Source organism: Hyla sarda, chromosome 2, assembly GCF_029499605.1.
Source record: "Hyla sarda isolate aHylSar1 chromosome 2, aHylSar1.hap1, whole genome shotgun sequence".
NCBI lineage: Eukaryota > Metazoa > Chordata > Amphibia > Anura > Hylidae > Hyla > Hyla sarda.
This window is the reverse complement of record NC_079190.1, coordinates 342376662-342660004: the sequence shown is the minus strand read 5'-3', so window position 1 is coordinate 342660004 and position 283343 is coordinate 342376662. Positions and strand designations below refer to the sequence as shown.

Here is a 283343-nt window from a genome sequence, read left to right as displayed (position 1 = left end):
GAGTATTTAAGCTAAAAACCCTTATCCCTCAGGGACTTAATAAATATATTGAAAATCCAACATAAATTATCAGGATATATTCACTCACCTTGCCGATGTCATTGTGTCCATCCGCTCTTCTCTGGATGCCGGAGTGAGTGGCTGGGCGAGCATCTACAACCTACCTACCAGGGACTCTTGATCATGCCCTGTATCCCCCAAGTGGAAATACACGATGAAGTAGGCGATTCTCGGATTGGCTAAAGCGTCTATCAGGAATTCTGAATACACCTGCCCTCTACTGCTAATCTAAGACGGATTAGGCGACGCCCTCATTGGTCCAAACGTCCACCTATCAGAAACCTCCCATCCCGCAGCATTTTTCTTCATAGACCTTACATTATCAGATAGGCAGTGATCTGATTGGTCCAACCACCCACCCTCGTCACTTAAGAAACCTATGATTGACTTGAATCATATGGTCTCTTACATTCATAATACCTATGTTTACCGCCATACAACTACCCTTCAGCTCATTGATTGGCTGAACAGCTGGCTAACTTTATCTCCCATTGGTTGGAAATGCACACCACGTGACTATATAAACAAAGAGAAGCGCTCTCAACATCAACACAATACGTCACCCCAATCTCACAATCTGATTAGTTGCCGACTCTACATTGAAATAAGCGGCACGTACAAATCCCGACTTATCCGTAAGGACGGTATAGTACGTCATCGCGTATCTATACTCTAATTGGCCGCCCTTTGCACATAGACAAACAGCGGCAAGCCTTAACCACGGCCATTGTGACCATGCCTCACTATCAACACTAGCTAGCCCAAGCCTCGTTCTGAGTCCGTGGCTACCATGACTAGTACGTAACTGTTAGACTATGTAAAGTGGATTTGCAATGTTTTAAGTAAATTCCAATAATTTACAAGTACCAAACACAATATTCTCTATATTGTTCTCTAAATATAACCATTTTTATTCGAAATGAATATGCAGGATCACTTTTTTCTTATGTTCAACCTTTGACCTGTGCCGGAATGTTTTTGGCGCCAGATTGTAAATGTATTTATATGTACCACATCCCCTGTCACATCAGACTGCATATGTCCACAATTGAGAAAGGGAGGGCTCACTCCCGAAACGCGTCTTGTCCTGTCTGTACCCCCTATTGTATGTGTTTCAATAAAATATTGTTACATAATACTCTGGGTACCATCCACATTTTTGCACCATCCGAGCAGCGCCGACGAAAAGGGTTTTTTCCTGTTTCTTCATACCGTACTTTGTTCTGAAACCATTTAGTCTTTTTCTAGACCTACCACCTCTCCATTCCTCATATTTGCAGTTTTTTTGGACTAATCCCTCCCATTCAGTTACACTTGGGCCCCTGCTTCCAAAAAGCCCCCTCAAAACTACTACTTTAGCAAGCATAAACACACGATTTAGTAATTCTCGACTTTTCTTAATTTCACTCAGGTCTCCAAGAATAACCTCCATCCCCGACCAATCTTTATCTAAATTAAGTTTGTATCCAATCATCCGAAATACCATAGCCCAGAATACCTTGACCTTCGGACATACCCATAATAGAGGAATTAAATCTGCGTCCTGTATGGCACACTTAGGACAAGCTGCATTCTTCCAGCAACCTATCTTTTTTAACTGGATCGGGGAATAATACAAATGATAAATTATTCTTAATTGCATAACTTGATATCTTTTATTTATAAAACATGTGTAAACATTCTCCAATATACCTTCCCATACTTCCCAAGAAATCGGACCAAGTATCTCTTCCCACCTCCTTTTTTTACTTTCCTGAAACTTTACTGGAATGGTTCTATATATGTGTTTTAATTTCCCTCCTCCTCCCATATCCATTTATTTTACCACCATGTGTGTAGATAATTAAAATTTATCCTTCATTTCAGTGCATCTATAAGCTTCATATAATTGAAGATACCAAAATTTATGTTCCCTTCTCAATCCATATTCACCCTTTTAATCTTCCCATTCTGGAAAAGCTGTGCCACATATTTAATCCCTTTACTTTCCCAAAAATCACTCCCTAACCCTTTAACCCCTTAACCCCTTCCCGACCTATGACATACCTGTACGTCATGAGTGGGAAGGTGTTCCCGACCCATCACGTACCAGGTACGTCATGAACATTTTTGCCGCTACTCGCGGCATCCCGCAGCGCCCGGTAAGATGGTGGCTATCACTGATAGCCAGCCATCTTACCATGCGACCACGGGGGGTTTCATCCCCCCCCCCCCCCAGCGATCGCTGCTATCAGCTGGTCAAATCTGACTAGCTGATAGCAGCGTTTCGCTATCAGAATACTTAGCAGTGCGGTGTGTGAGTCCCGATCACGGGGATCGGGACACACACCGCTCTGCTAAGTGTCCCTTACCCGTCCCCCGGCGTCACTTACCCGGCCATGCGGCGTCCCGAGCGGTCCCGGCGCGAGCGGTGTCCTCCAGGTGGTCCCGGCGGCGAGTTTGCAGCAGCAGGGTGGCATCTTCATTGGCAGCAGTGAGATTGCCGTAAAGCGATCTCACTGCTGCCTCTGGGACTTTCAAAACTGCAACTCCCAGCATGCCCAGACAGCCTTTGGCTTTCTGTGCATGCTGGGAGTTGTAGTTTTGCAACATCTGGAGGTCCACAGTTTGGAGACCACTGTATAATGGTCTCCAATCTGTGCTCTTCCAGATGTTGCAAAACTACAAATCTCAGCATGTTCAGTCTGTCCAGGCATGCTGGGAGTTGTAGTTCTGTAACATCTGGAAGAGCACAGATTGGAGACCATTATACAGTGGTCTCCAAACTGTGGACCTCCAGATGTTGCAAAACTACAACTCCCAGCATACCAGACTGCCCAAGCATGCTGGAAGTTGTAGTTCGGCAACATCAGATCCTTCAGATATTGCTGAACTACAACTTCCAGCATGCCTGGGCAGTCTGGGCATGCTGGGAGTTGTAGTTTTGCAACAACTGGAGGCACACTAGTTGGGAAACATTGTCCGTTTCCTACCTCAGTGCCTCCGGCTGTTGCAATTGTTGCAAAACTATAACTCCCAGCATGCACTGACAGACCATGCATGCTGGGAGTTGTAGTTTTGCAACAGCTGGAGGCACACTGGTTTGGAAACACTAAGTTTGGTTGCAAAACACTTGAAAGTTTATTATTTAACTTAGTGTTTCCAAACCAGTGTGCTTCCAGCTGTTGCAAAACTACAACTCCCAGCATGCACGGACAGCCAAAGGGCATGCTCGGAGTTTGCAATCGCTGGATGTTTGCCCCCTCCCCCCAATGTGAATGTACAGGGTACACTCACATGGGCGGAGGTTTACAGTGAGTGCTGCAAGTTTGAGATGGCGCAAATTTTGCGCTGCAGCTCGAACTCCCAGCTGCAAACTTGCTGTGAACCTCTGCCCGTGTGACTGTACCCTAAAAACACTACACTACACTTACACTAACCTAAAATAAAAAGTTAAAACACTACATTTACATATACCCCTACACAGACCCCCTCCTGAAAAAAAATGAAAAACGTCTGGTACGCTACTGTTTCCAAAACGGAGCCTCCAGCTGTTGCAAAAGAACAACTCCCAGTATTGCCGGACAGCCATTGACTGTCCAGGCATGCTGGGAGTTTTGCAACAGCTGGAGGCACCCTGTTTGGGAATCATTGGCATAGAATACCCCTATGTCCACCCCTATGCAAATCCCTAATTCAGGCCTCAAATGCGCATGGCGCTCTCTCACTTTGGAGCCCTGTCGTATTTCAGGGCAACAGTTTTGGGACACATATGGGGTATCTCCGTACTCGGGAGAAATTGCCTTACAAATTTTGGGGGGCTTTTTCTTCTTTAACCCCTTATGAAAAGGTGAAGTTGGGGTCTACACCAGCATGTTAGCGTATAAAAATTTAATTTTTTACACTGACATGCTGGTGTTGCCCTATACTTTTCATTTTCACAAGAGGTAAGAGGGAAAAAATACCCTCAAAATTTGAAATGCAATTTCTCCCAACTACGGAGATACCCCATATGTGGGCGCAAAGTGCTCTGGGGGCGCACAACAAGGCCCAGAAGGGAGAGTGCACCATGTACATTTGAGGTGATTTGCACAGGAGTGGCTGATTGTTACAGTGGTTCTGACATAAACGCAAAACAATAAATATCCACATGTGACCCCATTTTGGAAACTACACCCCTCATGGAATTTATTAAGGGGTGCAGTGAGAATTTACACCCCACTGGTGTATGATAGACTTTTGGAACAGTGGGCTGTGAAAATGAAAAATACATTTTTTCATTTGCACAGTCCACTGTTTCAAATATCTGTCAAACGCCAGTGGGGTGTAAATGCTCACTGCACTATTAAATTCCATGAGGAGTGTAGTTTCCAAAATGGGGTCACATGTGGGGGGTCCACTATTCTGGCACCATAGGGGCTTCCTAAATGGGACATGCCCCCCAAAAACCCTTTCAGAAAAACTCACTCTCCAAAATCCCATTGTCGCTCCTTCCCTTCTGAGCCCTCTACTGCGCCCACCGAACACTTGAAATACACATATGAGGTATTTCCTTACTCGAGAGAAATTGGGTTACAAATTTTAGGGTGATTTCTCTCCTTTTACCCCTTGTAAAAATTCAAAAATTGGGTCTACAAGAACATGCGAGTGTAAAAAATGAAGATTTAGAATTTTCTCCTTCACTTTGCTGCTATTCCTGTGAAACACCTAAAGGGTTAAAACACTTACTGAATGTCATTTTGAATACTTTGGGGGGTGCAGTTTTTATAATGGGGTAATTTATAATGTATTTCTAACATGAAGACCCTTAAAATCCACTTCCAACCTGAACTGATCCCTGAAAAAGTATGATTTTGAAAATCTTGAGAAAAATTGGAAAATTGCTGCAGAACTTTGAAGCCCTCTGGTGTCTTCCAAAAGTAAAAACACAACAACTTTATGATGCAAACATAAAGTAAACATATTGTATATGTGAATCAATATGTAATTTATTTGGAATATCCCTTTTCCTTACAAGCAGAGACTTTCAATGTTAGAAAAATGCAACATTTTCAAAATTTTCATGAAATTTTTAGATTTTTTTACCAAGAAAGCATGCAAATATCAGTGAAATTTTACCAATAACATAAAGTAGAATATGTCACGAAAAAACTATCTCGGAATCAGAATGATAAGTCAAAGCATCCCATAGTTATTAATGTTTAAAATAACAGTGGTCATATTTTCAAAAAATGCCTAGGTCCTGAAGGTGAAAATGGGCTGGGTCATGAAGGGGTTAAGGACCGGGGGTTTTCCGTTTTGACATTTTCGTTTTTTGCTCCTTGCCTTTAAAAAATCATAACTCTTTCAATTTTGCACCTAAAAATCCACATGATGGCTTATTTTTTGCGCCACCAATTCTACTTTGTAATGACGTCAGTCATTGTGCCCAAAAATCTACGGTGAAACGGAAAAAAAAATCATTGTGAGACAAAATTGAAAAAAAAAAAAAAAACATTTTGTAACTTTTGGGGGCTTCCGTTTCTACGTACCGTATATACTCGAGTATAAGCCGACCCGAGTATAAGCCGAGGCCCCTAATTTCAACCCAAAATCCCAGGAAAAGTTATTGACTCGAGTATAAGCCTAGGGTGGGAAATACATCATCCCCCCCTGTCATCATCCAGACCCTCATCATCATCACCTGTCATCATCCCCTTGTCATCATCCCACACACCCCTTCATCATCCCCTTGTCATCATCCCCACCCCCCTTCATCATCCCCTTGTCATCATCCCACACCCCCCTTCATCATCCCCTTGTCATCATCCCCACCCCCCTTCATCATCCCCTTGTAATCATCCCACACCCCCCCTTCATCATCCCTTTGTCATCATCCCCACCCCCCTTCATCATCCCACACCCCCCCTTCATTATCCTCTTGTCATCATCCGCCCTCAGTGGTCTTCAACCTGCGGACCTCCAGAGGTTTCAAAACTACAACTCCCAGCAAGCCCGGGCAGCCATCGGCTGTCCGGGCTTGCTGGGAGTTGTAGTTTTGAAACCTCTGGAGGTCCGCAGGTTGAAGACCATTTCGGCCTTCGACATCATCCAGCCCCCTCTCACCCCCTTTAGTTCTGTACAGTACTCGCCTCCGCTCGGCGCTGGTCCGGTGCTGCAGGACTGTCGTCCGGTGGGATAGTGGTTCGGGGCTGCTATCTTCACCGGGGGCGCCTCTTCTCCGCACTTCGGGCCCAGAATAGAGGCGTTGCCTTGACGATGACGCAGAAGTACGTTGGTAATGAACGTACCTCTGCGTCGTCGTCAAGGCAACGCCTCTATTCTGGGGCCGGGCCCGAAGCGCTTAGAAGAGGCCTCCCCGGTGAAGATAGCAGCCCGGAACCACTATCCCACTGGACGACCTCCTCACCGGACAGTCCTGCAGCACCGGACCAGCGCCGAGCGGAGGCGAGAACTGTACAGAACTAAAGGGGATGAGAGGGGGCTGGATGATGTCGAAGGCCGCAGTGGTCTTCAACCTGCGGACCTCCGGAGGTTTCAAAACTACAACTCCCAGCAAGCCCGGACAGCCGATGGCTGCCCGGGCTTGCTGGGAGTTGTAGTTTTGAAACCTCTGGAGGTCCGCAGGTTGAAGACCACTGCGGGTGGAGAGTTCACTCGAGTATAAGCCGAGGGGGGTGTTTTCAGCACGAAAAATCGTGCTGAAAAACTCGGCTTATACTCGAGTATATACGGTAGTACATTTTTCGGTAAACATGACACCTGATATTTATTCTGTAGGTCCATATGGTTAAAATGATACTCTACTTATATAGGTTTGATTTTGTCGTACTTCTGGAAAAAATCATAACTTCATGCAGGAAAATGAATACGTTTAAAATTATAATTTCTGAATTTTTTTGCGCGCACCATTGACCGTGCGGTTTAATTAACAATATATGTTTATAATTCGGACATTTCCGCACGTGGCAATATCATATATGTTTATTTTTATTTTTATTTACACACTTTTAATAGGGAAGGGGTTAAATGATATTTATTCACTTTTTTTTTCATTTTTTTTTTTTGCAGTGTTATAGGTCCCATAGGGATCTTTCACAGTGATCACAGGTTTCTCATAAGAAACCAGTGATCAATGATTCTGCCGCTTGACTGCTCATGCCTGGATCTCAGGCACTGAGCAGTCATTCGGCCATCGGGCAGCGAGGAGGCAGGTAGGGACCCTCCTGCTGTCCTGTAAGCTGTTCGGGATGCTGCGATTTCACCACGGCTAACCCGAACAGCCCACTGAGCTAACTGGCATGGTTTCAGTTTCACTTTAGACGCGGCGTTCAACTTTGAACGCCGCGTCTAAAGGGTTAATAGCGCGCGGCACAGCGATCAATTAGCCACGGGTCCCGGCCGTGCCGTGGCCACGCGTTATAGATCGGGAGCGGACACATGGCGTTCCAGTACGTCATGTGTCCTTAAGGGGTTAAAATGTTCAAATTGGTTATTATTCCATAATATTGTGTTGCTTATGCTACCCTTAATATTACATATTTTCCTAACTTCATGCCAAGTTTTCCTAAAAAACCCTAACAGTTCAATGTGCCATCAATCCTTCCCTACTGGGAGGCCTGCTTCAACAAATTCAAAAAAGCTCTCATAGTGCCCCCTATACTCCTCGAATAATTCCCCCCAAAGTACTTCACTCCACCCTTGTCTAATGTTTTGGAGATTTTTTGCCAAATAATACAACCTAAACTCTGGCAACCCCCCTCCTCCTTCCCCTTCCAAATGGACCCAACTATTATATTTCATACGTACTCTACCCCTCCCCCAAATGAGTCTGCCCATAAGGGCTTCCTAACCCGCAAACCATTTCCCGGAAATCCAACAAGGGGCTGCACCCAATATATATAATACTTTGGGGAGAACTATCATTTTAATTAAGCTAATCCTATCGGCAATAGAAAGAGGGAGTTTGACCCAAGCATCTACTTTTTTCCTAAGCTGACTCACTAATGTATTAAGATTAAACTGATAGAAGAATTCTTTTGATGCAGACAATTTAATTTCCAAATAATCCATACATTCATCCTCTTTTAAGACTTTCACTTCCATCTCTCCTTTAATATTACCAGGGACCAATGGCAATAGGGACGATTTGGCCCAGTTGATTTTAAGGCCGGATACCTTCCCAAATTCTTCAATTACCCTGATTGCTTCGGGGACTTCTATATACGCATTTTCTAAAAATAAAAGAATATCATCAGCGTACATTAAAAATGTCTCTCCAACTCCTTTAATCCCCTAAGAGCCTCCCCCTTTTTAAGCTTCATTGCCAGTGGTTCCAAAAAAAGAACAAACAACATAGGCGAAAGCGGACAACCCTGCCTAGTGCCTCGCCCTATGGTAACATAAGGTGAAAGAGTTCCATTTATAGTAACCCTAGCCCTAGGGTTTATATATAATAACCTAAGCCATTTAACCATCTCCCCCTTAATACCAAATTTTCCAAGAACTTTCCACAAAAAATTCCACTCCACCCTGTCAAATGCCTTCATAGCATCTAATGACAGGGCGGAGTGGAAAGGGGCAGAGCTCAACTGCATGTTGACCATTGAACGAACCAAATTATTATGGATTGAGCGTCCCGGAACAAATCCGGTTTGCTCAACCCCTACTAAGTCGGAAAGGCGAGGAGATAATCTTCTGGCCAAAAGTTTTGCCAGAATTTTCGCATCCGAATTTATCAAAGATATAGGACGATAACATTATATTTTTGTACTATCTTTCCCTTTCTTCAATTTTAAGACTATTTTAGTTTCCAACATTGAGAGCGGAAGTTCCCCCCCTTCAAGGCCTCCCCCAGAACCATACATAGGACAGGCAACAGTACTTCCTTATATTCTCTATAAACAGAATAGGGTAGTCCATCTAAACCTGGGGCTGATGAGGTCGAACACCCCTCTAATGCCTTTTCCAGCTCTTCTACCGTAATCTGTTTATTTAAATTATCAAGGGTGACCTCTTCTACGACTGGTAGATCTATCTCCTCTAAGTATGTCTCTATCTCATTATCCACTGCGAGCTCCTCTGAGCTATAAAGTTCCTGATAATACTGTAGGGCTATCTTTTGTATCTCCTCCTGAGATGTTTGGATGTTACCATTCTCATCATTTAATGCCCAAATGTCGCTCCTTTCTCTTTGAGCTCCAATAATATTGGCCAGCAGTTTCCCGGGGCGAGCTCCTTCTACAAATTCCCTCTGTCCCGAGAAAAAGACCTTATGTTGTGCTTTCTCCAAATAGTGGTTTGTTAAATTTCCTTGCTCTAATTCTAACTTTTTGAAGTACATTTCGGATCGATCTACCTCATATCTCTCCTCAGCCTCCCGGACTTTCTCCCTCAAATCGCGTTCCACCTCATTAAATTTCTTCTTTGCCCTTTGTATCTCCCTATAAAGAATGCCCCTTAATACTGCTTTGAGGGTGTCCCACACTACCGGGTAAGGGGCTGAGTTCTTATTAAATTCCCAACATTCCCATAGTTCTTTAACAATTTCTTCTTTCCCTCCTATCAAATTCAACCAATGCGAATTGAGACTAAAAACTCTCTCCCTCTGATCGCTCTGAGAGCTAATTCCCAATACCATCACCACTGGAGAGTGATCAGAGATGGTTCTACTTTCATATCTAATATCTTCAATGGATCGGAGCCCCTTATCATTGGAAAGAACTACGTCAATTCGTGAAGCAACTTTATGGGAGGCCGAGAAACAAGAAAACACCCTCCTATCAGGATTCATTAAATGCCATGGGTCTCTCCAATCCATTTCAGTACACAGTTTAAGGAGGGGTGTTTCTGCCTCTCTTCCAACCCTAGTTACAGGTGGGACTCAGCACACAATTGTAGTCCCCTACCATATATAAAGGAAGATGTTCTTTCCCCCTATAGAAGCTAATCACATCCAGCAGAGGCTGAGTTGAGAATGGCGGCGGGACATAGAAAAAGGCAAGGACCATCTCACAATCAAACAATTTAGCGTGAATAAGCACAAATTGCCCCCCTTTGATCTACTTTTTTAAGAAAAATATTAGCAGGTATAGCCCTAAGTATGTAAACCGAGACCCCTGCTGAATAACTAGAGCCCGAGGAGTGCAACTCCACTTGGGCACATCGTCTGGAGATCTTCCCCTCAGATTCTTTGGTAACATGGGATTCAACTAAGCAGACAATAGCGGGCAGATAATTCTGAACCCTATCAAAGATAGCCACTCTCTTTCGTCGCTCCGCCATTCCGCTCATGTTCCAAAAGAATATTTTTAATTTATCCCTACTGAGCATATGCATCTACTGGAGAGAAATAGAAAGAAAAAAATACAAAAATTAAAAAAAAAAAACTCTCCCCTTCTTGCTGGCCCCTCTCCCTTCCCCGCTCATGACCTGCTAACATTAGCTGGTCTTTATCCTACGTCAGACAGCCTACCCCCTCCCCCCCATCCTCCCATCAGTACTTTAATTATACCCTTCCTCTGCTCATTTCGTTTTGACGGACCCAAATCATCAGGATCCATCCCCTCCGGAACGAGCCAACAACTCTTAAAAACAATTATTTAATCCCTTCCTGATCCAACCAATTCCCCACCTCTATAGAATCTGTAAAAAAACAATACTTTATCCTGATACAGCACTCGTAATTTGGCAGGGAATAACAATGAGAACTGAACTTTAGCTACCGCCATCCGTCTCTTTATATCTCTGAATGAGGCCCTTTTAATTTGAGTGGCCCTGGCATAGTCAGGATATATAAATACTTTGGACCCATTACAAAGGAGCTGACCCCTCTCTCGTGCCTTCCGCATTATGATATCCTTAGAGCTGATAGGCTTAACTATAATAGTCCTCGGGGGAGACCCAGGCGGGGGCCTCCTAGCAGGGACCCGATGGACCCTTTCTAGTCCAAACGTAACACCGCCCGGGTGGGATTGAGGGGTTGTTGAAAGCTTTGGGGGGGGAGGGGGAGTCAGTGACCCGGCTTGGCCCTCACTTTCTCTCCTCTGGGGAGGGGGGGCTCTCCCTCCCCCCCTCCTTGGGAGTGGGAGAGGGATATTCTATGACGGGTCCAAGCTATAGCCTGATCGGGGACCCCAGCCTTTGGATAAATCCTCACATGTTGTTCCCCACTTCTATTAACAGTGATCCAGAGACGGAGAGCCTAGGAAGCTGCTGCTGATGGGCGGTCTACAGTTATCCGGGCCTGGACCATTGGTGCGGTCATAGAGGTTGGAGGATTTCGGCAATAGCCAGCTAGCAGGGGAGAAGAGCTGTCTCCCCTAAAGGTGCTACCGGGGCGGGAAAAATAGATAAGTACGTGAAGGCATCTCCAGTATGGTCTAAAAGAGATGCACATAGATCCTTAATATAATGATATAGCTACTCACTCCTCCGCATATACAGCAAGACAATGAAAGTCAAATGCTGCGCTACACCTCTCACTAGAGATGAGCGAGCTTTTAAAAATTTGCCAAATTCGCTGATTCGCCTAATTTTTCAAAACATTTTGGTTTGATCCGAATTTATTTGCGGTGAATCTATATTAAAAATGGCTATTTTTGGACTACAGAGAGTCTCAATAGGGGATTAGAACACTTTGCTTTGTTCTAACATGCATTTGGAGTGTGCTGGGGCAGTGAAATAATACTGTTATTCAGCATGACATGCAAATTACAGGCATCGCTTTTAGAATCACTGCCGCAGAGCAGCACAATTGACAGAGCCTGGAGGTGGCATCAGTATGAGGAGACCATATAGTGTCTGAATGACAGAGTCTGGAGGTCTTGGCAGCATGAGGAGACCATATAGTGGCTGAATGACACAGCGTGTGTTAGGCTGAGCGCTCCGGGCACCCTGCTTACCTCGGTGCGCTCACAGCGTATGTCCCCAGGCAGCGCTCCGGTCACCCGGTCTTGGCGTGCGCGTCCCCGCTCTATAGGGTGCACGCGTGCCGGGACTCTTAAATTTAAAGGGCCAGTGCACCAGTGATTGATGCCTGGTCCAAAGTGGTTAACCTAGGGTTAAAGGTTCTGCTTTGACTTAGTTAGGCCTGCACCTGTGCACTGCCTATGAGTACCATCTCCTCCCACAGCTTCCTGCCGGATCTTTGTTGCCTTAGTGCCCTAGAGAAAGCGTTTGTGTGTATTCCTTGCCTGTTGCTGAACCTGTTGCTATTGACTACCGCCTGAGAACCGTTGCTGCCTGCCCTGACCTTTTGCTACGTCTGACCTCGCCTCTGCCTGATCCTCTTGTACCTTGCCTCATCTCCGCAGCCAGAGAGGTTGAGTCGCTACTGGGTGGAACAACCTGGGGGTTACCTGCCGCAGCAAGACCATCCTGCTTTGCGGCGGGCTCTGGTGAAAACCAGTAACTCCTTAGACTCCGTTCCCCTGGTACGGCCCACGTCACATCCTCTCTGGCACAGCGGATCCACCTCCAGCTCCTGCTAGCTCCTGCCAGTCCGGATCCTGACAGTAAGATCCGGCCATGGATCCCGCTGAGGTGCCTCTATCTAGCCTCTCAGATCTCACATCCATTGTGGCCCAGCAGTCGCAGTAGATTACCCAGCAAGGTCAACAGCTGGCTCAGTTGACTGCCATGTTTCAGCAACTCCTGCCAGCTAAGCAGCAACCGTCACCTCCGCCTGCACCTGCTTCACCACTACTGCCAGCTGCCATCTCCAGCTCCAGAGTCCGCTTGTCCATGCCAGCCAAGTATGATGGTGATCCCAAGCTGTGCCGCGGATTTTTGTTGCAATGCTCCCTCCATCTTGAGATGTTGGACGACCAGTTTTCCTCTTGGCGTGCCAAGGTGGCATTTGTAGTCAGCCTGCTTTCTGGGAAGGCCCTGGCCTGGGCTACACCACTTTGGGACCGCAACGATCCTGCCACTGGAAGTGTCCAGAGTTTCTTCCGGGAATTCCGTAGTGTCTTTGAGGAGCCAGCCCGGGTTTCCTCTGCAGAGACTGCATTACTGAACTTGACCCAGGGGAGTTCTTCAGTGGGCGATTACGCCATCCGTTTCCATACCCTTGCTTCTGAACTCTCCTGGAATAATGAGGCGCTCTGTGCGATATAAATTCTTAGCCGCACAAGAAATGCCTACCTTCCTGGGTGACCTCATCCACTTGGCCACCAGGGTTGATTTGCGTTTCGCTGAGAGACGTGAGGAACTTCTTCAGGAAGAGGGAAGTGTTCACCCCAGACGCTATCCTCGTTTGGCTCCTGTCCTCCTGCATCCACCGCAACCCTCTACTGGGCCTCCCGCTGAGGAAGCCATGCAGGTGGATCGGTCTCGCCTGAACCATATATGGACTTTGCGGACGTTTTCTGTAATAAACAAGTAGAGATGTTGCCTCCACACAGGCCATATGACTGCCCCATTGACTTGCAGCCCGGTACCACTCCGCCTACGGGAAGGATCTACCCTCTTTCTCATCCAGAGACTCTCGCCATGTCTGAGTACATTCAGGAGAATTTACAGAGAGGGTTTATCAGGAAATCCTCCTCTCCAGCCGGAGCTGGATTCTTTTTTGTTACCAAAAAAGACGGCACTCTTCGTCCATGCATTGATTATCGGGGACATAACAGCATTACCCTCTTCCCCTGATTGCTGAACTCTTTGACCGTCTACAAGGCGCCAAGTTCTTCACTAAGTTGGATCTTAGAGGGGCCTACAATCTTATTTGGATTTGAGAGGGTGACGAATGGAAGACCGCTTTTAATACCTGAGATGGTCATTTTGAGTATCTGGTTATGCCCTTCGGACTCTGCAATGCACCTACCGTCTTCAAAGACTTCGTTAATGACATTTTCAGAGACCTGCTCTACACCTGTGTGGTAGTTTACTTGGACAACATCCTCATATTTTCCTCTAATCTAGATCAACACCGTGCGCATGTCTGTCTTGTACTTTCCCGTCTGAGGAAGAATCGTCTGTATGCTAAATTTGAAAAGTGCCAGTTTGATCGTACCAGCCTTCCCTTCCTGTAGTACATCATTTCTTCCAAGGGTCTTCAAATGGATCCTGACAAGCTTTCTGCAGTCCTGGACTGGCCTCGTCCCTCTGGCCTACGGCCCATACAGTGATTTCTAGGTATCGCTAACTACTACAGACAATTCATCCCTCATTACTCTACCCTTGTGGCACCTATCGTAGCCTTGACCAAAAATGGGGCTAATCCCAAGTCGTGGCCTCCACAGGCCGAGCAGGCCTTCTGCGCTCTCAATTCTGCCTTTGCCTCTGCTCCAGTCCTATCCAGACCCGATCCCTCAAAACCTTTCTACTTGGAGTTAGACGCCTCCTCCGTGCTCACACAGAAAATCTCTAAAGGTAAAACAGTTTCCTGTGTTTTTTTCTCCAAGACCTTCTCCCCGCAGAGAGGAATTACTCCATTGGAGACAGGGAACTTTTGGCCATCAAGCTGGCTCTGGAGGAGTTGAGGCACCTACTGGAAGGTGCTCCTGACCCCATTAATATCTACACAGATCACAAGAATCTCTCCTATCTTCAATCCGCTCAGAGACTCAACCCCCGCCAAGCTCGCTGTTCTTAGTTTTTTGCCTGGTTTAACTACCAGATTCACTTCAGGCCTGCAAGTAATAACGTCCTTTCCCGTTCCTCTGATGTTGCGGGGGTCGAGGTCACACCACAACACATCATCTTGCCTGAGCGTTTGGTCACCGTGGCTCCTGTGGATCTACGCTGCCTTCCTCCTGGGAAAACTTACGTATCTCCCCTTCGTCGCTTGAAAGTACTAAAGTGGGGACATTCTTCCTTGCTGGCCAGACATCCCGGTATCCGGAAGACCCTTCTTCTCATCTCCAGACAGTATTGGTGGCCATCCATGGAGAGGGACGTAACTGAGTTTGTCCAAGCTTGTGCGGTCTATGCCCGGGACAAGACTCCTCGCCTGAAACCAGCCGGTTTGCTCCACCCTCTCCCAGTTCCTGAGACTCCATGGTCTTATATCGCCATGGACTTTGTCACCGATCTGCCACCCTTCCATGGCAAGACTGTTGTTTGGGTGGTGGTGGACCGTTTCTCCAAAATGGCACACTTCATTCCCTTGTCTTCTCTCCCTTCTGCGCCTCAGCTGGCGAGACAGTTCCTTAGCCACATCTTTCGCCTCCACGGACTACCAACCCATATTGTATCTGACAGAGGGGTTCAGTTCGTCTCAAAATTCTGGAGAGCCCTCTGTGGACAACTAAAGATAAAGCTGGACTTCTCATCTTCTTACCATCCTCAGTCCAACAGACAAGTGGAACGCATCAATCAGATTTTGGGAGACTATTTACGGCACTTTGTCTCTTCCCGCCAAAGAATCTTCTGCCACTTCTAAGTCTCCTTTCTTTGTGGTGTATGGCCGCCACCCTTTGCCGCCTTTGTCTACTTCCTCCGGAGTTCCAGCTGTGGGCGAATTAGTACGGGACTTTTCTGCCATTTGGCGAGAGACGCGTCTCTCTCTTCTCCAGGCCTCCGCCCGCATGAAAATCCACGCCGACAACAAACGTCGGGCCCCTCCAGTTTTCGTCCCAGGAAACAAGGTGTAGTTGTCCGCCAAATTTGTACGTTATAAGATCCCAAGTTATAAATTGGGCCCCCGCTACTTGGGTCCTTACAAGGTCAAGAAAAGGATCAACCCTGTGTCCTATCAACTCCATCTCCCTCCATCTCTCCGGATTTCCAACAGCTTCCATGTGTCTCTTCTGAAACCTGCCATATTTAATCGCTACTCCCCCAAGGTTCTTCCTCCTACCCCAGTCTCTGGTACCTCAGATGTCTTTTCCGTTAAACAAATCTTGGCCGTTAGATCAGTCAGGAGAAATACACTTTTTCTGGTTGACTGGGAGGGCTGTGGTCCTGAGGAGAGATCTTGGGAGCCAGAGGAGAACATCCTGGACCGCAGTCTCATCCTCAAGCTCTTGGGTACCAAAAAGAGGGGGAGACCTAAGGGGGGGGGGTACTGTTACACTGAGTGCTCCGGGCACCCTGCTTACCTCACAGCGTGTATCCCCAGGCAGCGCTCCGGTCACCCAGTCTTGGCGTGCGCGTCCCCACTCTATAGGGCACGCGTGTGCCGGGACTATTAAATTTAAAGGGCCAGTGCACCAGGGATTGGTACCTGGTCCAAAGTGGTTAATCTAGGGTTAAAGGTTCTGCTTTGACTTAATTAGGCCTGCACCTGTGCACTGCCTATAAGTATTACCTCCTCCCACAGCTTCCTGCTGGATCTTTGTTGCCTTAGTGCCCTAGAGAAAGCGTTTGTGTGTATTCTTTGCCTGTTGCTGAACCTGTTGCTATTGACTACTTCAATAACTATTTGAGTAAAACACCAGCCAGTGATTACTTTTGGTTGTCCTTTCACAGTATGTAGGCCCTTTACAGATTAACAGGCACAAAATAGTACACCACTTAGATGTAGGTATGCACTTACGAAAGCAGAAAAATGTGGTACAGTACACTTCAAAAAATGTATTTTAGTAAAACAGCAGACGGTGATTATGCCTGGACTTTCACAGAATGTAGGCCCTTGACAGATTAACAGGTACAAAATACTACACTACTTAGATGTATGTATGCGGTATGCACTGATGAGGGCAGAAAATATGGTACAGTATGCTTAAAAAAGATGTATTTTTGCACAACACCAGCAGTACACAACAGTGCTGCAGCACAAAAAAGCTGTGTGCTAAACACAAAATTGCACTCTGTCAAAAACTATTAGGAATGGACTGCTGGTTATTATACCATCTACAGACTAGTATAACCAGCGGATGATTTGTTGAGGAACAAAGACACAGAATTGCGCTGAAAAATTATTCCTGCCTCCACTGCTAAGGTTGATGAAGTGGAGGCAGCTTGTTGAAATGTATGAGGCAACACACAGCTATCTGCCCCTCTCTGTAATACACTGCTGTAGAAAGTGACTTGGAGCTTAATGGCTTCAGTAAAATTCATCTCTAGCAGTTCAGTGAGGCGCCGCTTACCACTGGTCCTCGAGTTATCTGTGCAACTCACATTGGATTGTGCTGTGATGAGCCAACAGCTCGCCACTTTGGCAAGAGATACGTGCAGAAATCATTCGGCCGGCGGCTGTCCTGATGAAAGCTTCTTGGAAAGCAGACAGAGGTGATGTAGCGGGGATAAGTAGTTGCGATGTCCTTGTGTATCCACATAGAAAGTGGTTTGATTGACAGGGCACTGACAATCAATATGGCCAATATCAAAGCAGCAGTATATGGTTATACATATATTCAGGTATAGGCTGGACACGTTTCAAGACCTCCGTAGGTCTTTTCTTCAGCAGCTCATTCAGTAAGCACACATTACTGAATAAGGTACTGCATGAGCTGCTGAAGAAAAGAGGCTCTTGCGGCTGGAGCTCAGTGTGTAACAGTAGTCCCCTTTGGTCTCCCCCTCTTTTTATGGCTCAAGAACCTTTTGAGAAGATCCTGATCTAGGATGTTATCCTGTGGTTCCCAAAACCTCTACCTCTGGTCCGAACCCCCGCCATTCTACAAGAAAGAAACGTTTTCCTCTGATGAGTTTGGAGTCCAGAATTTCTTTGACCGAATATACATCGGAGGTACCCGAGATGGAAGTAGGAGAAACGTCCTTTTTAGAGAAGCGGTTATTTCATATGGGTCATGGCACGAAGAAGGGAGAGAAGAGTCTTCTTCCAGATGGAGGAGAAGTTCTGTACAAGTTCATCAGCCATAGGGACACCGGAAGAAGAGGACAAGGGCAAAGGTGGAAGAGGATGAAGTCCATAGACTACAAAGAAGGGTGAAGTTCCAGTGGATTCGGTATCCTTATGGTTGTACAAAAACTCTGTCCAGTGTAGTAGATCGGCCCAGTCGTCTTGGCGGGCAGAAACAAAGTGGCGAAGGTAGTCTTGCAAGACCTGATTCACCCTCTTACCTTGACCGTTAGATTGGGGATGATAGGCAGAGGAGAAATCCAGCTTAAAGGGGTATTCCAGGAAAAAAAAAATGTTTTTATATATCAACTGTCTCCAGAAAGTTAAACAGATTTGTAAATTACTTCTATTAAAAAATCTTAATCCTTTCAGTACTTTTGAGCTTCTGAAGTTAAGGTTGTTATCTTCTGTCTAAGTGCTCTATGATGACACGTGTCTCGGGAACCACCCAGTTTAGCAGAGGTTTGCAATGGGGATGTGCTTCTAAACTGGGTGGCTCCCGAGACATGTGTCACCAGAGAGCACTTAGACAGAAAAGAACAACCTTAACTTCAGAAGCTCATAAGTACTGAAAGGATTAAGATTTTTTAATAGAAGTAATATACAAATCTGTTTAACTTTCTGGAGCCAGTTGATATATATATAAAAAAAAAAGTTTTTTCCTGGATAACCCCTTTAACTTGAAGATGTGAGCAGAGTGCCCTCCAGAATTTAGAAACCAACTGGACTCCCCGGTCAGAAACAATATGTGTTGGTAATCCATGGAGACGGAAGATATGGGAAAGGAACTGTTTCGCGAGTTGTAGTGCAGATGGTAAACCAGGAAAGGGCACAAAGTGAGCCATCTTAGAAAATCGGTCCACAACTACCCAGATGACCATATTGCCACTAGAAGGAGGAAGATCTGTAATAAAGTTCATTGCAATGTTAATCCAGGGCAGGTCAGGAACAGGTAAAGGATGTAGAAGACTGGCTGGCTTTGCACGTGGTGTTTTGTCCCGGGCACAGATTGAGCAGGAATGAACAAAGTCTATGACATCCCATTTCAGAGTGGGCCACCAATATTGTCAGGATATTAGTTGCAAGGATTTACGGATACCAGCATGACCAGCCAACAGAGAGGAATGACCCCATTTCAATATTCGGAGTCTCAGACGAGAAGATACATAAGTCTTCCCAGGGAGCAGATGCTGAATACTTGCTGGTGCTGCGGAAATAAGACGATCAGGAGGAACAATATGTTGAAGGTGTGATTCCAAGTCTTGTACTTCAGAAGATCTTGATAGAGCGTTAGGCCGAAGATTCTTTTCTGCTGGATGGAAATGAAAAAAATAGTTAAACCTGGAGAAGAATAGGGACCAGCGAGCCTGTCGAGGGTTGAGACAATGAGCAGACTGAAGATTGTGATCCGTGTAGATGGTTATTGGAAGCACTGAGCCCTCTAAGAGATGTCGCCATTCTTCCAAGGCCAACTTAATAGCAAGAAGCTCACGATCTCCTATAGTATAAGTTTTCTCCGCTGGAGAGAAAGTCTTAGAGAAAAATCCACAAGTCACAGTCCTGCCCTTGGAAGAGCTTTGTGTCAAGACTTCTGCACCAACTGAAGATGCATCCACCTCCAAAGTAAACGACTTGTCCGGATCCGGTCTTTACAACACTGGAGCAGAAGTGAAGGCAAACTTTAAGTGCTTGAAGGCTTCCTCAGCCACTGGAGTCCAGACCTTCAGATTGGCAGTTTTCTTGGTAAGAGACACGATGGGGGCAACCGAGGTGGAATAGTGGGGAATAAACTGCCGGTAATAATTGGCAAAGCCAAGGAAGCGCTGAATCGTTTTCAGATCAGAAGGTTGAGGCCACTCCAGTACAGCAGATAATTTTTTAGGATCCATTTGAAGTCCTTGACTGGTAACAATATTCCCCAGAAACGGTAGACTGGTCTTTTCAAAAGTACACTTTTCAAGTTTTGCATAGAGTTGGTTGTCTTGGAGACGCTGTAAAACTTGATGGAGATGGAGACGATGAGTGTGGAGATTGGGAGAATAGATGAGAATGTCATCTAAATAGAAATGACACAGGAGTAGAGAAGGTCCCGAAAAATGTCATTAACAAACTCCTGGAAGACTGCTGGAGCATTACATAGTCCAAATGGCATTTTAGGGTACTCAAAATGTCAGTCTCAGGTATTAAACGCAGTCTTGCACTCGTCCCCTTCTCTTATACGAATCAAATTATAGGCACCGTGAACTCCGAGATTAAAGGAAAGGGATAACGATTTTTTACTGTAATTTTATTCAGTCCTCAATAGTTGATGCAAGGACGCAACGACCCATATTTTTTTTCAACGAAGAAGAACCTGGCTCCGGTAGGAGAAGAGGATTTCCTGATGAACCCCTTCTGAAGATTCTCCTGGATGTAAGTTGACATGGCCTGGGTTTCAGGAACTGACAAGAGGTAGATTCAGCCCCTGGGAGGTGTGATGCCAGGCAGTAAATCAATGGGACAATCGTAAGGACGATGGGGATGCAAGACTTCAACTTGCTTTTCACTGAAGACATCAGCAAAGTCCTGGAGGAACGAAGGTAAACCTGGCAGATGACTAGATGAAGATTTCAACTTGGTCACATGTGTATGTATACAGTGGTGGTTGCAGTACGTGCCCCAGCGAAGAAGGCCAAGCAATAGAGGAGAAGTACAATGTGGGAGAACGTAGAAAGACAAGTTCTCCCTATGGGAGACTCCCACTTGCATAGGTAATGGTTCTATGCGATATAGCACATTACAGTCCAGTATTTCTCCATTGACCGTAGAGATATACAGTGGTTTGGGGAGGCATCAATAAAGTTTCCCGCTGACAAAGTGTCAAGGAAAGCCAGAACGTAGATGATCTCTTTAGAAGGCAGAAGAAGCTGGACCATCAGATTTAAGAGTGGAGAGGTGGAACTCATGCCTAGGGAGACCTCTCCCACGAACCCTAGGTGCGAGCGTCTCCCTGTGGCTGTGGACACAGAGGACAATCCTTAAGGAATTGGTCTGCACTGGCGCAGTATAGGCATAGATTTTTGGTTCGTAGTCCTTCCTGCAGGGTCAAGCGAGACCGATCCACCTGCATAGCCTCTGGAGGAAACGTAGAAGGTTGCGGTTGTTGCTGGAAAACTGGTGCCAGATGAGGAAAGCGCCGAGGATGTGCAGATTCCCTTTCTTGTCGCAGTTCCTCTCGTCGCTCAGAGAAACGGATATCAATCCGGAATGCCAAGTGAATAAGTTCATTCAGGTTAGATGGCAATTCCCTGCAGCGAGGACATCCTTAATTTCAATTGATAATCCTCTTTTGAAAGTAGCGCAGATAGCTTCATTATTCCAAGACAACTCCGACGCCAGGGTCCAGAACAGGATGGCATACTCGCCCACAGTGGAGTTGCCCTGGGAAAGACTCAGCAAAGCCGTCTCAGCAGAGGAAGCTCAGGCAGGTTCTTCAAAGACAGTGCAAAATTCCATCAGGAATGCCTGGAGATTGGTAGTGATAGCATCACTGCTATCCCAAGGCGGAATTGCCTAGGCCAAGGTTCTACCAGGTAGAAGACTGATGACGAAGGCAACCTTTGCTTGTTCCGTGGAGAACTGGTCCCCCATGAGTTCAATGTGCGTGCAACACTGCGTCACGAAACCACGACAGGACTTGGGATCCCCCTCAAACTTCTCTGGTTAGTGACAAATGGAGTTTGGTTCCGGAAGAGACTGCAGCAGTGGGAGGCTGTACTGGAGCTGGAGGAGGCTGTGGCGGTTGCTGCTGAGCAGATAGCAACTGCTGCATCACGGTGGATAGCTGGTTAAGCTGTTGTGCTTGCTGAGCCAACTGCTGTGACTGATGCGCCACAATAGAAGCAAGATCTGTGTTGTCAGGCAGAGGAACCCCAGTGGGATCCATGGTTGAATCTTACTGTAATGGAACTGGATGTGGATCCTCTACCTGTCTGGCTGATGACTTGGACTTTATTGGGCAGCGGAGTCTAAGGTGCCACTGGTCTTCACCAGAGCCCGCCGCAAGGCATGATGGGCTTGCCGGAGCAGGTGACACCCAGGTCGCTACCCCCGACATGGCTCTACCACACAGGTAACTGGGCAAGGCGAGGTACGGAAGGAGGTCTTAAGGACCCAGGGCGTACAGGTACGCCCGTGGGAATTCAGGTCCCCGCCTGGCGCGCGGACCGGGGTTGTCATATACCATAGCAAAATATGTTTTCATGTTGCATTGTGATTGCTTGTCATTCATTACTGGAGGTACATGGTCTGCCAAATTTTATCGGTATGCACACTGTTAATTCCATTACACACCTCTCTGCATCGCTGAACATTTCAAAGAATCCCTTCTGTTTGGTCTAACTGTCCGGAGACGACAATCTGAGCAATAGCATTCAGTGGCCAGTGGGGGGCAATTAATTCTCTTTTGATCAGGGCACCATGGAGCCTACATGTCTATCCAGCCTGGGTATAGGTGTGACGAATCCTAGCAGGGGGTTCATTAACACAACTGCTCTATGACAGGAAAGGTAACACCTTCACAGCCAAGCAGACTCCAAGGCCTGATGTCAATAGATCAATTAAATGAAGATGCCATATCTTCCAAATATGAAATATGGGGGGTCAGGGAAGTATGTTCGCAGCCCCTATCTTGTATGGTTAGATTCTCCATCATACTACCTTTAAAATGAGTCCTCACTTGACCCTTGTGTATTGATTCCTGCCCGAACTGTATGCACTGGGTAAGTTATACACAATAAGGGGGTCATGTCAGGTACCCCTAGAAAGAGGATTTGATGGAGAACCCAAATATAGCAAAATGATGTGGGTGCCGCACCCATGATAAAAGTTAGGGGTAATTTCCTATTCTTTCGGCATAAAGTTATCATGAGGAAGTGGGCAGCATCTATCTCTCCTCCTTGTCCTGCCCAGGGGCTGAACATAGAGGTGTCACCTGTCCATAGCAGGGTATAAAACTGCAGACCTGGGGGGACTAGGGGCGCTTGCATGGGGGACAAGATCTAATTTTGGATGCCAGACGCCATTTCCTAGCAGACCCCATGGAATAGAACGTTCTAACTTTTGTAAGTAAGGACTCTATGTTTTTTTCCCTTTTATTTTCTTTTCTGTGTGGTGAAACTTTGTCTTGTTAACATCTGTTTTTATATGTACTGTGAATATTTTTCTTTCATAATAAATCATTCATTTATTAAGTACCGCCTTATGTCTGGTAAAACGGACTTACATTGTCCTTGGAAAGATTGAAGTTATAGTCTTAGTTTTACGTACTTGTTCGGCTACATTATAGATTTGGATTAATCTTTTTCCTGTTTTTTATATTCTACTGGGGATAGTAGATTATATTTGGGAATTGTAGCATATCCAGCTTGGATTGATAGCTTCCTGTCGGCTTGAAATATGCAGGTGGTGGCAGCGAGTTAATGGGGTGGTGTAAGAGGGATTTTTTATCATTATTTTCGGTCTAGAGTAGACAAATAGTGATTTTATAGATAATCCTACCACCCGCATGTCGCGGTTCGTGACAGGGGTGACTGCTGATATCGATCAGCAGGCACCCCACGCAAATGCCCAGGGGGGTCATCAGACCCCCCCTATGTCAGCAATCGGAGCAAATTGCAAGTGAATTCACACTTGCGATTTTGCGCCTATTCTGGGTCATACGGGTTTATGGTGATCCGGTGACAGGGAATATAAGGGGGATCGCGGTTGTCCATGCCACCCCTCCTATCCCTGCTATTGGCCGTCAAAAGCGAAGACCAATAGCAGATTGGGGGTGGGGGGGGGGGGGGCTTTAACTTTTGTTTTCCCCGTTCAGCCCACCCACAATAGGCCGGGCAGAACGGGGAAGCCGAAGGGGACCGGGTGCCGAAGTCCACTTACCGATCGGTGGAGGCTGTGGGACTGGCTGCGGTGATCGGCGGGCGGCATGTCGTGCGGCTGGCTCCCTGGATCCTGCGGAAGTGGGTGAGTTGCCTAGCAACATCTGGAGGGCTACAGTTTTAGACCACTATACAGTGATCTCTACACTGTAGCCCTCCAGATCTTGCAAAACTACAACTCCTAGCATGCCCACACAGCTGTTTGATGTCTGAGCATGCTGGGATTTGTAGTTTTGCAACATCTGGAGGTCCTCAGTTTGGAGATCACTGTGCAGTGGTCTCTAACTGTAGCCCTCCAGATGTTGCAAAACTGCAAATCCCAGCATGCCCAAACAGCAAACAGTTTTTTCTGCATGCTGGGAGTTGTAGTTGCGTAACTCCAGTTGTTGCATAACTACATTTCCCAGCATCAGTACATGCTGTAAGTTGTAGTTTTGCAACAGCTGGAGGCACACTGGTTGGAAAATACTGAGTTAGGTAACAGAACCTAACTGAAGGTTTTCCAACCAGTGTGCCTCCAGCTGTAGCAAAACTACAACTCCCAGCATGCACAGTCTGTCAGTAAATGCTGGGAGTTGTAGTTTTGAAACAGCTTGAGGTTTCCCCCCCCCCCCCCCCCCCGCAAGTGAACGTACAGGGTACATTCACACGGGCAGGTTTACAGTAAGTTTTTCTGCTTCAAGTATGAGCTGCGCAAATTCCTAGCGGGAAGCTCACTGTAAACCTTTAAAAACACTACACTACACTACACTAACACATAATAAAGGGTAAAACACTACATAAACACCCCCTTACACTGTTGCGCCCAATAAAAAGGAAAAACTTATTGTACGGCAGAGTTTCCAAAACGGAGCCTCCAGCTGTTGCAAAACAACAACTCTCAGCATTTCCGGACAGCCACTGACTGTCCAGGCATGCTGGAAGTTTAGCAACAGCTGGAGGCACCCTGTTTGGGAATCACTGGCTTAGAATACCCCTATGTCCACTCCTATGCAATCCCTAATTTAGTCCTCAAATGTGCATGGCGCTGTCTCACTTCAGAGCCCTGTCGTATTTCAAGAAAACGGTTTAGGGCCCCATATGGGGTATTTCTGTACTCCGGATAAATTGCACTACAAATTTTGGGGGGCTTTTTCTACTTTTATCCCTTATGAAAAGGAAAAGTTGGGGGCTACACCAGCCTGTTTGTGTAAAAAAAAAAAAAAAAAATTACACTAACATGCTGGTGTTGCCCCATACTTTTTAAAAGCAAAAAAAGACCCCCAAAATTTGTAACGCAATTTCTCCTGAATTCAGAAATACTCTGCTCTGCGGGTGCACAACTAGGCTCAGGAGTGAGAGCGCACTATGTACATTTGAGGCCTAAATTGGTGATTTGCACAGGGGTGGCTGAATTTACAACGGTTCTGACATAAACGTAAAAAAAAAAGAAATACCCACATGTGACCCCATTTTGGAAACTAAACACCTCACAGAACGTAACAAGGGGTATAGTGAGCCTTAACACCCCACAGGTGTTTAATGCAAGTTGGATGGAAAAAAAATATAATTTTCACTAAAATGCTGGTGTTACCCTAAAATTTTCATTTTCACATGGGAAAATAAGAAAAAAAGCTCCCCAAAATTTGTAACCCCATTTCTTCTGAGTAAGAACATACCCCATATGTGGATGTAAAGTGCTCTGCTGGCGCACTACAATGCTCAGAAGAGAAGGAGCACCATTGGGATTTTGAAGAGAAAATGTATCTGGAATTGAAGGCCATGTGTGTTTACAAAGCCCCCAAAGTGCCAGAACAATGGATCCCCCCCCACATGTGGCCCCATTTTGGAAACTACACCCCTCACGTAATGTAATAAGGGGTACAGTGAGCATTTATGCCTCACAGGTGTCTGACAGATTTTTTGAACAGTGGTCCATGAAAATGAAAAATGCTATTTTTCATTTGCACAGCCCACTGTTCCAAAGATCTGTCAAACACCAGTGGGGTGTAAATACTCACTGCACCCCTTATTAAATTCTGTGAGGGGTTTAGTTTCCAAACTGGGGTCACATGTGGGGGGTCCACTGTTCTGGCACCACGGGGATCTTTGTAAACGCACATGGCCCCCCGACTTCTATTCCAACCAAATTCTGTCTCCAAAAGCTCAATGGCGCTCCTCCTCTTCTGAGCATTGTAGTGTGCCAGCAGAGCACTTGATGTCCACACATTGTGTATTTCCATACTCAGAAGAGATGGGGTTACAAATTTTGGGGGTTACTTTCTCCTATTACCCCTTGTAAAATAAAACATTTGGGGAAAAACCAGCCTTTTAGTGAATTTTTTTTTTCCATTTACACATCCTACTTTAACAAAAAGTCGTCAAACACCTGTGAGGTGTTAAGGCTCACTGTACCCCTTGTTGCGTTCCTTGAGGGGTGTAGTTTCCAAAATAGTATGCCATGTGGTTATTTATTTATTTTTTTTTGCTGTTCTGGCAGCATAGGGGCTTCCTTAATGCGACATGCCCTCTAAAAACCATTTCAGAAAAACTCACTATCCAAAATCCCACTGTTGCTCCTTCCCTTCTGAGCCCTCCACTGCGCCCGCCGAACACATGACATACACATATGAGGCATTTCCTTACTCGAGAGAAATTGGGTTACACATTTTAGGAAGATTTTTCTCCTTTTACCCCTTGTAAAAATTCAATAACTGGGTCTACAAGAAAATGCCAGTGTAAAAAATTAAGATTTTGAATTTTCTCCTTCAATTTGCTGCTATTCCTGTTAAATACCTAAAGGGTTAACAAACCTTTTGAATGTCATTTTGAATACTTTGAGGGGTGCAGTTTTTATAATGGGGTCATTTACGGGGTGTTTCTAACATGAAAGCCCTTCAAATCCACTTCAAAACTGAACTGGTCCCTGAAAAATTTCAATTTTGTAAATTTTGTGAAAAATTGGAAAATTGCTGCTATAATTTGAAGCCCTCTGATGTCTTCCAAAAGTAAAAACATGTCCACTTTATTATGCAAACATAAAGTAGACATATTGTATATGTGAATCAATATATAATTTATTTGGAATATTAATTTTCCTTATTAGCAGAGAGCTTCAAATAAAAAAAAATAAAAAATGCTACATTTTCAATTTTTTTCATCAAATTTTTGCATTTTTCACCCAGAAATGATGCAAGTATCGTGAAAATTTTACCACTAACATAAAGTAGAATATGTCATGAAAAAATTATCTCGGAATCAGAATGAAAGGTAAAAGCATCCCAGAATATTTAATGCTTAAAGTGACAGTGGTCAGATGTGCAAAAAATGGCCGGGTCCTACAGTGAAAATTGGCTGGGTCCTTAAGGGGTTAAATTTCAAAGCTCCGGCACGCGCCCTAAGAGACGGGGATGTGCTTGCCAGAGCTGAGAGAGAGTTGCAGGAGCGGGACGAGATGAAACGAGGAGGATTCGCATGCGGGCGCGTCCCCCGATGCGAATCCCGGCCCTGCTGGCGGTCGGGGACATGGGGACACTGTGCTCATGGCCTGTGCTTGCGGCCAGAGTGCAGTGTGTAACTATTTTATACTGTATCCCTGTCCTTATTTACTTGTATGGTTCATACCAATATTATTTTACAGCATGTACAGTAAAATGCTATGGAACATGATGGATAAGGCTGTAAATGTGGCTCTGTGGGTGGTGTTAGTAGTAGCAGCAACATGGGAAGCAGTAGCTGCGGTGACAACAGCAGAAGCCATGCAATATGGAAGATGATGGATAAAGCCTTAGTTGGGTGGCTATAAGGGTGGTTAGTAGTAATACCAGGCTGTTAGCATCAAGAATAAAATTTGCATACCATTTTTTAAATGATAAATGTCAAAAAAAATGTTTACATTTTGAAAAAAAAACATTCTGAAAAGATAATTGAGAAAAAATTGATGACAACATCTGTACAATGCTGTGGAATATGATGGCATTGTATAATAGCTCAAATCGTGATTATTATTATTATCATTACATTTTATGATTTGGAAAAAATCACTTGGTCTTAAAGACACAATGACAATGGCGTCACATAAATGCTTGACACTAAATACAGAACTTTATAAAAAAAAAAAAATTATTGCCAGCACTATTAGCAATTAGATATATGCAAAACAATAAGTGGCATATGTGGTGAGCAGCATAATTTACATGTTAAACCCTTAAAGACACAGACCATTTTGGCCTTCAGGACATAGTCAATATTAATTTAAGCATTTTCCTTTTTCCTCCTTGACTTTTAAGAACTGTAACTCTTTTTTTTCCATCTACAGACTCATATGAGGGCTTGTTTTTTGCAAGAGCAATTGTACATTGTAATGCCCTTTTATTTTACCATAATATGTAAGGTGAAACAAAAAAAATGATTAGTTGTGGGTGGGGGGATTGTAAAGAAAACCTTAATTTTTTTTCACCATTTGAGGGTTTTGATTTTACACAGTGCCCTTTAAGGTAAAAATGATGTTCTCTTTATTCTGTAGGCCAATGTGATTAAAACAATACCCAATTTATTTAGTTTTTCAATTACCGGTACTATACTACTTGAAAAAAATGTAACAGTATCAGTATGCTTAAAATTGTCCTCTTCTGACCCCTAAACCTGTTTTATTTTTCTGTATACTGGGTTGTAATCTGTAGTTTACCTAATCTGTAGGTACCATTTTGGTTTTAATGGGACTTTTTGATTGCTTTTTATACAAATTTTTCTGATTTATGAAGTCACCAAAAGTCACTATTTTTGGCATTTGTTTGAGCTCCAAAATAGTTCAAAAATATGTATATTATTTATTTAATTTATTATGTATTTATTTATTTATTTGGTAAAATGGATAAAAAATTTAGATTTTTTTTATTAGGTGATAGGTTTTCCTATAATTAAAAAAAAATCTTATTTTTTATTTTACAGTTTTTAAGTCCATATAGGATCCCTATTACATGCAATCATTTTATTGCATTCACTGCGTAGCATTGAACAGTGAGATCGGCACTTCACTGATTCAGCCTGGCTCTCCCAGAGTGCATCACTGCAGCATTCATTCGGCAGCCGGAGGCAGGTAAGAGGACCCTCCACCAACATTTTAGCTAATCAGACCCCCCACAATCATGCCATCATAACTATGCCCCCTCCATATGCCCCTACACTGTATATCTATATCATGACTAGGCCCCCCATATGACCCCACACTGTCCACCCACATTGTGGCTAGGCCTCTTTATGTACCCTATTCAGTAGCTATACCCCATCTTGAATTCCTAGCAGTAGCTTGACCTATCCACTGTGCCCGTGGTTATAATCAGCAGCAGATTATTATGAGGTAATATGGTCTAGTGTTCAGGGCTCAGGGCTCTTGGGGTGCCAAGGGCCAAGAAATAATTACCTACATGGCATCTGAAACGCTGCCAGCTAGCTACTTGTGAACCTGTTAACACTGCAGCCAAATACTGATAATGAAATAAGGCACAATAAATATCTATTATTTTTTTATTTGTGGTCTTTCCCTGTGTTATACGTATAATGCAAATGTAAATATTTTGTCAGAATTTAACATGGTATATTACAATACTCAATTTCAGCAATTATGTTTGCATGGGACAGAGTAAAATAAAGCAGACAACTTATTGAAATAAAATCTGACAGATATTAGACTGAGCACAGAAAGACAGTAAAATAATAAAGATCAAGATATAGACTATTGTAGTATAGATAGGAGAAAAACTCCTTGAAACATTGATAATGCAATTACAGTGTAATACATTAAAAAACAAGGTTACCATCCCTGTCTTCTATCCACTGTAATAGTATACATTGACAAGCATATGGATGGCTCATGCAGGTGCACGTCTCCAGCAGCCTCAAGGCAGGTGAAGAGTTACATGTTATATGTACAGTCACATCTATTTTCTCTGATAACAACAGACACTGCTTTATATCTTTGCTAAAGAAAACACTCCTCTTGAGGCACACAAGACTGATAAAATGGACAAATATCCACTAAAACATATTCAGCCCAAAGACTAAACTCTTTTATTGATTTTTTTTTGTCCAAATCAATATGTAGAGTCATTACGATATGTTCTTCTAAGATAGAACCAATGCTATATCCAAAAAATGTATGTGCAAAAAAAGCCCCAGAAGTCTAAAATGTGAGAAAGAAGCCATGTATCTTTATTGAAGAGGAATTCCAGGATTTTTTTATTTGACTATGCTACAGGGGCTGTATAGTTTGTATAGTTCATAATATAGTGTCTGTACCTGTGTGTGCTGGTGGTCTCGCTATTCTTCTGTGATTTTCACCCCAATATTTATTTTTAACAGCATACAAAATCACTCAGGTCTCTAGTTTCCCCAGGTTGCAGTATGGCCGAGATGTAACATCACTAGACAGGTGTGCAAAGGGAACCTGTCTGCTTCAATGGGTGGAGTGTTCTCTGGGTGGGAGAAAAATCTTTTTGCAACAGCTGGCGGCACCCTGGTTAGAAAACACTGATCTCCCCCCTGAGACCCATAGTAGCAAGTATCTCGTCATTGAACGAACGATTTTGTGAGTGGGTCGATTCCTTGCTGCAGCCACTCATATTCAAAATGCCTGGTCACATTAAAGACACCAAGCATTTGCTTGGCATGCTTGCACATGTGAAGTGGCGGCCGGAGTACAGGTGGGTCACAGCCGATGTGACCTCCCTGTACTCGGTCATCCCACATGGACTGGCAATACGTGCCCTGGCATGGTTTTTAGAAACCTATTCACACTATCCAGTCTATTTGTGTGAATACATTCTGCTGGTTGTTGAGTTCGTTCTTAGTCATAATTTTTTCATGTTCAACGCACAATTTTTCTTGCAAGTCACTGGAGCTTCTATGGGGGCGAAGTTCTCCCCCTTTCTCGCTAACATTTATATGTGCTGGTGGGAGAGGAGGATTCTCTTCGCCCCCACTAATCCATTCAGCTCCCGATTACTTTGGTATGGCCGTTACATCGATGACCTCCTATTTATTTGGGGGTCCGATGTAGCGGCCATACAGGACTTCAATAACTTCATGAACTCCAATGAACATAATCTCCATTTTACTGTTTGCTTTGAACATGAAACTGTCAACTTTTTGGACCTTACACTACGGGGTGACAGGGATACCGGCAATATCATTACTTCTACTTTCAGAAGAAAAAAACGCAGTTGATTCTATCCTGCATGCTGGTTCCTGCCACCCCTCACATGTAATGGAAAACTTGCCTCTTGGCGAAATGATCAGGGCACGCCACAACTGCTCGCTTGATAATGATTTTTCAAGCAAAATGGTTGCCATTGGCAGCAGACTCAAGCAACGTGGCTACCCTGATTGGACTATCCAAAAAGACAAGACTACTGCCAGCAAAAAAAGTCACTCTGACTTAATTGAATTGCAAACCTCTAAGAATAACAAAGACAAGCATAAAAATAAAACTTCGAGAAACAAATGCAATGAAAATTCACCTGTAGTATTCTCAACCCAAAATAGCACCGAATTTAGGGCAGTCAGTAATATCATGAAAAGCAATATGCCAATTATATACACTGACCCTGAGTTTCGGGCAGCTTTAAGTGGGGGAATCAGGTGTGTTTCTAGAAGAGCTCCGACATTGGGTCAGAAACTATCCCCTAGTCTATTCTCAAATTCCCTGAGAAGTGCACCTACTTGGCTGAACTGTCCGGGTTCATATAAATGTGGATCCAGAAAGTATATTTGTTGCAATCACATGAGTAATTCGCTATCATTTACATCTACAAGTAATAACAAAACTTTTACCATCAAACAATATGTGAATTGCAACACGGCCGGGGTTGTGTACCTTTTCACGTGCCGTGCCTGCAATGTGCAATATGTGGGATGTACGATTAACCCATTAAAAATCAGGGTTCGTAAGCATTTATCCGATGCTGCACACTTTCGGGCACGGCACGTGTCTATGGTTACAAGGCACTGTGCTGAGGCACATGATGGCAACACCTCCAGTCTGATTGTGCAAGGCATTGAAAGGGTTTACAAACCACTGAGAGGTGGTAACATGAGACAAAAGGTTCTGGATCGAGAAATTTTCTGGATCCTCACCTTAGACACACGGGTGCCGCGAGATCTGAACAGGAGGTTAGATACTATTCTACACTATTGATACAGAAATATTTACACATTACAACTATTATATCCTGTTAATATCAGAATAAGCTATCATCATTATTCCAGACCTACCAACTCATGACTTATATGTTGTAAGCGTATGGGGTTTCCGTTGTCAATGTGTACATGCATGTATATATATGTATATTTTTCCAGTTGTGGATATGTGCATGTACATATATATGTATATACTAATCCATCTTCCCTGGTTTCTTGTATCATGTATACCACCTTCCTCCAGAATCACCATAATTTCTTCATGTGCACGGAGTATGCACCTTGTCCTTTGTTTATGATAGGTTACATATATATATATATATATATATATATATATATATAAAGAATCTTTTTCTTTTGAACATTTTCTAACAAACATAATATAGAATTTTAGACAGATGCATACTCTGAATGCACGGTTTTTACAGAATGTTTTCTTTTATATATGTGTTTTTGCTATATTTTAACCTAATAAAGAATACACATTTTAACTTATGTCTGTAATTATATGTGCAGGTCTGGAGTGATGTAGTGCGGATTAGCACCGCCCAGTACACCCCCACCTGGCATATATAAACGATCTTATCGCATGTAATCTTTGTATGACTAAGGCCCTGCGGGCCGAAACGCGTCACGTTACCTGAGTTCCTGATGTATCCTGTGGCAATAAAGAAGTTCCTTTTACACGTGTGTGCGCTGGACGTCCTTCTTCCTTTGTATACAGTTGGACCGGTCCTGGTCCTGTCCGTGCGCACTACTCTCTGGGGTGAGCTGGATCTACTTGACTTTGTTTCATTGATCTTTTGAATGGAATGCAACTCATTTGTGTTTTAATGGATGGGGTGGTTAAAGTGTGGGAGGGAGGAAATTGACCTCAAACTTACAAACAAGGAACTATGGGATGTGTAGTTTGATAGAAGAACTCCAACAGGAAATACTCAGTTCACAAAAAGATAGCCACCGCATTATGGTAATCTCACAACATAGCCATTTAGCCCAAAGACAAGCACAGATCCTTCCTAAGCATATCCATTACTGTCTGGCAGGTATGTACTAAAAATCACCTCATGGTGGATAACCCTTTTAAAGGGGTATTCCAAGTTTTTTTTTATTTGGCTATGCTACAGGGGCAGTTAAAGGGGTTATCCAGGAATCGAAAAACAGACATAATTTCTTTCAAAGACAGCTCCCTATCTGTCTCCAGGTTGGGTGGGGTTCTGCAGCTCAGTTCCATTGAAATGAATGGAGCCAAGTTGTGATACCACACCCAAAGTGGAGACAAACAGGGCACTGTCTTTGAAAGAAAAAAGGTCTATTTTTTTTAATCCTGGATAACCCCTTTAAGGAAGTGTAGTTCATAATATAGTGTCTGTACATATGTTTGATGGCTGGTCTCTCAAATCTTACGTGATCTTTGCCTCAATGTCTATTTTTAACAGCATATCAAATGAGTGTCCTCTTATGTTTTCCCAGGTTGCAGTGTGGCCCGAGACATTACATCACTAGTTAGGTGTTTAATGGGACCCTGTCTACTTTAATTGGTGGAGCGAATTCTTGGTGTGGGGGAAATAATTCTCCACAGGGCTAAAGGGAAGTGTCCCAGGTGTGTTTCAATGGGTGGGGTGGCTGATGTGTGGGAGAGAGAAAAGTAACCTCACACATACAAACAAGATTTCTGGAACTTGGAAATAGCCTATTCACAAAAAGAAATCTGCAACAATATGGTGGACTTACACAGCCATTTAGCACCAAGACAAGCCCAGATCCTTCCTAAAAACGCCGATTACTGTCTGTCAGGCAAGTATTAAAGGGGTATTCCAGGAATTTTTTTTATTTGGCTATGCTACAGGGGCTGTAAACCTAGTGTAGTTCATAATATACAGTGGGGATGAAAAGTTTGGGCACCCCAGGTAAAAATTTGTATTGATGTGCATAAAGAAGCCAAGGAAAGATGGAAAAATCTCCAAAAGGCATCAAATTACAGATAAGACATTCTTATAATATGTCAACAGAAGTTAGATTTTATTTCCATCATTTACACTTTCAAAATAACAGAAAACAAAAAAATGGCGTCTGCAAAAGTTTGGGCACCCCGCAGAATTTATAGCATGCACTGCCCCCTTTGCAAAGTTGAGATCTGCCAGTGTCATGGATTGTTCTCAATCATCATCTGGGAAGACCAGGTGATGCAATCCCAAAGTTTTTAAATGCCCAGACTCATCTGACCTTGCCCCAACAATCAGCACCATGGGTTCTTCTAAGCAGTTGTCTATAAATCTGAAACTGAAAATAGTTGACGCTCACAAAGCTGGAGAAGGATAGAAGAAGATAGCAAAACATTTTCAGATGTCAATATCCTCTGTTCGGAATGTAATTAAGAAATGGCAGTCATCAGGAACAGTGGAAGTTAAAGCAAGATCTGGAAGACCAAGAAAAATATCAGAACAGACAGAACAGCTCACAGGATTGTGAGAAAGACAATTCAAAACCCACGTTTGACTGCGCAATCCCTCCAGAAAGATCTGGCAGACACTGGAGTTGTGGTACACTATTCCACTATAAAGAGATACTTGTACAAATATGGTCTTCATAGAAGAGTCATCAGAAGAAAACCTCTTCTATGCCCTCACCACAAAAAAAACAGCATTTGAACTTTGCAAATGAACATATAGACAAGCCTGATGCATTTTGGAAACAAGCTCTGTGGACCGATGAGGTTAAAATTGAACTTTTTGGCCGGTATGAGCAAAGGTACGTTTGGAGAAGAAGGGGAGCAGAATTTAATGAAAAGAACCTCTGTCCAATTGTTAAGCATGGGGGTGGATCAATCATGCTTTGGGGTTGTATTGCAGCCAGAAGCACAGGGAACATCTCATGAGTAGAAGGAATAATTGATTCAATAAAATTTCAGCAAATTTTGGATGCTAACTTGATGCCATCTGTGAAAAAGCTGAAGTTAAAGAGAGGATGTCTTCTACAAATGGATAATGATCCTAAACACACCTCTAAATCCACGGGGGATTACATCAAGAGGCGTAAACTGAAGGTTTTGCCATAGCCTTCACAATCTCCTGACCTCAACATAATTAAAAATCTATGTATAGACCTTAAAAGAGCAGTGCGTGACAGACAGCCCAGAAATCTCAAATAACTGGAAGACTTTTGTAAGGAACAATGGGCAAAATTACCTCAAACAAGAATTGAAAGACTCTTGGCTGGCCACAAAAAGCGTTTACAAGCTGTGATACTTGCCAAAGGGGGCAGTACAAGATATTAACTCTGCAGGGTGCCCAAACTTTTGCAGACACCATTCTTTTGTTTTCTGTTATTTTGAAAGTGTAAATGTTGGAAATAAAATCTAACTTTTGTTGACATATTTAAAATCTAACTTTTGTTGACATATTATAAGAATGTCTCACCTGTAATTTGTTGCCTTTTGGAGATATTTCCATCTTTCCTTGGCTTCTTTATGCACATTAATACAAATTTTTACCTGGGGTGCCCAAACTTTTTATCCCCACTGTAGTGTCTATACCTGTATGTGATGGTTTTCTCACAATTCTTCTGTGATTTTCACCCCAATATTTATTCTTACCAGCCTACAAAATGACTGTTGTCTAAGATTTTTCCCAGCTTGCAATGCGGCCGAGACCTGACTCACTAGTCAGCTGATGACAGGGAGCCTCTCTGCTTCAATGGGTGAAGCGATTGCTTGGTGGGAGAGAGATCAATCTGCAACTAATGCGACAGCTGTAGGCACCCTGATTGAAAACCACAGGTCTTTTGAATGGATGCAGCTCATTTATGTTTCAATGGGTGGGTGGCTGATGTGTGGGAGGGAGGAAAATGGAATTGTGGGATTTATAGTAAAAAAAAAGAAAAATCGAACAGGAAATACCAGTTCATAAAAAGCTAACCACAGTATTATGGTAATCTCACAACATAGCCATTTAGCCCCAAGACAAGCGCAGATCCTTCCTAAGCATGTCCATTACTGTCTGGCAGGTACGTACTAAAATCACCTTATGGTGGATAACCCCTTTAACATGAATTATAAGTAAGGCTGTAAAAGTATTAATTATTATTAATATTTCATATATGATTGAAATCACTTAAAGGGGTTAGCCGGCCATGAAAAATAAATAAATAAATAAAAATAAGAAGAAATTTCAGATTCATGATTGAGCAAGCAGGTAAGACATGTCATGTCTTACCTGCTTGCCCAATCATGGATCCAAAATTTCTTCTTTATGGAGCCCAGAAGACATGCTCCCCACCATTTAGAATCAATATACTTCCAGGCCGTGCCGTGTACGCTACCCGGGGGCTGCATGTCCCAGGATCCCTCACACGTTCTCTTCCCGTTCTAAGGCCCGCCCAGCCTTTCAAATGTGCTTCCATTATGTCCTCCCACTGCGATGTTCAACTTGTTCACCGCTGAGAGCTGAGTAAGCTACCTCACATACTATAGTTCTCTTCGGAGACAGGTCTGACTGAGGAGACAAGAGCTGGCGAACAGAGTTATGTGGTACTTTTTATTACTGCATTGCTAAAACACTTTACAAATGATGCTGATTACTTTGATATATATATATATATATATATATATATATATATATATACCATTTTATGTCTTCAGCTCCTCTGGTGACCTATCTGCCTTCACAAAGACTACAAAGAAACAACACAGAGCAGTCTGGTTCTAGCATCATGTTTTATTTCCTGTCCCCTGTTCTCTTTTGTCATTGCCCAAAGGACAGAAGTAAAGTAACACATTACAGGACTGCACACAGGTTTGTTTTGTAGCCTATAACCATGCAAATAAACTGATCAGTCATATTAATAAAAGTACCCAGCTAATATTTGTAGGTACCCATCATGCTTCCCAAGCAGGTCTGACCCATTAACACATAAGGGGAGATTCATCAAAACTTGTGCAGAGGAAAAGTCGACTAGTTGCCCATAGTAACCCATCAGATTGCTTCTTTCATTTTTGAAACGACCTCTGAAAAATAAAAGAAGCAATGCGATTGGTTGCTGTGGGCATCTAGTGAACTTTTCCTCAGCAAAGGTCTTGATGAATCTCCCCTATAGACCCCACAAGACCTCTGCAGGTGTTCTGTGGTCCCTGACATAAAGATGTTAAAAATTTATCCTATAAAGAGGTCATCCCTTAAAAAATTAAAATGGTACTGTCACTTATGAAAACTTTAATATGTCTAACATTTTTAACCCCACCGATCAGGAGAACAAGTGAGAACAAGGGCACGTGCTCATTGTATCATCATTGTCACTTTAGGGTGCCAGCTTTATTATATAACTGACATACTACTTTAACAGTCAAGATCAATGGAATGCTATGGCAACCAAAGGCACATTAAATTCCAAACAAGGCAGTTTCCTTAACTCGTTCCTGCATTATCAGGTACATCTATGTGGTGATTAGGGATAACTTTCTGCATCACCACATACATCACCACGTACCTGATAATTTTAAACTGTCACAGCGCCGCTGGATGCTCTCTCTATTCCTAATCAGCCCTCTGCAAGGTGAAAGCAGAGCGCAGATGGCTGCAATGGCAACCGAAGACCTGACAATGGACTCCGTTGTCATGGAAACAGAAGCTGATCATATGCCACTGAATTATGTGTATGATAATAAAAAAAAAAGTAAAGTAAAATGAAAAATGTGGAAACATTTTTTTTTTAAACCAAAAACACAACCAAAAATAGTCCCCCCAAAAATGTCAACATGTCCCTCAAAAAGAGTAATCGTATCAACCTACAGAGTAAAGTTTATAACGACTTAAAAAAATAAAAACAACCGCAGAATAGATTTTTTTTATTTAAACCGCCTCATAAAAAATAAAATAAAAAATGATCAGAGTGCCACATGTTCCCTCATAATGGTATCAATAAAAGCGTCAACTTGTCTCCCAAAAATATTTTTGCACCCCAAGGCCTCTGCTACTTTATATGATATCAACAACCTATCCTAAACCAAAAGGAGGCCCCAAAAATCCACACAGCATGCATTCATGTTTGAGGCCTGTGTATGATACACGTAGCGCACAAAGGCCACATATGGGATATTTCTAAATACGTCAGAATTTGGGGAATAGATCTTGAGTTGCAGTTCTCTGTTACCACCTACTGTGTTACAGAAAAAAATTGATTAAAATGGAAATTCTGCAAAAATATGTGAAACACCTAAAAGAATAATAACCTTCTTTAGTGTCATTCTGACTACTCTAAGGGGTGCAGTTTTTTTTAAATGGGGTGATATATGTGGGTATCTAACATACAGGCCCCTCAATTCCACTTCAGAACTGAACTGGTCCCTGAAAAATCTGATTTAGAAATTTTCTTGAAAATCTGGAAAATTGCTGCTAAACTTATAAACCTTCTAACATTTAAAAAATGTTTATCAAATAATGGGAACATAAAGTAGACACCTTAGCCCAGATTTATCAAACTATGAGAGAGAAAAAGTGGAGTGATTTTCCCACAACATCCAATCACAGCTCAGCTAAAGAGCTCTGGTAAAGTGAAAGCTGTGATTGGTTGCTGTGGGAAAATCACTCCACTTTTTCTCTCACACAGTTTGATAAATCTGGACCATTGTAGATATAAATTAGTTATTAATTTTGGGCGGCATGACTATTTGTCGTACAAGCAGAAAATGTAAAATCTAGAGAAATGAAATATTTTTTCACAAAAACTGCCAAATAGATCAATCAAAATTTACCAATAATGTATCGCTTTCATAAGTAAAAGCATTTTAAAGTTATTACCAAATAAGGCTTGGTTTACATATGTCCTGTGTGCCGGAGGGAAACTGATGCTGGAACTGGTCCCATTCAATTGAATGGGACAGTTCATAATCATCCAGCGTCTCAATTTTGACGCCGGATGGTTGGACATGCCGAAGCGCAAGGACAGGGGAATGCAGTTTGCTGTGTTCCCCTGTCCGTTGCTTAGAAACAGTGGAGGCTGGATGCCATACAACTGATGTCATGTTGTCATCAGTTGTATTTCATCAGTTGCGTTGAGATTTAGGCTGATATCATCTATGCCGGGCATATGTGACCCCAGCCTAAGTGAACACATGTCAGATTTTGAAGGTTCGCTTTGGTCATTAAAGGGGTATTCCAGGATTTTTTTTGTTTATTTGACTATGCTACAGGGGCTGTAAAGTTAGGGTAGTTTATAATATAATGTCTGTACCTGTGTGTGACGGTTTTCTCTGTACATGTATTTTTCTCTTCTGTGATTTTCACCCCAATATTTATTTTTAGCAGCATACAAAATTACTGTTGTTTCAGATTTTTCCCGGCTTCCAATGCGGCCGAGACCTGACTCATTAGTCAGCTGATTACAGGGAGCCTGTCTGCTTCAAAGGGTGGAGGGATCGCTTGGTGGGAAAGAGATCAATCTGCAACTAATGAGACAGTTGTAGACACCCTGATTGAAAACCACAGGTCTTTTAAATGGATGCAGCTCATTTATGTTTCAATGGATGGGGTGGCTGATGTGTGGGAGGGGGGAAAATGGAATTATGGTATTTGTAGGCAAAAAAGAAAACTCAAAAAGGGAATACCAGTTCACAAAAAGCTAGCCACAGTGTTATGGTAATCTCACAACATAGCCATTTAGCCCTAAGACAAGTACAGATCCTTCCTAAGCATGTCTATTACTGTCTGGCAGGTATGTACTAAAATCCCCTTAAGGTGGATAACCCCTTTAAGGTCAAAACAGGCTACGGGTTAAAGGGGTTTTTCCACAAAGCAAAGTTGTGTGGAAATCAGATGTGTACCACATACAGTATTACAGTGCATTTAGAAAGTCTTCAGACATTTTCACTGACTATATTTTAGTGCCAGCTAGGAAATCAAAACTTTATACACATTTACATAATTTTTGCTTATAGTGTTACTGTCATTTGTAAAAACTTTTGACATGTTGTGCAGGCTTGTCAGAAGTTTAGATCACACCATCATCAAGTCTTACTCTTGAGACCCACTGGGATTGCGAGTTGGAACTCGGTGAAGTGCATGACAGCATGCTTCACTTCCCGTCTATCAGTAAAAACCAACTCATTCACCATTAACCCCTTAACTACAATTGACATAAATGTATGTCATGGGGCAGTGGTACTTAACACACCATGACGTACATTAACGCTCCGCCATGACATGACCGCAAGCACTGGTCCGTCTGCGCGAGGTCCCGGCTGCTATCAGCAGCCAGGGACCCGCCGATAATAGCGGACATCCGCAATTGCGCGGATGTCCACCATTAACACCTCAGATGCTGGGATCAATACAGATCATGGCATCTTCGGCAGTTCGGTACTTTAAATGGATGATCGGATCGCCCGAAGCGCTGCCGCGGGGATCCGATCATCCATAATGGCGGACAGAGGTCCCCCTCACCTGCCTCCATCCATCTCCAGGGGACTTCTGCTCTGGTCTGAGATCTAGCAGACCAGAGCAGAAGATCACCAATAACACTGATCAGTGCTATGCCCTATGCATAGCACTGAACAGTATTAGCAATCAAATGATCGCTATAAATAAAAATAAATTTTTTAGAGTAAAAAAATTAGAAAAATCCCCTCCCAAAATAACAATTTTAATCATCCGTTTTTCCCATTTTACCCCAAAAAAGCGTAAAAAAAAATTAATAAACATATTTGGTATTGCCACGTGCATAAAAGTCTGAGCTATCAAAATATATTGTTATATTATGAATGGCGTAAATGTAAAAAATTAGAAAATCTGAAATTGATGTTTTTTTTCACATTTTATTCCAAAAAATGTATAAAAAAAATTTACAAGACGCAAAACCTAAACAAACTGGTACTGATAAAAACTACAGATAATGGCGCAAAAAATGAGCCCTCATACAGCCCCATATATGTAAAAATGAGTAAGTTATAGGTGGTCAAATTAGGGCAATTTCAAACAAACTGTTATGGCCGTGGTGAAGTGGATACACTGAACCTGTGAGGATGATGATGTGGGTCATAACAGGGAGTGGAGTCTATGGTGCCGCTGGTATTCAACAGAGCCCAATGCAAAGTGGGATGGACTTGCTGCAGCAGGCGGCACCCAGGTAGCTACCCCTGATATGACTCGTCCCCACAGGCAGCCGAGGTAAAAAGTGGCACAATAGGATGGGGCAAACATGAAGTCAAGATTGGCAGGAGGTCAGGGCTGGCGGCACTGTAGCAAGGTCAGGTCACGTAGCAAGAGGTCAGAAGGCAGGCGGCACAGGAACAAGGTCAGGATACGTAGCAATGGGGTTAGAATACACTGTAAGGCAAGACACAAGTGAACGCTTTCTCTAAGGCAGTAAAGGCACAAAGATCCGGCAAAGATTTAAGGAAGTGCAGGGCCAAAACAGGTTAGCACCAATTAATGGTGCGCTGGTCCTTTAAATCTTAAAGAGCCGGCGTGTGCGCCCTAGGAGGTGGGGACGCACGTGCTGGCAGAAACAAAGAGCGGAGGTGACAGAGCAGTGAGGAGGTGAGGGATGCGAACTGCTGCAGCACTGGCAACAGAAAAAGGGGTGCACTTGTGGCCAGCAAGTCTGACAGTTCCCCCCCCCTTAGGTCTCCCCCTCTTTTTGGGACGCAGAAACCGACGAACCAGACCTTGGTCCAATATGTTCTCTTCAGGTTCCCAAGATTTTTCATCAGGCCCGAACCCCTTACAATGCACCAAGAAGAAGAGAGACGTGAAATTAATTCTGGATGCGTAGAGATGGAGGCAGGCGAAGTTTGTAAGACACAGGATTTATGCATTGCATGACCTTAAAAGGGACCCAATTTGTAACTGGGGATCTTAAAACAAATATACTTGGCAGATAACCAGACTTTGTCACCAGGTGAAAAGATCAGAGGAGGTCTTCACTTCTTGTCAGCCTGCGATTGCATGCGGGTGGAAGCAAGAATTAAAAAGTGCAGAGTTTCTTGCCAAATAGATATAAAGTCCCATAACAAAATATCCACCACAGGTACTTCTGAAGGAACAGGTAGAGGAAGAGGATGACTGCCTTAGACGATGAAGAATGGGGAAGTTTCAGTAGCTTCAGAGTCCTGATGATTATATGAAAACTCTGCCCAAGGAAGCATGTTGGCCCAATCGTCTTGCCGAGCAGAAACGAAATGATGAAGGTTAATCTCCGAGGAGTTGATTCACCCTCTCTATCTGACCATTGGACTGGGGCTGGTATGCAGAAGAGAAGTCAAGCTTGATCTTGAGGTGGGAGCAGAGAGCCTGCCAGAATTTGGAAACAAACTGAACCCCACGATCATAGACAATGTGAGAGGGTAGCCCATGTAGACGAACAATATGTTGAAGAAATTGATCCGCCAGCTGTGGAGCTGAAGGAAGTTCAGGGAGGGGTACAAAATGAGCCATCTTGGAAAAACGATCAACAACCACCCAAATGACCAGGTTATTACAGGAGGATGGCAGATCGGTGCGACTGTTGCTGCTGTTTGGTTCTGCTGGGCCGAGAGGACGAGATGAGCTGCTGCATCATTGCGGAATATTGATTCAACTGCTGCGCTTGTTGCGCAATTTGCTGGGACTGCTGGGCCCCAATGGAAGTGAGGTCAGAAACATCTGGCAGACGCCCCCCCCCCCCCCCGGTGGGATCCATGGCTGGATCTTACTGTTACGGCTGTGGTGAAGTGGATCCACTGAACCTGTGAGGATGATGGCATGGGCCGTACCAGGGGGCAGAGTCTAAGGTGGCACCCAGGACGCTACCCCTGATACGACTCATCCCCACAAGCAGCCGAGTTAAAACGTGGCACAATAGGATGAGGCAAACACGAAGTCAAGACTGGCAGGAGGTCAGGGCTGCCGGCACAACAAAGTCAGGTCACATAGCAATGTGGTCAGAATACACGGTAAGGCAAGACACAAGTGAACGCTTTCTCTAAGGCATTTAAGGAGGCGGGGACACACGCACCGGCAGACATGGAGAGCGGATGGGACAAAGCAGTGAGGAGGTGAGGGATGACCCGGTGGTTGCATGCGTTCGCATCGCGGGACCACAGCGGCGCCGACAACAGAAACTGGGGTGCGCTTGCGGCCAGCATGTCTGCCCACAGTGCTACCTATGACACATACTAATTTCATTAAAATAATTTGAGATTTTTTTAAAGCAGGACAATAATAGAAAAACATATAATGTGGGTATCATTTTAATCGTATTGACCCACAGAATAAAGAAAACATGTCATTTTTACCGTAAGGTGTAGAGCGTGAAAACGGGTTTCCTTTTCAATTTTCCCACGTAAATAATATTTGTTTGGTTGTGTCGTGCATTTTATGGTAAAATAAGTGATGTCATTACAAAGTAAAATTGGTGACACAAAATAACAAGCCCATCATATGGGTCTGTGGATGGAAATATAAAAGATAGGAATAGTTATGTGTAGCTCAACCACAAAAAATGAGCGAGGTTAACTAAAGCTCTCCCCCACAGAGAGATGGAATAAAAAAGTGAATAAAGGTTATGAGTCCTCAGCTCAATATCTAAAAAGATTAAGTGGTAGATGTCTGGTGTCAGAAAGAGCAAAAGACAACAATAACGCTAATAACTTGTTTAATATAAAAGTTAAAATAGAATGGATGCGTGTCCCGCAGGGCTCTACGGTAGCGCAATAATAAGAATCACAGTGTAAAATACATAAAATGGTTCAGCAATACATTTCAGAATACACTACAGAATAGAGAAGGATAGATAATATCAGTCCTCTAAAATGGTTACTCGTAACTGGTATGAATTGACACACTTCCAAAATGATAGTATGTCTGTATTGTGGAAGAGATTTTGCTATAAAAATTGATTCCACCTGTAAAAAATCAAGAAAAATGTCCTGTAAATGTGAACAGTCCTGTAAATGAAATGATGGAATAAATAATGAATTGTAGCAGGTGATATCCTGAAAAAATAAATATGGTCCTGAAAAAATTGTGAATGATCGTGTGCATTTCAGTTGGAAACAAATAGCAATACTAGATCGTTAATGCCAGTTTGCCCACTCCACATTGAATAACTCTGCAATAGGAATAATACCTTGCACGATTGTGCCACTCACCGCACCGCCATCAGGCAGAGTTGGATGAATTCAGATGCGCTCCAGCCGGGGCGGCGTGGTGTTCGCACGATGTGCGGCCGTTCTCACCGGCGAGCTACTCCTTTGCATCTGACGTCAGAGGTCAGCTGACCTGATACGGGAAGCTGGTGAGCGCTGGATAACGTTGGATGCAGGTAAGTGATGATATGCAGATATTGCGGAATAGCTTCAACAGATTTTAACAACAATGTTCTTGAGATGGAGGGTTTCAAACCGGCTTTGGCTGATCAGTAGCAAAGTGGATCCGTAATAATAATGAATGTTTGAATATGAAAGTCTCTCCAATTGCAATAGTCCAATAATCGCTGTAAAACCGCAGCTGTAGTGTGAACTGGAGCTGAGTGTAAGAGGCTGAATCTCCGTCAATAAACGTGTTTCGGGGTTAAAGAAGCATTAGTAGTACCCCATATTCAGTGGTATATGGCATAATGCAGTGGCTACTCACTTTTATATGCCTCTCAACAATAGACACTAAATTAGGATTACACCTAAGACCAGGTGAGTGCAAACATCCGGAATGGAGGTTCATCTGAGCTATAAATGGAGAATTCAATACAATATATATATATATATATATATATATATAATTCAAACAGATGTGCTGATTCATACAGATCCATTTAGGATCTGAATAATGATAATAAAACAACATGATAATAATAATAATAATAATAATAATAATAATAATAAAAAATGAAAGTGCAATGTAGTATAGGCAGTAAATCATGAATGATGTAGTGACACATAAATGAAAATTAATGAAAATATGAATAAAAATAAGAATAATATAGATATGAGAATATAAATAAATGGGAATGGATGTAAATGAATGTGGAAATATGCGAATAAAAATGAAAATGAAAAAAATTGTGGATAAAAATTAGAAAAATTGAAAATGAATAGAAATAAAAAGCTTTAAAATAAATAATAAAATAAAATAATAATAAAAAAATAAAATAAATATAAATAAATATAACAGTAAAAATAAAATTAAAATAAAAAGTAAAAATAAAATAAAAATAAAATAAAATAAAAATTATTTTAATTTTTACTTTTATATTTATTTATATTTATTTTATTTTTATTTTATTTATTATTTTATCTCTTTTTATTTCTATTCATTTGCAATTTTTAAAATTTTTGTCCACAATTTTTTTCATTTTCATTTTTATTCGCATATTTCCACATTCATTTACTTCCATTCCCATTTATTTATATTCTCATTTCTATAATATTCTTATTTTTATTCATATTTTCATTCATTTTCATTTATGTATCACAACACCATTCATGATTTACTGCCTATACTACATTGCACTTTCATTTTTTATTATTATTATTATTATTATCATGTTGTTTTATTATCATTATTCAGATACTAAATGGATCTTTATGAATCAGCACTATCTGTTTGAATCATATGTATATATTGTATTGAATTCTTCATTTATAGCTCAGATGAACCTCCATTCCGGATATTTGCACTCACTTAGGGTGCTGAGTCCATGTCATTATTTCATACCTGGTCTTAGGTGTAATCCTAATTTAGTGTCTATTGTCGAGAGGCATATAAAAGGGAGTAGCCACTGCTTTAGGGCATATACCACCGAAGAAGGGGTACTACTAATGCTTCTTTAACCCCGAAATGCGTTTGGTGACGGAGATTCAGCCTCTTACACTCAGCTCCAGTTCACACTACAGCTGCGGTTTTACAGCGATTATTGGACTATTGAAATTGAAGAGACTTTCATATTCAAACATTAATTATTATTACGGATCCACTTTGCTACTGATCAGCCAAAGCCAGTTTGAAACCCTCCATCTCAAGAACATTGTTGTTAAAATCTGTTGAAGCTATTCCGCAATATCTGCATATCATCACTTACCTGCATCCAATGCTCACCAGCTTCCCGTATCAGGTCAGCTAACCTGCCATCAGCTGAACTCTGACGTCAGACGCCAAGGAGTAGCTCGCCGGTGAGAACGGCCGCACATCGTGCGAACACCATGCCGCCCCGGCTGGAGCGCATCTGAATTCATCCAACTCGGCCTGACGGCGGTGCGGTGAGGTGCCAGGTATTATTCCTATTGCAGAGTTATTCAATGTGGAGTGGGCCAACTGGCATTAACGATCTAGTATTGCTATTTGTTTCCAACTGAACTGCACACGATCATTCACAATTGTTTCAGGACCATATTTATTTTTTCAGGATATCACCTGCTACAATTCATTATTTATTCCATCATTTTATTTACAGGACTGTTCACATTTACAGGACATTTTTCTTGATTTTTTGCAGGTGGAATCAATCTTTATAGCAAAATCTCTTCCACAATACAGACACACTATCATTTTGGAAGTGTGTCAATTCATACCAGTAACAAGTAACCATTTTAGAGGACTGATATTATCTATCCTTCTCTATTCTGTAGTGTATTCTGAAGGGTATTGCTGAACCATTATATGTATTTTATACTGTGATTCTTATTATTGCGCTACCGTAGGGCCCTGCGGGACACGCATCCATTCTATTTTTATATTAAGCTAGTTATTAGCGTTATTGTTGTCTTTTGCTCTTTCTGACACCAGACATCTACCACTTAATCTTTTTTGATATTGAGCTGAGGATTAATAACCTTTATTCACGGAAATATAAAAGAGTTATGATTTTTAGAAGGCGAGGAGGAAAAAACAAAAATGCAGAAATAAAAGTGTCCTGGTCCTTAAGGTTAATGTTGTTTTGCATTGGGATAGAACGTCCTTTTTATTTTAGTATGTTTGTTGCCTTTCCTATAGTTCTTACATAAACATCTCTATTTACGCTGTATTGTTGTTATTTGTATTATATATTATTTAGTATTGTTGTGATTAAGGAACAAGAGGAAACTTGCAGAAGAAAATAAACTTATTATAGTTGCTGCAGTGTTCAGCATCCTCCTTCTTATTCTTTCTAAAAAGCTTTCGACTATATTTTTCGCAATACATGATGGTTTCAGCATGTCCCTGTCCTCTATTCCAAAGGCTCTGGCCTAATCTATTGATCTGGTCGTCATAATGTGCAGGGCTGCGCATCGCTCTCAGTTGCCATAGTAGTTTATGGTTGTCGGGTAACATGCACACTCTGATATTTATCACCTTGTATTATTGCTGTCATTTTGTGATGTTTTTTTGTTTCACCACTTGAGGGAGTTTGTGACTAAAGATTCGATTAGCTGAATAGGTTGTACATTGAGCAAGATGATGTCTATTGTGCACAAGAGGTTTGAGCTTCCAGGTTTTTATACTAAGAGGATCATTTCAGAGTCCCCATCATTGAGGGAGAAGGAGGAGTCCAGAGGAGGAACACTGGGAAGAATAAAACCACCTCCTGGAAGACAGAGCTGCTGACAGCTGATAAGGGGAGATCCTTGCCAGCTTCACTCATCTCCAACATCAGTTTAGCTGCAGAGGCATAGAAGAACCAAATCCAGCACAGTTTGCACCATGAGCAACAAATACGACGTGGTTGTCATAGGAGCTGGCATTTCAGGTGCGTAATAAACACATTTGAGGCTGCATCGTTATATTGTAAATAATACCATATATTGTATCACTTGTTACACCAACTTTACCACAGTTGTTGTTGTTGTTGTTTTTTATTTATAATAAATAAATCCAAGCTACATTGTAAAATATTCCACTGTTGTCAATTCAAATCCGGATCTTTTCTTCTCTTTACACATTGCTTAATCCACTGTGATCCTGTAGAAACTATCTTTGTAATCCGTCTAGGCTGCAGGGCTCAACCTGACAAAGAACATCAGTGTAGTGAGATTATTGTTCATTTGCACTACATGGGATTTTAAAGCAGGTGTCACAATTCATTATGCTGGATTTTGGGACTAAAACGATCGTCACATATGGCTAGAAATGTAATAGCACAGTTTCACTAGACCATTTTGTAATATGCGTAGTTGCGATTGGTGAAGACAGATCACAATGTACTTGTTTGGCAGTACTGGGCCTTATGATTAAAACAAATGAGATCACATAAAAATTTGATATATTGTTAGTTAAGGTCAAGGACAAGCTGATCAAGAACTGACGAGCAATGTAAAAGGTACAAACCATGCTGTATGTAGCAACAAGTTGTAGATAACAATATGTATAAATGACTGTGACAGGGTGGAGACACACCTTGGAGGTCTTTGCCAGAAGATGTGCTGCTGCCATGTAGTCTCTTTTTAAACCCTTGTAAAGCGTTTTCTTATATTTTAAATATAAGCTGTTTATGCAGTGGAGCACAATGAAATTCATTTTTTATGTATTTAATACACTAAAGGAAGAGGAAGTCTATCGAATAGTAAAAAGGATTTTATGATTTAATATATTTCATAGATTTTAGAGGTAATTATGTAGGTTTTTGGTAAATAATTTTTTTTTTATTTATTCTATATTGATATTTTGCCATCCATACATGTAATATCTCCCTAAAACCTCTACTATAATAACTCCCATTCCCAAACCCTGCATTCCAGGAAAATCTGATTCTTCTTTTTGCTTAGAAATGTAAAGGGCTGTGGATTTTGGAGAGGAATATATTACATAATGAAAAACAGTCTGTCAGGTTTTGACTAAAACAACCAATCACAGCTCAGATTAAATTTTACCAGAGCTAAATAAGATATTAAAGCTGAGCTGTGATTGGTTTTTATGGACAACATTAATTTTTGCCAACAAATTTGCAGTTACAGACTTACGCTGGGTCATGAATTTGCAATAGTGGATTTATGCCATTAACTATAAATGATCATGATCATTTTACATTTTAATAGTTTTGACAATTCGGCAAATGGCAAAAGCAAATATGTTTATTTCTTGTTATTATAATTTTTATATAGGAAGGGGGTGATTTTAATTTTTATAAGGGGAAGATTTTATTTATATTTATATTTTTGTTTTTATGCCTTTTATTAGCTCTCTTAGGGGACTTGTATGTGAAATAATTTGATTGCTCATACAGATCAATGTAATACTATAGTATTATATTGATCTATTCTATTAGTTGCCTAGTACAGGCCCCGGGCTGCCATGACAACAGATTGGCTCACCATGTTTACATCAATCCGGCTAATGTACCACCAATGACATGCATTAAACCCTAGAGGCCTAAGCCCATTTTGGCCATGAGGACCAGGCCAATTTTCTTTTTTTGCTTTCAATTTTGCACCTGCAGTCCCATATAAGGGTTTCACAGTGATGATTCCGATCAGCATTGCTGAGCTGCTTTTATTTTTATACTAGACGCCGCGATCAACTTTAATTGCTGCGTCTAAAGGGTTAATGGTGGGCATCGGCCCAATTGGTGGTGCCTGGGGTTTGAAGCGTGCTCAGCTCATGAGCACGCTTCATACCCCGCTAACGGGACCAGGGCATACAGGTACGCCCTCGGTCCTCAAGTATAGGGACGCAAAGGCTTACCTGTATGTCCTTGGTCCCCAACAGGTTAAACACTGTTTAAATACTGTTATCAGTTTTGACAATGGCAGTTAAACAGTTAATAGGGGGCAATGGAGGTAGATCCCTGACAGCTAATAGGGGCGGCTGTCACCTGCTAAAAGCAGCCACTGGGCATGGAGCAGGCTCCCTGGAGAATACACCGTTAATGGTGCTATGATCGATATATATGTTGTGCTGTAAAAGAGTTAAAGCGCATCTGTCACTTGAAATTGAGATAGTAAACAGGCCATACAGTGCAATCAGAATGAGGTTATATTGCAGTCATACCATTATAACTCTCTTTCGTGAGTTTATTAAAAAAAAAAAAAAAAGCCCCTCCCATGAGTGTCATTGACACACAGGGTCCTGTGCATGTGGCAAGTGCACAATAAGGCTATGTTCACATGATGGAATTTCCATGCAGTATTTTGCATTAGACTTCCACACGGATATTCTGCAGCAGCCCCATTTATTTCAATGGCGTTCTGCTGCACTGTGCACATGGTGGAATTTCCATGGCATATGTTTCTGCTGCAGAAGTCCTGATTCTGGGGTTATTAGAAATAATAGACATGTCTATTCTTTCTACAGAGTCCACACGGAAATGCATTGCCATCTAAGAGACAATTCTAGAGTGATCCAAGTGCCAGTATGTTCTACCGGCATTCCACTGTCAGTAGAATGTCTGCACAAAAATGTACCCTTCTGAACATAGCCTAAGTCAACGAGCGATCCTGAAGTTCTGTGATGACACAAGCGCAGTGAGTCACAGACTTCTAGAATGTTCGGAGACTCGCCGCTGAAATATACTATAATTTTAATACTGGTATTAAATGGATAAAGATAGAGGAGTGAATTTGGACTATACATTCATCTTTCACTTAAAGAAATCAAATGACTTCCCTCATACCTTAATGGGGGGGGGGGGGGGGCCTTATGATGGAATTAAAAAGATTTGGGTATTTCCCATTATATACCTCTATGTAAAGTTATGACATATGTTACTATAGATATATACAGTGGCATACATTGCTATAGTGTAGCAGACTGTAAAGGAATCTGTCAGGCTGTAATGCTGCCCCTTTTAGGGGTAACATAGACAAACACACTGTGGGAGATAACTAAAAACTGTCTGATTTGCCCATAGCAACCAGTCAAAGTTCAACACTTAAGGGGATCCTGATCTGCATGCTATTTTATGATGTTTATTTTTTTCCTGTCTTCTGCCCCTGAAGTCATTCCCCAGCCCCAGAGATTCCTTCCCACCATTTATGAAGCAGTTTGGGAGCTTCCATCCTAATCTGGATTTGGATGAAGAGTGGACTATTAATCCAGTGGCTTGACTAGAGTTAAGTTCTCATTTTGTCAAGGACTGATCAGGCAAGATGCCTCCTCCTTAAGTAGTGGATGACATTAGTAGAGGCCCCCCCACATTGGCCGAGCAGCGCTAGTTGACTCTTTGGGGGCTGTATACAGTCTTGGCTGTAGCTCCACCTCTAATTATATCATTGTTAGAGGCAGGACTACAAAAGAAGAAGTCTGGGCCAGAAAGGAGGTTGGTAAGTAATCTACAACACAAGTGCTAGCAGTGTTAGTTAACTCTTTTCTTGCTTGACCGATGCATAGCGCTCAGCCCAGCAAGATTTAAAAAAAAAAATTAGCAATATAGAAAGCTCGCTGGTTTACTTTGACAAGCGTTAAGTTGTGCTTTACAGCAGCACAACATAACTCTTTATTACTAGTTCGAGACAAACCAAACACTTTCCGAAAGTTCATTCATCTTCACTCATGACATATCTCTATAGAGTTGAATGCAACTGCAGTGGGCATTTCTGACCGCCACTCCATTTACCCAGAAGGACATATACCACCATTCTCCTAATCAGCAGGGTTCCCAACAGCCAGATCCCCACCAAATAGACAGTTGTCACCTATCCTGAGGATTAATGATGAGTGTCCTTTGTACCAATTTGAAAACCCCTATGGGTGCATTTCTATGTTGCAGCTACTGTATTTGGAACAAACCACTCCTGCGTGTGGTGGCCAATTTTGTAGGTAATGATAATTTGAATTGCTAGCTTCAACATGAGACTATACCTTTGATTTTAATGTGGGTATTTTTTTTTTGTGACATAGAATGGGGCTACCATAATTAAATAAAGACACTTGTTTTTAGAAAGATCCCACAAATCCAAGGGGGTTCTCTACATTTTTCTGAAAGCTGATGGAAAAAATAAAATGGCTCATAATGCAAATATGAACATATTTTAAGATATCAAAAACCTGTGTAAGAACAAAAGTATAAGGCTTTGTTCAAACGTTGCATTGTCCACACGGAAAATCTCCATGCGGACATTCCGGAGACTGAGGGCGGGGGCATAACATGCTGGCGCTAGAGCTGCACGGGAATGCGCCATCTCATAGACATCTATGCTTTCCGTGCCAAGTCCTCTGGAAGAATGAACAAGTTCATTCTTTCTGCGGACTTGGAAATCGGAATTTCCATGCCAGAATTCAACAGAAATTTCAATGCATGAACATAGCCTCAGATTTGTTGTGGATTATGCTTATATTGCCACTAGACCAAAAACCAGCATAAATGATTTTCCAGGTCAGTTACTTGTAGTGTAAAAATAATGAGACAAGCTCTTAGGAAACTCCTATAAGAAGATCAGTATGCTGCAAATCCTTTCTTTAACACCAAAGCCATGTTTAAGAATATTTCTGACTTTGCACGTGTGAAGGCTTAATGTGTAATGAACCCAAATGTGGTCACGCAGCCAAAATTTTACAACATACACCATGCTTGATGCATTATTATTACTTCAATTTAAAGAGTTTTTCTGCTATTTTAAACAGTTCTCTACAGGTTGGGACTGGGGTTGAATACATTTTCTGCACATAGGGGTATTGGTTAGTAAAATAATTAATTATATTATTATCTTAATAGACTATGCAAGTTGTAATGTAAAGATACTATTAGTAAAGTGAAAAGTTTTCAATAAAAACTGACGGAATTCACTAAGAATTGAGGGTGAATTGCATTTCTACCATATGTTTGAAAAGTTTGCATCAGTGAAATATTCTTTTCCCCCCAAAAAATCAACTTGTTTACAGAAAAAGACAACATTTTTCTAGGGTATAAACAAATTTCACAGATTTTTGGCCCATATTTTGGTGCATGTTTTACTGATTCTAACATTTGAAAACCATGTGTTGCCTATTGGACAGCTTAGAATTTTTGGCACATACAATATGCAAAGTGGCACACCCATGGCACTTTTTAAAACATGCAAATTTACATTGAAAATGAGTTTCACCATTTAATTGTGTTGATTGAGTTTCTTCATTTGATTGTGTTTCCTAGGCCAGTGACATGTTTTTTTTTTATTTAAAGGAAAACTCTCATCAGTGTCACTGAAATAACCTGTTACTACAGGCAGGTAGTGCGGATGAGACTGATAATAACCATACTTACCTGTCTGCAATCCGTGATCCCGTTCGACCCGTTCCTCCAATCCTTCCATTTGGTTGGCAGCCTTGGGGCATGGGTGGAGACATCACTGTCGTTGCTTCTTTACTGGGTCCCACTTCAAGCAGGCCTACGGAAACAACTGTGGAGACATCAGGGAACTCCATGCCCCAAGCCTGCCAGCCAACCAAAGGAACAAAGGAAAATACCACAAGAACGGGACCACGGATCGTGGATAGGTTAATATGATTATCATCAGTGTGAGGTTAACACTGATGACAGTTTTTCTTTAATATTTTACCCTATAGGCTACACCAAAGGACACCTATTTCCTCTGCATACTAGGGTTCCCCCCCCCCCCACACACTACACTATTAGGCTAATTTGGAATTTACATTGTGAGCCCATATTGGTTTCAGCAATATGTCACTTATGAGTAAATATGTTGACTTTTGACTAAACTTCCATCTAAATAGTTGCAGCATTCTGTGAGTGCTAAGTTTTTGGAGTCTAGCATATTTTTTGTCTATTGTCTCTCTCTCTCTCTCTCTCTCCTCACATATCATTGACCAATAGAAAGCTTTCTATGCAATGAACTAAGAAGAAAGTATTGATTAAAAGAGTAGTGTGAGGGAGAGTTCATAGCTCTTATATAAATGCTTATCTATAGGTACACAGCACTCGCAGTATACTGAAACTAACAGATGTACCGTATATACTCGAGTATAAGCCTAGTTTTTCAGCACGATTTTTCGTGCTGAAAACTCCCCCCTCGGCTTATACTCGAGTGAACTCTCCGCCTGTCAATCCCTTCTCAGTGGTCTTCAACCTGCGGACCTCCAGATGTTGCAAAACTACAGCTCCCAGCATGCCCGGACAGCCATCGGCATGCTGGGAGTTGTAGTTTTGAAACATCTGGAGGTCCGCAAGTTGTAGACCACTGCGGCCTTCGTCATCATCCAGACCCCCCCCTTTAGTTTTCTACTCACCTCCCCTCGGAGGGAAGGAAGGGTGAGCTGGTCTGTGACGTCCCTGCGCATTAACGTCCCGGGGCCGGCCCGGAGCGGAGAAGAGGGCATCCCGGTGAAGATGGACAGCCCGGAACGACTAACCCTCTCCACCGGATGGTCCCTGCAGCATAGATGGCCCGGACCAGCTCACCCTTCCTTCCCACCGAGGGGAGGTGAGTAGAAAACTAAAGGGGGGTCTGGATGATAATGAAGGCCGCAGTGGTCTTCAACCTGCGACCTCCAGAGGTTTCAAAACTACAACTCCCAGCATGCCCGGACAGCCATCGGCTGTCCGGGCATGCTGGGAGTTGTAGTTTTCCAACATCTGGAGGTCCGCAGATGTTGAAGACCACTGATGAAGGGATTGACAGGCGGTGATGATGAAGGGGGGATGATGACAGATGATGAGGATGTTCATGACAGGGGGGGATGATGTATTTCCCACCCTAGGCTTATAGTCGAGTCAATAACTTTTCCTGGGTTTTTGGGTTGAAATTAGGGGTCTCGGCTTATATTCGGGTCGGCTTATACTCGAGTATATACGGTAAGTTGAACCACAATACAGAATATTTATGTTACGCCGAGCGCTCCGGGTCCCCGCTCCTCCCCGGAGCGCTCGCTTCACTCCCCCCGCTGCAGCGCTCCGGTCACGTCCTCTGACCCGGGGCGCTGCGATTCCGCTGCCAGCCGGGATGCGATTCGCGATGCGGGTAGCGCCCGCTCGCGATGCGCACCCCGGCTCCCCTACCTGACTCGCTCTCCGTCTGTTCTGTCCCGGCGCGCGCGGCCCCGCTCCCTAGGGCGCGCGCGCGCCGGGTCTCTGCGATTTAAAGGGCCACTGCGCCGCTGATTGGCGCAGTGGTTCCAATTAGTGTGTTCACCTGTGCACTTCCCTATATCACCTCACTTCCCCTGCACTCCCTTGCCGGATCTTGTTGCCATTGTGCCAGTGAAAGCGTTCCTTGTGTGTTCCTAGCCTGTGTTCCAGACCTTCTGCCGTTGCCCCGGACTACGATCCTTGCTGCCTGCCCCGACCTTCTGCTACGTCCGACCTTGCTTCTGCCTACTCCCTTGTACCGCGCCTATCTTCAGCAGCCAGAGAGGTGAGCCGTTGCTAGTGGATACGACCTGGTCACTACCGCCGCAGCAAGACCATCCCGCTTTGCGGCGGGCTCTGGTGAAAACCAGTAGTGGCTTAGAACCGATCCACTAGCACGGTCCACGCCAATCCCTCTCTGGCACAGAGGATCCACTACCTGCCAGCCGGCATCGTGACAGTAGATCCGGCCATGGATCCCGCTGAAGTTCCTCTGCCAGTTGTCGCTGACCTCACCACGGTGGTCGCCCAGCAGTCACAACAGATAGCGCAACAAGGCCAACAGCTGTCTCAACTGACCGTTATGCTACAACAGTTACTACCACAGCTTCAGCAGTCATCTCCTCCGCCAGCTCCTGCACCTCCTCCGCAGCGAGTGGCCGCTCCTGGGATACGCTTATCCTTGCCGGATAAATTTGATGGGGACTCTAAGTTTTGCCGTGGCTTTCTTTCCCAATGTTCCCTGCATCTGGAGATGATGTCGGACCTGTTTCCCACTGAAAGGTCTAAGGTGGCTTTCGTAGTCAGCCTTCTGTCCGGAAAAGCCCTGTCATGGGCCACACCGCTCTGGGACCGCAATGACCCCGTCACTGCCTCTGTACACTCCTTCTTCTCGGAAATCCGAAGTGTCTTTGAGGAACCTGTCCGAGCCTCTTCTGCTGAGACTGCCCTGTTGAACCTGGTCCAGGGTAATTCTTCCGTTGGCGAGTATGCCGTACAATTCCGTACTCTTGCTTCAGAATTGTCCTGGAATAATGAGGCCCTCTGCGCGACCTTCAAAAAAGGCCTATCCAGCAACATTAAAGATGTTCTGGCCGCACGAGAAATTCCTGCTAATCTACATGAACTTATTCACCTAGCCACTCGCATTGACATGCGTTTTTCCGAAAGGCGTCAGGAACTCCGCCAAGATATGGACTCTGTTCGCACGAGGCGTTTCTTCTCCTCGGCTCCTCTCTCCTCTGGTCCCCTGCAATCTGTTCCTGTGCCTCCCGCCGTGGAGGCTATGCAGGTCGACCGGTCTCGCCTGACACCTCAAGAGAGGACACGACGCCGTATGGAGAACCTCTGCCTGTACTGTGCTAGTACCGAACACTTCCTGAGGGATTGTCCTATCCGTCCTCCCCGCCTGGAAAGACGTACGCTGACTCCGCACAAAGGCGAGACAGTCCTTGATGTCTACTCTGCTTCTCCACGTCTTACTGTGCCTGTGCGGATGTCTGCCTCTGCCTTCTCCTTCTCTACAGTGGCCTTCTTGGACTCTGGATCTGCAGGAAATTTTATTTTGGCCTCTCTCGTCAACAGGTTCAACATCCCCGTGACCAGTCTCGCCAGACCCCTCTACATCAATTGTGTAAATAATGAAAGATTGGACTGTACCATACGTTTCCGCACGGAGCCCCTTCTTATGAGCATCGGATCTCATCATGAGAGGATTGAACTTTTGGTCCTCCCCAATTGCACCTCGGAAATTCTCCTTGGACTTCCCTGGCTTCAACTTCATTCCCCAACCCTGGATTGGTCCACTGGGGAGATCAAGAGTTGGGGGTCCTCTTGTTCCAAGAACTGTCTAAAACCGGTTCCCAGTAACCCTTGCCGTAACTCTGTGGTTCCTCCAGTAACCGGTCTCCCTAAGGCCTATATGGACTTCGCGGATGTTTTCTGCAAAAAACAAGCTGAGACTCTACCTCCTCACAGGCCTTATGATTGCCCTATCGACCTCCTCCCGGGTACTACTCCACCCCGGGGCAGAATTTATCCTCTCTCAGCCCCAGAGACTCTTGCCATGTCCGAATACGTCCAGGAGAATCTTAAAAAGGGCTTTATCCGTAAATCCTCCTCTCCTGCCGGAGCCGGATTTTTCTTTGTGTCCAAAAAAGATGGCTCCCTACGTCCTTGCATTGACTACCGCGGTCTTAATAAAATCACGGTTAAGAACCGCTACCCCTTACCCCTCATCTCTGAACTCTTTGATCGCCTCCAAGGTGCCCACATCTTTACTAAATTGGACTTAAGAGGCGCCTATAACCTCATCCGCATCAGAGAGGGGGACGAGTGGAAAACGGCATTTAACACCAGAGATGGACACTTTGAGTATCTGGTCATGCCCTTTGGCCTGTGCAACGCCCCTGCCGTCTTCCAAGACTTTGTCAATGAAATTTTTCGTGATCTGTTATACTCTTGTGTTGTTGTATATCTGGACGATATCCTAATTTTTTCTGCCAATCTAGAAGAACACCGCCAGCATGTCCGTATGGTTCTTCAGAGACTTCGTGACAACCAACTCTATGCCAAAATTGAGAAATGTCTGTTTGAATGCCAATCTCTTCCTTTTCTAGGATATTTGGTCTCTGGCCAGGGACTACAGATGGATCCAGACAAACTTTCTGCCGTCTTAGATTGGCCACGCCCCTCCGGACTCCGTGCTATCCAACGCTTTTTGGGGTTCGCCAATTATTACAGGCAATTTATTCCACATTTTTCTACCATTGTGGCTCCTATCGTGGCTTTAACCAAAAAAAATGCTGATCCCAAGTCCTGGCCTCCTCAAGCAGAAGACGCCTTTAAACGACTCAAGTCTGCCTTTTCTTCGGCTCCCGTCCTCTCCAGACCTGACCCTTCCAAACCCTTCCTATTGGAGGTTGATGCCTCCTCAGTGGGAGCTGGAGCTGTTCTTCTACAGAAAAATTCTTCCGGGCATGCTGTCACTTGTGGTTTTTTCTCTAGGACCTTCTCTCCAGCGGAGAGGAACTACTCCATCGGGGATCGAGAGCTTCTAGCCATTAAATTAGCACTTGAGGAATGGAGGCATCTGTTGGAGGGATCAAGTTCTCCTGTTATTATCTACACCGACCACAAGAACCTCTCCTACCTCCAGTCTGCCCAACGGCTGAATCCTCGCCAGGCCCGGTGGTCTCTGTTCTTTGCCCGATTTAATTTTGAGATTCACTTTCGTCCTGCCGATAAGAACATTAGGGCCGATGCTCTCTCTCGTTCCTCGGATGCCTCAGAAGTTGAACTCTCTCCGCAACACATCATTCCACCTGACTGCCTGATCTCCACTTCTCCTGCCTCCATCAGGCAGACTCCTCCAGGAAAGACCTTTGTTTCTCCTCGCCAACGCCTCGGAATCCTCAAATGGGGTCACTCCTCCCATCTCGCAGGTCATGCGGGTATCAAGAAATCTGTGCAACTCATCTCCCGCTTCTATTGGTGGCCGACTCTGGAGACGGATGTTGTGGACTTTGTGCGAGCCTGCACTATCTGTGCCCGGGATAAGACTCCTCGCCAGAAGCCCGCTGGTTTTCTTCATCCTCTGCCTGTCCCCGAACAGCCTTGGTCTCTGATTGGTATGGATTTTATTACTGATTTACCCCCTTCCCGTGGCAACACTGTTATTTGGGTGGTCGTTGATCGATTCTCCAAAATGGCACATTTCATCCCTCTTCCTGGTCTTCCTTCTGCGCCTCAGTTGGCTAAACAATTTTTTGTACACATTTTTCGTCTTCACGGGTTGCCTACGCAGATTGTCTCGGATAGAGGCGTCCAATTCGTGTCCAAATTCTGGAGGGCTCTCTGTAAACAACTCAAGATTAAATTAAATTTTTCTTCTGCATATCATCCCCAGTCCAATGGACAAGTAGAAAGAATTAACCAGATCTTGGGTGATTATTTGCGACATTTTGTTTCCTCCCGCCAGGATGACTGGGCAGATCTCCTCCCATGGGCCGAATTCTCGTATAACTTCAGGGTCTCTGAGTCTTCCTCCAAATCCCCATTTTTCGTGGTGTACGGCCGTCACCCTCTTCCCCCCCTCCCTACTCCCTTGCCCTCTGGTCTGCCCGCTGTGGATGAAATTTCTCGTGACCTTTCCATCATATGGAGAGAGACCCAAAATTCTCTCTTACAGGCTTCATCACGCATGAAGAAGTTCGCGGATAAGAAAAGAAGAGCCCCTCCCGTTTTTTCCCCTGGAGACAAGGTATGGCTCTCCGCTAAATATGTCCGCTTCCGTGTCCCTAGCTACAAGTTGGGACCACGCTATCTTGGTCCTTTCAAAATTTTGTGTCAAATTAATCCTGTCTCTTATAAACTTCTTCTTCCTCCTTCTCTTCGTATCCCTAATGCCTTTCACGTCTCTCTTCTCAAACCACTCATCCTCAACCGTTTTTCTCCCAAATCTGTTCCTCCCACTCCTGTTTCCGGCTCCTCGGACATCTTCTCGGTCAAAGAAATCTTAGCTGCCAAAAAGGTCAGAGGGAAAAATTTTTTTTTAGTGGACTGGGAGGGTTGTGGTCCTGAAGAGAGATCCTGGGAACCTGAGGACAACATCCTAGACAAAAGTCTGCTCCTCAGGTTCTCAGGCTCTAAGAAGAGGGGGAGACCCAAGGGGGGGGGTACTGTTACGCCGAGCGCTCCGGGTCCCCGCTCCTCCCCGGAGCGCTCGCTTCACTCCCCCCGCTGCAGCGCTCCGGTCACGTCCTCTGACCCGGGGCGCTGCGATTCCGCTGCCAGCCGGGATGCGATTCGCGATGCGGGTAGCGCCCGCTCGCGATGCGCACCCCGGCTCCCCTACCTGACTCGCTCTCCGTCTGTTCTGTCCCGGCGCGCGCGGCCCCGCTCCCTAGGGCGCGCGCGCGCCGGGTCTCTGCGATTTAAAGGGCCACTGCGCCGCTGATTGGCGCAGTGGTTCCAATTAGTGTGTTCACCTGTGCACTTCCCTATATCACCTCACTTCCCCTGCACTCCCTTGCCGGATCTTGTTGCCATTGTGCCAGTGAAAGCGTTCCTTGTGTGTTCCTAGCCTGTGTTCCAGACCTTCTGCCGTTGCCCCGGACTACGATCCTTGCTGCCTGCCCCGACCTTCTGCTACGTCCGACCTTGCTTCTGCCTACTCCCTTGTACCGCGCCTATCTTCAGCAGCCAGAGAGGTGAGCCGTTGCTAGTGGATACGACCTGGTCACTACCGCCGCAGCAAGACCATCCCGCTTTGCGGCGGGCTCTGGTGTAAACCAGTAGTGGCTTAGAACCGATCCACTAGCACGGTCCACGCCAATCCCTCTCTGGCACAGAGGATCCACTACCTGCCAGCCGGCATCGTGACAATTTACACATAAGTAACACATAGCTGAAATCAGATTTAGCCCAGATTTACCTCCACCCCACACACAGTCATACTCTGCCATAAAAGTAGAGGACCTGCAGTAAAGCAAATGTCTAAAACTGCTGTTAACTGTTTAAAGCAGCATCTAAGGCAAAATAGATCATGTAGAGGAAAAACATTGTAAAAACAACATATAACAGTTACCTGTAAATGGAGAAGCTAAAAGAAGATAATCCATTATAGAATACTAATAAAAATATCACATTGGACAGAAAAGCTGCGGCAGTAGACAAGTGGATAAGACATTGCAAATCTTTTCTACATTCTACAGATTTTTCTTGAACAGAAAATTATTTAGCAGATTTATTGTGGATTTTTACTTCAGATTTTATCCCTTTCAGTGTAGCAGGGATAAATTCTGTAATGGATCTGCAACAAAATCTTCATTGAAGTATTTTAGTCAGACATTTGCATCAGAATATATGATTTGCAGCTCTTCATTGTTTTAGACCCTTCTCTAGTTTTGGCCTACAAATACTCATGTAAAATACTGACCTAAATACAATTGTGTGAAAGTAGCTTAGTACTGTTTTTAATCAGAATGTCTGTGTACTGAGAAGTTACATTTCTTTCATGTCTTCTATTATTTGTTTAATGAGCGTAGCAATATGACTTGTGAATGCTGAGTATACATTTATGGACAGATGTTGGGTCATTGAGTCTCTGTAAGTTTTGTATGAACTGACCTAAATACTAAGAAATGGATTAAATATAGAGAGGAGCGAATCGAATTTGATGAATCTGAATTTGTTACGAATTTAATAAAAAATTAGATTCCTAACGAATCTGAATGTTGCTGTGATTCGTTTTAATGAATCGCTCCATGGACTCCATTTTCAGCAGGCTGGAGGGCTAAAATGTCGGATCCATATGTGAGGACATGGGGCAAGGAATTCTGGGAAGGTGTGACGGAAGGATGACCCTGAATCACATAGTGGCATGCAGCCTATCAGCAGCCAGCCCCTGTGATGTCACAGCCCTATATAATCGGAAGCCATTGCTGCAGACAGGCATTCTTTTTGCAGAGAGAGATCAGACAGTGTGTGCGTTTCAGATTTAAAAAAAAGATTTACAGCAGCGATTCACCACAAGCCACAATCACTGCAGACAAACAGTGACAGGGGAGAGAGAGTGAGAGAGAAAGTACACTTTTTGGTGTATTACACAGCGACTCTGTACTGCTGCACTGGGGTGTACTACAACTCTAAAGCTAATAGGGGCCAGTTATAGTGAGCACTAAAAGCCATAATCATCTGCTATTAGTGCCTAATACAGGTTTTAAGCCTAATGGAGCGTATTGTCCTCCTCTCATAAGTATAACCTGTACGTACACCTAAGTGGTGTACGATTTTGTACCTGTTAAAGTCATAAGTGCCTAATTACTCTGAAAGACCAGCCAAACCAACACACCTGGTTTTGTAGCCTAATAGAGTTGTAAGCGTAGTGGAGCGTATTGTCCTCCTCTCATAAATGTAACCTATACATACACCTAGGTGGTGTACGATTTTGTTCCTGTTAAAGTCCTAAAGGCCTAGTTACTCTGAAAGGCCAGCCAAAACTACACACCTGCTTTTATAGTCTAACAAAGTTGTAAGCGTAGTGGAGCATATTGTTCTCTCATAAGTGTAACATATAAGCACTCAGCTGGTGTATAAGTATGTCAGACAGAGAAGTGCCAGGAGTGGCAGAGGCTTAAATTCATCAGGCAGAGGCAAAGGTATCAGCTAGAGGTCATGTCTCGACCAGCAACCCATCTGCCCTCATTGATTGGTTAACTTGATCATCCACTTCATGCCAAGGGACATCTGACACCCCCAGTCAACAGTCGGTGGGTTCTTCAGACACAGCCATCAGTTGGTATGGCCTTGGAGCAGTCCCTGTCCTCCAACTGCCTCTGTCCCATGCTGTTCCCTCCCCCACATAAGTATCATATTCTGTAGATTCAGCTCCACTATATAGTGGGGACGGTCTATTTGAGTACAGTCAGCAGCTACTGCCCCCAGCCAAGAATAGGAGGAGACATCCACCACTTCCTCCGCTAGGCGGGTAAGTAGTGAAGAGGACAGTGGCGTGGGAGGTGGTGTTCCGAGTGTTCAGGCTCCTGAAACAGACACTGTTGGGGAACCTGAGATTTACATCAGTGGCGTGCAGACAGAACTCGGTGATCATGAAGCCAATTACAGTTGGGAGCCGGGTGCAGATGGGACTTCATCATCATCAGGAGAAGAGGGTTGCAGGTTGCCCGTGAGGCAGCAGCTGAGCCAGCAAGGTTGTAGCATGGTTGGGAGTCAGTATGGGGGCAGCAGTGGGAAGTCTGGAGCCAAACGTGCCCGGGGTAGACCACCTGCTTTGTGGCAGCCTACCTACCCGGGAGGTAGTGGAACAGGGGTTCCTGGAGTTGGCAGCTGTATCAGTCAGTCATTGCCGACTGTTGGGGGGAAAATCAGCTACTCAGCGGTGTCCGGAGGATGTTAACATGGCCACATGCAAGATGTGTCGGCAGAAGGTGAAACATGGCCAGGGTCTTAATGTGGGCACCACAGCCCTGCATCAACATATGCAGCATCACCATAAAGCAGCCTGGGAGAACCGTGGCTCCGATGCGATGGTCCAGCCTGCTGCATCACCCAGTGGCACCTTGTTTCAGCCAGCCAAGGCTCCACCACCTGAGCCAAAGGACGCTGTCTGTCATACCCATCTTCTCTTTGTCGGTGCTGCTCGGATGGTGCAATAATGTGGATGATACACAAAGTATTAGGTAACAATATTTTATTGAAACACATACATATGGGGGTAAAACATGGACAAGACGCGTTTTGGGAGTCAGCCCTCCCTTTTTCAATTGCGGACATATGCAGGAGTTTTTCTTTTTTCTTCAAATCCGTATCCTGTTCCAAGAATCCTGCCGACCCCCGCGAGGACATCGGCCGTAACCCGCAGGCTGCAACTCCAGAATATCTACCACTACCCCAACACGGAGGGGTTACATGCATGAACCCAAGGTTCACCTAAGGTGAGTGCACTACCTGACCATTTGCTTTAACAAGTGTTATCGGAATTACACGAGGCGCTGTCCTCCATCTTTTTGCTTCTCTATGTTATACCCATCTTCTGTCAGTCCAGATGCTCCTGCTCCTCCTACTCCTCATCAGTCATTCCTGGAGCAATCTATCAGCAAAGCGATGTCCAAGAGACAGCAGTATGTGCCCACTTATCCAATGGTGCAGATGCTGAATGTGCTCCTGTCCAAGTTGCTGGTGCTGCAGTCTATCCCTTTTCAAGTGGTGGACTCTGCACCTTTCAGAGAACGTGCCAAGCTGTCATTTATTTGCAAAAAAGGCAGTACCAGCACTGCACAAATATGTGGAGAAGAAGGTGGGCCAGTCCTGGAGCCTGTCGGTGTGTGCCAAAGTGCACGGCAGCGTCGACGCGTGGAGCTGTAACTACGGTCAGGGACAATACATGTCTTTTACGGCCACACCAGCATCTTGGCCAGGTCACACTGCTTCCGCCTCCACGCTCTCAGGCTGTTGGTCCTGTGACAATGTCTGTGCAGGGCACAGCGGTGTCACGCTGTTCTTCACATGGTTTTCCTTGGCGAACGGAGTCACACAGGGGAGGAACTACTAAAAGTCATTCATAAAGAAATCGAATCATAGCTTACTCCATGAAAACTGGAAATGGGAACTCTGGTGATTGACAATGGGAAGAACATCTTGTCTGTGCTGCGTCAAGGAAGCCTGAGGCATGTGCCCTGCATGGGACACATGTTCAATCTGGTTGTCAAGCAGTTCCTGAAGTGCCCCCCCCCCTCATCTGCAAGACATCCTAACAATGGGAAGGAAACTTTGCATGCACTTCAGCCACTCATAAACTGCAAAGCACACCCTCCTTAAGCTGCAGCGTCAGAACGGCATCCCCCAACATAGTCTCATATGCAACATTTCCACTTGTTGTAATTCAACCCTCCATATGTTGGACCGACGATTCGAACAGAAAAAGGCCATCAACGATTTCTTGATGATCCAAGCGGATAGGGGTACTCCCCTGTGTAACTTTGATGTCAACCAGCGGCAGCTCATACGTGACACCTGACGTTTACTGAGGCCCTTTGAGGAACCCACATTATTAGTGATTTGCCAGGATTACGGGATGAACAACGTCATTCCACTGCTTCATTTCCTACAACAGATGGTGGAAACGATGGCTGGTTAGGGTACTGGAGACATGGCGCATACATCTCATGGCCACATGAGCCCTGTGGGGGCTGAACTGGAATAGGAGGATGTGGGGGACAGTGGAGCACAGGCAATGTGTAGCGAGATGGATGATTTTTATAGTCATCTGACAGGAGAGGAGGAGCAGGAGCAGCCAGAGGAGCTACAGGGTGATGAGGAAGACGAGACAGAGGACCCAGAGACACAGTGTGGCAGTATGCAGTGGAGATCAAGGCAGGGAGTCCCTCCAAATCACTTGCACAAATGTCACGATGCATGCTCACTTGCTTGCATAGTGACCGCCAAATTGTCATTCGGCAGCAGGATGACTTCTGGCTCTCCACCTTGTTGGACCTTTGCTACCGGCACAAAATGGGGGCCTTTTTTACACCAGCTGAGAGGGAGGACAAACTGACCTACTACAGAGACATCTTATGTAGCCAGTTGGCCGATACCTATCTGCGTCATCGTCCATCCTCCCGCAGGTCTGACTCATGGGGCCCTCTGTGATCACGTTCCACTGCCATGGCTGGTGGGGAGGGGTGGGGTGGCAGGAGCAGTACCAGCTCCATCAACAACAGCCTGAGTCTACAGTTGCTTATGAATAGCTTTCTTCACTCACATAGTGAAACAACTCATCAGCAGCAGGTAGACCTGGAGCAGGGCCTGAACTAGCAGATGGTGGCATACCTTGACATGACCCTGCCAACACACATTGAAGATCAATACAGATCACAGCATCTGTGGGAGTGTGGTCGGAAAAATGCATGATCGGATCGCCCTCACCTGCCTCCATCCATCTCCCAGCATCTTCTGCTCTGGTCTGAGCTCTAGCAGACCAGAGCAGAAGATAGCCGATAATACTGATCAGTGCTATGCCCTATGCATAGCACTGAACCATATTAGCAATCAAATGATTGCTAGAAAAATTCCCCTATTGTTACTATTAAATTGTAAAAATAAAAGTAAAAAAAATGTGAAAAACTGGTCGCGCAAAAAACAAGCCCTCATACTAGTTTGTGGATTAATATAAGAGTTCTGATTTTTAGAAGACGAGGAGGAAAATACAAAAACGTAAAAATAAAATCCTTAAAAATAAAGTCCTTAAGGGGTTAAATCAAACAAAAGGAAAGGTGTGCAAAAAACACCATATTCCACCTACACCACCAAGTATTGATGTGATACAAAGACCTCTAAAAGGTGGAAGCGAACAATGTATGGTCCATTGAAACAGGTGGGGGTAAAAACTTCCCCTGTAAGGCCCTACTCTTTCCCTATTAATTCCCTTCGTGGCAAGTGTTCTAAAAAGGGCAGCCCAACACAGGAACCTCTCCCTATGTCCACTTAAAAACCCTGGGAAATGGCAGTGTTCTTAGGTGGAAATAGGGAGAGTTTCCTGTTTAAGAGGAAGTAACACTTGCCAAGAAGGGAATTAATAGGGTGAGAGTAGGGCCTTACAGGGGAAGTTTTTACCCCCACCTCTTACAATAGACCATATGTTGTTCCCTTCCACCTTTAAGAGGTTTTTGCATCACATCAATACTTGGTGGTCTAGGTGGCACATGGTGTTTTTTGTACACATTTTCTTTTGTTTGATTAAAAAAAAAAATTGGGTCCATATACTGTATTATATTCTAAGAATATTATTAAAATTAATATATTAAAATATTAATAATATATTAAAATAATGAATATTATTAAAACAATTCTGATCCTGCCACCCGCCTGATGCCACACATCTGATGCCAAGTGCTCCTTCTTTTACCCACCTTTGCCACCCACCGCTCCACTCTATCACTGGGTCACTATCAGGACTCCTGATGCATCTGCTGCTGCCAACTCCAGGCTGTGTCATTCTGCCGGCATATGGTCTCCTCGTGCTTCCGCCACCTCCAGGCTGTGTCATTCTGCCTCTATATGGTCTCCTCATGCTGCCCCCAATTCCAACCTGTATCATTCTGCCACCATTTGGTCTCCTCATGCTTCTGCCACCTTCAGGCTGTATCATTCAGCCACTATATGGTCTCCATATGCTGCCGCCACCTCCAGGCTGTGGCATTCAGCCACTATATAATCTTTTGATGCTGACGCCACCTCCTGGATGTATCATTCAGCCACTATATTGTCTCCTCATGCTGCTGCCACCTCCAGGCTGTGTCATTCAGCCACTATATGGTCTTCTTATGCTGCCGCCACCTCCAGTCTGTGTCATTCTGACGCCATTTGGTCTCCTCATGCTCCCGCCACAGGTGTTACTTCCCTAATGGGTGCACTGGCCCTTTAAATCCTAAAGCTCCGGTGCACAAGCCGGAGTAGAGAGGCAGAGGTAGGGGCAGGAGAAGCACCAGGTGAGTGATGGGCTGGGATTCGCATTTGGGCGCATCCCGCGATGTGAATCCCAGCCCCGCCGGCAGCAGCAGCTAACGGGACCATGCGGTCACGGCCAGCGTGTGCAGCAGGAATGTAACGTAACAGTTCCCCTCCCCTTTGGTCTCCCCCCCTCCCCCTCAGAAAACACCTGAGAAAGTCACGGCCCAGGATATTCTCCTCAGGACCGTAACCCAACCAGTCGACCTGAATTTTTTTTACCTCTCACGGTTTTAGTGGCAAGAATCTCTTTAACTTTGTAGATGTCAGAAAAGCCAGTGACAGGTGTGGGGACAAGATTCTTTTGAGAAAACCGGTTTATGACATAAGGCTTGAGGAGAGAGACGTGGAAAGAATTGGGAATACATAACGTAGAAGGTAGACAGAGTTTATAGGAGACAGAATACATATTTTGTAGAATCTGGAAGTGACCAAGGTAGTGAGGACCAAGCTTGTGACAGGGTATCTTGAAGCGGATGTACTTGGATGAAAGCCTCACCATGTCACCAGGAGAGAAGGATGGAGGAGGTCTTCTACTCTTATCAACTTGCGCCTTCATGCGTGAAGAAGCCTGGGATAACGACTGTCAGATCTGTTGCCAGATGGTGGAGAAGTCATGGACCAGCTCATCAACAGCAGGCACACCGGAGGAAACTGGGAGAGGAAGAGGAGAAAGGAGATGGAGTCCGTAGACAACAAAAAAGAGAGACAACCTCATGAACTTAGAATCCTTATGATTATATGAGAATTCAGCCCAACGGAGAAGGTCGACCCAATCGTCTTGGTGAGCTGAAACAAAATGCTGAAGATAAGTCTCAAGAATTTGATTAACCCTCTCCACCTGACCGTTGGACTGAGGGTGGTAGGCCGAGGAGAAGTCCAGATTGATGTCCAGACGGTTATAAAGGGCTTGCCAGAACTTAGAGGCAAACTGAACACCACGATCCGAAATGATATGCTGAGGAAGACCATGTAAATGAAAGACATGCAACAGAAAGTACTTTGCCAGCTGTGGGGCAGAAGAAAGACCTGGTAGAGGAATGAAATGAGCCATCTTGGAAAACCGCTATTTACAATTGATCACAAAGTGATCACTAGAACCCTAAATTTACCACCCACTAAATTAAATGCGAAGCCTAAAATATAACTTTTATTTCCAACTAATTTAAAATTTTCAGTGTATATGTCTCCAGTTGATTGCTGCAATAACATATCTACTGCATGTAACCACATGCTAGTGTTTAATTTATGATTTCATTGCCTCGGCTGCAGTCCGATTGGCAACTCAAACTAGGAGCACACTGTAGTTAAAAACGGTCACACATAAACCTTCCCCGACGTTTCACCACAAGCAGTGGCTTTATCAAGGACTAAAGGGTCAATGGCATCTTGGAAAACCGATCTACAATGACCCAAATGACAGTGTTATTATGAGATAGTGGCAAATCGGTGATGAAATCCATGGCGATATGGGACCAGAGAGTCTCCAGAATGAGTAAAGGCTGTAAGAGTCCTGCAGGTCTCTGTCGAGGAGTTTTGCAAACAAATTCAGAAACATCACATTCAAGATGGGGCCACCAGTAGTGGCGGGAGATTAGAAGAAGAGTCCTGCATATACCAGGATGACCTGCTGTCAAGGAACATTTACCCCATTTCAGTACCTTGCGTCTCAAGGTTTTCCCAGAGGAACTTGCTGAATTTCAGCAGGAGCGGCAGAAATCAAACAGTCTGGAGGGAAAATATGCCTAGGCATGGAGTCCAAACCAATGATGTCAGAGGACCTGGAGAGAGTATCTGCCCTGATGTTCTTGTCTGCCAGACAGAAGTGCAAGAATGAAGAAGTTGAACCTTGAAAAGAACAGTGACCACCTTACCTGGTGGGGGTTCAAATGCTGAGCAGACTGAAGGTATAGAAGATTCTTATGGTCGGAGTAGATGCTGACCAGATAAGAAGAACCTTCCAATAAATGTTGCCATTCCTCCAAAGCTGGCAACAGTCACAATTTCCAATGGAGTAAATCCTCTCAGCAGGAGAGAAGGTCTTGGAGAAGAACCCACAAGATACAGTCTTGGCATTTTTTTGAGTAAGCACAGGAGCAAAGGCAAACGCAGACTTTAAATGGGTGAAGGCCTCTTGAGGCCAAGACTTAGGATTCGAAGTCTTCTTAGTGAGAGCAACGATTGGAGCACCAAAGGACTAAAAAAGTAGGATAAATTGACGATAATAGTGAATCCCAGAAAGCGTTGAATAGCACGCAGGCCAGAAGGACGAGGCCAATCCAATACGGCAGACAATTTATCTGGATCCATCTGCAGGCCTCGATGAGAGACAATGTAGCCAAGAAACGGAAGACTAGACTTCTTGAACAGACATATCTCCAGTTTGGCATAGAGATGGTTCTTCCATAGTTGCTGAAGAACCAGACGAACATGAGTACGATGTTAGAAGAGAAGATCAGGATGTCATCTAGGTATACGACAACACGTGTAGAGAGGATCATGGAAGATATCATTGACAAACTCTTGAAAAATGGCTGGAGCACTGCAGAGACCAAAAGTCATTAAGAAATATTCAAAATGTCCGCCATGAGTATTGAAGGCTGTTTTCCGTTCATCTCCCTTGCGGATACGAATGAGGTTATTCGCTCCATGTAAGTCCAACTTGGAGAAGACCTTGGCACCATGTAGATGGTCAAAAAGTTCTGAGATAAGAGGTAGTGGGTAATGGTTCTTGACCGTGATTTTGTTAAAGGGGTAGTCCAGTGGTGAAAAACTTATCCCCTATCCTAAGGATAGGGGATAAGTTTGAGATCGCGGGGGGTCCGACCGCTGGGGCCCCCTGCGATCTCTCTGTACGGGGCCCCGGCTCTCCGCCCAGATAGCGGGTGTCGACCCCCGCACGAAGCGGTGGCCGACACGCCCCCTCAATACATCTCAATGGCAGAGCCGGAGATTGCCGAAGGCAGCGCTTCGGCTCTGCCATAGAGTTGTATTGATGGGGCGTGTCAGGCCGCCGCCTCGTGCGGAGGTCGACACGCCCCCTTCCCGCGGGCTGTCGGGGCTCCGTACAGGAGATCGCAGGGGGCCCCAGCGGTCGGACCCCCCGCGATCTGCAACTTATCCCCTATCCTTAGGATAGGGGATAAGTTGCTCACCACTGAGTCACCACTGGACTACTCCTTTAAGTCCCCTTTAGTCAATGCATTGAAGGAGTGAGCCATCTTTCTTCCCTACAAAGAAGAAATCAGCTCCAGCAGGAGAAGAGGACTTATGGATAAATCCCTTTTGTATATTCTCCTGGATATACTGATATTTTTATCAACAGATAGAGGGTATATCCTTCCTCGAGGAGGAGTGGTACCAGGCAGAAGATCTATAGGGCAATCGTAAGGACGTTGTGGAGGCAGAGACTCAGCCTGTTTTTTGCAGAATACATCATAGAAATCTTGGTACCGTGGCGGCAGGCCAGGTAAAGGAGGAAGACAAGAAACAACTTTAGGCTGAACTGGTTGGAGGCAAAGGTTTTGACAGAATTGTCCCCAGCGAATTATGTCTCCAATTTTCCAATCCAGTTGCGGAGAATGGCATTGCAGCCAAGGAAGGCCAAGAAGAATCTCTGAAGTACAGTGTGACAGAACATAGAATTCAATATTTTCTTTATGCGATACTCCCACCAGTATGACGAGAGATTCAGTACGGAAGTGAACTATACAGTCCAGATTTTGTCCATTAACAGAGGAGATGAACAAGGGCTTGGCAAGCTGAGTAAGTGGAAGATGATACTTGTGGACTAAAGCCATATCAATAAAGTCATCTGCTGATCCAGAATCCAAAAATGCTGTAGCACTGAAGAAAGACTTGGCTGAAGCGAAGAATTGTACAGAAATAGTTCATCGTGGAGAGGTAGTATTCACACCCAGGGATGCCTCTCCCATGTACCCTAGGTGCAGGCGTTTCCCGAATGCTGTTGGCTAACAGTACAGTCCTTAAGGAAGTTCTCCGGGCTAGCACAATACAAGCACAAATTCTCACTGCCTCATCCTGACCTCTCCTGTTGCGTAAGACGAGAACGATCCACTTGCATAGCATCTTCAGCAAGAGGCGCAAGAAACTGAAAGGGTGGACATTGAAACACAGGTGCCAGGCGAGGATATCTCTGTGTAGAGTCCGGAACAGCGTAGTCACCAACGGAAGAATTTCCTTGACAGAGGTTCAGCAAAGTCGCCTCAGCAGAAGAGGCACGTGCGGGTTTCTCAAAGAAATTCCTCAAAGAAAATTCTGCCAAGAAAGTCAACATTTGGAGAATACCGGATCACCACGGTCCCAAAGGGGTGTAGCCCAGGCAATTTTTTTTCCGGACAGTACGTAGCTGGGAGCCAGAAGACACTGCAGGAACTGGTGGTGGGAGTGGGCCAGGTTGCGGTACCTGCTGCTGCTGCTGTTGTTGTTGCAAGGCCAATAGCTATCGCATCATAGCAGACAATTGGGTAAGTTGCTGCGCCAATTGCTGAGACTGATGTACCACAACGGAGGGAAGATCCACGACTTCAAGCAGGGGTATCAAGCGGGATCCACGCCAGATCTTACTGTAACACTCACATTTCAGTAGACTGGAACACAGATGATAGTGGATCCGCTGAACCTGTGTGGTAGATGACTCAGACCGTACCATTGAGTGGAGTCTAAGGTGCCGCTGGTTTTCACCAGAGCCCGCCTCAAAGCAGAATGGACTTGCTGCGCCAGGCGGCACCAAGGTCGCTACCTCTGGCATGGCTCGACCACACAGGTGGCTGAGGAGATTCGAGGCACAGGTGGGATTAGGCAACTCGTGGTCTGGATAGCAGGAGGTCAGGGCAGGCGGCACAGTAGCATAGTCAGGAACATAGCAAATGATCAGTAGGCAGGCAGCAAAGGAGCAAGGTCAGGTCACGGAGCAAAGTTATGATACACAGCAAGGCAATACACAGGAATGCTTTCTCTAAGATGCCAGGGCAACAACGATCCGGCAGGGAAGTGTGGGAGGTGGAGGAATTTATCATTGAGCCACAGGTGTAATTTCACTAGTGGGCACACTGGCCCTTTAAATCTTAAAGCTCCGACACGAATGCACCCTAGGGGACGGGGTTACACGCACCAGAGCAGAGAGACGGAGACAAGGGCAGGGGAAGCACCAGGTGAGTGACGGGCTGGGATTCGCATGCGGACGCAATCCGCGATGCGAATCCCAGCCCCGCCGGCAGCAGCAGGTAATGGGACCATGCTCTCACGGCCAGCTTGTGCGGGTTGCTTATGCAGATGATGATGCTTTCCTCTTTAAAGGGAATTTGTCATAAAAAAATTACTTATTTTTTAACCCCTTAAGGACTCAGGGTTGTTTCGTTTTTTCCTCCTTACCTTTTAAAAATCATAACCCTTTCAATTTTCCACCTAAAAATCCATATTATGGCTTATTTTTTGCGTCGCCAATTCTACTTTGCAGTGACATTAGTCATTTTACCCAAAACTGCACGACGAAACGGAAAAAAAAAACATTGTGCGACCGTTTCTACGCAGTGCATATTTCGGTAAAAATTACACCTTATCATTATTCTGTAGGTCCATACGGTTAAAATGATACCCTATTTATATAGGTTTGATTTTGTCGCACTTCTGGAAAAAATCATAACTACATGCAGGAAAATTTATACGTTTAAAAATGTCATTTTCTGACCCCTATAACTTTTTTATTTTTCCACGTACAGGGCGGTATGAGGACTCATTTTTTGCGCCGTGATCTGAAGTTTTTATTGGTGTGATTTTTGTTTTGATCGGACTTTTTGATCACTTTTTATTCATTTTTTTAATGGTACAAAAAGTGACCAAAATACGCTTTTTTGGACTTTGGAATGTTTTTGTGCGTACGCCATTGACCGTGCGGTTTAATTAATGATATATTTTTATAGTTCGGACATTTACGCACGCGGCGATACCACATAGGTTTATTTATTTATTTTTTTACACTGTTTTCTTTTTTTTATGGGAAAAGGGGGGTGATTCAAACTTTTATTAGGGAAGGGGTTAAATGACCTTTATTAACACTTTTTTTACATTTTTTTGCAGTGTTATAGGTCCCATAGGGACCTATAACACTGCACACACTGATCTCCTATGCTGATCACTGGCGTGTATTAACACGCCTGTGATCAGCATTATCAGCGCTTGACTGCTCCTGCCTGGATCTCAGGCAAGGAGCAGTCATTCGTCGATCGGACACCGAGGAGGCAGGTAAGGGCCCTCCCGGTGTCCGATCAGCTGTTCGGGTCGCCGCGATTTCACCGCGGCGGTCCCGAACAGCCCGACTGAGCAGCCGGATCACTTTCAGTTTCACTTTAGAAGCGGCGGTCAGCTTTGACCGCCGCTTCTAAAGGGTTAATACCGCACATCGCCGCGATCAGCGATGTGTGGTATTAGCCGCGGGTCCCGGCCATTGATGAGCGCCGGGACCGAAGCGATATGATGCAGAATCGAGGCGCGATCCCGCTTCATATCGCAGGAGCCGGAGCAGGATGTAAATATACGTCCTGCGTCGTTAAGGGGTTAAATCAAGTGTTTAACTTTTTTTTTTAAGAATTGGTGATTCTTTTAAAATAATTTTACTACTTTTTTTGACAATTGACAGTTATTGAAACTTTCAAACAGTTCATTCACACATACCACATCTGATGCATATTTGTTGCTGCTGATTTGCTGCTGTTCAACTATTTTCAACTATTTATTTGTATTGGTTTAACAGCATGAAACTAGCAGCAGCAAATCTGCAGTGGACACAGTGGGGGAGATTTATCAAAACCTGTGCAGAGGAAAAGTTGACCAGTTGCCCAAAGCAACCAATCAAATCGCTTCTTTTCTACGCTGTACGTTTTTCGATAAAACATGACACATTATCTTTATTTTGTAGATCCATACGATTAAGATGACGCCCAACTGATGGAGGTTTGATTTAGTTTTATTTCTGTTAAAAATCTATAACTTTTTGCACAAAAATGTGCACGTTTAAAATTGTCCTCTCCCGACCCCTATAACCTTTTTATTTTTCCATATACCTGGTATACTGGGATGTGTGGGCTAATTTTTTTTCGTGATCTGCAGTTTTTATCGGCACCATTTTTGTTTTAATGGGACATTTTGATCACTTTTTAAACCTGTTTAGGGTATGTAAAGTGACCAAAAATACACAATTTTTGACTTTTTTTTTTAATTGGGAAAAGGGTGGTGATTCAAACTTTTATTAGGGAAGGGGTTATATCACACTTATTAACTTTTTTTTTACATTATTTTTTAGTCCCCATAGGAGACTATTACATGCAATCCTTGCCATAGCATAGCATTGATCAGTGTTATCGGTGCTCGATTGCTCCATCCTGCCATGGCTAACTGGAGAATCTGAGCACCGATTGGATGACGAGGAGGCAGGTAGGAACTCTCCTGCCGCCCTCTCAGCTGATTGGGACACCACGGTTTTACTGCGGTGGTGCCAGGACAGTTTTTTCTTTAGATGCCGCAAACAACTTTGATTGCTGCATCTAAGGGGTTCATGCCGGGCATCACCGCTGATAGCCACCAGGTCCACCCTGCTATGACGCGCGCTCAGCTCACGTCATAGAAGGGGAGCGAGTGCAGGGCGAACATGTACGCTCTGCATTCTTAAGGGGTTAAGGATACGTTCACACATACGTATTTTCTGCTGAAGAATTGCTGTAGCAGATTTTGCTGCCCACTAAATTCAATGGGTAGCAAAATCTGCAGCAGTAAATCTGCAGCAGATCTGCAGCAAAAATATGCTTGTGTGAACGTACCCGTAAGAAGCAATCTGATTGGTTGCTTTGGGCAACTTGTTAACTTTTCCATTACAGAGGTTTTGCTAAATCTCCCCCAGTATGTGTAAATATACTTAAAATAATTTCCCTCTTTGCCCACATGCACAATTTTAACTTGAGTTTAAAACTGTTATAAAACAAAATTAAAGCTACTCTTTTTTGGTTGCTATGGGCAACAATACAAGATAGTCTTGAAAAATGAGGGCCACTTTTATAGTAAAACATTAGCCAGCAAATATTAAATAATGTCTTCTTGTTCGTTCATCTTGTAGCTGGTGAAGCATTTGTTTCTGCCCTTTTTCACACTTTGCAATGTAATATTCCAGAATGAAAGATGTTGAAATGTATTCCCAAGCCTATTTCTGTGAGCTATACTTCAATAAGCATAGTCTTTAGACTACTTCCTGACCTTTGACAATTTATAGTAACCTTAGCAACTTGGAATTATATATGTTTACCTTTTCCATAGACTGAGATGTTTGCTCTGTATCTATACAATTGTGTCAGCCTGTGCAGGTAAAGTGAGTAAAAAAAGTAAAATGTAAAAAACACTAAAAGATAATATGTCAGGTTGCAAATTCAATTTTGTTAAATTTTTTGCCATTACTTAGCAATAAAAAATATTTTCTTTCACATTTTTTATGTTTTTATGTGATCATTCCTAGTAATTAGCTTTAGTAATTGTCTACATGCTCAACCACATAATTATATCAAACGATTGGTACAAGCTCATTCATTGTGAAACAGCTCATTATCTTATATACATTGCCTAATATTTTAGTCAGGGGTTGGTCCTCATTTTGGTTATTTTTTTTTTTTATTTTTTTTTTTTTGGGGGGGCCAAAACACAGAAACATGTATAAATAATTTTATTACAGTTTTTTTCTGTGCCAGTTTCACTTCTCAATTTGGCAACAACACTTGCTTTTGCATATAGCAAGACCTGAATGGCACCCACCAACCTATTTAGCATGAATATTTTTACCATAAAGAGTTTACTATAGTTACAGGTGCCCTTTAATGTCAGTCTTAAAATTTACTATAAAAGAAAATGTGAGCCTTTCATGTTCACCCATTGTCAACATCAAGTGCAAATTTACAGCATGGTCGCTTGGTACTTAACGCATCATGCCTTACATGTATATATATCAATTTAGTCTATGAAAACAGGGCATGAGCAGCACTTGCAACATAAACAATTAGTGGTGACTGCAACATAGCATGGCATTGATCAATAAAAGCAATCTGATGATTGCTTATAAAAGTCTCCTAGAGAAAGGTAATATATTATATATATATATATATATATATATATATATATATATATATATATATATATCTGATATGGAATTGTTTTCCTTATCAAAATATAACATTATTGATCCCATACAGTAAATGTTTAGATACTCAAAAAAGAAGACAAACACCAAAATTGCTCATTTTTGTTCACATCATTAAATCAACTTGTATTTTATTTATTAAAGTCCCTACTTAATCTCTTCAATGGGTGACCCTTATCAGTGATTAACAGCTATCTCTATTAGAGTTGAGCGAATTTGTGAAAAATTTGATTCAGCTGATTGGCTTAATTTTCCGAAAAATATTCAATTCAATCCGAATAAATTCATGGCGAATCAAAATAATAAAGTGTGTATGTTTTTAACTTTTTTCACAATTTTTTCTTTATTTTTTACATTTTAGGTAGTACTACTACTCCCAACATGGAAAATACTGTTCCATGATGGGAGTAATAGTAACTGTACTAATAGACAGATCACCCTGGGTGTCACTTCTGACCCCTTTTGCGATCCGCCTGTATAATGTATAGAAGCGGGCGGCTGGCCGCTCTTCTGCGTGATCCTGCACTATGTTCTGCAATGTGAAGTTCTTCACATCACAGATTCATATTCCCGCAGAGAGCTGTGATTGGCCAGATGGTTCCAGCCAATCACAACTCTCTGCGGGAAATATGAATAATAGGTATATATGCAGCAGTGCAGGGGACCAGAGAAGAGCGGCCATGCTCCATATCCATACATTATATAGGACAATCGCAGGGGGTGTCAGGAGTGACACCCGCTGTGATTTTTCCTTAACTGCAGGTACTACTGCTCCCAACAGGGAGCACACAGCTGTAGTACCTGCATTAATAGACAGATCGCAACAGGTGTCACTTCTTACACATGTTCTGATCTGTCTATTGATGCAGGTACTACAGGGACTAATTATCAGGAGCGATATTATACATGTTTTCACTTTACTCACATTTTTTTCGGCCATTTAGATATGCTGGCATGAATAATTGCGGGGGTCAGAGACGAGACGAGGACAGGGATATCAGTAATATGTATAATACAGTAGGCAAAAAAAGGCTGACAGTTTCCTTAATTTTCCAAAAATCCATAAATTTACAGAGATCTTCTATCAGAAATGAAAGATACTTCAAATTGTTATTTGTAGAGGCAGATGGCCAGGACAATAATGTATGTATGTATTTAATGTAATTGGGAAAGACGATGTCATTGTAATTATACAGAATGAGCTGGTTTTAATTGGCAAAACTCTTCTTGCAATTCCAATGTCTCTGCTCTGTATGTGAAAAATTGTTTATATTTTATGTAGGGCATGATGGGACTTGTAATTCTTGAATTCCAGTACAGTGGTTGCAGCGGACCCGGGAGGGAGTCTATGGATGTCCTGGGGCAGTATGAATGGAAGAAATAAAGTTTTGAAATATATAGTAGCTTCTCTAATTAGAGCAAATTAAGGTTAATTGAACAATGAGACCTCATCCAAATAAGGTCAAATAGGTAATAGAACATCAAAGGAATGTAGGTGAAGTGGTTTAACCTTAATTGGCTGTTGTTTTATTATTCAATTAATTATTTCCCTCCTATTTCCTGTTCTTCATTCATCTGTCTGCTGTGTGAGCAAAAATAAATAAATATTATATAACCATATATATATATATATATATATATATATATATATATATATGTACATATTTCTATCCATATATCTATATGTCTATATATATATATATATATATATATATATATATATAAAACTCAATGTGTGTGTGTGTTTGTGTGTGTGTGTATGTGTGTGTGTGTGTGTGTGTATATGTTCCAGCATCACGTACAAACGGCTAAAGATATTAACATGAAACTTGGCACACATGTTACTTATATGTCAACAAAAAACATAGGATAGGTAATTTAACCCTTACTCACCCCCATTTGCCAGGGGCACGGTTTTTGTTTAAAGTCCCATACAAGTCTATGGGAAATATATGTTACTGCATTAACTTCCAAACGGCTGGAGATATTTTGATAATACTTGGTCACATGTTACTTTTATGTCCACTTAAAATATAGAATAGTTATTTAATCCTTAACTACCCCCATTTGTGAGGGTCGGGGTTTTTGATTAAAGTATCATGCAAATCAATGGGAAACGTATGTTCCCACATAACTTCCGTACGGCTGGAAATATTTCAATACCTGGTACACATATTACGGGTCGGGATATGAGGTCAGGATAGGAGGTCGAGATGGGAGGTTGGGATATGAGGACGGTATAGGAGAACGGGATATGAGGAAAAGATATGAGGACGGGATAGGAGGTTGGGATAGGAGGTCGGGATAAGAGGTTGGGATAGGAGGACGGGAAAGGAGGACGGGATAGGAGGTTGAAATAGGAGGTCAGGATAGGAGATCGAGATAGGAGGTCGAGATATGAGGACGGGAAAGTAGGACGGGATAGGAGGTCGAGATAGGAGGTTGAGATAGGAGGTCGAGATAGGAGGACGGGATAGGAGGTCGGGATAGGAAGTCAAGATAGGAGGTCGAGATATGAGGATGGGAAAGGAGGATGGGATAGGAGGTCGAGATAGGAGGTCGAGATAGGAGGATGGGATAGGAGGTCGAGATAGGAGCTCAAGATATGAGGACGGGAAAGGAGGTCAGGATAGGAGGTCGGGATATGAGGTCGGGATATGATGACGGGATAGGGGATATGAATATGACAACAATATATGAGGATGGGATAGGAAGTTAAAAGCTTCCTCTGTTGATTTTCCTCCACACCAATATATATATACAAAAAACAAAAATGTTCCAGGAACCTTCAATAAAACTTCACTCTTAATAAGGCCTTTTTAAAATATTGAAATAGATTATCAAAACTTAGATACACTCTGACTGCCATCAGTGATCTTGAGTCCCCTTATTTTGCACTATAATTCCACATACTGTAAACATGACTGTTATTGCTCAAATTGCACAGCAGTACACTGCATTACTACATGTTATTGCACACTTGTCCATACCTTTTATTCTGCTTGTGTGGGAGTTCAAGATACAAAATTACAAAAAAATATATATATAAAAGTCCAGATACTCTATTGCAGCTTCCTCCAATATATATGCAACAATATCAGAATTGTCCTTGTTATTAACGGCTCCAGTATACTATTCTTGTAGAGCCTATTATATGTCCAATGTAGCATACGGCACCCAACAACATTAGTGTAAAATAGTCTTTTGTGCAAATATATCCAAACAATTTTTATATATTCACTTCCACTGCTTTATAGACATCTAAGTAACACAAATTCAGAATATATTGTATTTCATGAACCATTTAAGTTAGTATACATACTGGTCTTCCAATGCAAAATCCCACAGAGTTAAGTATGATTATTTAGTACATGCCTGTTGGGAGTCTAAATATGGTCATATGGTAAATGGAGATTATTGCTGCGGTTTGTCCTGGACCTATAACAGCATACATGTGTTAGAGGCTATAAATTGTATGTCCTGATGACATCATTTTAATAGCCGGAACGTACTATATGAAAATATGAATACAAAAAAATGCATTATGAAACTCATAAAATGCATACTAACTTAAATGGTTCAAGAAGTAGAATATAATTTTAATTTGTGCTACTTGTTTGGATAATCAAGTTTATGACTATATACCGCATTAAATGTGTACTGTGTACTGGATGTCCATAAAGCAGTGGAAGTGATAATACTGTTTGGAGTGCGCTACTTGCTTGGACAATTGCAGTGGGTGATTACATACCGCATTGAATGTGAACTATGCACTAGATGTCTATAAAGCAGTGGAAGTGAATATATAAAAATTGTTTGGATATATTTGCACAAAAGACTATTTTGCACTAATGTTGTTGGGTGCCGTATGCTACAACGGACGTATAATAGGCTGAAGGATAATATACTGGAGCCGTTAATAACAAGGACAATTCTGGATGTTGTTGCATATAATTATGAGGAAGCTGCAATAGAGTATCTGGACTTTTATACTGTATATATTTTTTTGTAATTTTGTATTTTGAACTCCCACACAAGCAGAAATAATCCCACACAAGCAGGTATGGACAAAAGTGCAATAACATGTAGTAATGACGTATACTGCTGTGCAATTTGTGCAATAGCAGTCAAGTTTACAGTATGTGGAATTATAGTGCAAAATAAGGGCACTCTGCAGCGCTCAAGAGCACTGGTGGTGGTCAGAGTATATCTAAATTTTGATAATCTGCTTCAGTATTTTTAAAAAGGACTTATTAAAGTGAAGTTTTATTGAAGGTTCCCAGTACATTTTTGTTTTTGTTGTGTGTGTGTGTATATATATATATATATATATATATATATATATATATATATATATATATAGCTTACGTCTACATACATCTACAGTATACTATATATTATTACATATTATCCATATGCTGGGTCCTGCCACAGTATTGAGATATACTGTGGGACCCACCGACAGTCAGTTTGCAAACAGTACAAAATATATGTTTGCAAACTGTCCATGGGTACTCAAATAGGATGCGGGTCTCGTTCCTTCAACACAGGTCAGATATGCTGCAGGATTGGCAGTACCCACGGACAGTTTGCAAACATACATTTTGCACTATATATTCTCTCAAAGAAAAAAAGTAGTCGGCACTACCGTGTGGTGAATCCATATATCCTAAGATTAGCATCAAATCACAGATCCAGGTGTGTAAGTAATGGCAATGGCAGGTGGCGCTACATGCCCAAGGAAATACAGTATACAATCTATAACCACACAAGAAAATAAAGTGCGGAGCGCTCACCGTTCCACTTGTGGGCAGACAGAACATAGTGATCCAAAGACCGAATCGGCAGGGAGGTGGCAGATCTATCCAGGCGGAGTTCAGACATCAGGCCATGGACCGTATCACGCCCCTAGGCGCTTCAACAGGCTGCTGAAGGACGTCATCACGTATACTCCACGTTTTTATACTTCTTCACAGGTTATGTCATGACAATGAAAAAAAGGTAACACAAGTGAGTATTAACTATATGTGTGCCAGTGCTGATAATAGAGAAAGGAAAAACAACTTGTTATGGAATAAATTCTTACTAGTGAAACCGAAATGTTATTTCATGCAGAGTAAAAGAGAGCACCTAATTCATTTTTTTCATTTAGACCTAACAGTCCTGTTGCGTTCACCTATATATATATATATATATATATATATATATATATATATATATATATATATTATTTTTTTGTGTGTGTGTTGGAACAAAACTACATCTTTACTTCCCAGAATCCATTCCTCCAGTATATCAAATTATTATTGAGATGTGTGGACGATATTCTTGAGGTCTGGTCCTTAACGCCCAACCAGTTCGGGAATTCCTCTCATATCTCAATGATGTCAATGACAGGAACATGTTGTTCACAGCAGTATTCGGAGGCAATTCTTTAGAGTTCTTAGATGTAAAGATAAGCGTGGTAAATGGTCAGATCCAGACTGAGGGTTTTTAGAAAAAGTACCACCAGAAATAAGTATCTTCATTACAACTCGTCACAAACAGTACAAATGAAGAATGGGATCCCCAACAGCAAAATGGTGCACTTGATGTACATCAATAGTAATGTTGATGCATTCAACCAACAAATAGATGAGCTGTCTTTCATCTGATCGCAAGGGGATACCCTAGTAAAGTAGTCAACCAAGCCCATACTAGAATCAATAGGATCTCAAGGGAGGAGTTGAGGTTTAAAAAGGAGCTGGAGGAAGGGATCAACTAGACACCTAGAGCTGTGTTCACTTTAAAAAATACTCTGTTAAATGACAGGATTAAACAAATCATTCATGCCAACTGGTTTATGTTGACATCCAAGAAATTACATGCCAGAAACCAATTATCACCTACTGACGCAATAAAACCATCAGGGATTACTTGAAACAGAAGCATAAAAAGAAGAAAACACATTCCAACTGGCTTACTGATACCTGAAGTGTAGGAAATTGCGGCTGCGGTTTTTGTTCGTTCTGTGATTTGAATCTGAAAGCAAAAACCATACAGTTAGGAATCTAAATGGTATTTGACAAACAGCCAGTGACATGTAGGTCTTCCTATGTGGTGTACTGCATGGTTTGTCCATGCGGGTTATACTACATAGGAAAAACTAAGCGCCCAGTTTTTCATAGAATTAGGGAACACGTTAGATCGATTAAAACAGGAAAATGGTCACAGCGATACATCAATCATATGACCTCCTGTCATGATGGCAATACAACAGGTCTAAAATTTGGGGCCATTGAAAGGGTGGAATTTCCGAGCAAGGGTAAAGATAGGCACCAGATGCTGCTGCAGAAGGAATCCAGATGGATCCTAAGGGTGAACGTAACAGGACCGTTAGGTCTAAATGACAAAAATGAATTAGGTGCTCTATTATAATCCATATGAAATAAAATCCCGGTTTCACTATTAAGAAGTTATTCCATAACAAGTTGTTTTTCCTTTTTCTATTATCAGCACTGGCACACATATAGTTAATACTCACTTCTGTTTCCTTTTTTTTCGCTGGCATGATGTAACCTGGGAAGAAGTATAAAAACGTGCAGTATACGTGATGACGTCCTTCAGCGGCCTGACGAAGCGCCTAGGGGCGTGACACAGTCCGTGGTCTGACGTTTGAACTCCCCCTGGATCTGCCACCTCTCTGAATAGACCGATGCGGTCTTTGGATCACTAAGTCCTGTCTGCCTACATGTGGAACGGTGAGCGCTCTGCACTTTATTTTCTTGTGTGGTTATATATATTTTGCACTGTTTACAAACTGACGCATATCTCAATACTGTTGCAGGACCCAGCATATTGAGTATATGTACCATATGATTAATATGTAATAATATATACTGTAGAAGTATGTAGATGTAAATGTGGTGTCCCAGTACCGCATTTCATACAGAACTTATTTATCTATGGGTCCCTGTAGCCAGAGTCCCTAAGACCTGGTAATATCTGTTAGTCAGTCCGCCCCGAGTCGCCTCTATTATAGTGTATAGATTCCTAATTTATCCATAGAATAATGTATATAGTATTATTTCTGCATATAAATGGTTAATTACTTGTTTCCATGGTGTCGCAGGGCCTTCGGGTCATGTGATGCGTTCCAGGCCTCACTTTGGTATATTTATCCTCATTTTGTGTTTTTGCAACGTATATAGATCCTGTGATGTAAGCAATCCCATGATACCATGTAAAGTGAGTGGCAGACGTTCGGACCAATCAAAATCGCCACGCCCCCTGCCCATATAAGGGAGCAGCGGCCATCTTATCTCTCTCTTGTTCCTGGGATAGCAAGCAAGCAAGACCTGTATAGCAGTAATCACAGTGAGTTAGGCCTGAGCCTTGCGGCAACGGCTGAATGATCTAAATTATAGAGTGTGTCATCCCCTAAGCACTCTGCAGTATCACCGGACCCAATATTTCCCCTAAATCCGGACGGATCTGCACATCACTCCCTAAATTCAGAGACTATAAGTTTAATGCAAGGTCCGCAACTTCTGCCACTCGCTAAGCAACCTAAGAACGGTTATATGAGAGTGTTACTACACATTGGATATTGCAAGCACTGCAGTAAAGTTATTCAAGTTCAAGTTAAATCTGCTTGTGGACCTTCAGTCATTTCATTGCACCTATCGCTTTTGAGAAGGGCGGCGATAGGCCGGAACATAGATTCAGCATACCAGCCCTCACCCTGGTGTCACGAGTGACTGGGTTAATATTAACCACTCATATACCAACATCATACCATCCCTACCATACACCCCCCAAGGGCTACCACATAAACTTTCACATTGGATCATAAATATATATTTAGCCAATTAAGGTTAAACCACTTGACCTACATTCCTTTGATATTCTATAACCTATTTGACCTTAATTCGATGTGGTCTCATTATTCAATTACCCATAACTTGCTCTAATTAGAGCAGCTACTGTATATTTCAAAACTTTATTTCTTCCATTCATATGGCTCCAGGACGGCCATAGACTCCCTGCCGGGCCTGTTGCAACCAATGTACTCGAATGCAGGAATTACAACTCCCATCATCCCCTGCATAAAAAATGAAAGATTTTTCACATATAGAGCAGAGACATTGGAATTGCAAGAAGAGTTTTTCAGTACTTTGTAAATTTAAACCAGCTCATACTGTATAATTGCAATGACATCATCTTTCCCAATTTCATTAAATACATACATACATGATTGTCCCGGCCATCTGCCTCCGCAAATAACAATTTGAAGTCTTTCATTTCTTATAGAAGACCTCTTTAAATTTATGGATTTTTGGTAAATTAAGGAAACTGTCTTCTTTTGCCTACTGTATTATACATATTACTGATGTCCCTCTCCTTGGCTCGTCTCTGACCCCCGCAATTATTCATGCTAGCACATCTAAATGGCCAAAAAAATAAAATTAATGGGGCTAAAAAAGTAAAGTGAAAATATCTATAATATTGCTCCCGATAATTAGTCCCTGTAGTACCTGCATTAGTAGACAGATCAGAACAGGTTGCGATCTATTGCGATCTGTCTATTAATGCAGGTACTACAGCTCCCAGCATGGAGCAGAGTGTTCTCCATATTGGGAGCGGTACTACCTGCAGTTAAGGAAAGATTACAGTGGATGTCACATCTGACACCCCTGCGATCGTCCTGTATAATGCATAGATGCCAGGCATGGCCGCCCTTCTTTGGTCTCCTGCAGTGCCGTATATATACCTATTATTCATATTTCTCACAGAGAGTTGTGTTTGGCTAGAACCATTTTGCCAAGCACAGCTCTCTGCGGGAAATCTGTGTCTGTGATGTGAAGAACTTTGTTCATCACAGAACATAGTGCAGGATCACGCAGAAGAGCAGCCAGCCGCCCGCTTCTATACATTATACAGGAGGATCGCAACGGGTGTCAGAAGTGACACCGGGGGTGATCTGTATATTGGTACAGGTACTACTACTCCCAGTAGTACCTGTACTAATAGACAGTCTGTTCCATGCTGGGAGTAGTAGTACTACCTAAAAAAAATTAAAAATAAAGAAAAAAGTGGAAAAAATTAAACACACTCACACACACATTATTAAAATACATTGCTAATAAAAAGTTTTACAAAATTAATTCAAAAAAATATATTATTTTTCCATTTAAATGGCCCCTTTCTACATTTTTATTATGTCGGCTACATTTTTAGGTCCCTACCTGCCCACATAAATTGGTCCCCGTTTAAAAATTAATTAAAATTTTGTTGTAGAAAATGAAAATGTTGTTAAATACATTTTCTACTGCAAAAAGTCAGTGGAATCCTAGCCTTAGAGTAATAACAACATGGAGTGAATGAAGAAATTTGCTATTTCGAATTGAGTGGAATTTCGGATTCAGTCCAAATAGAATTTTTCATGAAATTTGGAACAAATTCGGATTTATACAATTCGATTCACTCATCTCTAATATCTATATTCATGCTCATTCAGAGAAGGCTGTCGATCTACTCCTGGACTACAATGGACTCCCAAGCCCGAATTTCAATCAATCAATCTACAAAGTATCTAAAATCTTTGTACACAAAACTTATATTAATCTGTTGCACTTCTCCTGTTCTATAACATTATACCAATAGATTTGACAGCATTATGTCTGATTCCCTTCAAAAGTATGATGAATATGTCCCTAGCTCTAAACCACTTCCCAAAATGTCTGTCTAGTGTTGTAATAATCACGAGGCCATGAATCTCAGAAGTCAAAAACAACATTGATTCCCTTCATTAAATGAGCTAAATGTAGCTGCCTAAATCCTGTCTTATGTTCAATCCTTCTAAGAGCCCTATTTTATACACTGCACCTGAAAGGTCATCCCTTTATAGTACCTTCTGTTACAAATTAAACAGTGCTGTGACTTCTTTTGTCTATCAAGTGCAAAATATTTAAAAATTTAAAATTTCCATCACTTTCTAAAATAGGCCGGTTTCACACGAGGGTTAGAAAAGTGTATATTTTGGCCAAGTCTATGGCAGTTCGTGACTCTAATGAACTAAACTGACAGCATCATATACAGTATGTTCCAGAAGAAAATTGAAATGTTACAGTAATTGTAATATTATGAAAAATTGTGTAAATGAGATGTTAAGAAATCTCTTTTACATGCTTCGGAAAAAAATCTGGAATCTACACGTAACTTGACATGCAGTGTGGATTTTAAGTTAACACCATGTCAATGTATAGTGAAAATGTGGTGAAGATTTTTTCCCTGATTTTCCCCAATGATCTTACCTGCAATAATTGTGCAGTGTTATGGATTTCCCTGAGACACCACATCTGAATCTACAATTATGAATCTGTAATTCACTAAATCATTCTACCACTAAATCATTTATCTATTTCTGGAGCTGAAAACCTGCAACAAATCCATACATAAATCCTCAGGAGAATTACATGTTAAAATACTGTGGATTATCTTTGGGAAATTCACAGCCTTAAAATAGCCTTTAAATAGGATTCAGATAGCCATCCCTGGGTCCTAGAGAAGCCAAGATAGACTATGTGTCACAGGGACATACATACAGGTAAAACTCGAAAAATTATAATATCGTGCAAAAGTCCATTGTATTTCATTATTGCAACTTAAATTGGTACTCCAAAGGATAGGGGATAAGATGCCTGATCGCGGGAGTCCGGCTGCTGGGGACCACCGTGATCTTGCACGCGGCACCCCATTTGTAATCAGTCCCTGGAGCGTGTTCGCTCCGGGTCTGATTACCGGCGACCACAGGGCCAACGGCGTGTAACGTCACGCCTCCGCCCCCATGTGACGTCACGCTCCGCCCCTCATTGCAAGCCTACGGGAGGGGGCATGATAGTTGTCATGCCCCCTCCCATAGACCTGCATTGAGGGGCGGAGGCGTGATGTCACACGCCGCCGGCCCCGTGATCGACAGTAATCAGACCCGAAGCGAACACGCTCCGGGGACTGATTACAAACGGGGTGCCGCGTGCAAACGGGACTCCTGTGGTCAGGCATCTTATCCCCTATCCTTTGGATAGGGGATAAGATGTTTAAGCACCAGAGAACTCCTTAAAAGAAAAGGAAGCATGAAGTGCCCCAAAATCTCCTGGTAGACAGATGCGTTGATCCTGGACCAAGCACAGTGGACCAACACCATCAGATGACATGGCTCCCCAAATCATATAATATATTGGGGATTTGGGGTTTTTATGAGCTGTAAGCCATAATCATCACAGTTATGACAAATCACGACTTGAACTATCTTGCTTTGCATGTAATGAGTCTCTCTTATATATTAGTTTCACCTAAATTAATTACAGCAGTTAACTTATCCCCTATCCAAAGGGTCGGACCCCCCTGCAATCTCCTGAATGGGGCCCTGCTGGAAGGGGGTGTGCCGACCCCGCACGGAGCGGCGTCCAACACGCCCTTTCCATGTATCCTATAAAGATACATGGAGGGGGCGTGACGGCCACGGCTACCTGCGGGGGTTGGAACAGCCACTTCCAGAAGACTGCCGGGGCCCCATTCAAGAGATCCTTTGGATAGGGGATAAGTTGTATTTCACTGCACTACTACTTTAAGTGCAAAAATGAAAACAGACCTTTGTGACAGTTCCACAATCCTAACCACCTACGGAAAATCTTATCTTTTCTTCTTGTCTATCTGTGATGTTGAAACAGTTAATAAAGTCATAAAGTCATATTCCTATGACCATTTAATCCAGTATTATTATTTAAATTGAACTATAAAAAAAATACTAGGTTAGAAATTAGAATCAAAGAATGGCCATTCTATATTTTATACTGTAATCAATGTAGTGTAAAAAATAAATAAAGTTTGTATCTCAAAATTCAACTGGAAAATATACAAGCTAGAAAAATGAAGCACCATGTACATTGTGGCTTAAAAACAAACAGAATTTTTACCCCCACAATAATGTAGGCTAAGAATGGGGCCTATTGGTGCAGTCTTAAATCCCAAAATGATATCAGCTATCAAGAGCTTACTATACTATGATATATTGGTATCAAAAGTTTGCTTCCAGCTGATTTCATGTGAAGCATGATGCAGGATACAACTACAAACATCCTTCTGTCACTGTATCTTCATCTTGGGTTAATGTTGCCATGGTAACCATGAGAACCCGAAGCAACAATAGCATCAGTAAGATGATCTAAGCATATGCCAGCAATCAGCCTGCGGCTTTTAACAAAATATATGTACTACTTCCCCCTTTCATCTAAACATGAGAGTCATTTGGTGCAACAATCCATATACATTTACAACAATTGAAGTCACATCATAGCATGCACTTATAAGATATTGCTGCCATGATCAAATACTTCTGCTCCTCTCTCTTCCAAGTCTAGCAAAATGTAATGTAAGTTATAAGTACAGTTAATAATAATGTAAACTCTCATTACCCTGTTTCTCAATAGCATTTTCAAAAATTATCTTGCAAGGCTTCTTTCTAGTGAATACAGGATGGGGGCAGTAAATGGGCACTCTTCCCCTTAAATTCATGTTGTATACCCTACTCTTGAGCATCTTTCACCTCTTGTATGGACACTTTTTGGTAAACAAGTAAACAATATCTGGGACAGCACCCTAGCTTGTCTGGTTAATTTTTTCTCCTAATATTCCCAGCCTGCCAAATAAAATGATAAAACTTTAACTTACCTTCCTCCACTCCATTACAGCCTCCAATATCAGAACTCCAGTCATTAGGACTCAGGTCTCTGCTGATAGCCTGCCTCCTAGATCTGGCCGGAGCTCTGGACATGATATCACAGCGTCACATAGCTAATCACTATCTGAAGCATTGTCCTGCCTTGGCCAGTGAAACAATGCGATCGCTGGGGCAAAACAGTGTCACTGGCCGAAGACGGTACATCCTGATACCAGAGGCGAGGAAGGTGAGATAAACTTTTTATTATTTCATTAGGCAGGCTGGGCATATTAGGGGAAAAAAAATTAACCAGACAAGCCTTTAACAGAGATTTCTCCCCTGTGATTTCATGCTAGTATCAGCCGCTGTGCCTTTCGCCACAGATTCCCCATTGGTATTGTCTTCCTCTAGAATAAAGGATCAGATTTATCAATCCCCATGAGACACAATGTGTCTTCTTTGCTAACAGCAACAAATCACAGCTCAGCTTTCATATTTTAACATGTCAGAGCTGAGCTGTGATTGGCTACTATGGGTGAAATCAGACAGTTTGATAAACCTGGGCCTAAGTGCTTAGGTCAGTAACCAGTTCCAGACTAGCACTAGGTCCAATCACTTTAGGAAATAAAACCACTTTTGGAAGAGTTCACCACACAATCTGTTCACATTAAACAAGTTTAAGTTCCTATTTGAAACATCAAACACTTGCAAATTTTGGTCAGCAGATGCAACTGGGATTGTATAATCAGCTACACCTTGGATAACAGAAAGGGGAGAAAAAATGAATAAATATATAATACCGTATATACTCGAGTATAAGCCGACCCGAATATAAGCCGAGGCCCCTAATTTTTCCCCAAAATCCCAGGAAAAGTTATTGACTCGAGTATAAGCCTAGGGTGGGAAATACATCATCCCCCCTGTCATCATCCAGACCCCCGTCATTAACACCCTCATTATCATCACCACCTGTCATCATCACCCTCGTCATCATCCCCCCCTTCATCATCCCCTTGTCATCATCCCCTTGTCATCATCCCACACCCCCCCTTTATCATCCTTGTCATCATCCCACACACCCCTTTCATCATCCCCTTGTCATTATCCCACCCCCCCCTTCATCATCCCCTTGTCATCATCCCCTCCCCCCTTCATCATCCCCTTGTCATCATCCCCACCCCCCTTCATCATCCCCTTGTCATCATCCCACACACCCCCTTCATCATCACCACATGTCATCAGCCCCCCCCCCCTTCATCATCACCACTTGTCAATGTCTGATACAGTGGTCTTCAACCTTGCGGACCTCCAGAGTTGTAGTTTTGAAACCTCTGGAGGTCCGCAGGTTGAAGACCACTGCGGCCTTCGACATAATCCAGCCCCCCCCTCTCACCCCCTTTAGTTCTGTACTCACCTCCGCTCGGCGGGACGTTAGGGTGCGCTGGTCCGGTGCTGCTGGACTGTCCGGTGGGGAGGTCGTCCGGTGGGATAGTGGTTCCGGGCTGCCATCTTCACCGGGGGGCCTCTTCTCCGCGTTTCGGGCCCAGAATAGAGGCGTTGCCTTGACGACGACGCAGAGGGACGTTGCTAATGAACGTACCTCTGCGTTGTCGTCAAGGCAGCGTGACTACTCCGGGGCCGGGCCCGAAGCTCGGAGAAGAGGCCCCCCGGTTAAGATGGCAGCTCGGAACCACTATTCCACCGGACGACCTCCCCACCGGACAGTCCTGCAGCACTGGACCAGCGCACCCTAATGTCCCGCCGAGCGGAGGTGAGTACAGAACTAAAGGGGGTGAGAGGGGACTGGATGATGTCGAAGGCCGCAGTGGTCTTCAACCTGTGGACCTCCAGAGGTTTCAAAACTACAACTCCCAGCAAGCCCGGACAGCCGTTGGCTGCCTGGGCTTGCTGGGAGTTGTAGTTTTGAAACATCTGGAGGTCCGCAGGTTGAAGACCACTGAGGGCGGAGAGTTCACTCGAGTATAAGCCGAGGCGGGTGTTTTCAGCACAAAAAATCGTGCTGAAAAACTCGGCTTATACTCGAGTATATACAGTATCTCTCGCTCTCTCTCTCTCTCTCTCTCTCTCTTCTCTCTCTCTCTCTCTCTCTCTCTCTCTCTCTCTCTCTCTCTCTCTATATATATATATATATATACATATACACTGCCATATTACAGCTTTGTACAACTTCTGAGCCGTCATCAACCCTAATTCAGCACCCATGTAAGAATGGCTATGAGACTCCATACAACTGAGCCTTCATACACTATTAGTTTAAGTCAAAATCATTTCCATTTATAAATATTATTTGTCCCCTTTTCGTTACTAGCAACTGTTAGCTTTAAGACTATTCATTTTTTGTTTCTGATTTCTTATTTAGCCATGGCCATTTTTCTTAATCAAAGTAATAGTATTTGATGATACCAAAGGACAGATGTAACAAGGTTTCCTTAAAGGATTATTCAATTAAAGCAAAGCCGCATGTCACCCCTGGCATTGACTGCTGTGCTTGCTATTAGATATACAAAATAAAGCATTTCCCCAAGTGCTAATAAACGTAATTTAATAGATATAGAATCAAATAACGCTGCAGTTATTTAATTATCTCTTTGTGGCAAAATACTTAATGTTACACAAGATGCTGCATAATAATACCTTAAAAATAATAACTGAGGGGGATATGAATGATATACAGTAGATGCAAGATTGAGCAAAACCCTAACACTGTACTTTAAAACCACAACGTTGTGATTATAAACTTAATGCAATGATATGTACAGTATTTACAGCAGACCTAGGCTAATGGTAGGAAAATATGAGCAGACAGTTTGCACTGTACATGCTATGTATTGACACCTGCAAAAGTCACCTGTTTTTGCAGACTGTCTTTGAATGGGCTCTATCAGGTTCAAAAACTGTTTATATGTTGTACATCTTGGCAAAACATTAACTTTTCTAATATACTTTATAAGAAAACTTTATTTCCTTTTTATAGAAATCATGGCTTATAAAATCATGGCTTTGTCTGAGTTGAAGCACAGGTATGGACGAAGTCCAATAAGTGAGGGTGGGCTAGCATTCCTCTGTGCTCTCTCCTGTCTGATAGCATTCCTCTGTGCTCTCTCTTGTCTGATAGGACTCCTCTGTGCTCTCTCCTGTCTGATAGGACTGCTCTGTGCTCTCTCCTGTCTGATAGGACTCCTCTGTGCTCTCTCCTGTCTGATAGCACTCCTCTGTGCTCTCTCCTGTCTTATAGCACTCCTCTGTTCTCTCTCCTGTCTGATAGTACTCCTCTGTGCTCTCTCCTGTCTTATAGCACTCCTCTGTGCTCTCTCCTGTCTGATAGCATTCCTCTGTGCTCTCTCCTGCCTGATAGCATTCCTCTGTGCTCTCTCTTGTCTGATAGGACTCCTCTGTGCTCTTTCCTGTCTGATAGGACTCCTCTGTGCTCTCTCCTGTCTGATAGGACTTCTCTGTGCTCTCTTCTGTCTGATAGGACTGCTCTGTGCTCTCTCCTGTCTGATAGGACTCCTCTGTGCTCTCTCCTGTCTGATAAGACTCCTCTGTGCTCTCTTTTGTCTGATAGGACTGCTCTGTGCTCTCTCCTGTCTGATTGTACTCCTCTGTGCTCTCTCCTGTCTGATAGGACTCCTTTGTGCTCACTCATGTCTGATAGCACTCCTCTGTGCTCTCTCCTTTCTGATAGGACTCCTCTGTGCTCTCTCCTGTCTGATAGTACTCCTCTGTGCTCTCTCCTGTCTGATAGGACTCCTCTGTCCTCTCTCCTGTCTGATAGGACTCCTCTTTGCTCTCTCCTGTCTGATAGGACTCCTCTGTGCTCTCTTCTGTCTGATAGGACTGCTCTGTGCTCTCTCCTGTCTGATAGTACTCCTCTGTGCTCTCTCCTGTCTGATAGGACTTCTCTGTGCTCACTCCTGTCTGATAGCACTCCTCTGTGCTCTCTCCTGTCTGATAGTACTCCTCTATGCTCTCTCCTGTCTGATAGGACTCCTCTGTGCTCTCTCCTGTCTGATAGGACTCCTCTGTGCTCTCTCCTGTCTTATAGGACTCTTCTGTGCTCTCTCCTGTCTGATAGGACTCCTCTGTCCTCTCTCCTGTCTGATAGTACTCCTCTGCTCTCTCTCCTGTCTGATAGGACTCCTCTGTGCTTTCTCCTGTCTGATAGCACTCTTCTGTGCTCTCTCCTGTCTGATAGGACTCCTCTGTGCTCTCTCCTGTCTGATATCACTCCTCTGTCCTCTCTCCTATCTGATAGGACTCCTCTCTGCTTTCTCCTGTCTGATAGCACTCTTCTGTGCTCTCTCCTGTCTTATAGGACTCCTCTGTGCTCTCTCCTGTCTGATATCACTCCTCTGTCCTCTCTCCTGTCTGATAGGACTCCTCTGTGCTCTCTCCTGTCTGATAGGACTCATCTGTGCTCTCTCCTGTCCTATCAGTCAGGACAGAAATTTAACCTGCTAACTAACTTTTTCCTAGCTGAGGATTGTATTAGTCCCTACTCCAAATGGTGGTTACCAGGGTGTACAATGATTCACACCAGCTCTGACAGTTAAAATGCTCTTGGTGCCTGACTGCCCGATAGGCAGGTTTTTAGCCAAAGATCAAACTACTGAATTCTGGGTCAAAATGATTATTCTAACTGGGTTTTCAATCTAAAGTGGCCCTGTTCATCACACTGATATGCTAGCAGCGCACAGCATTCATATTTTGAAGTACCACTTATGAGGCAGAATAATAGTGCATGAGATCCAAGGCCAGTTCTATTTATATTGATTGGGTTCTCCGATGCTTAGACATCTTATCCCCTATCCAAAGGATAGGGGATAAGATGCCTGATGGCGGTAGTCCCGCCGCTGGGGACCCCCGTGATCTTGCACGTGGCACCCTGTTTGTAATCAGTCCCCGTAGCGTGTTCGCTCCGGGTCTGATTACCGGCAACCACAGGGCCAGCGGCGTGTGACGTCACGCCTCCGCCCCTCAATGCAAGCCTACGGGAGGGGGCGTGATGGCTGTCATGCCCCCTCCCGTAGGCTTGCATTGAGGGGCGAAGCATGACATCCCACAGGGGCAGAGGCGTGACATCACACGTCGCCGGCCCGGTGGTCGCCTGTAATCAGACCCAGAGAGAACACGCTCCGGGGACTGATTACAAACGGGGTGCCGCGTGCAAGATCACGGGGGTCCCCAGCGGCGGGACTCCCGCGATCAGGCATCTTATCCCCTATCCTTTAACCCCTTTAAAAGAGCTTCTATCATTAACAACTATTAGTGGTGCATAGATCCTGCGCTGCTGAGCTCAGCCTAGTGTAGGCAGATATTGCAAAAATCTCTGGGTGTCTGGGACCATGATGAGAGTAGGCCGACACAGTTTACTCTGCACATGTTATTTTTCATGTACAGAACTAACTTTAAAAAAATTAAAATCATGGAGACAAGGTATTTCGTTTCAGACTTTAAGGACAGCAAAAACTCCACCTTTGCTTGATGTGTGCATTTACACTAAAGTGTACTTTCCTCACTGTAGCCTGATAACCTCTAACGCCTCCATTTCAGATCATAAAGGGGCCATCACTCTGCATTCTTACTTATGGAATTCAATAAGGAACCTATCATCTAGACCCATTTAGATTTCGTGCTGCCTGTTTTTGGTGTTTGGGTGAATAAAATATACACAAAGAATAAAAAAAGAAATCTAGAAATCAATTTAAATGTTATTTATGTTTATGTATGTTAAAATGTAGTTAAATGGGTACTCTGGTGGAAAACTTTTTTTTAAAATCAACTGGTGCCAGAAAGTTAAACAGATTTGTAAATTACTTCTATTTAAAAATCATAATCCTTCCAGTACTTATTAGCTGCTTAATACTACATAGGAAATACTTTTCTTTTTGCAACACAGAGTTCTCTGCTGAATCACGAGCACACTGCTCTCTGCTGACATCTCTGTCGATTTTTGGAACTGACCAGAGCAGCATATATTTTCTATGGGGATTTTCTCCTACTCTGGACAGTTCTTTAACCTCTTAAGGAGGTAGGGCGTACCTGTATGCCCTACGCCCGATCCCGGTGTTTAAAACGGGGTCACGCCGTGACCCCGCATCACACCGGGTCGGTCCTGGCTGCTAATCATAGCTGGGACCCTGGGCTAACAGCACGCGGTATCGATCGTTATGCCGCGTGCTGTTAACCCTTCAGACGTGGCAATCAAAGTTGACCGCCGCGTCTGAAAGCAAAAGTAAACGCTTCAGGGCAGCTCAGTCGGACTGATCGGGACATTGCGATAAAATCGCGATGTTCCGATCAGCTGGGACGCAGGCGGAGGTCTCCTTACCTGTCTCCGCAGCGTCCGATCGTCGATTGATTGCTCCAAGCCTGAGCTACAGGCTTGAGCAGTCAAGCCCCTATCTCACTGATCCGTGCAAAGCTATGGCTTTGCAGGGATCAGCATAGGAGATCAGTGTGTGCAGTGTTATAGGTCCCAATGGGAGCTATAACACTGCAAAAAAAAAGTGAAAAAAAGTTAACAAAGGTCATTTAACCCCTTCCCTAATAAAAGTTTGAATCACCCCCCTTTTCCCATAAAAAAAAACTGTGTAAATGAAAATAAAAATAAACAAAAGGCTTTAAGGGTTTCTAAAATCTTGTTAGTTTCCTTGAACACCAAAGTATGTAGATATGTGGGAGACTGGATAAATTCATTTTACTTTATATCTTAGACCACTTTCACACTACCATTGTCACACAGTACTGTGACGGCTGTCTGGGAGAATAGCAGGAGAAAAAATACTGCTTGTGCTGTCTTTTTCTCCCACTACTCCCATTGACTATAATGGGGTCCATAGGAAACCACTGTTGCCCATTGTGCCCCGTCAAAATGACGGCCGTCAAACTAAAAAAAAAAGTTTGACGGTAAGCAATGGCAGTTTGAAAGCAGCCTTATCTTGATAACAATCTCCCAGCTTTATTAACAAGTAATAACACTACCTGGGCTTTCCCCTAATGCATTTATTCGTCATTATAAAAGTTCATAATCAAGTTTATCATTCATTTATTCCTTTTTGTGGCTTTGTTGGGTAACAACATAAAAATTGAAAAGTGTATTGAAAAGAGTTAGCTGGGGCAAGAAATTAGAAGATTCTATGAAGATTCTATAAAGTTAGCCATATACAAGATCAGACAACCTCCTGCTTTAGTGTAGTCTCAGAAGAGGGATAAAACTTCTATCTAGCCTCTGTTGTTGGAATAAAACTCTAGAAACCAGTCTGTCAAGGAGGGTTTAAAGTGTTTCATCAGTAGCTAAGCATGACAAAAACTGCCACAGGTAAACAATCCTTTGAAGACATTTATTGTGGAGCTTAAAGGAGTAGTTCAGCTACTAAAGGATAGGGGATAAGTGTCAGATCGCAGGGGTTCTAACCGCTGGGACCCCCATAATCTCCTGTCTGAGGCCCCGGCTCTCCTCCAGCATGGAGCTGTGTCAACCACTGCATGAAGCATAGGTCAACCCGCCCTCTTCATGCATCTCTATGGGAGATACAGCCATACCCGAGTACAAAGTTTTGGCTCTCCTATAGAGATGAAGGGAGGGTGCAAGTCAACCCCCGCTCCATGCAGAAGGAGAGTCAGGGCAGTCAGACCCCCATGCAATCTAAAACTTATTCCCTATCCTTTGGATAGGGGATACATTTTCCTAAGCTGAATAACCCCCTTGAAGGATGGCAGAAGTTTGGTTTGACATGATAAGGTTAGCTGATTTTATCTCTTCAACCTCCTGTGTGACCAGGACATAATCAATACGTGACTAAGAATTGTGGGAGTGTGAAACATTTGTGAACTCTCAACCTTCAAGGTGCGAGAGTCTCTATGGTAATGCCTTTCAGGTGTAAAAAGAATAAAGCTTGCCATTTCTGACTTACATAAATGTTGCTCTGTCTCAAAGTACCCTCTTATCTTTTCACATGTTCAGCACAGAGTCTCCCGCAAACTAATTTTATGGTCAGAGCCTACCCAAGCCAGAGCCCAATAATGAAACAAGAGAGTGTTATCATATTTAGTGCCATGAATAGTGTTGCTCGCGAATATTCGCAATGCAAATTTTATTCGCGAATATCACATATTCACGAACTCACGAATATTCGCAAATATAGCACTATATATTCGTAATTATAAATATTCGTTTTTTTTTCACAGTACACATCACAGTGATCAACCCTCTCTGCTTCCAGCTTGTGTGGTGTAAAGAAGGCTCTAATACTACTGTGTGAGACTGGAGTGAGAATTTGCGTATGCTAATTTTTGTATATGCTCATTTTCGCATACGTGAATTTTTCGCATATGCGAAAATAAAACACGAATATTACGAATATGCGAATTTAGCGAATATATGACGAATATTCGCGAAATATCGCAAATTCGAATATGGCCTATGCCGCTTAACACTAGCCATGAATATTACAATGTTTCTTTTCATCTGGGCCAGTGATATATATCCTATGAATCCTACTTTTATCATATTGCACACAGTATAGGAGAGTTGTATGTTTATCTACATCCCAGCTTTATTGCTGTCTGCCAGGGACAGATGTGTCAAGATCTTGAAGTAAAGGCATATTCATTTTCAAGGCATGCAGGGATGGAGATATTAATGGGATGTGTTTGTAGGGAACTGAATTTATTCACATTAGAGGACGCCAAATATATTGCAATGTCCAAAATGCTGTAAACTGTTGTGAACTTAAAGGATGCCTATCATCAAAAAACTTTTGATATAGTGTAGATCAAGCCTTAATGAATATCTTTCTAATTGGTTTGTATAAAATGTTTTTGCATCCTTTGTTGTTTTTTTTAACTATTAAAAAAGTGACCACTAGCAAGCCTGTGTACTGATTTCGGACTCATGCCGGCCTGCTGGCATGAGTCCGAAATCACAGACTGCAGGCAGGACACAGGCGAGCTCAGCGCAGCTTCCCGCCTGTCAATGAGACAGGCGGGAACAAGCGCTGTGCTCGTTCATCAGCAGGGCACGCCCCTGACAAAGGATCGGGTCTGCCTTGCAAGCCCCGGCAGGCATCAGTTTAAGTTGCACCTGCCAAGATACTCCCGCTTCCTCCCCTGGCACAGGGCAGCCTACTGAGCTTCCGAAGACATCCATAAAAAGGTGTTTTTAGGGGGTTTTGAACAAAATAAAGGAGAGGGATAGATTTAGTTAGAGTTAGGGACAGATGGGGATGGGGAATTAGGGAGAGTTAGGATGATGATAGGTACTCTTTAAAGCAGAGAAATTGCTATGAGGTAACTATAGAAAATTTGCACTTGTATTTTGTGTACACAATATCATTATGAGATGGCTGCTGTAAAGGTCAGTGGTACAGAAAAGCAGGAAATTGATATGGACAGCTTGCATTAAACATTACTCCATCAGATAAGGACAATATTTGATTTAGGTGAAGTCATAAAAAGCTATAATATCAGTGCTGCAGCTTGTCTGATGTGCATTCATACTACATATTTAGTTTGTACAAGAAATTTACTGTAATTTACAAATCATGGTCAACATTATCTAGCTACATTGCTCACAGAAATAATGTAAATGGTTATTTTCCTATTTCCATTCAACTATGAACAAAGTCTTGTTGTTCATTTTGGGCAGCATTAACCTTTTACAAAATACAGCAGTTTTCTTCTCAAAAGGTGACAATAAAAGTTAAATGAGCAGACTTGAATGTGTCAGAGTTTTTGTATTGACTATTAACATTTAGATGAACTCAACATTTTTTTAGGGCTTACAGTAATCGAGTAAAACAATAAATTCACATTATACCCGGCCCACATTATTATGGCAATTAAATGCTATTATCGTGTCTCTAATTTCATTTAGAGGATTTGCCATAGTTTTATGACCGTTGGGGTTTCCACCTCTGGGACCCCCATCGATTCTAAGAATGAAAGGGTCTCGGCAATGGTCTAGTGCTACTTTCTGTGCATAATGATGCTTCTGGCTACCTGCTTGTCCAAAGGACTACAGCCTGCCTCTTTCACTTGAATGGGACTGTGTTACAGTTCACTGAACACCAGGTGGCTGGGAAACTGCTGTGCAAAGAAATAACAGAATACAAAATGGCAGATGATGCAAAACCTAAATAGAAATAAAAATACATAGACGCATAGGACATATTAAAAACATAATGTTGGGGAAACACCACAGTTTAAAAACTGTACACCTATAACTAAAAGTTCATAAAGGACTATCCACTCAAAAAACAAATTGGTACACTGTCACATCATGATAAGGCGCTAACAATGTGCACTACCCATCAGAATCTTGGGTTATCCCTTCCCCTAGTCTTTTGAGTTGTTTATGTAGTAGAGCACTAGTGAAAAGGATAACCCAAGATACTGATGGGAAGTGTTGAGCGTCATAGGCCATATTTGAATTTGCGAATATATGGACGAATATTCGTCATATTCATAATATTCGCATATTCATAATATTCACGTTTTATTTTCGCATATGCGATAATTCGCGTATGTGAAAATTTGCATATAAAAAATTTGCATACGTGGAAATTAGCATATGCAAAAATTAGCATATGCAAATTTTCGCATATGCGAAAATACGCACGCCAGTCCCACACAGTAGTATTAGAGCCTTCTTAACACCACACAAGCTGGAAGCAGAGAGGGATGATCACTGTGATGTGTACTGTGGGAAAAAAAAAAAAAATATTCGTAATTATGAATATATAGTGCTATATTCGCGAATATTTGTGAATTTGCAAATATGCGATATTCGCGAGCAACACTACTGATGGGTAGTGCACATTGTTAGCACCTTATCATGCTGTGACAGTGTACCAATTTGTTCACCAGACATTTGTCCTTTCCTTTTTGAATATATAGTCCTTTAAGGACTTTTAGTTACATATTTCTATCCCCCTATTCCATGCAGGTGCTTGTTTGCTTTAGGTTGCATATCTTTAGATATTATACTCAAACTTGTGTGTACATAAGGTAAACTGTGGTGTTCCCCTACTATTATGTTTTTAACATGCCCATGTGTCTATATGTTTTTAGAGGGTTGTTCTTTTCTGCATGCGATCTAATCTTACTGATAGTTGCCAATGAAAAAAAAAATTAAGGGGCACTTACCATGTGTCTTTTTATTTGCTTTTATTCCCATTGGTTGGAAGGCTCACCGAGCCAAGGCATCATTCATTTGTTATACAGTAATGCACAAATGTTATTCCTTTAAACCCTGAAAACTTCAGTGAATGCAATTGATGTGAGGCAAGGCACATAAATACCTTTGCAAATAAACCTCCAGTACCCATACACATTCATGGAGTTTGCAAAAACCATTTCAGCCACGCTTCTTGTGGATAGTAGCTGGGAAGTTGGTACTGGGACACAACACATATCTTTCATCAGTAAAAGATTAGTGCTAAAATGGGAAACTGTAAATTAAATGCCAGACTTCTCAACAACCAACCTCTTCAGAAGTTGACTAACTCCATTAGCTTGGAGGGAAACATGAGTACAACTCAGCTCAACCTCCCACTATGCCACCAGGACAGCCACACTTAGGTGCCTACACAGATGCCTTAACAGTCTTCAAACAAATATACCAAAAATGACTTTGAAGTACTGCTATGAGCAAACTCCCTATGCACTTCCTTTCACTCCTGCTTCTATCACACCTCCCACTGTTACTCACACCTAGATTACATTTCCACAAAGATATGGAAAAAATATTTTGGGAACCTATAGATCATTTAAATATGTATTTGAATAGTAGGTTTTTGTCTTCCTTAGGTCTCTCAGCAGCTAAATTGCTTGTAGACTTGGGACTGAGTGTAGTCGTGCTAGAAGCTCGAGACAGAGTTGGAGGACGAACTTTCACTGTGAAGGTAAGTTTACTGTTTACTGGATATAAATTCATGCCCTTGGATTGAGCAGTCAAAGGTGGAGAGGTCTGTATGCTGCAATTGTTTTTACTGTGTATGCAGCTCTTTGTAGTGCTTCCTATTATTTCCCTCTTGCTTTGGGCACTTTATAGTGGGACATCATTTCTGCCCTATTCTCTCACTACTAGGATTACACATGTCCCTACAGTGAGTTGTGTGTAAATTATCTAATAACGCACTATATGGACCTCTCCATACCATGGATTCCCCTTTTAAATGTATATTAAAAACATTTTACATGTATTAATAAAAAAATTAAAAGATTTTACTTCTTTTGTTGTTGTTACATTAATGCTAATCTCTGTTCTATAGCACAAGATGGATATATGTTTGCATAGATAAATTTCTAATAGGTATTTTGAGCAATATAGACACAAACACATTTAGATAGACACATATTCACACATGTGCACATGTAGAAACATATATACTGTACATGTGCAGATACACATATACAGACACAAAGTATATAGACATGCATATAAAGACACATAAGCCCAGATTAGAGATAAGTTTATCAAATCTGACGAATCCAAATTCGTACGAATTTCAGGAAAAATTTGATTCGCAAAGAATGCGAATATCACTGCATATCGCTTCATTAAACTCCATTTAGTGCAGTCCAGGCTCCAGGGCATCTAAAATCGTAGATCTACATCTGAGGACATGGGGCAAGGAATCCTGGGAAGGCAGGAACAAGGGTTGGCGGGAAGACCCTGAATCACATGCAGCATGCAGCCTATCAGCAGCCAGCCACCTCTGTGATGTCACAGACCTATATGATCGGCAGCCATCTTGCGGCCAGTCACATCAACGTTCTATTACAGAGAGAGAGGGACAGACAGCAGTGTGTGTTGCACAGAAAAGCATTTTTACAGCAGCTATTCACCTCCCAGTCACATCAGCATTCTATTGCAGAGAAAGGGACAGAGAGCAGTGTGTGTTGCACAGAAAGGCATTTTTACAGCAGCGATTCAACTCCCAGCCACATCAGTGTTCTATTGCAGAGTGGGACAAAGAGCAGTGTGTTGCACAAAAAAGCTTTTTTACAGCAGCGATTCACCTCAAGCACAAATCCAGCCTAGAAGCACTGATAGAGAAGGGAATGAGATTGAGAGAGAAAGTGCAATTTTTGGTGTAGTACACAGCGACTGTGTGCTGCAGCACTTGTGTGTACAACAACTGAAAAGCTAATAGTAACCAGCCAGTTAGGGTGAGCAGAGCACTAAACACATATTGTCCTTTATTAAGTGTAACCTGTGCATAAATCTAAGTGGTGTACCATTTTGTTTCTGCTAAAGTCTTAAGGGCCTAGATACTGTGAAAGGCCAGGCACAGTACACACCTGCTGGTGTTATACACAAATATTGTTTTAAGCGTATTGGAACACATTGTCCTCTAGTCATAAGTGCATACCAAATATGTACATCTAAGTGGTGTACCTTTTTGTTCTTTTTAAAGTCTCAAGGGCCTAGATACTGTGAAAGGCCAGGCAAAAGTACACACCTGCTGGTGTTGTAGACAAATACTGTTTTAAGCGTACTGGACCATATTGTCCTTCCTCCATAAGTGCATACCACATACGTACATCTAAATGGTGTACCATTTTGTTCCTGTTAAAGCCTTAAGGCCTGGATACGATGAAAGGCCATGCAGAAGTACACACCTGCTGGTGTTGTAGGCAAATACTGTTTTAAGCTTACTGGAGCGCATTGTCCTCCCCTCACAAGTGCATGCCACTTGCGTACATCTAAGTGGCGTACCATTTTGTTCCTGTAAAAGTCCTAAGGGCCTAGATACTGTGTAAGGCCAGCCAAAAGTACACATCTGCTAGTGTTGTAGGCGAATACTGTTTTATTCGTCTACAACACTGTCCTCCTTGTACCACATACATACATCTAAGTGGTGTCCAATTTTAAAAGTCCTAAGCGCCTAGATACTGTGAAAGGCCAGACAAAAGTACACATCTGCTAGAGTTGTAGACAAATTCTGTTTTATTCCTCTACAATACTGTCCTCCTTGTACCACATACGTACATCTAAGTGGTGTCCAATTTTGTTCCTGTTAAAGTCTTACCGGCCAAGATGCTGTGAAAGGCCAGGCAAAAGTACACACCTGCTGGTGTTGTAGACAAACAATTTTAAGCGTACTGGAGCGCATTGTCCTCCCCTTATAAGTGCATACCAAATACGTACATCTAAGTGCTGTACCATTTTGTTCCTGTTAAAGTCTTAAGGGCCTAGATACTGGGAAAGGCCAGGCAAAAGTACCCACCTCCTGTTGTTGTAGACAAATACCCCCTCATATATGCACTAAGTATGTCAGGCAGAGAAGTGCCAGGACATTCACAGAGGAGTGGCAGAGGCCTAAATTCATCAGGCAGAGGTCGCAGCAGATTAAGGGCGAGTCGCAGCGAGAGGCCTGAGTCCCCAGTTTCAGCTAGCGGTCGTGTCTCGACCAGCAAGCCATCTGCCATCATTGATTGGTTAACACGATCATCCACTACATCCTAAGTGACATCTGACACCCCCAGTCAACAATCGGTGGGTTCCTCATACACAACTCTCAGTTGGCATGGCCCGGGAGCTGTCCCTGTCCTCCCATTGCCTCAGTCCTATGCTGCTCCCTCACACACAGAAGTGTCTTATGCTGTGGGTTCAGCTCCACTATTCAGTGAGGACGATTTACTAGAGGACAGTCAGCAGCTACTGCCCAGCCAAGAAGTGGAGGAGACATTCGCCGCTTCCTTCGCTAGGTGGGCAAGTAGTGATGAGGAGAGTGGCATGGGAGGTGGTGTTGCGAGCGTTCAGGCTCCTGAAGCAGACACTGTTGAGGAACCTGAGGAGGACATCAGTGACATGCAGACACAACTCGATGATGATGAAGCATATCGCACTTGGGAGCCGGGTGCTGAAGGGGCTTCATTATCATCAGGAGAAGAGGGTTGCAGGTTGCCCGTGAGGTAGCAGCTGAGCAAGCAAGGTGGTAGCATGGTTGGCAGTAAGCATGGTGGCAGAAGTGGAAAGTCTGGAGCCAAACGTGCCCGGGTGAGACCACCTGCTTTGCGGAAGCCTACCTTCCTGGGAGGTTGTGGAACAGGGGTTCCTGGACTGTTGGTGGGAAAATCAGGTACTCAGCAGTGTGGCAGTTTTTCATCAAGCATCCGGAGGATGTTAACCTGGCCACATGCAAGATGTGTCGGCAGAAGGGGAAGAAGCACCACGGCCCTGCGTCAACATATGCAGCATCACCATAAAGCAGCCTGGTAGAACCATGGCTCCGATGAGGTGCTGCAGTCTGCTGCATCACCCAGTGGCACGCCAGCCAAAGCTTCACCACCTCAGCCGAAGGGAGCTGTGTGTCATACCCATCCTCTGTCACTCCAGATGCTCCTGCTCTTCCAACTTCAAGTCAGTCATTCCGCCAGCAATCCATCATCAAAGCCATGTTCAAGACACAACAGTATGCGCCCACTCATCCAACGGCACAGAAGCTGAATGTGCTCCTGTCCAAGTAGCTGGTGCGCCAGACCCTCCCTTTTCAGGTGGTGGACTCTGCACCTTTCAGAGAACTGATGGCTTGTGCCGTGCTGAGGTGGAGAGTCCCAAGCCGTCAATTCTTTGCGAAAAAGGCAGTACCAGCCCTGCACAATTTTGTGGAACAGAAGGTGGGCCAGTACTTGAACCTGTGGGTGTGTGTACCAAAGTGCACGGCAGCACCGACATGTGAAGCTGTAACTACAGTCAGGGACAATACATGTCCTTTACGGCCCACTGGGTTCCTGCACAGCCAGAACAGCAACTTAGACAGGTCACGCTGCTTCCACCTTCACGCTCTCAGGCCGTTTGTCCATTTCTTGATGATCCAAGCGTATGGGGGACTCCCCTTTGTAACTTCAATGTCAACCAGGGGCAGCTCATATATGACACCTGCCGTTTGCTCAGGCTATTTGAGGAAGCCACATTATTAGTCAGTCGCCAGGATTACAGGATGAATAATGTCATTCCACTGCTTCATGTACTACAACACGTTGGAAACAATGGCGGGTTAGGGCACTGGAGACGTGGCGCCTACATCTCATGGCAACATGAGCCCTGTGGGGGCTGAACTGGAGGGGGAGGGGGAGGGGCATAGTGGAGCACAGTTTAGGTTTTGCAAAATAGGTTTTCTAGTCATCTGACAGGAGAGGAGGAGCAGGAGCAGCTAGAGGAGCTAGAGGGTTATGAGGAAGGCGAGACAGAGGTCCTAAACACACCGTGGCAGTATGCAGTGGAGATGGAGGTAGGAAGTTCCTCCCAGTCACTTGCACAAATGGCACGATGCATGCTCACTTGCTTGTGTAGTGACCACCGAATTGTCAACATTAGGCAGCGGGATGACTTCTGTGTCTCCACCTTGTTGGACCCTCGCTACTGGCACAAAATGGGGGCCTTTTCTACACACTCGGAGAGGGAGGGCAAACTGACCTACTACAGAGACATCCTACGTAGTCAGTTGGCCGATGCCTATCTACGCCATCGTCCATCTTCTTGCAGGTCTGACTCGGGAGGCCCTCTGCGCTCACCTTCCACTGCCATGGCTGCTGGGGAGGGGTGGGATTGCAGTACCAGCTCCATCAGCAGCAGCATGAGTCTACAGTCGCTGATGAGTAGCTTTCGTCACCTGCAAAGTGTATCAACTCATCAGCAGCAGGTAGACTTGGAGCAGGAACTGAACCAGCAGGTGGTGGCATACTTTGACATGACCATGCCAACACACCTTGAAGATCCACTGGACTTCTGGGCAGCTAAACTTGATTTGTGGCCACAACTAGCAGAGTATTCCCTGGAAAAGCTGTCTGCCCAGGCAGCCCCACAAAATAACCTCTCCCTATTTTCCCCCTACAAACACTGCCATTTCCCAGGGTTTTTAGGTGGAAATAGAGAGAGTTTCCTGTGTGGCGCTGCCCTTTTTATGGTGAGTAACACTTGCCAAGAAGGGAATTAATAGGGCGAGAGTAGGGCCTCACAGGGGCTGTTTTTACTCCTACCAGTTACAATGGTCCATACATTGTTCCCTTCCCCTTTTAGAGATCTTTTCATCAAACCAATACTTACTTGGTGGTGTAGGTGGCACATGTTTTTTGCACACCTTTCCTTTTCTTTGATATAAAAAAAAATGTGGGTCCATATATTTTATCCTTAGCATAATATTAAAAGTTAAGTTTTACGTAATGCATATCCTCAATACTTACTTGTGCACACTAACACTTTTTCAAAAGAGACCGTTTTCTTCTGCCTACCTGCCTCAGCTACTATTTTTTTTCAACCACCTTTGTCACCAGGTACAGGTATTGCCACCCACCGCACTACTCTGTCACTAGGTCACTTTCAGGGCTCCTGATGCTGCCACTTCCAGGCTGTCTCACTCTGCCACCATATGTTATCCTCATGCTGATGCCACCTCCAGGCTGTCTTATTCTGCCACCATATGTTCTCCTCATGCTGATGGCAGCTCAGTGCTGTCTAATACTATCACTATATGGTCTCCTCATGCTGCCACCAACTCCAGGCTATGTCATTCAGCCGCAATATGCTGCCACCGCCTCCAGGCTGTGTGATTCAGCCACTATATGGTCTCCTCATGCTGCCATCACCATCACACTATGTCATTCAGGCACTATATGGTCTCCTCATGCTGCCTCCACCTCCTGGCTGTTTCATTCGCCACTATATGTTCTCCCCATGCTGCCACCAACTCCAGGCTTTGTCATTCAGGCACTATATCCTGTTGCTAACTCCACTCGGTGTCATTCAAGCACGATATGGTCTCCTCATGCTGCTGCCACCTTCACTCTGTGTCACTCAGCCACTATATGGTCTCCTCATGCTGCCGCCACCTCCACGCTGTGTCATTCAGGCACTATATGGTCTCCTCATGCTGCTGCCACCTCTACGCTGTGTCATTCAGCCACTATATGGTCTCCTCATGCTGCCGCCACCTCCACGCTGTGTCATTCAGCCACTATATGGTCTCCTCATGCTTCCACCACCTCCAGGCTGTGTCATTCAGCCACTATATGTTCTGATCATGCTGCCACAAACTCCAGGCTGTCATTCAGCCACTATATGCTGCCACCAACTCCAGACTGTGTAATTTAACCACTCTATGGTCTCCTCATGCTGCCTCCACCTCCTGGCTGTTTCATTCGCCACTATATGTTCTCCCCATGCTGCCACCAACTCCAGGCTTTGTCATTCAGGCACTATATCCTGTTGCTAACTCCACTCGGTGTCATTCAAGCACGATATGGTCTCCTCATGCTGCTGCCACCTTCACTCTGTGTCACTCAGCCACTATATGGTCTCCTCATGCTGCCGCCACCTCCACGCTGTGTCATTCAGGCACTATATGGTCTCCTCATGCTGCTGCCACCTCTACGCTGTGTCATTCAGCCACTATATGGTCTCCTCATGCTGCCGCCACCTCCACGCTGTGTCATTCAGCCACTATATGGTCTCCTCATGCTTCCACCACCTCCAGGCTGTGTCATTCAGCCACTATATGTTCTGATCATGCTGCCACAAACTCCAGGCTGTCATTCAGCCACTATATGCTGCCACCAACTCCAGACTGTGTAATTTAACCACTCTATGGTCTCCTCATGCTGCCGCCATCTCCACGCTGTGTTATTCAGCCACTATATGGTGCCCTCATGCTGGTGCCACCTCCATGCTGTGTCATTCAGCCAAAATATGGTCTCCTCATGCTGCCGCCAACTCCAGGCTGTGCCATTCAGACACTATTTGTTCTCCTCATGCTTCTGCCACCAAATCCAGGCTGTGTCATTCAGCAAAAAAGAGGAAAATCCGGCTCCCAGGACTGGATAAAAATAGCAGCTTTAATGAATCATATTAAAATCCAAAATAGAAAAAAGGGTGAGCTAAAAGCACAAACGAAACGCACCAACGCGTTTCGACTTGTTAACAAGTCTTAATCATGGTCAATGCTAAAGACAACAGATATACCTTATATACTATTTCAACTAGTGACGTCACCCTCTGAAATCAGGTGAACACATGGCAAGAGGTAAGATAAGACATGGATAATACTTGACAGATGGTATGTACTGGAGAGTCATTATACAAAACAAAGGAAAGTATACTTAGAAACCTCTAATAGATATAGCTCAGGTCTGAAATTAAGTCCATACGGGAAGCGAGTATCCAAAACCAAAATCCAATACGCTTCCCGTCTGAACACGGCCCTACTCCAGTCACCACCCCGTGATGGTGGGCGTACCCTCTCTAAGCCAGTCACAGTAATTTGGGGAATAGTACCTGCATGTTTTTCAATGATGTGTTTCGTAAAACCTGACATGGATCTATTTGTAATCTTGTTACTATCGGGTATATGGAGATGTTCTTGAATTCTAACCTTAAGTTTCCTGCTAGTGCAGCCCACATATTGTAGATTGCACTGCAGGCAGGTAATGTTATAAACTACATGATGCGTTTGACAGTTAATAAAACTTTTTATATTGTGTATCTGTCCAGTAGTACATGAATTAAATGTAGTTTGATTGGTCATATACTGGCATATAGAACATCTGGAATGGCTACATTTATAGCTCCCTTTACACGATAACCAAGTGTCTTGTTTAGGTGAGGAGCTAAACTCACTGGGGGACAGAATGTTATGAAGTGATCGTGCCCTGCGGGGTATTACTCGGATGCCGTCCTGAATAATATTAGACATAGTTTTATCATAGTGAAGAACTGGTAAATGTTTGTAAATTATTTTCTTAATTTCATGAAATTGTTCAGAAAATGGTGTAGTAAATGTGGGTAAAACCTGTGTATTGGATGTGGCATTCTGTTTGTCCTGTAAATAGTGGCCAGTAGGTTTGGAATGAACTATATTCTCAGCCCTATTTATGACTTGTGGTTTATAACCTCTGGCTCGAAGACGTTTTTTAATGTCAAGACAGGTGTAAGTGTATGTAGGGTGATCTGACGAAGCACGTCTGGCCCTGACAAATTCTCCTATGAGCAAATTGCGAGTGACGTGTTCTGGGTGGCAACTAGATGAATGGAGAAGACTATTACCAGCACAAGATTTGCGGAACATCTTAGTATGTATACTCTGAGATTCATGATCTCCTATTAGAGTGATGTCCAAAAAATCTATTTGGTCAAATGAAATATTACAAGTAAAGATGAGAGATAAATCATTATTGTTAAGAAAATTGGAGAAGTCAACTCCTTGTGGCTGTGTACCCCTCCAAATCAGGAGGAGGTCGTCAATGTATCTCCCATACCAACCCACAAGATGGAAAAATGGGTTGGCAGGGGAGAGCAGGACGACCTCCTCCCAATATGCCATATACAAATTGGCTAGGGAGGGGGAAAATTTCGAGCCCATAGGGCAACCAGTTACTTGTAAATAATATATAGAGTCAAAGCAGAAAAAATTATGATGTAGTAAGAACTGTAGGACATCCAATATGTATTGCTGCAATACTGCACTATATGCGCTATATTTCTTAAGATGGTATGAAATAGCTAATATAGCTTTATCATGCAGAATGCATGTATAAAGAGCAGTTATGTCACTATTCCATTTGCGCATCTTCATGGCTTGCAGTAATGTTTTAATGTCTCTGATGAATCCTGTAGTTTGAGATACTAACGGTTGCAAGAGGCCATCCAACCATGCACTCAACCTTTCCAACAATGAGTCAATGCCCGCTACTATGGGCCTCAAGGGAGGGGGAAATTTATCTTTGTGTAGCTTAGGGAGAGCATGGAATACCGGACATTTGGCGAAACTTGGTAAAAGATATTCTGCTTGTCTTTTCGTTATGATGGATAGTGTAACTCCTTCTTCTAGAAGATGGGATAGTTTGTTCTTTACAGTATTGGTTGGATCACTGGTGAGGCGTCGATAGGTATGTGTGTCATACAGCATCTCTAATATCAACTTTTTGTAAAGTAACACATCCATTACAGCTACTGAACCTCCCTTGTCCGATTGACGGATAATCAGTGTTTTATTATTGGATAGATCATGCAAAGCCTGTCGCTGAGAAAATGTTAAATTGTGGTGAGGTATGGATGTTGTTTGATGGTACAATTTCTTCAAGTCCTCTTCGACCCTGGTTTGAAAAACATCCATACCCTCCGATCTGGATTGAATAGGGTAAAAATTGGGATTTTTTGCTGTAAATGTTTTGAATGTATTTTCCACACTATTAACATGCTCAGTCGTTTCATACTGTAAATCCACAAGGGTTTGTATATTCATTTGTTCTATAAAGTCCCTGTGAAGTGGTAAGCTGTTATGTCCCAAGGTATTAATAGGATCCATACTATCCCTTGATTCCAAAGTATTATCAGTTTCACATACTTCAAAAAAATGTATCTTGATGGTAAGTAATCGTACAAACTTGTTAACATCTAGTAAAGTGTTGTATAAATCAAAGTTGCAGGACGGCACGAAAGTTAACCCCTTCTCAAGGACCTTGATTTGAGCCTGAGTCAAAACCTGTGCAGATAGATTAATGACGGAAAAGCTCACTGTTTGTATTTCTGTTGGTATTTGTTTGTTCTTTTGTAGATGGTTCTTGTGTTTTCGGCCCGATCTATGCCTCCTGCGTCTCCTCTTATGTTTTGAGGATTGTCCCTGTTCACATAATGCGTTTTTGCAGCCTGTGACGGCACTTACGTTTTTCCGTTTTTTGCCGGTATTTGTTGTTGGGGAACACTGCGATTTGATCCTGCAGGCTCATCATTATAGTCATGGATTTCCCCCTCACTCTCAGTTCCATAATCAGTTATATCGTTTTCAGACGAACTGAAACTGACATTTCTTCTTGGCTGTGAGGTATTCTGGGTGTGAGAGTTCTTTAGTATAGATCTGGGTCTGCGAGGTCTTTTGTGTAATTCAGCCACTATATGTTCTCCTCATATTGCTGCAAACTCCAGGCTGTCATTCAGCCACTATATGCTGCCACCAACTCCAGACTGTATCATTTAGCCACTCTATGTTCTCCTCATGCTGCCGCCACCTCCAAGCTGTGATATTCAGCCACTATATGGTCCCCTCATGCTGCTGCCACCTCCACGCTGTTTCATTCAGGCACTATATGGTCTCCTCATTCTGCCGCCAACTCCAGGCTGTGTCATTCAGACACTATTTGTTCTCCTCATGCTTTTGCCACCAACTCCAGGTTGTGTTATTCAGCCACTATATGCTGCCGCCAACTCCACGCTGTGTAATACAGGCACTATATGGTCTCCTCATGCTGACGCCACCTCCATGCTGTGTCATTCAGCCACTATATGGTCTTCTCATGCTGCTGCCACCTCCACACTGTGTTATTCAGGCACTATATGGTCTCCTCATCCAGCTGCCACCTCCATGCTGTGTCATTCAGCAACCAATATGTCTCCTCATGCTGTTGCCACCTCCACGCTGTATCATTCAGCCACTATATGGTCTCCTCATGCTGCTGCAGACTCCAGGCTTTGTCATTCAGCCACTATATGGTCTCCTTATGCTTACGCAAACTCCAGGCTGTCATTCAGCAACTATATGCTGCCACCAACTCCAGGCTGTGTCATTCAGCCACTATGTGTCTCCTCATGCTGCTGCCAACTCCAAGCGGTGTCATTCAGCCATTATATGTTCTCCTCATGCTGCCACCACCTCCACACTGAGTACTTCAGCCTTTATATGGTCTCCTCATGCTGCCACCACCTTCCACGCTGGGTCATTCAGCCACTATATGGCCTTCTCATGCTGCCGCCTCCTCCATGCTGTGTCATTCAGCCACTATATGGTCTCCTCATGCTGCCGCCACCTTCCATGCTTGGTCATTCAGCCACTATATGGTCTCTTCACACTGCCGCCACCTCCACGCTGTGTCATTCAGGCACTATATGGTCTTCTCATGCTGCCTCCACCTTCATACTGGGTCATTCCGCTACTATATGGTCTTCCCATGCTGCCGCCAACTCCAGGCTGTGTCATTCAGCCACTATATGGTCCCCTTATGCTGCCGCAAATTCCAGGCTGTGTCATTTAGCCACTATATGGTCTCCTCATGCTGCCGCCACCTCCTTGCTGTGTCATTCAGCCACTATATGGTCTCCTCATGCTGCCACCACCTCCAAGCTGTGTCATTCAGCCACTATATTGTCATGCTGCCGCCACCTCCATGCTGTGTCATTAAGCCACTATATGGTCTTCTCATACTGATGCCACCTCCAGGCTCTGTCATTGTGCCACTCTGCGACAGTGATTCTAATAGCAATGCCTCTGATCTGCATGTCATACTGAATAACAGTATTATTTCACTAACCCAGCACACACCCTGTGCGTGTTACAACAAGGCAAAGTGCTCTACACCCCTATTAAGCCTCTGTAGGCCAGAAATAGCCATTTTTAATAGTGATTCGCCGCAAATAAATTCGGGCCGAAAAAGTTTTGGGGGGAAATTCAGCGAATTGGCAGAATTGTATTTTTTTAAAATTTGTTCATCTCTAGCCCAGATTTACCTGTATAACGCTCTCTGATGCCAGACTATAACATGGAGGGGATCAGCAGTCTATTTAGTTAAATATCAAATGCTTGGTGCTAAGCATTTTCTTTTCCAGCCCAGAAGGGGACACTTAGTAAGACGGTGATGTTGTCACCGGGCAGCTCAGATCAGATGTAGCTATAAAACAGTAAAGGGCACTTTTAAGCTGGCCTGCAGCTCAAAGTGGGTCCAGTCCAGGGATACCATTTGCACCTTCAGTTAATACATAAATCAGCAGTGCCATTACACAATTATATTACATATTTTTATGTATATATTATACAGAACCTGTGAAGGGGAGAGTGGGGCATGCATGTATTACATGCATACAGTGTCTCAGCTGGACTGATAGGATGTCATAGTGATGGTAAAGGTGCCGGGTATTGACACCCCATTCAGACATTGATGAAGGTGTGGGTAAGGCATCAGTCTTAAATGTCTTGGAAAGCCTCTTTGACTTAACATTTTTATAGTTCCAAAATTCACCCATGCCCCTTTTGAACTCTTTTATGATGTTCACATGACAACTTTCAGAGAATCTCTTAGTCTCAATATTCTTACAGAAAAGAATACCCTTTTATGGTCTAGATGTCAAGGATGTCTGTTTGTTATACTGTAGCTACATTTTTAGGTATAAATAAATCATAGAAGAGATATCTTCACTGACCTTTGATGTATTTATACAAAGTTCATAGGTCACCCCTAAGTTTTTTTTTTTTTTTTAGTCCATCTAAGGTTTTGGTCAATATTTATGGTTAATATTTTTAACTAAAACCTGGAGTGGAACCAACACAGAAAAAGGTGCAAATCTTTCCATTATAATCTTTCTCTCTATTGGTTCCCCTCCTGATTGGGTTAAAATACTGAGCAGAATACTATGGGGATAATTCCTTATGCTTCTACGCTTGCTTTTAAGGCCTAGAAAAGTTCCTCATTTTTGCACAAGCTCTTGTGTGCCATTTTACACCACTCATGGCTGTTTTGTAACCCTTTCCTGCCTCAGGACCTGGGTATGTCCTGGAGCTGGCAAAGGTGTTTAGTGCAGGATTCTGATGCAATCCCCCACCATACCCAGTGGCCCCTGACCATTTTCAATAGCCAAGGGCAGCCACTAATAGCTGGCATGCGGTTAAAAATTGCCGCCAGCAAGTATATTGATCCTATATGGTGAATGGCGTAAAAAATTTTTTTTCCAAATTCCAAAACTTTGTGCAGGTTACATCAAATGCAATAAAAAACGATTAAAAAAAGTCCCACCTAAACAAACCTGGCACCATAAAATTGAGCCATCAAACAGCCCTATCATGAAAAAAACAAAAGCGTTTTAAGGGTCAGAAGAGGATAACTTTAAAGGGGTATTCCAGGATTTTTTTTCATGTGACTATGCTACAGGGGCTGTAAAGTTAGTGTAGTTCATAATATAGTGTCTGTACCTGTGTGTGACGGTTTTCTCACAATTCTTCTGTGATTTTCACTCCAATATTTATTTTTATGAGCATACAAAATGACTGTTGTCTCAGATTTTTCCCAGCTTGCAATGTGGCCGAGACCTGACTCACTAGTCAGCTGATGACAGGGAGCCTGTCTGCTTCAGTGGGTGAAGGGATCGCTTGGTGGGAGAGGGATCAATCTGCAACTAATGCAACAGCTGTAAGCACCCTGATTGAAAATCACAGGTCTTTTGATGGATGCAGCTTATTTATGTTTCATTGGGTGGGGTGGCTAATGTGTGGGAGGGAGGAAAATGGAATTGTGTGATTTGTAGTTAAAAAAAGAAAAGTCAAACAGGAAATACCAGTTCACAAAAAGCTAGCCACAGTGTTATGGTAATCTAATGACATAGCCATTTATCCCCAAGACAAGTGCAGATCCTTCCTAAGCATGTCCATTACTGCCTGCCAGGTATGTACTAAAATCCCCTCATGGTGGATAACCCCTTTAAGCATATTTAATTTCTTATAAAAAGTATATTTTTTTAAGTAGTAAAATAAAAACAAACCTATAACATTGCGGTCATATTTGCATTAAGAATTAAAATAACATGTCATGTTAAATGTAACGTGCACTGCATAGAAACGAACCTTCCCCAAATTTGCCCAACAACATTTTTTTTTAATGTTTTTTTAAATTAGTGATGTATTTACAAAGTACAATCGAACACTCAAAGAAAGCGCTCATATGGCAATATAGATTGAAAAGAAAAAGATTTATGGATTTTAAAAAGCAGGGTTGAAAAAAATCGAAACCCTGTGGTTAAACATGTGTATGTGGCTGGGTGCGAAGAGGTGATTTGTAGCAATATCTTTTTTCATAAAATAATTTACTATGAAACCATTGCTCATCTCTTGGAACTGAACTGATATTAGCACCAAATGTAAATTGTTTCTTATTCAGCGTACAATAAATTAATATAGATGTACTATGCAGATGTGTGACTAAGAAAAAAGTAACAATTTTTTATTTTTATTGCATTTAAATAGGACTTCTCCTGTTTTTATTTGCCAGTAACTAAACTAATACAAAATAAAACCTGCTTATCCAAGACTAACTACACATAATGTTCACTATTTATACATGTGGCTTACTACCAGTCATCCAACAAAACACTAAAAAAATATTTTACTCGCACAAGGTAAATATCCCCTTTTTGAGGTTGGCCACCTCAGGACTCTCACATCAGAGGTTCCTCAATGATTCTCAGTGCAAGCTTGGTTAGTGGTTACACCTTTTGTAAGTCTAAAATTAGTCAGCCTCAGTACCTGAGCTGACTTGTGGCCAACCTGAAAATCTGGTCTGGAAAGAGATGAAAAAAGCCCCATTACCAAAACTGCCTTGGATTTCTCATCAGCGTACCATCCGCAAACCAAAGGCCAGGTAGAGCAGGAGAACCAAGTACTTGGAGAATATCTTCGCCATTTTGTTTCTGTCCGTCAAGAAGACTGGTCCGATTTGTTACCATGGGCTGAATTCTCTTACAAACATTGTGACTCAGAGTCTACAAGTACCACTCCATTCTTTATTGTTTACGGTCATCATCATTGTCCTCCCCTTTCTCTGCTTGCTTCTTCTGGAGTACTACCAGCAGTTGATGTTTTGGTTCGGGACTTTCAATCTATTTGGCAGGAAACCCGGCGTTCTTTAGCTGTCGCCTCCTCCCGCATGAAGTCCTAGGCTGACAAGAAGAGGAGGTCTCCACCATTTTTTTTCCCCTGGAGACAAGGGTTGGCTCTCTGCAAAGTATGTCCATCTGAAGCAACCTAATTACAAATTGGGTCCGTGCTTCTTGGGTCCTTTTAAAGTCCTACGCCGCATCAATCCGGTTGCGTACAAGTTACATCTCCCTCCTTCCCTGCGCATCCCGAACTCCTTCCACGTCTCCTTCCTCAAGCCGTTGGTCCTTAACAATTTCTCTCTGAAGAACATCTCTCCTACCCCTGTTTCCGGGGCCTCTGATGTGTTTGAAGTCCAGGAGATACTCGCCACCAAGACCATCGGGGGGAAACAGTACTTCTTGGTTGATTAGAAGAGTTTTGGTGCTGTGGAGAGGTCCTGGGAACCTGAGGAGAGCATCTCGGACCAGGATCTGGGGAAATCACATAAACAAGATGTCTTGCATCTTTACGAGTTTCAAACCTTGGCACCCCTTGGACTGAATATGGATTTAGAAATTTTTGGTTTCATCCCATGAACTAATTGGCTCCCATATCCTAATATATTGTCTACAATATGCATTTAGTTTTATTTTCACCTTATTTTTATTTTTTCTTTCATTTTATTTTAATTTCAATTTTTTTACTATCCTTTATTTTTGTATTTATTTTCATTTTCTGTTTTTATCTTTATTGTTATTTTTTATTTTATTTTTTAATTTCATTTAATTTTATATATATATATATATATATATATATATATATATATATATTCAATTTCCATTTTTCCTATTTATATCTATTTTTATTGCCATAGATTCCTATTTATATTGGAGTTGTAATTCCACCAGTATACGTTTGTCCATTCCCATGGTACTTGTTTATGCTTTCCGTCCATACCTCTAATTTCATTATAATACATAAGAATAAGCAAAATCATTGCGTTGGACATCTACCATTTGTTTATCAACTGGTATACACAAAACATTGCATGGATATATATCTAGATTATGCCCTAGATAATCCTTTTCTCCTTTGACTCCCATCCTATACTTGTTTACTGCTCACGACACTCCAATTTCTCCCTAAATCTCCTTTTCTCTAATACTTCCATTCCATTTCTACTCCATTCCTGCCCTTATTTTCTCAAGAATTGTCTGATTAGTGGAATCACAGACGGGTTTGCCTTAAGACCTGAGACCTATATAAACATCACTTTATATGATGGTCTCAGCATGACTACTGAGGATGGACTAAGATAGTCCAAAACACTTCTATCCTTTGTACTACTACACTGGCACTTTGGATATACCTTCTAGGAGAGAGAAACCAGCATCATCACAGAGCGCAGTCACGCGCCAACCCACCACATGCTCACAGTCACTGGATCCAACAATCAGTTTGCCACCCTTGTTTGGTCTGTTAATCTAACAGAGACCCTGACCGTGGTTGGAGCAACAGAGATCCAAAGAAGAAGAGGAGGATGACAAGTCTCACAGTGAGAGGTACACAGTACCGCTGAACTTTTCTCTCCCCTACTTACAGCCTCAGAGAGGATCGTGGATCCAAAGCCACAGAACTGTCTCCCAGCGCATAGTGCTTATCACACACTTTCTTTCTCCTAACAGGAACTGACTGTTTTCATGTTCCGCGAATGACTTTCTAGTCTCCTAAATAGGATCGGACTGTTTCATATAGTGCCAGGCAGCTATCAGTTTCACTTTATTGTATGTTATATGTGATATACATCTTTGTTTTCAGATATTTGAGTGTAAAGAACGGCTTAATTTATTGGGAAGTCACGCGCTAGGGCCTAGCGCTCTCCCTGCATTTTATTATAAATAAATTGTCTCACTTTTACCCACTTTTCTCTGCAATCCTCTTTTCTTTTACTTTATATCTAGTGCATACAATCACCTCACACATTCTAATAGCAGAAAGGTCCTGCAGACTATCGCTATCTGCATCAAATACTCTGCTACAAACACAGACCCACATTCATCATTGTCTTTAGACAGTTTTTTGTCTAAAAAAGGGGCAAAAAAGGAGCAAGCAGGGTTTTTTGCTCCTTTTTTTGCCCATTTTTGTTAACACATTTCTGCTGATTTTGAGTTGCAATCCACTGATTTTGGCAATAAACATGATATGGAAGGCGCAAAGCCACTGAAAAGTCTCTAAAACTAAACCAGCCCAGACATGGTGTAGCTTTTTGGTGTATGTGAAGAGTGAAATTTCAGAAAATGTGACCTGCACAAAATTTATCAAATGCTCTTTGACCATTTAATAAATTTGGTGCTCCTACACATTACCAGCACACAAAAAAAAAGTGTAAAAAAAAAAACGCTTCACTTACACTACAATGATACATGTGGGCCATATAGTTGTTCTCCACCTACTCCGTGAGTGCTTTATCTCATACAGTTTCCTGCCTATACATTACAGGACATCGTTTGATTACACAGTATACATCTACTGCTATTATAGTAGCCCTGCTACAAAAGACAGGATTACAGTCATACCACACATCTGTGAAACTCAGTGTATACCATTTTTCAACATTTGCAATTTTAACCAACATTACTGCACCTATACATATTGACCTTGAGAATTTGTCAAACTCCTTTTTATCCCCATGATTTTATTTGGCTTGGAAGCAGCTGCCCGACACTGGTCGCTACAGCTAAATTTATTGTTAACTAAGACTCTTAATTCCGTTTCCATGTCAGTCGTCCCAAGTGTTCTTCCATTTAATACATAATCCCAGCCTGGATTTTTCCTCCCCATGTGCATAACCTTACATTTATCAATGTTGAACCTCATCTGCCACTTCTCAGCCCAAACCTATAGCCTATCCAGATCCATTTGTAACAGTGCACTGTCCTCTATAGTGTTTACCGCTTTACAGAGTTTAGGATCATCTACAAAGATTGCTACTTTACTATACAGCCCCTCTACAAGGTCATTGATAAATATATTAAATATCTGACCCCTGTTGCACCCCACTAGTAACAGTCACCAATCAGAATAAGTACCATTAATAACCACCCTCTGTTTCCTATCACTAAGCCAGTTACTTACCCACTTGCATGCATTTTCCCCCAGCCCAAGCATTCTCACTTTATGTACCAATTTTTTATGTGGCACTGTATCAGATGCTTTGGAAAAATCCAGATATACGACATCCAGTGATTCCCCCTGGTCCAGGTTGGAGCTCACCTCCTCATAAAAGCTGATCAGGTTAGTTTGACAGCGCCGAACCCTCATAAACCCATGCTGATATGGGGTCATACATTTATTTTTATCAAGATACTCCAAAATAGCATTTCTTAGAAAACCCTCAAACAATTTGCATACAACGGAGGTTAAACTAACAGGCATAAAATTCCCAGGGTCACCTTTTGACCCCTTTTTAAATATTGGAACCACATTTGCTATATGCCAGTCCTGGGGAACAGTCCCTGTCACTATAGAGTCCTTGAATATTAGAAATAGGGGTCTGTTTATTACATTACTTAACTCCCTTAGAACACGGGAGTGAATGCCATCTTGACCTGGTGATTTGTCTTTTTAAATTTTTTGTAGACAGCACTGTACTTCTTCCTGGGTTAGACTGGCGATGTACTGGGAAGTTTTCCTTATCTTGCTGTACATTGTATCTCTATTCTAAATACTTACATCTAATTAATTAAACTAAAACAGAATACAAGTCCATTGTCCTGCATGACAAGGCATTGATGATAGGATAACACTTACCTCATTATACCCTAATGCTGGTTTATATTTATTTATTTTAATTCAGAACAGCAAAACAAAATATGTGGATCTTGGTGGTGCTTACGTAGGACCGACTCAGAACAGAATTTTAAGAGTCGCCAAAGAACTTGGAGTAGAGACATATAAAGTAAATGAAGAGCAACATCTCATTCATTATGTAAAGGTAAGTAAAATATTTACATTGTGCAAGGCAATTGTATGTATCAATGTCACTGATATAACTAGAAATTATTTTATGATGTCATAATATTTTAATACTTGGATTAACGATCTATTTATATATTGTTTCTCTTGAATTGATGGCTTCCTGTTTCCTAAGCTAATGAGCAGCTTATCTAATGGGTTATCAAAGAAAAGTTCTAAAATGGGTATATTTATATGACAAGGAAGAAACTAATGATAAGGAAAAGCATGAATGGAAGATCAAAGCAAAAACTGAGCAGACAGCTGCTGAAGGGAAAAAAATAAAATGTGGGCCTTGTTAGCTGACAGGAACAGATTGTAAACATTTGCAAGCATTCATAGCCCCATCTAGTGGCATAGATACATATTATAAGGATCTTTTGATTCACCATCAATATATATTAATATATCCACAAAAAAATATCACACCAATTGCAAAATTATATAGAATAGGCATAATTCTTTATTAAAAAAACACATATAATACAAACAATAAAAACACCAGCAACCCTCTCCCACCTATAAAGAAACATGCTGCCTACAGGACGATGGAACAAAACATAGGTGGACAATGTAAACACCCAAGTTGTTGTTTGAGCAGAGTATAAGTATATATGCATAGTAGAAATACATGAAAAGTGCAAATGCAATGGTAAGGTACATATAAAAGTAAGCACTGCAAAAATGCAATGCCCAAACAAAGTTACCAACCGTAATGTCTGCCGTGTGGAAATTCCGCTCCTGAAGTGCATGTGACCCCAACAATTGTTTTGTTAAGTGGGTTGTCACTGCTCTATGGTTTTTAGATATCAATTAATTTAAAGTAAAATCATACCTTTCTTGTCATTTCCATTCCATTTATATTTTTATGCCATCAGCTTAGTATAGCAGTGTATCTGAAAAGAAAACTTAAGCAATTTTCAATACATTGCAATTTGTTTGCCTTTTCCTGTTAACTGACTAAATGTATGACCAATAGGCTTGCATGTGAGCATGTTTAGTTTATTTCGAAAGTTGAGCCACTTTTCATTCCAGATACTGTATATAGGAACACCATAAATATTGATACATGAAATAAAAAATTAAAAATCTGTTCATTTTATATTCACAAAAATTCTTTTTACAAATGCAAAATTAATATTTATCATGGTTTGCTTCAATATTTTTTAGGGCAAATCGTATCCCTTTAAAGGTCCCTTCCCTCCAATGTGGAACCCGATTGTCTATTTAGATTACAATAATCTCTGGAGGACCATGGATGAAATGGGAAAAGAGGTAAATTTGAAGAAAAAATTAAAACTATATATTATTTTTTATTTTTTATTTAAAGGGATTATCCACCATAAGGGGATTTTAGTATGTACCTGGCAAACAGTAATGGAAATGGTTAGGAAGGATCTGTGCTTGTCTTAGGGTTAAATGTTTTTTTATGAACTGGTATTTCCTATTTGACTTTTCTTTTTTTGACTACAAATCCCACAATTCCATTTTCCTCCCTCCCACACATCAGCCACCCCACCCATTGAAACATAAATGAGCTGCATCCATCAAAAGACCTGTGGTTTTCAATCAGGGTGCCTACAGCTTTTGCATTAGTTGCAGATTGATCTTTCTCCCACCAAGTGATCGCTCCACCAATTGAAGTAGACGGGCTCCCTGTTATCAGCTGACTAGTGAGTCAGGTCTCGGCCGCATTGCAACCTGGGAAAAATCTGAGACAACATTCATTTTGTATGCTGTAAAAATTAATATTGGGGTGAAAATCACATAAGAATTGTCAGAAAACCATCACACACAGGTACAGACACTATATTATGAACTACACTAACTTTACAGCCCCTGTAGCATAGTCAAATAAAAAAAAAATCCTGGAATACCCCTTTAATTATATAGCTCTTATCATGACAATATTTTGTTTAAAATCTTGATATGGAAAGAGTATGGACAGCACACTCAATACATAGAAGCAGGTATTGTATATTCATTCAAAAAGTATTGTGCCTGTATTTAAAGTAATATCAGTGGTAAATGGCCAGTGACTGAAAATCAAAACAAAACTGGCTTAGTTGCCCATAAGGTCCTATCACAGCACAGCTTTCATTTACAAGAGCCAAATTTGAAATGTGCTTACATAGTGTGACATAAGATGGCGACATCGCAACAAGAAAAAGCTATTTGTGTGTGAGAAATTCCAAGAACTGAAATTTCTTGGAATTTCAGTACAGCGAAACTTTCAAAATAAATTTGGTAAATGTGTTCTCTCAGTTAAGAATATCGAGGCTATAATTCTGCACTACCCTTTTTGAATCCTTATTTCATAAAAATATTCAGACAAGAGCACCAACTAAAATTTCAATGTGGGTATTGTAGGGCCAAAGCTGTAAGGTCAACTATTGCACCGGTTACTACACCAGCACCTTTGGCCATCATCATGGAAGGATTGGATTGTTACAGTATCTCACATAAGTACGCCCCTCACATTTTTGTAAATATTTTATTATATCTTTTCATGCAACAACACTGAAGAAATTGCACTTTGCTACAATGTAAAGTGAGAACGCCGGAAAAACAGTGTTTAATGTTGCTGTCCCCTCAAAATAATTCCTAAAATAACAGCCATTAATATAACTTCCTTGTTGACATTAGCGAGGCCTTGTCACAGCGTGCGCTCCGGTCCCCTCCCCCGGACCAGAGCGCCCGCTCCGCCGGCCTGCTCGGGATCCCGGCGCCTCCTGGTCAGACGCACTGACCGGGAGCATGGGTTCCCTTGTGTCGGGGACGCGGCTCACACACCGCGTCCCTATCTGTCTTACCTGGCTCCCCGCTCCCTGCGCCGTCAGTCTCTGTCTCCCAGCGCGAGTGGCCCCTCTCTCTAGGGCGCGCGCGCGCGCCGCCTTCTGTAAATTTAAAGGGCCAGCGCGCCTTTGATTGGTGCGCTGGTCCCTGACCTCTGGCCACTTCCCAATAAATGTTACCTGCCCCTTCCTGCCCTTGCCGGATCTTTGTGCCCTTGTGCCTTTGAGAAAGCGTTCCCTACTGTGTTATATTGCCTTGCCTGTTGCCGAACCCGTTGCTACCTACTACTCGCCCTCGAACCTTTGCCGCCTGCCTTGACCTCTGCTACGTCCAACTACGCTCCTGCCTACTCCCTGTGTACCACGCCATATCAGCTGCCAGAGAGGTCGAGTTGTTACTGGGGGATACGACCTGGTAGTTACCGCCGCAGCAAATCCATCCCGATTTGCGGCGGGCTCTGGTGAAGACCAGTAACTACTTAGAACCGGTTCTCCAGTACAACCCGCGCCATCTCCTCTCTGGTCTAGAGGATCCACTATCAGTCCTGCCGGTATGTGACAGGCCTGTTCTGAGTGGAGCCTGTCCTGACAAACTGCCGTTTGGTCTTACCCACCATGCTGCAGCTCAGTTTTTTAGGGTCTTGGTGGGGTCATGTTTTTTTTGGCCTGCTTCTGGATCAACATGGTAGGGTTTTAGGTTGAAATTGATGGGCTTAAACTATGTAACTATGTATGGTACATTTTTCATAGCCTAGGCCATCTTTATGCAGAGGAACAATTCTTTTTCAGATCCTCAGAGTTCTTTTTTATGATGTACCATACTAAACTCTTAGTGGCCAGTATTAGTGAGTGCAAGAAAACCACATTTAAGACACCTGCTCCCCATGCGCACCTGAGACCTAGTAACACTAATGAGTCACATGACACCAGGGAGGGAAAATAGCTAATTGGTTCCAATTTGGACACTACCAGTTAGGGGTGTACTCAATTTTGTTGCCAAGGTTTAGACATTAATGGCTGTGTTGAGTTTTTAGAGGGAACAACAACATTAAATACTGTAATACAGGCTGTTCACTCACTACTTTACATTATCACATGAAAAGATATAATAAAATATTTACAAAAATGTTGTTATATGTATGTTAGATACTGTATATACAGTATTTATCGTATAAATGTTGACCTTGCAGCTTTGGCCCTACAATACCCACATTGGGCTTTTTGTTTGCTTTGTTTTGAGGGGATATTTTTATGGAGTATGAAATAAAAGTACATTTTTAAAGTAGGCGTGTATATCTGAGAGAGAAAATAAATTTAATAAAGGGAAACTCAACTGTTCTGACCTCAGAAGTGAGTACAGTCAGATGGTACACGCCAATCAGTGGCTGAAGGGGGATACAGCTTTGGTCACTAAATGGCTGATCAGGCCTGTGATGCTACCTCCCTGTACCTGGAAGCACCACACATTAGGGACCAGAGCTCCGTAATACTGGCGGCATCACATGAGCGAGGAAGGTAAACCTGTGTTTCTGTTTTTAAACTACCCACTACCCACCTGACCATATGCATAAAGAATATGTACCCAAATAACCCCTTTAATGGACTGAATGTGGGCTACTAGTGACTATGCTCTTTACATTTCCCAAACTTGCAACACTTTGCAGCACTCAAGAGAGGGGTCTACTAAGAAATTAAGTTGATTATATTTAGTCAATAGTAGACAGCATTCAGTCCATTAAAGTAAATAAACCAGGTGCGGAATATGCCAGCAAAAATAAGTGCGGTATATGCTAGAAAATGTTCTTTGCCAGCATCCCAACATATGCATCAGATGTACAGCTCAAACAAGAAGTGAATGGTGCTTTACTTGTTGTACTATATTTATTTTAGATCTCTAATGATTCTCCATGGAATGCACCACATGCTGAGGAATGGGACAAAATTACAATGAAAGAACTAATTGACAAGTTATGCTGGACCAAGTAAGTCTAATAGTGCTAACTATAAACTATAAACTAAAATACATTATAAATAAAAGAAACATTATTATTATCATGATTATCATTATTATTATTTATTTTTATAGCGACCTTGGTTCTAGGGCACTGTACATATGATAATGGTTAAAATACATAGCCTAAACGTGACAGACAGCTAACGACAGACTGAAATGAGTAAGTGACACAGAGTAAATGAGATAAATAAAAGAGAATATAGCCTAAGAAGGGGCTCAATCACAGACTGAGCAAATCTTGCAAAATTTTATGCAAGCCCACAGTTTGGCGCCCTTTGTACAAATGGGGTGTGGTCGAATTTAGTACACAAAAGTGGCACTAAAAAAAAGGGCCCTACCCTTAACCTAGGATTAAAAACTTATCACCTCTCCACAGATTTATATGGGATAGTTCTCTGATCGGTCAGACCACAGGGACCCCAACTGATCACAAGAACAGGAGTCCCTTGTCCCACCAGTGAATGGAGCAATGGCACACATGCTCAACCATCCATTCACTCTTTATGGAACCTCTAAAGATACCTAAGTAGGCCCTCCATTGATAGCAAACTAGAACCCCCACTGATCAGATATTTATCTCCTATACTGTGTTAAAATGTGCTTTGACATACTATTTGAATGTTCTATAATCTTACAGTACAGCCAAGAAGTTTGCAACACTTTTTGTGAACGTCAATGTAACATCAGAACCTCATGAAGTTTCAGCGCTTTGGTTTTTGTGGTATGTAAAGCAATGTGGAGGAACTACAAGAATTTTTTCAACATCTAATGGTGGGCAGGTAATTATAATTCTATTAAAATAAATATTGTTTAGATGATAGTTAAAGTCAGGGGCGTACCTAGAGCATTTGGCACCCGGGGCGGACCCTTTGTTTTGCACCCCCCCCCCCCCACACACACACGCACCCCCCCTTAATTACACCCCCTCCCTCCCCTCCCCCCAGGGGCGGACTGACAACACTCGGGGCCCCCGGACCAAAAAAAAAGGCAAGGGCCCCTGCTAGGCTCTGCAGCTCGTCAATCTTCTGCCACGCTCCTATTCCACCCAAATCCCACACACAATAAATTCAAATTTATATATGTAAGAAACACTTTAACGTAGGTAAATTTCTATGACCAATAATATGGTATACAAGGAGTAAATATATACCACCACACAATAATTGGATAATACTGCCATACTGTACTGAATAAAACCACTATATACAGACCAGTATACTATAAAGAATCTGTTTACAATATAAGTGATTATATACAGAACCATGTGGTGGTAGATATCAGCTGTACACAGGATGTGTGTACCATATAAGTGATTACAGTTACATTTTGGGACTCACAATTACGTCTCTTCTGATCAGCGGCGTCCTCTTTCCTTTTCTTCTCCGTCCGGGTAAGACCGCCATGTGGATCTCTTAACATCTGCAGGAAAAACATGTCAGACTCTGCATATTTTCAGTGCCCTCCCCTCCTCTACACAATCTTTCCATCTATAGGCCCACAAACTGTAATAATGACCTCCTTGGTGTCCTGCACAGTAAAGGTAGGTAGCCAGCTAACCTGGTAGGTAGCCAGGTAACCCCCTCTTTCCCATAGGTATATGCAGAGTTACACCCCCTTCTCTTTCCCATAGGTATATGTAGAGCTACGCTACCCCCCCTCTTTCCCATAGGTATATGCAGATCTAAACCCCCCACCCCCTCTTCCCCATAGGTATATGCAGAGCTACAACCCCCCTCTTTCCCATAGGTATATCTAGGGCTGGGCGGTATATCGGTTCATACCAAATACCGAATTTTTTGGGCTGCACGATATGAATTTTCCCCCATACCGCAATACCGGTTGGGCCTCTCCACCTCGGAATGTATCATCAGCCTAGCACAGCGCTGTCGGGGAACTAATCCTAATTGTTACCCGCCAGCACTGTTCTGCTCCCCCCAATTAATGATCAGCCCAGCGGGGTACTACTCACATATGTCAAACACTGCCTTCCTCCTCTTTGTTGGGGTCCGCCGGGCGCTGGAACTCTATACTGTATGCCAGTGGTCTCCAACCTGCATACCTCCAGATGTTGCAAAACTACAACTCCCAGCATGCCCGGACAGCCAACGACTGGAGGTCCCCAGGTTTGAGACCACTGCTGTACGCTGTATACCTATGCCCGGGCTGCAAAAGATACAGAAAATAAACTTTTAACTCACCCACTCTCCCCCCCTTCCCTATAGGTATATGCAGAGCACCCCCCTTACCCCCCTTCCCTATAGGTTTATGCAGAGCACCCCCCTCTCCCCCCCCTTCCCTATAGGTAAATGCAGAGCACCCCCTCCCTCTCCCCCCTTCCCTACAGGTATATGCAGAGCACCTCCCCTCTCCCCCCTTCCCTATAGGTATATGCAGAGCCACCCCCCTCTCCCCCCCTTCCCTATAGGTATAGGCAGAGCAAAAAAAAAAAAAAAAGGATGCTCACCTGATATCCCATGCAGTGATCTCCTCAGCTGCAGGGCCCGCGTCTTCTCCCCTCCACAGTTCAGGCGCCAGGATGAGTGACGTCACCGGCGCCTGTACTGCGTGCTAAGTGGGGGTGGAGGTCACGTCTCCTCTGTGTAGCTGCAGATGCGGCTCACACAGAGGAGACACCTTCTCCTGTATGTGCGTGTATCGCGCATACAGGAGAATGTAGCGCTGTCTGCTGGGGATCTGGGACGAGTGTCTTGGACCTCAGCAGCGGCGGCGGCGGGTCAGTCCGCCCCTTGCACCCCCCTTGGGAGTGGCACCTGGGACGGGCCGCGCCCCCCCTTGGTACGCCACTGGTTAAAGTACTTTATTTAAATTTTATATTATCCACCTTTAAAAGGACTTCAAGTAGTAACTCTGGAGAACATTTTTATTAGATCCCTGCATTGTCCGTTCCATGGCTATTTTTACAAAAATGTATGAATAAAGTCATCTCCCTTGTTAGCAATGTTTTTTGCCGTAAGCACTGAGTTGACCATCAGAATGTAATGGAAAAATTACCATGGCAACAGATGGACATGACAATGCTGGGTTTAACATATAGATGCAATAACAATAACTATCATGTGCGAAGAAGTGGGACTTCAGGAAACTGCAGCGAGAGCTGCGGTCCCTGCAGGACCTGCTCCAGTGTGGCTGGAACGTCAGGGAGGAGCTGGAGGAGACCAAAAAGAGCTTGAAAAGGCACTTTGAGGAGGAATCCAAGCAAATCATCTTTTGTTCAAAGGTGGAGAACCTGGAGAAGGGTGAGAAGTGTAACTCTTTCTTTTTCAGGAAGCTCCACATAGTCGCCCATACCCCCCACGCCCCCGCCAAACAGCCCACGCCCCTACCCCGATCACAGATTGTATTGTTTTGTTATTCGATCTCTTGTGCTTTTCTATTACTGGATTGAGCGGAGTGTTAGAGTAGCATGATGTGCGATGTATAGCTTAGGGAACCTTTGCTGTGTATTGTACTGTCATGCTTTGTGTGATTGTATTTTATTGTATGACTTGTAATGACTGAACGGACAATAAAGCTCTTTCAATAAAAAAAAAAAATAATAACTATCATTCTTTTCTCTTTATCATTTTAACCATTATATACTATAGCAATATAACAACAGAAGAAAAAAGGAGTTTACACAATGCCACTTGAATAAAATGTAACTTTTATTATAATTGTAATAAAATATAAACCAACTGGATACAAAAAATTGGAGGACCTCAGAGCATAGGCCGAGCAACTATACAGGGAGCATGACACACCGCAGATATTTGGGAGCACTGACAATCTCAAAATGGACTAAGTATAATGTCTCTCCTGTACATTGAGAATACCTTACCTACCCCTCCTCAACATAAAGTGCAGACTGCTACCTAACATGGAGGCGTATGGCATTCTATAATAAGAAAGTGCCTGGCTAGATATACATCTTAGCAATAAAGTGCATAATATTGTCAACAATGTCTGTATAAAGGATTTAAAGTGCTAATGTCTCACCCATTTGTGTGCTGCTCCACTGTCCCCAACGCCGTTTCGTAACCTTTCTCAACGGCCCCCTTGAGAAAGGTTACGAAACGGCGTTGGGGACGGTGGAGCAGCACACAAATGGGTGAGACATTAGCACTTTAAATCCTTTATACAGACATTGTTGACAATATTATGCACTTTATTGCTAAGATGTATATCTAGCCAGGCACTTTCTTATTATAGAATGCCATACGCCTCCATGTTAGGTAGCAGTCTGCACTTTATGTTGAGGAGGGGTAGGTAAGGTATTCTCCATGTACAGGAGAGACATTATACTTAGTCCATTTTGAGATTGTCAGTGCTCCCAAATATCTGCGGTGTGTCATGCTCCCTGTATAGTTGCTCGGCCTATGCTCTGAGGTCCTCCAATTTTTTGTATCCAGTTGGTTCATATTTTATTACAATTATAATAAAAGTTACATTTTATTCAAGTGGCATTGTGTAAACTCCTTTTTTCTTCTGTTGTTATATTGTGATATGAGTTTTCCACTATAAATGAAGGATCATTATAGACACCATGTAGCTAAATATGGCCATTTATTATTTTAGGTGTCAATTTGGATTTCTTTTTTGTTTTTTGGTTAATATATACTATAGCAGTCTACATTTTATTTTGTTTCTTTAGGAGAGAAAATTTGTTGGGGGAGCAGGACAGATAAGTGAAAAGATGGCAGAACGTTTACAAGGTCGAGTTAAACTGCAGAAGCCTGTAATGCGCATAGATCAATCAGCAGAAAATGTTACCATAGAAACTGTTGACCACGAAATATATGAGGTAGGTGATTGCATCTACTCTGTTTATAAACATATTGGACAAAATTTATTATTGTCTTTGAAGTTTTTTCCTTATATTTGGCACATGAAATGTGACGTGTGCCAAAGCCCTTTTTTTTTTTTTTTTTTTATGTGTGTGTGTGTGTGGGGGGGGGGGGGGTAGTTTTGGCTGTAAGCAAAAAGCTACAAACTGCCTTTCCAAAGTCACTTGCAATTTTTACTTTACAGTGGAAACCAATTTATCAAGTACGAATCTCGCACAAAAAGTCTCAAACCCCTCCAAAACACTGCAAATCTATACCAGCCCAGACCTGGCTTACAGGGCTGAATTTAGTCCTATGAAACTATGTATCAAATTGCTCAGCGCCTCCTGCTCTATAACATACTGTTAAACATACTGAGTGATGCAACAGCTTTTATACATTTTCAAAAATAATTTAAACCAAATCTTGCCCAATAAACCAATATTTACATGGCTCTATAGTTTGATTAGAGAGCCCTCAACATATTGGCCCTGATTTACTAAGAGTGGAGTATAGTTTTCTTTGCGGGTTTTAATTCACTACAATTTTTTTCCACAGTATTTACTAAGGTTCCCTTACATTTTCCATTTTTCCCTGCGTTCTCCCTTTTTTTACACATGCTCTGATCTGCCTGGTTTTCCTTAGCTCAAATACACCACATTTTCTGTGGAAACCTTAGAAAATATGTTGAGTTTTTGTGAAAATTACGGCGACACGCCCCCCTGTGTGATGTCCACGCCTACTTTCCACAATGACACGCCCCTTTTCAGGGTTTTCTCAGTAAAATGGAGAATTAGTCAGGTTTTTTCAATTCTGGCGCAAATTCTGGTGCCAGAATTTGGCGCACAACCCGACAAGGCATGTCGGGTTTACAATAATAAATCAGGGCCATTATCGTACTGTGTCTAAACCAGTTTTATTCTATTACAGGCCAAATATGTCATCAGTGCCATTCCACCCACTCTTTGTCTTAAAATTCATTTCAACCCTGGTTTGCCTCCACTAAGGAATCAGCTTATAAATCGTGTTCCAATGGGCTCAGTAATAAAGTGCATGGTTTATTATAAAGAAGCCTTCTGGAGGAAGAAAGGTACAGTATAATATTATTAGACATAAAGGACTGTTCTTATTAGTTCATATGCAACTTCTTTTGTTTTAAATATTTCTTCTCATATATTTTCTCATGTTCTAATTCCTCTTTAAAATATCAGCTATTGCACAATTTTTTATCTAGTTGTATTAAACTTAAACAATACAGCAATAAGCATCTGAAACACCCCCAATGGGAAATGCACATGGCCATATTGCCATAGTTCATTGTTCTGGTATTAGGAGTTGCAGTACAAGACAGCACTGGTATATTCCCATGCTTTTACAGATTCCACATCTTGTAATTCTTCATGAAAGCTGGAGGTCCCCTTACCTGGCTCCGGCTGGCTCCCGGGGTCTTCTGCTCTGGTCTGCGATCGAGCAGACAAGAGCAGAAGATCACCGATAATACTGAGCAGTGCTGTGTCCTATACATAGCATTGCACAGTATTAGCAATCAAAGGATTGCTATAGATGGTCCCCTATGGGGACATAAAAAGTGTAAAAAAGAAAAGTTGAAAAATGTAAAAATAAAAAGTAAAAAAAAGTAAAAAATCCCCTCCCCCAATAAAAATGAAAATTGTCTGTTTTTCCCATTTTACCCCCAAAAAGCGTATTTTTTTTAAAATAAACATATTTGGTATCGCCGCATGTGTAAATATCTGAACTATAAAAATATAATGTTAATGATCCCGAATGGTGAATGGCGTAAACGTAAAAAATAAAAGTCCAAAAATGTTGCTTTTTTTGTCACATTTTATTCAAAAATATTTTTATTTAAAATTATATCAAAGTTTTATATATGCAAATTTTGTATCTAAAAAAGTACAGATGGCGGTGCAAAAAATGACCGCCCTATATACGGAAAAATGAAGAAGTTATAGGTGGTCAAAATAGGGAGATTTTAGATTAATGATTTTGAACAAAAAATTTTAGATTTATATTTTTGTACCGCTTAAAAAAAAAAGTATCTAGCCATGGGTATCATTTTAATCGTATTGACCCACACAATAAAGAACACATGTCATTTTTACCGTAAAGTGTACAGTGTGAAAACAAAACCCTCCAAAGTGTGCAAAATTTTGGTTTTCATTAAAATTTCCTCCCAAAAATAGTTTTTTTGGGGGTTCGCCGTACATTTTATGGTAAAATGAGAGGTTTCATTACAAAGTACAATTGGTCACGCAAAAAACAAGCCTTTATATGGGTCTGTAGATGGAAATATAAAAGTTATGGATTTTAGAAGGCGAGGAGGAAAAAACAAAAAAGCAAAAATAAAATTGGCCTGGTCCTTAAAGGGGTATTCCAGGCCAAAACTTGTTTTTATATATCAATTGGCTCCGGAAAGTTAAACAGACTTGTAAATTACTTCTATAAAAAATCTTAATCCTTCCAATAGTTATTAGCTTATGAAGTTGAGTTGTTGTTTTCTGTCTAACTGCTCAATGATGATGTCACGTGACATCATCATTGAGCAGTTAGACAGAAAACTTCAGAAGCTAATAACTATTGTAAGGATTAAGATTTTTTAATAGAAGTAATTTACAAATCTGTTTAACTTTCCAGAGCCAGTTGATATATATAAAAAAAAGTTTTTTACCTGGAATACCCCTTTAAGGTGAAAATGGGCTTGGTCATTAAGGGGTTAAAAAAAATTTAAAATCTTCCACCAGAGTACCCCTTTCAGGCAAGGGCTTATCAACCTGGATTTTACATAGAGTCTGGGTCTTAATAGACCACAGAATTCATAACAGACCAAGGGGTTTAATTTATTTGTTACCATTGGTAGACATTTAGAGTGTGCTCTCACTTTCAGGTTTTTGATGCAGATTATAAATGGCGGACATCAACTGAATATAGGAAAGGCCGAGACTTCTATATAAAAATCCATTTCTGGCTTTAGCTTGAAATCCTACATACTAAACCTAAACATAATAAAACACCCTTAATGGGGTACTCTGCTGGAAAACATTATTATTTTTTTTTAATAATCAACTGGTGCCAGGAAGTTAAACAGATTTGTAAATTACTTCTATTAAAAAATCTTAATCCTTCCAGTATTTATCAGCTGCTATAGGCTCCACAGGAAGTTATTTTTTTTTTTAATTTCTTTTCTGTCTGACCACAGTGCTCTCTGCTGACATCTCTGTCCATTTTAGGAACTGTACAGGGTAGAAACAAATCCCTATAACAAACCGATCCTGCTCTGGACAGTTCCTAAAATGGACAGAGGTGTCAGAAGAGAGCACTGTGGTCAGGCAGAAAGGAAATTCAAAAGAAAATAACTTCCTGTGGAGCATATCGCAGCTGATAAGTACTGAAAGGATTAAGATTTTTGAATACAAATAATTTACAAATCTGTTTAACTTTCTGGCACCAGTTAATAAAAAAAAATGTTTTCCAGTAGAGTACTCCTTTAAAATACATAGTTAAGTGGTGGTAATTTTTCTCTTTCTAGATTTCTGTGGGAGCATGATTATTGAAGATGAAGAAGCACCAATTGGTTTAACCCTTGATGATACAAAACCTGACGGTACAGTGCCTGCTATAATGGGGTATGTCTTCTTAATTAAGATGAATGTGTCAATTTCATATATTAAGAGGGATATCTTTGACTATGTAGATTACTATCCATATGTAGATTAGGTTTTACATACAATAAAGTTCCAAAATTCCAATGTTAACAACGGCCAGTACTTGTGTGAAAAACTTTGAATATAATTTAGTCAAAAGATTTTCAGGAAAATTAGTGGTATTATATATAGATTTATCCTTAGTCTAGTTATTCAAAATCACCAGCCTTTAAATATGAGTACAAGGCAAATACAGGTCCTTCCAGTTGAAGTTCCAGGGCCCAGTGCTAAACATTTTAAATGTCTAATTTGTCAATCTGTCTATTGTGTCACAGAGGCCTTAGATTCCTTCAGGTACCAGTTCCTAAAAATAACCTGTTAACTCCTAAGGACAATGGACGTATATTAAAGTCCATTACCAGCTCCCGTTATATAAAGCGTACTCAGGAGCTTCAACCCGGAGGGTTCCAGTTGCTATCAGCAACCAAGCCCCGCGGCTAATGCCGGACAACGCTGATCGACAGTCTCGAACAGCCTGATGAGCTAGCCATGATCAACTTTGATTGTGGTGTCTAAAACGGGAGAAAAGTCATCCCATCTAGCTCAGTGGGTTGTTTGAGACTGCCGCGGGGGAAATCGCGGTGTCCAGAACAGTTAAGAGGATGGCAGGAGGGCCCTTAACTGCCTCCCTTACCGTCCGATCTGTCCCTCAATGCTCCAGTCAGGCATGCCAAACTGGAGCAATCGAGCACAGATAACACTGATAAAATGCTATGGCATAGCATTGTTCAGTGTAAGCAAACTAAGGATTGCATGTAATAGTCCCCTATGGGGACTTAGTAAATTGTGTAAAAAAAAAAAAAAGGAAAAAAAATAATAATAAATTGGATTTAACCTCTTCCTTAATAAAAGTTTAAATCACCCCCCTTTTCCCATAAAAGAAATATGTAAACAAAAATGAACAAAAACATGTGGGGTATAATTGTTAGATTTTTACAGTTCAGACATTTACACACATGGGGAAGATTTATCAAAACCTGTCCAGAAGAAAAGTTGCCCATAGCAACCAATCAAATTGTTTCTTTCATTTTGCAGGGGCCTTGTTAAAAATGAAAGAAGCGAGCTGATTGGTTGCTATGGGCAACTGGGCAACTTTTCCTCTGATCAGGTTTTGATAAATCTTCCCCCATGTGTGTAAATGTCCAAACTATAGAAAATATAACATTAATTAAACCGCACGGTCAATGGCGTACATGTAAAAAAATTCAAAAATTGCGTATTTTTGGTCACTTTTTATACACTAATAAATGTATAAAAAGCAATCAAAAAGTCTCATCAAAACAAAAATGGTACCAATAAAAACTTCAGATCACGATGCAAAAAATGAACCTTCACATATCCCCGTTTTCGGAAAAACAAACAAGTTTTAGGGGTCAGAAGAGGACATTTGTAAACATGCAAATTTTCATTCAAATAGCTGTAATTTTTTATAAGAAGTAAACCAAAATAAATCCTGTATAAGTTGGGTATCATTTTAATCGTATGGACCTACAAAATAAAGATAAGGTGTCATTTTTACCAAAAAGTGCACTGTTTAGAGTCAGAAGCCCCCAAAAGTTACAAAATGGCATTTTTTTTTTCTATTTTGCCTAACCTTTGTTTTTGGTTTACCACAGATTTTGTAGATAAATTACTCATGTAATTACAAAGTACAAGTGGTGACAAAAAAACACAGGCCCTCAAAGGGGTCTGTAGGTGGAAAATTGAAAATGTTCTGATTTTTAGAAAGTGAGTTGAAAAATATGAAAGTGCAAAAATGAAAAAACCTGTGGTCCTTAAGGGGTTAATATTCAATACCGTAATAATCCATACAATTATATCCAACCAAAGGGATCATAAACAGAGTGACATCACAACACAGGGATAATACACACCGTAACCTGAGAGTACAGGTAAGATATCCGAGAATGCTTTGAGCAGGGAAACAAATACTAAAGATATTTATCACAATGTTTCATTTAATTGTAGATTCATACTCGCCCGAAAGTCAAGGAAGTTGGCTAATCTTACAAAAGAGGAACGGTAAGAGGTTTATTTTTCTCTTATGTGAGTGTAAAGGTTTCTAGTTCAGGTTTTATATTGCTGTGTATTCAGGGCTCAAGTACTGCAGGAATGTGTGGGAACTGAGTTCCTGCACTTTTTCCACAGCAGGAACACCGTTCCCGTTAGCAGGAACAGCCCATGAGTGGAAATCTTGGGTGAGTTCCCACACTTTTTTTTCCCCCAGGACTTGACCCCTTTGTGTATTGCTTTAAATAGATAGCTCTATTACAAAGTATTTACCTTTGTTGCATTGTCTAATGGTTTTCAAGGTATGTAAATGTAGACAACAACAGTTTTATTTCTCACTTATTTCATAAGAATCTGTAGGGAAAAAATACTTCTATATTGTTACTTTTTATGTTGCAACAATGTAAATTAGAGACAAACCAATGGCTGTAATTCTGCGTAACACTATTTCATCAGTATAATAAAAAAAAACAACTCGTAAAAGCCTCTTATAGTGGAGTAACTTTGCTTGATCAATGAAGCGGGGAGAGATTCCAAGTGCACAAAGAAGATGGATGCTTGCTGGTACTAACTCTTACAGATAATCCATTTCAGACAAGACATCAAAATAAAAATAGCAGAAAAATAGACAAGTTTCAAAAGAGTAACCTCTTTCTTCATCAGGTCCATAGAGAAAAGAGGATATTCTATTAAAATGCATGGTTTGTTTGCTAAATAAATATAAATATATTACTTTAATATTTTGTCTGAAATCGGATATCTGTAAGTACTGGTTAGTGCCAGCAAATTTGGTTTTGTGCTCACAGTGCAACTCTACAAGTTGAGCGCAGTATATACTGTTGATGCTATCCTTGCTTCCTAAAGGAGTTAACATCAATTCCTCCTTTCCTTTTTCTTTGGATCTTAAAGGGGTATTCCAGGCCAAAACTTTTTTTTATATATCAACTGGCTCCGGAAAGTTAAACAGATTTGTAAATTACTTCTATTTAAAAATGTTAATCCTTCCAATAGTTATTAGCTTCTGAAGTTTTCTGTCTAACTGCTCAATGATGATGTCACGTCCCGGGAGCTGTGCATGATGGGAGAATATCCCCATAGGAGCTGGACAGCTCCTGGGACGTGAGTCATCAGAAAGCAGTTAGATAGAAAACAGCAACTCAACTTCAGAAGCTAATAACTATTGGAAGGATTAAGATTTTTTTAATAGAAGTCATTTACAAATCTTCCTCTGACCTTCCAAGGTAGTGTGATTGGTTAAATAGACAATAGGTAACTGGGTCGTACTCCAATAATAATTCAATGGTTATTTATTTAAAATGTATAGTGCATTATACATTTTAAATAAATAACCATTGAATTATTATTGGAGTACGACCCAGTTATCTATTGTCTATTTAACCAATCACACTACCTTGGAAGGTCCGGGCAATATTTTTCTATACATATTTCGTTATTTTTTGCAGCTGTGGTATATTTGCATGCCCTGTTGACCTCAGGTAGGGTTTACACATTAATTGTGAGCTGCACTTGCACCTTTTTTCCTTTTCTTCTAATTTACAAATCTGTTTAACTTTCTGGAGCCAGTTGATATATAAAAAGAAGTTTTGGCCTGGAATACCCCTTGAACTTTGTTAGATGGCATAGGCCTCATTATTTACCTGTCAGCTGCAATTTATGTTTCAAACTGCTGATAGATACTGTTAGATAACTGTTAGGGCAAGGAGATATACGATACCTTTCATATATCTGTCTGTGCTCCCATAACTCTTTTGTGCTAAGTGTGAAAGAAGTGTTCCCAAGCCCCTGAAGTGCTGAGGGCTAGAATGCCTCCTCGTTCCCCCTCTTATCCTTTTCCCTACTTGATTAAAAGTCAACCTGATGCCCTGCACAATTTATATGAACAGCGCAGAATTAAAATTTGGATACAAGGCTCAGCACTGGAAGCCATGCATTAACTGTCAATAAAGCATCGATAGGGATGGGAGCAGAAGAAAGGAGGCGCTCCAGCTCACAGCACTTTGACACTTGGCACCGGGGAATAAAATCATTTTTCTGTGTTATGGAGGCACAGACCGATATGTGACAAATACTATGTGTCTTCTCGTCCTAACAGCTATCTTACAGTGTCAACCATTAGGAACACAATTTTTCAGCTGACAAAATGCAATTATTAGAATGCAAAATATACACTATATTTTATCACAGTAAACATGTATCCAGTTGGAATTACCAATAATGTATTAAATAGAAATGTCCTGCCTTCTTTGCTTAGAAAAAGAAAGATCTGTGAGCTGTATGCAAGAGTATTGGACTCAGAGGAAGCGCTACATGTGAGATGACTTTAATATTTGATTTACGTTTTCATACTGGTACTTAACAAGGGTAAAGTTATTGCAGAGAGACATTCATGATAATTTATATTAACAACAAACATATTGGGTGTATGTTCACAATGGCTTAAATTCTTGTGATAAAGTTTTATAAAATGTTTCCTTGAGGCTAAGCTTCTATTTGTTTTTTTTTTTTTGGGGGGGGGGGGGGGAAACGCCAAGAAAAACGAAAATTCTGCCGCATGGCGTTTTTTTGGCCAAAAAATGCTGCGGCCAGATGTTAGCTGTAAATCAATTATAAATCGCTAAATTCTTATTCCACTTGGCATTTTTCACTTTAGCATTTTTTTTTAATCCTTTTTGAAATTTTGTCACTCTTTTTTGGCGTTTTTCAGCTCCTTGGCGGTCTTCCAAAATTGCAGCATGTTGAGCCACTGGCGATTTTCTTTTGTTAAAATCGTGGCGTTTTTCTCCAATAGAAGTCTATGGGAGAGAAAAATGCCAAGAAAAACGATATGTGAGTTTTAACTTTGGCGTTTTTGCTAGTTTTTTAAATTCTTTTTTGGACTTTAGCAATCCAAAAAAGTGATGGAGATATCTTTTCTAATAAAATTTTGTAGGGTACCATTAAAAAAATAAAATAAAAAAGATACAGTAGTGAAGGAAAAAATTGTATCTAACGAAATGTATCTTTTTTTTATAACCACATTTTTATAAATTTTTAAAACAGAGATCAATTTATGTGGGTGGGGACCTAAAAATGTAGCCGACAATAATAAAAATGTAGTGTGTATGATTTTCACTTTTTTCTTTATTTTTTAATTTTTTTTAGGTAGTACTACTACTCCCACACTGTTCCATGAAGGGAGTAGTAGTACCTGTACTAATTGACAGATCGCCCGTTGCGATCCTCCTGTATAATGTATAGAGGCGGCCGGGCACTCATATTTCTCGCAGAGAGCTGTGATTGGCCAGAGGGTTCCAGCCAATCACAACTCTCTGTGGGAAATAGGAATATGTGTATATATATGTAAGTGCAGGGAACCATAGAAGAGCGGCTGGCCGCATCTATACATTATAAAGGAGGATCACAGTGGGTGTCAGAAGTGAAATCCACTGTGATCTTTCCTTAACTGCAGGTACTACTGCTCCCAACATGGAGCACACTCTGCTCCATGTTGGGAGCTGTAGTACCTGCATTAATAGACAGATTGCAACAGGTGTCAGAAATTACACTCGCTGCAATCTGTCTATTAGTTTGTCTATAGCTCCATGTTGGGAGTAGTAGTGCTTGCAGGTAAGAACAGATCACAGCGGGTATCACTACTGACACCCGATGTGATCGTCCGGTCTATAGCAGAGATGCAGAGTGGCTTTCTCCTGCACTCGCATCTCTGCACTATACTCAGGCCGCAGGAAATTGCACTGGCGTTTTTTCATGCGCTTTTTTCAACCCAAAAAAAAGCAGGACAAATAAACAAGTAGAAATTTAGCCTTAAGGGTTGCCTTCCAAAACTGACTCACCTGTTACAAATGAGTTACATCTTCTGTTGCAGAAAAAATATATATTTTTTTCAAATGGCAAAATTGCCTTAACCCCAATAACAGTGCAAACAGCATGCACTGTTTTGATTCTATCTCTATACTATGCTGGGTCTTGTTATAGATACAAGGACCCCTGGTAATTCTTTTGAATATTGGTATATTGTTTGCAAATGTTTGCAGGATTTTGTAAACTATGTACGGAAAATATATAAGAAAAAAAAGAATAAAAAAAAAAAGGTGTCATTGCAAAGTACAATTGGTTGCACTTAGATGGCCCTGTAGATGGAAATTTAAAAGAGTTAAGTCTCTTAAAAGAGGAGGAGAAAAAAACTTAACAATTATTCGTGTCCACAAGGGCAAAATCTGCGTGTCCTTAGGGGGGTTAATATGTGTTCTATGCCTGTACTTGGCACACTAGTACACCTCAGGACCCCTTTAAGTACCAAAACTATTTTCAATTCTGAAGGGGAGGGGTTGTTTATACATTGACATTGGTCGCATATCACTACAAAACCCCACGTCTGATCCACAGGGGTACAACCATTATAACTCCTACAATCACTAGAATAAATACACTGATCTAAAAATTAAGGGAACACTTAAACAACACAATGTAACTCCAAGTCAATCACACTTCTGTGAAATCACACTGTCCACTCAGGAAGCAACACTAATTGACAATCAATTTCACATCCTGTTGTGCAAATGGAACAGACCACAGGTGAAAATTATAGACAATTAGCAAGACACCCCCAAAAAAGGAGTGGTTCTGCAGGTGGTGATCACAGACCACTTCTCAGTTCCTATGCTTCCTGGCTGATGTTTTGGTCACTTTTTAATGCTGGTGGTGCTTTCTCTAGTGGTAGCATGAGACGGAGTCTACAACCCACACAAGTGGCTCAGGTAGTGCAGCTAATCTGGGATGTCACATCAATGAGAGCTGTGCCAAGAAAGTTTGCTGTGTCTGTCAGTGTAGTTTCTAGAACATGGAGGTGCTACCAGGAGACGTAGAGGAGGCTGAAGTAGGGCAACAACTCAGCAGCAGGACCGCTACCTCCGCCTATGTGCAAGGAGGAGCACTGCCAGAGCCCTACAAAATTACCTCCGGCACACCACTAATGTGCATGTGTCCACTCAAATGGTCAGAAACAGACTCCATGAGGGTGGTATCCACAGGTGGGAATTGTGCTTACAGCCCAACACCGTGCAGAATGTTTGGCATTTGCCAGAGAACACCAAGATTGGCAAATTCGCCACTGGTGCCCTGTGCTCTTCACAGATGAAAGCAGGTTCACACTGAGCACATGTGACAGATGTGACAAAGTCTGGAGACGCTGTGGAAAATGTTCTGCTGCCTGCAACATCCTCCAGCATGACCTGTTTGGCAGTGGGTCAGTAATGGTGTGAGGTGGCATTTCTTTGGGGGGGCCGCACAGCCCTCCATGTGTTTGCCAGAGAGAGCCTGACTGCTATTAGGTACCAAGATGAGATCTGCAGACCCCTTGTGAGACCATATGCTGGTGTGGTTGGCTCTGGGTTCTTCCTAATGCAAGACAATGCTAGACCTCATGTGGCTGGAGTGTGTCAGCAGTTCCTGCCAGAGGAAGGCATTGATGCTATGGACTGGCCCACCCGTTCCCCAGACCTGAATCCAATTGAACACATGAGGGACATCATGTCTCGCTCCATCCACCAACGCCATGTTGCACCACAGACTGTCCAGGAGTTGGCGGATGCTTAAGTCCAGGTCTGGGAGGACATCCCTCAGGAAACTATCTGCCACCTCATTAGGAGCATGTCCAGGCATTGTAGGGAGGTCATACGGACATGTGGAGGCCACACACACTACTGAGCCTCATTTTGACTTGTTTTAAGGACATTACATCAAACTTGTATCAGCCTGTAGTGTGATTTTCCACTTTGATTTTGGGTGTGACTCCATATCTAGACCCCGATGTGTTGATAAATTTGATTTCCATTGATAATTTATGTGTGATTTTGTTGTCAGCACATTCTACTATGTAAAGATGAAAGTATTTCATACGATTAGTTCATTCATTCAGATCTAGGATGTGTTATCTTAGTGTTCCCTTTATTTTTTTGAGCAGTGTACATTAGGACCAAGCGCCATGCCATCCTGTCTCCTGACCTGCTTTTCGCAGGTAGCCAAAGCAATTGACCCTTTTATATTGGATATTGATAGCTTATCTTACAATATGCTACCAATGTCTATGGTGGATTAACCCGTACATGTTTTACATCAAATTTATTTTAAAACCAAACATATCTGAAAGTATGTCATTATTATGCAACTTATACTTACACCTGGAGTGGAGTTTTCCTTTACTCTCCTGATTGTACCAAATTTCAATTTCAAGTCCTTTTAGCCATTGTTTAGTTACTTGCTAAGACAAAAATACAGGAGGGCATCAATAATTTAATAACTGTATATCTACCAACAGCCCGTGCATTATGAAGAAAAGAATTGGTGTGAGGAACAGTATTCTGGGGGTTGTTATACAGCTTATTTTCCACCAGGAATCCTGACTCAGTTTGGAAGGTAAATGAAAAAGAAACTTTTTATTCCTTGATTTGTACTCTTGCTAATGCATTTACCTTAGAGCCTAATAGGCCACATCACAAGAAAGTCCGTTCTTAATCTCCAGAAACAAACATGGAATAGTAATGCAGCAATAAAGTACATGAGAGGCACTCACCGCTATTTGTGAATTAACGTCATTGATCAGTGTTATCACCGCTAGACCGCTCGTGCCTGGATCTCAGGCACAGAGCAATCATTCGGCGATCGGACACACAGGAGGCAGGTAGGGATCCTCCTGGTGTCCTGCAAGCTGTTCGGGACGCCGCAATTTCACCGCGGCGATCCCGAACAGCCCGACGGAGCTGCTGGGATGCTTTCGGTTTCACCTCAGACGTGGTGGTCAACTTTCATCGCCGCATCTGAAGGATTAATACTGGGCATCAACCCGATTGGTTTTGTCCGGTATTAGCCATGGGTCCTGGCCGTTGATGAACACGCATCATATCGGGTCAGTTCCAGTGGCCAACGCGTGGCCCTGGGTTATATTGCGGGAGCCGGTGCAGGACGTAAATATATGTGTTAAGGCGTTAAAGTGTGACTTTCACTTATTGGCATCCATGAGCCTTTCTTACTTGAGCTTTATACAAACTTGAGCTTCAGTCCAATTGTTGAAACAGAAAAAATGTATCACTACTATACAATAAGTAAGTGTGTTATGGTTCCTATGTGATGCCTTATTTTATAGGATATTTTTTGTTCCCCATGTGCAGTGTAATAAAAAGAGAGTGAGAGATAGAGAGAGAGAGAGAGGGGGGGGAGAGGGGGAGGGAGCGATAGATGTGTGTGAGTTAAGGCAGTCTTATAAGTCGCTAGTCTAATAAGGACAAAATTAAAAAATTAGTGTTATGAGTCCTCTATTTGGGTAAAAGTTGGCAAGTTTTTAATGTCCATTGCAACAGCCGCGCTCCGGCCAGACATGCTGTGCAAATTATGCAGGACTGGTACTGCTTTCTTCGCAAAGAAATGATGGCTTGGGACTCTCCACCTAAGCTCGGCACAAGCCATCTCTGAAAGGTGCAGAGTCCACCACTTGAAAAGGGAGGGGCGCATACTGCTGTCTCTTGGACATGGCTTCGCCGATGGATTGTTGGCGGAATGACTGACTCGAAATAGGAGGAGCAGGAGCATCTGGAGCGACAGGAGATGGGTATGACACACAGCTTCCTTCGCCTGAGGTGGTGGAGCTTTGGCTGGCTGAAACAGGGAGCGGCATGCCACTGTGTGACGCAGCAGGCTGGACCACCACATTGGAGCAACGGTTCTCCCAGGCCGATTTTTGGTGATGCTGCATATGTTGACGCAGGGCCGTGGTGCCAACATTGGGACCATGGCCATGCTTCCCCTTCTGCCGACACATCTTGTATGTGGCCAGGTTAACATCCTCCAGATGCTTGATGAAAAACTGCCACACCGCCGAGTAGCTGATTTTCCCACCAACAGTCTGCACTTATTGACTGATACTGCCGCCGTCTCCAGGAACCCCTGTTCCACTACCTCCCAGGAAGGTAGGCTGTAGCGAAGCACGTGGTCTACCCAGGGCACGTTTGGCTCCAGACTTTCCACTTCTGCCACCATGCTGACTGCCAACCATGCTACCACCCTGATGGCTCAGCTGCTGCCTCAGGGGCAACCTGCAACCCTCTTCTCCTGATGATGATGAAGACCCTTCAGCACCCAGCTCCCAAGTCCGATCGGCTTCATCATGATGGAGTTGTGTCTGCACATCACTGATGTCCTCATCAGGTTCCTCAACAGTGTCTGCTTCAGGAGCCTGAACGCTCGCAACACCACCTCCCATACCACTCTCCTCATCACTACTTGCCCGCCTAATGGAGGAAGCGACAGATGTCTCCACTTCTTGGCAGGGCAGTAGCTGCTGACTGTCTTCTAGTAGATCGTCCTCACTAAATAGTGGAGCTGAACCCACAGCATAAGACACTTCTGTGGGGGAGGGAACAGCATTGGACAGAGGCAATGGGAGGAAAGGGACTGCTCCTGGGCCATGCCAACTGAGGGTTGTGTCTGAGGAACCCACTGACTGTTGACTGGGGGTGTTAGATGTCACTTGTCACTTGTGAGGAAGTGGATGACCGTGTTAACTAATCAATGACGGCAGACGGGTTCCTGGTCCAGACACGATCGCTATCTGATACCGGGAGCTAAGACCTCTCTGCGACTCCTGCATCCACTCACCTCTAGTCTGCTGCGACCTCTGCCTGATTGATTTAGACCTCTGTCACTCATCTGTGCACGTCCTGGCACTTCTCTGCCTGACATACTTAGTGCGTATATGAGGGGAATACAATATTGTCCACTATGCTTAAAACAGTATTTGTCTACAACACCAACAGGTGTGTACTTTTGCCTGGCCTTTCACAGTATCTAGGCCCTTAAGACTTTAACATGAACAAAACAGTACACCACCTAGAGGTACGTATGTGGTATGCACTTATGAGGGGAGGACAATGCGCTCCAGTATGCTTAAAACAGTATTAGTCTACAACACCAGCAGGTGTGTACTTTTGCCTGGCCCTGCACAGTATCTAGGCCCTTAAGACTTTATCAGGAACAAAATGATACACCACTTAGATGTATGCACAGGTTACACTTAATAGAGGACAATCTGCTTTTAGTGCTCTGCTCACCCTAACTGGCTGACTTCTATTAGCTTTTCAGTTGTTGTACACACCAGTGCTGCAGCACACAGTCGCTGTATACTACACCCCAAATTGCAATTTCTCTCTCAATCACACCCTTCCCTATCAGGGCTTCTAGCCTGGATTTGAGCTTGAGGTGAATCGCTGCTGTAAAAAAGCTTTTCTGTGCAACATACTACTCTCTGTCCCTCTCTGCAACAGAACACTGATGTGACTAGGAGGTGAATCGCTGCTGTAAAAAGGCTTTTCTGTGCAACACACACTGCTGTCTGTCCCTCTCTCATAGCAATAAAAGGCTGAAGTGACTGGCTGCAAAATAGCTGACGTTTATATAGGGCTGTGACATCACAGGGGTGGCTGGCTACTGATAGGCTGCATGCTGCATTTGATTCAGAGTCATCCCTCCAACCCTTGTTACCACCTTCCTTAACCCATGTCCTAACATGTGGATCCGCAATTTTAGATGCCCTGGAGCCTGGACCGCATTAAATGGAGTTTAATGAGCGAATAAAAATTTTCCTGAAATTCGTAATGAATTCTGATTCGTCATTTGATTTGCTCATCCCAGATAGAAATAACTGAATATATTTAACAAGTATTTATTTTTCTTTATCCCTGATATTTTAAGGGTTCTTCGGCAACCTTTTGGTCGGATCTTCTTTGCTGGTACAGAGACAGCCACTGAGTGGAGTGGATATCTTGAAGGCGCAATTCAAGCTGGAGAAAGAGCTGCAAGAGAGGTATATTTTTATTTTTAAATGAGATTATGAAGTGCTTTAATATATAATTGTATGCTCTCTGCAAACAGAGAAAATATTTTAACTTTCCTGGGCTGGGACACTTCTGTTGCAGTTTCCTTTTGTAGTCTCTTTTTATTTATTTTTTGCTTTTGCAAAAAAAAAGTGTTAGTGATTGTGACCTACCTTTGTATTTATCCATTGTGGGCTTAAGTCTGATAGCACAAATTTTGGAACATGGCTGAGGGAATTAATGTGTAATCTTTAAAAATAGTTGGCCTACCAATTGCATTGGCCACAGGACAATATATTGACATGTTTTTAATTTTCACGGCCCAGATGTTCAGACCCCAACCCATCAATAGAACAAGCAGGAAGAAAAGCTAGGCTGAGCTGTAGATGCTCTCCCAACTCTCTGCAGGATATAAATTCCAAATAAAGTCTATAAAGCCCATCTCCTGCCCCAAGGTGGCGAAAGCCCTTGGCCATGAAGAGCAGTGCATAGCCAAGCACTTCTCTCAGCTTGTTCTAGTACTTGGTAGGGGTCTGAACAAACACGCATCCCAACCAATCTAAACTTTTATTATGTATCTATGACACGTCAAATGTTTTGTTGAAGTTTTAGGGCCACATGATTTCCAGCTCTAGTGTGGGAATGCAGGGCATGTTGGCAGTACAGTTGCCGAGCCAACTGTACAATGCCCAGCAATTTTCATGTATGAGCCTTTCTTTAATAGGGCTCATGCATGAAACACCCTGGGCTTTGTTTGGTTGCCTCAGTAACTGTACCACCCAGTGTGGCCTGTGGCCACAAAGTGGTGTCGAAGATCATTCAGCCCTGATGCTTTTACACTTTAAAGGGCTTTTGCCATCTTAAAAAGTTATCCTGTGGATACGGTAATAACTGTCTGGCTGAAGACGAGATTGCAGGAAGCTTTGCAGTCAAACACCCCCATCAACTATTCTCTGTGGCTTCTGTAGAGAATAAATAGAGTTATGGCATGCATGCATGACCCACCACTCCATTATATCTCTATTCAGATATAATAGCAGAGATAGACAAATGCTGCACTCAGCTATCTCCAGATGCTCCCATAGAGAATGAATAGAGAATAACTTGCATATGTGACCCCCTTTTCTTTTCTAATGGAAGACTTGAATTCCCATTCTCAAGATCAGATAATTATATATAAACAGATAATCACATGTGGATGTGATTATTTGCTTATAAATAAATGTAATTACTGTTTTGCTTACATATGGAAGCAACCGCTGTTACTATGCTATGTTTTAGATGTGCGATAGGCTCACATTTGTGATCAGGATGCGATTGTGATGGAAAACATTTAAATTTTTACTTCATGATATCTAGAATAGAATTGTATATATCTTTCTATTTAGAGTACTCTTGGTGAACCTGAGGAAGGCACGAGTTAGTGCCGAAACGTGTCTTCCTTACTGTAGAAAACTATAATAAATCATACGTTGTCCTATCTGGCCTGGGTCTTTAATGCATCCAAGTATTTGTGCAGCACCTCCTTGACGTATTTTTGTTCGTATTTTTTACTATTTCTATACCAGCTTCATCTAGGAGTTTGGTTTTTGGTCAGAGTGTAGCAGCTTCTCCTACATACACCATCCATTTTCCTACAGAGTTTCACACCAAGGTGTAACAACTCAGCAGGTCAGTATATCACTTCGGTGTGGTGGAGGGTGCACACCAATTGATATATGTTACTAGGGAGCACCCCCTGTTTTTCAGTTTTTTCCTCTCCCAATACTCTCTTTACATTATAGTAAAACAGTAAAGAGGCGGCACTTCAAAAGGTCCAGTAAGGCTATTTAATCACCCATCAGGTGCATGTGCGACGTTTCAGCCTCACAATGAGGCCTTTCTCAAGCAAATAACGTGTTACATCACTTCCTTATATATCACATGCAGTGTGACATCACTGCTACATTTACATAACATAACAAAACATAATCAGTGCAATAATACATCATCAGCCTCATACAACTGTATAATGTGCCTCTCCAATCAACAGTGACAGTGTATACATCATATGAATATATAGATCCATAACCAAAGATCACCTAGATGAATATAATATATATAATTATAATGTGTTATTGCTTCAGTGGGTTGTCATTCCGCTGCTCACCTCCTCTTCCGCTGTCAATGCGCCACAAGAACTTCTGTTTGTATACAAACTGTCTGCGCAGATCCGGAAGTACGGCGCATCGTCATAGCAGACGCGTCTCCGACCTCCGTTACTGCGCATGCGTACATTCAATATAGTGATTCGCTCATCCCTCAACCAATCGGCGTCCATACTGATTAAGCGGCGCCGTCATTTAGCGCATGCGCACCGCTCATCAGTATCGTGATCCGCCATCTTGCTTGAGGGCAGCGATCCCATACAAAGAACTGTATAGTAAAGGTAATATATATCGGCACATATATTCCGGATATATTTTCACATATAGGAGCACGACTGTAATATATCCTGTAAAGCCATAGACTAGATATAATGACACTTTGTACATAAAGTGAGAGCAAAGAAGGATATTATGTATGTACACAATTCTAGGGTTGAGTTACCAATAGGACTAAATTGTCCAGATGGTCTTGGAACTAGACCTTTTAAAGGGTTATAGTGTATATATTGTCCTATGGACGGGCCTGAACTTGCTAAATAGCCTTGGGACGGACTAAGGGCATACTGTGGTGTTCCATCCATGCTTGGTTATACACTGAGTATATAGGAGCATACCTGACACACTACCTTCATGTATGAATGTATATGAATGAGTGTTGGTGGGTACCATGGACTCTACCAGACATAGTACATTTATTGTTTATGTTCACTAATGGTTCTTGATATCCCAATTGTCTGGTGTGAATACTGGTACTTGGTCAGAAAATATCCTCATTTGCTCTCACTTTACGCACAGAGTGTCATTATATCTAGTCTATGGCTTTACATGATATATTACAGTCGTGCTCCTATATGTGAAAATATATCCGGAATATATGTGCCAATATAAATTACCTTTACTATACAGTCCTTTGTATGGAATCGCTGCCCTCAAGCAAGATGGCGGATCATGATACTGATGAGCGGTGCGCAGGCGCTGAATGACGGCGCCGCTTAATCAGTATGGATGCCGATTGGTTGAGGGATGAGCGAATCACTATATTGAATATACGCATGCGCAGTAACAGAGGTCAGCGACGCGTCTGATATGACGATGCGCCGTACTTCCGTATCTGCGCAGACAGTTTGTATACAAACAGAAGTTCTCGTGGCGCATTGACAGCGGAAGAGGAGGTGAGCAGCGGAATGACAACCCACTGAAGCAATAACACATTGTAATTATATATATATATATATATTATATTCATCTAGGTGATCTTTGGTTATGGATCTATATATTCATATGATGTATACACTGTCACTGTTGATTGGAGAGGCACATTATACAGTTATATAAGGCTGATGATGTATTATTGCACTGATTATGATTTGTTATGATATGTAAATGTAGCAGTGATGTCACACTGCATGTGATATATAAGGAAGTGATGTAACACATGTTATTTGCTTGAGAAAGGCCTCATTGTGAGGCTGAAACGTCGCACATGCACCTGATGGGTGAATAAATAGCCTTACTGGACCTTTTGGAGTGCCGCCTCTTTACTGTTTTACTTGGATGTGAGGTTTATGGTCAAGACCTGAGAAGCAGAGCACCCACTTTTGGAGCTTGAAGCTCTTGGATACAATGCCGATTTTCCACACCTGTACATTGGATTCTCTTTAAATTATAGAGACACTTTAATTGTAAACCCTACAACTAATGCTATAAACTGTGTTTCAGATTTTATTTGACCTGGGAAAAATTTCAGAAAGTGAAATATGGATAAAAGAACCACAATCAATGGTAAGAGCTTATTATGATTCTGAATTATAAAGTATTTTTCTGGTTGCACAAGTAACTGTATTTGGCTATATGCACATGTGCCATTCCTTTGTGTGGTGTTCCTGCAGCAGTATTCTGAAGCAGGGGTACTGTGTAATGCATAAAAAAAAAAAGCAAGAAAACAAGAACACAAAATTGCACATCATACCCTTATATTATCTGATTTCTCCTGGATTCTCCAGTAGCCTTTGCATTAGTGTTGTTCTGGAGTTGTCACTGAAGGTATTGTCTTTCAAAGTGTGGCTATTGCATGTGAATGAAACCCTGCCTGTATGAGATTGCCAACGCTGCACTTGTCAGTAAAGCTGTGACATCACTGGCAAAATTGTGCAGTATCGGTCATCGCACGTGGGCAGGGATTTGTCCACATGTGACAGCTGCAATTCGAGACTGTACCCCTAGAGTGAAGGGCTTTTATGAAATCATTGTTTTTGCACCCCAACCCCTCCCCAGCCTTGAGTGACACACTCATACCATACACAACACAAATCAATAGATACATGCATCACATATATCAGAGAAGTGCATTATCTCTGTTTAAAAGAAATTACTTAAATGGTTCCTGTAATTTCAAACACTATGTCTCCATATGCTGTCTCCAATATGATCGGTAACATATTTGTAAATTACTTTATTCATTATAAATGACTTATTACCCCCGAAAAAAAAACTCTAAAATGTTGGATACTTGGAGTATGATGTTCCTAAAAACTGTTGTCCCGTTGTTATGATAATTTTTTCTCTAGCAGCAGAGAATCCAAAATAGAACACTTGGTGTTGGGACAGGGCTTAGAATGTGCTATTTGCAGGAGAAGGCCTGGACTCTGTGCATGCAAGTTAAATCTGTCTGCCTTCTCCAGACAGTCCATATGGTGGCTGAGAGATAAATCAGGACTTCCTTCTTATCTCTGACCATCCAAAATATTTTAGGCTGCTGTCCCTTGTGTAAATACTTGTGTTCCTAATATGTATAGAGAGTAATTCTGAGTGTAATCTTTTCCCCTGTACCCTTTAGCATGATATCTTAATCTTTGGCAGCAGTAGCAGTGTATAGACTAGAAGCTCCTTTTGTGACATTACCTTTTTTCTTGCTGTGATCTTTTTTGCTCACACAGCACAGCACCAAACTCAGTGCATCAATAATCCCTTTTCCCACCCCATACCATATTCCTCATCACAGTGCCAGCATGTTCAGTTCTCCAGCACTATGTCATAGCATAACAAATAGGTATAGATGCTGTTCTGTGACCAGAGAAGTAAGAGAAATGTAAATACTGCTGAACTCCCAGGGACTCAATAATAGCAGTGAGAAAAAAAAATGTAATTCTATCACCACCTCCATTAAAGGGGTACTCTGGTGGAAAAGCCAGAAAGTTAAACAGATTTTTAAATTACTTTTAATAAAAAATCATAATCCTTTTAGTACTTTTTAGCAGCTGTATGCTACAGAGGAAATTCTTTACTTTTTGAATTTCTTTTTTTGTTGTTGTTTACAGTGCTCTCTGCTGACACCTCTGTCCATGTCGGGAACTGTCCAGAGCAGCATAAGTTTGCTATGGGGATTTTGTCCTGGTCTGGACAGTTCCTGATACGGGCATCAGATGTCAGCAGAGAGCACTGTGGAAAATGTAAAAAAGAAATTAAAAAAATAAAGATTTTCCTCTGTAGCAAACAGGTGCTAAAAAGTACTGAAAGGATTAAGATTTTTTAATAGAAGTAATTTACAAATCTGTTTAACTTTCTGGCACCAGTTCTTTTTTTTGTTTTTTTTGTTTAAGGTTTTCCACCCCTTTAAGTCATCATAAGCATCAGTAACAGCAGTTCACTGCTAAGACTAGTTACTTTTGTGATGTAACCTCCTCCTAGTTGTAATCTTCTTTGCTGCAGTTTAGTAATTTTTCATTGTTAATGTTTCTGCTTATACCAGGGCTGCTATTATGATGTAACCCCTTCATTGCTGTAGTCCCACTGCTGTTTGTCTCCCTTCTGTTCATATTTTAACTTGAAAACTTAGTATACCAATATCCCCCTATTTTACATGCCATCTGTAGTGCTATACTGTAAAGTATCCCCCAACAGAATGCCTGCCTTTCATAGTCCAGTACTTTCTCTGGCTCTAGCTAGCTAACTGCTCTCCCATGATTGGCCAGAAGTTCAGAAAGTTCAGAAGTTCAGGCAGTAGATTAATTTAACAATATTAGTTGAGATTTTTAAACTCGTACTCTTACTGGAACTTGTGGCTGTAATATGAGTACAAAAATGAATTTATATTACACATGTGAAACTGTCCTCATTGTTTAGATATTGGCTACAATTGCGCAACAATATTGATGTTCTGTGTAGAATTATTTGTCAAAATGGAAGCATGTAGTATTTTTTTATTTATTTTCTTTGGTAAGGTGAAATTTTCCATATAGGCAAGGCTAAAGTTATATAGCAATATACAATTTTAAATATTTTAAATTGATCTGTGTATAATTGTTTTGTTTTTCTTTTTGTATTGATTTAGGATATCCCTGCCATTCCAATTTCAACAACATTTTGGGAAAGAAACTTGCCATCTGTGGGTGGTTTACTGACACTTGTCGGATTCACAGCAGTTGTAACATCAACAGTGGTTTTAGGTCTAACTGTTTACAAGAAAGGACTTCTCATTCGGGATTAACACTTGCTTCATTTTAAGTATATGTTTCTAGTCTAAAATTTCCAAAGTATGAAATATCTCAAGATTACATCTCATTTCATAATTGAACAGTTTAATTTATGGTTTAAGAATTCCTATGTACAGTATAATTTTCACTTCACAAATGTCATAACTTTAGTTGTGCATTACCTATAACCAATTTCCCATTGTTGAAATTTTTTTTTTTTTTTAAAGGAAATCCTATATGTATTTTGTGAGGGTCTACAACAAACCACATTAAGTTAGTATTGAAGAAGTAGTCCCGTTTAGGGCATTTATAGCATATCCACAGTATATGCCATGAATGTCTTCTGATAGAGGTAGGTCATACCTATGGGACCCACACCTATCTCTAAATTGAGTGTCCTGCTGTTTTGGATTTCCCAACCGGCACCGTCCATTGCAGGCAGACCAGACAGGGCAAGGGAGGCCCTTGAAGATAAAAAAAAAAGTCACAAGCAGCATGGCAACCATTGTTTAAAAACCAACATAGCTGCATATTTTTGCAATGGTTGCTTGCAACTTTTTTCTACAGGTAAACAATAAACTTAATAAGTAATGTCATGTCTTTAGTATAACATTACTTAAAAGTACGTAATTACCCTGGAACATTTCACTTATCATAAGATCCCAAATACTATATAATACATTATGTACAAGGAACAATATTTTGTACATATTTATTTCATTTATCCATTGTACACACAGCAAAATTTAGTTTAAATTTAAGAGTTCTTCAGTTCAGTAAAACGTATCCCCTATCCAAAGGATAGGGGATAAGTTTTTGATTGCCCGGGGTCTGACTGCTTTGTATAGGGGATAAGTTTCACTGCACTGGAGTGCTACTTTTAGTCAGTAGATTTTTTGTGTAACAAACACACTCTTAAAGGGGGATTGTCTGATGTTTTTACTCCTTTAAAAAAAATGTTTTTAAAGTAACAACATATTGTTTAGATTACAGAGATAGCAAAGCTGCATACACCTTTTTAACCTTTTCCCTGTAGTGCTACTAACATCACCATAGAGTTTTGTTCAGAAGATTTTGGGTTGTGTTATGTAAAAACCTTCTATAGTCTAATTTTGAAGAGTCACACATTTGTTGATACATTTGAATTGGATTAGAACTCACTATTTATAATCACATTATTTTTTTTTATTGTTCTGATTGTTAATCGTTGTTCATGCTAATGACCTCACTTTGTTTTCCAATTGTAGTCTTGACCGTTGATAATGATGACTGTTAAAGATACAGTACTGATGTGCAGTACTTTTCTAACTTTTTTGTCCTATACAAACTTGATCTTTCCAAGAGAGTGAAACTTGATATAATAAAATTGTAAAAAGTGGATATAGTGGATAGTGCACACATGTGGGATGTTTTGAAATGTGAATCTTTGAACAACAACCACACTTTGTTAACATTATTCATTAAAAGGCTAGGGCTCCACCCTGTTGTCCCTAAGTTTGTGTAAATATATAGACTTACTAAAACCTCATTGTAACCCTATAGAAAAAAGTCACAAGCAGCATTGCATGAAATTCAATATAGTTGGATTCTGTTGCAGTGGATGTATGGTTTCTTGCAACTTGTTTTTCTGCATAGATAAATTGAAGCTGCAGCTTACTTGAAGTAATTTCACATTTTTATTGAGACTCACAGATGATGTCTTGTCGCTGTGAAGCCCGAGCATAAAAAATATAAAATTACCTCAGAAATTAAATTTATCATGAGGTACATCTTTTCATGTATCCCAACTACTGTTCTATAAGTACAGTTTACATATTTTGTGCATATGTGTATGTCGTGAGTGTGAATGTCAGAGCTGTTTATGGCATCTGCAATTTATGAACACCCTAATATGGCTTTTATATATTGATATGACATCAAGTCATGACCTTAATAGCCTTGATAGTCGCCCGTTTTACCAACACCACCTTGTCTGCTGATGACATCAGTGTGTTCAAAATGTAAGTCTTGTTTGTACACAGTACTTTCTTAACCAAACTGTCCATACTGTACAAGCTGGAACTTTCTTAATGGGGTATTCTGGCCTTAGACATCTTATCCCCTCTCCGTGCTCCCTCCCATAGACATGAATGGAAAGTGCGTGGAAGTGATGTCAGGTCTCGGGAGCAGTGCCTGTTACAGAATGCAAGGGGGTGCATGGAGATCGCTGGGGTCCCAACAGCGGGACCCCTGCAATCAGACATCTTATCCCCTATCCTTTGGATAGGGGATAAGATGTCTAAGGCCGGAATACCTCTTTAATGAGGCAAACTTGAATTATATAAAATGAGTGGAAATAAAAAAAAAAAATCAGTGCACATATCAAGGGGTGTTACATTTACCTGTTTCTATTGCCCTTTGTTGTTTATTAATATATATTAACAAAAACAATTCGGTAGTGGATATCTATACAAGAACATACGTTGTTGTGATTTCTACAAGTTATTGGAAGTCAAAGATGCTGATAGTAAAATGAACATTAATTTATTTATAATTACCTTAACAAAGTTCTGACTAATTATGTGCTTCACAAATAAATTCTACAATAAAATAAAGCGATAGAACATGTGCTATGTACTGGTGAATCTATTAATGTTTGGATGTTGGTAATTCTTGTACAATATGTTGATGTTAAGAGTTAGGAAATCTAGAAATGTAAGATGAAATGTTTAAATATTAAAATGCTATGTTGGATAGAGAGTGTTTTGTTTAAGATGAGTGAAAACAGTCAGTACTACTTTTACCTCCACCTCTACATCTAAAGCAGTGGCCTTTAACGCCATGTTCTGACACTCAGTATCAGTATTTGTCTTTTCAGGACTCCATTTCACACTATATACAACTGCTTTCCTAACTGTCAGCCTAAAACAGCTTTCTACTAGTTATTATATTTTATGTGACTGACTGGGCAAAACAAAATCACGACTTACAATTTTTTAAGGAATATAGATGTATGCTGAGCTATTCAAGAGCAAGGATTGTGACATGGATTTGTACAAGAGTTATTTAGGTAGTAGGGCCCACTGTCAGTCTAAAAACAGGTTTCTACTAGTTATTAGATTGCATGTCATTGACTGAGCCAAACAAAATCATGAATTACAAATTTTTATTTTATTCAAAAAACTTAAGGGGATTTCCTATGCTGAGCAATTAAAAAAGCAAGAGGCAACTTATACTGTTCATGCACAGGGGCGCTGCATGGTCTGTATCCAGCCCTGGTTTTTGGTTAGCTCCAGTGTTTCGTACATCGGGATGTTATAAGTCTTTAATTTCTTATGTTTTTTTATTAACCAAAAGAAGTGTAATGAATGTCACCCCCAATGTTCATGTTTGGCATAGATCCGTTTGTCTTTAAATGCAAAAAAATGCAAATAAAATAAACATTATACTATGCTGCCCTATTTAAAAACAGCATAATATGAGGAAAAGTGTAGGGCACTATTAGCTCAAATGATTTTTCATACATATGCGGTTAACTGGATCAAACATTTTTATAAATAACACCCTCATAAAGAATTATACTAACTAAATTACAGAATGTATTCAATAAAGGCCAGCCCTTAATAGTGTTTTCTATACTGCAGTAGCTTAAGCCTTAAATGGATTGTGTCTTTTCAAGTGCCTCTGTGGCAGTGTGATGAACTAACTTGTCAAATACTGTTGGACTAGCTATTGATGGTTTTGAGAAGTGATCAAATTAAAATTCAAAATAAAAAAACTGTTATAAACTTGTGTCTTTTCATGCTTAGTCTAAAATTTCTGATTATTAATTGTTAATTAAATATATGTTACACATATACTTCATATTTCGATGTCATTACATTGTATAGTGGCCCATTAACATGCAATATTATTTGGTTCTGGGAGGACCATTGTATGTTGAGTCCAAAACTCTATGGTAATTGGTTCTGAAGATCCCCAAAATGTCATACTAAAGAAAGAAAACATGAAGAATAAAGAAAATTAAGCACACAAATAGTGCAAATAAAGCATGTCCCCACAATTAATAGTCATAAGAAGCAACTGGAAGCAGTTAAATCATTTTCCAAAAGTATGGGAGCTCCTCCATCTGTTCTGGAAAGTTGGATGTGAGAAATGTGGGGCATGATGGGCGATACAGTAGTCAAGGCAACATACCATCGCACAAGAAGTCATGGCTAGTGACAATGAAAGGAGAAGTTCCATATCATAAGATCAGGAATATCTGCAAATCCTCCCTAACAGAAAAGCAAAGCATCATCCTAGATCTGTGAACCAGAGAGCCTACCCTAGCCTATCATTAGCAGGGGTTAGTTCCTCCCTTCCCTAGTTGTCACCCTGTTATCCACCTTGGGAACCATCATGGGGTGAGGCCAGCTTGCTTCAGCTGGATCTCCCAGCAATCCCCATCTTCCCCCATACATGGCCACTTCATCTCCCAGATGCCCGGCGAAGCACCCAAACAGGTAGCAGCAGTACCAGTGGGCAGTGGACTGGGCTCAGTGCATGCCTAGGACATGCCCTTTCCTGAGCAGTGGGTTTCTGATCAGCAGAACAGAGGGATTTGTGAGCTAACTACAGAAGCTAGACACATAAAGACATTCATAGCATCTGCCTAACATAGTGAGTAACATAGAAGTATTATTATTATTTTTTTGTGATATGATAGGTTCTCATGGTCAAATGCTCAGATATTTGGTTTATTTGACTAGTTTGTTGTTAATTTTTTTTTTTTTTTTAACAAAAGTGGAACATTTATAATTATTGGATTTGTTAGGTTGTGTTCAAACGTTCCGGTTTTTAATTGAAGTTATTGAATACAAACCAGGAAACAAATAATAAAGGCTGCACACTCACAAAGAAAAAACTAATACGTTTCTGATTTTTAGATCCATTCCAAGCTTTATATTTAATAACTGATCACAGCCCAAGTCAAACTCTATCAAATCATTTCAGAAGTTTGCCAAGTTATTAAATCTTTTATTTTTTTATTTTTATTTTTATTTATTTTTTCAATCTAAAAGACTTTATAGCCTAGTGGAAATTAAAAGTTGTGTATTAGTTTGGTGACACCTCATGAAGAAATTTCAAAATAACAGTAATAATATTGCACAGTGCAATAGTTACATTTCCTTTAAAAATGTTTTAGCCTTTTTATTAAAACTCCATTCATACAGTGTAGGAGACAACTATGTTTTTATTGCAGATTTGCAATTTCAACTGCGTTAAAAAACAAACATATGAAAAAATTTAAACAGAAACAGAATAAAGAAAAGATCACAGCAAAGACTTGATCATGACAATACAGTATTTAAACCTGAGATCACTGAGACTCTGTGCTAAAATCACTCATGCCTAGTACTGGAGGGTCTCCTTATTTGCCAGCTTTAGTTGAGATTCACATACCATAGTAACTAAACATTTTTATAAGTCAAGATCTTTGACTAAAAGACAAATTGCAGTTAACCCTCAGGTAACCCTTTTTGATGGCTATAATTCCAGCAGCCGCTGTTGCAAAGAAAACCGTGTGGCCAAGAAATCTCAGTAAACCTTGAGTAGAGGGCAAATTTCTCTCCAAAAATGTTGTTGTGATTGGCCGAGCCGGAACATCCTATATGGGGAAACACAAATATAAGGTTGTTTGTTAAATCAATTCCAAATTATTACATAGGTCTTGAATGATATGTTTGGTAAACTCAGACTTATTATATAACATCTGTCACAGTAAGGGAGCAGTGCAAAATGGGGTTTAGGCAAAGGAGAGGACAATAATATCAAAATATTACACTTTATATTGTGTACTTTACCAAAATAGTTTTGCTGCTATATAGAATTCTTATTAACCAATGTTTTGAAAAGCACAATGACACAACTATGAAAAAACCTGATCTACTAGACTGTTCATGATCACGTACTGTCCATGTATAATGTGACAATTTGGGCAATCTTAAAAAAAAACATTCTTACTACTTTCTGCTATCTGGACCTACTGTATACATGAGCAGATTGTCAGTTATATTTAAAAATAAATCTATATTTTTATAAGTATCAATTATACACTTGTTGATTATATGAATGATTGTTTATAGGAACATAAAAATAGTTGTTAATAAAACATGTTACATTATTAAAATGAGTAATAACCTACAATAAGAGGTCCGAAATGCATTGGTTTTCAACATACTCCTAGAATATGTTTTTGATAATGTTTCCTAGCACCCCCTTAAATGATGTCCTGATGTCCTCATGCAACTCCCCTCTTCTTTGCAGTGCACAAGCAGAAGTATAGATAGTATAGATAATAGCCAGTACTTTCCAAAAGTTAAAAGCCACAGTTTATTTGAAATCCATTAACAGCTTCTAACATAACAGAATATACATATACAGTTCAGACCAAAAGTTTGGACACACCTTTTCATTCAAAGAGTTTTCTTTATTTTCCTGACTATGAAAATTGTAGATTCACACTGAAGGCATCAAACCTATGAATTAACACATGTGGAATTATAGGCAAAAGTGTGAAACAATAAAAAATATGTCATATTCTAGGTTCTTCAAAGTAGCCACCTTTTGCTTTGATTACTGCTTTGCACACTCTTGGCATTTTCTTTTGATGGGCTTCAAGAGGTAGTCACCTGAAATGGTCTTCCAACAGTCTTGAAGGAGTTCCCAGAGATGCTTAGCACTTGTTGGCCCTTTTGCCTTCATTGGGTTCAGTTCTGGTGACTGTGGAGGCCAGGTCATCTGGCACAGCACCCCATCACTCTCCTTCTTGGTCAAATAGCCCTTACACAGCCTGGAGGTGTGTTTGGGGTCATTGTCCTGTTGAAAAATAAATGATGGTCCAACTAAACGCAAACCCGATGGAATAGCATGCCGCTGCAAGATGCTGTGGTAGCCATGCTGGTTCAGCATGCCTTCAATTTTCAATAAATCCCCAACAGTGTCACTAGCAAAGCACCCCCACACCATCACACCTCCTCCTCCATGCTTCATGGTGGGAACCAGGCATGTAGAGTCCATCCGTTCACCTTTTCTGCATTTCACAAAGACACGGTGGTTGGAACCAAAGATCTCAAATTTGGACTCATCAGACCAAAGCACAGATTTCCACTGGTCTAATGTCCATTACTTGTGTTCTTTAGCCCAAACAAGTCTCTTCTGCTTGTTGCCTGTCCTTAGCAGTGGTTTCCTAGCAGATATTCTACCATGAAGGCCTGATTCACACAGTCTCCTCTTAACAGTTCTTCTAGAGATGTGTCTGCTGCTAGAACTCTGTGTGGCATTGACCTGGTCTCTAATCTGAGCTGCTGTTAACCTGCGATTTCTGAGGCTGGTGACTCGGATGAACTTATCCTCCGCAGCAGAGGTGATTCTTGGTCTTTCCTGGGGCGGTCCGCATGTGAGCCAGTTTCTTTGCAGCTCTTAATGGTTTTTGTGACTGCACTTGGGGACACTTTCCACCTAGAATAGGACATATTTTCAGTTGGTTCACACTTTTTTGTTATGTCTATAATCCCATATGTGTTAATTCATAGTTTTGATGCCTTCCGTGTGAATCTACAATTTTCATAAAGAAAACTCTGAATGAGAAGGTGTGTCCAAACTTTTGGACTGTAATGTATATAATAGTAGGCAGTTGACACATATATGAAAAAAAATGATGTTTTTAAAGCCATCTGGCCCTTTCTGATCATAAACTAATGTAAATATAAATATACACATAAAAAACAAGTGGTAAACTGCAAACTAAGACATGTTTCAGTTAAAAAACAAGAGATAATAAACAGTCCTCTAGGTATGTTTAACCCCTTAAGGACGCAGGACGTAAATGTACGTCCTGGTGCGGTGGTACTTAACGCACCAGGACGTACATTTACGTCCTGTGCTTAACCGCGGGCATCGGAGCGATGCCCATGTCATGCGCGGCTGATCCCGGCTGCTGATCGCAGCCAGGGACCCACCAGGCAATGGCCGACGCCCGCGATCTCCCGCGTCCGCCATTAACCCCTCAGGTGCCGGGATCAATACAGATCCCGGCATCTGCGGCAGTGCGCGATTTGAATGAATGATCGGATCGCCCGCAGCGCTGCTGCGGAGATCCGATCATTCAGAACGCCGCACGGAGGTCCCCTCTCCTTCCTCCGTCCGGCTCCCGGCGTCTCCTGCTCTGGTCTGAGATCGAGCAGACCAGAGCAGGAGATCGCCGATAACACTGATCTGTTCTATGTCCTATACATAGAACAGATCAGTATTAGCAATCATGGTATTGCTATGAATAGTCCCCTATGGGGACTATTCAAGTGTAAAAAAAAATGTAAAAAAATGTAAAAGTAAAAGTAAAACAAAAGTGAAAAATCCCCTCCCCCAATAAAAAAGTAAAGCGTCCGTTTTTTCCTATTTTACCCCCAAAAAGCGTAAAAAATAAATTTTATAGACATATTTGGTATCGCCGCGTGTGTAAATGTCTGAACTATTAAAATAAAATGTTAATGATCCCGTACGATGAAGGAAAAAAAAAATCCAAAATTGCTACTTTTTTAATACATTTTATTTAAAAAAAATTATAAAAAATGTATTAAAAGTTTTTTATATGCAAATGTGGTATCAAAAAAAAGTACAGATTATGGCACAAAAAATGAGCCCCCATACCGCCGCTTATACTGAAAAATAAAAAAGTTAGAAGTCATCAAAATAAAGCGATTATAAACGTACTAATTTGGTTAAAAAGTTTGTGATTTTTTTTAAGCACAACAATAATGTAAAAGTATGTAATAATGGGCATCATTTTAATTGTATTGACCCTCAGAATAAAGAACACATGTCATTTTTACCATAAATTGTACGGCGTGAAAACGAAACCTTCCAAAATTAGCAAAATTGCGTTTTTCTTTTTAATTTCCCCACAAAAATAGTGTTTTTGGTTGCGCCATACATTTTATGATATAATGAGTTATGTCATTACAAAGGAAAACTGGTCGCGCAAAAAACAAGCCCTCATACTAGTCTCTGGATGAAAATATAAAAGAGTTATGATTTTTAGAAGGCGAGGAGAAAAAAATGAAAACGTAAAAATTAAATTGTCTGAGTCCTTAAGGCCAAAATGGGCTGAGTCCTTAAGGGGTTAAAAAAAAAAAAACAGAAAAAAAACATATGAACACTAGGGAACAAATATGAATGCAGAACAAAGGAGATTTGGTATCCAGTCGGTAATTTCAATTGAACAGGTAATGGTTTCTTACTGCACACAAAAAGGTCTTTAGGCCTTTAGACTTCACTGAGATGGGACACAGCTGAAGTCAGTCACTGCAGCGACTAATGTCTCTAAGAAGATGCACGCAGAGAAATGACCAGAAGGGGGAGCATTGAGGGAGTGAGATAGATGTGTATGTGTTTTGTTTGTTTTATTCATATCAGACTAAGCACAATATAAATAAATGCAAGTATCCGGAATGAAGCTTTTACTAATACATCCAAACATAGAACAAAAAATAAGTTAATCGTAAATTACATGGGTTAGAATTTACATACTCCACTAATATAAGTAGAGCCGAACTTAATTCATGATGAAATGGGTGGAGGTTTTATTTGTAATGCGTATATATACCTGTCAGTAGTATGACGATGAGTAAGGACCAGATGGCCCGAAACACGTCATATTTTTTACATTTCTGTGTGAACTGCCTCATCTTTTATGTATGTTTACTCCAAGCATTTTTATCGACTTCAAATAAAGTTCAAACCAAGTAAATTCATTTCTCAATACTTTACATTGGTCCTCGAAATGTAAAAAGTATTTATCAGTTAAAATTCAATATTTTGTTCATCTTTCCTTTTTACTCTTAAATTAGTAAAATATCTCCCATTCATGTTTTTCTACGGAGCTGTACTTGCTACATATAAAAAATGTAGGCTAAAATAATGCTTTATATTTCAGAATCAAAGCACTCACTAATTCACTAACTTTTAAAGGGGTATTCCAGGCAAAAACTTTTTTTATATATCAACTGGCTCCGGAAAGTTAAACAGATTTGTAAATTACTTCTATTAAAAAATCTTAAAGGGTAGCTCCCACCATCATGTTTTTTTTTTCTGTCCCTGCCTATTGCCCTTCTATCCCTAACACCCTCCCTGCCTTTATTTTTTTTTTACCATTTTAAAAATGGCATTTAGTTTGCCTGGTAGTGTGCTCACTACCAGGCAGACTTCCCCAGCAGGCACCACGTCACTGATGCCTGCTGGGGGCCAACTTCTGCCCTTAGTTCTCCTAACAGGGTGTCTCTAGCTGTTTCACCACTACAACTCCTAGCATGCCCTGACATCTACTGGCTGTCAGGGCATGCTGGGAGTTGTAGTGGGGAAACAACTGGAGGCACATCGTGATGGCCGCACATCCCGCTCCCCGCCCCGTCATTCCGCTCAACTCCCTCCCCACCCCCACCCCCCCTTAGTTCACCTACTCAGTGTCCCTCCAGCTGTTTCCCCACTACAACTCCCAGCTTGCCCTGACATCTATTGGCTGTCAGGGCATGCTGGGAGTTGTAGTGGGGAAACAACTGGAGGCACACCGTGATGGCCCATCCCGCGGCACCGCACAACCCACTACCCCCTCCCCTCCCCCCGAAAAAACATTCAGTAACAGACACAACATAAATAATCTTACCTGTCGCCGGGGCCTGCCAGGGAGCCTGCGCGCGTCCTCTTCATTCAAAGCGCTCGCTCCCGCCTGTCTGATTGCCAGGCTTCAACGAGTCGAAATTCATTAGTGATGTCACTGCCCAATGCATTCGGCCACTAGGAGGGCGACCCCTAGTGGGCGAATTTAAAAGTGATTTTAAACTGTTTTAAAACCACTTTTTTTTAATTAAAGTATATTAGAGATATGTTGTAGTACTTAAGTACTACAACATATCAATTTTTTGATTTCATGACAGTGCCCATTTAATCCTTCCAATAGTTATTAGCTTCTGAAGTTTTCTGTCTAACTGCTCAATGATGATGTCACGTCCCGGGAGCTGTGCATGATGGGAGAATATCCCCATAGGAGTTGGACAGCTCCCCGGACGTGAGTCATCAGAAAGCAGTTAGACAGAAAACAGAAACTCAACTTCAGAAGCTAATAACTATTGGAAGGATTAAGATTTTTTAATATAAGTAATTTACAAATCTGTTTAACTTATGCGGAGCCAGTTGATATATAAAAAAAAGTTTTGGCCTGGAATACCCCTTTAAGTCTACAGTAAATGTCATCTTAATGTGCTATCTAGGCAGTCTTCTTTTATTTTTGCAGGTTTGGCAGAATCACCTTAAGAGGAGGGTATAACTATATATAACTGATAAAAAAAAAAACTATTTCTTTAATGCTTTGTTTGTATTAAAATGTTTTATAACAGACGTCTCAGTGCCACGCGGCACATCTTCTTTCCCTTTTGTGCCAAATTTATTTTTCTACTTTACTCAGTAGAAGTATATTTCCTAGAGAATTGTAATGAGGTAAATAATTTATAACAATAACCAGTCTTACAAAACGCATAAATTCTGTGTAACATTGATTAAACACTTCCTGTAACACAAATGATGTATACAATCATATTTTATGTGTTTTACTATTGAACTGGTCTCTGTACAATGAGAATACATCTACAGAGCAGATTGATGTCTTATCTAATGAAGATAAATAATTGTAAAGGGACTCTCTGCAAGTAGCAAATTTGTATGGAAGTGTTATAGTAACACAAACCATTTTATGAGAAGAATTGTTTGAATGTTTCTACTTATCTATCACCACATTGTTACTTTATGTAATATACATTGTGCTCTAAAACTATCTTTAATTTAAAAATTGTGATCAAGTGAATCCATTTATTATCACCTAGTTGTTTGGCTTCTTTTTAAATCATAATGATAACAGAAATAACCCAAAATGGCCCCACTCAAAAGTTTACATACCCTTGAATGTTTTGCCAAGCTACAGACACACAAGGTGGCACACACGTGAAAATGGCCATTAATGGTTAATATTCAACACCTGAGACTGCAAACTGACCTGTAAATAATAATTTGAGTCTAAATAGTTAGGTAGTTAGCTTTTATGTGGATGCACTGTGCAGGCTGCATAGTGAGCTCTAGAGATGAGCGAACTTTTGAAAAATTTGATTCGGACGATTCACTGAATTTTCCGAAAAAATTCCCTTTCATCTGAATTTATTTGAGGCAAATCTATATTGAAAACGGCTATTTCTGGCCTACAGAGCGCCAATAGAGGTGTAGAACACTTTGCTTTGTTCTAACACGCATATGGGGTGTGCTGGGGTAATGAAATAATACTGTTATTCAGTATGACATGCAGATTACAGGCATCGCTATTAGAATCACTGCCGCAGAGCTGCACAATGACAGAGCCGCAGGTGGCATCAGTATGGGGAGACCATATAGTGGCAGAATGACACAGCTTGGATGTGGCTGAAGCATGAGGAGACCATATAGTGGCTAAGTGACAAAGCGTGGAGGTGTTTGCAGCATATGGAGACCATATAGTGGCTGAATGATACAGCTTGGATGTGGCTGAAGCATGAGGAGACCATATACCGTAGTGGTTGAATGACACAGTGTGGAGGTGTTGGAAGCATGAGGAGACCATATAGTGGCTGAATGACACAGCACGGAGGTGTTGGCAGCATAAGGAGACCATATAGTGGCTAGATGACACAGACTGGAGGTGTTGGCAGCATGAGGAGGGGCCTCACAATCCCTAACATTAAAAGATGAATTTTGAAATTTAAATTGAGGATGTATGGTAACTAGTGCTACCATAAATATTTTATGGTAATGTCCCAGGCCCAGCAGCATCACTAAACCATATAGTTGATAAATGACACAGCCTGGAGCTGGCAGCAGCATGAGTAGACACTAGGGCTTCACAACCCCTAAGATTAAAAGATGAATTTTGAAATTTAAATTGAAGATTTATGGTAGCTAGTGTTACCATAAAATTCTTAGGCCCAGGCCCAGCAGCATCACTAAACCATATATTTCCTGAATGACACAGCCTGGAGGTGGCTGAATCATGAGGAGACCCTATAATGGCTGAATGGCACAGCCTAGAGATGGCTGGAGCATAAGGAGACCATATAGTGTCTTACTGGCACAGCCTGGAGTTAGTAGAAGCATGATGAGACCAGAGAATTTTAAGATTTTTAAATTGAAATTTGAGATTTTTAAATTGAAATTGAGGATTTTGAAATTTAAATTTTAGCTCCCAAGTTTTAGTGTCCCGAGCCCCGGTGTGTGGGTACAAAGGACCAACTTGAACAATGAGTCACATGTCACATGGTGGCACATGACAGAGCCTGGAGGTGGCATCAGTATAAGGAGACCATATAGTGTCTGAATGACTGCCTGGAGTTTGTGACATCATTGGGAGACCATATAGTGTCTGAATGGCACAGCCTGGGTTGGCTGAAGCATGAGGATACCTTATAGTGGCTGAATGGCACAGCCTGGAGGGGGCTGAAGCATGAGGAGACCATATAGTGTCTGAATGGCACAGCCTGGAGGTGGCTGAAGCATGAGGAGACCATATAATGTCTGAATGGCACAGCCTGGATTTGGCAGAAGCATGAGGAGACAATTGGAATTTAAGAATTTTAAATTTAAGGTTAAGATTTTGAAATTGAAATTAAAGAGTTTGAAATTGAAATGTCACTACTCTGCCTGACATAATTATTGCGTATACAATATGCTTCAATATGCTTAAAACAATATTGGTCTAGAACAGCAGCAGGTGTGTACTAATGGCTGTCCTTTCACAGTATATAGGAACTTGACAGATTAAGAGGTGCAAAATAGTATATTACTTAGATGTAGGTATGTGATATGCACTTATGAGGGCAGAAAAATGTGCTACAGTATGCTTTAAATACATATTTTTACCTGTGTCCCAGATTCCAAAATTCCCTTAGAATCAGAAAATGTCAGAATACCACCTGACATTCAAAAGAAGAAAATGATACATACGTTCCAGTGACATTAGCTCATCAGAGGAACAGGAAAACATGATACAACTTGATTCTGCAATTGAAGAACCACAACAAAGAATGAACAACTTAAAGCCTACTGGAACTGAGGAACTTCAAAATGGTAAATCTACCACCTGGGATAGTCAGTCAATTCCAACAACGGGTGGTCAGTATCCACAGTTCTCTGTTTCTGCTAGTCCTTGGCAATATTCCTTTTATTACTGGTATCAACATTGTAATAATGCTGGGAGAGTAACTCAAGGATACCCACATGTTTCCTACAATACACAGTCAACCAATCCTTATAATCAGTCATCTGCCTTTGCATTGCCAAATTCCTATAATACAAACCAGCATTACGCTGATTTCAATGGACAGATTCAAGCTCAGATGTATTCAGTTTCTGGCCCCTTTGGTGCCAATTTGCCAAACAATTGTGCAGATCCATCCTCTTCTTAAAATGAGAATCCAGTGCCAAATCCATACTCTTATAATTCTACTGGAAATACAGGCTGGCCATGGAGTCCTTGGCAATAATGTAGAAAACACGATGAAAGATAAAACAGGATGAAAAGATGAAACAAGACAATATCTCTAGATTCAATATCTGAATTTTTAATTGCAAAAAATTTGCAATTGACTACTTGCAGTAGTACTATTTATGCCAATGACATTCGTAGTTTTTGGCACATTTCTTAACTGTGCTAACTTTTTTGTATGTTTTTGCCTTATATTATCTAAAGTTCAGATGTCTCACCAGTATTTCATTTTTATAAGCAAAATACTTATTTTTATATATTTTTCCATTTTCAAGAGTTTTCCTCAGGGCACTTGCTTAAAGTGTCTATAACTATTGATAACAGGTGCAAAATAGTATACTACTTAGATGTGTACTTTTGCCTGGACTTTCACAGTATCAAGGCCCTTGACAGATTAACAGGTTTGAAACAGTACACTACTTAGATGTACGTATGTGGTATGCACTTATGAGGGCAGAAAAATGCACTACAGTACACTTAAAAAAGTACAACAGCAGCCGGTGAGTACTTTTGCCTGGACTTTCACAGTATCTAGGCCCTTGACAGATTAACAGGTACAAAATAGTAAACTACTTAGATGTAGGTATGTGGTATGCACTTACGTGGGCAGAAAAATGCAACACCAGCAGTACACAACAGTGCTGTGTTTTGTACTAAACACAAAATTACACTCTCTCACAGACTATTAGTAATGGACTGCTGGGCATGTATTATACTATCTACAGACTAGTATAACCAGCAGACCATTTGTGGTGGAACAAACAGGGCAGAAAAATGCTCTACAGTACGCTTACATTTTTTTATTGGAGTAGAACACCAGCTGGTGATTACTTTCAACTGTCCTTTCACAGTATGTAGGTCCTTGACAGATTAACAAGTACAAAATAGTACACTACTTAGATGTAGGTATGTGGCATGCACTTATGAGGACAGAAAAATGCGCTACTGTACGCTTCAAAAATTATTTGAGTAAAACACAAGCCGGTGATTACTTTTGGCTGTCCTTTTACAGTATGTAGGCTCTTGACAGATTAACAGGTACAAAATAGTACACCACTTAAATGTAGGTATGTGGTATGCACTTATGAGGGCAGAAAAATGCGCTACAGTACGCTTAATAAACATATTGGAGTAAAACACCAGTAGGTGATTACTTTTGGTTGTCCTTTCACAGTATGTAGGCCCTTGACAGATTAACAGGTACAAAATTGTACACCACTTAAATGTAGGTATGTGGTATGCACTTATGAGGGCAGAAAAATGCGCTACAGTACGCAAACTGTGTACTGTGTACTAAACCCAAAATTGCAAAAAGACTCTCTCTCAAATACTATTAGGAATGGACTGCTGGGTATAAATGATACCGTCTACAGACTTGTATAACCTGCAGACCAGTTGTTGTGGAACAAAGACACAGATTTGCCCTAAACAATTATTTCTCCCTCCTGTGAAAATGTTTCTGCAGCTAAGGCAACACACAGCTCTCTTCCCCTCTATGTAATTCAATGCTGTTCACAGTGACTGAAAGGTAAATCGCTGCAGTGAGATTTAATTTATGTGCAAAAACGCTGTGCTCTGTGTCCTACAGAAGGCTGAGATGACTAAGAGGTGAAAGGCTGCTGCAACAAGTTTTTCTGTGTAACACACACACAGCGATGTGTGTCCTATCTCTATGCAGTGTATCTCTATGCCGCAAAATGGCTGTCGAATATATAGGGCTGTGACATCACAGGGGAGACTGGCTGCTGATAGGCTGCATCCTGCATGTGATTCAGGGTGATCCCGCCTACTTCCCTTCCCAGCGTTCCTTGCCCCATGTACTGACATGTGGATCCGCCATTTTAGATGCTTGGAGCCCGGACCGCAGTAAATGGATTTTAATGAAGCGATTCGCGCAATAGAATTGCAGCAATATTCGTATTCGTTGCAAATCGAAAATTTCATGAAATTCGTAACAAATTCGGGTTTGTCAGCTTCAATTCTCTCATCTCTAGTGAGCTCCTTGCGTAACAAGGAAATAGAACTTTATAAAGATGAAAAAGCCTATAAAAAGAAATCAAAAGCCTTGAAAATGCCAGTCAGTGGTGTTCAAGTGGGAAATACATTGATCTCTTGATAGGGTCAGGTAGACCAAGAGAGATTTCAGCCAAAACTGCCAGAAGAATTGTTTCGGATACAAGGCATAACCGGCAAGTAATATCAGGGGAAATACAGGCTACTCTGGAAAAAGATGATGTGGTTGTTTAAATGATCACAACATGATGATACTTGAACAAAAATAATTAATGGTCGAGTTGCCAATAAGAAGCCTTTGCTGCGCCAATCAAACAAAGAGAACCTGGATACAATATGCCCCAAAACACCCTAAGACCCCTCACAGCTTCTGGAACACTGTAATTTGCAGTGACAAGACAAAAAACAGAGCTTTACCACACCCATAGATGCTATGTTTCGAGAAGGATCAAAAAGGCTTAGAGGGAAAAGAATTCCATCCCCATTATGAAGCATGTAATCTAAAAGGAAAACAGAAGGCGCTCCATGTGCAGGATCAGCAGGTCAGGCCCATAGGGAGGGGGAAGAGATCTATCCCACGCCGCTTGCCAGAGTTGGTTGTGTGCACACACACAACAATGGGAAGCGCCTGAAAGTGTATATGTCCTCATCCGCAGCCCTCCTTGAAAACGATAGATAGGCAGATGGACCGTGGAAGTAGGAGAAATCGGCACTGGATGAAGGAGCCAGGAGAAGTAGCGGCATAAAATCAAGGCAGGTTTATTGGATGCAACGCGTTTCTCAGCGCATGCGCAGCTTCATCAGGCATGACAGGATTGGGCTCGCATGGGGTATAAATACCTACATGTGTTAACCCTTTATATCCTTAATATCCTTAATAAAGTTAATATCCTCCAAGAACACAGACTGCGTACATCGCCTCTCTAATCCAGAGTCCTGGATCTCAAGGCGAAGTCGCAGAGTGTGAATGGGGAACATAAAGAGAGGCCATTCACACTCTGCGACTTCGCCTTGAGATCCAGGACTCTGGATTAGAGAGGCGATGTACGCGGTCTGTGTTCTTGGAGGATATTAACCCCTAACAGATCACTTCTTTATATATATAATATACCTTTTTGTGTTTTTCATTTAATTGATACATGTTACTGATGTTTAAATTGCTGTATGTTATATGAGATGGAGAGCGACATGTATTTTATGTAAGGTTCATGTCTTATTCATATTTTCGGTATAAACAACTTTTTTATGTAATATAAAGGGTTAACACATGTAGGTATTTATACCCCATGCGACCCCTCTCCTGTCATGCCTGGTGAAACTGCGCATGCGCAGCGAAACACGTTGCATCCAATAAACCTGCCTTGATTTTATTCTGCTACTTCTCCTGGCTCCTTCATCCAGCGCCGATATCTCCTACTCCCACGGTCCATCTGCCTATCCATTATGAAGCATGTTAGTGGGCAGCTCACTGATGTTTTGGGTAGATGTGAGCTCTAAAGGCATGGGAATGGCAAGATGAATGCAGAATGTTATCGAGAAATACTGACAGACAATTTGCATTTTTCTGCAAGAAAGCTGAGAATGGGATCCTCCAGTGGTTGCAAGAAGAAAAAGGTGAAGGTTCTGGAGTGGCCACCACAGTCACCTGATCTTAATATCATCGAGCCACCCTGGCGAGATCTCAAATATGCGGTTCATGCGAGGTGACCAAAGGACTGCTATACCTATAAGAATCTGGAGCTTCATAGACAACTATTACAAAAGACTGCACACTGTTTTTGATGCTAAAGGAGCAATGTACAGTAAGAACTAGAGGTATGCAGACTTTTGTTACCATACTTTATTTTATGATTCCATCCAGACGCTGCCGGTTAGGTCATCAGGTGCACAAAATGATGCAATGTATACCTTGGAATATTGTATACATGAAAGTTTATTAAAAAATAATAAACAACATACAGATTACGCGTTTCGAGGGTGACTCCCCTCTTCCACCTGATCTGAGGAAGAGGGGAGTCACCCTCGAAACGCGTAATCTGTATGTTGTTTATTATTTTTTTAATAAACTTTCATGTATACAATATTCCAAGGTATACATTGCATCATTTTGTGCACCTGATGACCTAACTGGCAGCGCCTGGATGAATGAGGTCCTTTTCCATTTTCCGTTTGATGACTACGTCAGGACGTATGTGCCTGTGACCTCCGGCTTGCAGCCCTCCTTTGGACATCAGTGAGTACCCCTATTTGGGGTGATATGCGTTACTTCTATTTACATCTGGTGAGCAGCCACCTATAAGTGCCGTGGGTTTCTCCCACATTTACACTTGCTGTTTGTGTTTAAGGGTAATACACGAGGCGCCGTTCCCCGGTCTTTTTTCTTTCTATTTATTTTATGATTGTCATTGTGTAATAACCTACAGTTGAATTTTAATGCCAAAGAAAATAAAAGAAATGTGTTTTGCCTACTCATGCTGTGTTCTTTAAAACTGGTACATATAGGGGGAGATTTATCAAAACCTGTGCAGAGGATAAGTTGCCCAGTTGCCCGTAACAACCAATCAGATTTCTTCTATTATTTTTAAAAAGGCCTCTGCAAAATGAAAGAAGCGATCTGATTACTATGGGCTACTAGGCAACTTTTCCTCTGCATGGGTTTTGATAAATCTCCCCCATATTCTCCAAGGGTTTGCAAACATTTTTGCTTTTATTCCTTTTTAAACTTACCACAGATTCTGGCTCTGGTACCCATATCTCGTCCTCTCCTATGCGTCCCATCTTGCACATGACCTGCAAGGACATGATTTATGAAACTGATATTCCGTAGTCTTAACCAATAAACATAATTTGCTTTGGATGCATGAGGTTCTGCATTTCAATGGGGGAGATCTATCAAAACCTGTCCAGAGGAAAAGTTGCTGAGTTGCCATAGCAACCAATCAGATTGCTTCTTTCATTTTTCAGAGGCCTTATGAAAAAGGTGATCTGATTGGTTGCTATGGGCAACTCAGCAACTTTTCCTCTGGACAGATTTTGATAAATCTCCCCCATTATGTTTACAGCAAAGAAATTATTTTATCTCATGTGAAAGTAAAAAGAGGAGCTAACTATATTTAAGTACTATCACAGCAACCACTAAAACTTTTATTGGGTCTAAAGAGGTTCCCCACTCTTAGCAAACAAAGCAAACGAACAAGAGAAAGCTTTATCACTAAGACACTGATTGGTAGTCACTGTATGCCCTAAAGTTTTTATTTTATAGTGTCTTTACAAATGCAGTGCAGTATTTGTCAGGTATAGCCTAATAGATTATTGGATGAGAACATATTTTACCACTAACCTTCTACAAAAGGGACTATATAAAGTATAATTTATATCGCTGTGTCCAAAAAGAAGAATACTATACAAAAACATGGTGGGAGCTACGTAATAGATACAGGCACTGCACCTAATAGGCATAACTGATGTGCATAACAAGGATGGATTTTGTGGTTGTAAAAAAAACACCAATATAAACATAGTACAAAGTAACATAGTTTGTAAGGTCAAAAAAAAAAGACGAGTCCATCGAGTTCAACCTAAACCCTACTGTGTTGATCCAGAAGAAGGCAAAAAAAAAAACATGAGGCTGATGCCAATTGCCCCATGAGAGAGGAAAAATTCCTTCCTGATCCCAATATGGCAATCAGAATAAATCCATGGATCAACATTCTCTCCACATAAATCTAGTATCCATAACCTGTAATGTTATTACTCTCTAGAAAAACATCCAGGCCCCCCTTGAACTTGTTATTTGTGTCAGACATCACAACATCATGGGACAGAGAGTTCCATAGTCTCTCTGCTGCTCTTACAGTAAAGAATCTCTGTCAGTGATGATGGTGAAATCTTCTTTCCTCTAGATGCAGAGGATGCCCACTTGTCATGGTTACCGTTGTAGTGAAGAAAATTGTTACCTGTAGAGAAATGTGTCCAAGCAGCTGATGATAAATACTGAGTCAGCAAAGCCACTCTGATTGGCTGAGACACGCACCCGGCCCCACACTATTGATTGCTGGGGGGTGTGCAGCCTCTCTCTGCTCAGTATTTGGCGCCAGCTCCCTGGACACTTTTCACTACACCCTGATCTCTGCACTCTCACAGCAGAATATAGCAAACTGTATCCTCTCTAAAAGTATGGAGAGATCGGGGCAGAGAAGCGGAGAACAGGGATGTTGAAAACTATGTCCCCGCTGCTGCCGCTGCTGTAAAGCTCGTCAGCCTTGGGGATGTAGAAATGTGTGTCCCCGCTGCTGACTCTCTTCATCCCAATCCCTGTGGTGGGGATGTAGAAATGTTTGTCTGGGGGGGCAGAGGCAGTCGAGACCGCTATCCATCACCACTCTTCCCTGCCTCTGATTACCATTTCATCAAATCAGTGTACCTGTACCTCCCTGTTTCCCCACAGATTTTCTACATCCTCTAGGCAGGGGAGAGCGGTGATCCCGCTCTCCCCTGCTTCTGTGCTGGGGACACCATCATAGGGAAGCAGTGAGGCATGGGTACACTGATTTAAAGAAGCAGAGGAAGGGGAGAGCGGTGATGTATAGCAGTTTCCCCTGCCTCTGCACTAGGGGACACACATTCCTACATCCTCGCTGCGGGGATCGGGATGGAGAGAGTCAGCAGCGGAGACACACTTCTACATCCCCCAGGCTGGTGAAAGCCATAAGGATTGGGTGCACAGTTTTACAGCAGCAAGAGTGTGCCGCAGCAACAGGGACACAGTTTTCAACATCCCTGTTCTCCGCTTCTGTCCCGATCTTTTTGCTCTCATAGTGAGGATAGTTTGCTTTATCCTGCTGCGAGAGCGCAGAGATCGGGGTGTAGTGAAATGTGTCAAGGGAGCAGGTACCAAATACTGAGCTGAATGAGGCTGCTATAACCAATAGTATAGGGCAGGTGTACGCATCTCAGCCAATCACAGTGGCTTTGCTGACTCAGCATTTATCATTAGCTACTTAGAGACATTTCTCTACAGTGAACAATTTTCTTCACTACACTGAAAAGATCCCTGTGCTGTCCATTCACATATTTGTAGATTTTACTCAAGTCGCCCCTAAGATGTCTTTTCTCTAAACTAAATAACCCCAAGCTTGATAACCTGTCTTGGTACTGTAATCCTCCCATACCATTGCCCTCCTCTGCACCCTCTCCAGTACGGCCATGTCCTTTTTGAATACAGATGACTAGAATTGGACACAATACTCTATATGTGGTCTGACTAGTGATTTATACAGCGGCCATGTCCTTGTCACTAGACTTGTGCACGACCAAAATTATTATTATTTTTTTTTGGATAACATTTTTTTTTGGCTCTGTTAAACCTTCAGGATATAGTAATTCGTTTTATTCTGTTTTTGGATGTATTAGTATATATATCTTTTTCGGTTCTATTCGGAAACTGTTCGGCTGTCGGATGCATTCATTATTTCAGATGTATTCGTTATATATATCATTTGTTTAACTTTCGTTTTCAGACGATTTCATTATTCGTTTTCATGCTTGTTTCTAACGCAGGCCTTGCTGATGCTCTCTTCTAAAAAATAGCGGGTGTTACCTTAGCTTGTTTTGCAGTTGTCTCTTTGCCAGAAGCCAAATTTTCCTCAAGTAAACTGTCCATTTCTGCAAATCCAGTGACTCCACACTCCAGTAACACCAGGCAAACTCTCACAGAACTACCTCAAACGCCCGAAAACGGTAAAATTGGTATAAATTTGCATTCGTGCCAAAACAAATTGCACATGTCTACTTGTCACGTACCTCTATGCATCTCCTGATTTATCCCATGACTTTGTTAGCCTTGGTAGCCGCTGCCTGGAACTGATTGCTAAAGTCGAGTTTACTGTCCACCAGTACCCCCAAGTCTTTTTCGGTAGAAGTTTGACCCAGTGTCTTATCATTTAGCACATAATTGTACATTTTGTTTTTATGGTCAAAGTGCATAACCTTACATTACTCCACATTAAACTTAACCTCTTCAGGACGCAGAGCTTATGCATACGCCCTGCATCCTGAGTCCTTAAGGACGTAGGGCGTATGAGTACGCCTGTGGGAATTCCGGTCCCCGCCGCTAGCCGGTCAGGGACGGGACCGGGATGACTGCTGGTGAAGACTACGGAAGCCGGTGAGTAGTTGCCAAGCAACATCTGGGGGGGGGGGGGGGGCTAAAGTTTGGAGACCACTATACAGTGGTCTCTAAACTGTAGCCCTCCAGATGTTGCAAAACTACAACTCCCAACATGCCCAGACAGCCGTTTGGGCAAACTGGGATTTGTAGTTTTGCAAAATTTAGAGAGCTACAGTTTGGAGATCACTGTGCAGTGGTCTCTAAACTGTGGCCCTCCAGATCTTGCAAAACTATAACTCCCAGCAGGCCCACATAGCAGTTTGCTGTCTGGGCATGCTGGGATTTGTAGTTTTGTAACATCTGGAGGGCCACAGTTTGGAGATCACTGTGCAGTAGTATCTAAACTGTAGCCCTCCAGATGTTGCAAAACTGCAAATCCCAGCATGCCCAAACAGCAAACAGCTGTCTCGGCATGCTGGGAGTTTTAGTTGCGTACCTCCAGCTGTTGCATAACTACATCTCTCAGCATGCCCTTCGGTGATCAGTGCATGCTGGGAGTTGTAGTTTTGCAACAGCTGGAGGCACACTCACACTGGGTGGAAAATACTGAGTTAGGTAACAGAACCAAACTGAAGGTTTTCCAACCAGTGTGCCTCCAGCTGTTTCAAAAGTACAACACCCAGCATGCACGGTCTGTCAGTACAGTTGTAGTTTTGCAACAGATTCACACAGGCAGGTTTACAGTAAGTTTCCTGCTTCAAGTTTGAGCTGTATCAAATGTTCTGCCACGGCGCAAACTCCTACCAGGAAACTCAGCATAAACCTCCGCCTGTTTGAATGTACCCTAAAAACACTACACAAACACATAATAAAGGTTAAAACACTACATATACACCCCCGTACACTGCCCCCCCCAATAAAAATAAAAAACATATACAAAACGGAGCCTCCAGCTGTTGCAAAACAACTATTCCCATCATTTCTGGACAGCCACTGATTATTCAGGCATGCTGAGAGTTTAGCAACAGCTGGTGGCACCCTGTCTGGAAATCACTGGTGTAGAATACCCCTATGCAATCCGTATTTTAGCCCTCAAATGCGCATGGTGCTCTCTCACTTCGGAGCCCTGTCGTATTTCAAGGAAACAGTTTAGGGCCACATGTGGGGTATTTCTGTACTCGGGAGAAATTGCGTTACAAATTTTGGGGGGCTTTTTCCCCTTTTACCCCTTATGAAAAGAAAAAGTTGGGGTTTACATCAGCCGGTTAGTGTAAAAAACATTTTTTTACACTAACATGCTGGTGTTGCCCCATACTTTTTATTTTCACAAGAGGTAAAAGGGAAAAAAAGACCCCCAAAATTTGTAACGCGAAATACCCCATATGTGGACGTAAAATGCTCTGCAGACACACAACAAGGCTAAGGAGTGAGAGTGCACCATGTACATTTGAGGCCTAAATTGGTAATTTGCACAGGGGTGGCTGATTTTATGGTGATTCTGACATAAAGGCAAAAAAAAATAAAAAATACCCACATGGAAACTACACCCCTCACGGAATGTAACAAGGGGAATAGTGAGCCTGAACACCCCACAGGTGTTTGACGAATTTTCGTTAAAGTTGGATGGGAAAATGAAAAAAAAAATTTTTTTACTAAAATGCTGGTGTTACCCTAAATTTTTCATTTTCACAAGGAAAAATGGGAAAAAAAGCCCCCCAAAATTTGTATTCCCATTTCTTCTGAGTAAGAAAATACCCCATATGTGGATGTAAAGTGCTCTGCGGGTGAATTACAATGATCAGAAGAGAAGGAGCTCCATTAGGCTTTTGAAGAGAAAATTGGTCCGGAATTGAAGGCCACGTGTGTTTACAATGCCCACATAGTGCCAGAACAATGAACCCCCCCACATGTGACCCCATTTTGGAAACTACACTCCTCATGTAATGTAATAAGGGGTACAGTGAGCATTTAGACCCCACAGGTGTCTGACAGATTTTTGGAACAGTGGTCCATGAAAATGAAAAATAATTTTTTTATTTGCAAAGCCCACTGTTCCAAAGATCTGTCAAACGCCAGTGGGTTGTAAATGCTCACTGCCCCCCTTATTAAATTCTGTGAGGGGTGTAGTTTCCAAAATGGGGTCACATGTGGGGGGGTCCACTGTTCTGGCACCATGGGGGGCTTTGTAAATGCACAAGGCCCCCGACTTCTATTCCAACCAAATTCTGTCTCCATAAGCTCAATGGCGCTCCTTCTCTTCTGAGCATTGTAGTGCGCCAGCAGAGCACTTGATGTCCAAACATGGCGTATTTCCATACTCAGAAGAAATGGGGTTACAAAGAAATGTAAAATTTGTGGAAAAAACAGCATTTTAGTGAAAAAAAAATCATTTACACATCCAACTTTAACTAAAAGTCATCAAACACCTGTGGGGTGTTAAGGCTCACTGTACCCCTTGTTACGTTCCTTGAGGGGTGTAGTTTCCAAAATAGTATGCCATGTGTTTTTATTTTTTGCTGTTCTGGCACCATAGGGGCTTCCTAAATGTGACATGTCCCCTAAAACCATTTCAGCAAAATTTGCTTTCCAAAAGCCAAATGTGACTACTTCTCTTCTGAGCATTGAAGTGCGCCCGCAGTGCACTTGACGTCCACACATGGGGTATTTCCATACTCAGAAGAGATGGGGTTACAAATTTTGGGGGACATCTCCTATTGGAAAAAAAAATTGCATTTTTGTGAGAAAAAAATCATTTACACGTCACACTTTAACGAAAAGTCGGCAAACACCTGTGGGGTGTTAAGGCTCACTGGACCCCTTGTCACGTTCCCTGAGGGATTTAGTTTCCAAAATAGTATGCCATGTGGGGGTTTTCTTGCTGTTCTGGCACCATAGGGGCTTCCTAAATGTGACATGCCCCCCCAAAAACAATTTCAGAAAAACTCACTTCTCCAAAATCCCATTGTCGCTCATTTCCTTCTGAGCCCTCTACTGCGCCTGCCAAACACTTGACATACACATATGAGATATTTCCTTACTCGTGAGAAATTGGGTTACAAAAAATGTACCCCTTGTAAAAATTAAAAAATTGGGTCTACAAGAACATGCGAGTGTAAAAAAGTGAAGATTTTGAATTTTCTCCTTCACTTTGCTGCTATTCCTGTGAAACACCTAAAGGGTTTACACACTTACTAAATGTCATTTTGAATACATTGAGGGGTGCAGTTTTTATAATGGGGTCATTTGTGGGGTATTTCTAATATGAAGGCCCCTCAAATCTACTTCAAACCTAAACTGGTCCCTGAAAAATTCAGATTTTGAAAATTTTGTGAAAAATTGGAAAATTGTTGCTGAAATTTGAAGCCCTCTGATGTCTTCCAAAAGTAAAAACATGTCAACTTTATGATGCAATCATAAAGTAGACATATTGTATATGTGAATCAATATATAATTTATTTGGATGTCTATTTTCCTTATAAGCAGAGAGTTTCAAATTAGAAAAAAAAATTAGAATTTTTTCATCAAATTTTTGAATTTTTCACCAAGAAATTATGCATGTATCGACGAAATTTTATCACTAACATAAAGTAGAATATGTCATGAAAAAATAATCTCAGAATGAGAATGAAAAGTAAGAGCATCCCAAAGTTATTAATGCTTAAAGGGACAGTTGTCAGATTTGCAAAAAAGGGCTAAAATGAGGATTAAAATGAGGTGCGTCCTTAAGGGGTTAATTTGCCATGTCTGTGCCCAAGTCGCCCGCTTCCCCAGATCCCTCTGTAATATTATGTTATCCTCCTTTGTGGTAATCACCATACCCAGTTTGGTGTCATCTGCACATATAGAAATTCTACTTTGTAATCCCTCTACAAGGTCATTAATAAACAAATTGAAAATAAGTGGAGCCAGTACTGACCCCTGTGGTACCCCACTAATAACTGTCACCCAACCAGAGTAAGTTCCATTGATACTCCCCCTCTGCTTCCTGTCACTAACCCTGTTGCTAATCCATTTACATATGTCCTCCCCCAGTCCCAGCATCCTCATTTTATGTACTAACCTTTTGTGTGGCTTAATATCAAACACTTTAGAAAAGTCCAGATATATAACATCCACAGCTTAACCCCGATCCAATCTATAACTGACGTTCTCATGGAAGCTGATCAGATTAGTCTGACAGGACCAATCTTGCATAAACCCATGTTGGTGCTCTGTTAGAAGATTATTTTCATTAAGATATTCCAGGATAGCCTCTCTCAGAAAACCCTCAAAATCTTACCCACTACAGATGTTAAACTTACAGGCCTATAGTTCCCGGGATCCCTTTTTGACCCATTTTTTAATATTGGTACCATACTTGCTAGGCGCCAGTCCTTATCGTTTATCGCTTCTTTAAAGGGGTACTCCGGCCCTAATATATCTTATTATCCATCCAAAGGATAGGGGATAGGATATATGATCGCGGGGGTCCCGCAAGCCCCGCACATTTGTGAGCTCTCCGCAGGTTTCAACAGCCGTCACGCCCCCTTCCATAGACGCTTTACACTGGGAGCCTCCAAAGGTGGGTGCGGAATAACAGATTGCGGTGGTCCCCAGCGGCGGTACCCCCGCAATCATACGTCTTATCCCTTATCCTTTGCATTGGTGATAAGATGTATTAGGGCCGGAGTATCCCTTTAACTGTTTTGGTTAGCCAAATTGGTTTTCTTCTATTTCTAGCCCTTTTATTCCAGTAGGGTATATGTCGTTCACAATATCTATTAAGGATGCTCTTTAAAGTGTCCCATCTAGCTTGTGTACTTTTATTACTAAGGGCAAGGTCCCATTCTATGCCATTGAGGTCCTCTCTTAGTTGTTGGAAATGTTTTTGGAGCCCACTAGTAGACATCCTTTTATAGGATAAACAAAAACATATTATGTTATGGTCACTAGTACAAAGATAACCCCCTACCTCTACCTCGGATACTTTGTCTGTCCTTTTAATTAGTATAAGGTCCAGAAGCGCTCCTCCTCTTGTTGGGTCCTGCACTAGTTGGGAAAGGTAATTGTCCTTTATTATTGCCAAAAAATCTGCTTCCCTTGCTTGAGCTGCAGGTTTCAGATCCCCAGTTGATGTCAGGATAGTTAAAGTCCCCCATAATAATGACTTCCCCCTTCTTTGCTGCCCCATCTATTTGTCTTATGAGTATGTTTTCTGCTGTTTCTGTTATACTTGGTGTCTTATAACAAACCCCTATTAGTAATTTCTTGTTCTTACCTTATTTCTACCCACAGATACCAGGATAATTTTCCTCACCAATGTCCTCATGCAGAACTGGCCCAAGACAGGATTTTACATGTAAGAAAACCCATCCACCTTTCTTACTTGCATGAACAGAATGTATCCCTGTACATTAACCACCCAGTAATAGCAAGAGCGTGAGTGGTAAATACAGGAAGAACTGTGCATTGCAACAAATACACCAATTGCCAAGGTAAGCTGCAAGTAACCAAAAATAAACAAATCCACGTCTAACCCCACATCAGTATACTTACAGCTGAGCAGTGCCTGACCCTAATGCCATTTCGCCACCAAGACAAAGCCATTGTGGCAAAACGGCGTTGGGGGTCAGATGCTGCTCGGCTGTAAGTATACTGATGTGGGGTAAGGTGTGGGTTTGGTTTATTTCAGGTCTTTAAAATTGATGACCAATCCCATTGATATCCAACATGGATATTGCTTACATACACCATAAAATACTTTTCATAGTTTTACTTTACCTCTCTGGCTGCCCTCTCTCCAGCTTCTATGGCACCTTCCATGTATCCACTCCATACTGTAGCTGTCTCTGTACCAGCAAAGTAAAGCCTTCCAACAGGTTTGCGAATCACACTGTGGGAACATATGAACATAGGGGGTAATGTATCAATTATATATACTGTGTATTTTGCTTTGAACTGATGCAAAATTTTGAGCAGCCTGCAAACTGTGTATAAATTTGTGACTTTTTAGAGATGTAAGTGGCTTACTCTGACTTTTGGTTTTTGACAGGGTCTATTTTATGTGATACATTTATTAAATGTGACTTTTCAGGTTTTACCACAAAGTTGCATTCTGATGCAGGACAGGGGATGGTTTATTTTCAAGCTTAAATTAAGGGACAGTTTATTAATAGGTTTATGTAATATCGACACACAACTCATGAAATAGACAAAGTGTCCAACTAATGATGATTGACACACCAAGAAACACATAGCAAAAGAAACTGAACAAATTATGAATTCCCCCACAATATTTACATTTACAAATATTAATGGGGATTTTTTTGCTTATGAAATGTAAACATACACAGGATGCTGCTATATCTATATGCTGTGATATTACTTTTCCTCTTTATTACTTTATATTTTTTTCATCTCCCTTTGTCATGTTACACAAGAAATAACTGAACAATCTTTGCATTGTGGCAGGGTAAATTAGCTTGCTAAAGGGGCCACTGCTTAACAGAATACTGCTTAACAGAAAACAGTGACTGAATTCACCAAAAGGTTTGCTAGACACTGAAGTGTGTACGGTATTTCAAGTGCTGAAGGCCCGTATAACTGTGTATTTTGCATTGCATATGCATTTTCCTGCTATAACATGAGTTATCCAGTGAACAGAGGGTTAAGTCTTGCTAAAACCTGTCTCACATTGCATTTGTAGAAATATTTTTCTGTACAGTGAAGTCAGAATCTGGTCACAACCTAATCAATAGCTTCAGGAGTTATTCCAACTCCACCACCTTAGCCTAGGAAAGGAAATAGAACATTCTTCACTTTAGAGTAATCTAGCCTTGGTTTAGCCAAAAGTATGTAAGCTAATCTACTTTGTCACACCACACATGCCTGAGGAGACTTATTTTTGTGAGCCTAGGTATAGCTAAAGTCAGGCATACCTAATGTGAAAGGGCTAAATTGTCATTAGTCCTGTCCATAATTAAGTCCAAGCCTGATGCCTAGCAAATCCGTCTGTAAGGATTATTCAGTGGATTAGGGGTCTACAATATTTTTTTGCCACAGTTCACCTCCTTAAGAATCCTTGTTCAGTTAGCTCAAAGACTTTATGCCAGTGCATTAGAGGGTCAGAAATCTATCTACATTTGCAATTAGACATTTAAAAATGCAAAAGAACCAAAGTTATATTCCTGCTAAAAGCATAGTCTTTAACCCCTTAAGGACCCGGGGTTAAAGACTAAAATTTTGCACCTAAAAATCCATATTGTTACGCCGAGCGCTCCGGGTCCCCGTTCCTCCCCGGAGCGCTCGCCTCATCTTCGTTGTTGCAGCGCCCCGGTCAGATCCACTGACCGGGTGCGCTGCGGTCCCGCCTTCAGCCGGGATGCGATTCGCGATGCGGATAGCGCCCGCTCGCGATGCGCACCCCGGTCCCCGTACCTGACTCGCTCTCCCTCGGTCCTGTCCCGGCGCGCGCGGCCCCGCTCCCTAGGGCGCGCGCGCGCCGGGTCTCTGCGATTTAAAGGGCCAGTGCACCAATGATGGTGCCTGGTCCAATCTTCCCAATTAGCTTAATTGGCTCCCACCTGTGCACTTCCCTATATCACCTCACTTCCCCTGCACTCCCTCGCCGGATCTTGTTGCACTTGTGCCTAGTGAAAGCGTTCCCTTGTCTGTTCCTAGTCCGTGTTCCTGACCTCCTGCCGTTGCCCCTGACTACGAATCTTGCCGCCTGCCCCCGACCTTTTGCTACGTCCGACTTTGCTTCTGCCTACTCCCTTGTACCTCGCCTATCTTCAGTATCTTCAGCAGCCAGAGAGGTGAGCCGTTGCTAGTGGATACGACCTGGTCACTACCGCCGCAGCAAGACCATCCCGCTTTGCGGCGGGCTCTGGTGAAAACCTGTAGTGGCTTAGAACCGGTCCACTAGCGCGGTCCTCGCCATCCCTCTCTGGCACAGAGGATCCACTACCTGCCAGCCGGCATCGTGACAGTAGATCCGGCCATGGATCCCGCTGAGGTTCCCCTGCCAGTTGTCTCTGATATCGCCCGACAGATCGCCCATCTAACCCACCAGCTGTCGGAAGTGTCCACCATTGTGCACCAACATTCGCAACTTCTTCAGCAATCATCTCCTCCGCCAGCTCCTGCACCTCCTCCGCAGCGAGTGGCCACTCCTAGCCTCTGCCTGTCCTTGCCGGACAAATTTAATGGGGACTCTAAGTATTGCCGTGGCTTTCTTTCGCAATGTTCCCAGCACTTGGAGATGATGTCGGACCAGTTTCCTACTGAAAGGTCTAAGGTGGCTTTCGTGTTCTGCCTTCTGTCTGGAAAAGCCCTGTCATGGGCCGCACCGCTCTGGGACCGCAATGACCCCGTCACTGCCTCTGTACACTCCTTCTTCTCGGAAATTCGAAGTGTCTTTGAGGAACCTGCCCGAGCTTCTTCAGCCGAGATTGCCCTGCTGAACCTGGCCCAGGGTGTTTCTTCCGTTGGCGAGTACGCCATTCAGTTCCGTGCTCTTGCTTACGAGTTGTCCTGGAATAGTGAGACTCTCTGCGCGACCTTTAAAAAAGGCCTATCCAGCAACATTAAAGATGTTCTGGCCGCACGAGAGACTCCTGCTGACCTACATGAACTCATTCATCTAGCCACTCGCATTGACATGCGTTCTTCCGGATGGCGTCTGGAGCTCCGCCTGGATATGGACTTTGTTCGCACGAAGCGTTTTTTCTCTCCGGCTCCTCTCTCCTCTGGTCCTCTGCAATCTGTTCCTGTGCTTCCCGCCGCGGAGGCTATGCATGTTGACCGGTCTTGCTTGACACCTCAAGAGAGGACACGACGCCGCATGGAGAATCTTTGCCTGTACTATGCCGGTACCGAACACTTCCTGAAGGATTGTCCTATCCGTCCTCCCCGCCTGGGAAGACGTACGCTGACTCCGCACAAAGGTGACACAGTTCTTGATGTCAACTCTGCTTCTCCACGCCTTACTGTGCCTGTGCGGATATCTGCCTCTACCTTCTCCTTCTCTACTATGCTCTTCTTGGATTCCGGATCTGCAGGAAAATTTTTTTTGGCCTCTCTCATCAACAGGTTCTACGTTCCTGTGACCAGTCTCGCCAGACCCCTCTACATCTATTGTTTTTACAATAAAAGATTGGACTGTCTCGTACGTTTCCACACAGAACCCCTCCTAATTTGCATCGGACCTCATCACGGAAAAATTGAGTTTTTTTTCCTCAGGTTCTTTGGCCCCAAGAAGAGGGGGAGACCCAAGGGGGGGGGTACTGTTACGCCGAGCGCTCCGGGTCCCCGTTCCTCCCCGGAGCGCTCGCCTCATCTTCGTTGTTGCAGCGCCCCGGTCAGATCCACTGACCGGGTGCGCTGCGGTCCCGCCTTCAGCCGGGATGCGATTCGCGATGCGGATAGCGCCCGCTCGCGATGCGCACCCCGGTCCCCGTACCTGACTCGCTCTCCCTCGGTCCTGTCCCGGCGCGCGCGGCCCCGCTCCCTAGGGCGCGCGCGCGCCGGGTCTCTGCGATTTAAAGGGCCAGTGCACCAATGATGGTGCCTGGTCCAATCTTCCCAATTAGCTTAATTGGCTCCCACCTGTGCACTTCCCTATATCACCTCACTTCCCCTGCACTCCCTCGCCGGATCTTGTTGCACTTGTGCCTAGTGAAAGCGTTCCCTTGTCTGTTCCTAGTCCGTGTTCCTGACCTCCTGCCGTTGCCCCTGACTACGAATCTTGCCGCCTGCCCCCGACCTTTTGCTACGTCCGACTTTGCTTCTGCCTACTCCCTTGTACCTCGCCTATCTTCAGTATCTTCAGCAGCCAGAGAGGTGAGCCGTTGCTAGTGGATACGACCTGGTCACTACCGCCGCAGCAAGACCATCCCGCTTTGCGGCGGGCTCTGGTGAAAACCTGTAGTGGCTTAGAACCGGTCCACTAGCGCGGTCCTCGCCATCCCTCTCTGGCACAGAGGATCCACTACCTGCCAGCCGGCATCGTGACACATATGGTGGCTTATTTTTCGCACCACCCATTTTACCCAAAAATTTACGCGAAATGGAACAAAAAATCATTGTGCCGCCCAGTAAATTTTTCGGTAAAAAATTGACACTTTATCTTTATTCTGTAGCTCCATATGATTTAAATTATACCCTACTTACATAGGTTTGATTTTGTCGTACTTCTGGAAAAAATCATAACAACATGCAGGAAAATTTATAAGTTTAAAATTGTCATCTTCTGACCCCTATAACTTTTTGATTTTTCAGCGTACAGGGCAGAATGAGGACTACATTTTTGTGCTGTGATCTGAAGTTTTTAGTGGTACTATTTTTGTATTGATCAGACTTTTTGATAGCTTTTTATTAATTTTTTCATGATATAAAAAGTGACCAAAAATACGCTATTTTGGATTTTTTAGGCCATGGACCGTGTGGTTTAATTAATGATATATTTTTTTTAATTCAGACATTTCTGCACGTGACAATACCACATATGTTTATTTTTATTTACACAGTTTTTTTTTAAATGGGAAAAGGGGTGATTCAAACTTTTATTAGGGAAGGGGTTAAATGATCCTTATTAATTTTTTTCACCTTTTTTTTTTTGCAATATTATAGCTCCCATAGGGGGCTATAACACTACACACACTAATATGTTATATTGATCATTGTTGTCCCATAGGATAACATTGATCAAATTGATCAATGATTCTGCCACTTGACTGCTCATGCCTGTATCTCAGGCATGGAGCAGTCATTCAGCGACCGGACACACAGGAGGAAGGTAGCGACCCTCCTTGTGTCCTCCAGCTGTTCGGGATGCCGCAACGGTCCCGAACAGCCCGCTAAGCTAACCCAGAGTAGTTTACTTTCACTTTAGACTAGGCAATCAACTTTGAAGGCTGCATCTAAAGGGTTAATAGCGCTATTAGCAAAGCGTCCTGGCCTTTGTTGGAGCCCTGGCCCCGCGTTATAGAAAGAGAGCGGACTAAGGGCGTACAGGTAAGCTTTGCATCATTAATAGGTTAAAAGCTGCATCTTCTTAAAGAGACGGTGACTAGATTCTGATTATCCTGAGTTATAAAGTTATACACTAGGAAAGCTGTACAATTCAAGGAGCCATTTAAAGTGTAGGCATTGTACTAATATGCATTAGGTGTTAAGTAAAGTTATGGTTGTTTACAGAAATCCTGGCTGTTAGAAGTCTCATTCCTGGGCTTTGTGTTAGGGAACAGCTTAATTTGAAATGTAGGGTTCACACAGGGACCTTGGGTTACACCATTTAGCAATGGCACATATCAGGGGCTACTACAGTCAGTATAAACCCACTCATCATCCCAGTAATTCATCAAACAAAACTTCACGCCCTTCTTTTTTTACAGTAAGGACCTACTGTAAGGACCTTCGGCTATGAACAGGTGTTAGCATGGACACTCCAGATCACTGGCTGTATTTTCTTGGCCCATTTTAGTACATACTAATTACTGAATACCAGAAACACTCCACAAGACCTGTTATTTTGGAAATGCTGTGACTTAGTTTTCAAGCCATCACCTTCAGCTATTTTTATGCTTGCCAATCTTTCCTGTTTACAAAACATCAGCTTCAAGAACTAACAGATTGTTCATTGCCTAATATTCTACCAATTGAGAGGTGACATTGTAACAAGATGATCAACATTATTCCCTTTACCTGTCAGTTGTTTTAGTGTGTATAGATATCCCTGTAATGACATTCAGGGTGGATATGTAGGACATGTAAGACAACAGGTGGTGTGGCTTAATGTCTAGCTGAACCTTCAAAATGATAAGGCCATACATTTGACTTAACAGATGGTGTAAACCCTAGCACATTAAAATAGATTAGTGGAGATTAAATGGTTAGCATAACATTCATTATACAGAAAATATATGTATACTTTGAATGAGAATAGAAGAGAGTACGGAAAATATTGGTAAGTTTATACTATATTTCTGGTAAAAGGTTTATATTTATTTTTCTATGCAGCCATACCTTCCAAACTGAGTCATAATTCCTGGAGGAAAATATGCTGTGTAGCATCCACCCGAGTATTGTTCTTTACACCAGTCCTTTTCTTCATAGTGCACAGGCTGTTAAAAAATATTTAGAATAATTTAAAAAAAGGTAAAGGATTACAATAAAAAAGAAAGTAAGAAATGCATATAAACTATTTGTATACTAAATGTAATAATTGTTCTTTACACTGTGGTGAGGTTAGTGTCTGTTAGTATGGGACAATCTCCCATAGAACTTTTATCTACTTTGTTTTGAGACTAGAGAAGGTACCACAAAAGGTTTAATAAAGTCACTTTTAGTAAGCTAAGTGTTACATCTTGCACTCCGGCCACATGGCCGTGAGCGCACTGTCCCCGCTCCCCTGTTGTCGCCAGGGCTGGGATTTGCATCACGGGACACACCTGCATGCTAATCCCAGCCTGTCACTTACCACGCTTCCCTGCTGCTTCGTCCACTGCCTCTCTGCTCCGGCGCACGTGTCCCCGTCTCCTAGGGCACACATGCACTGGAACTCTGAAATTTAAAGGGCCAGTATGTCCATAATTATGTGAAATACGTGACACTATTCTATTAGTCCCTGCACCTCACACTCTTCCCTGCCGGATCTTCAGTGCCATGTGGCTGAGATTAAGCGTTCCATACTGTTTGTTTGCATTGCCCGTGTTCTGATCCTTCCGCTACGTTATTTGACTACGCACCTTTGCCACCTGCCTTGACCTTCTGCTAAGTTCAACTATGTCTCTGCCTCATCCTACTGTACTTCGCCTCGCCCAGCTACCTGTGTAGTCAAGTCGTATCGGGGGTAGTGACCTGGGTGTCGCCTGCCGCAGCAAATCCATCCTGCCTTGCGGTGGGCTTTGGTGAAGACCAGCGGCACCTTAGACTCCGCTCCCCGATACGGCCTGTCTCATCAGCTACTCAGGTCCATAATTGAACTTTCTAAACATCAGGGGAATGTCTCTTTTAACTGTACAATTTTGATTGTACAATATTAGACTACATTTCTATTTGATTTTACAGAGGAAAGAACATAGGTCAATGGGGGTAGTGCACATTCCTACATAAAGTATTGCATAGGTACTGTAAATTTGTTAAGATGATTTAGATCTAATTTTGGAATTATCCAGGAAAAGCAAATCCCCGTTTATGCCCACAGATAGTCCAGTGGTATTGTAAACAACTGAACCTAAAGAATTATTCCTCATCTAAAGATAATGCAAACATTGTATCTGCATTATAGTAATTACATAATTATTGAAAATATTTGCAGGTTAATATGTGTAGTCCTATCTGACCTAATAAACTAGCAGAATGGTTGGACAGGCCAACCAGAGTTGCAGAGGATCCTCAGTTACAAATGAACTCCAGCTGAAAATAATCCTATATGAAGAAGACTTCAAAACATAATTTGTCATTAGGGTCAATGGCCCAGATTTATCAAACAGTGTGCAATGGAGAGATTTTTCCACAAGAACCAATCACAGCTTGGCTGAGGATCTCTGGTAAAGTAAAACCTGAGCTGTGATTGGTTGCAAAAATCACTCCAGTTTTTCCCTCACACAGTTTGATAAATCTGGGCAAATATGTTTTTTTGAGTGATACATCGAGTTTGTTCTTAGTGTATTCCAGTCCAACACCTTATAGCTCTATTGGCAGAGAGATGGTTTTATTAGGAACAATAAAACCATAGTAAGACTATTTTTTAAATTAAATAATCACAAATATATAAAGAAAATGCAAGTTTTTGCACAATATCCAAATCAATCATTATTACCCATCCCTGCACCCTCACTCTGAATACCACAGGTCCCACATTTTCCTCCCACTCTCAATCTGTTTCCCTCCAAGCTCTTTAGCTAGAATTAATTCATAAATCCTAATTTCATCTGCCTGTCTTTCCCAAGCTGATACTGGTGGTTATTTTGACGTAAACCAATTTTTTACTATTTTTACAAGAAATTTCCTATATTAAACATCTCGTCATCCTAGATCTACTAGAATTATTATTGAAAAATCCATATCAATATTTAATTGTAATCTTGTATTAATTTGGCATCTAATTTCTCTCCAAAGGGTCAGTGCCTCTTTTCAGCCCCATATCATATGAAACATACCTGCCTCATCGGTCTCACATTGTGGACACTTACTGGACCTTTTTATATAAAATTTTGTCATACTGCTTGGCGTGTAATAGAGTCTATGTACAATTTTACACTGATTTATGCTATGGTTTTAATTAACGGATGCATGTAATGGACTGTTTAGGAGATTATTCCAGTTCAGCTTTTGGATCTCCCCGAGATCCGCCTCCCATTTTTTCCTACTAATAATTTCTATACTAAGTGATTCTATGGTATTAATTGCTTTATAAAATTTTGATTGACTCTTTTCCCCAACCCCCTCATATATATATATATATATATATATATATATATATATATATATAAACCCTCATCTGGTCCTTACTCTGTTTTCTTCCCCAGACGTATTTAATTTAAAAATATTGAAACCGTTGTATCTCTTTAACCCCATCAATTTGTTTAAGAGCATCAAAACTTAATAAATAACCATGCTGAAAAAATTACTTTCTTAATCTTTATTTTAATTGATAAATAAACAATCCATGACTGATTTTCAATTAGAAGTCAATATAAATGGCATCAATTACTTACTTGCAAAGCCTCTTCAGTTCCCATGACTTTGGCAAAGTATTGACATATTTTTGTTTTCCTATTAAGCAAAGATTTGATAGATAATGAATCATATGTACTCATGACACTGTTTTACTGAAAGCTTTCATACCAAAAAGATGCCTTAAAGCAAATTATGCCTAGGGACTACTTAATAAATCATGCTTTAATAGTACATTATCTAGATCTCAAAAATTATTATTGGGAGACCTTGTGCTAATATTAAAAAATCAAGTTTTCCCTAATCATTCTGCACCCAATGCCCCATAATGACAAGACAAAGTTTTTACTACTATTTTAAAAAGGGAAATCTAACATTTTGCATAGACATTTAGGCCATATGCTATCAAACTTTAGCTCTGGAGTCTTCCATTTCTCTTGATCATCTTAAAGATGTTTCTACATATTAATCAGAGTCACCTATGACAAATTCAGTTGATAACACATGATTGGGAAAGATACATCCCTGTCCATATAAGGTCTCACAGCTGACAATACATATTAGAACAAAAACCAAGGCATGAGAGGGACAGAACTGCCTGTAGAGCTCATAGACAGGATTGTGTGAAGGCACAGATCTGGAGAAGGGTACGAAAGCATTTCTGCTCTACTGAAAGTCCCCAAGACCACAGTGGCCTCCAACATTTTTAAGTGTAAGAAGTTTGGAACAACCAGAACTGTTCCTAGAGCTGGTTGCCCTACCACACAGGTGACCAAGAAGCTAATGCTCACTTTGGCTGAGCCCCAAAGACGGTGTGCAGAAAGGAGAAATTTCCAGAAAGTCAACCATTCCTGCAGCTCTCCACCAATCTGGACTTTATGCAGAGGAATAATATAAAAAGGAACAGAAATACAGGTGCAATCATGTGCCGTTACCCTTGGCAAAAAAAGAATAGGCAGCAGCGTTTGCAAAATTTGTGCTCACCTTTTAGTGCTGTACTGTAGGAACAACACTATGAAGCGCTTTTCGCCAGAGCAATAGGCGACCAGGGACCCGGGAGTGCTGCTGGCACCACTCCGTCCTGGAGACCTTCGGGATGGTCAGGAATGTGGAAGGAAGGTGGCCACGGATTGCAAGCTAAAACCGGTGCAATCGGCACTCTTCTCCGGAGGGGTGGATTGCTTCTCTCAATCACAAAGGAAGGGAAGCGGTAAAGTAATCCAAAAAAATGTTCTTTTATTCAATAAGAGCACAATATGAAGTAGGTACCAAAAACAACTACGCATTTCGAGGGGCGTGACCACCTCTTCATCAGGTAAGATAATTGGACAGCAGAAAGTAACAAAATTTATGCAGGAAAAGCCCGCAAAAAAACAAGAACTTTAAAACAATTTACAAATATGTGTAACGAAAAATACTAACATCATTTTTTTAGATAAATACAAGATATTTTTTAAATATATATTATTTCTAGCATTTTTCTTAGAACCACCATTAGAAAGCACTACTTTGAACGTTCAGCTGGTCTGATAATCTAGTCTGTTTTTAGATGGAGAGAGTAAATTCCAATTCTATCGGATATACCCAGTGTCTAACTGTTTGACAGATGTGTTTGTTGCAGCAGAGCCCATTCGGGCACATAACACTATGGGAGACCATATGTTTAAGGTAATCTATCAAATAGATGAATAACTTAAAAGAAAAATAAGATGCTTTGACTATATAGTGATGTTATATAACCTTTTTTGACTATATAGTGATGTTATATAACCCTTTTTCCTATCAATGTTCTATACTAGTGTTATAAACTGCTAGTGTTTCTTACATAGGGCAATGAAAATTACAGAATATAAATATAATATTTTTTGGTATTGATTAGCAAAAGTTAAAAGAGAAGGTATTTGCAAGGAATTTCATGATGTTTTTCTTTTATGCAGTATAGCCCCTTTTTGTGTTATTATAAAAAATAAATATTTTAAAATTGTTAAGAACATTATCAATGTTATAAAAATAAAAGTAGTAATAATAATAAAAGAGGATTATTTTTAACCTTTTTTCTCTGTTATTAAATTAAATTAAACTTTAATGCTCCTACATTTTCCATAGTTTTACCGAATCAGCTCCATTGCTTCGTTCAAGCCATACGGCTGTAATGGATGGAGTCGGTATATCCAGTACATTTCCCTTTTGGCTAGTACTTTGAAGCGATTTGGAATATATTCTGGGATAAAATCAATTGGCATGATGGATATTGCATGTTCAGTATCTTTATGTTTGATAGTAATATGCCGTGAGAGACTATGGCACATAAATCCCTTTTTAATATTGCATCTATGTTGATTCAGTTTCTGGTGCAGTTTTTGTGTGGTGCAGCCAACATATTGTTTTTTGCATATACAATTGATCAAATAAATTATAAACTCGGACTGACAATCCATATGAAATTTAATTGGGGATATTTCTCCTGTGTGTGTGCTTGAGAAGGTAGTGCTCCCGCTTCTATCACCATACAGCAAATACACATTTTATTTTTGCATTTGAAAATTCTTTTTCCAAGGCGTTTCCATTCTTACAATATTTCCAGAAATTTGTCTTCGTATCCTACTGGGTGCAATCATATTTCTAATTGTTGGTGCCCTCCTAAAGGTTATTTGTGCTCTTCCTGGAATTATATCTTTTAGATAAGGTTCATTTATTAGGAGATTCCAATGCTTGTTTAAAATAGTTTTTACCTTTTCATCGCATTTGGAGTATGTAGTGATAAAATTTGATTTAAAATGTGTTGATGTCTCTTGTTGTTTTTCTTTCTTTTTTTATAGCAGGTGTACTATTTTCCCCGGGGGTGGATCCTAATCCTGGTTTCACACTTGATGCTAAACAATCATCCCAAGTTAGTTTTTTTGCCTTCTCATAGGCATTTTTCACCAGTGTTTTGGGGTATCCTTTGAATAAAAAACGATTTTCCAGAATTGTTGCTTGTTGCGAAAAAATATGTGAATCTGAGCAATTTTTCCTCACCCTCCTAAACTGGCTGTAGGGTATATTTTCCTTCCATTTATGGAAGTTGCCTCTTAAAAATGGTATATAGCTGTCTGAATCAACAGCTTTGAAAAAAGTGGAGGTGGTGATTTTGTCTTTATTATGGGACATCAATAGATCTAAGAATTCAATCTTTTCTGTTGATACATTTGGGACCAACGTAATTTGGGACCCAATTATTGGAATTTATTTCATCCACAAATTTTGTAATTTCGTTAATGTTCCCCTTCCAGAGGACAAACAGGTCGTCTATATATCTTTTTTAAATTACCACATTTTTTTGAAAGATGTTATTATCAATAATGAATTTCTTCTCAAAGCACCCCATGAATAAATGTGCATATGAGGGTGCGACTCTCGTCCCCATGGCCATTCCTCTTGCCTGTTGGAAGGTAACCTCATTATAAGTATAAAAAAAAATTCTTCTGGTGGTATTTCTGAGTCGTCTTCCAAGAAAGATAAAGTGCTTTTAAGTCCAAGGTCATGCCTAATATTAGCATACAATGCAGACACATCCATCGTAAAAAATACCATATTTTCTTCCCATTTATGTTCTTTTAGAATTTGGATTCATTGGTCTAATTTTTTTAAAGAAACTAGGTAAATTCTGAACATGCTTCTGTAAAATCCACAAAAATCTTTTAGGAAGGCACCAACAATTAGAAATATGATTGCACCCAGTAGGATACAAAGACAAATTTTGGGAAATAATGCAAGAATGGAAACCACCTTGGAAATAGGAATTTTTAAATGCAAAAATAAACGGTGTCTTTGCTGTACGGTGATAGAAGCGGGGAGCACCACCTTCTCAAGTACACACACAGGAGAAAAACAATGGGCCTCATTTAAGAGTTTCGGGTTTTTACTAGTGGGAAAAGTTGTTTCAGACTTGCAGGATTCCTTTCTATTTACTATTGGGAAAAACCAGGAACATTTTCTGACCAGCTTTTTCTAGGTCAATATTTCCAGCCATTTACCCACAGGATTTTCGTGGAATTCATTAGTAAATCGGTCGGGTTGTGAAACCACACCCCTTTTCGGCCCGACCACGCCCCTTTGCGACAGACTACGCACCCTTTACGGCTTTTCACAGTGCAATGTTGGGTTTGTTGGATTTTTAATATCAATTCTTAAAATGTACCAATGTATGGAGGGTTGCTTTCAACAATATTTATTCCTATAGACCCTCTCAGGGGGGTCCAAAAATATATCTGAGTAGATTGTGACCCACAAGCTTTATTAAATCAATTAAATGTGCTCAAAAAGGATAATTGGAACTTTAAAAACACACAGCTATTGCCATTTATATATATGCCTATTTTATGCATTAAGATATTAAGGACAGCTGTCTCTTTTAGATCAGATCACTTTCATAAGTGTTTCGGTGTGCCTGCAGATACACACTCTAATAAATGGCAATGCTGCGCTGTTAAAATCTCCCTACTCTGCCCTCCTCAACATGTTTTGCTGCCTCAGCAGCTTTGTCAAGAGGTAGCGGGCGTATTGTGCTTTCTAATGGTGGTTCTAAGAAAAATGCTAGAAATAATATATATTTTATTATAAATATCTTGTATTTATCTAAAAACATGATGTTAGTATTTTTGGTTACACGTATTTGTAAATTGTTTTAAAGTTCTTGTTTTTTCGTGGGCTTTTCCTGCATACATTTTATTACTTTCTGCTGTCCAATTATCTTAGTGACGAAGAGGGGGTCACACCCCTCGAAACGCGTCATTGTTTTTGGTACTTGCTTCATATTGTGCTCTTATTGAATAAAAGAACACTTTTTGGATTACTTTACCGCTTCCCTTCCTTTGTGATTGAGAGTAGCAATCCACCCCATCAGAGAAGAGCGGCGATTGCACCGGTTTTAGCCCGCAATCCGCGGCCACCTTCCTTCCACAATCTGGACTTTATGACTTTTATGTGTCTTCAGTAATAGACACATAAGGGGGATACTTATCAAGCTGTTCCCAACATTTTTTTTTCTGCAAAAAGGTGCAATTTTGTGATTTTGCTCGATTCTATGTGCCTTTTTGAAATAGAAATTTTTTGAAAAACTGGCTGTGGGTTGCAGGGCTGTGCAGTTGCCCATGCAATGGACAGTATTTATTAACTGTACCTTTGTTAAAGGCAACATTATTCTGCAAACGCTTAAAAAAACACAAAAGTAGACCATGAACAACTTTGCTAAAAAAAATAAAATAAAAAAAAAGACAGACCACAGAGAAAAGACTTTCAAGCATTGAGAACCACTTATTTAGAAATGAGTCCTCTTTTAGAATAGAGTAATCCAAATTGACAGAATAGTTTTTTTGAAAAAGAGCAATACATTATTATGAAGAGCAATATATTTGGACAGATAAGTACAGACAATTTGGACATGCCAGACAAGCTAGTAATGTCATGCTGTATTAGATTTCCCATTTGGCAACAGCTGGAGACACCACTGTTGTTGTTGTATTTTCTAATAACCAGCTGGAGAGAATATTTCAGCATTCGGGTTGCTCCATGAGCCAAATCGCCTTAAATTGTTGCTCACCTAATAAACTGGAGAGCCCAAAGTGAGAGCTCCAAGCTTTGAGACCAGGGAGCAGTGAAAACTCTAACCACAATGGCCTAGGTGTTGAAAACACTACAGGGGAGATAGCTCAGTAACAGTTAAGCTGCGTTTAGTCTGAAGGTTGATGAATGTGTCTTAACAGACAGATGCAATAGACCTCTGTTATTCCATCTTGGGGCAAGCAAATTCTGTTACGCTCGCCAGATTATGTTATTGATCCATTTGGCGATTGAAGGGGTTATCCACCATAAGGTGATTTTAGTACTTACCTGACAGACAGTAATGGACATGCTTAGGAAAGATATGCGCTTGTCTTAGGGCTAAACGGCTATGTCATGAGATTACCATAACACTGTGGCTAGATTTTTGTTAACTGGTATTTACTGTTTGACTTTTCTTTTTTTGACTACAAATCCCACAATTCCATTTTCCTCCCTCCCATCAGCCACCCCACCCATTGAAAGATAAATTAGCTGCATCCATTCAAATCGGTGTGGTTTTCAATCAGGGTGCCTACAGCTGTTGCAGATTGATCTCTCTCCCACCAAGAGATCCCTTCACCCATTGAAGCAGACAGTCTCCCTGTCAACAGCTGACTAGTGAGTCAGGTCTCGGCTGCATTGCAAGCTGGGAAAAATCTGAGACAACAGTCATTTTGTATGCTTTTAAAAATAAATTGTGGGGTTAAAATCATATAAGAATTGTGAGAAAACCATCACACACAGGTACAGACACTATATTATGAACTACACTAACTTTACAGCCCCTGTAGCATAGTCAAATAAAAAAAAATCCTGCAATACCCCTTTAACCCCTTAAGGACTGAGCCCTTTTTCACCTTAAGGACTGTGCCCTTTTTTGCATTTCTGACCACTGTCACTTAATGCATCAATAACTCTAAGATGCTTTTACTGATTATTCTGATTGCGAGATTGTTTTTTCATGACATATTCTACTTTAACACAGTGGTAAATTTTCGTCGTTACTTGCATCCATTATTGGTAAAAAAAATCGCAAAATTTCATGAAAATTTTGCATTTTTCTAACTTCGAAACTCTCTGCTGGTAAGGAAAATGGATATTCCAAATAAATTATATATTGATCCACATATACAAAATGTCTACTTTATATTTGCATCATAAGGTTTACATGTTTTTACTTTTGGAAGACATCAGAGGGCTTCAAAATTCAGCTGCAATTTTCCAATTTCTCACAACATTTTCAAAATATTTTTCATATTAGGAAAACCCCATAAATGACCCCATTATAAAAACTGCACCCCCAAAGTATTCAAAATTACATTCAGAAAGTATGTTAATCTTTTAGATGTTTAAAAGGAATGGCAGCAAGGTGAATGAGAAAATTCGAAATCTTCATTTTTTTTACATTGGCATGTTCTTGTAGACCCAGTTTTTGAAAGGGGTAAAAGGGGAAAAAGCCCCCCAAAATTTGGAACCCAATTTCTCTCGAGTAAAGAAATAACTCATGTGTGAATGTCAAGTGCTCTGTGGGTGCACTACAAGGCTCAGAAGGGAAGGAGCGACAATGGGATTTTGGAGAGTGAGTTTTTCAGAAATGGTTTTTGGGGGGCATGTCACATTTAGGAAGCCCCTATGGTGCCAGAAATGCAAAAAAAAAAAAAAACAACATGGCATACTATTTAGGAAACTACACCCCTCAAGGAACGTAACGAGTGGTCCAGTGAGCCTTTACACCCCACAGGTGTTTGACGACTTTTCATTAAATTCGGATATGTAAATGAATTTTTTTCCCCTAAAATGATGGTTTTCCCAAAAATTTTACATTTTTACAAGGGTTTATAGGAGAAAATGCCCCCCAAAATTTGTAAGTATGGAAATACCCCATGTGTGGACGTCAAGTGCACTGCGGGCGCACTTCAATGCTCAGAAGAGAAGAAGTCACATTTGGCTTTTGGAAAGCAAATTTTGCTGAAATGGTTTTTGGGGGGCATGTCATATTTGGGAAGCTCCTATGGTGCCAGAACAGCCCAAAAAAAAAAACACATGGCATACTATTTTGGAAACTGCACCCCTCAAGGAATGTAACAAGGGGTACAGTGAGCCTTAATACCCGACAGGTGCTTGAAAAATTTTGCAAAAGTTGGACGTGAACATGAAAAATTTGATCTTTTGCACTAAAATGCTGGTGTTACCACAATTTTTTCATTTTCCAAGGGGTAATTGGAGAAAAAGCCTCCCAAAATTTGTAACTCATTTCTTCTGAATATGGAAATACCCCATATGTGGATGTAAAGTGCTCTGCGGGTGAACTACAATGCTCAGAAGAGAAGGAGCACCATTGAGCTTTTGGTGAGAGAATTTGGTTTGAACAGAAGTGGGAGGCCATGTGCGTTTACAAAGCCCCCTGTGGTGCCAGAACAGTGTAACCCTGCCCCCCACATATGACCCCATTTTGGAAACTACACCCCTCACAGTGAACATGTACACCCCACTGACATTTGACAGATCTTTGGAACAGTAGGCTGTGCAAATGAAAAATTAAATTTTTCATTTTCACGGACCACTGTTCCAAAAATCTGTCAGACACCTGTGGGGTGTAAATGCTCACTGTACCCCTTATTACATTCCGTGAGGGGTATAGTTTCCAAAATGGGGTCACATGTGGGGTGGGGTCCACTGTTCAGGCACTATGGGGGCTTTGTAAACACATATGGCCTTCAATTTCGGACGCATTCTCTCTCCTAAAGCCCAATGGCGCTACTTCTCTTCTGAGCATTGTAGTGCGCCCGCAGAGCACTTTACATCCACATATGGGGTATGTTCTTATTCAGAAGAAATGTGGCTACAAATTGTTGGGGGCTTTTTTCCTATTCTCCCTTGTGAAAATGAAAAATGTAGGGTAACACCTGTATTTTAGTGAAAACATTTTTTTTTTTTCATTTTCACATCCAACTTTAATGAAAATTTGTCAAACACCTGTGGGGTGTTAAGGCTCACTATACCCCTTGTTAAATTCCGTGAGGGGTGTAGTTTCCAAAATGGGGTTACATCTGGGTATTTATTGTTTTGTCAATTCCGGTAGAAAACAGACATTGTGCACATCTACAATCTTGCACAATGATCTAATTGCTTCTCAGCATAATTTCAAAAACTAACAGATTGTTAGTATATACGTTTTGATCAAAAAGTACAAAGCCCACTCGCCATGCCAAGGCCACCTATTTAGAGTGGGTCCCTAACGTCCCTAGCATAAAATGGCGTAGCACTGGGCGGCGACCACCACCGCCGCGACACCAGTGCCCACAGGGGGAACGACCCACTGGCAGAGCGGCCCCAATGCCACTCAAACCAGTCCATGGGTCGCACCTCCCCGCAGACACGGCGCCACGGCAGCAACGGACGCCGCACAGCACCACACCAGTGTGAACAGGATGTTACAGCACACTTACCATGCTCTCCCAGTCAAACTGGGTGGCTGCCAGGAAAGAAAAGGCCCATGTGTAGCTAACTACTACTATTATAGGATTGGGCTGAGGGGGTTTGAACATGTGTCTGCACTCTTCCCCACCCCCTCAACCCAACCTTATATAAGTAGTAGTTAGCTACACATGGACCATTTCTTTCCTAGCAGCCTCCCATTCTGACTGGGAGAGCATGGTAAGTGAGCTGTAGCATCCTGTTCACACTGATGTGGTGCTGTGCGGCATCCGTTGCTGCCGTGGCGCCGTGTCTGCGGGGGGGTGCGACCCATGGACTGGTTTGACTCGGCCCGTGGGTCGTTCCCCCTGTGGGCACTGGTGTCGCGGCGGTGGTGGTCGCCGCCCAGTGCCACGCCATTTTATGCTAGGGACATTAGGGACCCACTCTAAATAGGTGGCCTTGACGTGGCTTTGTACTTTTTGATCAAAACGTATATACTAACAACCTGTTAGTTTTTGAAATTATGCTGAGAAGCAATTAGATCATTGTGCAAGATTGTAGATGTGCACCATGTCTGTCTTCTACCTGAATTCCCATTTATTGTTTTGTGTTTATGTCAGAACCGCTGTAAAATCCGCCATCCCTGTGCAAATCACCATTTTAGAACTCAAATGTACATGGCACGCTCTCACTTCTGAGACATGCTGTGCACCCGCAGAGCACTTTACGCCCACAGCAGAAAACAGCTGTAGACCCGTCCCGTCTGTTGCAAAACTACAACTCCCAGCATGCACTGACAGACCATACATGCTGGGAGTTGTAGTTAAGTAACAGCTGGAGGCACATTGGTTGCGAAACACTGAGAGTTTGTTACTTAACTCAGAGTTTCGCAACCAGTGTGCCTCCAGCTGTTGCAAAACTACAACTCCCAGCATGTACAGTCTCTCAGTGCATGCTGGGAATTGTTATTTTGCAACAGCTGGAGGCACACTTGTTGCGAAACACTGAGTTAGTTAACAAACTCGGTTTCACAACCAATGTGTCTCCAGCTGTTGCAAAACTGCAACAATCAGCATGCAAAAGGCAAGAATGGTCAGCTCTCTGGATCCCCAACACGACTGTATACTCCGAGGCAACAGTTATAAACAGCAATGATAGCCAGTGGTAGCGGTAAAAACTTTATTTGGATCCCAATAAAACCGCAAAACAAGCAGGGAACAGCCAACAGCCAACTCACAATAAGCGTGGATGCGTTTCGGGTTACACCCTTTTTTCTAAGCACATTATACTTGAGGAATATCCAGGCCAGGACACAGTTCAAAAATTAACTCCCTCCATTCCATAACGAAACTTACCCTAACAAACATGAAACATGTTTACCTTGATTACCATAACAAAATATCAAGTACACGTTCATAGAAGTATAGTGAATAAAATAAAACCAGAACCTAACAGCAAATCACTGTAGATAATTCTCTATATAAACATAGTGAAAAAATCTTGGAAAAAAATAGCAGGAAAACTGCATCATGATATGAAAATGAAAAAGGCATATACAATATGATGACAAAATTGCTGATGTGAGGGAGTAAGGTAAACAGATCAGTAAGGTAAAATAATATCATTTCTGAGATACAGGCCATGAGGTTGAATGGTTTGCAAGTTATGGATCCAAAAGACTTCTCTGTTTTGTAGAAGTCTTATGCGATGCCCTCCTCTCAAAGGTTTACGTAGCCCATTCAATGCCGTAAACCTTTGAGAGGAGGTGATCGCATAAGACTTCTACGAAACAGAGTCTTTTGGATCCATAACTTGCAGACCATTCAACCTCATGGCCTGAATCTCAGAAATGATCTTATTTTACATTACTGATCTGTTTACCTTACTCCCTCACATCAGCAATTTTGTCATCATATTGAATGCCTTTTTCATATTCATATCAAGATGTGGTTTTCCTGTGTTTTTTTCCAAGATTTTTTCATTATGTTTTTAAAGAGAATTATCTACAGTGATTTGCTGTTAGGTTCTGGTTTTATTTTATTCACTATACTTCTATGAACATGTACTTGATATTTTGTTATGGTAATCAAGGTAAAAATGTTTCATGTTTGTTAGGGTAAGTTTCGTTATGGAATGGAGGGAGTTAATTTTTGGACTGTGTCCTGACTCCACCCTTTCCTTTCTAAACTCCCATATATTCCTGACCATTACTCAAGTATAACGTGCTTAGACGAAGGTTGTAACCCGAAACGCGTCCACGCATATTGTGAGTTGTCTGTTGGCTGTTCCCCGCCTGTTATGTGGTTTTAATGGGATCCGAATAAAGTTTTCATCGCTACCACTGGCTATCATTGCTGTTTACAATCAGCATGCATTTTGACAGTCAAAGGGCATGCTGAGAGCTGTAGTTTTGCAACAGCTGGAGGCACACTGCTACAAGTCCCAGCATGCCCTTCGGTAGTCTGTGCATGTTGGGAGTTGTAATTATGCAACAGCTGGATGCACACTTTTTCATAGAAAAAATGTGCCTCCAGCTATTGCATAACTACAATCCCCAGCATTCATAGACTACCAAAGGGCATGCTGGGAGTTGTAGTTGGAACACCAGCATGCCCTTTGGCTTTGCATGCTGCGATTTATTGATAATCAACAGCAGGAGGTGAACAGGCCTCACCTCCTGCTGTATTCTGCCGCCGGGACCGCCACCGCTGCTGCCACTGATCCTGCTGCTCCTGTCACCGCCACCACACACAAGGGGACCCCCGCCGGACTAGGGCAAGGTAGGAGACCCCCGCCGGCCCCAATCTCCACCATGATCGCCATCGCGATCACCGCCCAGCAGGGAGTTGATTGGTCGGTCTTTCCGACCGATCAATCACGTGATCATGAGGCGGCACCCGTGCCACCTCACTCCTGCTGGAATGACCGACCAATCACAACCCTACTGGGTGGTGATCGGGACAGCGATCATGGCGGCTATCGGGGCCGGTGGGGGTCTCCTAACTTGCCCTGGTCTCGGACAGCCCCATTCACTCTTTTTTTTCTGGGTCCCCAGAGACCCAATTGACCCGGAATCAGCGCAAATCGCCGGTTTGAATTGGCCGGCGATTTGTGGCGATTACCGACATGGGGGTCTCAGGACGAGCGGCGGAGACCGGAATTGCCACGGGCATACCCATACCCCCTCAGTCCTTAAGGACTTTAAAACAGAGGCGTATGGATACACCCGGCATCCTTAAGGGGTTAAGTACCAAGCAACAAAAATGCTTGGTGCTTAAACGCCATGGCTTTGTGGGGTAAAAACCTACACCAGTAGTAGTGTCTCCAGCTGTTGCCTAACTATTTAGAACTTTCTTTGTGACAATTTTGTCATAAAAAAAAAGGGGCGTCGGTACCCTGGTAATATCTGGCATTCACTGTAGCTTTTATTTTAGCTTTGTTCACAAAATAAGACAGGCAGAAACACTTTTTAACATTAAACACTTACAACTAGGTCGACCTGCTATGACAGCACCTTCTGTACCGAGCACACAGGTCTCCGGAGCACAGGCAACTCTGTCTGAGGGAAAGTGAAAGTAAACTTCCAATTTGGTGGCACACATTCGTTTGTGAGGTGAATTTAAATGTGTGCAATATTTATTAAAGTCTGTGCAACTTTTTGATAAATTTGGCACACAACAGCAGGAAACTGTGCAAAAAAGACACACAGAAAAGGACTTTTCACAGCAAAACATTGATAAATCTCCCCCATAAAAGCCTGCTTGTAGTTTGCCAAAAAAAGCACCTAAAGGTTTGGTCTTTTGAAACCAAGATAGACATTTTTGGCCTCAATTCTAAGCATTATTTCTGGAGGAAACTAGACACTGCTCATCACCAGCCCAATACCACTGCTACAGTGAAGCATGGTAATGGCAGTATTATGCTGTGGGAGTGCTTTTCAGCAGCTGGAACAGGGGGATTGGACAGTTTTTAAGGAAAGCTGAATGTTGCAAAGTACAAAGATATTGTAATGAGTCAATCTGGTTTTGGCAGAAGGGTTAAGTTCTCTGATGTCAAGCTGAAGCATCCTGCATTGTTGTGATGACACCTGGGCCTCTCAGGAGGCCTAGACATTGAGTTAATCACATTTGATCTATATATCTATGCCATCCTCAGGTGGATATACATTTTCAGACAGTCTGTGATTTAGTTGCCTGTGTCCAGTCTTTCTGTACTAGCTTTTGTTTTGTTTTTTGCTCGATTAATCCTGTGTGTTCTGACCCTTGGCTAAGTGACTTGACTACTCTTCTGAATTCCGTATTGGTACTGTGAGCTATCTTGGTTTGGATTCAGCCCACCTAACTATGCTTTTTCTGTTTGCTTTTTTGTTTGTTTATCCCGTGTTTTGTTTCTAGTATTTAGCTTGTTAACCCTTTGTATACTGATCTGCTTCCCTCATGTATGTACAGTGTTTGTTTTTTGTTTTGAACCTTATGTCTCTGCACTTACTCAGAACTTGGGACCACTTTCCAGTTGAGGATCCGTCGCTAAGGGCTGATACTCAAGTTGGCAGGGAACATGTTTGTGGCTGAGCTTAGAGCTGCAAGTATCCTTGCCCTACATGACAGATGTTGTTAATGAAAAGCTGATCTAGAGTCCTCTCAAATTTAGACTGAGTAAAAGTTGACCTTCCAAAAAGATATCAAGAATAGTAAGACATAAAGAAAAAAACTGTACTACTCATATAAACTATAAACATTATACTACATTGAGCAACATACCTTTCCTCCTTTCTAAGATTTGCAAACAAGGATGCTTTTCTTGACAAAATGAATCTACAAGAGAAAAAAAAAACTATTAAAATGTAATATACAACAAATAGTCAACAACCTTGCCATGCAGTGGAAGCATTTTTGTTTTTCCTACAACAAATGTATGTTTAATACTTGTTGTATAGGTGACAGTTCTCAAACTGTAAGTCACCAGAGCAAGTTCTGTATAGACATTGATAGGGTTTAGAGATTTCACCTCTGTAGCCTACAGAACATTTTTTCACAGCAAAACATTTTTTCACAGCATGTACACCATTGAATGTCCATGCTATTTACTAAGATCAGTTAATTCTTTTGGCAGGATAATACACTCAATTACACTGAAAACAACGTTCAGGAATGGTTTAAGATATATGACATAAAATTCAAGGTGGTGACTTGGCCTCCAAACATTTTAGATCCTAATCCAATCAAAAAGTCAATCAAAAGTCCAATACATTTTGGCCCTGTCAACTAATACAACTAAAAGTCCATACAAAGAAAAAAGTAGTTGGCACTGCTGGTTACTCACTATTATCTGGGTCCTTACGGGTGTAGTCACACTGCGCGATCCTATGCTTTAAGCGTGGTGCTCTGCCCGCCCGTAGCAAGGGCACAAATTGTAACAAAAGAAATCCGCAGGCGGCACTCAAAATTCAGCAGAAGTTTATTTGGGAACGCTGGACATCAACAACAAACACGCCAGGTGAGGCGACCGGTTTTGCGCTACCGAAACCGGTCGACTCACCTGGCGTGTTTGTAGTTGATGTCCAGCGTTCCCAAATAAACTTCTGCTGAATTGTGAGTGCCGCCTGCGGACTTCTTTTGTTACAATTAATACAACTAAAAGGCTCTTCTGCTAGGTGCTATATGCCAAAAAACACTTTAAGAGGTATTATTGAGTTGATGCCTTAAAGTGTCGTTAAAATTTCTATTTTTCCATTTAATACATCCTTTAAAACTAAGCATTTTCCTAATATACTTCAATAAAAAAAATTGTTTGCTAAAGATGTGAAAAAATGGTTTGAAAAACAGCCACTTAGGGGTCTCTTAATTTTGCACAACCAAATCTATTGGGTACAGCAACTAGGCATTTTGGAACCATTTGCTGAGGGGGGGGGGAGAAGGGGTGAGGGTCTCTCCTTGCTGTGCCTCAGTGCAGTGTATCAGCCAGTTTTCCCCAGTGTGAGACATCTTGCGGCCTTTTCAGAAGAAGAGCATTTCCATGCACCCTGACAAGTAATACAAGTTGCTCAATAATTATTTACATTCAAAATGGTTTCTCTTTGGTCATTTTTTGAACTCATTCCTTGTGTATTTGCCCCAAATAGATTCCACATGACTGCTTTAGGGTGATTAAAAGCATGTACTCTGAGCACAAAGTTGTGCAAATGTAAAAACATGTATTTTTTGGCACATAATGCATCTTTTTGTGTTTATCTGTACCATATAGTTTCCACATTGCTGCATTAGAGTTATATAGACCATGTGCTTTAGGCACAAAGTTTTGCAAATATAAAAATGTTTGTGCAGAACTCATGGGAGAGGGAGGAGGGAAGGAAAGGAGTGCATCATGCTCCTGGAGAAATGCTCCCAGCCTCCAAGAGAGTTGCATAAAGACTGGGCATAGTAATACATAGATCAAAAGGTATTTTACCTTTGCATATTATTATGCATATAGGTCTTAGGACACATTACTACACAGACTTGAGCATTTTTTTTAAAGTTACTTACTAATGACAGTAACGCTTTAACAGGTCAGAACTGTTTAGGTGACAAAAGTGGGACCTCCACAAAATTAGAGAAGGGGTAATAATGTTACGACTAATCAGTGTATATTACCTGTAAACTGGTGTGTTATACTAGTAAGATAGTTTTATTGTGTGTGTTTTGTAGTTTCAACTAGTACTATAGTGTGACATCAAAATGCTTTCACTTTTTATCAATCCATACCCTACTATAGCAGGTGCAGAACCATCAGGTTTAGTGTCATCCAGCGTGAATCCTATTGGTGTATCTTCATCTTCAATCATCATACATCCACAGTATCCTTAGAAGATGTAGAAAAGAGTAGAATATATTGTACTTTAAAATGTTATTTATGGATATTTAAATTTCAGCAATGTATGTTATCTGCTTAGGTTCCACTTTTCGTAAAAATATATATATAGTTTTAAAAAATGCTGACAAAGAGCTAGATAAAAGCGAAAAACATGTTCCTCTGTTTTGTATCTTAAAGTTTTTTTTTTATAAATTTCAACTATTTTTTTATAGATTTCAAACTTACAGATTTGTAAATTACTTCTATTAAAAAAATCTTAATCCTTTCAGTACTTATGAACTGCTCAAATTGAGTTGTTCTTTTTGGTCTAAGTGTGTTCTCTGATGACACCTGTCTCGGGAACTGTCCAGAGTAGAAGCAAATCCCCATAGCAAACCTCTTCTACTCTATACTGTTCCCGAGACAAGCAGAGATGTCAGCAGAGAGCACAGTTGCCAGACAGAAAAGAACAACTCGACTTCAGCAGCTGATAATTATTGAAAGGATTAAGATTTTTTTTATCAATATTTTTATTTTTATTTTTTTTTATTCAGAAGAGTTTTATTAATTGAACAGTATACAAACAGTAGCAAAAAGCATTGTTAGAGTACTCAATGAGAATCTTCATCAGTCGAGTCAATAGGGATAACAGCATGAAAAAGATAAGGCGATGAACATTTGGTACAAAGTATCAATAGGAAAAGATTGTCATCTGGGGACAATATACAATGCCGTGGATACTAACAAGTTGCTTCAGGACAAACAAGTAGTTAAACTGTCGATAAACATGTCTCTATATCCTTATGTGTTTAGGAAGAGATAAAAGTCAGTGATATAATAAAATAAAATTTAAATAAAATAAAGTAAAGGGGTAAAGGGAAAGAGCTGGGGAAGACGACAAGGGGAGAAGTAAGGAGAGTTGGGAGAGGAGGGAGGAGAAACATCAGAACTCGGGTACTCACTTGAATCGCTACGTAAGGGTGCAGCCACCACCCCAACACTCCGGTCCCGGTCCACGAGAGGGTTACCACACCTCCCTCAAATACCATCATCCGCCGCGTAGAGGGGTGAGTTAACAAAAGTGAGCCAGGGAAGCCAAATCGTAGTGTATTTTTCTTGTCTACCCGAGGAGTCTGCCATCAGTTCCTCCATACGGCACAGGAAGAGTATCTCCCTGTACCATTCAGAAATGGTCGGGGGGCAAGGGTCTTTCCAATGTCTGGGTATGACAGTTCTCGCAGCCATGAGGAGGAAGTGTGCCAGAGCCCTAGAGGGGGTTCTCCTAGTGGCGGGTAGTATGGAAAGTAGGAGGGCTTTTGGGTGGTTCATGTATGTCACACCAGTAATGGAGGCGATGCGGGCAACCACTACCTCCCAGAAACGGGTCAGTGAGGGGCACGACCACCAAATATGGGTCATTGTTCCACCAGGTGCGCCGCAACGCCAACATAAGTCCGGTACAGTGGGGTACATGCGGTGCAGAGTAGAAGGAACCCTGTACCACCGGGATAGTAATTTAAAGTTAGTCTCCTGCGCCCTACATGATACCGACAGTCGGTGACACATGGTAAAAGCAGTCGTCCAGTCCGAGGGAGCAAAGGTCGTGCGTAGCTCCGACTCCCACGCCCCCACATACCTTGGAGGCGATTGCTCAGCCTTATCCATAATTAAGCGATAAATCTGTGATACAGGCCTGAGGGGCGCAGAGTCAGAGACGCACATCTGTTCCAAAGGCGAAAGATGTCTTGCCAGGAACAGTGTCTGTCCCATGGTCCGGATAAAATGATCTAATTGTAGGTATTGCAACTGGACTAGCGGTGTACGGGAGCGTTCAGGGACTAGTGTCTCATAGGGTTTCAGTCTCGTGCCGTCCAAGAAAGTGTTAATCGGGAGGAACCCTCGTCCTGTCATCCCTAAAAAGTCAGTACGGTGTAAACCAGGAGTGAAGAGGGGGTTGCCAGCGACTGGGGTCAGGGGGCCTCCCGGTATGATCAGTTCAGTCTTCGTTATATAGCGCCTATATGTCGTGACCATTTCCCTCAACACCCAGGGCAGAGTGCGGATGGATTCCCAGGACAGGGCATCAGGGGGCAACCAGGGGAAGGCGGCCAGTTGTTTGCCAGTCCCCAACTCGGATCCCACCCATCTCTTGGACGCGTGACCGTGAAAGAGGTCTAGGAATCTTACCAGAGTGGCTGCCACGTAATAGGCCTGACTGTCTGGGACCGCCAGGCCTCCCGCCCGTTTACTTCTCATTAAAACTTGCCTGGCTATCCTTGAAGGCCTGTTTGCCCAGATAAAGTCCCTGAATAGCTTGTTTATCTTTTTAAAGAATGCGGGGGGGAGGGTGACAGGCACAGTTTGGAATAGGTAGAGGAGTCTCGGGAGAACATTCATTTTAAGGATGTTCACTCTACCCAACCACGAAAAGGTATCCCTCGTCCATCTCCGTAAGTCCCCCTCAATCGTAGACAGTAAAGGCTGAAAGTTAAGGGCATAACAGTCCGATAGATTCGCGGGCACCTGGATACCCAGATAAGTGATGGATGTGGAGGACCATCTGAAAGGGTGGGCTTCCTTAAGTCGAGTCACTAACTCCTCAGGGAGGGTCACATTGAGGGCAACACTTTTGGTCAGGTTGATTTTATGGTTACTAAAGTGAGAGTACGTCTCTATGGTCTGCAGTATAGCTGGCAGGGAGACCTGAGGGTCCGTGACGTAAAGGAGCAGATCATCCGCGAACGCAGAGCAGGTGTGACTCTCCACCCCCTGTCGAAACCCAGAAATCGCAGGGTTCGATCTTAGGGCAATCAGTAGGTGTTCCATGCACAGAACATAAAGTAAGGGGGAGAGAGGGCACCCCTGTCTCGTACCGTTCCGGATTGGAATGGGGGATGAAAGGGAGCCGTTAATTCGCACCCTCGCCTGGGGGCTATCATATAGGGCCAAGATTCGCCTCAGCATTGAAGGGCCCAGTCCTATCTGCTCGAGGACAGCATTCATGAACCCCCAGTCCACCCTATCAAATGCCTTTTCGGCATCAAGTGACAGCAACATTAATGATTGGCTAGATGTCTTGGCCTGGTGTATGATAGAGTATGCTCTGACAGTATTGTCCCTGGTTTCCCTCGATTTAACAAAGCCAGATTGGTCAGGGTGGACTAGGGGACCAAGAACAGTGGTCAGGCGATTCGCCAACAGCTTGGCAAACAGTTTGGTGTCAACGTTCAACAAGGAGATGGGGCGGTAGCTGGCACATAAATTGGGGTCCTTGCCTTCCTTAGGTATTACTGTAATATGGGCATTTAGGGCGTCTCGAGGGAAATTAGAGCCGAGGGAGATAGCATTGAACGCCCCGTGCAGGAGGGGGAGCAGGTCATCCCTTAGGGACTTGTAAAACTTGGCTGTGAATCCATCCGGACCGGGGCTTTTCCCCGATGACTGGTTCTTAATCACCGTGGCCAGCTCCCCCTCTCCAAACGGGGCCTCCAAGAGCTCAATGTCCTCTCCAGATAGTCTGGGGAGGGCTGTATCGGCAATATAGTCAGTCAAGGAGAGGCGAAGTGAGGTCGATGTTAGGGTGTCGGTGGGTGATGGGAGATTATAGAGATTGGTATAGTAAGACTCAAATGCGGCAAGGATGTCTTTCGTAAGGAAGGACCTCCCAGTCTGGGACGTGGTGATCGACGGGATATAGAGCGCAGCTCTCTTGTCTCTCAGTGCCCTGGCCAGGAATCTCCCGGGTTTGTTTCCCCACTCATAGAAAGTCTTCGAGCAGTGTTGTCGATAGTATTTGTAACCGTCGTTAAGGAGGGCACAGATGTCGTGGCGGGTTTTGATGAGGGCACGTAAAGAGGATTCCTGTAGAGACCGCTTGTGTTGTGTCTCCAGGGAAGATAATGTTTCTAGAAGACGCCGCAGTCTCTCCGATCTCTCCTTTTTGAGGCGGGAGCCATGTCTGATCAGCACACCCCGTAACACACATTTAAGTGCTTCCCATTGGGTGGGGAGTGGTGTATCATCAGAAACGTGATCAGTTCTGAAATGTGCGATGGTGGTTTTGAGATCGGACAGACAGAGCGTATCAAGAAGTAGAGATTCGTTTAATCTCCAATTATATTGCGGTCTGGTGAGGGTGGGGAAGAATAATGTGCAGTGGACCGGTGCGTGGTCAGATAGGAACAAGTTCCCAATTTGAGACGATGTCACTCTGGGTAAGTAAAAGTGAGGGAGGAATATGTAGTCTAGTCGGCTGTAAACATTGTGGGGGCTAGAGTAGTACGTATAGTCTCGGTCGGTGGCGTGCTGGAGCCTCCACACATCGCACAGCTGCATGGAGTGCAAAAGTTTCCTGAGTGTACTAAGTTGTCTATAAGAGACAGCAGAGCGCTGCGCGGAAGCGTCCAGCAGGGGTTGCATAGCTAAATTCAAGTCGCCCCCCAATATCAACATGCCCTGTGTGAATGATGACAATTCCTCTAGCGTACGTGTGAGGAAAGGGATTTGTAGTGAGTTAGGGGCATAAATCGTCGCTACAGTCACCACCTGCTCCAAAACCGTCCCTTTAACAAACAGAAATCTGGCTTCAGGGTCGGTTCTGACGTCCAGCACCGAGAAGGGTAGAGAACGATGGAAACCAATCGAAACCCCCTTCGAACGAGACTCAGAGTTTGTACTATGGAACCAGGTGGTGAAGTATCGACCCAGGCGATCTGGCATGTGGCCTGTCTTGAAGTGAGTCTCCTGGAGACACAAAATTTTCGTGCGGTTTTTGTGTAAGTGGTATAAGATTTGGGACCTCTTTTCCGGGGTATTAAAACCCTGGACATTCAAAGTGGTTACCTTAATGTCCGACATGATGCTAGTAGTCACTGGGTCCGGAGGAGGGGGTCCGGAGCTCGGGGGTCAGCGGCAAGTCCCAAGTCCTAGATCGGGGGGCAAAAAAGAAGGACACACAAGGGAAGAAGAGAAAGTTAGGAGAAGGAAAGATAAACAAAAATACAAGGTCTGTAAAAGAAAAAGCAAGTGTACTTGCAAATAAATCTACCTGCAGCACTAGACGTCTGCGTGTCTGGTGTATGTGAACTACACCTACCCTAGTGGGGGGAAGGGTACGATGTGAAAGTATCAGAGCTAGTTCTAAAAACGCGCAACAAAATCAGAGAACAACTAGAACTATCGGCTGGTTCCGTCAATCCCAGGCCTCTATAACTGCTATATAAAGGCGGCGGCAGTTCGTGCTACCACCGTCTAAACTCAAGATAAGGGGGGAGCAGTGGCAGCTCGTGGGAGAAATGCTATCGAAGGGGGGGGAGGGGAGATGGAGGAGGGGAGAGGGGGAAAGGGGGTAGGGGAGGGGGCAAGAAGAGGGAGGGGAGGGGGGGGGGGAGGGAGTAAAGAGGAGGGCGGGGGGGAAGGAGTAGGTGGTGGAGAGTGAGGGAAGGGGGGGGGGCAAGAGGTGGTTGAGAGAAAAGGGGAGGGAGGGGAGGGGAGAGTGGGCGGGAGTTAGATTATGACATGAGTGTAGTCGTTGATAGGGTCGGCAGGAAATCAGGTGGCCCATTGGAGGGTATATAAGTGGTCAGAAGGGGGTTCGAAGACAGTAATGGTCGTTAATGCGAAACTTAATCATAGTTCCATTCAATCACAATTCCAATCCCCTCGACTCCGATCTGGTAGGCCGGTGTCTCTGAGGGAGCGGCTCCCCATCAGCCAGGCGCCGGTTCTGGGAGCGTTGCGAAGGTCTCAGGGTCGGGGGGGGTGCATAAGGGTCCCTCAGGTAGGAGATCCATTCAGGTAGCGCCAAAGGTGGGAGTCCCAATGTAGTCAGGAAAGATGAAAGGTCACCCGGGTGACGTAAGGAGGCCGTCTGGCTTCCAGAGGTGGCATATTAAGATTTTTTTTAAAGAAGTAATTTACAAATGTGTTTAACTTTCTAGAGCGATACGATATAAAAATAAATTTTTTCCTTGAATACCCCTTTAATTCATATGAGGTGCCTACTTTTAGCCTCATATATGTGAGCAGAGGGATAAATAGATAAAAGTGACTTCCGATTGACACAGCAGATACTGTGGGATTTAAAGAATCTAGTATATTTAGTTACAAATAAACGAAGAAATAGGAGGAATTCAGCTCACCACCATGCGGTATTGGATACAGGAGCTCCGTAGTGAGAAAATTAAAACTTCACTTTTAATCCAACATCTTAAAAACAGAGGATATCCATAATGTAGAAGATATAAAAGATGAACATCTTTATGGATATTCTCTGTTTTTAAGATGTTGCATTAAAAGTGAAGTTTTAATTTTCTAATTGGACTTTTGGAGCAGCTGGAGGCCGCCTGAACACGTGCTTCTTCTCTTCCATAGTATATTTAGTACACTGAATAACGTAAGGGTGAGAATTCTGAGTCTAGTTACAAATGGTGTTCTACAAGGTTCTGTGGCTCTACAAGGCCTGATTATGGAAACATACATGTGTTTTATAATTGTATCTGTGTATAAACTAAGACATGGGTGAGGGGTGTATCCTTTGTTTTTTGTGTATTACATTTTATTGGAGGTCTGGCTGTTTGTTTGTATCTCCTTTGAAGTCATGCACTCTGGTCTTATCATATAATCAAAGAGATAAGGGGTCAGGAAGAGAGATGCCCCACCTGGTGGGATCAGAGGGGAGGGGGGGAATGGAGTTTCCCTCCAAAGAAGCAGATAAGACTTAAAATGCTTGACTCAACTGTTGTTCAAGACTGTGCAAAAAGCTGACAAGAGCTGGACTCTCACTCCCAAGGAGGGCTATATCATCATGCTGTAAGATCTTCATCTTTTGTTTTCTGAACTTGTCTTGCAAAACGCTTTTATATATTTTTATACCTGTATGTCATTTGTTTCTGTATTTTATATATATATATATATTTATATATATATATATATATATATATATATATATATATATATATAGCACTGTGATACCTTTTATCAGATTAAATGTTTAATTAATCAGCTCTGGTCTTTGATCTCTAAATATATGAGCTCACCTTTCTGAAGGCAGCTCTGGTGGAAACACATTTATCTAAGGGTTAATTTGGTGACTTGCTGGGACTAGTAGTGGATACCCAGAGGTCTGGCGGCTTTAACCCTTTCACCATCACACTCTCTCTAATGTCTTGGCTGGACCGATAGGGTGTGCTTGTGACAGAGGGGGTGTGGCATTACGTCACAACCACAGCCGCTCAAACCCAGCGTTCTGAACATAAAGTTCAGAATGCCAGGTGCTGCACAGAGATCGCGGGGGATCCCAGCGGCAGGACTCCCATGATCAGGCATCTTATCCCCTATTCTTTGGATAAGGGATAAGATGTCTAGGAGTGAAGTACCCCTTTAAAGAGGACCCCAGAAAATTGATTATGTTGGCACTAGCTTAGGGTGCCCTGATCAATTTCAACCAACCAGTTAACCAAAATTATATGATGTTGTTAAATAATGATGCATTGATGCAATGATGTTTTAATACGTGTTTTCCCTTTCCTGACAAGTTAGTTCTTATGATATTTGCTATATGAGACTGTGAATCACTTTGGGGACTAGAACTGATAAGAGTCATCACAAACTGTCTCCAGAGCATATGTTGGCTCTATAGAAGCAACAAGAAGATATGCTTACCCATTTTCCTCCAAAAGGCTTCCTTATAATACACCATGCACTTGATAATAGATCCCATTGGAAGACGATGTATTAGCTGGTTTCTAATTGGTGGCAGCTCTGGAGTAAAGTGTATCTTTGTGGTCAGTATTGGTGGTATCGCACTGATGATGAATTTGCTCTAAAAAAAAATGTTGTTAAACTTAATTTAGTGGAAGGTTCCACTACATTGCATGACTGTGGTTGTCTGGTCAAAGTATCAGATGAAAACAGGTAAAACTAATTTGTTCAATCTTCTAGACCCCACAAGACTCAAACACACTGCAAAGTCATGCACATTAAGCCTGTGCGATCAGATATAAATACTGCATGATAGCTTTTCACAGCACATTATTCTTCTTTTGCATATATTATTAAGAAAATAACTCTAAGGCCCCTTTTACACTGTTGTTGTGTCTCATTGGAGATAATCCTTTTAATCCAGATGGTGCACAATGGGCAACAACGGCTCCCATTTACTATTATGAGGTCCGTTGGGCACCGTTGTTTTTCGAGTGAGAAAAAGACGTTGAATGATATATTTTTTATCCCACTATTCTCCCTGGGTTTCCCGACGGACATCGCACTGCCATATCACAATGCTAGAGTGAAAGAAGCCTAATATAGCTGTTTTGAGCCTTCAACCCCTTAAGGACGCAGGACGTAAATGTACGTCCCGGTGCGGTGGTACTTAACGCACCAGGACGTACATTTACGTCCTGTGTATAACCGCGGGCATCGGAGCGATGCCCGTGTCATGCGCAGCTGATCCTGGCTGCTGATCGCAGCCAGGGACCCGCCGGCAATGGCCGATGCCCGCGATCTCGCCGATGCCCGCGATTAACCCCTCAGATGCCTGGATCAATACAGATCCCGGCATTTGCGGCAGTACGCGATTTCAATGAATGATCGGATCGCCCGCAGCGCTGCTGCGGGGATCCGATCATTCAGAATGCCGCACGGAGGTCCCCTCACCTTCCTCCTTCCGGCTCCCGGCATCTCCTGCTCTGGTCTGAGATTGAGCAGACCAGAGCAGAAGATCGCCGATAACACTGATCTGTTCTATGTCCTATACATAGAACAGATCAGTATTAGCAATCATGGTAAATCATTGTAAAAAAAAAAGTCAAAAATGTAAAAGTAAAACAAAAGTGAAAAATCCCCTCCCCCAATAAAAAAGTAAAACGTCCGTTTTTTTCTATTTTACCCCCAAAAAGCATAAAAAATAAATTTTATAGACATATTTGGTATCGCCGCATGCGTAAATGTCCGAACTATTAAAATAAAATGTTAATGATCCCGTATGGTGAACGGCGTGAACGTAAAAAAAAAAAAAAAAGTCCAAAATTGCTACTTTTTTAATACATTTTATTAAAAAAATATATAAAAAATGTATTAAAAGTTTTTTATATACAAATGTGGTATCAAAAAAAAGTACAGATCATTGCGCAAAAAATGAGCCCTCATACTGAAGATTATACGGAAAAATAAAAAAGTTAGAAGTCATCAAAATAAAGAGATTATAAACGTACTAATTTGTTTAAAAAGTTTGTGATTTTTTTTAAGCACAACAATAATATAAAAGTATGTAATAATGGATATCATTTTAATCGTATTGACCCTCAGAATAAAGAACACATGTCATTTTTACCGTAAATTGTACGGCGTGAAAACAAAACCTTCCAAAATTAGCAAAATTGCGTTTTTCTTTTTAATTTCCCTACAAAAATAGTGTTTTTCTGTTGCGCCATACATTTTATGATATAATGAGTGATGTCATTACAAAGGACAACTGGTCGCACAAAAAACAAGCCCTCATACTAGTCTGGCAATGAAAATATAAAAGAGTTATGATTCCTTATGATTCCTTAAGGCCAAAATGGGCTGAGTCCTTAAGGGGTCAAAGTGATGGTCTGTTTTAGGCAATACCTACTTGTTACAGGAGGCCTTAATGTGTCTATGCAACTTAAATATGTGTTGGCTAAATGGACAGCTATCTCACCTGATGCTGGTATGAGGTGCAGAACTGAGTCCTTTGCAATTCTGCATTTGCCCCTCCCCTCAGCTGTCTGGAGATTTCTGAACATACAGTGAGGGGAGAGGAAGGCAGAGCTAGGCAGGATGACGCTATGCACCTCCCTCAGCCCCGTACGCAGTTCCCTCCTCGCACTTCCCTCAGGAGGAGAGACGTAGATTGTGAAAATCTACGTCCAGGCGCAAGATGTGCAAGCAGGGCTGTGAAAGTCTATGTGCCCCCTCTCTTCTGGAAGGAGGTGCGGGGAGGGAACTGTGTACGAGGCTGGTGGAGATGCAGAGCTGTGTCCTGGCCAGCACTGCCTTCCCTTCACTGTATGATCGGAAATCTCCGGACAGTTGATTTGATGACTGGTTCTGCCAGAACATGTAGGGTTAATTCTTTTTAGTTCTGTTGTTTATTTTGTTGCTGGGACTACGCCTCTGTGCCCTGTGTGTGGTTCAGCTTGCTGAGCTAATTAGAATCTTCCTGCTAGCAGCACAGGGATATAATAGGAAGTGTTTCTTAGTTATGCCTTTCCTGTGAAAGTTCTTGTGACTGATATTAGCAATCTCTGCATATTTATTGTCTATCTGGTTCTGTGACTTTTTGGCTTGGCTTTCGACATCCTTTTGGCTCTGTTATTGTACTTCCTTCCCTCCTGGTTTGGACTCCGCTCGTTGACTGCGAATTCAGTGTGTGCGTTTAGATTTATTTATGTTCAGTTTTGTGTGCCTCCAGCTGTTCCCAACCTTTTTCCGTTTTTGTAGTTTATTCTTTTGACCAGTGACTGCCCATTACTTATTTATGTGGAGGATAGAAGCAAAATACCCCTTGGAGAAGGCGCTGCTGGTGTCCAGTGTAGATGGAAATGATCAAGCTAAAGGAGGAAGTTTCAACCAAAGCTGGACCAATTTATTGGAAAAGAAGTGTCAGGATCCGGACTGGTAGCTGGTAGCGGAGGCAGGTGGTGGATCCTCTGTGCCAGAGAGCTGATGACGTGAGCCGTACCAGGGGAACGGAGTCTAAGGGATTACTGGTTTTCACCAGAGCCCGCCGCAAAGCGGGATGGACTTGCTGCGGCAGGTAACCCCCGGGTCGTTCCACCCAGTAGCGACTCAACCTCTCTGGCAGCTGAGATAGGCACGGTACAGAAGGGTCAGGCAGAGGCGAGGTCAGATGTAGCAAAAGGTCAGATCAGGCGGCAACGGTTCTTAGGCAGTAGTCAATAGCAACGGGTTCAGCAACAGGCAGGAAATACACACAAAACGCTTTCTCAAGGGCACTATGGCAACAAAGATCCAGCGAGGGCAGGAAGGGGCTGGACAGCTAAATAGTATGGCCCTTAATTAACAATTTGGGCCAGGCACCAATCATTGGTGCGCTGGCCCTTCAAACTTAAGAAGCCCGACGTGCGCGCCCTAGAGAGCGGGGCCACACGTGCAGGGACAAGGCAGCGCTGGAGGGAGGCGTGGCAGGAATGGGAGTGTGGTAAGGAGTATGGGATGCGGTGCGGTGCACATCTGACCGGGGCCCACAGCGGGACAAGGCTGTGAGCGCTCCGGTTGCGGAGCACGGACCGGAGCGCTCAGCCTTACAAGAAGTGGTGACAAACAGGATAACGTGCTTTGGGGGACTGTGCACCCTTCTTCAGATCAGTGGTACAGCATACAGGGTTTAAATATGCTTGAATTTGGTGTCCAAAACAATGGGGAGGGGCCAAAGTGAAATACAGTATATTGCAGAACACAGGCAACAGTATAGAAAAGTAAACAAACATAAGCATAAAACGTTGTATAATCATAGTCAGATGGCACTGTGAGGGAGGCACTGAAATTTGCAGAAAACAGGCAAGGGAACTACTGTAAACAATGTACGCACCGGAGAACTCCCTGTGTATCCGGAGCACAGAGCGGAAGTATCCCTTGCCAGGGATGCGTTGCTAAGGCAGTCGTGTCCAATGCTATGTACAGAGCCGCTGGCAGTAGGAGGGACAGACAGAGCTGGCAGGGTTGTGTGCATATGTATGCTGTTGGAGGAAAGAGTAGAAAGAATAACATAAAATAATATGGTAAAGCAGAGAAGTATGGATATGAAAGAGTGGAGAGAGCGAGATGTGAATAGACTGCATGAAAAGGGGTGTGGGGGATGGGGGACGAATGGGTAATTGACATGGAGAATCCATATAGGAGGAAATATGTAGAAAGTGGCAGTGTGTCGCCGCTGTGGGTGGCATGGAGCTGGAATGTATGTAATCCATCCCTTCGCATTGTTCCAATACAGCAGTCTGAGTCCATTCAGCTGCACTTTCACTCCCTTCCTACCTCTATCCCCAGGTCCTATATATGTAATCTCATCCCACTCTGACATACTGTCTATTTTTTACCACCCCTTGCAATGCCTTACTGTCTGTCATATTGATACCCTCCTCTGCTTCATACATACATATATACAGCTATGTATGTATTTCACACTGCACTCATAGGCCTATATGTTGTACAGCACATTCTATGCTTTGCCATTGCTATGCCTTGCCATCTGCCATATTGATAATCTCCTCAGCTTCATACATATATACATTTATACGGCTATGTATGTATTTCACACTGCATTTATTGGCCAATATGTTGTACTTTCCAGCTCCATGCCACCCACAGCGGCGACACAATGCCACTTTCTACATATTTCCCCCTATCTGGATTCTCCATGTCCATTACCCATTTGTCCCCCATCCCCCACACCCCTTTTCCCGCAGTCTATTCACATCCCGCTCTCTCCACTTTTTCATATCCACACTTCTCTGCTTTACCATATTATTTTATTTTATTCTTTCTACTAGAGATGAGCAAACTTACAGTAAATTCGATTTGTTACGAACTTCTCGGCTCGGCAGTTGATGACTTATCCTGCATAAATTAGTTCAGCTTTCAGGTGCTCCCATGGGCTGGAAATGCTGGATACAGTCCTAGGAAAGAGTCTCCTAGGACTGTATCCACCTTTTCCAGCCCACGGGAGCACCTGTTAGCTGAACTAATTTATGCAGGATAAGTCATCAACTGGCGAGCCGAGAAGTTCGTGACGAATCAAATTTACTGTAAGTTCGCTCATCTCTACTTTCTACTCTTTCCTCCAGCAGCATACATATGCACAGCAACATACATATGCGCACGACACTGACAGCTCTTCACTGCCTTGTTCTGTCAGTCCCTCCTACTGCCAGTGGTGCTGTACATAGCATTGAACGCGCACATAACCACCTTAGCGACTCAACCCTGGCAAGGGTTACTTCCGCTCTGCACTCTGGATACACAGGGAGTTCTTTGCTGCGTACATTGTTTACAGTAGTTCACCACTTGCCTGTTTTCTGCTAATTTCAGTGCCTCCCTCACCCAGTGCCATCTGACTATGATTAAATAAGGTTTTATGCCTATGTTTGTTTATTTTTCTATACTATTGCCTGTATTCTGCAATATACTGTATTTCACTTTGGCCCCTCCCCATTGTTTTGGACACCAAATTCAAGCATATTTAAACCCTGTATGTCCCACTATGCTGTACTACTGATCTGAAGAAGGGGGCACAGTCCCCCAAAACACATTATCCTGTTTGTTACCACTTCTTTTCCAATAAATTGGTCCAGCTTTGGTTGAAACTTCCTCCTTTGCTTGATCATTTCCATCTACACCGGACACCAGCAGCACCTTCTCCAAAGGGTATTTTGCTTCTATCCTCCACATCTCTCTCCAGGACGGGCCAATCCTCTCCTGCACCCTGGGCTCAGCAGCTGTCTCCAGTGCATAAGTTCATAACCCCAGCGCTGTGGGTTGATATGTGAGTTTTCTGCTCGCTTAAGGTGAGCACCCACTACCTACGGGCTATGTATGCCCACTAGTGCATTGCTTCACTTTGCCTCTTTTTCTTGCGGTATCACACTAGGCACCTTTTTGCTGGTCTCGATTTTTTTTTCCTTTTTACACCTCACTTATTTAGGAAGGGACCGGCACCGTGGTTGTGGAAACGCTGCCTAGGGCACGTACGGAAGTATGTAGGGACCGAGGGAGTCGGCAAGTTCAGGCCTGCACTCTATCCCTGCCTGACGGGACAGCTGAGGGAAGGGGTGAATGCAGAGCTGCATAGGATGCAGTTCTGCACCTCACACCCCCACAAAACATGCTCAATACTTCTCTTTTCCCAACATCATCTGTCAGGGGAGGGTCCTAGGCCTCTATACACACTAGATAGTTGACCAGCTGCAATAAAATCATCCAGTTTAGACAATTTTTATTAATGTGTATAGGGATCTTTAGACCAGGGGGTCACCAAACTTATGAGGGCCACATGGTATAGTTTACAAATTTTTGAGGGCCAAAGAAAGAGTAAATATATATATATACTCCCATAATCATCTCTTTGCTCTTACCATCATCTCTTTGCCCCTTTTGCACCATCACTCACCCTCATCTATTAGCCCCCTGCACATTCATATTAACTTATTTATCAAAATTTTTTTTGCACATTTAGTTGGAATAAACAGAGTTTATTTACTCCTATCCTTTTTAATACAGCCCTTGTGGCAGTTCATAACACGGAGTCCTATGGAGGAGCATGTGACTGATACATGTCCATGCAGAGTCATCAGCTTTGTATGGCATTTATCTGTTTTTTATTTACAGGTTATATAAATGTTCAATTCATATTTAAAAATGAAGTTGCTTCTTTACACAATTTATAGCACTTACCTGATAAACTTCATGATTTAATGTCTCCACAATGACAACTTCACCAGACTGATCAAGCCTGATCACCGGCCTCTCCAACTTCACTCTATCCTGGAGAAGTGCCATCATCTTTTCACTTATCTGCCCAGATCCTCCTACAAACTTTCTCTCCTAAAAGCATAGACAATAAGTTTATTTATTTATAATCGATAAACTAGACAGAAGGAAATGTGTTTTGGCCCATAAAGCAAAAAAGTAGCAAATTAAATAACCCTAGACTATTATAAAGCAGGCTAAATATATTGCTAATCTGTGCAGAAATGTATCCTAAAATAAATGCAGGTTAATTGTATTTGTCAACTTAATTGTGATAAGAAATACATTAGATTATTATGACTAATTTATATAGTATATACGTAAATAGAATAAATTACGTTGTTGCATGTTTTACAACATATGAAAAAGTTTGTGCAACTAATTCTCGTATCATGTTGAAGAAATAAAATTACAATCAGTCAATATTGGAAGTTTTTTCCTCATGCTGTATGTACACAACAATACTAGGAGGCACACAGAGTCCATGTGGGTTTGATTTACAAATTCATAAGTGCTGAGTGTAACATTGAATAGTGCTGCCATTAAGCATTGTATTCTGTATGATATGCAGATCTTCACTGTAATGTGACACATAGTGCACCATTTCATAATCTATTTCCTGCATATTCCAATAGAGCATGTGAAGAAAAACTCTCTCCTTCCAAGTAAAATCAGAGGCATATAGAGGTATAGTGTAACCCCATGAAATTCCATAAGTGCTGAACTCAAGACCCAAACCTCATAGATACATAATATATCATCAGCTTGATCACATTCTCATTGAATACAAAAATGTATAGAATAACTGCATTTTTCAGTTTTTCTGGATCCATTAAATTTATAAATTAAATCCATCAATATTTTCATTTTGTCAGGGCTCATTGGTGGAGCCATTTTGTAATTATATTGCCATTTGGTATCACCTTGAATAACTGTAATGTCTGTCTTGGTTTATTTTCAGACACGGCCATTGGATTTAGGTTGTGGCTGAAAAGTTTGATGTTCCCTGGCTAGGCAATGCGGGTATGTCTATATTTCTCCAGCTCAGTCTAGGTTCTACCCACATTGCTCTTAGCCTTTGACCCAATGGCAATGCGGGTACGTCTATATATCTCCAGCTCAGTCTAGGCTCTGAGCTGGTGATTGACCTGTTGCTACACTGTTTGTGCATACATGCTCCTATAAAGTTTTTAGTGCAATACTCTTTGTCTGTTTGTGCTACAATGCGACTATTTTTGCTTGAGCATTTACCTTGTATTTATCTTGTGATTTTATCTGGGTTTTTGGCATGGTTAAATAGTATACTCATTGTAGTTTTTAGTCTGTTACATTTGTCGGTTTTAGGATGTATGTCTGTTCTGCTATGTCGCTGTTCACACTGTGAGTTTTCTTGTATCAAGACATCCCTGTGACCTTTTAATGGGACTCTGGGGAATTGAGATTTAGTACTAAATATCTCTGTGCTTCATGGTGGACTCCATGGGGGATTGAGTTTTTATTCCTGTTTGTTCCTGGAGTCCATGCTGACTCATCCATTTCCCAGTCTTGTGTTCTGGACCTTATCTGTTTGTTAGTTATCTGAGTTCAGTGTGAACAGTATTCTATATTTTTATCCTGTTTGGTTGATCTAATCTTTGTTCATTGTACTTGTATTTGTTTGTGAACAGTGCTCTATGTTCTTGATCAGTTTGCCTGTTTAGATTCTGCCCTGTTATTATTTGTATCCTGTCTGGTTGTCTGGCAATTTTTCGTTTCTGTTTCCGGCCTGTGACCGACTATGTTTATTATTAGTTTTTTTGCCACTGAACTTTAGCACAGGCAGGGAACAGCTCCAAGTTGTCAATCCATTGCTTAGATGGATGGGCAAGTAGGCAGGGAGAGTGTTTTTAGGGTCAGTTTCAATCTCCCTGTCCCCCAGTTGGTCATGACAATAAATATTTATTGAAGGGCAATTTTTTTTGTAATGTTGGGCAAATAGATATGAATTGCTGGTGTGATCTAGAGCACCTGTGAAGAGGACATTTTATTATAATATTTTATGAGAATATAAAAAAAGTTGTCTTTGGTGCAAAGGTTAATAGTAATAAAATTGATCTTTGATGTAAATGTTACACTCATGGAGGTAGTAGATCCGCTGTACCTGTGTGGATGATGGCTTGGGGCGGGTCAGGGAGTGCAGTCTAAGGTCCTGCTGGTTTTCACCAGAGCCCGCTGCAAAGCGGGATGGACTTGCAGCGGCAGGCAGCACCCAGGTCGCTACCCCTGACACGACTCATCCACACAGGCTGCTGAAGGGGTACGCGGTACAAGAGCGATCTAGCAACTTGTAGTCAGGAAAGCAGATAGTCAGGGCAGGCAGCACAGGTATGTGGACAGGAACATAGCAGGAAGTCAATAGGCAGGCGGCACAGGAGCAAGGTCAGGTCATGGAACAATAAGTCAGAACACAGGTAGGCAAACAGGAATACGCTTTCTCTATGGCACTAGGGCAAACAATGATCTGGCAACAGGAAGAGGGAGGTGTAAAAACTTATAAGGAAGGGACAGGTGCAATTAATAATTAGGGCGCACTGGCCCTTTAAATCTCAGAGCTCCGGGGCTTTGCTCATGGATTTTACATGTTAATAAATGTATTTGTCATATCATAAAATTGATTCTTTACAATTAATTGATCATTGTAAAACTCTATATTATAATAATATCTGGTGCCGAACAAAAACTTTTAACTTTTTCTACTGCCTCATCCACTTTTGCGATATATTGGGGTCAACTGGTTAGTATCCTTGAAAAAGTGTATGGAACCTCAGCAACCTTTTGTTTATGACTTCAAAAAGAACATTTTAATAGGGCGCTTTCTACAGTAGGTGTCACAATGAGGCTCTCAAATTAATATATTTTTGCATCAAGTGTCAACGAGTACATTTGGGAACACTTGGCCACTGCCAATATACTGAATTTTGCATAATTATGGCATGCTAATTTTTTTCATATATTTTTTTTTCATTAAAGGAGGAATTTATAATTGTCTTTTGTCTTCATTTTGGTGTACATTGTTCATATATATTTTTGCATGTGTCTGCAAAAATCCAAGAAATTTACTGCAAAAAAAAGGTGAGGAAAAAAGATGATACATTTCTCAATAAGTCCTTTATGTAAGTGACCTAAAAAGTCACTTGATGATGCTACCTCCCCCCTGCAATGAGTAACTGGAGCACATATGCCCCACTTCCCCAGATGTGCTACACAATAAGGCATCTTTCCAATAACTTAGGCCCCTTTCACACTATAATGTTGTTCCGTTAAAAGATCCGTTAAAAACATCCATTAGAAAAGCCTTAATAACAGATGTTACACGTCCGTTACATAATTCCATTCAAGTCCATGGGATTTTTTGATTATCCATTATGACCCGTTATAGCCGTCATGAATAACGGACGTTAATTGTGACAGAAAAAAAACGGCACATGCACTAATTTTTCTTCCGTCACAAGCAACGGGTAAATTAACGGCCGTTATTTTTAACATTGCAGTCTATGGCAAACTTATGAACCTTTATATAATCTGTTTGCACCTGGTTTATAATATTCTTCTGAGCATGCTCAGAAGAGGTGACATCAGCAGACTCCTGCAGTGCGGAGGGTCTACTACTACTCCCATCATGGAACAGACTTGTTTTCATGATGGGAGTAATAATTCCCTTGCTGCGGGAGTCTGCAGACAGCTGGGGAGGCTACATTAGTGTTTGTACTACTACCCCCATCATGGAACAGAGTCTGTTCCATGATGGGGGTTGTAGTACAGGGGCTGAGGGATTGATCGCATCGGGTCTCTCTTCTGAGACCCGATGCAATTAGAAGTTATTAAGCAGGGGAGCGGGCGGCATGGTCCGAAACCCTGCAATGTGTTTTAATTTAAATTTTTAAATCCCCCACAGGGAGCCCTGAATGGCCGGTATCGAGGAGCCATTCAGGGCTCCCAGCGGGCAGTATGCGCTGCTGATAGAAATACTTTTCATTCATAGTGCTTCAGGGATATATGTATATAGATGCGCTGGGGGGGGCAGACATATAGCATTATGTGCCCCCCACAGGGCTTCTATATACATATGCCACCACAGCGCTACGTATGAAAAGTATTTCTATCTTTTCACATTATATCTTTTCACACGGCGCAAAAAATGAGCCCTCATACCGCCCCATACACGGAAAAATAAAAAAGTTATAGGGGTCAGAAGATGACAATTTTAAACGTATTAATTTTCCTGCATGTAGTTATGATTTTTTCAGAAGTACGACAAAAACAAACCTATATAAGTAGGGTATCATTTTAATCGTATGGACCTACAGAATACAGATAAGGTGTCATTTTTACCTAAAAATGTACTACGTAGAAACGGAAGCCCCCAAAAGTTACAAAATGGCGTTTTTTTTTTTCAAATTTTGTCGCACAATGATTTTTTTTTCCGTTTCACCGTAGATTTTTGGGCAAAATGACTGACGTCATTACAAAGTAGAATTGGCGCAAAAAATAAGCAATCATATGGATTTTTAGGTGCAAAATTGAAAGAGTTATGATTTTTTAAAGGCAAGGAGCAAAAAACCAAAATGCAAAAGCGGAAAAAACCCCGGTCCTTAAGGGGTTAAGGGGTTAATAACAGATGAATGCTCATAGTGTGAAAGGAGCCTTTTTTTATCACTGTTGCTGCTGGTAATGGTCCAGATACTACAAAAAAGTCCTTAATGGCTGTATACACTATAAATTCTGAAATGTATCCAAGTCACCTCTGTAACAGAGATAAGCCAGGTTAAAGAGCAGTCTCAGCTTTTTGCCCAGTGAACAAATATTTGCATGGTTTTATTGAAATAAAGTCAGCCATTTTCTATTCAGTTCAGTAGCATTACCTACATACACTCGTCATATGAACTGAAATGGGAGCGTGGCCCATTTTGTATACTATAGGCTTGGCTACTTGGAATGCAGTACACTCTGAATGACTGGCACTAAGAATGTCAATCAAGCGGGATAACCTGTATAGAAGTAGAAAAAGAAAAGGCCCAGGAGAGGTGCCTAGTGTTTTACCCTAAGGGTGTGTTCACACCACGTTTTGTACTTACGGTTCCCGTATACGGCTGGGAGGAGGGGGCGGGGCTTAATCCCAGCGCCCGCACTCAGCCGTATAGGGGAACTGTATTTAATGAATGTCTATGAGCCGACCGGAGTGAACCGCAGCCTCCGGTTGGATGCATTTTTGGCGGTATGCGGTTTCCCGACCGCAGGCGAAAACGTGGTCGACCGCGTTTTTGCCTACGGTCGGGAAACCGCATATGGCCGAAAACGCAGCCGACCGGAGGCTGCGGTTCACTCCGGTCGGCTCATAGACATGCATTAAATACGGTTCCCCTATACGGCTGAGTGCGGGCGCCGGGATTAAGCCCCGCCCCCTCCTCCCAGCCTTATACGGGAACCGTAAGTACAAAAGGTCACAACCAAGTCATGCTTCAAGGGTGACAGGAATTTTGTGGCGCTGACCGGGACCAGACATAAAACAGGTGCAGTAGCTTGAAGGTAACTACGTTATTTACCAAGATGCAGCGCATTTCACTGCGCAAGCGCAGCTTCCTCGGGTATGGCAAGAATAGGCAATTCACAAGGTAATATACCCGAGAATTAACCTTTATATGTAAAGACCATATTTAAAATGCATGAAACACCTATCAAATATATTAGGATAAAAATAACCATAATGCATAAAAAAAAAGAAGAATAAAATGCACAAGACATAGAAAATGTATATAAACAAGTACCACAGAAAAAAAAAACACACTAGTGCCTATGCGCACATCGACGTTTGACAAACGTCAACGTGTGATACTCCACATGGAGCGCCTCTGTTTCTAATTTTGAACAACCAAGTCGTGGAAGTGAGTTGAAGTTTCAAGTCTATTGGAATAAAGCAGCAATAATGTGTTTCGGGATGTAGAAACCCCTTCTTCAGATTGACAGATTGACAACTCGAAATACATTATTGCTGCTTAATTCCAATAATCTGTAACCCCTTAAGGACGCAGGGTTTTTCCGTTTTTGCATTTTCATTTTTTCCTCATCACCTTCTAAAAATCATAACGCTTTCAATTTAGCCCATAAAATTCCATATGATGGCTTATTTTTTGCACCACCAATTCTACTTTGCAGAGACATTAGTATGCGACAAAATTGAAGAAAAAATGTAATTTTTTTACTTTTGGGGGCTTTCGTTTCTATACAGTGCATTTTTCGATAAAAATAACACCTTATCTTTATTCTGTAGGTCCATACGGTTAAAATGATACCCTACTTATATAGGCTGGATATTGTCGTACTTTGGAAAAAAATCATAACTATATGCAGGAAAATGTATATGTTAAAAATTCTCATCTTCATCTTTCCGCGTATGGGCCAGTATGAGGACTAATTTTTTGCGCCGTGTTCTGAAGTTTTTATTGGTACCATTTTTATATTGATCTGACTTTTTGATCACTTTTTATTCATTTTTTCATGATATAAAAAGTGACCAAAGATACGCTATTTTGGACTTGACTTGAATGGACGTGAATTTTGTTTATTTAACAATATATTTTTATAGTACGGACATTTCCGCACGCGGCGATACCACATATGTTTATTTTATTTACACAGTTTTTTTTAATGGGAAAAGGGGGGTGATTCAAACTTTTATTAGGGAAGGGATTAAATGACCTTTGTTAACTCAAATTCAATTTTTTTTGCAGTGCTATAGCTCCCATAGGGGGCTATAGCACTGCACACATTGATCTTTTACCCTGATCCCTGCAAAGCCATAGCTTTGCATGGATCAGCGAGATAGGGGCTCGATTGCTCAAGCCTGTAGCTCAGGCTTGGAGCAATCAAACGCCGATCAGACGCAATGGAGCAAGGTAAGGGGGTCTCTGCTCGCGTCCTAGCTGATCGGGACATCGCGATGAGCTGCCAGGAAGCGTTTACTTTCACTTAATTTTTTCTAAAGGGTTAATAGCGCGCAGCACAACGATCAGTTCCGCACGCTATTATCCCAGGGCCCTGGCTATCGTTATCAGCTGGGACTGACCCAGTGTGACCCTGTATTAAACACCGGGACCGGGCGAGGGGCGTACAGGTACGCCCTTCGTCCTGAATGAGTTAAACTTCAACTCATTTCCATGACTTGGTTGGGACATTCCTTTGGACACCTGAGCGCCTGCATGAAGGTCACCTTTTCCTTGCCCTACCCAAGTGGGAGAGGCTGGGAGGAAAGCATAGGCAGCAGAAGTATGTGCACTGTAGCTCTGCCTATGGAACTACTTACAGGGCAGTAGTGTTGCTCGCGAATATTCGCAATTCGAATATTATTCGCGAATATCGCATATTCACGAATTTGCGAATTTCGCGAATATAGCGCTATATATTCGTAATTACGAATATTCGTATTTTTTTTTTTTTTTTCTTCACAGTACACATCACAGTGATCACCCCTCTCTGCTTCCAGCTTGTGTGGTGTAAAGAAGGCTGTAATACTACTGTGTGAGACTGGCGCGCGAAAATTCGCATATGCAAAATTAGCATATGCTAATTTTTGCATATGCGAATTTTCGCGTATGCTAATTTTGTATATGCTAATATTCACATATGTTAATTTTCGCATATGCGAAAATAAAACGAGAATATAACGAATATGCGAATATATGACGAATATTCGCGAATTCGAATATGGCCTATGCCGCTCAACACTACAGGGCAGCAAGCAGCAGCTTTTTTTTTAGCACTGACAGCTGTGCCCTTCTTCTAAAAGGAACTGGGGAGGGCTGATAGCACTTAGAGGAACAGAAAGGTTCCCTTTAAAGGAGATTTCTTGGACTTTTACATGACCAATCAACTGTTTGACAGAACCGCAGTTCTGACAAATACACAATAAATGGGGCCTGAAGGAGATGACTCTGTTCATTGTGCAGTGATGAAACTGAACAATGTGCAATTTTGCCACTTTGCACTGGTGAAAGGAATTATAAGAAAACTGTCATCAGTGTCACCACACTAGACTGTTTCTACAGGCTGGTTGTGAGGGTGACACTGATGAGAACCATACTTACCTGTCCATGATCCATGGTTCCATTATCCCGGTATCTTCCTTCATTCCTTTTCTTTATCTGACAGACTTGGGGCATGGGTGGAGCTTCATGATGTCACCACTGCTGTTTCCCCAGGCCTGCTGACAGCGGAGCAAAGCAGAGAAGCAGCGGCGGGGATGTCAGGAAGCTCTTCCTGTGGCCAAGGCCAAGGGCCAAGGGAACTGCCAACACCCCACCAATTTGACATTAACAGCTTTTCCTGAGCATACGCTCTCAATGTAAAAGTCCCGGAAGACCAGTTCAAGTTGATCTGGAACTATACTAGAAACTATAAAGGAATTATGGTATTTCTGTGGTAGAAATGTAGGAAAACCTTTCCCAAAATACTCTTCTGGCTCTACCGATGCTCCATTGTACATAGCCCATCCAGGGCATTTCTCTTACAAAGTCTGCAGAATATTTATAACTTTGACACCTAAGTCTTAAAGTGTACCTGTCATTAACAACACTTTTTATATAATGTAGATAATACCATTATATGTATATTTGTAATATACATTGGTCAAAAATATGTATATGTTTGTTGCCACAGCTATTGTCGGTGTGTCTCTTTGAGAAGACAGTGTTGGTAGACTAGCAGGGCTCTGTGCAGTGAGGACAAGCAGGGCTCTGTGCAGTGAGGCTCTGTGACAGGCTCCCGACTCACACATCAGGCTGATTGACAAGCCAGGAGCCTGTACAGAGCCCTGCTTGTCCTGCCCTTACTTACCTGTATTTGGACTCCTCACAGAGACACACAGGCAATAGCTGCAGGGCCAGCATTTTTTCACCCAAAAATATACAAATTTTTTATTAATGTATAATGCAAAAATATACATATAATGGTATTAACTACATTATATAAAAAGTTTTTGCTAAGGACAGGTACACTTTAAATAAGGAATTGGAACATCTGTACTGAACAGGTACTGAATAATTTTAGTCACAGTGGGATGCACTCACAGTTTGAAATTTTACCCTGCCTGCAAACATTTAGTAAAATGTATTGGTATTTGTCATTGCTTAATCGATTTACCTGTCCGCCATTGTCAGTTGAGAAAACCCTTCCAGTTCCACCACAGATCCTTACACACCAGAGGAACCACAATGCTGAAACCTGTTGCGTCTCTGCAGTTGCAACCACATTCACAAGTAACTCTGCAAACCGCCTTGCTGCACTGGTCAAATAAATATGAAATTAAATGCATATGTAATAAAAATGTAACTATAAAAGTTACTATAACATTTTTTAAAGCACAGCATAATATAAGGTCTACTGCTTATCTAGTTAAATGTACTTGCAAGAAAACATAATAAATTAGCTATTGCTATGGGAAAGCTACTAATGTTTCCAAACCACAGTAAGCCTACTACTTATCCCATGCATTCATATTACTGAGAAAAATCTGACATGAATCCATTAACAAGTACAGGTTATTTAATGAGAAAAGCAAATTAACTTTGATTGATATAAAAAGACAGAACTCTGTTCGAATACTATTAAGATCAATGCTCTAATGTCCTTGACCAGCAGCTTCCATAAAAACACAAATTAATTAATACATAATGTTCTCAAAAGATAGATGGAGTGATATAGAACTGCAAATCAAACCCTTTTTGAATATCTCTGCCCTTTGTACTGGTCTGTAAATACAAAAGTAGCACATAAGGTGACTCATTTAGCTATGCTGTACACTATAATTAAAGATGAGTGAACTTTTCAAAAATTCAATTCGATCCGAATATATTCGCAATGAATCTATATTAAATATGTCTATTTCTGGCCTACATAGAGCCTCAATAGGGGTATAGAACACTTTGCTGTGCTCTAAAACGCATATGGAGTGTGCTGGGGTAGTGAAATAATACTGTTATTCAGAATAACATGCAGATTACCGGCAGCGCTTTTAGAATCACTGCCGCAGAGCGGCACAATGACAGAGCCTGAAGGTGGCATCAGTAAGAGGAGATCATATAGTGGCTGAATGACACCGCGGGGAGGTTTTGGCAGCATGAGGAGACCATATAGTGGCTGAATGACACAGCGTGGAGGTGTTGGCATCATGAGGAGACTATGTAGTGGCTGAATGACACAGCTTGGAGGTGTTGGCAGCATGAGGAGACCATATATTGGCTGAATGACACAGTGTGGAGGTGTTGGCAGCATGAGGACACCATATAGTGGCTGAATGACACAGCGTGGAGGTGTTGGCAGCATGAGGAGACCATATAGTGGCTGAATGACACTGACACAGTTTGGAGGTGTTGGCAGCATGAGGAGACCATATAGTGGCTGAATGACACAGCGTGGAGGTGTTGGCAGCATGATGAGACCATATAGTGGCTGAATTACACAGCGTGGAGGTGTTGGCAGCATAAGGAGACCATATAGTGGCTGAATGACACAGCGTGGAGGTTTTGGCAGCATGAAGAGACCATATAGTGGCTGAATGACACAGCGTGGAGGTGTTGGCAGCATAAGGAGACCATATGGAGGCTGAATGACACAGCGTGGAGGTGTTGGCAGCATAAGGAGACCATCATATAGTGGCTGAATGACACAGCGTGGAGGTGTTAGCAGCATGAGGACACCATATAGTGGCTGAATGACACAGCTTGGATGAGGCTGAAGCATGAGGACACCATATAGTGGCTGAATAACACAGCGTGGAGGTGTTGGCAGCATAAGGAGACCATATAGAGGCTGAGTGACACAGCGTGGAGGTGTTGGCAGCATGAGGAGACCATATAGTGGCTGAATGGCACAGTCAGGAGTTAGCAGCAGCATGAGTAGACACTAGGCCTTCACAATCCCTAAGATTAAAAGATGAATTCAGAAATCTAAACCGAAGATTTTGGATAGCTAGTGCTACCTACCATAACAACATTTTTATTCCCAGACCCAGGCCCAGCTGCGGCATCAGTAAACCATATATTGCCTGAATGACACAGCCTGGAGTTGGCTGAAGCATGAGTACACACCAGGGCTTCACAATCCCCAAGAAAAAACACAAGATGAAGATTTTGGATAGCTGGTGCTACCAACCATAACAAAATTTTTGTTCCCAGGCCCAGCAGCGGCATCAGTAAACCCTATATTGCCTGAATGACACAGCCTGGATTTGGCTGAAGCATGAGGAGACCATTGAAATGTATTTTTTTTTATTTTTATTTAAGGTTTTGAAATTAAATAAATGATTTTGAAATTAAACTTTTAACTCCCAAGTTTTAGTGTCCCGGACACTGGTGTGTGGGTGCAAAGGTGCCAAATCCAACAAGCCCTCACAGGGCTCATGTGGCTGTGAGATGTAGGCGCAACGTCTCCATTGCCATTACTCCACACACATGGTATGCTGAAGGGCCACTGAGACTTGTCCGAGCAATGGAGGCTGAGAACACAATGGAGGATGAGGAGGCGGAGTCGCACACTGTCACAGGACCAACGGGCTGACAGAGTGGTGCAGGAAGCAGCATGAGTACACAAGAGTCTTTCAAAACCCCTAAAATTAAAAGGTGAATGTTGAAATCTCTATTGAAGTTGCATGTTAGGTAGTGCTACCATCCAAAAATTTAAGGCCCAAGCCCAGAAGCATCAGTAAGCCAAGTAGTTCCTGAAAGACACAGTCAGGAAAAGGCATCAGCAGTACCAAAGAGGATTTTATAACCCCCAAGATTGAAAGATCAATGTTGATATCTCAATTTAGCATGTATGTTAGCTAGTGCAAAACATCCAAAAATTTAAGAGCCAAGCCCAGAAGCATCAATAAGCCAAGTAGTTCATGAAACACACAGTCAGGAACAGGCATCAGCAGTACACCAAAGGGTTTCATAACCCCTTACATTGAAAGATCAATGTTTAATTTTCTATTAAACATGTATTTAGCTCGTGAAAAATATCAAAAAATTTAAGGCCCAAGCCCAGAAGCATCAGTAAGCCAAGTAATTCCTGAAAGAGTCAGGAGCAGGCATCAGCAGTACACCAGAGGGTTTCAGAACCCCTTACATTGAAAGATCAATTTTGAAATCTCAATTAAGCATTTATGTTAGCAAGTGCCACCAGAACATATTTTGAGTTACTATCCCAGTCCCAGTAGTATCAGAAAACGATATATTGGCTGAATTACACAGCCTGGAGGTGGGGAAAGCATAAGGAGCCCACGTAGTGTCTGAATGGTACAGCCTGAAGGTGGCTGAAGCATGAGGAGACCATTGAATTACAATAATTTTAAATAGAAATCTAAGATTTTGAAGTTGAAATTGAGGTTTTTGAAATGTAACTTTTAACTCCCAAGTTTTAGTGGCCTGGGCCCTGGCGTGTGGGTACATGTCAGCACAATGACAGAGCCTGGAGGTGGCATCTGTAGGAGAAGACCATATAGTGTCTGAATGGCACAACCTGGAGTTGGCTGAAGCATGAGGAGAACCCAGTGTTTCACAAAAATTGTCAGAATACCACCTGACATTCAAAATAATAAAATGATAGATACGTTCTCTGAAGAAAAGGATCCTTCATTAGATGACAATATGAGTATTGTGTGTTCCAGTGACATTAGCTCATCGGAGGAACAGGAAAACATGATACAACTTAATTCTGCAACTGAAGAACCCAACAAAGAATGAATGACTTAAAGCCTACTGGAACTGAGGAACTTAAAAATGGTAAATCTACCACCTGGGATAGTCAGTCAATTCCAACAGCCAGTGGTCAGTATCTACAGTTCCCTGTTTCTGCTAGTCCTTGGCAATATTCCTTTTATTACTGGTCTGGTATCAACATGGAAATAATGCTGGGAGAGTAACTAAAGGATAGCCACATGTTTCCTTCAATACACAGTCAATATATGGAGACCATATAGTGTCTGAATGGCACAGCCTTGAGGTGGCTGAAGCATGAGGAGACCATATGGCGGCACAACGACAGAGCCTGGAGGTGGCAGCATCAGCATGAGGAGACAATATTGCAGCACAATGACAGAGCCTGGAGGTGGTAGCAGAAGCATGAGGGCCATGCCAACTGAGGGTTGAGTGTGAGGAACCCACCGACTGTTGACTGGGGTTGTCGAATGTCACTTGAGATGAAGTGGATGACCGAGTGAACCGATCAATCATGACTGCTGGGTTGCTGGTTGCGACTCCGGCTGGCACACACCCCTACTCTGCTGCGACCTCTAGCTGCGCCTGATGAATTTAGGCCTCTGCCACTCCTCTGTGCACGTCCTGGCCATACTATTCCTGACATACTTATTGCATATATGAGGGGAGTACAATACGCTTCACTACACTTAAAACAGTATTTGTCCAGAACAGCAGCAGGAGTGAACTATTGGCTGTCCTTTCACAGTGTCTAAGCCCTTGACAGATTAACAAGTACAAAATAGTTCACTACTTAGATGTAGGTATGCGGTATGCACTGATGAGGGCAGAAAAATGCACTACAATACGCATTCAAAACTCTGTATTTTTGTAAAACACCAGCCGGTGATCACTTTTGGCTGACCTTTCACACTATATAGGCCCTTGACAGAATAACAGGTACGAAATAGTACACCACTTAGCTGTACCCATGCGGTTTGCATTTAGGATGGCAGAAAAATGCACTACAATGAGCCGGTGAGTACTGTTGCTTGTACTTTCACAGTATGTAGGCCCTTGACAGATTAACAGGTACAAAATAGTACACTACTTAGATGTACGTAAGCGGTATGCACTTATGAGAGCAGAAAAATGCACTACAATACGCATTAAAAACTCTGTATTTTTGTAAAACATCAGCCAGTGAGTACTGGTGCTTGGACTTTCGCACTATGTAAGATTAACAGGTACAAAATGGTACACTACTTAGATGTACGGATGCAGTATGCACTGATGAGGGCAGAAAAATGCGCTACAATGAGCCTAAAAACTCTGTAATTTTTGTAAAACACCAGCCGGTGAGTTTTGTTGCTTGTACTTTCACAGTATGTAGGCCCTTGACAGATTAACAGGTACAAAATGGTACACTACTTAGTTGTACATATGCGGTGTGCACTGATAAGGCAGAAAAATGCGCAAAAATACGCATTAAAAACTCTGTATTTTTGTAAAACACCAGCCGATGAGTACTACTGCTTGGACTTTCACAGTATGTAGGCCCTTGACAGATTAACATGTACAATATGGTAGATTACTTAGCTGTAGGTATGTGGTATACACGCATGAGGGCCAAAAAGTGGGCTACAGTACACTTGGAAAATGTATTTTCAAGAAACAACAGCAAGTGATTAGTTGGCCTGGCCTTTCACTGTAGGTAGGCTTGTTTCAGATTATCAGGTACAAAAAAGTGCACTTCTTAGATGTAGGTATGTGGTTTGCACGTATGAGGGCCGAAAAATGCGCTACAGTACACTTGGAAAATGTATATTCATAAAACATCAGCTGGTGATTACTTTTGCCTGGACTTTCCTAGTATCTAGACTTGCTACAGATTTACAGATACAAAATAGTAGACTCCTTTGATGTAGGTATGTGGTATGCACGTATGAGGGCAAACAAATGCACTACATTCCGCTGAAAAAACATATTTTTGCACAGCAGCAGGACGCAACAGTTCAGCACCACAAAAAAAAGGGGGATTAAACCCTAAATTGCACTCTGTCACAGAGTGTTAAAAATCATGTGAACTGGTTTTTATACCGTCTACAGACTAGTATAAGCAGCAGATGATTTCTTGTGGAAAAAAAACACAGAATTGCACTGAAAAATCATTCCTGCCTCCTGTGATAAGGTTCATGAAGTTCAGGCAGCTTCTTGATATATATATGAGGCAACGAAAAGCTATCTGCCCCTCTGATAAAATGCTGAATGAAGTGACTGGGAGCTTAACCCCTTAAGGACCGGGGGTTTTTCCGTTTTTGCATTTTCGTTTTTTGCTCCTTGCCTTTAAAAAATCATAACTCTTTCAATTTTGCACCTAAAAATCCATATGATGGCTTATTTTTTGCACCACCAATTCTACTTTGTAATGACGTCAGTCATTGTGCCCAAAAATCTACGGTGAAACGGGAAAAAAAATCATTGTGAGACAAAATTGAAAAAAAAAACGCCATTTTGTAACTTTTGGGGGCTTCCGTTTCTACGTAGTACATTTTTCGGTAAAAATGACACCTTACCTTTATTCTGTAGGTCCATATGATTAAAATGATACCCTACTTATACAGGTTTGAATTTGTCGCACTTCTGGAAAAAATCATAACTTCATGCAGAAAAATTTATACGTTTAAAATTGTCATCTTCTGACCCCTATAACTTTTTTATTTTTCCGTGTATGGGGCGGTATGAGGGCTCATTTTTTGCGCCGTGATCTGAAGTTTTTAACGGTATCATTTTTGCATTGATAGGACTTATTTATTTTATTAATTTTTTCATGATATAGAAAGTGACCAAAAATGCACTATTTTGGACTTTGGAATTTTTTTCCGCGCACGCCATTGACCGTGCGGTTTAATTAATGATATATTTTTATAATTCGGACATTTCCGCACGCGGCGATACCATTTATGTTTATTTTTATTTTTATTTACACTGTGTTTTTTCTTTTATGGGAAAAGGGGGGTGATTCAAACTTTTAATAGGGAAGGGGTTAAATGATGTTTATTCACTTTTTTTTTGCACTTTTTTTTTGCAGTGTTATAGGTCCCATAGGGACCTATAACACTGCACACACTGATCTTCATCATTGATCACTGGTTTCTCATAAGAAACCAGTGATCGATGATTCTGCCGCATGACTGCTCATGCCTGGATCTCAGGCACTGAGCAGTCATTCGGCGATCGGACAGCGAGGAGGCAGGTAGGGGCCCTCCCGCTGTCCTGTCAGCTGTTCGGGATGCCGCGATTTCACCGCGGCTATCCCGAACAGCCCACTGAGCTAGCCGGCATGGTTTCGGTTTCACTTTAGACGCGGCGTTCAACTTTGAACGCCGCGTCTAAAGGGTTAATAGCGCGCGGCACAGCGATCAATGCCGCGCGCTATTAGCCACGGGTCCCGGCCGTTGTTAGAGGCCGGGCCCGAACCGCTATGACGCGGGGCCACGCCGTGGCCCCGCGTTATAGATCGGGAGTGGACACATGACGTTCCAGTACGTCATGTGTCCTTAAGGGGTTAATGGCTGGCGTCAAAATCCTTCTCAGTGATAACTAGCAGTTGGCAGTGGAACGCTGCAGTATAATCAATTAAGCATCTCTGTGTAACACACACAGACACACAATCCGTCCTATCTCTGAAGTGTATATGGCATGAAATCAGCAGCCACAAGATGGCTGCTGATTATATAGATCTGTGACATCACAGGGGTCAATGAATGCTGATAGGCTGCATCCCGCATGTGATTCAGGGTCATCTAACCTACCTCACTTCCCGCCTAGCATTCCCGCCTTCCCTGTATCCCCTGCCCCATGTAATGACATGTGAATCCGCCATTTTAGGTGTCCCGGAGCCTGGAACGTTGTAAAATGGAGTTTAATAGAATCGCACCGATATTCGCATTCATTGCAAATGTAATACATCCTGAAATTCGTAACGAATTCGGGTTTGTCTTCTTCGATTCGCTCATCTCTAACTATAATGACTGACCAAAGATCATTTTACCTTTCACACAATAGTATATTCAGTAGTGCTTACCTTGTCCAGCAAACCTTTTCTATGAATTCTTTCATTGACATTTTGTCCCAGTCTTTAGCATGAGGGGCTTTCCATGGTGCATCTGCAGGAATCTACAACAAGATCTCTGTTAAATCTAACTCGTAATAGTAAAGCCCAATGGAAACAAAGGAATGAAGACAATGTTCAAATATATATACAAATAATTAATGAATAAAAAATAAAGAATGTATTTACTGCACCACCTAAAAATATAGAAGTGAGTTTCATCGGCACAGATGACACTTATTGTTGCTTTTACAAATTTAATTTAAATGTAACAATTCTCTTCAAAATATTATAATGAAATCCATCTGCAAACCTGCAGCTGTTGCAAATACAGTGATTCCTCAACATATGATGGTAATTATTTCCAAATGATCCCTCATCGTATGTTGAGGGATCCGTGCAATAGTAATATAGAAAGTTATACTCACGTGTCCCTGTCGCTCTGGACCATCACCGCTGCCCTGGATTGTCGCTGTCATCACATCCCCGGGGTGTCCTCGCTGCTGCGGACAGTCACCGCTGCCCTGGATCGTCGCTCTCCATCACCGTCATCACGTCGCTGCGCACGCCGCTCCTATTGGATGACGGAACGGCGTGCTCGGCAACGTGATGACAACGAAGGAGAGCGACGGCAATGCAGTGGAGCCTGTAGAGGACGGTCCGTAGCGGCAGGGACAGATGAGTGACACTCACAGGAGCACACGGGGCACCTTAAACTGCTATCCGACAGCAGCTGAAGCAGTCTGCGCTGACAGATAGCCGCTTATGCAATGGCCCCAACATGCAAAAGCATTGTATGTTGATGCTGCCTTCAACATGCGATGGCCTCTGAGAGGCCATTGTATTTTAAAATTATCGCATGTCGTGGCTATCGTAGGTTTGGGGATCACTGTAACCTGCCAAGTTTTTTTGGGTACATTCTTGTAATGATGACATCAGAAACCTAGAAACCAGAAGTATGGTTCCATATGCTGTGCTTACCCAGAATCAGTTTTTTATTTTATTTGACATTGTATCTTCAATAGGCAAATATAAGATCTTATTTGATATCAGAGGAATATATATATATATATATATATATATATATATATATATATATATATATATATATAGACAAAAGCAAGTATGATGCAGCACTCCACAGGTAGCAAAGAAGGTGTTTTTTTATTCCATCATGTGCATAGACAACTTTTCACCAGTCTCACACTGGCGAGAGAGAGAGAGAGAGAGAGAGAGAGAGAGAGAGGGAGGGAGGGAGGGAGAGGGGGAGGGGGAGAGAGAGAGAAAGATTAGTAATATAATATTTCTGGGCAATACACATTATTTAATTATTATTAAAAGAAATTGGCAACTTTTCTTAAGTTCGATTCTGCAAAAAATTTTGGTTCTAACCAAACTAATTGTGTCTGAACCTGTACTTCACCAATAGTCCAAAAATGTGTGTATAACACTGTTTAACCCCTTAAGGACGCAGGGTTTTTCAGTTTTTGCATTTTCGTTTTTTCTTCCTTTACCTTTTAAAAATCATGACCCTTTCAATTTTCCACCTAAAGATCCATATTATGGCTTTTTTTTTTGCATCAGCAATTCTACTTTGCAGTGACATTAGTCATTTTACCCAAACATCCACGGCAAAATGAAAAAAAAAAATCATTCTGCGACAAAATCGTAGAAAAAAACGACATTTTGTAAATTTTGGGGGCTTCCATTTCTACGCAGTGCATATTTCGGTACAAATGACACCTTATCATTATTCTGTAGGTCCATACGGTTAAAATTGTACCCTACTTATATAGGTTTAATTTTGTCATACTACATGCAGGAAAAATTATATATGTTTAAAAATGTCCTCTTCTGACCCCTATAACTTTTTTATTTTTCCACATACAGGGCTGTATGAGGGCTCATTTTTTGAGCTGTGATCAGTTTTTATTGGTACCATTTATGTTTTGATCAGACTTCTTGATCACTTTTTATTCATTTTTTAATGGTATAAAAAGTGACCAAAAATACGCTTTTTGGGAATTTTTCTACGTGTACACCATTGACCTTGCGGTTTAATTAATGATATATTTTTATAGTTCGGACATTTATGCATTTATTTTTATTTTTATTTACACTGTTTTATTTTTTTAATGGGAAAAGGGGGTGATTCAAACTTTTATTAGGGAAGGGGTTAATGATCTTTATTAACACTTTTTTGTAACTTTTTTTTTGCAATGTTATAGCCCCCATAGGGGCCTATAACATTACATACACTGATCTTTTACACAGATCACTGGCATGTATTAACATGCATGTGATCAGTGTTATCGGCGCTTGACTGCTCCTGCCTGGATCTCAGGCACAGAGCAGTCATTCGCCGATCAGACACCGAGGAGGCAGGTAGGGTCCCTCCTGGTGTCCTGTAAGCTGTTTGGGACGCCGCAATTTCACCACGGCGGTCACGAACAGCCAAACTGAGCAGCCGGGATAGTTTCACTTTCGCTTCAGACGCGGCAGTCAGCTTTGATCGTCGCGTCTGAATGGTTAATACAGGGCATCACCGCGGGTCCCGGCCGTTGATGTCCGCCGGGACCGACCTGATATGACACGGGGTCACGCGGCATATGGCGGAACCAGCACAGGACGTAAATATACGTCCTTCGTTGTTAAGGGGTTAAGAGCCCCCCCCCAAAAAAAAAACAACAATATATAACACTGTAAGGCACAGCTGTAAGATACAGCAACATGTGTGGCTATGGGTAAACGGATGGTAACTAACAGGTTATATAAAAACATACTGAACTTTTTGGGAGTAGCAACAAATGTTTTGCCTGGAAAGTGAAGAAGCAGTGGATTTTTACAAGCTGTAAAATGTTTCTCATTATGGGATGTAGCAACTGGATTGTCATTCTTGAAAGTGCATTCAAGTGTCACAAAACCCTGAATGCACTGTATGTTCACAATTATTGTAAAACCTATAAAATCTGCACACTTTGCTTTCTATTAAAACAGATTTTGAACTGACAAACAGGTACAGAACAATCTGCAGTGCTGCTTTACTACAATTATTATATATATGTTGTCCCACTACTATCTGTGTTGTTCACTGCTTAGTGTCCCTCACAGAGATCTTCACCTAACACCCGCTATCTCTAAGCTATATGCATAGGCTTTAATAATGGCTTTGACATCACCCCTATACTGATTGGCTAGCATCATGGGATTCCATAAGGTCATGTGCTCCATCCTCCTTCTACTTTCTGCCATGCAGCTGATGCTATTTTAGTAGGTTGTGCCGAACTGACCCGCCAAAATTTAAGTTCTAGCCAAGTAAAACTTAGCAATGTTCTGATCAAACTTGATCTCAACTGGTTGGTTTGATCTTCTTTAATTATAGTCATTACAGTCTGTGTGCTTCATGATTTTCTATAATATAATGGAGCTGTCTAAACTGGGCAAGTGCAGTCATAATGCACTTCTAGGGCATTTGAAGATGATAACAGCTCAATGGGGGTTAGAAAAGCTAGACCCCCACCAATCAGCTGTCCATATAGTTCAGAAAAAAGGTGGGAATTCAGTTGGAATAATCCTTTTATCACTTCAAATACAGAGCTATTGTATTATGTTAGGCTAACACAGCCTAACAGTATTAGTCCATGACAAAAAACAATAAGCCGGATGATCCGTTGGACAACAGATACAACCAGTTCCCATTGTATCCCATTGATTTTTAATGGAATCAATCTGGTTTTCATTTGGTGTCCATTAATTTGCAGGATCTCAGTGGAAATGAAACAGCTTACAGTATTTTTTTTTTCTCCACTCATGTACGCTATTAAAACTAATTCTGGAAACAGAGTTCTAACACAGATGTCAACTTTGCCTCAGCTATTGAAGAAAGTGGAAATTTTGCTGCTTAAGTGATACCGGACATTAGCTATCTAGAAAGACAGAGAATACAAGCCGCCAAAAAAACCAGGTCTGATCATCAGGTATATGAAACATGAAGCTTGCACTCTCATTCTTTCTAGTTAGTATATTAAAGGATTTAACAACAAACCTTACAAATACAGGTCATTATATCATACCTCACTACCCCATTGATCCAGAGTTCTCATGAAGTTGTTATAATCCAAGAAAACCAGAGGATTATATGCTGGTGGAAAAGCTCCCAAAAATCTGTATGATTTACCCTGAAAATAAAGTTGCATTATTAACATAAATCAATTAAATAATTTGTACAGTGGTTATGAAAAGACATTCTATTGAAGCCAAGATAGGAAAACCTCACTTTATTTTTATTTTATTTTATTATATTATTTTTTTTTATCTCATCCTTCGTTCAATGTTTTTAGTGCTTGTCCTTCATGGCCTTATAGTGCCACTCATTAGACCCATAACTCAAAACAGAGTCATAGCTATCATTTTTGTGTGACAAGACAAGAGAAAAGAGCAGAAAATTGTGCCCCCCCAGCGCTACAGCTACAGTCCTATGTAAAAATGCATTGTTCCCTCCCCGCGCACCTCAAACATACAGTCCCATGTAAACATACAGTCCTATTCTTGGACCCAGGCAGCACAATGCTTTGGGCTGACCCTGCACAGCCATTATAAAATGTAAAACATACAGTTTGCCTAAAATATATCACAATTTCACAGCAAATATACACAATATATAGCAATATACACTACAGCAATAATAACCATGACAGGCTTTTTAGAATAATGTTGCCAACGCTGTCTGGAAGGACAAATTCACATCTACGAAGAATTATGCTTAATGTTAATGCTTGCCTTACCTTTGTATGCTGAAGAAGGTCACCATGTAAATAAACTTTATACGTCTCTATACCAAGTTCTTTTGCCATCCGTAATAGCCGATTTTGTGTTGGTCCCAAATAAGCAGCTCCAACATCCACATATTGAACATCTTTGTTCTTTTAAGAAAAAAATATAATGTAAAATAAAAAGGTAGTTTACTAAATCTATCGCTAATTAAGCAAAGTGATACATGTCCATTCAGATGAATTAAACAGTGGCAGAATTATTTGCAACAAATCCGCCTAATGTCAATATATATAAGATATATTTACTACTTTACTGTAAAGAAATATCCTACATGGGAAGGAGAGGACTGTTGGCTATAGGCAATTTACTTTGAATAGTATAGTATAGAGTAACATAGTTTGTAAGGTTCAAAAAAGACAAGAGTCCATCAAGTTCCACCTAAAATCCTACTGTGTTGATTCAGAGGAAGGCAAAAAACCCCATGAGGCTGATGTCAATTGGCAAAGGAAAAAGTCCTTCCCGCCTCCAATATGACGATCAGAATAAATCCCTGGATCAATGTTCTATCCCCATAAATCAACTATCTATAACCTCTTATGTTATTACTCTCTAGAAAAACATCAGGCCCCCCTTGAACTTGTTTATTGAGTCAGACATCACAACATCATGTGGCAGAGAGTTCCGAAAGCATCTCTGTCTTTGCTGATGGTGAAACCTTCTTTCCTCTAGACGTAGAGGATGCCCCCTTGTCATGATTATCGGCCTAGGTATAAAAAAGATCCCTAGAAAGATCTCTATACTGTCCATTCATATATTTGTACATTGTGATCAGATCGCACCTAAGACGTCTTTTCTCTAAAGTAAATAACCCCAATAACCCCCTTGATAACCTGTCTTGGTACTGTAATCCTCCCATACCATACCATTACCATTTTTGTCACCCTCCTCTGCACCCTCTCCAGTTCAGCCATGTTGTTTTTATGTACAGGTGACCAGAATTAGACAAAATACTTCATATGTGGTCTGACTAGTGATTTATACAGCGACAAATCTATATACTTGTCACGTGCCTCTATGCCTCTCTTGATACATCCCATGACTTTGTTAGCCTTGGAAGCTTCTGCCGGGCACTGATTGCTTAGGGTGGGTTCACACCACGTTTTGTACTTACGGTTCCCGTATACGGCTGGGAGGAGGGGGGGCAGGGCTTAATCGCGGCGCCCGCACTCAGCCGTATAGGGGAACCGTATTTAATGCATATCTATGAGCCGACCGGAGTGAACCGCAGCCTCTGGTCGGCTGCGTTTTCGGCCGTATGTGGTTTCCCGACCGTATGTAAAAACGTGGTCGACCACGTTTTTGCCTGCGGTGGGGAAACCGCATACGGCCAAAAACGCGATTAAGCCCCGCCCACCCTCCTCCCAGCCGTATACGGGAACCATAAGTACAAAACATGGTGTGAAACCAACCTTAGTCGTGTTTACCTTCCACCAGAACCCCCAAGTCTTTTTTGGTAGAAATTTTACCTATTGTCTTATTATTTAGCACATATTTATACATTTAGTTTTTATGGCCCAAGTGCATAACCTTACATTTACCCACATTAAATTTAATTTGGCATGTATGTGCCCAAGCCTCCAGCTTCCCCAGATCCCTCTGTAATATTATATTATCATCCTCTGTGGTAATCACCCTACCCTGACAATACCCCTGAGGAAGTTGCTGGTGGTCGACGGAACGCGTGGGATCCTCTGTGGCCCTGTCCTAGCTGTACTTTGTTCACTATTGGATTTCCTCCTGTCTGATACGCCTGTCTCATTCATGGTTATATATGCTTTCAGTTTTTCATTGCATCTATAGTATTTTGGGAGCCTTTTCAGCTAGGTCCTATAGTGTATCTTGGTTATCTGCTATCATATGAAGGCTGTGCTGCATGCTGACTGGAGTTAATTTATTACTACTACACTTTTCAGGACAGGTGCTTTTCAAGAGGAGGGATTCATGGCCTCTGCTCTTTGTTTTGCTCTGGCCTCTTATGGCCAATTTTAAATGTTTTTATATCTATTTGTATATTTCATTATACTTAATTTTTGTGTGGTAAATGTGCAATAAAGATAATTTGGTATTTCTTCAACATGTATTTGGTGTGCTGCTATTTTTCAGTGAAAGCTTTTTTCTATTTGATTATTCCTACCCTGTTTGGTGTCATCTGCAAATATAGAAATTCTACTTTGTAATCCCTCTACATGACCCCTGTGGTACCTCACTTGTAACTGTCAACCAGAGTAAGTCCCATTGATACTCACCCTCTGCTTCCTATCACTGAGCCAGTTGCTAAGCCATTTACATATGTCCTCCCCCAGTCCCAGCATCCTCATTTTATGTACTAACCTTTTGTGTGGGACCGTATCAAAGCCTTATTAGACCAATGAAGACCAGTCTGAATAGATTTTGAAAGCAAGCCAATGATAAATAATGTCTGGGCATGTAAATTATCCAAAACAAACAAGTTCATTTAATTATATTTATAGAATATTATGTATTTGCTGCTTTGGTAATATAAAAAAAGTAGCAAATAACATTTTCCTTTATTTTATCAAAAACATCATGTTCTATATTAAAGAGGTTTTCCAACCTTTAACACTAATTCCCTATCCACAGCATGGGGAATAGGTTTCTGATGGGAGTGGGATAACTGCTGGGACACCCCACGATTTCTAGAACGGGAATAGAGTCCCCCATTAAAATGGAACAGTGAGTCATGCATGTGTGCTGCCGATCCATTGATTTTCTATGGAAGCTATCAGAGATAGCCAAGTACATTGCTTGGATATCTTTGATGCTCTTATAGACAATGCATGGAGCATGTGCACATATGTGTGACCCGCCATTCTATTCTGAAAGGAGGCTCAGGTCCCCATTCTTGATATTATAGGGATCCCAGTGGTCAGGCCTTCATGCAATCATTTATCCATTATCCTGAGGGTAGGGGATATGTGTTGAAGGCTGCAATACCCCTTTAACCCGATAACGACCATGGACTTCTATACTCGTCCAATGGCCGTTACCGGGGTATGACGCGGGCTCCCGACTCGAGCCCGCATCATACCGGCCCGCCCCCAGCTGATTCCTGTAGCTGGGGGCCGGCGTTAATAGCCGACATGCGACGATCGCCGCGGCCGGCTATTAACCCTTTAGATCGCCGCTGTCAAAGTTGACAGCGGCGTCTAAAGGTGCCTGTATCCAGTCCCTGGTGGTCCAGTGGGGTGGATCGCTTCTCCGCAGTGCGATCGCGGGGGAGCGATCCACTACTGAGGTAGCCTGGGGGCTTACCTCTCCTCCTGTGTCGGCTCCGGCTCTCTGAATGATAAAGCCTGGCAGGACCAGGCTTTATCAATCGAGCGCAGAGCACACAGATGAATGGGATTGTATGCAATCCCATTCATCTGTATGAGGAATCAAATGATTCCTCCTAAAAGTCCCCTAAGGGGACTAAAAGTGTAAAAAAAAAAAGTTTAAAAAAAGTTTAAAAACACACACATTAACCCCTTCTTTATTAAAAATTTAAATCACCCCTCTTTTCCCAAATTCCATATAAAAAATATGTAACCATAATAAAAATAAACATATGTAGTATCGTCGCGTGCGTAAATGTCTGAACTATAAAAATATATCATTAATTAAACCGTACGGTCAATGGCGTACACGCAAAAAAATTCCAAAGTCCAAAATAGCGTTTTTTTGGTCACTTTTCATACCATAAAAAAAGAAATAAAAAGCGATCAAGAAGTCCAATCAAAATAAAATGATACCAATTAAAACTTCAGATCACGGCGCAAAAAATGAGCCCTCAAACCACCCTGTACATGGAAAAATAAAAAAGTTATAGGGGTAAAAAAAGAACAATTTTAAATGTATAAATTTTCCTGCATGTAGTTATGATTTTTTCCAGAAGTGCGACAAAATCAAACCTATATAAGTAGGGTATCATTTTAATCGTATGGACCTACAGAATAAAGATAAAGTGTAATTTTTACCGAAAAATGTACTGCCTAGAAACAGAAGCCCCCAAAATTTACAAAATGGTGTTTTTTCTTCAATTTTGTCGCACAATGATTTTTTTCCCGTTTCGCCATAAATGTTTGTGTAAAATGACTCATGTCATTCCAAGGTAGAATTGGTGGCGCAAAAAATAAGCCCTCATATGGATTTTTAGGTGCAAAATTGAAAGGGTTATGATTTTTTAAAGGTGAGGAGGAAAAAACTAAAGTGTAAAAACAGAAAAATGCTTGGTCCTTAAGGGGTTAACCCCTTAATGACGCAGGGTATTTTAATTTTTTTCATTTTCATATTTTCCTCATCACCTTCCAAAAATAATAACGCTTTCAATTTTGCACCTAAAAATCCATATTATGGCTTATTTTTTGCACCACCAATCCACGGCGAAACCGGGAAAAAAATGACATTTTGTAACTTTTTGGGGCTTCCGTTTCTAGGCAGTGCATTTTTTGGTAAAAATGACACCTTATCTTTATTCTGTAGGTCCATACAATTAAAATGATATCGTACTTATTTAGGTTTGATTTTGTCGTACTTCTGGAAAAAATCATAACTACATGCAGGAAAATGTATACATTTAAAATTGTCATCTTCTGGCCCCTATAACTTTTTTAAAGTGACCAAAAATACGCTATTTTGGACTTTGGATTTTTTTTACGTGTATGCCATAGACCATGCGGTTTAATTAATTATATATTTTTATAGTTCGGACATTTACGCACGCGGCGATACCACATATGTTTATTTTTATTGACACTGTTTTATTTTTTTTTATTGGGAAAAGAGGGGTGATTCTGACTTTTATTATGGAAGGGGTTAAATGATCTTTATTAACACTTTATTTTCCCGAACAGCTCCACTGAGTTAACCAACACAGTTTACTTTCACTTTAGATGCGGCGATCAGCTTTGATATCCACGTCTGAAGGGTTAATACCAGGCATCACTACGATCGGTGATGTCCAGTATTAGCCGCGGGTCCCGGCCGTTGATGGCCGCCTGGACCAACGCAATATGATGCGGGGTCAGCGCGTAACTCCGCATTCTATTGCGGGAGCCCGCTCATGACGTATGCATACGTCATGTAGCAGGAAGGGGTTAAGCATCTACACAATCACTGAACTCGAGGAAGGTGAAATGTAATCAGTTTACAAATGCCATTAGCATTAGGGTATGTTCACAGTGGCTAATATGTGCGAGGAATTCTCGCTGAAAAAATCCGCTCAGAAATGACAGTTTTTTTCCATGCGGAATATGAGCGGAATGAGCGCTGAATTTGAGCGGAATGTGTGCGGAATTCTGTGCGGCATTCCACACAGAAATCTGTGCAGAATGACCATGGCATAGGGGACATTATAAAAAAAAATATTATTTTTTTGTGGGAATTCCACTGGAATTCTGCGCGGAAGTGTGGCAGACTGAAAAAAAAAATTACATTGAGTTCTATGGGGTTAGGACGCGAATTCCGCATGAAGAAAGAACATATTCATTCTTCATGCGGAACGGAATTCAGTGACAGAATTCCGCTAGTGGAAATTCCTCAGGGTGAACTGAGGAGCAGAAATGTAATTACCATATTTTTCGCCGTATAAGACGCACTTTTTCTTCCCCAAAACTGGGGGGAAAAAGTCGATGCGTCTTATACGGCGAATACAACCCTATCGCGGCGGTCCCTGCGGCCATCAACGGCCGGGACCCAAGGCTAATACAGGACATCACCGATCGCGGTGATGTCCTGTATTAACCCTTCAGACGCGGCGATCAAAGCTGACCGCCGCGTCTGAAGGGAAAGTGACACTAACCCGGCTGTTCAGTCGGGCTGTTCGGGACCGCTGCGATTTCACCGTGGCGGTCCCGAACTGCCCGACTGAATAGCCGGGTTAGTGCTTACAGGACACCGGGAGGGACCTTACCTGCCTCCTCGGTGTCTTCTCCGTTCAGGGATCCCCTGTATGGCCGGCGCTCTCCTTCCTCGTCATCACGTTGTCGCGTACGTGCGTCGGCGTGTGCGTAACGACGTGATGACGGCGACGGAGAGCGAGGATATCCGGCCGGCAGCAGAGACGTTCCGGAGCGACGGGGACACGGCGACAGCGATGGAGCGACATCCAGGGCAGCGGTGATGGGTCCGGAGTGGCGGAGACACGTGAGTATTACCTCCTATGCAGTGGTCTTCAATCTGCGGACCTCTAGATGTTGCAAAAGTACAACTCCCAGCATGCCCGGACAGCCAACGGCTGTCCGGGCATGCTGGGAGTTGTAGTTTTGCAACATCTGGAGGTCCGCAGGTTGAAGACCACTATTGGGTTCAAAATCTTTAATTTTTTTGATTTTGCACCTAAAAATAGGGTGCGTCTTATACGCCGGTGCGTCCTATAGGGCGAAAAATACGGTACATACTATGGGGTTTTTCACTGCTGAATGAATTGGAGAGGAATAAACGAGCAGAATTACTCGTGGAAATTCCTCTCCAAACCTTTAGTGTGAACATGCCTTGGATAATGTCCTCCAAAAATTTATACAGAAACTAAATGGGGTATTTTTAACCCCTTAACGACAGAGAACATATATTTACGTCCTGCGCCGGCTCCCGCGATATGAAGCGGGATCCCGCCACGATCCCACATCATATCGCGTTGGACCCGGCGCTCATCAATGACCGGGACCCGTGGCTAATACCACACATCGCCGATCGCGGCGATGTGCGGTATTAACCCTTTAGAAGCGGCGGTCAAAGCTGACTGCCGCTTCTAAAGTGAAAGTGAAAGTGACCCGGCTGCTCAGTCGGGCTGTTCGGGACCGCCGCGGAGAAATCGCGGTGTCCCGAATAGCTTGCAGGACACCGGGAGGGCCCTTACCTGCCTCCTCGGTGTCCGATCGGCGAATGACTGCTCCGTGCCTGAGATCCAGGCAGGAGCAGTCAAGCGCCGATAACACTGATCACAGGCGTGTTAATACACGCCTGTGATCTGTGTAAAAGTTCAGTGTGTGCAGTGTTATAGGTCCCTATGGGACCTATAACACTGCAAAAAAAAAAAGTAAAAAAAAAGTGTTAATAAAGGTCATTTAACCCCTTCCCTAATAAAAGTTTGAATCACCCCCCTTTTCCCATAAAAAAAATAAAACAGTGTAAAAAAAAAAAAAATAAAGATATGTGGCATCTCCGCATGCGTAAATGTCCGAACTATAAAAATATATCATTAATTAAACCGCACGGTCAATGGCGTACACGTAAAAAAATTCCAAAGTCAAAAAAAGCCCATTTTTGGTCACTTTTTATACCATTAAAAATGAATAAAAAGTGATCAAAAAGTCCGATCAAAATAAAAATCATATCAATAAAAACTTCAGATCACGGCGCAAAAAATGAGTCCTCATATCGCCCTGTACGTGGAAAAATAAAAAAGTTATAGGGGTCAGAAGATGACATTTTTAAACGTATAAGTGAAACAAAATCAAACCTATATAAGTAGGGTATTGTTTTAACCGTATGGACCTACAGAATAATGATAAGGTATAATTTTTACCGTAACATGCACTGCGTAGAGACCGAAGCCCCCAAAAGTTACAAAATGGCGTTTTTTCTTCGATTTTGTCGCACAATGATTTTTTTTCCGTTTCGCCGTGCATTTTTGGGTAAAATGACTAATGTCACTGCAAAGTAGAATTGGCGACGCAAAAAATAAGCCATAATATGGATTTTTAAGTGGAAAATTGAAAGGGTTATGATTTTTAAAAGGTGAGGAGGAAAAAACAAAAGTGCAAAAACTGAAAAACCCTGAGTCCTTAAGGGGTTAAAAGCATGCTATTTTTTTTTTACTGTGACATATACATACCTTACATACCTACATACATAGCTTATGGCAATCAACAAGTTACAAGAAACAGGAGAAAGCCAATTTGAATAACTAAACATAAAAAAGGCCAATAAACAATAAAGCTATTTAAATAGAGGTAGTGAAGAATCTTCAAAAAGTAGTTAAAAACTAGTTAAGATGTAGTGTCGGACTGGGCCATCAAAACACTAGCACATTTCTGCATTTTGCTGTGATTTGCATAAATCAGCAAAATGCAACAACACGCTGGCAGTGTTGGGGTGTGGGGTATGAGAGTATAATATATGACAGAAGGAGCCCATGGGAGCATTATCTATATGAGAGGGGACCAAAGGAGCTTTATATATGGAGAGTTGGGCCCATGGGAGCATCATACATATATGAGAGATGAGAGCCCATAAGAGTTGTATAGTCATGGCTGTAAATGTTGGCACCCCTGAAATTTTTCAGGAAAATTACCTTTCTCACAGAAAAGGATTGCAGTAACACATGTTTTGCTATACACATGTTTATTCCATTTGTGTGTATTGGAACTAAACCAAAAACGTGAGGGAAAAAAGAAAACTTTACATAATGTCACACCAAACTCCCAAAATGGGCTGGACAAAATTATTGGCACCCTTAACTTAATATTTGGTTGCACACCCTTTGGAAAAAAATAACTAAAATCAGTTGCTTCCTAAACCATCAATAAGCTTCTTGCACCTCTCAGCCGGAATGTTGAACCACTCTTCCATTGCAAACTGCTCCAGGTCTCTCTTATTGGAAGGGCGCCTTTTCCCAACAGAAATTTTAAGATGTCTCCACAGGTGTTCAATGGGATTTAGATCTGGACTCATTGCTGGCCACTTCGATCCATTTTTAGGTGCTTTTTGACGTATGTTTAGGGTCATTGACCTGCTGGAAGACCCAAGGTTTCGGGCACAAACCCAGCTTTCTGACACTGGGTTGTACAGTGTGACCCAAAATCTGTTGGTAATCCTCAGATTTCATGATGCCTTGCACACATCCAAGGAACCCAGTGCCAGATGCAGCAAAACAACCCCAAAACATTATTGAACCTCCACCATATTTCACTGTAGGTACTGTGTTCTTTTCTTTGTAAGCCTCATTCCTTTTTCGGTAAACAGTAGAATGATGTGCTTTACCAAAAATCTCTATCTTGGTCTCATCTGTCCACAAGACGTTTCCCCAGAAAGATTTTATCTTACTCCAGTACATTTTGGCAAAATGTAGTCTTGGTCTTTTATGTCTCTGTGTCAGCAGTGGGGTCCTCCTGGGTCTCCTGCCATAGTGTTTCATTTCATTTAAATTTCGATGGTTGCTGACACTGATGCTCCCTGAGCCTGAAGGACAGCTTGAATATCTTTGGAACTTGTTTGGGGCTGCTTATCCACCATCTGGTCTATCCTGCGTTAACACCTTTCATCAATTTTTCTCTTCTGCCCACACCCAGGGAGATAACCTACAGTACCATGGGTTGCAAACCTATCCTGCTCTGGAAAGTTCTGACATGGACAAAGGTGTCAGCAGAGAGCACTGTGGTCAGACAGAAAAGAAATTCAAAAAGAAAAGAACTTCCTATGGAACATATAGTAGCTGATAATTACTGGAAGGATAAACATATTTTAATAGAAGTGAATTACAAATCTGTTTAACTTTCCAGTGGAGTACCCCGTTAATGGAAACAAAAATGCAGTGTGAGTTCATGTTTTGTAACATGTTTTTACATTTCAACAGAGCTCCTATGATAGCTTGGATAAACATGTCCTAAGGGTTTTAGCGATAGATTGAATAACATTATTTAAGACTGCATCAAGTACAACTCACTCGTATAGTGTGTGTTCGCCCACCAACTCTGTTTTGAGCCTCCAATACTATCACGTTAAGTCCCGCCTCTGTTAGCAGTTTAGCAGCTGAAAGGCCTGAAATTAAAAATAAGTAAAGATTTTGAACAGTCACAAATTTATAGGAAATTCAGAGTGATTCAAAAAGGTTGGTGCAAAACTACAGCCTTGGTATTCATAACTGAGAGAACATAACACAAATTTATTAACATGAAATGATGGCCCCAATATACTAAACTGAAAGCTGAAACTTTTTAGATTTCGCAAAAACAAAGAAGCTCAGAAACACTAAAAGGGAGCTTGTCCTTTTCTTTTTCCAACAGCTTTTGGTGTAAATTCCTGGGGGGCACAGGCTTTGGAGCAGGATTCTGACATGATCCAGCTCCTGAGGCTATGCTCACACGACAGAATATCCGCAAGGAGAATCTCTGTGTAGACATTACGGACACTGTGGGACACATAGACAGCTCTGCATTCTGTGCGGACTCTGCGCAATGAATGAAACATCTGACACGGAAATTCCACTGGTGCATAGTGCAGCAGAATCCTGTTGAATTCTGACCCCCCACGATCATAAATCTTATCCCCTATCCTTTGGACAGTACATCCTAAGCAGCAGCAGCAGCAGCATGGAGGCCATTATAGAGCAGTAGTGAATAGAGTAAGCTGTAAAATAAGATGTGGGATGAGATGTAATACTTACTGCAAGTTCCAGCTTAGTCTTCTTGCGGTCTCTGGATCTCTGTCTCTCTATCTGCTTCTGCCCTCTAAACTAACTCCTATTCTTACTCTTTACCCTCCATTCCCTAAAGACCTATGGCCAGCAAGTAACCTTACTTCATCTCTAACTGAACCCATAGTCCATCTTTTAAATGAAGGAAATGTTGGGGGGGGGGGGGGGTGATGATGAAGCTTGATGAAAGAAAAAATAAGTATTTTGTTTGATAAATTGAAAAAAGAAAATATTAACACAAATTATGCACATGGCAAGTACAAGAAAAAAATACAATCAATATTTGCTACTTGTGTCAAGGCCACATTTTGTTCTATAAGCATGCCTTTTAGAGCAGATAAGAACAGAATTAGAAACTTGACATGAAGATATAAATTCATTAATTTGAAATTACTATTGCACTTGCTGGGGGTGGAGATCTAATTTTGAGTGGGTAACAGTCTTTTCATTGCCAGCTCTGCAAGACCAAAGAATACCATTGCTTACCATCCAAGTAAGTGGTTAGGATTTCTATTAGTTTCTCATTTTATCTGCTTGGTGTAAATATTTTTTTATCATCTGTTTTTTTGTATGCACTATGAATATTGTTTACTTATAATAAATGCTCATTTATTAAGTTCTGTCTTTTTCTGGTAAAGATTCATTTTACCTGATAAGACCATTTTGTGACATGTATGGGTTTTGTTTAGTTTATATATTTGGGAAACCAAGGCACCCCAAATTTAAATTGTCTTGGAGGTGGCAGTGCTAGGATTAGTTATATTTTGAAAATAAATGGTGGATGGTGTTAAAGGGGTCCCCAACTGCTCAGCATTTGGAACAAACTGTGCCGAACACATGAGCCAGCACCGGTTTGTTCCAAACGCTGAGAAGCAGAGTACCGCATTAAAGGGGTTCTCCTGTGCTTAGACATCTTATCCCCTATCCAAAGGATAGGGGATAAGATTCCTTGATTGCGGGAATCCCACCGCTGGGGACCCCCGTGATCTTGCACGTGGCACCCCGTTTGTAATCAGTCCCCGGAGCGTGTTCGCTCCGGGTCTGATTACTGTCGATCACGGGGCCGGCGGCGTGTGACCTCACGCTCCACCCATCAATGCAAGTCTATGGGAGGGGGCTTGACAGCTATCACGCCCCCTTCCATAGGCTTGCATTGAGGGGCGGAGCATGACGTCACACGGGGGCCCTGTGGTCGCCGGGAATCAGACTGATTACAAACGGGGTGCTGCGTGTAAGATCACGGGGGTCCCCAGCGGCGGGACTCCCACGATCAGGCATATTATCCCTTATCATTTGGATAGGGGATAAGATGTCTAAGCACCGGAGTACCCCTTTAATGGGGCACGCTGGGAGTAGGGTGCTTTGTGACACCATTGATTTGTGCAAAGTTTGTTGAAACCACAGTGACCATTTAAACATAATTTTATAGCTCACTATTTGACTATCACTACTTGGAATACTTTATTCTATTTTCTGTTGCTCTGCAGTATTCCAATGTTCTTTTTACCTCCATGGTTTTACATCATTCCAAACAAGGAAAAAAGTGCTGAAAAATGCTCCTGGCATTTATAATATATAATTATATGGCAGTGAAATTTTTCCAAGAACTTGATTTATGTTTATTTGTTGTACAGTAAATCTCATTTAGTTCTCATATTCAGCAACTCTGGGAAATGTTTATTTTACTACTCTTAAATTTTCTCTGCAACTAAAGGATTACATTAGGGAATGTTTCATTTTATTAGTTTTATATATAAAACCACATTCTAAAGCACATTCTTTTTCTATGCTCTATGCTTTCTTTTCTGGTTGTATACTTTCTTTTCATTATGTAATAGCAGTTCTGGCACATGGAAAGCTAACTTATAGTACTTTAGACTGAAAAACAAAATGGAGATGCTTGAACTAGAGGAAAATATATGTAAATGGGATACAGAGTAACATAGTTCATAAGGTTAAAAAAAAGGCCAGAGTCCATCAAGGTCAACCTATAACTCTAATGAGTCCCTACGGAATTGATCCAGAGGAAGGCAAAAAAAAACCTTATCTTAGAGGTAAAAATTCCTTCCCGACTCCAAATATGGCATCAGAATAAATCCCTGGATCAACCTTCTTTCCCTATCAATCTAGTATACATAGCCAGCAATGTTATTACTCTCCAAAAATGCATCCAGACCCCTTTTGAACTCTTTTACAGAGTTCACCAAAACCACCTCCTCTGGCAGAGAGTTCCACAGTCTCACTGCTCTTACAGTAAAGAATCCCTGTCTTTGCTGGTGTAGAAACCTTCTTTCCTCAAGATGTAGAAGATGCCCCCTTGTTATAGATACAGTCCTGGTTATAGATAGATCATGGGAGAGATCTCTGTGCTGCCCCCTGATATATTTAGAAATAGTTAATAGGTTGCCCCTAAGCCTCCTTTTTTCTAAACTAAATAACCCTAATACTGATAATCTTTCTGGGTACTGTCATCCTCCTATTCCCTGTATTACTCTTGTTGCCCATCTTTTAACCCTCTCCAGCTCCACTATGTCTTTCTTGTACACTGGTGCCCAGTACTGTACACAGTATTCTATGTGTGGTCTGACTAGTGATTTGTATAGCGGTAGAATTATTTCCTTGGAGTGGGCATCTATGCCCCTATTGATGCACCCCATTTATTTATTTGCCTTGGCAACAGCTGCCTGACACTGGTCACTTCAGCTAAATTTACTGTTAACTAAGACTCCCAAGTCCTTTTCCATGTCAGTCGTCCCAAGTGTTCTCCCATTTAATACATGATTCCAGACCGGATTTTTCCACCCCATGTGCATTACTTTACATTTATCAGTGTTGAACCTCATCTGCCACTTCCCAGCCCAAACCTCTAACCTATCCAGATCCATTTGTGACAGTGCACTGTCCTCTATTGTGTTCACCACAATCCCTCATAAACCCGTGTCATTTATGTCAATATGGAGTCATTTATTTTTATCAAGATACTCCAAAATAGCATCTCTTAAAAAAAAACTCAGACAATTTACATACAACGGAGATTAAACTAACAGGCCTGTAATTCCTGGGGTCACCTTTTGATCCCTTTTTAAATATTGGCTCCACATTTGCTATGTGCCAGTCCTGGGGAACCGTCCCTGTCACTATAGAGTCCTTGAATATTACAAATAGGGGTCTGTCTATTACATAACTTTATTCCTTTAGAACACGGGGGTGAATGCAATCTGGACCTGGTGATTTGTCTATTTTAATTTTTTGTAGGTGGCACTGTACTTCTTCCTGGGTTAGTTTACCTTATTTCGCTGTATTTCATCTGGCATTTTATTTTCCTCAGTGAATACAGTGGAGAAGATTGTGTTTAATATATTAGCTTTTTCCTGATCCTCGTCTCTAATTTCTTCCTCATAATTTTTTAAAGGGCCAACACGCTCATTTTTAACCCTTTTGCTATTTACATAATTAAAGAACATTTTGGGGTTAGTTTTACTCTCTTAGGCAAGGAATATTTCTGTACCTATTTTATGGCTTTTATCTGTTTTTTGTTTTACATATTTTACATTTTTCTCTATAGCTTTTAATTGCTTCTTCACTGCCGTCCTATTTTAGTAGTTTAAATGCTTTATTTTCATCATTTATGGCCCCTTAACATTTTTATTCATCCACTGTGAGGACTGGTTCTGCAAGAACCCATAGGGTTAATGATTTCTAGCCCTGTTGTTGTTTTGGTTGCTGGGACAACGCCTCTGTGCTCCTGGGTGTGGTTTAGCTTGCTGAGCCAATTAGTGTCCTCCTGGTTGTAGCTCAGGCATATATAAGGAGGCCCTTTTCAGTGATTCTCTGCTTGTGATATTTCTTAGTAACTTACCTAGCTTACTCCGTACTCATTCTGTTTATTCAGGTTTTGTGACTTTTGGCTTGGCTTTTGACTTCCCTTTGTTACTCTGTCACTGAACTTCTTGATCTCCAGGCTTTGACTCGGCCCTCTGACTACGTATATTTTTGTGTGCGTGTTTAGGTTTGTTTTCTGTTAGTGGTGTGCCTCCAGCCTTTGCCGACCTCTTGTCAATTTTGGAGTTTGTTGTTTTGAATTTTTGACTGTCCCTCACTTATTTAGGAAGGGACTGTCACCGTGGTTACAGACCTGTCGATTAGGGCAGGTACATAAGTAGGCAGGGATGGGGGAGCGGGAAAGATTAGTGTGCACTGCCTCCCTGCCCATACGTGACATCCACATTGGTTTTCTTTTATTCCTGACACCTCTTAGAGTGAGAATTTAAAATATTCTTAAAATTCTCCCATTTAGTGTCAGTATTTTTGTTTTTTGAGTACATTATCCCATTTTATATTGTTAAGGGCTTCTCTGAGTTGATCAAACTTTGCCTTCCTAAAGTCCATTGTTTTTGTGGCCCCTCGAGAAGTTCCCTTATTAGCAGAACAAGTTATAATGTATCATATTATTTTCACTATTTCCTATGTGTCCTTTTACCTGCACATTAGTTACTCTCTCAGGTCTGTTGATTAATTTTAGATCCAGTAGGGCGCCCCCTCTGGTCGGGCCCTGCACCATTTGAGACAGATAATTATCTTTAGACCCATAAGGACCAGGGTTTTTTGTGTTTTGCACTTTCGTTTTTCCCTCCTTACCTTTAAAAACCATAACACTTTCAATTTTGCACCTAAAAATCCATATGATGGCTTTTTTGTTGTGCCACCAATTCTACTTTGTAATGACATCAGTCATTTTACCCAAAAATCTACGGTGAAAAGGGAAAAAAAAATCATTGTGAGACAAAATTGAAGAAAACGCGCCATTTCGTAATTTTTGGGGGCTTCCGTTTCTACACAGTACATTTTTGGTAAAAATGACACCTGCTCTTTATTCTGTAGGTCTATACAATTAAAATGATACCCTGCTTATATAGGTATGATTTTGTCGAACTTCTGAAAAAAATCATAAATACATGCAGGTTTAATTAATTATATATTTTTATAATTTGGACATTTCCGCATGCGGCAATACCACATATGTTCATTTATTTTACAGTTTGTTTTTTTTATGGGAAAAGGGGGTTGATTCAAACTTTTATTAGGGAAGGGGTTAAATTATCTTTATTAACTTTTTTTTTTTGCAATGTTATAGCTCCCATAGGGGGCTATAACACATCCCACACTGATCTTTTACATTGATCAATGATTCTGCCGCTTGACTGCTCATGCCTGGATCTCAGGCACTGACACCATGAGGTTTTGGATATTTTTTCCATGATGATATTTTAATATTTTTTTATGTCTTTTTAGATTCACTTCACTAATTATTCATCATCACTTTTTATGAAGATTACAGCGGAGGATGAATTCTAGACATGTGCAATTCGGTTCGGCACGAATGTCTAAATTAACGAATTTTACCGTTTTCGTGCATTCGGACCGAACCGAATGCACGAAAACATATTTTGAACATTCCCGAATAGCCACGATAATACGAATAGCAAAGTAACGAATACTTTCGTTATTTCCCAACCATAATGCTGTAAATAACGAATGCATTCGTTATCTGTAAACGAACGTGAAGAATTCATTCTGATAACAAATATAATAAAAAGGATATAGATAGTTTGATTTTTCGGATACATTCGGTATTCGGGTACATTCGGTAAATCTTTTTATTCTTTTTTTGGACTTTAGCGATCCTAAAAAAATTATGGAGATACCTTTTTTATAAAAATTTCGTAGGGTATCATAAAAAAATCATAATAAAAAAGATACAGTGGTGATGGAAAAAATTGTATCTAATGAAATGTATCATTTTTATTATGAAATGTTTATTCATTTTTAAACAGGGATCAATTTATGTGAGCGGGTAAAGCACTAAAAATGTAGCCGACAATAATGAAAATGTAGTGTGTGCGTGTTTTTCACTTTTTTTAAAAACATTTTTTAGGTAGTACTACTACTCCCAGCATGGAACACACTCTTCCATGATGGGAGTAGTAGTTACCTGTACTAATTGACAGATCGCAGGGGTCCCTTGCGATCATCTTGTATAATGTATAGATGCGCCGGCTGCTCTTCTATGGTCCCCTGCACTCACGTATATGTACACATATTCATATTTCCCGCAGAGCTGTGATTGGCCAGATGGTTCCAGCCAATCACAGCTCTCTGTGAGAAATAGGAATATGTGTATATATACGGCCGTAGAGGGGACAATAGAAGAGCGGCCACCGCATTCATACATTATACTGGAGGATCGCAGCGGGCGTCAGGAGTGATACCTGCAGTGATCTTTCCTTTACTACAAGTACTAATACTCCCAACATGGAGCACACTCTGCTCCATGCTGGGAACTGTAGTACCTGTATTAATAGACAGATCGCAGCGGTTACACTCGCTGCCATATGTCTATTAATGCAGGTACTACAGCTCCCAGCATGGAGCAGAGTGTGCTCCATGTTGGGAGTATTAGTACCTGCAGTAAGGGACAGATCCCAGGGATGTCACTCCTCCTGACACCCGCTGCGATCGTCCTTATGTGAATGTCGGGATCAGCTGTTCTCAGGGCTACAGAGCCGGGAGAACAGCTGACGCTGAGCCGTAGGTATACATCGTATATCTACTGCCCAGCAAGAACTTACAGTGAGCCTGCAATGTGTATACAGTATACACATTGCTGGCTCACTTAACCCCTTGCTGAGCTGTGCGCTATGCGCAAGCCCAGCAAGGGAAGAGTTAACTTACACTCCTGGCCAGTGTAGGTTAACCCTTTGGGCGGTACACACTATATACAGCTATCTATAGATAGCTGTATACAGTGTATACAGAAGACGAAGTCCAGCTTACTTCCCTCGAGTCCCGGGCGGGGTTCGTGTAGCTCCGCCCCCTAGTGATGATGTCATTAGGGGGTGGAGCTACAGAAGGGAACAAGGCTAATTAATCTGAAGCTCTGTTCACATTGTACGTTTTGTATAATGTGAACAGACCCTTCTGGCAGTGTCCACCCAGACAGGGAGACTCCAGCTGTTGCTAAACTACAACTCCCAGCATGCCCAGACAGCCAAAGGCTGTCTGGGCATGCTAGGAGTTGTAGTTTTGCACCAATTGGTGGCTCCCTGTTTGGGTAGACATTGCATCATGGGTGCTCTCCCCAGCGGACAGTGCCAAAAATGTCATAACCAATTTTTTGTGTTTTTTTCTTCTCGTTTCAGATCCGTGTATGCAGAGGATTACTGCGGATTTGATGGATTACGGCGGATTATTTATTTTTTCCTTTAATAAAATGGTTAACGAGGGCTGTGGGGGAGTGTTTTTTTAAATAAAATAATTTTTCCAATGTGTTGTGTTTTTTTTTTTAATTGAATTTTCAAGGTTAGTAGTGGACGCTGTCTTATTGACGGAATCCATTACTAGGCCAGGGCTTAGTGCTAGCCCCAAAAACAGCTAGCGCTAACCCCCAATTATTACCCCGGTACCCACCGCCACAGGGGTGCCGGGAAGAGCCGGTACCAACAGGCCCGGAGCGTCAAAATGGCGCTCCTGGGCCTAGGCGGTAACAGGCTGGCGTTATTTAGGCTGGGGAGGGCCAGTAACAATGGTCCTCGCCCACCCTGGTAACGTCAGGCTGTTGCTGTTTAGTTGGTATCTGGCTGAGAATGAAAATACGGGGAACCCTATGCGTTTTTTTTATTTATTTTTTTATTTAAATAAAAAAAAAAAATAAAATGCATAGGGTTCCCCGTATTTTCATTCTCAGCACAATACCAACCAAACAGCAACAGCCTGACGTTACCAGGGTGGGTGAGGACCATTGTTACTGGCCCTCCCCAGCCTAAATAACGCCAGCCTGTTACCGCCTAGGTCCAGGAGCGCCATTTTTGACGCTCCGGGCCTGTTGGTACCGGCTCTTCCCGGCACCCCTGTGGCGGTGGGTACCGGGGTAATAATTGGGGGTTAGCGCTAGCTGTTTTTGGGGCTAGCACTAAGCCCTGGCCTAGTAATGGATTCCGTCAATAAGACAGCTTCCGCTACTAACCCTGAAAATTCAATAAAAATTAAAAAAAAACACAACACATTGGAAAAATTATTTTATTTAAAAAAACACTCCCCCACAGCCCTCGTTAACCATTTTATTAAAGGGAAAAAAAATAATCCGCCGTAATCCATCGAATCCGCAGTAATCCTCTGCATACACGGATCTGAAACGAGAAGAAAAAAAAACACAAAAAATTGGTTATGACATTTTTGGCGCTGTCCGCTGGGGAGAGCACCCATGATGCAATGTCTACCCAAACAGGGAGCCACCAATTGGTGCAAAACTACAACTCCCAGCATGCCCAGACAGCCTTTGGCTGTCTGGGCATGCTGGGAGTTGTAGTTTAGCAACAGCTGGAGTCTCCCTGTCTGGGTAGACACTGCCAGAAGGGTCTGTTCACATTATACAAAACGTACAATGTGAACAGAGCTTCAGATAAACTAGCTTTGTTCCCTTCTGTAGCTCCGCCCCTAATGACCTCATCACTAGGGGGCGGAGCTACACGAACCCGGCCCGGGACTCGAGGGAAGTAAGCTGGACTTCTTCTTCTGTATACACTGTATACAGCTATCTCTAGATAGCTGTATATAGTGTATACCGCCCAAAGGGTTAACCTACACTGGCCAGCAGTGTAAGTTAACTCTTCCCTTGCTGGGCTTGCGCATAGCGCACAGCTCAGCAAGGGGTTAAGTGAGCCAGCAATGTGTATACTGTATACACATTGCAGGCTCACTGTAAGTTCTTGCTGGGCAGTAGATATACGATGTATACCTACCGCTCAGCGTCAGCTGTTCTCCCGGCTCTGTAGCCCTGAGAACAGCTGATCCCGACATTCACATCAGGACGATCGCAGCGGGTGTCAGGAGGAGTGACATCCCTGGGATCTGTCCCTTACTACAAGTACTAATACTCCCAACATGGAGCACACTCTGCTCCATGCTGGGAGCTGTAGTACCTGCATTAATAGACATATGGCAGCGAGTGTAACTTCTGACACCCGCTGCGATCTGTCTATTAATGCAGGTACTACAGTTCCCAGCATGGAGCAGAGTGTACTCCATGTTGGGAGTGGTAGTACTTGTAGTAAAGGAAAGATCACTGCAGGTATCACTCCTGACAGCCGCTGCGATCCTCCAGTATAATGTATGAATGCGGCGGCCGCTCTCCTATGGTCCCCTGCACGGCCGTATATATACACATATTCCTATTTCTCACAGAGAGCTGTGATTGGCTGGAACCATCTGGCCAATCACAGCTCTGCGGGAAATATGAATATGTGTATATATACGTGAGTGCAGGGGACCATAGAAGAGCAGCCGGCGCATCTATACATTATACAGGAGGATCGCAAGGGACCCCTGCAATCTGTCAATTAGTACAGGTAACTACTACTCCCATCATGGAAAAGTGTGTTCCATGCTAGGAGTAGTAGTACTACCTAAAAAATGTTTTAAAAAAAAGTGAAAAACAAGCACACACTACATTTTCATTATTGTCGGCTACATTTTTAGTGCTTTACCCGCTCACATAAATTGATCCCTGTTTAAAAATGAATAAACATTTCATAATAAAAAAGATACATTTCGTTAGATACAATTTTTTTCATCACCACTGTATCTTTTTTATTATGATTTTTTTATGATACCCTGCGAAATTTTAATAAAAAAGGTATCTCCACTATTTATTAGGATCGCTAAAGTCCAAAAAAAGACTAAAGATTTACCGAATGTACCCGAATACCGAATGTATCCGAAAAAACAACACGAATACCCGAATACCGAATGTATCCGAAAAATCTAAAATATTGCCGAACCGAAATTTTTTTCCAAAAAGAAAAAACGAAACGAAATTAAACGAAAATTTTTCTAGTGCACAAGTCTAATGAATTCACTGAGGACTCCTTGAAAAATTTTTTTTGTATAACTGTAGATCTTATAATCTGAATATATTCTGTGCTACACTGATCCTTGTTTCAATATGGCACCTTCTTGTGATTTTTTTCATTGTTATTAACATAGATACCTGGGTTTAATAAAAATGCTTATCTTGATGAGTACATGTATGGAAGTCTGTTCAGACTCATATATATTATAGATTATGCGGTGCATGTTTTGTCAGGTGCGCCTCGGGTATCGGCGAGCACATATGGTATGCGCTGGCTGATTCACTGATGTGCGGTGACTCATTTAGCCGCACCAGGCATGCGCAAGTAGTTGGCGCTTGTGCGGATCATACTGTTTTGATCCTGGGCATCTATGACGCTCCTGCATCAGCTGACCTATAGTAGTCAGCTGATTGGAACTGCACGATGTGGAGCCACGCAGCCGCAGTCTGGCTGTTTACAAGCGAAGCTGTAACACACAGACGTAGGATTTTTTATGCGATCCATGAGATGAAGATGTAATCGGTGACATGGATCAGTGTAAGTGAAGTTTATATATGTTATAGATGGCTGTTTTCTTAGCTTTTCTATATTTATATTGTTTACCTCTCTGAATCACTATGACAACACAGTTTAGCCAATAGGATATGGCTATTGATTGTAATGATATATGTATGACACCTATTATGTAACCAATCACAGTATGTTGTGATTCCTATATATATGCACATTGTCACTTTGTTTGATATGCTTGAAAAAGGCAGTTTGTTGCCGAAACGTTGCACATGGATAGCAAATAAAGTCTCATTCCATCTACCAGCCTGAGTCCTCAGCTATTTGGTGCTGTATCCACTTTGGACTTTTAAAGGCTTAATAGCGCGCAGCACTGTGATCAGTGCTGTGCGCTATTAGCCACGGGTCCCGGTCATTGTTAGAGGCCGGGCCCAACCCGCTATGACGGGGGGCCACGGTGTTATAGACTGGGAGCGGACTCAGGATGTACATGTATGCCCTGGGTCCTTAACAGGTTAGCTATAGTCAGAAACCTGTTTTCTTTATGAGATTTACATGTCTCAGTCTCCCAGTTTATATCAGAATAGCAACTAGCACATTACAGGAAGCAGAGGGGATCAATGGAACTTAACAAAGTCCTGAGAGATAGCCGTCAGCACCACTCCACTCCCACAGGTTCAGGATTACATGCCGCAGCTCACTCGGTGCCCGTGTCTAAAGCACAGCATGCAAAGATTGTCTTAATAGAATAAAATGACGACACAGCACTCGAGACTCTGCTCCAACTTGCTGCTTTAATGCCGATAGCAGGGCGTACAGCGAGGAATGTACTACATCAGCAATTCTGGGAAATGTTTATATTACTACTCTAAAGTTTTCTATGCAACTAAAGTATTATATTAGGGAATGTTTCATTTTATTACTTTTATAATTAAAAGTACATTCTGAGGCACATTTTCTTACTATGCTTTCTTTTCTGGTTGTATACTTTCTTTTCCTTGTGCTTTAGCAGTTCTAGCAGGTCCCTTGCATCAGATGAAGAGGCTAATACATAAATAGAATGTATTAGCTTATTTACGTATTAGCTTATTTATTTGTATATTAGCCTCTTGCAAGGGCCCTGCTAAGGTGACAGTAATTCATTTTATATGCATAATAAAGTCATTTAATTTACTATATTGTCCTTTTTAATCACTGGATCAAATCTATTTCAGTTTCTTTTCACTTTATGTACCTTTGAGGACTGGTTTCAGTATAATTTATATAGTCTGTATATGATGTATACACTTTTCTACATTTATCTTTGACCTATTTTGGGTGTAGGCAACACCAGTAATCCTAAGTGAGCTACACAAATCTTTTTTGGTGTATTCAACATTATATCCCATCATGTACAAAGCCTCCTTCTAGATATGAGTAAAGAGGAATAGACGAATGATCTCAAAGGCAATTATTGTGGATTGCTAATGGCACATTAGTCACAATTGCACCAGGCCATTATATCTGTCACCAGTTTTGCCTTTTTAATAACTGAACCCCAGCTGCTAACAAGTTAGAGATGTGGGATCCTCTCCTGGGGTCCCTGATGATCACCAGCTGTCACCAGTCTTGCTACCATACAGTTGGTAACTTTGCTTCAAAGGGGTACTCCCGTGCCCCAGCATTCTCAACATTTTGTTAAGAACGCTTGGAGCAAGCCACCACGCCCCTCCATTCATGTGTATAGGAGGGGGCGTGTTAGCCATCATGCCCTTCCTATAGACATGAATGGAAGGGGCGCAGCTTGATGTCACAAGGGGCGTGGGTGGGATATCACAACCACTGCTACCAAAACCCGGCGTTTGTTTATAACGCCGGATGCTGCGGGACCGGTGCTGGGGACCCTCTATAATCAGACATCTTATCCCCTATCCTTTGGATAGGGAATAAGTTGTCTAGCAGCGGAGTACCCCTTTAAACCATGAAAAACACAAGCTTGACTAAATACACTAACTCTGACTTTCACATTTATGATCAGGCAAAGCCTTGCTGAATTGCTCTGCCAGATTATAGAGAAAGCTGTGTGGTTGTACAGCTACAGCTGCATAGTCCTCTTAATAATGAGTTGGTAGAAATTACAATAAAACACAGATAAAGCAACAATGGAGCCTGGAGAAGTGAATAATCAAAATGAAGCCTCTATTGCCTTTACAAGGATTGTTGATTAACCATATTTACCATTTGACTGACCTAGACCACTAGATACCCTTAAGTTAACAGCTGTACTTTGTAAGCAACCAAGAATATTAGATTTTTCCTTCTTACTGTCCCAGACCACCAGTAATACTGACATTATATCTTTCACTGCCCTAAATCACCTGGAATTCTGGCAGTAAACCTTTCACTGCTCTTGAACACCCCGTATTAAGACATTAAAACTTCCACTACCCTAGATCTCAATTGACCTCCCTGTCCTAGTCCACCATTGGTTCATAAATTAAACCCCCTACTATGCTAGACCCCCATATATATATATATATATATATATATATATATATATATATATATATATATATTCAGCCATTATTGCCAACACTGGCCTAGACCACCAATGATCCTTTGATTAACCCCATCATCATCTTAGACCACAGGAACATTAACATTAACCCATTTGCACCAAGAATACTAACACCTTTACTGATATAAACCAAGTAACAAATAGTCTTTTGCTTTGATCTTGTGGATTGTGTTTCCTTCCCATTACAGAACTTCATTTCTTCTGTGTAAGACAGCATAAGCTAATCTTTTTTTGCCTTCAGCGTTGGATATTTAGCTAGATAATAGGATATTTTGTTACGCCTAGCGCTCCGGGTCCCCGCTCCTCCCCGGAGCGCTCACGGCGCCTTTCTCCCTGCAGCTCCCCGGTCAGCGCTGACCGGGAGCGCTGCCCTGTCATGGCCGTTGGGGATGCGATTCGCACAGCGGGACGCGCCCGCTCGCGAATCGCATCCCAGGTCACTTACCCGTTCCCGTCTCCTGCGGTCATGTGCTGGCGCGCGCGGCTCCGCTCTCTAGGGCGCGCGCGCGCCAGCTCCCTGAGACTTAAAGGGCCAGTGCACCAATGATTGGTGCCTGGCCCAATTAGCTTAATTGGTTCCCATCTGTTTCCTGGCTATATCTAGTCTCCTCCCTTGCACTTCCTTGCCGGATCTTGTTGCCCTAGAGCCTAGTGAAAGCGTTTTTGTGTGTTTATACCCTGTGTACCAGAACTTTGCTATCTCCCCTGACTACGAACCTTGCCGCCTGCCCCCGACCTTCTGCTACGTCCGACTTTGCTTCTGCCTACTCCCTTGTACCTCGCCTATCTTCAGCAGCCAGAGAGGTTGAGCCGTTGCTAGGGGATACGACCTGGTCACTACCGCCGCAGCAAGACCATCCCGCTTTGCGGCGGGCTCTGGTGAAAACCAGTAGTGACTTAGAACCGATCCTCTAGCACGGTCCACGCCAATCCCTCTCTGGCACAGAGGATCCACTACCTGCCAGCCGGCATCGTGACATATTTCAATCTGTATTTTCAAACAAGGCTACTCAAGCAGAGAAATTACTAAAAGGTAAACCTAAAGTCAGCTATCCCCGACAGACGCACCCACCTTCTCTCTGAATGTTATTTGAACACTTAAAATCTATATCAACAACTAATCTAGAGCAACTACATTAGTTTAACTGCACATCTATCATGCAACAGACCTGAAATGCCTCCACCAATGACTATCTTGTCATATGTGTCTCTCATGGCTTTAGCTTTTCTCTTCCCAGACGCTTTGGTTAGAATGCAAGGGTGACTTCTCCAGGCTGAGACTGTCAGAAGGGAGAAATGTTACCGTTATTGTTTAACAGGCTGTTTCTTACAGCTTAAAAGCAGAGTGCCCTGGGATTGGTTGCAAATAGCTAATAGAGTAGTTGTTGGGAGGAGGTTTGGTTCTGGAAGCTTTCCTATATAAACAATATATTAAGAATGATATCTGCTCTGGTGTACTCATGTGAACTTTCATGGGAATGTTCAGCCTGCTTAACCCCTTAAGGACAAAGCCCATTTTCCCCTTAAGGACCATAGCATTCTTTGCACATCTGACCACTGTCACTTTAAGCATTAATAACTCTAGAATGCTTATACTTATGGATTTGATTCCGAGATTGTTTTTTCATGACATATTCAACAGAGTGGTAAATTTTTGTCGATACTTTCATCATTTCTTGGTGTAAAAATTCCAAAATTTCATAATTTTTTTTTTAATTTTGCATTTTTCGAACTTTGAAGCTCTCTGCTTGTAAGGAAAATAGACATACCAAATAAATGATATATTGATTCACACATACAATATGTCTACTTTATGTTTGCATATTGTTTCACAAGTATTTACTTTTGGAAGACATCAGAGGGCTTCAAAGTTGTAACACTCACATTTCTGAAGACAGGAACTCCAGTTTATGTGGATCCGCTGGACCTGTGTGGCAGATGACTCGGACCGTGCCAGGGAACGGAGTCTAAGGTGCCGCTGGTCTTCACCAGAGCCCGCCGCAAAGCAGGATGGGCTTGCTGCTGCAGGTGACACCCAGGTCGTAACCCCCGGCAATGACTCGACCACACAGGCCGCTGAGGAGATGCGAAGCACGGAAGGGATGAGACAACTCGCAGTCAGGATAGCTGTAGGTCAGGGCAGGCAGCACAGTAGCGTAGTCGGGACATAGCAGAAGTTCAGTAGGCAGGCGGCAGAGAAGCAAGGTCAAGGTCACAAGAGCAGGAGATCTGGTACACAGCAGGGCAATACAAAGGAACGCTTTCTCTAGGGCACAAGGCAACAAAGATCCGGCAGAGAACTGAGGAGGATGGAGGAATTTATCAACTGGACACAGGTGGTTACACTAATGAGTGTACTGGCCCTTTAAATCTCCAGAGCGTGCACAACCTAAGGGACGGGGACACGTGCGCCAGAGCAGAGAGATGGAAGCAGAGGCAGGGGAAACACCCAGAGAGTGACGGACTGGGGCTCGCATGCGGGTGCATCCCGCAGTGCGAGTCCCAGCCCCGTCGGCAGCAGAAGGTAAGGGGACCATGCGCTCAGCGTGTGAGGCCGGAGCGCATAGCGTAACAGTACCCCCCCCCCTTTGGTCTCCCCCTCCTTTTACGAGAGAGGAAACCCCTGAGAAGGTCACGGTCCAGGATATTTTCCTCAGGTTCCCAAGATCTCTCCTCAGGACCGTAATCCTCCCAGTTGACCAAAAAAAATGTTTACCTCTCACAGTTTTTGCAGAAAGGATCTGCTTAACTTTGTAGACATCTGATGAGCAGGAGACAGGTGTAAGGGGAGGATTCTTCTGAGAAAACCGGTTTACAACAAGAGGCTTAAGGAGAGAGCCATGGAAGGAATTGGGATTACATAACGTAGCAGGTAGACGGAGTTTGTAGGAAACAGGATTGATCTTTTGTAGAATCTGGAAGGGACCAAGGTAGCGGGGACCGAGCTTGTAACAGGGGATCTTGAAGTGGATGTATTTGGATGAAAGCCACACCATGTCACCAGGAGAGAAGGATGGAGGAGGTCTTCTACCTTTATCCGCTTGCGCCTTCATGCGTGAAGAAGCCTGGGACAATGACTGTCGGGTCTGTTGCCAGATGGTGGAGAAGTCACGGACAAGCTCATCAACAGCAAGCACACCGGAGGAGACTGGGAGAGGAAGAGGAGGACGGAGATGGAGTCCGTAGACAACAAAAAAGGGAGACAACCTCGTGGACTCGGAATCCTTAAGATTATATGAGAATTCAGCCCAGGGGAGAAGGTTGACCCAATCATCTTGGCGAGCTGAAACAAAATGCCAAAGATAAGTCTCAAGGATTTGATTGACCCTTTCCACTTGACCGTTGGACTGAGGGTGGTAGGCCGAGGAGAAGTCTAGATTGATGTCCAGACGGTTACAAAGGGCTCGCCAGAACTTTGAGACAAACTGCACACCTCAATCCGAAACGATATGTTGTGGAAGACCATGTAAATGAAAGACATGCGACAAGAAGTACTTCGCCAGCTGTGGAGCAGAAGGAAGACCTGGTAGAGGAATGAAGTGAGCCATCTTGGAAAATCTATCTACCACGACCCAGATGACAGTGTTATTATGAGAAGGTGGCAGATTGGTGATGAAATCCATAGCGATATGGGACCAGGGAGTCTCTGGAATGGGTAAAGGCTGTAAGAGTCCTGCAGGTCTTTGCCGAGGAGTTTTGTCATGGGCACAAGTTACACAGGACCGAACAAAATCAGAAACATCACGTTCAAGATGGGGTCACCAGTTGTGCCGGGAAATAAGAAGTAGGGTCTTGCATATTCCAGGATGTCCTGCTGTCAAGGAAGAATGACTAGTGATGTCGCGAACATAACATTTTCGGTAGAGTTCGCGAACCGGCGAACCTGGCGAACCGCCATTGACTTCAATGGGCAGGTGAATTTTAAAACCAACAGGGACTCTTTCTGGCCACAATAGTGATGGATAAGTTGTTTCAAGGGGACTAACACCTGGACTGTGGTGTGCCAGAGGGGCATCCATGGCAAAACTCCCATGGAAAATTACATAGTTGATGCAGAGTCTGGTTTTAATCCATAAAGGGCATAAATCACCTAACATTCCTAAATTGTTTGGAATAACGTGCTTTAACCCCCTTTAGGCAGCACATAGAGCCCCCCTTTAGGCAGCACATGTTTAGAGCCTCCCTTTAGCAGCACATAGTTAGATCCCCCCTTCAGGCGGCACATAGTTAGAGCCTCCCTATAGGCAGCACATAGGTAGAGCCTCCCTTTAGGCAGCACATAGAGCCCCCTTTAGACAGCACATAGTTATTTTTAGGCAGCCAAAATAGGTTTTTTTTTTTCTTCATATTTACACTACGGTCACCCCAAAGATGATTTGCACTGGTGTGATAATGAGCCCTGAAGGCCAAAAGACTCCCAAGTGTTAAATTAAGAGACTGATCTTATTTTACAGCCAATAAATGTATTTTTTTTTCTAATTTACACTATGCTCACCCCAAAGATGATTTGCACTAGTGTGACAATGAGCCCTGAAGGCCAAAAGACTCCCAAGTGTGAAGTGAAGTGACTGATTTTATTTTACAGCCAAAAAAGTTTTTTTTTTTCAAATTTACATTACGGTCACCCCAAAGATGATTTGCACTAGTGTGACAATGAGCCCTGAAGGCCAAAAGACTCCCAAGTGTGAAGTGAAGTGACTGATTTTATTTTCCAGGCAAAAAAGGTATTTTTTTTTCTTCAAATTTACACTACGGTCCCCCCAAAGAGGATTTGTACTAGTTGCTGGAAAAAAAAAAAGTTTGCCAGAGGAGTATCCCTTTTAAACAGTGGTTAGCCAACCATGGTGCCTCCAGCTGTTGCAAAACACACGGACTGATGTTTGAGCCCTTTTAATACTGTAGTTGCTGGACTAAAAAAAAGTTTGCCAGCGGAGTACCCCTTTTAAACAGTGGTTACCCAACCAGGGTGCCTCCAGCTGTTGCAAAACACATGGACTGTTGTTTGAGCCCTTTTAATACTGTAGTTGCTGGACTGAAAAAAAGTTTGCCAGCGGAGTACTCCTTTTAAACAGTGGTTACCCAACCAGGGTGCCTACAGCTGTTGCAAAACACACGGACTGATGTTTGAGCCCTTTTAATACTGTAGTTGCTGGACTGAAAAAAAGTTTGCCAGCGGAGTACCCCTTAACCAGAGGTTACCCAACCAGGGTGCCTCCAGCTGCTGCAAAACACATGGACTGATGTTTGAGCCCTCTTAATACTGTAGTTGCTGGACTGAAAAAAAGTTTGCCAGCGGAGTACCCCTTTTAAACAGTGGTTAGCCACAATATACCGCTTGCAGAGCTTTGACATTTTGAAATATTTTGACTGCTTACCCGCCTGCTTTTTTTTCTTCAGTAAACCAGGAGGTGGTGAATTATGTGCAGCTTTGACCTAGGCAGAATATATCACAGAACTACTGTCAGCAATACGCACCGATATGCCACCTAAAGTTAATGTAAGAAAGTCCTTTGGGGGGGAGCGATGCCCCACATAACACCAGAATGGATAAATTCTTGAAATCCCCACTTGACAATATTAAAACTAGGAATCAGAAACAAGTGGGACACATACAAGAACTGCACAATACAATGAGTGGCTCAAGATTTAATATATTACAGTCAGGAGATGATACCCCAGAGGGTGAAGGTGGGACTTTAGACTCACAGGTCTTGAATACAATCCTCAGCGGGGTTGAAAAAAGCAATAAGGCGCTGGAGGATTTAACATCACAAATGGGAGCCTTAAGTGCGGAAGTCTCTCTTGTAAGAGAAGATACCAACAAAATTAAGGACAGAGTTAAGCAAATAGAAAAAGCGGTACCGCGCATTGAAAAAGAGCTGGGTGAGATGAGAAAGGAACGGGAAGTCATGAAAGAGGATAACAAATATCTTAAAGAAAAGGTGGCAGACTTAGAGGACAGGTCACGACGTAGTAATTTATGGATCGTGGGGATCCCGGAGGGTGAAGAAGGGGAAAATCCAACAGCTTTTATGGAAATGTGGCTGAAGGAAGCAGCTGGGGACTCTCGTCTTACTAATCTAGTCCATGTTCGGGGAGGGGGAAGGGAAAGGGTAGGGAAGCTACCAGCTGGGTGTAGGCAAGAAGGCCATCAGTTATAGAGGGGAGAGAGGAGAAGTTCTCATGGTAATGGAGGATAATAATAAAATTATCATATGAAATGTAAGAGGTCTAAAAGATAGGAGTAAACGGGTAGCAATATTTGATAGAATAAATAGACACCTACCGCAATTGTATGTCTTTTGGAGTCTCACCTGACCAAGGACTCGGTGACTATTCTGAGTAAGGGGTGGGCAAGAGAAGCCTTTCACTCCACTTTCTCAGAGTACTCATCGGGGGTGTCAGTCCTAATCCATAGAGCACTAAATATTCAAGTGTTAAGCTCTCAAATTGATTGGAGAGGTAGGTTCGTGTTTCTTTATGTTAAATGGGAGGGTAGGTTAACTATCCTGGCAGTTACGTATATCCCTCCCCCGTTCTCTACAGAAGTTTTGCAAATATTAATGGATTTTCAAAGAGAGAAGGAGTTTATTGACTTATGGGTAATGGGGGATTTAAATTGTGTTATGAATAAGGAGATGGACTGGCAGGGTAGAAAGCTGGGTAGTAACAATACTCTCCTTTATAATTGGTGCCAAGTGGTGGGGTGGGAGGATGCATGGCGAAGTCTATACCCGTACAAGAAGACATTTTCATGTTACAATACTACTCACAAAACTGCATCCAGAATTGACCATGTATTGGTCAATAGTGCAGGAAGGAGTTTTTCACAAAAAATTGTGTATGAACCCGGGTGTATATCTGACCATGCAATGTTAGTATGTTATATCAAAAAAGAGGAGAAGAAACAAGTAACAGTAAGGAGCATGTATATAAACCCCCATTGGCTAAAGATCCAGGAAGTAACAAAGGGAGTTAGTTCAGAGATTAGAGAATTCTGGGATATAAATAAAGGGACGGCAGACATCCTAGTAGTATGGGACACATGAAAAGCTTTTCTGAGGGGGTTACTCATTAGAAATATCGCCAGGTTCAAAAAGAAATGTAGGGAAAGTGAGAAGGTTGTATTAGAAAAGGTAGCAGTAGCTGAAAGAGAGTATGAGAATAACCCTAATGAAGAGAACTGGCTTCAAGTTAAACAGACACAAGATATGTATCGGAAAATTATGCTAGAGAAGGCCCAACATGCTATCTTTTTAAGGAAGCAAAGACATTATGTTGAAACAGGCAAACCAAATAAGACTCTCATGGGAATCATTAACCAGAAAAAGAACAAAACGATAGTTGGAATAAAGGACAAAGAATGAAGGGAATGTATGAACAGGAAGTAATAACAAAGGTGGCAGTCGAATTTTTCCGGGACTTATATTCTAGGGAAAGTTTTGTGACAGATGGGGAAATTGATACATTCCTGGAGGGAATTAAGCTCCCTAGTATTAATGAGGATGAAAAGAATAAGATAGGAGAAGGAATTAGTGTAATGGAAATAGAAAATGCCCTGAAATCTTTCTCACAGAATTCAGGCCCGGGGTTGGATGGCCTGGTCTTTGAAATCTATAAATGCTTCTGCGATCCGTTAATGTCAGGCCTCTTAGAGGTATATAATGAATCCTTGAGTAAAGGGGAGTTATCCCCAACTATGGCCGAAGCTATTATAGTCCTAATTTCCAAGAAAGGTAAAGAGAGTGGTGATATGAATGATTTTCGACCAATTTCGCTCCTAAATACAGATCAAAACATTTTAGCTAAAATCTGGGCCATACGCTTGCATCGAGTGATCGATAAGTTAATAGGGAAGGAACAGAAAGGATTTATGAAAGGAAGAAACATCTATAATAACATTAGAAGAGTTTTTCTAAATATGCAGGTACAGAATGGGGGGGAGGGGTCCCCGCTCCATCCTGTCTCTTGATGCCCAAAAAGCATTTGACAGGGTGGAGTGGGGCTTCCTCTTCAAGATAGTAGAACATATGAACCTGGGAGAATATTTTCTGCAAGGGCTGAAGACCCCATATAAGGCCCCCAGTGCAAGGATTAATATAAATAACATAGTGTCCCCGGAGGTAGTTTGGTTACAAAGAGGAACAAGGCAGGGCTGCCCCCTGCCGCCGCTCCTCTTCTCCCTCTTCATCGAGCCACTGGCACAACTAATTTGGGGCTCCGGGCTGTTCAGGGGGTTCGGTGTCGAGGGAGAGGAGGAGAAAATATTGTTATATGCGGTTTCCTAAAAGAAACTTATCAAGGATTATTAAATTGATTAGTGATTTTGGTATTTACTCCGGCTTCCGGATTAACTGGAGGAAATCGGGGTTATTATTACTATCAGATGAGAATCATGATTTCCAGGAAGAGATACATGTTCTGCGGGACAATGAGGCCCAGGAATACTTGGGAATCAAAATATCCAGAAATTTAGAGGATTTTGTTCAGTTAAAAATTGTACCATTAAGACAGAAAGTAAGAAACAAAATCCAAATATGGAAAAAACTGCGCTTAAATATGGCCGAGAGAATTGTCCTAATAAAAACTATTATTTTTCCTATGGTTTTGCATGTATGTGATAAGAGCAGCACCTATTTGGTTAGGGGAACACCACTTTAATAGAATACAGAGTGAAATTAATGGGTTTTTATGGAAGGGAAAACCGACATGTATGAAACACACTTTTTTGAGCTCCCCTCTGAATAGTGGAGGTTTTGGTTTACCAAACCTGCAATTGTATTACGTAGCTGCACAAATTGAATATATGATTAAGGAAGATGATATGCTAAAAAGTTTTTTTTCTAAATTAGGTAGTAGGGGAGGTAGTACACTAGAATTAATTGAAGGTGGTAGACGTATGCGCACTGAATTGGGAAAAATTCCCATTTGCAATATGCTTAACAAGGTTTGGAGATTTACAAGACGGTTATTAGGGGTTAAGGGGAGTATGCACTATACACTACTGTGGGGTAATGGGTATTTCCCAGAAATGTTGAAATTGAAAGAATATGTAGACTGGGAAAAAAATGGGGTAGTTAGAGTTAATGATTTAGTGGAAAAAAACACACTGAAAGAGTGGAGAACAATTAAGAGGGAATTTAACATAGAACAGAATAAATATTTCTCATATGTACAAATTAAAGGCGCATTTGAGAAGGAGAAGAATAACGCCAGATGGACAATAAATAGACACAAACTAATGGATTACATATTTGGGTTACGATCTGTTTCTACAAAAGTACTGGGCACAGTATACAAGGGCCTGGTTAGATCTTCTTTGGAAAGGAACCCCCAAAAAGCAGGGTCAAATGGATGCAAGATGTAGGTCAGATAGAGGGAGGAGAATGGGGAGAGGTGTTCCCTAATATAGTACATTCATCCCTAAATATGAATCATAAAATCTCAATGATAAAATTGATACATAGGATACCATATACACCTGGGTTCCTGCACAGAATAAGAAAAAGAGTGGACTCAAAATGTCCAAAATGCGATATGGAAGAAGCAGAGTTGGCCCACATGGTGTGGGCATGCCCAAAATTACATTCTTTTTGTAAAGAAGTTTACAAAACAATAGAGACGAAACTGAGAGTAAAAATAACATTTGATATTAAAACTGCTGTTTTGGGGATGGGACTAAGGGAGCAGGAGAAGAATAGTGTTATTAAAAGTTTTTGGTTTAGCCAGAATATTTATTCTTAGGAGATGGTTTGCACCCGAGAGTCCAAACTGTGCTGAATGGCAGAGAGAAGTAGAACAAATGAGAAGATTTGAGGATATCTATTATAGAGGGAGAAAGCTGGGCCCGAAAATAGAAAAGGAATTGAAGAAATGGGAGGAGGTAGCTTAGCTGGTAGTGGGTGGGGGAAGGGAGGGGTAGGAGGGTAAGGGGAGAGTTTTTTTTTTTTTTTTTAGGATTACTTGTATATTTATTTGTGTCATGTAATGATGTATTCTTATTTTATAAAATAAAAAATAAAAATTTCGGAATTAAATAAAAAAAAAAAAAAAAAACAGTGGTTAGCCAACCAGGGTGCCTTCAGCTGTTGCAAAACACACGGACTGATGTTTGAGCCCTTTTAATACTGTAGTTGCTGGACTGAAAAAAAGTTTGCCAGCGGGGTACCCCTTAACCAGAGGTTACCCAACCAGGGTGCCTCCAGCTGTTGCAAAACACACGGACTGATCTTTGAGCCCTTCTAATACTGTAGCTGCTTGAAAGAAATCAAGTTTTCAACTGGAGTACCCCTTTTATCCTGTGGTTCCCTCCCAACCAGGGTGCCTCCAGCTGTTGCAAGACACACGGACTGATATTTGAGCACTAAAAAGGGCTTTTTTTGTGTGCTGTCCTTAAAGCAGATGTTATATTAGTGGTTTAGGCTTTCCCTATTACAGCAAGAGCAGCTTCACTTTCCCTCCTCTCTCTAAGCCTACAGTATGCCAAATGAAAGTAAAATGGCATCCGTGCAGGAGGTAGGAGGGTCTGGAAGGGAGGGTCTGCTGAATGTGAAACACGGGGTCAAAGTTTACCGCACTGTTAATGAATAGGGGGGCGGATCGAACTTCACATATGTTCGCCTGGCGAGGCGAACGCGAACAAGCGAAGTTCGCCGAGAACCGTTCGCCGGCAAAAAATTTGTGACATCTCTAAGAATGACCCCATTTCTCCTTGCGTCTCAATCTGGTGGGCACAAAGGATTTTCCCAGAGGAATTTGCTGAATCTCGGCAGGAGCGGCAGGAATCAAACGGTCAGGAGGAATAATGTGCCTAGGCGTGGAGTCCAAACCAATGACGTCAGAGGACCTGGAGAGTGCATCAGCCCTGATGTTCTTGTCTACAGGACGGAAGTGAATGAAGAAGTTGAAATGGGAAAAGAACAGTGACCATCTTGCCTGGCGGGGGTTCAAACGCTGAGCAGATTGAAAGTATAGAAGATTCTTATGATCGGAGTAGATGCTGACCTGATGAGAAGAACCTTCCAGTAAATGTCGCCATTCCTCCAAAGCTAGCTTAATAGCGAGGAGTTCACGATCTCCAATGGAGTAATTCCTCTCAGCCGGAGAGAAAGTCTTGGAGAAAAACCCACAAGTTACACTCTTGCCCTTGGCGTTTTTCTGTGTGAGGTCGGCTCCAGCTCCAATAGATGAGGCATCAACCTCCAACGCAAAGGGCCTCTCTGGATCAGGTCTTGTAAGCACGGGAGCAGAGGCAAATGCAGACTTTAAATGGGAGAAGGCCTCTTCAGCTTTTCGAGGCCAAGACTTAGGATTGAATGCTTTTTTAGTGAGAGCTACAATAGGAGCAACCAAGGATGAAAAATGTGGGTTAAACTGACCATAATAGTTAGCAAATCCCAGAAAGCATTGAATTGCACGTAGGCCCGAGGGACGAGGCCAATCCAAAACTGCAGATAACTTATCTGGATCCATCTGCAGGCCCTGATGAGACACAATGTAGCCAAGAAACGGAAGATTAGACTTTTTGAACAGGCATTTCTCCAATTTTGCGTAGAGATGATTCTTCCGTAGTCTCTGAAGAACCAGATGAACATGAGCACGATGCTCCACTAAGTTGGAAGAATAGATCAGGAGGTCAACAAGGTATACGACAACACAGGTGTAAAGAAGATCACGGAAGATATCATTAACGAATTCCTGGAAAACATCTGGAGCATTGCAGAGACCAAATGGCATAACAAGATACTCAAAATGTCCGTCACGAGTATTGAAGGCCGTTTTCCATTCATCTCCCTTGCGGATAGGAATGAGATTATACGCGCCGCGTAAGTCCAGCTGGGAGAAGACCTTGGCACCACGTAAACGGTCAAAAAGTTCTGAGATAAGAGGTAGAGGGTAACGGTTCTTGACCGTGATTTTGTTAAGTCCCCTGTAGTCAATGCATGGACGGAGTGAGCCATCCTTCTTCCCTACAAAGAAGAAACCTGCTCATGCAGGAGAAGAGGACTTACGGATTAATCACTTTTGGAGATTCTCCTGGGTATACTTAGCCATGGCTTTGGTCTCAGGAACTGAAAGAGGATATATCCTCCCACGAGGAGGAGTGGTACCAGGCAGAAGATCAATAGGGCAGTTGTAAGGACAATGTGGAGGCAGAGACTCAGCCTGATTCTTGCAGAAGACATCCGAGAAATCTTGGTAAGGTGGTGGCAGGCCAGGTAAAGGTGGAGGACGAGAAACAACTTCACGCAGAGCAGATTGGAGGCAAAAATTTTGACAGGATTGTCCCCAGCAAATTATTTCTCCAGTTCTCCAATCCAGTTGCGGGGAATGGCATTGCAGCCAAGTAAGACCAAGAAGAATCTCAGAAGTACAGTGGGGCAGAACATATAATTCAATCTTCTCTTTATGCGATACTCCCACTTGCATGATGAGACATTCAGTAAAGAAGTGAACCTTACAGTCCAGATTTTGTCCATTAACAGAGGAGATGAACAAGGGCTTGGCAAGCCGAGTAAGAGGAAGACGATACTTGTTGACTAAAGCCAAATCAATAAAGTCACCTGCAGATCCAGAGTCCAAAAATGCAGTAGCGCTGAAGGAAGACTTGGCTGAAGCGAAGACTTGTACAGGAATAGTTAAGCGTGGAGAGGTAGTATTTACACCCAGGGACACCTCTCCTACATACCCTAGGTGAAGACGAACAGTACAGTCCTTGAGAAAGTGCTCCGGGCTAACACAGTACAAACAAATTCTCGTTGCGTCGTCGTGACCTCTCCTGCTGCGTAAGACGAGGACGATCTCCTTGTATAACCTCTTTGGCAAGAGGTGCAAGAGACAGAAGAGGAGAACGTTGGGACACAGGTGTCAGGCGGGCAGATTCCCTCTCAAAGCGCAATTCCTCCTGTCTTTCGGCAAAACGCACATCAATGCGTGTGGCCAAGTGGATAAGTTCAGACAAAGAAGATGGAGGATCTCGTGCTGCAAGGGCATCTTTAATCCTGCTTGACAGTCCTTTTTTAAATGTGGCACACAAGGCCTCTTCATTCCAGGCAAGTTCAGAGGCTAGAATGCGGAACTGAACCGTGTAGTCACCAACGGTAGAATCTCCTTGACATAGATTCAGCAACGCCATCTCAGCTGAAGAGGCACGTGCGGGTTCCTCAAAGACACTGCGAAATTCGGCCAAGAATGCCGACAAATTGAAGGATACTGGATCACCACGGTCCCAAAGGGGTGTAGCCCAAGCCAGGGCTTTTCCAGAAAGTAAACTAATGACAAAGGCCACCTTACTACGTTCAGTCGGAAACAGTTTAGACATGAGCTCCAAATGCATGGAGCACTGTGTAACAAAGCCTCTGCATGACTTGGAATCCCCATCATACTTGGAAGGCAAAGGCAGGTGCAGCTGGGAGCCAGGAGAGACTGCAGGAGCTGGAGGAGGGAGTGGGCCACATTGTGGTACCTGCTGCTGTTGCAAGGCCAAAAGCTTTTGCATCATGGCTGCAAGTTGAGAAAATTGCTGCGCCTGTCGGGACAATTGCTGTGAGTGACGTATCACAAAGGAGGAAAGATCCGCAACTTCAGGCAGGGGTTCTTCAGCGGGATCCATGGTCGGATCTTACTGTAACACTCATGTTTCTGAAGACAGGAACTCCGGTGTATGTGAATCCGCTGGACCTGTGTGGGAGATGACTCGGACCGTGCCAGGGAACAACGGAGTCTAAGGTGCTGCTGGTGTTACCCCAAATTTTTCCTTTTCACAATGGGTAATAGGAGAAAAAGACACCCAAAATGTTAACCCCTTTTCTTCTGAGTATGAAAATACCCCATATGTGCATGTAAAGTGATCTGCGGGCAAAATAGAATGCTCAGAAGAGAAGGAGCACCATTGGGCTTTTGGAACGAGAATTTGTTTGGAATAGAAGTCGGGGGCCATGTGCGTTTACAAAGCCCCCGTGCAACCAGAACAATGGACCCCCCCATGTGACCCTACTTCGGAAACTACACCCCTCACAGAATGTAATAAGGCGTGCAGTGAGCGGTTACACTGGCTTTTGACAGATCTTTGGAACAGTGGGCTGCGCAAATGAAAAATTAAACTTTTCATTTTTACGGACGATTGTTCAAAAAATCTGTCAGACACCTGTGGGGTGTAAATGCTCACTGCACCCCTTGTTACATTCCTTGAGGGGTGTAGTTTCCAAAATGGGGTCACATGTGGGGGGGGGGTCCACTGTTCTGGCACCATGGAGGCTTTGTAAAAGCACATGGTCTTCAATTACAGACACATTCTCTCTCCAAAAGCCCAATGGCACTCCTTCTCCTCAGAGCATTGTAGTTCACCCGTAGAGCACGTTACATCCACATATGGGGTATTTATTTACTCAGAAGATATGGAGTTACAATTTTTAGGAGACTTTTTTCCTATTACCCCTTGTGAAAATGAAAAATTTTTAATAACACCAGCATTTTAGTGAAAAATGAAAAAAAAAAATTTTCACGTCCAACTTTAACGAAAATTCGTCAAACACCTGTGGGGTGTTAAGGCTCACTATACTTCCTGTTACATTCCGTGAGGGGTGTAATTTCCAAAATGGGGTCACATGTGGGTGTTTTTTTTTTTTTTTTTGCATTTATGTCAGAACCGCTGTAATGATCAGCCACCCCTGTGCAAATCACCTCAAATGTACATGGCACTCTCACTCCTAAACCTTGTTATGAGCCTTGTTATGGGGTATTTCCATACTCAGGAGGAATTGCATTACAATTTTTGGGGGCCTTTTTTTCCTTTTACCTCTTGTGAAAATGAAAAGTAAAGGGCAACACCAGCATGTTAGTGTAAAAAAAAAAAAATATACAATTAAATGCTGGAGTACACCCCAAACTTTACCTTTTCATAAGGGGTAAAAGGAGAAAAATCCCCCCCAAATTTGTTAGGCAATTTATCCTGAGTACAGAAATACCCCATATGTGGCCCTAAACTGTTGCCTTGAAATACGGCAGGTCTTCAAAGTGAGAGAGCGCATTTGAATCTTAAATAATGGATTTGCATAGGAATGCAAGAATTAAACTTGCCTTTGATACCAAAATTACCCTAACAGGGTGCCTCCAGCTGTATGGCAATACTGGGAGTTGTTCTGCAACAGTTGAAGGGTCTGTTTTGGAAACAGTGTCGTACGAGACATTTTTTTTATTGGGGGGGGGGAGGGTGGTAACTGTGGAGGGGTGTATGTATATGTAGTGTTTTACCCTTTATTATGTGTTAGTGTAGTGTAGTGTTTTTAGGGTACATTAACAGGGGCGGGGGTTTACAGTGAGTTTCCCGCAGAGAGTTTGAGCTGCAGCGGCAAATTTGCTGCATCTCAAACTTCCAGCAAGAAACTCTCTGTAAACCCCCGCAAACCTCCAGCTGTTGCAAAACTGCCACTACCAGCATGCCCTTTGGCTGTCAGTACATGCTGGGGGTTGTAGTTATGCAACAGCTGGAGGAACACTGGTTGCAAAACACAGAGTTTGTTACTTAACTCAGTGTTTCTCAGCCAGTGTGCCTCCAGCTCTTTCAAAACTACAACTCCCAGCATGTATGGTCTATCAGGGCATGCTGGGAGTTGTAATTTGCAACAGCTGGAGGCACACTGCTTGCGAAACACTGAGTTAGGTAACAAACTTTCAGTGTTTTGCAACCAGTGTGCCTTCAGCTGTTGCAAAAACTACAACTCTCAGCATGCAGTGACAGCTGAAGGCATGCCTACAACAGCTGGAGGCATACTATTAACACTCCCAGCATGCCCTTTGGCTGCCTGTGCAGCTAGAGGCACACTGGTTGCAAAACACAGAGTTTGTTACTTAACTTAGTGTTTCCCAACCAGTGTGCCTCCAGTTGTTGCAAAACAACAACTCCCAGCATGCCCAGACAGTGAAAGGACATGTTGGGAGTTGTAGTTATGCAACAACTTGAGAAAAACAGTTTGGAGACCACTGTGTAGTAGTGTCCAAACTGTAGCCCTCCAGATGTTGCAAAACTAAAACTCCCAGCATGCCTGGACTGTCTGGGCATGCTGGGAGTTGTAGTTTTGCAACATCTGGAAGGCCTACAGTTTGGACACCACTGCATAGTGGTCTCCAAACTGTGGCCCTCCAGATGTTGCAAAACTATAACTCCCAGCATGCCCAGACAGCATTTGGCTGTCTGGACATGCTGGGAGTTGTAGTTTGGCAACTCCTAGAAGGCAGCAGTGAAGATCACTTTCCACTGATCTTCACTGCTGTCTCCACCACTGCCTCCGCCGCCGCCTCCTTTCTGTTGCTAGTCCCGCCTCAATCGCCGGTCCCTCGTCTCCCCCGACGGTCCCTCTCCGCAGTCTCTGCCCGGACATCCAGGGGCGGGCAGAGCGGGAATTTCAACTTTAACCCCCCCTCCCCCCAACTGCCAATGGTCGGTTAGTCCTGACCAACCAATGGCAGGGGATAGAAGGAGGTGGCACCCTTGCCACCTCACTCCTATCCTTCAGGTCTCTGACAGCTCTGATCATCCCTATTTTCCGGCGATCGGGTCATCACAGTCCCAATCAGCCCGGAATCGTGGCAATCTGAATTGATCGGCGACATGCGGCAATCGCTGACATGGTGGGGTCTTAAGACCCCCCCAGGGGTTTGCAGGCATTCAGCAGGCATCCCGATCCGGTCCCCACCCGGCGAGCGGCCGGCACCGGAATTCCTTGTGTCCTTAAGTACCTGGACTTCAAGGCGTACCTGTACGTCCTGTGTCCATAAGGAGTTAAAATAATTTTATGAAGTAAGATGACATTCAATAAGCCCTATAGTAACAAATGGAAGTCAATGAGAAAAAGAAAGATAGTGGGAGCACTCACGAACACCCGGTCTTAGTTGCGGTGCAGAAAGTTCCTTTATTCAGGTGCTATACTGGTGTAACAGGTAAGATTTCATGCAACAACTGGGCGCTTCTTCAGACCACACCTCTTCTAGATTCATATGAACACCCTAGGAGAGGGGGTGATAGAATTAAATTATTAAAACAAAAGGAAGTCAGATGGATCAATGAACTGGACACATTATATCCGAAGGGTCTGAATATGGACTTCCCTTTAAGGGTGTTCATATGAATCAATATCTCTATGGAAACTTGATATCAATAAATGTCAGCTAATTGGTTGTAGAGTTTTGTTCTGCTTTTTTTTAGATTATATTATATTTATTAATTTAAATTTTTTTATACTTAGTTACACTTATGGTGATCCGGATGAAGAGAGGCGTGCTACTCGACTGACGAGAAGACCGTTAAATTTGGACCATACAATTATCTGTAAGTCTTCATCACTATACTCCCACTGTATTGTACACGATCAAGGATATACATATTATAATTAGCAAGGTCAGGTTCTTTTTCTTAATTACAGACACATTGCGACATGTTTTAAGGCCTGCGCAGCTGGCCTGTATTTGTGGGAGGAGCCGGCTGCCTTTAAGAACTCACGGCCGCCGCACGTCCAGCCGCCGTGGGTTCTTCAGTCAAGGGTTCGTCACGTGATGTCTGCAGGAGGTGGCGTCACGTTCTCACCAGTCAGCTGACTGCACGGGTCAGCTGACTGCACGGGTCAGCTGACTGGAAGGTCGCTCCAGCCGGCATGGGGGTGGTAAGTGGCCGAGGCTGACCGGGGGTAACGCTGGCTGTTCCCGGACTCCGGAGGTAAGCCGGAGTTCAGGGAAACCCTTGGTCAGCCCGGTCCCAGGTTATTGTATTACATACCGGAATTTCGGCCTCCTGCACACGCATATCATTACCGCACTATGTGAACGGCTTGCTGCGCATGTGTATAATTACCGCACTATGTGAACGGTCTCCTGCACATACATATCATTACCGCACTATGTGAACGGCTTGCTACGCATGTATATGATTACTGCACTGTGTGAACAGTCTCCTGCACACGCATATCATTACCGCACTATGTGATAGGCTTCTTGCACATGCATATCATTACCGCACTATGTGAACAGTCTCCTGCATATTTTATCATTTCCGCATCACGTGAACAGTCTCCTGCACATGTATAACATTACCGCTCTATGTGAACAGCCTCCTGCACATATATATCATTATCGCATTTTTATAGTTCTGTGCTGCTGGGAGGATCTATATGTGTCTCCGGCATACTGAAACTTGCACACCTTTACACTCAATCGGACTCGCCGCTCCGCCCCACCCTGTGGGCTTATGCTTCACCCCCACAGCTGCCAATCTGGTCAGTCTAAGGCACGCTACATCAACAGCTGCGCTCACTTCCAACCTTTGTCTCTTAAACTAACTTCCTCACAGTTTTCTTTTCATTTATTTTATATTTATACTTCTGTGTTTCCGGGCGGTGTGCCTCCAGCTGTTGTGGAGCTACGATTCTCACTTATACTGCGGTCGATTAAACTGCAGGGGTGGACGGAGGCATGCTCTTAGCAGTGCTAATACTATCTTCCTTCATCCTTCCCCCCCTTCCCCTGCAGTTACTTGCGTTTTCTCGGTGCGTTGCAAGTCGTCAGCAGTCAGGTATAATCATCTAAGTTAGAACTCCATTTCAGGAGGGGGTTCCATCCTTAATAACAGGAAGGCGTATTGTTTAGCTTTGGTGCCTGTCAGGTTACAAGAAAATTAAGTTTTCGCTATCAAAAAAAAAACAAAAAAATTTTTTGTATATGCTCATATAGTTATGTCATGCACATATTCTTTATACATAGACAGGTCACGTGGTTGTGCCGGGCACACATATAGTTGTCAGTGTTCACACTCTTATAACTTAATTTACATAACATGTGGTCCGTGTACGTAGTTGGTCAGTATATACTCATAATTTGTTTGCTCTTTCGGTCATATTCTTTGTTCCAGGTACATGCCCTCATAGTTGTCATACACACATTCGTAACATTTATACCATACACACACTTATAGGAATCATGCCGTAGGATTCATGCTGTACACATCCTGGTAGGGTTCATGCCGTACACACGCTTGTAGGATTTAGACTGTACATATGTTTGTATGGTTCGTGCCGCATACACGCTCGTAGAATTTATGCCCTACACATGTTTTTAGGATCTATGCTGTACATACGCTGGTTGGATTCGTGCCGTACACACGCTGGAAGGTCTTATGCTGTACACACGCTGGTAGGATTCATGCCGTACACACGTTTGTAGGTTTCATGCTGTACACACGCTTGCAGGGTTCAGGCCGTACACACGTTTTTAGGATTTATGCTATACATACGTTGGTTGGATTTATGCCGTACACACGCTGGCAGCATTTATGCTCTACACACGTCTGTG

At 42.2% G+C, this 283343-nt stretch overlaps 2 protein-coding genes across 4 annotated transcripts; one reads left to right on the top strand and one right to left on the bottom strand.

Moving 5' to 3' along the window:
- The first annotated feature begins 46095 nt into the window (after positions 1-46095).
- Positions 46096-153866, top strand: LOC130356506 (amine oxidase [flavin-containing]-like). 3 transcript variants are annotated; one of them, XM_056558170.1, is made up of 16 exons: positions 46096-46114; positions 47341-47568; positions 100572-100666; positions 119235-119372; positions 120563-120667; positions 124078-124169; positions 124839-124980; positions 128853-129002; positions 129955-130114; positions 132572-132668; positions 134715-134768; positions 137029-137086; positions 141094-141191; positions 144519-144630; positions 148507-148569; positions 151118-153866. In XM_056558170.1, exons 2-16 carry the CDS (start codon positions 47523-47525, stop codon positions 151271-151273), a joined length of 1566 nt encoding a protein of 521 aa, XP_056414145.1. In that variant the 5' UTR covers positions 46096-46114; positions 47341-47522; the 3' UTR covers positions 151274-153866. The 3 variants fall into 3 exon arrangements, with proteins under 3 accessions (XP_056414145.1, XP_056414144.1, XP_056414146.1); XM_056558169.1 differs by lacking the exon at positions 46096-46114 and having other exon boundaries at positions 47291-47568; XM_056558171.1 differs by lacking the exons at positions 46096-46114; positions 47341-47568 and adding an exon at positions 82670-82779.
- A 2551-nt stretch (positions 153867-156417) lies between these two features.
- LOC130357944 (amine oxidase [flavin-containing] B-like) lies at positions 156418-250376 on the bottom strand. The gene is made up of 14 exons (XM_056560717.1): positions 250281-250376; positions 240568-240705; positions 239857-239961; positions 235757-235848; positions 228134-228275; positions 218885-219034; positions 212114-212273; positions 204364-204460; positions 202381-202434; positions 188659-188716; positions 185963-186060; positions 179717-179828; positions 170575-170637; positions 156418-156888 (listed from the first exon to the last, which is right to left on the bottom strand). The coding sequence occupies exons 2-14, from the start codon at positions 240634-240636 to the stop codon at positions 156709-156711; spliced, it is 1380 nt and encodes a 459-aa protein (XP_056416692.1). The 5' UTR covers positions 240637-240705; positions 250281-250376; the 3' UTR covers positions 156418-156708.
- Between the last annotated feature and the right edge of the window lie 32967 nt (positions 250377-283343).

Bases quoted from the DNA above. Each gene is read 5' to 3' on its own strand.
- LOC130356506 (XM_056558170.1), top strand. From the start codon at position 47,523: ATGAGCAACAAATACGACGTGGTTGTCATAGGAGCTGGCATTTCAG. The intron at 141,192-144,518 runs GTAAATGAAAAA...TGATATTTTAAG, and splicing joins ATCCTGACTCAGTTTGGAAG to GGTTCTTCGGCAACCTTTTG. The intron at 148,570-151,117 runs GTAAGAGCTTAT...GTATTGATTTAG, and splicing joins TAAAAGAACCACAATCAATG to GATATCCCTGCCATTCCAAT.
- LOC130357944 (XM_056560717.1), bottom strand. From the start codon at position 240,636: ATGGCAAAAGAACTTGGTATAGAGACGTATAAAGTTTATTTACATGGT. The intron at 228,276-235,756 runs GTAAGCACTACT...TTATTTGACCAG, and splicing joins GAAAAGGTTTGCTGGACAAG to TGCAGCAAGGCGGTTTGCAG. The intron at 156,889-170,574 runs GTAAGTTTAAAA...TTCCCCATATAG, and splicing joins TACCAGAGCCAGAATCTGTG to GATGTTCCGGCTCGGCCAAT.